Consider the following 288358-nt stretch of genomic DNA (forward strand, 5'->3'; position numbering starts at 1 on the left):
GTAAGCATCTCAGAAAACCCAGTCTCAATATTGAAAGCAAAAAGGATTGGGGATGTAGCTCAGTGATAGAGTGCTCCTGGGTTCAATTCCCAATACTCTCCAAAGAAGGAAAACAAGAAGTAGAAGAAAGCCTGGTAGTTAAGAATAAAGTGAATATTTTTACATATTGCTAATTGGATTAAAGAAAGAAGAATTGTAACTACTAGTACTCTATGAAACTTGCAAAATGAAATTATGATGTGTCTTTTGTTTTTCTTTCTCTCTCTCTATTGAATGTTAGTTGGTTCAATGCAATGATTTCAAGAGAGCAAGGGGGTCAATTTACCTGTATCATAAGGTTTGACTGGCTCTGTTTGCCCTTTTGTTTCATGTTGCTGAATATCCATACACTTGGGGTCTGGCTTTTCCTATTCTGAACCATCTTGATTCTTAACCTCTGAATCTTATTTTTATTTTATAATAAACATACATGTCACATGTGCCAATAAGTAGAGTGGAAAATGGTAAAAATTGCCAAGAAACTGTGTTTAATTCTGTTTTTTTTTTAAAATAAACCAGACACTAAAATGCAGGAAAAAAAATTAGAAATGTGTGAACTTTGAGAAATAATAATACAAATGCTATATCCTTTATTCTCTTAACATTTCTTCTGCATATGGTGTTTGGTTTGCACATGTGGTTATTTTAATAAGGTCAAAGGCAAGTAGAGGTGTTTATCATGACCTTTCAACTTTTTTTCATGTACTCAATTTTCTGACCTTTAATGATTCTCCGTAACCCATCTTTACAACATTTGGAAACAATTAACAGAATGACAAACAATAGCCATATTGGGGCTGGGGTTGTGGCTCAGCAGGAAAGCGCTCACCTAGCAAGTGTGAGGCCCTGGGTTTGATCCTCAGCACCACATATAAATAAACAAATAAAATAAAGGTAGTGTGTCCAACTACAACTAAAAAATAAATATTAAAAAATAGCCATATTAAAATATTAATCTATCTACAATCAGTCCAATTTTCAAAAGATCCTAGTGAAATTATTTCAAATTTGTGTGGAGTATTATTCAGCCATAAGGAAGAATGAGGGTTGAGGACACAGCTTATAGGTGGAGCACTTGCCTAGCATATTTAAGACCCTAGGTTTGATCCCCAGCACTTAAAAAAAAAAAATGAATGAAATCCTATCACTTGTAGGAAAAAGAATGGAAATACAAGGTATCATGTTAAGTGATATAAGCTGGACACAGAAAGACAAGTAAGAATTAACTTTTTGTTGCTGTGATCAAAATACTTGACCAGAATTTAGAAGAGGAAAAATTAATTTTGGCTCATAATTTCAAGAGGTTTAGTTCATAAATGGACAATTCCATGCCTCTGGACCCTACAGAAGGCAGAAAATCAAGGTAGTGGCAGAGGCTCACTACAGTTGAGAAGCAGGGGGAAAGAGGGAGGGTGCATAGGGAAGATGAACCCTTCCAGTACAAGGCCCCAATGACCCAGTTCCTACAGCCATACTTGCCACCCGTCTACAGTTACCACCCAGTCAGTCTGTTCATATTAGGATGGACTGATGAGGTTACTACTCTCAAAATCTAATTATTGCACCTCTGAATATTCATGTATTAACACAGAAGTTTTTTGTGTGTACAGCTCATATCCAAACCATATTAACATCATAGTAACAAAGTCATTCAACAGATTATTGAGCTAGAGAATAGAATGACCCCTCCACACACAATAAGTGCAATTGAGGCAGACTCTCTTGCTGCCTACCTAAGAGCTATTTGTCATCCTTCCTTGATAACAGATCTGACATTGTTTAGGACTCTGATCTCAGCTGATGAATCATGAAAGGGTCTGAGCCAACCATGTAATACAATTTCTCCCTTACTTGGGATTGTTGTGGAAGCTGATCTGCGATCGAGTTTGACCTTTGGGATATATGAGGAAATAGGGTGAGAACTTATGGGGAAGATCTTACTCCTGATAGAAGAAGGAAGGCTACACAGGAGTCTTCTTCACCTCTTTGTCCCTTCCTACTTTGGAAACTTTCAAATAAATATGGGCTATCTAGAGTCGCAGCTGCCTCTCATTGAAATCCAGCATTGTGGGGAAGGCAGAGTAAAAACCAAAACAAGGAGATGTAGTGGCCCATGCCTGTAATCCCAGTGATCTGTGAGCTGAAACAGAAGAATCACAAGTTTGAGTTTAGCCTCAGCTATTGCAAGCTATCTATGGGCTGTGTGTATGAGCTATCGCATTGTAGCTATATGAAGGGACAGGTTTGGCATTGAACGCTGATTGGGCTGTGCCATGCAAATGCCCCTCTCCTCTCGCTCTGCCTGTGATCCCACAGAGCACCTGAGATGGGTGTGACTTGCCAAGGTGTCAATCAATCTGCTGACCACAGACATCATGAAGCAAGATTCCACCTTCGAAACCTTATCCCCTGCCTTATTTGGTGAAGAACATCCCATCAAACCTCCTTTGTGTGTCCCCCCTATAAAAATAAAGAGATTCCCGGTGCACACTCTTTTCTCTTTCGCTTTCCAGTGTGGAAGCTGACCCTTAAGGTCGCAGACCCGTCCTACCCTTGACATGAAAACTACTTCTGTGTTGTGTGATATCTTGCTGTTTTCTTAGCTTAATCTTGCAGCCAGCTCTTTAAACCCAGCTCATCTCATTGGCACAGGACACTGGCGAGACTCAGTAACTCAGTGAGGCCCTAAGCACTTAGCAAGACCCTGTTTCAAAATTAAAATTAAAATTAAAAGGGCTGGGGATGTAACTCAGTGGTTGAGTGCCCCTGGGTTCAATCCCTGGAACCAAAAACAAACAAACCAACCAAACCAACCCTGGAACCAAGTTATCTTAAGACTTCTTGTCCAGTAAAAATCAAATGTCACAGTGTTATGTCACTAGATTAGTAAGGTTTTTGGTAGCTTTCAACCACACATACCCTCACTGGGATAATCTACTAGGATTAATTATGTACCACATGTAAGGGTTTGTCTCTATTTTCAATAATTCTCTCCTGTGATATTAGCTCCTTTCTGAGTAGTCTACCTTTTCATGCATTATAATTGCATTGCTTTCATTTCTACTATGACATTTTATATTGGTATTCCCACTGATTTAATACCCTATGGTTGCTTTGCTTGCATAATATAATCCAACATACTCTATTAGAAATATGAATAAAATATATTATTTATGCTAATGAGCTGGCACATCCCTCCTTTGGAAGGTCAATATATACCTTCCACAATGAAGGACAGATCATGATACTTTGCAGCCCAAAACATTAACTATGAGCATTGATGCTTTTGAGGTCTCTTTGAATTTTGGAGACTTCATTTTTATTTTAATTATTATTACTTTTTAGTTGTTGATGGACCTTATTTTATTTATTTATATGTGGTGCTGAGAATCAAACCCAGTGCCTCATACATGCTAGGCAAGCACTCTGCCACTGAGCCACAATCCCAACATGAGACTTCATTTTTTTTACCTAGTCTATTTACTTTATGACTTGTAATGCTGAAACCTGTTGAACTGGCCAAGATCAAGAGAATGATTTCCAAGTGGTGCAGATTACCATACCCTTTGGATTTTGGGGGCGGGGATTGGGTACTGGGGATTGAACTCAGGAACACTCAACCACTGAGCCACATCCCCAGCCCTGTTTTGTATTTTATTTAGAGACAGGGTCTCACTAAGTTGCTTAGTGCTTCACCATTGCTGAGGCTGGCTTTGAACTTGCAATCCTCCTGCCTCATTACAGGCCTGGGATTACAGGCATGCGCCCTGTGCCCAGCCCTTTGGTTCTTAGGCCTAGATACAATAGTGTTTCTGACAAACCACAGTTATAAATTTTAGGATTTGGAACATAGGGAATAGTAAATCTATGGTGGATCCTGTCCTACATTGTCTTCAAGGACCTACTTAATAACAAAGGAAAAAGTTACTCATTGGATTTACCTTTTTTCATCACTTTTCTTTTTTTTTTTTTTTTTTTTTTTTTTTTTTTTTAAGAGAGAGTGAGAGAGGAGAGAGAGAGAGAGAGAGAGAGAGAGAGAGAGAGAGAGAGAATTTTTTTTTTTAATATTTATTTTTTAGTTCTCGGCAGACACAACATCTTTGTTGGTATGTGGTGCTGAGGATCGAACCCGGGCCGCACGCATGCCAGGCGAGCGCGCTACCGCTGAGCCACATCTCCAGCCCCGTTTTCATCACTTTTCTATCAACTCAAAATAACAATTACTACAGAATGGTAAATATTACAATTAAGACTTTGTCATAGCTAGGCATGTTGGCACATGCCTGTAATTCCAGTGGCTGAGACAGGAGGACTGCAAGTTCAAGACGAGTCTCAGCAATTCAGTGAGACCCTTAGTAAGACTTTGTCTCAAATAAAAAATAAAAAGGGGAGGGGATGTAGCTCAGTTGGAAAGTGCCTTGATTTCAATGTCCAGTGCCCGCCCCCCCCCAAAAAAAAAAGAAAGAATTAATTACACACTAGCTGAAATACAATGGCTCACAAAGTTGGGCTGATGTTAGGGAATATGCTGTGTGTTCAGAACTAGAAACTAAATATGAGTTTATATGATGTATTCCATATAGAGCACACAAGAATCTTTGATCTTGGTATGAATGTCGGAGCTAAACCTTTCATTATCACATCAAATGATCCACTGCACATTTTTTTTCCTGCACTGAGATTCTAGACTTTTCTGAATAAAACCCAGAGAATATCCACAGCAATATTCCATTCCATGATCCATTCTTCATTAGAAGATGAGAAATTGCTACATGGCCTTTTGTGGTTACTCAGGCCAATAAACCATTCAACATTTAAAAGGCAGATATATCATTGTCTGGGGTAGTAAATCTTGACTCTGAAATTACTATTTCTGAGAAAAATGGAAAAAAATCAGGGGATCCCCTTGGAAGGCTCCTAATCCTGTCATGTCCTGTGGTTGGAGTTAATGAAGACTAATTTCCAAAACTTGAAAGCAACCAAGATTTCCTTCTATGGCTAAATGGGATAAACTGTGGGTATATTTATAAAATGGAATAGTATTCAATGATAAAACAGAAAAGCTATCAAGCCATAAAAAACACATGGAAGTTACTTAAATACACTTTGCTAAATGGAAGAAATCAGTCTGAAAAGGAAATAAATATTCTGTAAGATTTCAGCTGGGTGGAGTGTCACATGTCAGTGGCTTGGGAGGCTGGGGCAGAAGGATTGCAAGTTAAAGGCCAGTCTCAGCAATTTAGTGAGGTCTTAAGCAACTTAGCAAAATCCTGTCTCAAAATGAAATTTTTTTTTAAAAAAATGAACTTGGATGGGCTCCTGGGTTCAATCTCTGGTGCAAAAAAAAAAAAAAAAAAATTCCAACTACATGACATTCTGGAAAAGGCAAAACTATGAAAACAATCAAAATATGAGTGGTTACAGCGCTTGAGGTAGGTAGGGAAATGATAGGAGGAACACAAAGCATTTTTACAACAGTGAAGCTATTCTGTAATGACTGATACACATCATTATATGTCATACTGTAATGACTGATATTCATCATTATGCATTGGGCAAAACCTCTAGAACCGAACCACATGAAGAGTAAACCTTGCCAGATGCCATGGTGCATCCTGTAATCCCAGTGGCCCAGGAGGCTGAGACAGGAGGATCATGAGTTCAAAGCCAGCTTCAGCAACGACAAGGCACTAAGCAACTCAGTGAGCCCCTGTCTCTAAACAAAATACAAAATAGGGCTGGGGATGTGGCTCAGTGGTTGAGTGCCCCTGAATTCATCCCAGTACCCACCCCACCCCCCAAAAAAAAGAGTGAACCTTAATGTGAACTGAAGGTGAGGGGCTGGAGAAAAGACTGTGTGGTACTTTCTGTTACTTTGTACTCAATTTTCCTGTAAACCTAAAACTGCTCTAAAAAAAATATAGTACATTATTTCTTTCTGTACCATGACAATAGATTATCAAGCATATCCATCTATCTATAGTGAAGATTTGATTGTCTCACAAGGTAAAACTTGGACTGGTCAAGGTGTTAGCTGAGGTCACATGGTCATGGACTCTGCCACCAGGTGCATAAACAATGGGCTTGACATCCCCACATTTTCTTCTTGAATTGTCTTGCATGTTTTTATACATATTAATGACTTTCCTTCTTTGTCTCTCCATTTCTCCATTTTATATTCAGCATATGTGGAGTGGTTAACTTAATTTTTAAATGATACATGCCGGAATATCAAAATACTACAATGATGATTTAGAAGAGGAATAGATATCACCCAGAATTCTTTACTTTTTTAAATTTACATATTTTTATTGTTGTTGTACATGGACACAATGCTTTATTTTTATTTATTTATGTTTATGTGGTGCTGAGTATAGAACCTAGTACCTCACACATATAAGGCAAGCACTCTACCACTGAGCTGCAGCCCCAGCCCCCAGAATTCTTGAACTTCAAGTAGATGTTCAATTATTGAAGAAAGTTGCATTCTGTTAGGATGAAGCTGAGATCGAGTTTGTGTTTAGTTTTTGTCTTTGGGGTTCTTTGTTGTAGTTTTTTTTTTTTTTTGTGTGTGTGTGTGTGTATATATATATTTTTTTGTTTTTGTTTTGTTCTGTTGCTGTTTTGTTGTCCTGGAATAAAACCCAGGACCTTGTGCATGCTAGGCAAGTGCTCTATCACTGAGCTACAGTCCCAGTCCTTTGTAAAATTTTATCTGAGCCAGGGTCTCTCTAAATTTCTGAGGCTGGCCTTTAACTTGAGATCTTCCTGCCTCATCATCTAGAATAGCTGAAAACCATGCCCAGTTTGTGTTTAAACAGATAAGTCTATATTGGTTCTGGTAGCATCAGTCATGCTTGCAACAAATCAAAGCATGAATATCTATTCTTACTTGAGTTATTTTGCTTTCTGAGGAATTTCCCAGCCCATCAGGTTTGATGGGAGCAAGAAACCACCACCCGCTTTGGAAGTTAAAATGCCAAATGCTTGCTTTCTCAGCCTCCTTTGCAGCTAGGGTACGAGCATATGATTTAGTTTCCGTCAATCTGTTTGCCTGTGCTGAATTTTGACTTGGGAATTAATAAAAATGAAACCGATTCAATTATGCTTTCTCTGTTTCTAATGGAGGCAACATAGCAGCTGCTTTGGTATCTGCTGTCTAGTGAACAAGTGGGAGTGGTGATGGTGGTTTAGCAGTTGGCCTCGATTGAGCAACTGCTACGAGGCTGCTGTCTGCAAGCTGGGGCAGTAGTTAGTTCCCAGTAGTGCTTTCCTCCCTGCATGACATGGTTTGGGGCACATTTCCTAACTGCTTAGCTTTGAGTGTGGCTTTCTAGCGCTTTCAACAGACTCCCCAATATTTCTGTAATGAACTTATTTACTTTCAAAATCAGTGGTAATAGACTTCTGTGACTTCTACTTTTAAAAATCCAATGTATACAAATTGTAACAGATGCTCAGGGTACATCTTATTGTTTAGGTTAAAATGTATTCTGTGTCACATAGGGTAGAAAAGACAAAAACCCAACAAGTAATTAAACTAAAGAACAAAGCTATATTAAGCCTGGCTGATCTTAAAAATGTAACTGGATAGACCTTAGGTTTTTGACTTAAGCAGAAATTTTGATGAGCTGAAGGCATCTGCTCCTCCAGCACCAATTAGCACCACTGAGAATTGGGCAGAGATCATCCCACTCAAACATGGGAGAGGCTGACAAACTCACTGTTTAGTGAGGAGTGTGTGCGAGTGGGAAACATGGAAAGCCTGGGAGGCCACAAGGATGTTCACTGTGTTGCCATTTCAGCAAACATTCCACTGTGATGGTGCTGGAAGGAAGTCAGAGTAGAGCCTGGATCCAGGTCTGATGACCTGACAAAATGAGGTTGTTTCAATCAGACAATTTTAGATCTCACATATGTCCGTATCCCACTTCAAATTTAAGTTAAGCCATTTTTAGATCCATTTGTTGATCTATACATTTATGTATTAAATAAATACATAAGCATTTTTAGCAGGCACACATTCTTAAACCTCTACATGTTTTGGAGGTATTCACATGAAACTGTTTCCCCTAAAAAGTGAAAAGAAAAGATGAGTGCAGGACTTGAAAAGAAAAACTTTATTTACATTTGTAGTGTTTGCATCTAAACATTTCGCACTAAGATGTATTAATATTTTATAATTTTTTTATCTTGTAATTTTATTTTTTCTTTATATTTTTATAACTTTAAACACCACTTAGAAACAGAGAGATGTGGGACTAGGGATATAGCTCAGATGGCAGAGTGCTTACATGTACAAGGCCTTGGGTTCAATCCCCAGCACCACCTAAGAAAGAAAGAAAGAAAGAGATTTGCCAGGTGTGGTGGCACATACCTGTAATCCCAGCGACTTGGAAGCCTGAGGCAGGAGAACTGTAAGCTTGCACAACTAGTGAGGCCCTTAGTGAGACACTGTCTCAAAATAAAAAATTAAAAAGGGTTGGGGAATATAGGACAATGGTACAGCACCCCTGTGTTCAGTCCCTAGTACCCTCCCAAAAAATAAATAAATAAATAAATAAATAAATAAAAAACAAAGATATGATCACATGAATCAAATTTGGTTGTCAACTGAAAGATATCAAAGTATATCCTGAATGTAATTGACTTGTCCGGCTTCTACTAGAAATTGAAAAGACCCTTACATTTCAGAATGGGCCAGACCCGTAATTGCACGTCAATACTCAGGTCTACAATTGCCAGGTCTCACCCTTCTACTAGCTTCTTCATTTTCCTGTGTCTGGCGTGTTTCGTGTTACTGTCTTTAAAAGTTGCCTTAGCTACTGAGCTATTGTGCTTCTATCCCTTAGGGGTCTCATGTGAACCCGTAAATAATTAAAGATGCATTAGCTCCCTGGAGAGCCACCATGACTCCCTAAAGGATCTAAAATGCCTGAAGACCTAGTCATACAATTTTCCTAAGAAATAGCCTACCCTGGAGGAAGAAGTCACACCATTCACCAATGAGTATTATAATTACTCACAGCAGTTTGCCTGGTGCTGTATAACATCCAATTTACAGAATTAAAGGTAGTGTAATTCGAAAGAAAAAATGGCTGGCTTTAAGGAACCAGTGGCCACATCAACTGTCGGAAGTATCTCTGGGTTAGACTCTACCTTAGGATTTCACATTTATATTTTTAATTAATATCCTATTCTACTTGTTATAACTTCCTTGGTTCTTAAATTATTTTTTTATTTTTTTTTAAATTTATTTACTTTGATATAATGCTGAGAATCAAACCCAGTGCCTTACACATGCTAGGCAAGAGCTCTGCCACTGAGCTACAGGCCCAGCCTCTTGTTATAACTTTCATTGAGCTTTTCTAGGACAAAACAAATCACAGCTTGATCTTTGAATGTAATCCAAAAACCAACTGGGAGTGGTGGTGTACATCTATAATCCCAGTTACTCAGAAGGCCGGGACAGGAGAATCAAAAGTTTGAGGCCAGCCTTATCAACTTAGACAGACCCTGTCTCAAAATAAAAGGGGTTGGGGATGTAGCTCAGTGGTGAAGCATTCCTGGGTTCAATTCCCAGTATTAAAAAAAAAAAAAAAAAAAAAGATTATAAGACTTAAGATCTGAGAAAATTTTTGAAGAGAGCTATCTACCTAAGAAAAATAAAGACTAGCTAGACAAAAAAAAAATTGTGTCAAAGTCTCATGAAACACACCATGAAACAACTTAATTTGTTTTTTGTTTACTTGTTTGTGTTTGTGTTCCTGTTTTTCTTAAAGAGGAGGAGTTTAAGCTGGGGGTGGAGTGGCTCCATGGTAGAGCCCTTGCCAAGCATACCTGAGGAATGTATTTGAGTCTTAGTACTGCAAAAAAAACAAAACAAAAAGAAAAGAAAAAGGTGACTTGGGGCGCTGGGTTGTGGCTCAGTGGTAAAATGCTTGCCTAGCATGCACATGGTTCTGGATTCCGTGCCTAACACCACTAAATAAGTTAAGGGGAAGGTTTTCATCTACCAGAGAGAAAAGTTAGCAATCTGGAGGCCTAACACTGCTAATTTCATGCCTGGAGAAGAACCAAATAAGATACCAAAGAATTACTTAAACCGTAGAAATGAAACTTCAAGTGTTCTCATAAAAAATTGGGATGCCAGAATACATAGTATTGGAGCTCCATTATATTCATGTTTAATTTATATTAGTGCTTAAAAATTACATTTTATTGTTTAATTATTTTGTTATAAAATAAGAAATGCAGTAGCATTAGATTTAAAGAATTCATTGAGTTTAAAACGAGAAAAAGTGCCTCCATCACCACTACCTAGTCTTTATTACCCAGAGGTAGCTGTCGATAATTTCTTGTTTGTGCTTTTATGTGTTACATTCCTTATTTTAGAAAGAAGCATATTGCTGGGTGTGGTGACTCAGACCTGTAATTTCAGGGGCTCAGTAGGCTAAGACAGGAGAATCGCAAGTTTAAGTCCATCTTCAGCAATTTAGTGAGGCCCTAAAGACTTAGTGAGACCCTATCTCAAAATAAAACATTAAAAAAGGGGTGATAATGTGACTCAGTGGTTAAATTCCCAGTAACAGAAAAAAAATTACTATAAAAAGAATACGATTCTAGTATACATACCATTTACTTGTGAACCTTGCTTTTGTCATTTTGTAATATATTTGTGCTCTTTTTATGACAGCATATATTTCTGTCCCACACTGTGACTACAAATAGTGCACAGTACAAGCATACCATTATGTGCTCATTCAGTGTCTTAATGATGATTATGTAGATGTTTCCAATTTGCCCTTGCAGACAACACTGCAGTGATCATCCTTAAATGAACTGTTGCAAATGTATTACCATAGTTGTTCTGTCAAAGAGAATATATGATTTTGGTAGATACCACTAAATTGTACACTAAAAAATGTTTCATCAATGTATATAATCTCCAAGAGTGTTTGGGCATAGTCTTTGCTTCTCAGGCTGTCAACAACACTGGATTTTATCAAAATATAAGTTTTGCCAGTTATTTGTTATAAAATAGTGGCTCCATCTTATCTGGATTTGAACTACCAAGGTGTTGATCCTCTCTTCACATATTCATGAGCAACTTCTTGTTCTTCCTCAATTTTTCTCTTTTCTTGTGTATTTGTAATAATTGTCTATACAATCTACCATTTTGATATTGTGTTGTTTAATGTTTTCTTATTTGTGTGTGTGTGTGTGTGTGTATGTGCGCGCACATGCTAGAAATCTAAGGCAGGGACTCTTGCATGCTAGGCAAACATTCCACCATTGAGATAGATACCCAGTTCTCTTACTAATTTTTAAGTTTTAAAAAGTAATTGTTTCAGTTTAAAAAATATATACATTTTTTCTGGGCCTGGTATTATGTACCTGTCATCTCAGCTACACTTTGTGAGGCTAAAAAAGAAAGATAGCAAGTTTGAGGCCAACCTAGGTCTCAAAATAAAATATAAATGACTGTGAATGTAGTTCAAATGTAGAGTGCTTGCTAGCATGTGCAAGGACCTGGGTCCATCTCTAGTACTGCAAAAATAGATAGATAGATAGATAGATAGATAGATAGATAGATAGATAGATAGATAGATAGATAGATAGACAGATAGAGTAATATAAAATCCACAAACCTTAATGTTGCAGAGAACCCTTCTCCCCATCTCCTTGCCTTAACTCAAACTTGATTCTTTTTCTTGGAATCCAGCTCCTCAAGTGAAATGAATACTGTTTATTTCAACACTAGAAAGGGATTATTAAAAGTTTCAGCTTATGCTCTAAATTTTTCCTGTTAGCATATGCATTGTTCTAAAATTACCTGGGCTGGGTATGGTGATGCATACTTGTCATCCCAGCTACTTGGGAGTCTGAGGCAGGAGGACTGCAAGTTCAAGGCCAGCGAAGGCAATTTAAGGAGACCCTGTCTTAAAATAAAAAAGGCTGGGGATGTAGTTCAAGGGTAGATTGCATGTGTGAAGCCCTGGGTTCAATCCCCAGTACCACAAAATTAAGCAAACAAAACTACTGGGATTCCAGAAGTTTGACTCGATGTTCTTTCTTTATTTTGAAGTACTGGGCATTGAATCTGGAGGTCCTCTATCACTGAGCTACATTCCCAGCCATTGTTATTATTTATTTGGTACCGGGGATTGAACCCAGGGAGGCTTTACGAATAAAAAGGACTTTTTAGTTTTTTATTTTGAGACAGGGCTTTGCTAAATTGCTGAGGCTGGTTTGCTATCCCCCCGGCCTCAGCCACCTGAGTTTATAGACATGCACCTCCCTGCCTGGCACTTTAAATGACTTTTTTAATGGCTTTAGAAAATATGCTTTTAAAAAGACTGTCCTACACATCCCTGTTCTTGCCTCTTACTTATTTTCACTCCACTGTAACAATCTGGCTTTCTACTGGCATCTTTTTACTAAAACTCTTTAAGCAGAGGTAACTTGTTTAATAATAATAATAATAATAATAATAATAATAATAATAATAATACATGTTTTGTTTTAAAATTGTGATTTGATGGGCTATCCCAGCATTTAAACTATCAACAGCTTTCTTGAGCCTAACCCTAACCCTTTGTGTTATTGTCAAGTTGGGACTTACTCCCTACTTCTCATTATTTCTTTCATCATTCCACCTTTGCATTTCCTACTGATTCCTCTTACCTCGCCAAAATTTAAATGTATGCTTCCCCGTGTCCCATCCATGCCTCTTCCTCACTGAACATTATTTTTTTCTGGGATCTAACCACTACTCTTGGCTTTAACGATGCCCAGATGACTCTAATAATAAACACCCTAAATAGCAAACCCCTGGGAGATCTGCTCCCAGACATACACAAGCACTCCATCAACACTTAACTTATGACTTTCTCTGTAGTTCCCCTCCAGTTCCACGAACATTCCTCATTTTGGGTCTTCCTCTGCCTGAATGGCATCACCACTCCTCACCCACATCAAATGTGGAACTCACATCTCCTTCTCCTCATACTTCGTTAAAGAGTTATTAGATTCTTCATTACTAAGTTTTTTCCTATTCACCTTCTTCTATTTTTGAAGCAATAGCCACCTTCTGCATTGTTGGTGGGATTGCAATAAGCACAAACACTTTGGAAAGCAGTATAGAGACTCCTCAAATGATTTTGAATAGAGCTGGGTGCATGGCACATTCCGGTCATCTCAGCAACTTAGGAGACTGAGGCAGGAGGATTGCAGCTACAGCAACTTAGAGAGGCCTCTAACAACTTAGCAAGACTCTGGTAGAGCACCCTTGGGTTCAATACTCAATACTAAAAAAGAAAAAAAAAAGACTAGGAATAGAAGCACCACGTGATTCTGCTACCCCACTCCTTGGTATTTATCCAACAGATCTAAAATCAGCATATTATAGGGATACAGTCACTTCCAAGTTTATAGCAGCGTTTTTCAAAATAGCCAAGTTACAGAACCAAACCACCATCAACAGATGAATGGATAAAGAAATTATGGAATATATACACAATGGAGTTTAACTCAGTCATAAAAAAGGATGAAATGATGGCATTTGCTGGTAAACGGATTGAAGCAGAGAAAATCAAGCTAAGTGACTCAGAAAAGTCAAGGGTCAAATGTACTCTTTCCTATGTGTAAGTTAAAGAAACGGAATACAAAAGGGACTTTATAAAAATAGAAGGGAGAACAACAGAGGAAGGTGACCCAGAAGGAGGTAGGAGTAAGACAATAGGGAAGTACTGGGGAATGAAATCTTCCAAAGAATGCTATGTCCGTGTATTCCATGAATATATCACATGGAATCCACTTTTTTTTAAAAAATGTATTTTTAGTTATACATGATGATAAAATGTATTTTAGCAGAATATACATACATAAATTAAAACTTATTTTACTAGGTTTCCACTCATGTAGAGTTACCTTGGTCCTGTGTACAGATACAAGGCTAGGAAAGTTATGACCAATTAATTCTACTGTCCTTCCTATTACCCTCTCCCCTCACATCCCCTCTCCAGTTCTATTTCTATTATTTCCCTCCCCAACCTCCCCTGTTTGGGAATAGCATCTGTATATCAGAGAAAACATTCAGCCTTTGGTTTTGGGGGACTGGCTTATTTCACTTAGTATGATATTCTCCAATTCCATTTCCAGCAACTGATAATTTTATTCTTTATGGCTGAGTAATAATCCATTATATATAAATCACATTTTTCTTTATCCATTCATCCATTGAAGGACACCTGGGTTGTTTTCATAGCTTGGCTATTGTGAGTTGAGCTGCTATAAATACGGATGTGGCTGGAATACACTTTTATATAACTATAATGCACTAATTAAAATAATAATAAAATAAGGGAGACCAATAGAGTAGAGCAAGGGGATCTGGGGAAGGAATAAGGAAGGGAAAGAGAAGGTACTGGGAATAAGATTGATCAGATTATATTATGTGCATGGATGAATGTGGCATAATGAATCCCACTATTATGTATAATTAAAATGCACCAATTTAAAAAAAATGATGCAGTAGTCAGACACTTATACCCTATCTCCCAGGAGGGAAAGGACATCTTCTGTATCCCTGCTGTTACCAATTTTTTACCTCAAACTGGATCCTCTTACCCTCTAGGAATTGTGGAACCAAAAATAAGAGCCATCGTCTATAGATCAATGAAGGAAGTGAATTCCTGGTTAAAATTAGAAGTTGGGAGATAAACTCCTAGACCAACTTTCTAACCTGTTGTGAAGCTAAGAAAGGGGACTAATACTGATGTCTTTTCTGGAGATGGGCAGAGAGTTCCAGGAATTCAGGCCCCACCTCCTTTCACTGTTCTTACGGTTCTTGCCAGTTGTTGTCATGGCAATTGTCAACTGTCATGGCATGGATGAGGGGGTCAATGAGCATGAAGATGGGATCATAAGGCGTTCAGAGGTTGTCTGGGGTCAGTCTGGCATCCATCCTAGATCCAGCCAGTTCAGGGAAGCCCACCTGAAGAGGACTTCTGGACTACAGGCATCTTGTCCTCAAAGAGAAACAAGATAAGGGCAGGGTAGAAATTTAGCTAGGTCACATAGGCAGCACAAGACAGGGAAGGGTGGAGAGATGGAACTTTTGAAATAATTAAGTTTCTTCCATCCTCCTTTAAAGCTGACTTTGAATAAAACCGATTTTTTCTACCAATTTGACTGGAGCAAAGAGCATTATAGTCTGAACTCTTTCCTTCCCAGGCAGAATCTCCTGCCACCAGTAACAGTTTTGGCAAGTCATCCAGGAGGGAAAACCTGCCCTTGATCACAATAGCTCAGGCTGGCAGCAATCTCTGAGGAGGAGAGGGTTCTTGCAACTTGCTGAACCTGCCCTTGGAATGCCCTGAAAGGGGCTGCAGCTGCCCAGACATATTCAAATCCTGGGAGATGTATATCCCTTTCCATCCTACTGCAGTCTTGACCTCCAAAGATTACTGCCTTGATAAGGAAAATAAGATTGGAAATGACCAACAGGTTATGTTCATAGTCTGATCGGGGCACAATGAGGATTTTCTCTCTCCTCATTGAGGCTTTCAACCACAAGTAAATCATTTTGCAGTAGCCAGCTATCCACTCTCTGGACTTTGAGCTAAGGTGAACTGTGGAACTGAAGTGAAAGTTACGCTGCTTGGCGCTTGAGCTGTCCTAAGCCATTTGCTTTTGAGGTACCAATCAGTAAAAGAAAGGATATAGAAATTTTCCAGTAATTATATTGGTTTGGTGAGTGCTCTTTTGTTCAATTTGTTTTGGAAGATTATATCTGATTTAGTACAAATGTTTCAAGTTTGTTATCTTGACAAGTGGCTTCAAGAGGCCATGTTCTAATGGCCACAGCAACAGATTTATCTGCTAGCATAGAGAATTCCATCCGAAGAATGTATCTCATCTGTGTAGTGGAAAGAAGTTTGAGTAGCTCATCCTGAAGGTGCATAATAAGAGTGTGGTCAAGCTGTGTGTGGTGGCACACACCTGTAACCCCAGCCTGTACCTCCCCAGCAGTTTGAGAGGAGGAGGCAGGAGGATGTAGGTTCAAAGCCAGCCTCAGCAACTTGCAAGACCCTAAGCAACTTAGGGAGAACCTTGTCTCAAAGTAAAAAAGTCTAGGGATATGACTCAGTGATAAATTGCCTCTGGGTTATATCCCCAGTTACTCCCCCACAGTACCAAATACAAAATAAAATGCTTAATTTCCATGAGTAATCTAGACAGAGTTGTTAAATTGAATAAATTAAATAAATGCATAAGACAGCCATTTGGAATTCTTAAAAGTGTTGCTTTTTATTTAAATTGTTTAGATTTTGCAAGAAAACCTTAATCCAGAACTAAAAATCTTGGGTTTTTCACATCTCAGAAGTATTCCATTTCCTCTTAGTAAGTATGTACTACTTATCTCCCTATATGACATTCATGTTTTGTCTAAAATATTGATTTTTCACTTGATTTGGAAATTCACAAGTGAAACTTCTTTCCTTGTTCCAGGCCTGTGATAAGTCAAAGGAAATAACCAAAGGCTTAGAACGCTAACAACCTATGTATAGTTTCTAATTTTTTGAATGACATTATCAGGAGCTAAAATTGTGGAATTTTTGTTAATTGATTATAAATCCTAGCAGTACTTTCAGAAATTAAGCATCAGTCTGTCTGTACCTGAATGTCATAAAACTAGTTTTGTTATCATCTGAGTGTCCCGTTGGAGGTCCTTGATGTCTCACACAAAGAACTGAATAAGACACACAAGTAACAGGCAAAGTACAGATTTAATGAAGGTGAAGGTGGAATTAACACTTAATAAGTTGTTAAATTAGGGTCTTACATGCAGAGCTGTGAGGCTTTCTCTTCCCTGTGTAATCGGATTGAAGACCTTACCCTGCTTGATCCTCCCATTGGTTACTTTTTGATATCTCATTAGAATGTTGTCCAATTTTCCCTGTTGGTTACTTTAGAAAATCTAATTAGAATACTGTCCAATTTACCCCCATTGGTCATTTTAAAATCCCAAACTTTTGGTGGGAATTGTCATGGTAATAGGACTTATCATAAACAGGGACATGATTCCTCCTCCTGTCTTATGCCCTGCCTCCTTTGCCAACTTGGATCAAGGACCTTGGAATTAAACCAGAGACACTGAGTCTAGTAGGAAAAAACGTAGGCCCAAATCTCCAGCATGCCAGATTAGGCCCCAACTACCTTAATAAGACTCCTATAGTGCAAGAATTAATATTAAGTATCAATAAATGGGATGGATTCAAACTAAAAAGCTTCTTCTCAGGCAAAGAAGCAATCAATGAGGTAAATAGATAGCCTAAAATTGGGGAACAAATTTTTACCACACGCATGTCAGATACAGCACTAATCTCTAAGATATATAAAAAAAACTCAAAAATCTTGACACCAATAACAAATAACCCAATCAATAAATGGGCCACAGGGCTGGGATGTGGCTCAAGCGGTAGCGTGCTTGCCTGGCATGCATGCGGCCCGGGTTCGATCCTCAGCACCACATACAAAGATGTTGTGTCCGCCGATAACCAAAAAATAAATATTAAAATTCTTTCTCTCTCTCTCTCTCCCTCTCTCGCGCTCTTTAAAAAAAAATAAAATTAAAAAAATGGGCCACACTTCTCAGAAGAGGATATACAATCAATCAACAAATATATGAAAAAAATGTTCATCATCTCTAGCAATTAGAGAAATGCAAATCAAAACTACTCTAAGATACCATCTCACTTCAGTCAGAATGGCAGCTATTAAGAATATAAAAAACAATGAGTGTTATCGAGGATGTGGGGGGAAAGGTACACTCATACGCTGCTGGTGGGACTGCAAATTGGTGCAGCCAATATGGAAATCAGTATGGAGAGTCCTTGGAAAACTGGGAATGGAACCACCATTTGACCCAGATATCCCACTCCTGGATCTATACCCAAAGGACTTAAAAGCGGCATACTACAGGGACACAGCCAATTCACAATAGCTAAATTGTGGGTCCAATTTAGATGCTCTCCAGTAGATGAATGGATAAATAAGATGTGGTATATATACACAATGGAATATTATTTAGCATTAAAAGAGAATAAAATCATGGCATTTGCAGGTAAAAATGGATGGAGTTATAGAATATAATGCTAAGTGAAGTTAGCTAATCCCCCAAAACCAAATGCCAAATGTTTTCTCTGATTTAAGGATGCTGATTCATAATGCTGTGGTGGGGGAGGCATGTGAGGATTAGATAGGACAAAGGGGGAAAGGGGAGGGAGAGAAAGGAGGTGGTATGGGGGTAGGAAACACGGTGAAATGAGATGGACATCATTCCCCTAAGTACATGTATGAAGACATGAATGGTGTGACTCTACTTTGTGTAACACCAGAGATATAAAAAAATTGTGCTCTATATGTGTAATATGAATTGTAATGCATTCTACTGCCATATATAACAAGTTAAAATTTTTAAAAAAACAAACTTAAGTACTACAGGAATTAATATTTTTAAAAATCTTCATTTGCACTCCTACCACCCCACCCCCCTCCAGCCGGTTCGAAGCAACGCGGATCAGGGACACAATCCCGCCGGTCACTGCGGCGGCTGATCTGGGCCCTGCAGGGCTGAGTCTGTGAACGGCCTCTGGCGGTTCAGAGCTAGGACCCACACTCCTACCACCCCACCCCCCTCCAGCCGGTTCAGAGCAACGCAGAGCAGGGACACAATCCCGCCGGTCACGGCTGCAGCTGATCTGGGCCCTGCAGGGCTGAGTCTGTGATCGGCCTCTGGCGGTTCAGCGCTAGGATCCACACTCCTGCCACCCCACCCCCCTCCAGCCGGTCTGGAGCAACGCGGAGCAGGGACACAATCCCGCCAGCCACGGAGGCGGCTGGACTGGGCCCCGCAGGCCTGAGTCTGTGAACGGCCTCTAGCGGTTTGGCACTAGGACTTTGGCAGCGCTTAGGGCTGAGTTTCAGCTCTGAGACAGAGGAGAGAAGCGGTCCAGTTTGGTTCCAGACACTGGTCGGACCACAGAGGAGGACAGCAGCCGCCATTTCAAAGAGATGATGTAATCATCCCCATGTTCTACTGATCACAGCTCATTCAGTTACGGAAGAGGTGATTTCAGGCTAGTAAATTTCAAAAACACAACAGTTGCACCAAGCAGAAAGAAGCTCGTGCAGTATGAAAAGACAAGGAAAGAAAGGATCACAAGCAATGCAGGTCAACTCAACTTTAGAAGAGGTAATAGCTGCAACAGATGGAATATCAGATAAAGAGTTCAGGATATATATGCTTCAGATGATCTGGAGTCTCAAGGAAGACATGAGACAGCAAAATCAGACAATGAAAGATCACATTGACAAACAAATCCAGGAAGTAAAAGATCAATTTCACAGGGAGATAGAGGTAATAAAAAACAAACAAATAGAAATACTGGAAATGCAGGAAACAATAAACCAACTTAAAAACTCAATTGAGAATACTACCAGCAGAGTGGATCACTTAGAAGATAGAACATCAGACAATGAAGACAGAGTATTTCAACTTGAAAAGAACATAGATAGCTCAGCAAGTCTACTAAGAAACCATGAGCAGAACATTCAAGAGCTATGGGATAATATCAAAAGACCAAACTTAAGAGTCATTGGGATACAGGAAGGCACAGAGCTCCAAACCAAAGGATTAAGCAATCTATTCAGTGAAATAATACAAGAAAACTTCCCAGACATGAAGAATGTGACAGAATCCCAAATCCTAGAAGCCTACAGGACGCCGATGGTGCAAAATCATAAGAGATCCACACCTAGACACATTATAATGAAGATGTCCAACATACAGAATAAGGAGAGAATTTTAAAAGCTGCAAGAGAAAGAAAGCAGATTACATTTAGGGGTAAACCAATCAGGATAACAGCTGATCTCTCAACACAGACTCTGAAAGCTAGAAGATCCTGGAATAAGATATTTCAAACACTGAAAGAAAATGGGTTCCAACCAAGAATCGTGTATCCGGCGAAATTAAGCTTCAGGATAGAAGATGAATTTAAAACCTTCCATGATAAACAAAAGTTAAAAGAATTCGCAGCTAGAAAACCATCTCTTCAAAAAATCCTTGGCAAAACATTACAGGAAGAAGAAATGGAAAATAACATTGAAAACCAACAATGGGAGGTAGGACAGTAAAGGGGGGAAAGTAGTCAAAGAGGATAACAAATCAGGTTTAGTAACATCAATAAACAAATATGGCTGGAAGAACAAATCATATCTCAATAATAACCTTAAATGTTAATGGCTTAAACTCACCAATTAAGAGACACAGGCTAGTAGAATGGATCACAAAACAAGACCCAACAATATGCTGCCTACAGGAGACGCATCTGATAGGAAAAGATATTCATAGACTGAAGGTGAAAGGGTGGGAAAAATCATACCACTCATATGGACTGCGGAAACAAGCAAGAGTGTCCATACTCATATCTAATAAAATAGATTTCAAGCCAAAGTTAATCAAAAGGGATAAAGAAGGACACTTCATACTGCTCAAGGGAACCATACACCAACAAGACATAACAATCATAAATATATATGCCCCAAACAACGGTGCTGCTATGTTCATCAAGCAAACGCTTCTCAAGTTCAAGAGTCTAATAGACCACCATACAATAATCATGGGAGACTTTAATACACCTCTCTCACCACTGGACAGATCTTCCAAACAAAAGTTAAATAAGGAAACTATAGAACTCAATAACATAATTAATAACCTAGACTTAATTGACATGTATAGACTATACCACCCAACATCAAGTAATTACACTTTTTTCTCAGCAGCACATGGAACCTTCTCAAAAATAGACCATATATTATGTCACAGGGCAACTCTTAGACAATATAAAGGGGTAGAGATAATACCATGCATCTTATCTGATCATAATGGAATGAAACTGAAAATCAATGATAAAAGAAGGAAGGAAAAATCAAGCATCACCTGGAGAATGAACAATAGGTTGCTTAATGATCAATGGGTTCTAGAAGACATTAAGGAGGAAATTAAAAAATTCCTAGAGTCAAATGAAAACACAGACACAACATATCGGAATCTATGGGACACATTGAAAGCAGTTCTAAGAGGAAAATTCATTGCTTGGAGTTCATTCCTCAAAAAAAGAAAAAACCAACAAATAAATGATCTCATACTTCATCTCAAAATCCTAGAAAAAGAAGAGCAAAACAACAGCAAAAGAAGTAGAAGGCAAGAAATAATTAAAATCAGAGCTGAAATTAATGAAATTGAAACAAAAGAAACAATTGAAAAAATCGACAAAACTAAAAGTTGGTTTTTTGAAAAAATAAATAAAATTGACAGACCCTTAGCCATGCTAACGAAGAGAAGAAGAGAGAGAACCCAAATTACTAGCATACGGGATGAAAAAGGCAATATCACAACAGACACTTCAGAAATACAGATGATAATCAGAAATTATTTTGAATCCTTATACTCCAATAAAATAGAAGATAGTGAAGGTATAGATAAATTCCTTAAGTCTTATGATCTGCCCAGATTGAGTCAGGAGGACATAGACAACCTAAACAGACCAATAACAATAGAGGAAATAGAAGAAACCATCAAAAGACTACCAACTAAGAAAAGCCCAGGACCGGATGGGTATACAGCAGAGTTTTACAAAACCTTTAAAGAGGAACTAACACCAATACTTTTCAAGCTATTTCAGGAAATAGAAAAAGAGGGAGAACTTCCAAATTCGTTCTACGAGGCCAACATCACCCTGATTCCGAAACCAGACAAAGACACTTCAAAGAAAGAAAACTACAGACCAATATCTCTAATGAACCTTGATGCAAAAATCCTCAATAAAATTCTGGCGAATCGGATTCAAATACATATCAAAAAAATTATACACCATGATCAAGTAGGATTCATCCCTGGTATGCAAGGTTGGTTCAATATACGGAAATCAATAAATGTTATCCACCACATCAATAGACTTAAAAATAAGAACCATATGATCATCTCGATAGATGCAGAAAAAGCTTTCGACAAAGTACAGCATCCCTTTATGTTCAAAACTCTAGAAAAATTAGGGATAACTGGATCATACCTCAACATTGTAAAAGCAATCTATGATAAGCCACAGGCCAGCATCATTCTGAATGGAGAAAAATTGAAGGCATTCCCTCTAAGATCTGGTACAAGACAGGGATGCCCTCTCTCACCACTTCTGTTCAACATAGTCCTCGAAACACTTGCCAGAGCAATTAGGCAGACGAAAGAAATTAAAGGCATAAAAATAGGAAAAGAAGAACTTAAATTATCACTATTTGCAGATGATATGATTCTATACCTAGCAGACCCAAAAGGGTCTACAAAGAAGCTATTAGAGCTAATAAATGAATTCAGCAAAGTGGCAGGATATAAGATCAACACGCATAAATCAAAGGCATTCCTGTATATCAGCGACAAATCCTCTGAAACGGAAATGAGGACAACTACTCCATTCACAATATCCCCCCCAAAAATAAAATACTTGGGAATCAACCTAACAAAAGAGGTGAAAGATTTATACAATGAAAATTACAGAACCCTAAAGAAAGACATAGAAGAAGACCTTAGAAGATGGAAAAATATACCCTGCTCATGGATAGGCAGAACTAACATCATCAAAATGGCGATATTACCAAAAGTCCTATATAAGTTCAATGCAATGCCAATCAAAATCCCAACAGCATATCTTGTAGAAATCGATAAAAGAATCATGAAATTCATATGGAATAATAAAAGACCCAGAATAGCAAAAACAATACTAAGCAGGAAGTGTGAATCAGGCGGTATAGCGATACCAGACTTCAAACTATACTACAGAGCAATAGTTACAAAAACAGCATGGTACTGGTACCAAAACAGGCGGGTGGACCAATGGTACAGAATAGAGGACACAGTAACCAATCCACAAAACTACAACTATCTTATTTTTGATAAAGGGGCTAAAAGCATGCAATGGAGGAAGGATAGCATCTTCAACAAATGGTGCTGGGAAAACTGGAAATCCATTTGCACCAAAATGAATCTGAATCCCTATCTCTCGCCGTGCACAAAAGTTAACTCAAAATGGATCAAGGAGCTTGATATTAAATCAGAGACATGGCATCTGATAGAAGAAAAAGTTGGTTATGATCTACACGCTGTGGGATCGGGCTCCAAATTCCTCAATAGGACACCCATAGCGCTAGAGTTAACAAATAGAATCAACAAATGGGACTTACTCAAACTAAAAAGTTTTTTCTCAGCAAAAGAAACAATAAGAGAGATAAACAGGGAGCCTACATCCTGGGAACAAATCTTTACTCCACACACTTCAGATAGAGCCCTAATAACCAGAATATACAAAGAACTCAAAAAATTAGACAATAAGATAACAAATAACCCAATCAATAAATGGGCAAAGGACCTGAACAGACACTTCTCAGAGGAGGACATACAATCAATCAATAAGTACATGAAAAAATGCTCACCATCGCTAGCAGTCAGAGAAATGCAAATCAAAACTACCCTAAGATACCATCTCACTCCAGTAAGACTGGCAGCCATTAGGAAGTCAAACAACAATAAGTGCTGGAGAGGATGCGGGGAAAAGGGCACTCTTGTTCATTGCTGGGTGGGACTGCAAATTGGTGCAGCCAATTTGGAAAGCAGTATGGAGATTTCTTGGAAAGCTGGGAATGGAACCACCATTTGACCCAGCTATTCCCCTTCTCGGTCTATTCCCTAAAGACCTAACAAGAGCATGCTACAGGGACACTGCTACATCGATGTTCATAGCAGCTCAATTCACGATAGCAAGACTGTGGAACCAGCCTAGATGCCCTTCAATAGATGAATGGATAAAAAAAATGTGGCATTTATATACTATGGAGTATTACTCTGCATTAAAAAATGACAAAATCATAGAATTTGGAGGGAAATGGATGGCATTAGAGCAGATTATGCTAAGTGAAGCTAGTCAATCTTTAAAAAACAAATACCAAATGACTCCTTTGATATAAGGGGAGTAAACAAGGACAGGGTAGGGACGAAGAGCTTGAGAAGAAGATTTACATTAAATAGGGATGAGAGGTGGGAGGGAAAGGGAGTGAGAAGGGAAATTGCATGGAAATGGAAGGCGATCCTCAGGGTTATACAAAATGTCATATAAGAGGAAAGGAGGGGCAAGACAAGATAATACAAATGGAAGAAATGATTTACAGTAGAAGGGGTAGAGAGAGAAAAGGAGAGGGGAGGGGAGGGGAGGGGAGGGGGGATAGTAGAGAATAGGACAGACAGCAGAATACATCAGACACTAGAAAGGCAATATGTCAATCAATGGAAGGGAAACTGATGTGATACAGCAATTTGTATACGGGGTAAAAGCGGGAGTTCATAATCCACGTGAATCAACCGTGTTATATGATGTATTAAGAACTATGTAATGTTATGAACGACCAATAAAAAAAAAAAAAAAAACTTCATTTGTTCTAAAGTCCTATCTGGTTTGTGACTCTAAAGCTTTAAAAATCTGATGATTTGAATATAATGCTATAAATCATTATTGTTATCTTAACATATAAGAGATATATAGACATATATAAAGAGAGAAAATTAAATTCTCTTGTTAAATTGCTAAGTCCTCCAAGTAACAATGCCATCTTATGGTCCATTTTATTCTTTCAATGTAGCCAGTGCTGCTCTGCTGCCTTGAATTATGTTAAAAACAAACATGTAGGAGGCTGGAGATATAGCTCAGTTGGTAGAATCTCTGCCTTGAATGCCCAAGGCTCTGGGTTCAGTCCCCAGCACCAAAGGGCGGGGGGGGGGGGAGACATATACACACACACACACAAAAAAAAAAAAAAAGACATATTTATTTCTCTTCCTCTCTTCTTCCTCCTCTCCATTTCCAATCTGAGGGAAACAGGATTAGTTTTCTTCCCATCCTAGAGTCATACCCACAACAGGAACAAAGTAATTCAGACTTTGGCACCAGAAGATCTCATAAATAACTATCTCCTAAATTAACAAGTGACTCAAAACTCCAAAAGAGAACACGGGGAATGTAGCCTTTGAATCACCTCTTTAAAAGCCCCTTGTTCCTGCTGATGGGCAGAATTATAGCTTCTGGAACATCAGTACCTTGTGTTTCTTTTTGCTAGTAAGCAATAAAACTTCTTTTTCTCAAAACTGTGCCCTCATTATTGGATTGGCATTAGGGACAAGGACAGAACTTTTGGTAACATTTATATTGTGAACTATGTCCCTGTAATTAATAAGGGATGCCACTGCTTTGTTCATCTTCTATCTGAAGAAAAGTTTGAAGTTAAACATTTTAGTATAGAATATGTGTAAGACTGGCTATTTTAAAAAGGTGATTCTATCTCTTTCCTTCCTTTTTGGTACTGGGGATGAAGCACAAGGGTGCTTTACCATTGAGCTATATTCAAGCCTTTTTTATTTTGAGACAGGGTCTCACTAAATTGCTGAAGCTGGCCTCAAACTTGTGATCCTTCTGTCTCAGCCTCCTGAGTTGCTGGGATTATAGATATGTGCCACTATGCCTGGTTTAAGAAGGGATTTTTTTTTAAATTCAACTGTTTATATTATGTTGTGACTCAGTTTACAAACTACATTTTAATGTATACCTATATTTTTAATTAATGGAATGACATTCTTATAACCTGTGCTCAAAGAAAGTAAAGTGTACCTAAATTCTCAAGATGCTTTCTACCCACATAGTGATTAACTTGATTTGTAAAAGAATGACTCTAGCTAACAATCTTCTAGACAAGTTGCTTTTCTTTGTGTAAAGATAATAAAATTAGAGAAATTGAACTTATTTGTTCAAATCAATTTGGGTTGCTTTGCTCTAGTTAATTGTTCATATATTTCTGGCCTAAGAAAAACTTTCCAAAAACCTTCTGTTAGTTAAAATTAGCTAAATAGGAGGTCTTATGATACAGACTCAAACTGTCTTCTTACATCCCTTTAGAAGCAAATGATCAACAGAGTCTTCAGAGGAAATTGTCTAGAAACAAATAGGAAAGTCTCATGAAGTTGTGGTGTGAACTGATAAATACAATCAATAAGAGTGTAAGTTATAGGTTATAGATTAGTAAAAAATATGGATTATAGATGTAAGATTTTGATAAGTGAGATAAGACAATTATAAAGCAATAACTATTATAGACAGACCTAAGACTCCATTTTGCTGCATTCTATTAAACAAACAAACAACAACAACAACAAAAACTGTCACAAGAGCTGTTTCTGAGAAACTAAAATGAAAACTGTTTTCTTATATTGTTTTCTGTACTTTGTACCCCACAAAATGTACTCAATCCAGGATATGGTGGTTTTGGTGACCCAAGACTTTGAAGTAGATTCTCGCTCGCTCCTGCTAACCACCTGCTCGAACTCAGGATATGGTTGTCTAACACCTGCTTGAAACCAAGATGAGGTTAACTGAGTTGCAAGCCAACTGCTTTTTTAGCTTCTGTAACTTGCTTGCTTGCTAACTGGAAAATTTTAGCTTCTGTGATTGGCTTGCTTTCATGATGCTGAGAAAAGCCCCTGAGCTGTGGTTTTGGTCCTCAAGTTCCCAAGACACAGACCAGGAAATTGCCGATCTCCCACAGAGCTTCAGTCTCTGTGGGTGGGTCACAGTACCTGGCCAGGTAAATAAAGAGCTCTTTGATTTGAATTCGGACTTAAGAGTGTTCTCTGAAGCGGCTCCTCATAACAGAGTCACTTATCAAACCCACCAAACAAACAAACAAACAAACAAAAACTGCACAGCTGGGAGATTATGAAAAGAGAGCTCTTGGGCAAACTTACATTAAAGTCCTTCCCTTAGACCGAGCTATTTCAGAATTTGCCTCCTTTAGGAATAAGTATCTGACCTTTTTATATTTGAGTTGTATGCACTAATCCAAATGTGGACTGCCAACCAGATAACATAGAAGTCCCATTTCCCTCAAGGTTGAGGGTATGAACTACCTAGGGAGACTTTAGTGCCTTTCCATCTGAAATTGGGAATGGCTTCCTCATGTTGAGTGGAGGCTGGTGGGATTGCAATCCTCCTCACCCCTATTCCCCTACAGGTGCCAAAGAAGATAGGAGCGAGGTTGCCCTCTCAGGCCAATTAAATCTGCATATGTGTATTTCCCACCTTTTATTGCACTAACCAGTTCCCCTTTCCTTCTTTTCTCCCCTTGCATCCTCCCCTGTAAAATTTTTCTGATCTTCAGGGACTTGGGAGATGGGACTTCTAAGATAATTAAATTTTCCCCAATCCAAGCAGCATAGGAGGCTGAGGCAGAAGGATCACCAGTTTGGGGACTGTCTCACAATTTAGTGAGGTTCTAAGTGACTTAGCAAGACCCTAACTCAAAATAAAAGTATTAAAATAAAAAGGACTGGGAATGTGGCTCAGTGCTTAAATGCCTCTGGGTTCATCCCTGGTGCCAAAAAAAAAAAAAAAAAGAGAGAGAGAGAGAGAGAGAGATAACTATGCCATAAAATAGCACATTCTTCAGTCCTTACTTGTGTGAGACTTTGGAGATATTTAATCCCTGCATAATTGCTTTTAATTCTCAGAATAACATATAGCATAAGTGATTTTTATTATAACTGTGGTATAAAGACTTTATAATTTCCCTCCAATTATAAAAGAAATAATCAGGTGTGTTCACACACACACACCTGTAATCCCCAGCCTAAGGAGGCTAAGGCAAGGAAGATGACAAATTCAAGGCCAGCTCAGTGATAATGTGCCCCTGGACTCAATCTCCGGTACCTAAATAAATAAATAAATGAAAGAAATTATGTGACCAGAATTCCAAGCTGGGCACCTGAAGTTGAGCCTGAGTCACTTTGCCTCTGCCATAGCAATCTCCTGTTGAGAATTACATGGCAATATCTACCACATTTAATAACTGTTATTTTTACATGTCTATTTGGGAGAAATCTGCTGTGTGGTAAAAAATGTGTTAATTTTTCTCCGTATTCTCCAGTGCATAGCACAAGACCTATAAACCAACCAAAAGACTGCTGGTAGTTGTTATCACCGTTCAACTAATTGTGAGTATTTAACAATTACAGTAAGGATTAAAAGAAATGGACATTACAGACCCTTTCCCAGAGAATATTTAGGTTATTTGGAAAGATAAACTAAATATCCTTAGAAAGACTGAGGTAAGATAGAATTATCTGCTTACCTCCCCAGAGAGACTATATTAATATTGAAGCAAGGCCGGGCACCCACCTATAATCACAGAGGTTTTGGAGGCTGAGGCAGGAGAATCGAGAGTTCAAAGCCAGCCTCAACAATTTAGTGAGATGCTAAGCAACTCAGTGAGACCCTGTCTCTAAATAAAATACAAAATAAGCCTGAGGAAATGGCTCAGTGGCTGAGTGCCCCTGGGCTTAATCCCCAGTACCAAAAATAACAAAGCAAATCAAGTTTGTTCATGGAAGGCTGAGTGAAGAGTGCTTTGTCTTACAGGTAATTTTCTTCCTAATATTTTGACTGATGTTTTGTTATTTTTTGCAAAGTATCAGATTGAATTTTTAACAAGAAAATTCAGTAGGAGCCTCAGATTCAGAAATAAGGTGATATAGAGAGGAAAATTCAGGATTAAGGTCAGGTTCTGTGCAACCACACTGATACAGAAAAAGTAGATTTTCAGTTTAGTCTCCAGCTGAGTGTGAATTAAATGGTGGGGCAGTGAGAAGGTGAGTGGGAGTAATCGCCTCTGAAATGTTTATAATTCCATCTCAGTATGGGCACAACATTTATTTTGACATTTGGCCCTGGCAGGGTAGAAGGGAATGATGACATCACTCTGAAATCTGGACTTGGAGAACTTTTTCATATTATTCTCTGAATTGATTTCTCTCCACTTCATTCTTCTGTTAAGGGCGGACTCAGTTCTCTCTCTCTCTCTCTCTCTCTCTCTCTCTCTCTCTCTCTCTCTCTCTCTCTCTCTCTCTCCTCCCTCTCTCTCTCTCTCTCTCTCTCTCTCTCTCTCTCTCTCTCTCTCCTCCCTCTCTCTCTCTCTCTCTCTCTCTCTCTCTCTCTCTCTCTCTCACACACACACACACACACACACACACACACACCATATAGTAACCCAAAACTTTCCTTCAAGTATGTACAGCATACATATGGACTGAATATTATACCCTACAAATTCTTATTTGAAACTCTGACCCCTAACATATCAGAATGAATTTGGAGATAGAAACTTTAAATAGGTAATTAAGGTAAAATGAAATCACACAAATGGGCTCTAATCATAGGCCCTCATGATGGCATACACCTGTAATCTGAATTTGAGTTTACAGGAGATTGAGGCAGAGAAATCCCAAATTCAAGGTCAGCCTGAGCAATTTAGCAAGAGCTTATTTCAAAATAAATTAAAAATGCCTGGGATACTGGGAATATAGCTTCGTGGTAGTACACTTCCCTAGCATGTGCAAGGCCCTGGGTTCAATCCCCAGTACTGCCAAAAAAAAAAAAAAAGGTGGGGGGTTACAGATAAGGGGCTGTGGATGTAGCTCAGTGGTAGAACATCCTTGGGTTTAATCCTTAGCACTGGGGGGGGGGGGATGATCTTAATCCAATATGAATTTTATCCATGAATTGTGTCCTTATTAGAAGAGGACATTTGGAGATGAATGTGTGCATGTAGACAGAGAAAAAAACAAGAAGACAAAGTGGGAAATAGCCATCTACAAGCTAAGAATGGAGATCTCAGAATAAATCAACCCTGTTGAAGCCTGATTTCAGACTTCTAACCTCAGAAAATAAATTTCTGCTACTTTAATAAGTTACTTTTGTTACCTGGATTCAAGAGAGAGAGAGAGAGAGAGAGAGAGAGAGAGAGAGAGAGAGAGAGAGAGAAAATACATAGATTCTTAGTATATATAAAGCAAGAGAAAAAATTATCTCAAATCTCCCTTTCTCCCTTTTAGCTCTTTTTGGATGCAGACCCTTCTCTCGTAAACATAAAAGGTATAATATCGTTTCTAAAAAGATATAAGTAATAATGTTTTTTAAAAGAGCAGACAAACCCTTAGCCATGCTAACAAAGAGGAGAGAGAAAACTCAAATTACTAAAATTTGTGATAAAAAAGGAAATATAATTACAGATATTATTGAAATACAGAAGACAATTAGAAACTATTTTGAAAATTTATACTCCAATAAAATAGAAAATCTTAAAGACATCAACAAATTTCTAGAGTCATATAATCTACCCAAACACAATCAGGAGGATATGCACAATTTAAGCAGAACAATTTCAAGCAATGAAATAGAAGATGCCTTCAAAAGCCTACCAACCAAGAAAAGTTCAGGACCAGATGAATTCTCAACTGAGTTCTACAAGACCTTCAAAGAACTAATACCTGTAACCTTCAAATTATTCCATGAAACAGAAGAGGGAACCCTTCCAAACTCATTCTATGAGGCCAGTATCACCCTGATACCAAAATCAGACAAAGACATATCAAGGAAAGAAAATTTCAGACCAATATCTGAATGATGCAAAAATTATGATGCAAAAAAAATATCTGAATAGATGCCAAAATTCTGGCAAATCACATACAAAAACAAATTAAAAAGATAGTGCACCACAATCAAGTGTGGTTCATCCCAGGGATGCAAGGTTGGTTCAACATACAGAAATGAATTAATGTAATTCATCATATCAAGAGACTTACAGATTTTTTAAAAATCACATGATCATCTCAATAGGTGCAGAAAAAGCATTCAACAAAATATAGTATCCCTTCATGTTCAAAACACTAGAAAAACTAGGGATTACAGGAACATATCTCAACATTGTAAAAGCTATTTATGCTAAGCCCAAGGCCAACATCATTCTAAATGGAGAAAAATTGAAAGCATTCCCTCTAAAAACTGTAACAAGACAGAGATGCCTTCTTTCACCACTTCTATTCAACATAGTCCTGGAAACTCAAGCCAGAACAATTAGACAGATGAAAGAAATTAAAGGGATATGGATAGGAAAAGAAGAACTCAAACTATCACTATTTGCTGATGACGTGATTCTATGCTTAGAGGATCCCAAAAATTCCACCAGAAAACTTCTAGAACTAATAAATAAATTCAGCAAAGTAGCAGGATATAAAATCAACACTCATAAATCAAAGGCATTTCTGTACATCAGTGATGAATCTTCTGAAAGAGAAATTAGGAAAACTACCCCATTTACAATAGCCTCAAAAAAATAGAATACTTGGGAACCAACCTAACAAAAGAGGTGAAAACTATAGAACACTAAAGAAAGAAATTAAAGAAGACCTTAGAAGATGGAAAGCTTTCCTTTGTTCTTGGATAGACAGAATTAATATGGTCAAAATGACCACACTACCAAAGGCACTATATAGATAAAATGCAATTTCAAGCAAAATCCCAATGATATTCCTTATAGAAATAGGAAAAGCAATCGTGAAATTTATTTGGAAAAATAAGAGGTCCAGAATAGACAAAGCAATCCTTAGCAAGAAGAGTGAAGCAGGAGGCATCACAATACCAATCTTAAACTACACCAAATATACTACAGAGCTATAATAATAATAAAAAAACAGCATGCTATTGGCACCAAAACAATGGTACAGAACAGAGGACACAGAGACAAACCCACATAAATATAGTTATCTCTTACTAGACAAAGTTGCCAAAAACATACATTGGAGAAAAGATAACCTCTTCAACAAATGGTGCTGAGAAAACTAGACATCCATATGCAGCAAAATGAAATCAAAACTCTTTCATTCACCCTTCACAAAACTCAACTCAAAATAATACAAGGACCTGGGAATTAGACCAGAGACTCTGTGCCTAATAGAAGAAAAAGTAGGCCCAAATCTTCATCATGTCATATTAGTCCCCAACTTCCTTAACAAGAAATAAAATCAAGAATCAATAAATGAGAAGGACTCAAACTAAAAATCTTCTTCTCAGCAAAAGAAACTATCAATAAAGTGTATACAGAACAGCCTACAGAATGGGGGCACATTTTTACCATGCACACATCAGATAGCGCACAAGTCTCCAGGATATATAAAGAAATCAAAAAACTTAACATCAAAACAACAAATAACCCAATCAATAAATGGCCTAAGAAACTGAGCAGACACATCACAGAAGAAAATATGCAATCAATCCACAAATTTATGAAAAAATGTTCAAAATCTCTAGTAATTAGAGAAATGCACATCAAAACTACTCTCAGATTTCATTGTACTCCAGTCAGAATGACAATTATCAAAAATTCAAGCAACAATAAGTGCCGGAGAGGATGTGGGGGAAAAGTACACTGATTCATTGCTGGTAAATTGCAAAATGTTGCAACCACTTTGGAAAGCAGTATGGAGATTGCTTAGAAAACTTGGAATGGAAGCAGCATTTGATCCAGCTATCCCATCCTTCTGTCTATACCCAAAGGACTTAAAATCACCATGCTACAGTGAGGCAACCACGTCAATGTTTAGATAAGCTCAATTCACAATAGCTAAACTATGGAAACAGCCCTGATGCCCTTCAATAGATGAATGGATGAAGAAATACACACACACACACACACACACACACACACACAATGGAATATTACTCAGCCTTAAAAGAAGAATAAAATTATGGCATTTACAGGTAAGTGGATGGAGTTGGAGTATATCACACTAAGTGAAGTAAGCCAATCCTCTAAAACCAAAGGCTAAATATTTTCTCTGATAACTGGATGCTGATCCATAATGGAGGGGGGTGGGGCAGGGCAAGGAAATAATGGAAGAACTTTGAGCAGAACCATGTTGGGGAGGATGGTGGGATGAGTTGAACACTATTACTCCTATGTATAGTTATGACTGCACAAATGGTGTGATTCTACATCATGTACAACCAGAGAAATGAAAAGTTGGGCTCCATTTGTATAAAAAAAATTAATTAAATAAAAATAAATAAATTAATTAATTAAAAGAGTAGATCAGAAAATAATTCTGTTTTTGACTCCTTTGTAGCGCTTTCTAAAATTACCAAAATGTAGCTTTTTTTCTTATAGGGCACTTTATTTTATCTTTTTTTAATTATTTTTTTATTTATAGATGACAGTGGAATGCATTACAATTCTTATTATACATATAGAGCACAGTTTTTCATATCTCTGTATATAAAGTATATTCACTCAATTCATGTCTTCATACATGTACTTTGGATAATAATGTCCATCACTTTCCACCATCATTTCTAACCCCATGTCCCACTTCCCTTCCCCTCCCACCCCTCTTCCCTATCTAGAATTCATCTAATCCTCCCATGCTCTCCCTCCCTACCCCACTATGAGTCAGCCTCCTTATATCAGAGAAAACATTCAGCATTTGTTTTTTTGGGGGGATTGGCTAACTTCACTTAGCATTATCTTCTCTAACTCCATCCATTTACCTGAAAATGCCATGATTTTATTATCTTTTATTGCTGAGAAATATTCCATTGTGTATAATATGCCACATTTTTATATCCACAAAATGTAGCTTTTTATTTACATCGAAATATTGATATTTGAAATTTTGGGGGGAGGGGGGCTGGGTACCAGGGATTGAACTCAGGGGCACTTGACCACTAAGCCACATCCCAGCCCTATTTTGTATTTTATTTAGAGATAGGGTCTTACTGAGTTGCTTAGCACCTTGCTTTTGATGAAGCTGACTTTGAACTCGCAATCTTCCTACCTCCAACTCCCAATCCTCTGGGATTACAGGCGTGTGCCACTGCGAGCAGTGCTGGGTAAGGTAGATAAACAAGTGGACTGCCTACCCAGGTGTACTTGCTAGCCAGGTTACTATAGCATAAGTTTTGCCTTATCAACCCATTTGTGTGTGTGTGTGTGTATGTGTGTATGTGATACTGGGGATCGAACCCAGGGCCTCATGCATGCTAGGCAAGCACTCTACCACTGAGCCATATCCACAGCCTTTGCCCACCAACTTTTAAGCACATGTTTGATTTCTTGTGCACCTCGTTATTTCTAACAAGTCTAAGGACTGAAACAGAATATACATTAAGAGAGAGAGAAAAAATGACAACCCAGTTAGGTTTAATAAATATAGGCAAGTTGGGAACAATGGCACATGCCTATATCCAGTACTAGGGAGGCTGGAGCAGGAGGATCACAAGTTCAAAACCAGCCTCTCCAACTTAGAAAAATTCTGTTTGAAAATAAAAAAAACATGAAGGACTGGGGCTATAGTTGAGTGGAAAAGCATCCCTAGATTTAATCCCCAGTACAGTGGGAAGAGCAAGGAAAACGTAAAAAGCAAATTAAGGTAAAAGTGTGTTTGAATATTATTTGTGCTATGTTGATTTTTTCATTTTTTATTTTCAAGCTTATCTGTAAGTTGAAATTATTTTACAGTAATCTTTTTAAAATGCTTTGTGGTGACATTTTCATAATTGTGCCTTTTCAGATTTAGGAAGTACTCTAAGATCTGAACAAACTCAGTAAGAATAAATCCATACCTGGATATACCACACTGAAATAAATGTAAGACAGTAAAGACAAAGAGTCACCCAGAGAGGCAATGCAGATGATCTGCAAAGGAAGGACAACTAGTTGGTGGAGACTTCTTTTCATCCACAATAAGAACAGACAGACAGGTGTGGTGGCACACGCCAGTAATCCCAATGGTTTGGGAGGCTGAGGCAGGAAGATCACAAGTTCAAAGCCAGCGTCAGCAAAAGTGAGGGGCTAAGCAACTCAGTGAGACCCTATTCCTAAATAAAATAAAAAATAGACCTGGGGATGTGGCTCAGTGGTTTAGTGCCCCTGAGTTCAATCACCAGTACCTGCCACCACACACACACACACACAAATAAAATAAAATAAAAGAAAGAAAGAAAGAGAGAAAGAAAGAAAGAAAGAGAGAAAGAAAAGAATAGGCAATGGGGAAACATTATCTTCCAAGTTGTCAGGGAAATTACCTGTCAACTTAGAATTCTACAACTAACTAAAATTTCATTCAATAATCAGGGATTAAAGATACTACCAGAATACAACAAGAGGTTTAACTTAACGATCTCACTTAATGCGATGATTGAGGTGTAAAAAATGGATCTCTGATATGCCTTTTGGGATTAGTTAAAGCTCTTCTGGGTGTCCTCATTGAACATGTTAGTGCTTCCCACCTGGTTCCTCTCCAAAGCCTGGTCCTTCTCCAAAGAAGTCACCCAACTTCAGAAGCCACGTGGAGAACATCTTTCAGTTCTAGCAAAAGCAGGGCCTCTATCCTCTACTTTCGTGTATTCAGATAAGCATGATACAGTGCCTCTCCTTCAGTCATGACATTCCTGAGACTGTCTGTTTTAAAATCATCATATTCTCCCAGCCTAGATGTCTCTTAATGGATGAAGTGTGGATAAAATGTGGTATACCTACCTATACAGTGGAGTTTTAGTCGGCCCTAAAAATGAAATTTTGTCATTTTCAGGAAAATGGATGGAACTTGAGAACATTATATTAAGAACTCAGAAAGTCAAGAGTCGTGTGCTTTCTCTCCTATGTGTCACTAGAGAGGAAATCAAAAAAAGTGAGAGGGAAGGATCTCTGAAAAAAATCAAAAGAAGTACAGTAGAGGAAGGAGATCAGGCAGAGGGAAAAGGGAGAGACAGGGGATTAATATTGGCCAGATTATGTTGTTATATTGTGTGCATGTACGAATATGTAACAACTAATCTCACCATTATGTACAACTATAATGCATGAATAAAAACTTGGTACCGTGGATTGAACTCAGGAGCACTTGACCACTGAGCCATGACCCCCCTATTTTGCATTTTATTTAGAGACAGGGTCTCATTGAGTTGCTTAGCACCTCACTTTTGCTGAGCTGGCTTTGAACTCTTGATCCTCCTGCCCCAGCCTCCAGAGCCACTGGGATTACAGGTGTGCACCCTGGCTCCCGGCTGGAATTAAAAAAAAAAAAAAATCATTGTATTCTCACCAACCATATAGAGTTATGCTAAGTAAACTTACTTTAAGTGTATTGACTGCATGGCAGTTATTTGGCTGCTGCATTTATTTTCTTTTTTCAGTTAAGAGGATGTAATCTGGGATGCTCTCCCACTCCACTGAGCTACATCCCCTGCCCTTTATATTTTTAATGTTTTACTTTGAGACAGGGTCTCCCTGAATTGCTCAGTCTCCTGCCTCATCCTCTCTAGTGCCTGGGATTACAGAGTATGAGCTACCCTTGCCCAGCTGGCATATTTCTCTATAAAATATTTTATGCCTAAATGGAGAACTGTAGATAAATACTGCTAGGAGAATATTTTCCTTGGCTGTCTCTAGAAACCTAGAGACCTATTGTTAACTCCTCTTTCATCTAACAAACAAGGCAAAATAAAGGTATTCACAAACATAACTGTTTTGATCACACTTTCAGATGGTATGTGAGGTAGCACACAGAAAACAAATAATATGCAAGGGAGAGAAAAAGATCATTTTTTGAAATTGGTGCTGAGAAAGAGAAATGTGTGAAGTGTGAGCAATTGTGTGAGAAAAGCTGGAGCATAATCGCATCTTTTATTTCCGTAAAATACTCTTTTCTCAGAGGGTCTGACACCATTGCAATAACCTATTACAATGAAGTAGAATTTACATTATATGAAAAGAGAATATGACTCCAAGAGATTGGGCTTCCTAGATGAGAGTTAAACAATGTGGATCTGAAAAAGCAGCAGGGAGAGGAAAAGAATTGGAGCATGGAGTGAAGGGAAATTCTTGGTGCTGCAGAAAGCTATGTGAGGTCTTTCTGGAAAAACTTGATTTAGGTTAAGGTAAGGACAAAGCAGGAATTTTCAGTGGAGAATTATCCCATACAAGAAAAAAAGGCAGATGCCTTCATTCATCATTTGAGACACATTGAAGGTAGGGCTGTAAGGCTTGATGGGAATGGTGGCTGCCGGTTTTCCTAAACAGTTAATCCCAACAATCATCTGTTCTTTTCCTGCTGAACGAATGGCAGACTAATGATGGAAGGTTAGGATTTTCCAGAAGAGGAGAGCAAATGACTGCCTTTTTAGATCCAGTGCAGAAAAATAATCATTAAGCCATGCACAGTGGTGCACAACTGTCATCCAGTGACTTGGGAGGCTGAGGCAGGAGAATTCCAGGTTCAAAGTTAGCCTCAGCAATTTAGCCAGACTCTGTCTCAAAATAAAACTTAAAAAAGGCTGAGGATGTAGCTCATGGTAGATCTGTGTTCAATCACCAGTACCAATAATAATAATAATAATAATAGAAAAAATAGTGTCCTCCTTATTTATTAAACCTATGTCTACCTACCTCTATATTGTCACTAATTTGTTTAATTAATTTGTTTAATTACTTTTTTCCTCTCTCCTTCTACCCTAAACTTTTCAATCATTTACTAGACCACTTTGTGCTTGTTGCCTCTGGGGAAAGAATTGAAAAGATGAAGCCCAGAATAATGTTCTGGCTTTGGTTTCTGAAGTTCTAAGTCCTTGGGGGAAATAGAGAGATTTCAGACTTCAAGTATTTAGAAGCAGAACGTTTTGTTCTTGGCTTCTCATCCTAAACAAAAACATACATACAAAAACCAAAATCCAAAATCCTTTCAGTTTAAAAAAAAAAAAAAGGAAGAGTGGGAGTGGGGGTGGGGAGATAATGAAAGTACAAAGAGTCAGACTAAAAGAAAAAGAGAAATATCCGTAATGCCACCACTTGAGGCCAGGCACTATGACATAGAGCTTCAATCCTGGCTAACCAGGAGGCTAAGGTAGAATGGTCGGTCTCAAATTCAAGTCCAGCATGAACAATTTAGGGAGACCCTGTCTCAAAATACAACTGAAATGGGAGCTGGGGATGTAGCTCAGTAATAGAGCTGCCTAGTGGATATAAGGCCCTGGATTCAGTTCCTAGCACCACTAAAAAAAAAAAAAAAAAAAAAAAAAAAAAAAAAAAACAGAAAAAGAAAGCAAGCCACTGAGAAGAATGAGGAATGAAGCAGCAAAGACCCACAGTAAGAGGTATTGTTAGGGGCCGAAAAGAGCTAGCTGAGCCTCAGCCAGCACTTAGCCTTCCCTTGCACGCAGCCTAACCCCAGGAGTGAGGCACACTTAACTTCCCCTCCAGGACTCCTGTAGACTGCCTCTTAGCAACAGGAAGCATCCTGCCTGAGTAACAAAGGTAGCCCCTATCAGTGCCTATGGGATGATTAATGACACCCCTAAAATGGTACTGGACAAAAGGGTGTGTGGAGGTTTATATGAAAGAGCCATTCCCTTCTCTTGGACCCTGGTGAAACCTATTCCTATGTTTTTAGAGCCTTCTACTCACATCAAGAAAGCAGTATCTAAATGTTTACTTAGAGGATTCTGCAACAGTTCATTAAAAAAAAAATTTATAAGAGTTAAGAAAATAGAGAAAAAGTAAAATAAATACAATACTGATTGAAATGTAGTAATGTTGATTTTTCATCTTTTGTTCTTGTCATTCCTGATATTCCCAATTTGGTGACATAAGTAATCATTTTTAAAAGTATAATATGAAAATCAGAGTAAATTTGTTTCTTTTGTAGCAAATCAAAATGTTTCAAATTATGCCAATAATCTGTGTATTACTGGAAAATTATAAGAAAAACTAAATACAAATATGCATAATGCCACTACCCAGAAATAATAACTCTAAAAATTTTGGTATAATGTCCACGCATACTGTATCAAATAACTATTTATATTTCAAGAATTTTATTTTATAAATTTTTGAAATATAATGTCAATTTGGTTTCAGACTCTCTCTTTAAGTTAAAAGCCATGAGCTAGGACCGAGGTTGTAGCTCAGTGGTAGAGCACTTCCCCAGCACATATAAGGCAATGGGTTAGATCTTCAGCACCACATAAAAAAATTAGTAAACAAACAAAATAAAAGTACTGTGTTGGGCTGGGGATGTGGCTCAGCGGTAGCGAGCTCGCCTGGCATGCGTGCGGCCCGGGTTCGATCCTCAGCACCACATACCAACAAAGATGTTGTGTCCGCCAATAACTAAAAAATAAATATTAAAATTCTCTCTCTCTCTCCCTCTCTCTCTCCCTCTCTCTTTAAAAAAAAAAAAAAAAGTACTGTGTCCATCTACAACCGAAAAAAAAAAAAAGCCGCGGGCTGAGTGTGACACAATGAAAGTCAAAATGGATGGTTCAAAAGCATCATTTACGTAAAAAGTTGGTGATTTTTTTTTTTTTGATACCAGGGATTGAACCCAGGAGTGCTTAACCACTCAGCCACATCCCCATCCCTTTTAAAATTTTTTTTAGGGAAAAACACTTTTTAAAAAAATATATATATATGTTTTTAGTTGTAGATGGACACAATATCTTTTTTAAACTTTTTTTATTTATAAACAGATACAATATCTTTATTTTATTTATTTATTATGTGGTGCTGAGGATCGAACCCAGTGCCTCACACGTGTGAGGCAAGTGTTCTACCATTGAGCTACTACCCCAGCCCAGGGAAAAACACTTTTATTGGGATTTTCAGAAAGCACATTAGACTCAGGGCTTTTTATGCCCTAAGGCATTAAGGGCTGGGAAACCAGCTTAGGGGAGGCCACATCCACTGACTGGAGCAGAATGGAGTTCCTGAAGCTTGGGACCGTGACAAACTTGGAATGTGTCACTTTCCAAAAAAATAGGAGATTTACAGCAGATGTTATAGAAGATGCCCCATTTACCCAAGCCAGCAAAGAAGGGCCCTGTGCTAGCTCTGTGGGAAACCTGACATTCTAGAAAAAGATCTTTAAAGTAGTTTTTAAGATTTTTTTCTTTTGAACTACCTGTGAGTAGGGAGAATGGAAATGTGAATGAAGTGATGGAAGATGAGAACAAGTGATTAAGGTCTGTTGAGCCCGTGCATTGTCCCTCATCTGTAATACCAGTTTAGGAGGCTGAGGCAGAAGCATAGAAATTTCCAAGTCAGCTTCAGCAGTTTAGGGAGACTCAGTCTCCAAATAAAAGACTTCCAGGCTGAGTTTGTCACAAGGTAATTTTTTTTTTTTTTTTTTTTGTAAAAGCTCTCACTAGGTTGCTGAGACTAGCTTTGAACTTGAGATCCTCCTGCCTCAGCCTCCCCAGGGATTAAAGCCATACCCCAGTGCTTTTATTAGGTTTTCCTTTCTAGAAATTCGAAATTTTCTAGTTTATACAAGCAATGGTCTCATAGACATTTTGCATCATTTTTATTGATTTGTTTGGTGTTCATCATGTATATCAGTCAGCAATTAATAGTGCTGAGTAACAAAACCACTCCAAATTCAATGACTTAAAATAATTCTCACTCATGTCTCAGGCTGGGGTAGTCTAGACTTGGCTCTAAGTTACAAGTTGGATCCCGGTCTGCCTTCCATATCTCTCATTTTTCTAGGTACTAGCAGATTACTGAAGCTATGTTTTTCTCATGGCAATGTCAGGAGTGAGAGAGAGCAAGTCTACCCACACAATCATATTTCAAGCTTGTAGTTGGTGTGTATCTGCAAACAAACTCTTAGTTGACACAGCCAGTGCATAAGCCCGAAGTCAAGGGGCGGCAATGTGCCCTCCATTTGGCATGAGGCCAAGGAGTTCCATATCCTACAACAGTAAGAAGCATACTTTTTCCCATGCAGATTGACAGGCAAGAGGATTTTTGAGGTATAAAGTAATCTTTTCAATTCATTCTCAATACCAACATTAAGTATAGTTTGCTTTGTGGATTCTTGAAGAAATTATATACTGTTAATGTAATACAATTGTATTTTGATTGACAGAAATTTGCCCTCTGATAGTCAGGCATATCGGTGTATGTCTATAATCCCAGCAACTCAGGTGGCTGAGGAAGGAGGATTACAAGTTAGAGGCCAGCCTCAGCAACTTAGTGAGATTCTATCTCAAAATTAAAAAATAAAAAGGACTGGGAATAGAGCTCAGTGGTAAAGTGTCCTTGGGTTCAATCCTCAGTGCTACCCCCTTGAACAAAATTTTCCCTATGACATTTTTTTTTTTTATGGATGACTCAATTTCATTAGATGAAAAAAGAAAAATAAGGTTTTAATGGGTTTATCTTCAGTAACTGCTTTTCCATGTCAATAATTGATAACAATACAATTCTAATTCCTGGTTCTGTTACAGATTTTCTTTGTAAACTTTCAGAAGTTTGAACACACAGAGCAATACTTTTAAACACAAAACTTTCCCTGCAACAGGGCAGTAGAAAGGTCAAAGGCACCCAGAGAACAGGGAGTCAGATTCAGGGCAACTACAGCTCTGTAGGCTGTTTTTAGGGACCAGAAACTGGAGAAAGGGAAAGAAGGCACTTTGATGGCTCTGATGCCAAAGCAGAAGTTGGCAGGAGCCTCCCTATTAAGGCCCTCAGGCTTTTACATGCACAAAACCCTAAGTGAAAAACAAAAGTGACTTTGATAAGAGTGTTCCAATGTAATTTCTCAAGACAACCAATGTGCATGTGCTGCTGCTGCTTTCACCATTTTATAAGCTTCCACTTCAACAACTGTGGAAAGAACTCAGCTTACTTTTTAAATAGGTGCCATGCTTCCTGTTCAAAAGCATTTTAGTCTTGTCTTCCCTCTCTCCCTCTCTTGTTCTTGAATAATCTCCTCTCCTCTCATCTCCTCTCTCTCTCTCTCTCTCTCTCTCTCTCTCTCTATATATATATATATATATATATATATATATGTGTGTGTGTGTGTGTGTGTGTACACATATATATGCATATATACATACATATACGTACATATATATGTACACACATACACACACAGATCTGGAAGCAATGTGAAAACCCATTTAGTTTGTACCTCTGGCATTAGGCAGGACCACACCTAAAATAACCCAGACAGAAAAGAAAATATATGGTAAGGTTTGGCAACCTTTTTGTTGGAAGTTTGCTAATATCCACATTTGAGGAGGCTGGTGTGCCAAGGGGCATGAGGAAATAGACTTGAACCATCTGGGATATATGAACTGCTTGCGCTGATTTAAGTGGTGCTGCTGTCATGGCCACACCTGGTCCTGCTGGAATCACCCTGAGAATGGGTCTGGCATAACTCCAGGGTAAGCTGTAGGCTAAGATTGATTTGCTTGGACAGACAATAACTTCTCTAAAACTGCATGGATTTCATATAGAGTCATTATTTGTGCCACATTCTACCAATTTTGCCATGCAAAGCTACTGTTGAAGATGCTGGTCAGCAAAGGTTAAGCAAGTGGTATCATGTGCTTTCCCTTACACAATCTTTCTGTGGCTGAGAAATTTAGATGTCTGTGCTTACCACGTAAGTTCCTCCATGATTTAATTTTGGAGTAACTTAAGCCTCATCAATAGCAAAATTCCTCTCCCCTTTCTTCTTTCATGCCATAGCATGATAAATGTCCCTTAGTTCCCTGGTGAAAAAAACAAAAGCCTTACTTTGTGGTGATTCCAATTTGCTTTTTTTTTTTTTTTTTTTTTGATACCAGGGAATGAATCCAGGGTGTTTACCCATTGAGCCACATCCTTGGCCCTTTTTAATGTTTTATTTAGAGACAGGGTCTCTAAGTTGCTTAAGGCCTTGCAAAGTTGCTGAAATTGGCTTTGATCTCAGGATCCTCCTGCTTCAGCCTCCTGAGCCAGTGGGATTACAGGCGTGTGCTACCAGGCCCAGTGGTGATTCCAAGTTCTATGGTGTAAATACTCCCATTACGGCGGATTTCAAAATACCAACATGAATCACTGGATATAGAGCTGGGAAGAGAAGCACACAATTGTTCTTGGACATTTGTACAAGCCAACCCCAGCACATCACTGCTTCCAAGCCCTCCCACCACCTAGAATGTCCTTCTTCACTTCACTCCTACTCTTTCTTCCGTACTCAGGACTCCCCACACCTCCAACCTCCATCCCCAGCATTCTGAGTTATATGCTTCCACTCTGCGTTTCTATTTTGCACTGTGAAACAGTATGATGTGTCTTTCTTTTAACAAGTATTTATTGAGTTTCTGTTTTTCACACATTAGCTGAAGTATAGGAGAAACACTGCTGGACAAAGCAAATTACCCAGGCTTTGAGCACAGGGTTTAGCCTCTTAAGAAAGGAAGACATACAGGAAGGGAGGTAAGTGTTATCACTGGGCAACCACAGAGTAGAAGCAACAATAAGCAGCATAGCCTGTAAAATTATTATACTATGAGAATACAATAATCTTTTTCATGTTTTGACTCATTCCCAAAAGAGATAGATGAATGACTATCCTAGATGTAGTTTAAAGAAATGGAGTGAACTGAATATATCAGAAAAAAAATATGGCCTTCACCCTTTTCCCACTCTCTCCCTTAACACAGAGTAGGTTCTAAACACTGAACGCCGGCCTAACAAATCATTGTCCTTCATCCACTTGGCAATAGTGGATAGTCCCTCGATCCAAAGTGAGCAGCTCGTTCTATTATTTTAATCCGGTATTGGTACGTAGATCCGTGTGTGTGTGTGTGTGTGTGTGTGTGTGTGTGTATTCTTTCCCCAATGAATTTAATAAAACAAGATGGTGTAGGTTTGGGGTTAGCAGAGAACTGTTTTCCCATTACCCAAAAGAATGAGAATGCCAAGCACAAGTGGCAATGGGAAGGTAATGAGCTCTGATTGAGTTGAGCTCCCTCTTTAGTTCCCTGAGCCTCTGAGCCCGTTAGCTCTTCTTGGATGTGCTAGGCCACCCAAGCACGCTTCCCAGGTATATGAGCCAACAAACTGCATAAAGTCTCTGTAGGTGTGTGTTAGAGTTTTGTCCTGGAACCAAGTGTTCCTGACTAATACAGCGACCCTGCACATGATCTCAAGAAGGCAGAACTGGATCGTGACTGCTGGTAAGAAAACAACCTACAAGGAGGCAGCTTTTGCACAATTCCCTCAGCGTCTCAAATATGCTTGAATTCCCCATAGCTCCAAGCACACTAGACTTACTATTATTTTTTTTTTTTAAGAGAGAGAGAGAGAGAGAGAGAGAATTTTTTTTTTAATATTTATTTTTTAGTTTTCGGCAGACACAACATCTTTGTTTGTATATGGTGCTGAGGATCGAACTGGGACCCATGCATGCCAGGGGAGCGTGCTACCGCTTGAGCCACATTCCCAGCCCGACTTACTATTATTAATAAGAGGAATTTCCTTATTCAGGGAATTACAACTGTGACAAATTCAAACAGTACAAGTAGAAAACAACTGGATAAATTGGGGGGGGGGAAGGAGGAATTATTCAGTGGGATAGATATGTGAGAGAATAAAAGTAGCTCCTTGGGGCTGGGGATGTAGCTCAAGCGGTAGCGCGCTCGCCTGGCATGCGTGCGGCCCGGGTTCGATCCTCAGCACCACATACAAACAACGATGTTGTGTCCGCCGAGAACTAAAAAATAAATATTAAAAATTGTCTCTCTCTCTCTCTCTCTCTCTCTCTCTCTCTCTCTCCTCTCTCTCTCACTTAAAAAAAAAAAAAAAAAAAAAAAGTAGCTCCTTAATTACTTAATAATAATTCTTTTTTTCTTTTGCAGGGGGCAGAGTTGGGATTGAACCCAGGGGTGCTTTATTTTCAAGCCACAACCCCAGCCCTTTATTTATTTATTTTTATTTTTAGACAGGGTCTATTTAAGTTGCTTAGGGCACTCACTAAGTTGCTGCGGCTGGCTTTGAATTTGTGATCCTCCTGCCTCAGCCCCTCAAGATGCTGGGGATTATAGGCATGCCCCACTGGGTCCTACAATAATTATTTCTAATAAATAGCTTTTGTATTTTTGTCATGTTTATCTTATTTAACCCTCTCCTACAACTGCTAAGGGATGGAAGACTTTGTTCCTCCCATTTTTCAAATGAGAAAATTGAGATTTTATATAATTAGAAATTGTGTTGGGCTAGGAGTGTAGCTTAGTGGTGGAGTGCTTGCCTAGTACACACAATGCCCTAGGTTCAATGTCCCTGGCATGCAAAAATATAACAAATAAATAATGGATAAAAAGAGTGATGGCAACAACAACAACAACAAAATCATGCACCTCACCCTGATTCACATATTTGGAAAGCTGCAGAGTCAGAAGTTGAGACTGTTTTCCTCCAAAGTTCAGTCATCACAAGCTTTCCTTGAGATGAGTGTTAAAATTGTTTCACAGTGCTGGGTGCAAAAATTTCTATTGCATTATTTTGCTGAAGACAAATCAACTTTGCCAGGTGCTGTGTCACATGCCTATAATCCTAGACTCGGGAGGCTGAGGCAGGAGAATCACAAGTTCCAGGCTCAGCAATTTAGTAAGGCCCTAAGCAACTTAGTGAGACCTGTTTCAAAATAAAAATAAATAAATAAAAAGGGCTGGGGAATGTAGTTTAATGGCAAAGCATCCCGGGCTCAATTCCCAGTACAAAAAAAAAAAAAAAAAAAAAAAAAAAAATTTCATAGTTGATATCCTAGGGAAGAAAAACAACATACAATGGAAACTTTACCTGAATTTTAAAAACGTGTTATTAAAATTACATGAACATAACTACTGAGTAAACATTTTCAAAGAGGCGGGGGGGGGGGGAGCAGTGATAAACAAACTTAAATGTTCAATCATCTAAAACTTTTTAAAAATGCCACATTAGGTATAGATCAGGCCCAAACTTATTTAAAGAGCACTTTATTTAACTTTATTCAATCTACTTTTTCCCAAAATCTACCTTGGATCATCTTGATGGGAAATCTCATTATATAATATAAAAATAATGTCCCCTAAAGTACTCTTGGGGAAATATTTCTGTTGTAAAGAAAGCATGAATACTGAAAGTCGATACAAAAGAGAGTCAATCAGCCAATCAATGAGTACTGTACTTTGTATCTCCAATGTAGTTAGCATTGTCTCAAGGGCTGTTTAGGAATAAATAGCAAGTGGAATCTAAATCTATGGGAATTTAAACAACAACAATAAAGGACAATAAGTAAGACCTCACATTAACCCAATGCTTATCCATTGAACTACTGCGCATTCTTTTGCATTATTTTGCTGATTAAAATAGTCTCCATCATATAGCATTTGGTGATTATTAAGGTGAATAAGAACAACTCCTGCCATGAAGGAATTTACATTGTATAAAAGGAAAGTTCAGGAAGAAGGAAGATTACTGACTTGGAGAAATCAGGAAAGATTTTTTTTAAAGAAGGTAGTATTTACTTTAGAGTTGTAAAGTTTTTTGTAAATAAAAATTTATAACTTCTGTATGACTGAAGATTACAACAGAAAAGGGATTGCTACCCAGAATATATAAGACCTTTCATGAATACTGTAATACAAAGTCAGAAACCTCAATAGGAAAATACAGAAAAGATATAAGAGGTGATCATGCAAAGAAATTATACAGCTGATTATGATGGTCTGTGTCTGCAATCCCTGCCACTTGAGAGGCTGAGGCAGGAGGATCACAAATTGGAGAAAGTGTGAGCAACTTAGTGAGACACTGTCTCAAAATAAAATAAAAAGGGTTGGGGCTATAGTTCAGTGATAGCGTGCCCCTGGGCTCAATCCCCAGTATCAAAACAAACAAAGTATACAAATTGTCACTTAGCAGTTGGAATAATGCCCGATTTCACTTTAATAAACAGGGAAGTTCAAATAAAAATAAGATTAATATTTTTTATTCAGTTGTTTAGAAAAAAATTAAAGACAGACGGTGTCTACTGCTAGGAATATTGCAGAGAATTAGGTATTCTCAAATATAATTGATGGGGTATAAAATGATAAAGCAATTTTGAGATCAATTTGGTTGTACCTATCAAAATTGCCAGTTCCCTGTGATCCAGTCAATCTACTTCTAACAATTTATCCCAAAGAAACTTCTGAAACTGTGCATAAAGATGTGCGTTTATTGCAAATTGTTTTAATCACAAAACACTTTGGAAAGACCAGCATGACTGCAGAGGCCTGGTTAAAATATATTACCTGTGCATTCATTTGTTACAATTCTCTGCAGTGACTAAAAGGAATGAGGTAGATCTTTTTTGCATTGATGTAGAAAGTAATTATTACTAGACAAGTAGAAACATCATGTTGCATCTATTGTTTGATTCTATATAAATTAAAAGTTATATTATAAATCTATCAACATATTTATACTCATGTACAGCTATATGAATGCAAGAATGAGAAGATTCCCAAGTAATTATTAATAGTTGTTACTGATAAGAGTGAGGAATAGAACTAGGAGTTTGAATGAGTGGGAATTTTGACATTTAACTCCATGTACTAATGTACAAAGGTCTGTGTACAAATGTCTCAAATCATTTGAGACTTCATGTACAAATGTACTCCATGTACTGAGAATATGTTTATGCAGTATTTGTATACTTTTAAAAATAAAGAATACCAGGGGGATGGGCATACAACTCAGTTGGTAGAGTGCTTCCTCTCACGCACAGGGCCCTGAGTTCAATCCCCAGCACCACAAAAAAATAAAAATAAAAATAAAGAATACTAGATGTGCCCTGTAATTTCAACTACACAGGAGGCTGAGGAAGGAGCATTGCAAAAAAGTCAAAGCCAGCCTAGGCAAGACCAGATCCTGTTTCAAAATAAGATTATGAAAGGGCTGGGGTTGTAGCTCAGTGGTAGAGCTCTTGCCTAGTACAGGTGAGGCACTGGGTTTGATCGTAAGCACCACATAAAAAATAAATAAACAAGATAAAGATATTCTGTATATATATATATATATATATATATATATATATATATATATATATAGCTATGTTTATAGGGACTAGGGATATAGTTTAGTGGTAGAGCACTTGTCTAGCATGCATGAGACCCTGGGTTCAATCCCCAGTATCAGAAAGAAAAGGAGAAGTATGTATTCAAATCAAAGAACTAATATAAATGAGTATAAACTTAGAAGTTTGTTTATATGAGATGGTGAGAAGTCTATACTACCTGGGACTGAGGATGCTTCCAGAATACAGTATTTAGCTTTAACTGGGATGGAAGGTCCAATCATAGCCATTTTGAGCTTCCCAACCTGTATCCAATCATAACCATTTTAAGTGCATCCTTTCACTTTGCCCTCCCCAATTTTAAAATTAGCCAATTGCATAGATTGTAACCATGAGCCTCTCCTACCAGAGAAAATGGCAATGTTGTGTTAGGGATAAAAACACCCAAGTGTGCTTGTTTGCCACTTTGTTTGGTAACACAACCTGTAAAGTTTTGCTGAGCTGCCTTTTTTTTTTTTTTTTTTTTTTTTTTAAGATGGACACAATTTCTTTTACTTTATTTATTTTTGGTACTGGGGATTGAACTCAGGGGCACTCGACCACTGAGCCACATCCTCAGCCCTATTTTGTATTTTATTTAGAGACAGTGTTTCACTGAGTTGCCTAGTGCCTCGCCATTGCTGAGGCTGGCTTTGATCCTCCTGCCTCAGCCTCCTGAGCTGCTGGGATTACAGGCATGCACCACAGCGCCCGGCTATTTTATTTATTTTTATGTGGTGCTGAGGATCGAAACCAGTGCTTCACATGTGCGAGGCAAGGACTCTATCACTGAGTTATAATCCCAGCCCCTTGCTGAGCTACTTTTGAGCACGTATTTGATTTCTTGCTACACCCCGGTATTTGTAACATAGGGTAAGAATGGAAAAATAACACTTAATGTGAAAAAAAAAAGGGATCAAAAGTAAAGCAAAACTTGCAACTAGAAAGAGTTCAGGTTTCATGCTGTAGTTTTGGTATTAGTGGGGTTCAGTAAAGTGCTAGAAAAGGTCATATAAAACCGTCATTCTGTTGTTCCCTCTGACCTTATGTTAGGAGGTATGTTAAGAATGAAACTGTGACAAATTTCACATTAAACCACCTAAAATACTCTTCCATTTTTCAAATTTATTCAAAGCTGATTTTGATTTGGTCATACTTTGATGACTAGACTTATCCAATGAGGTAAACAAAATGAAACAAAGAAACCAGAATTAGTTTCTCCCAAAACAAGACACAAAACTACGAGTAGTATCCTAAAGTATGTTGCTCTATTTAGAGGAGGCTAGGGGCAGGGAATGCTCAGTTGTAGAGTGCCACTGGTTTCTATCCCCAATACCTTGAAAAAGAAAAAGAACTAGAAAAGGCCAATTGGACCCAGCAGGCATTTTGAATTTCATGAATGTCTTTCCACTAAAGAACGACTTCAAGGAGAAATTTCATAAATCCAGTAATTGAAAAGCACTTTTGAGATTTGGTGACTTAACATTTCTCAACTTGGTTTAAAGTCCCTATGTGATTGCTTCCAACCAGGATTCCTTGGACCCACCCTGTCTTTCCCTGATTCAGCTACAGAGCAAATTGGATGCTCTTTCTACCAGAGACCCTAGCTGCTGGGCATTCCTTGATCATGACATCATCATGTGTTTGACAGATGCTATAATCCTGCCTCCCTTGCTAATCCTATCTCTCTCTCTCTCTTTTCTCAATTCCCCTGGAATAGCAGAGGATAGGCTCTTTCCTTAAGACTTTACTAAGAGTTGGATCATTTGAGAAAGGAAGTTCAGTACAAGAAAGGGAAATAAAACTGCCACTAGCAGAGACTATTTTGAGAAGCCATAGGCCTCAGGACTCCTTTAGAATCTATTATATGGTGTCCTTGGTTTCACTTTTTAGCCTGTGGCCATTGGCTTTATTTATTCCCAAAGAGATTTCTCTTCTTTTTACTTTATTTTTTTTTGTGGTACAGGGGTGGGTTTGAATCCAGGAGTGATTTACCACTGAACTATATCCCCTACATTTTTTAGTTTTTATTTTGAAACAGTGTCTCACTAAATTGCTCATGCTGGCCTTGAACACTTGATCCTCCTGCCTCAGTCTCCCAAGTCACTGGGATTACAGGCATGTATTTCTGTACCTGGCTACATCCCAGTGAAAATACTGATCACTTATCTCTCTTAAGTTCTGTTCAAATGCTGAAAGTTTGGTAGAGAGGAAAACATTCATTGACGGCCCTATCCCACCTTTGAGGAGTTGATTAACCCTCTTGTGCCTCAGTTTCCTCCTTGGTAAAATACAAAGAATAATAACAGCTACTATATAGTGTTATTGTCAATGTTAAATGAATTAATATAGATACATCTTTTAGAGCAGTACCTGGTACTTAATAAATTCTGGACTTATTTTACATCACATAGCTTACACACTTACATGACATTGTTGAAGTTCATGCTATATGACCGTTACCTTATATTTCTCCAGTTGGGTCTTTCAGTATAGGCAAGGAATTTACATTTTGACATGAGATAATTTTCCTAAATGGATGAGTTTTTCAACTAGACTTTATGACCCAACATATAAATTATTATCTTTAATTTATTATGGGACACCACCAGAACTCTCCCTCATCCTGAATGTTGGTTTTAAGAAGACAATGAAGGTCTATCATATGCTATGTTCCTGGATGCAAGTGTGTTTGTGCATATGAGTGATAAAGGCAGGGATAGTACTGTCTTCTCTCAAAGGTCATTATAATTGTCAGTAAAGGAGCTTTTTGAGCACTAGGAAGCTAAATATTTATTTATTTATTTAGGTACTGGGGATGAACCCAGGTGCACTTTACCACTGAGTCAAATCCCTAAGCCCTTTTTATTTTGAGAAAGGGTCTCACTAAGTTGCTTATGGCCTCCCTAAGTTGCTGAGGCTGGCCTTGAACTTGTAGTCCTCCTGCGTCAGCCTCCTGAGTCACTGGGATTGCAGGCATGCACCACCACACCCAGTAGGAAGCTAAATACTTAAATAAGAGTCTGAGATGGAGTAAGGACCCGGGTTGTGGTCAGAGTTTGAATCATTCTATAAGGATCTAGCCTGGGGCACTCATGTTTTGTTTATAGGAGAAGCTGACCTTGAGAAATGGATACTAGATAGAAAAGTTTTTTTTTTTTTTTTTTTTTTATCTTACCCCTCAAGGTTTAAAAAAATATTTAAATATATCACACCTTTAGGGCATGAATAGGGTGAGGTTAGCTTTTTTAACAAAAGCAGGGCAGCCCATGAAACTTGAGGAAAATCAGATATAGGACAGCTCACAGGGAGGTCTATTTTATGGAGTAAGTAGTAAACTAAGAGATGATCCAGGCAAACAACATTTTGTAGCTTTAGAGCTATTTTAAATTTACTTGTGTTATACTTTGAAAATATAAGCCTTATGGCTAGACAACTATTAAAACAATTCTTGTGAGCTAATAAATTTTCAGGCTTGTAGAGAAAGTAGAGAAAATGATGGACAAAGAACACACTTGGGAAACTCAGTGATGATGTGGAGAAGAGGAAAGTGCTTTTGGCGGTTGAGGCCTACACAAAGCAGCATAGCCAAGAAGAACTTGAACCTGTCCCTCCCAAGTCAGGAAGCATTTCAGGAGAGGACTGAGCAGAAGTAAAGGCTGCAGTGGATCTAGAGAATGCAGAGGCACTTTATAACTCATAGTGAGTGTGGCTGTACAAGGAATCTTTGACTGATGTTTTCTTTCCTGCAAGATGAAAGAATTGGAACCTGTTTTCTCTTGCTTTTGATTTGCTAGAATTGTGAGCATATATCAGGGATGACATTCTTACTTTCCTAAACATCATGTTGCCAATGTCAGAATCAGAACTGAACTGAGTAAGGGTCTGAGCCAGTTCGTCAATTCTTGGAAACTTGTCCTGATGAGAAAAGCTGATTGAAACTAGGGTACCTATGAAGAAAGGCTGCAAGGAAACCGCATTCATCTATGCACGCATTCAGTCAGCATTTAGACCCCTCTACTGTATTCCAGGCACTGCACGAGGCACTTGGAATGCAAAACGAAATGAGACATTGTACACAGGGTGGGGGTGGGGAGCCTTCTCAGTAGAGAAAAGTCCACATACTCTCCTATTCAAATTACATGTGGCAATAAACGTAGGTCAACGACATCAGCTTAAGGTGTCCTTAGGCAGGACAAGAAGCAAGGATCTGAGCAGCATCTTATTTCTAAACAAGAGAACATGGTTGCGGGAGTTTTCCCTCAGCTAAATGGCAAAAGGGTGGCTTTTTAAAAGCCAAGCGGATATTCAAGTTGTAAGAAGGACCTGGCACATTCTATTCTAACTGCTTCTGTCATTTATTTATTTATTCATTAATTAATTAGCAAGAGGGAAGAATTGCGAGTCTTTGGAAGTGGAAGAAGTCCCTCAAAAAGGGCAGCTTTTCATAATGGGAGCCCAAAGTGTGCTGAAATACTTTGACATGGGAGAAAATAAGTCGGGAAATAAGTAAATAAATACATAAATAAATAAACTCGGACATGGAGTCGGAGGGTTTGTGTCTGGAGTAATTTCAAGGCTTTTTCCATCTCGCCTGCAGTGGCAACAAGGAACGATTTGTTCACTTTATTTATTTAATTTTTAATTTAAAAGATTTTTCTTTCCCCCTTTCTCCCTCCCAGCCACTCCGGTTTGGGTTTTCCATATGACTCATAATTCCTTTTGAAAGTGGAGTCGAATTCATAAAAGTGGCGGAGGGGGAGGGAACGCTGGGAGCCCCAGGGAATCTTCACTACCTACATTGTCACTCAGCTCCAGGCGCGAGTGGAGGTCGGGGGTGGGGAAATCCAGCCTGCGCCGGGGATGGCGGATACTATTAAAGCCCTGGCGGCGCGCGGCCGGGCTGGGTGACCCGGCGGCGGGCGCGGGAGGGTCTGCGGCGGGCGGGAGGCGCTGCAGCAGCCAGGGCACGGCCGTCGCCGCCCGCGGGCGCGAGTGTGCGCGGGTGTGGAAGGCCGGCGTGCGGGCCGCGAGGGGTGTGCGCGCGTGAGTCGGAGCGGGGCTCGCCCCTCGCCGGCGCCCGCCGCCCCGCCGGTGATCGCTCTCCGGCGGTCCCCGGCACCCTTGGCCCCCACGGCCGTTAGTCCGGGCGGGGGAGGGAGAAAGTGAGACTCGGTGTCATCACCATCCATTGTCAGAAGGGGAGGAAATTGGAATCCAGCAGCGGCAAGCAGCAGCTGGGCGGTCACATCTGGGAATGCAAAGCCGACCTCCCCCCCCTCCTCCTCCTCCACCACCACCTCCTCTCTCACCCGGGATCACTTCCGAAACCACTTCGTCTTCAGCCCCTGCCTCGGCCAGAGGTTTCATTTTTAACTGAATATTTACGAAAGCTGGAAGCGTGCGAGGGGGGTGGGGTGGGGTGGAAATAGCGGCTGCTTCTTTTCCAGGGATTTATTTAATGGGGATGTGTTCAAGGCAAGAGCGAATTCAGAAGGATATCGACGTCGTGATCCAGAAGTCCAGAGCCGAGAAAGACTGCCTGTTTGCAGGTGAGTTCTCGCCTTCCCAGAGCCTCGGACCCAGAGCCAGCTTCCTCTTGCCCGCCCGCCGCCCTCCTTCCCAGTTTTCTGACCGCGACTTGTGTGGCTGGGGGTGGGTGGGTTGCACGTCCCCATTCTGGGGTTCATTTGGCAACAGCTGCTGCCACGAGAGTGGGAGCCAAAAGGGGGAAGGGGCGCCAGTCTCTCCTCCCCCTCCCCCCAAGTCTAGAGCAGCCACCAGCGTTGCGGGCAGAACCCGGGTGGCCCGAGCAGAGGTCTAGGCGGAGGGGCTGGGCGTTGTATTCTAGCCCCTGGAGATGCCCGAAGCGTCCAAGTCAGCCTCCCGGGTTCCAGCAGCGGCGGCCGAGCGGGGCGGGTTGGACCCGCCGGGTTTGCGCAATGGGCTGAGCGGCGGTGGCCGGGAATGGAGCCCGTTGCGCTGCGCTCCTCTGCTGCGCCTGGCGCCGAGGCCCCTGGGGGCCAGCGCTGGCCGGATCCCCGGCCCCTTTGGCTCCCTGGGTTCTCCGACTGGCAAGGTAGTGCCCCGGAAAGTGAAGTGATTACAAGGGCTCCCGAGGCACACAGCTCTCCAGCCTGGGGGTCGCCTTTCGTCCATTTTGCTCCCCCGAAAGAGGGATCAGATTTTGCTTTCGCAGCCTGAAGCCCGGCGGGGGCCGCTTCCGGCTGCCCGACCGGGAAATTCCCGCCGTTGCCATGGCACCCGGCACTTGTTGCGGGGGGCGGCCTCCCGTTACACCCGGCTGGGGGGTGCGCAGCATCCCCTCCCGTGCGACGGGGAGCCGAGACCTCTCGGCTGTCCAGCCCTCTCCTCCTGCGGGTCCAGGCCTCCCCTAAGCTCCGGTACATAAGGGGTTCAAGTCAGGATTGGGGTTAAAAGAAATCCAGTCGAGGGATAGCTTTTAACCGGACTTTCCGTTTCAGATTTCAGGTACTCAGACTCCACCTTTACTTTCACCTACGTTGGCGGCCCCAAAAGGTATTTATGTGGATAGAGTTGCTTCATTTCCTGTTCACACGCTTATGTTTCCTTTGTTCTGAGCGTATTCGGTGTTCGGGGATGGTATTTTGTTTGCTTGTGTCTTTAATTCTTGCCGCTCTTCTTTAGCCAGGTCCCAAGTATGATGTCCCCACGTTTTACGTAGCAGAGAGAAAATAAATATGTTTGAAGTGTTTCTAAAACCACTCTATGGGCTGTGAGCCGAACTCTTCCGTTAAAACTGTTCTGCTACAGTAGTAGATTGCTCTTGAGGCATTCTGTGGTTGATACAGCGAGCCGGTGTAAAACTGGAATGTTGGGTATGAAGTGAAATGCATAAAAGACAAAATATCACAAAATAGTTTGATCACACTGGTGATTTTCCTGGTGAATTGTGGCTCTATGTTTCCATGTTTTCTGAAGCTTGACATAAACATGTAGCCTGCCAATTCTACACACAGCTCGCTCTCTTTCTTTCTTTTTTAAGGAGTGGTACTTTAATTTTTACATTTTGTTGTAGGAAAGAATTCGGAGAGTTATGTGTAACTGGACTGGATGACTTCTATCTTTGGGGGAAGAATGAGAGGCACACATTTTAGTAGTAAATTGTCAGCTTGAAACAAGCCCAAATCCAATTTTTTATTGAGGAGGTAGAGTTAAATTGAAAGGTAGCAATTCAGATATACCTTGGTGTCTTCATTTGTGAAGTTAGGATTTTCTCCTAATCCTTTTTAGGGACAATCATGGTTTAAAAAAGCAATGGCCATGTAGAAAAACTGTCAGATTTTAGCCTAAGGGGGACTCAGCTCAGCCCTGCTGTTAGGACTTGACATTCAATATCATTTGACCACATTCCAAAATATCTCTTAGCTAATGGAAACATTTATGGACATATAAATTGCAAAAAAAAAAAAAAAACAACTTTCTTCTGTAAATACTTTTTAATAGCTTGATATTAATTGAATCTTTAGAACAGTTATGATCTGTATTCTACAGCTTAGAAAACTTTAATGAAAAAGTTATCAGGTATCCCTTATAGATGCTACATCTAAGCCCCAGGTTGGGTATATTATTTACTAGTTGAAAATACAGCAGAGAATCATTGAATTTCAGCCACTTTTTTTTGAAAGAGTAAAATTACTTCATTAAATTTTGTAGTGTGCCATCATTTTTATAATGAATGTACAAAGTTAAATTAGAGCATATTTGATTAAATTAATACCACTTATACATTTAATATCCAAAGGAGATTAATAAATGACTGATGTCCTCTGTATTAATTTAACAGTTTAAATGTGCTCTGTGGCCCATTGAAAACATTCTCACACAGTCGAGTGGATATCCACTGGGTTCTCTGTTGTCAGAATTGTAGCTGTTCTAGTAGAATGTGTACACAGGAATGAGTGGGCTTTTCAACTAACCAGTTTTCTGATTGTAAGATACTTTAGTTCTTTTGGTGTTAGTTTACTTGTCTGTAGAGGGGGTAAAACACACACTTAATCTCTAAGATCTGTTAAATACTGCAGTTAAGATCTTTTATCAGCAAGTTATTGAACCAGCAGTTCACAAAGTTGGAGGTGGAGAAGGTATGGATGCCTCCAGGAGTAAGGCCTACATGTTGGGATGAATAATTAACTAATCAAGATAACATCAGTTTTCACTGTTGGAGCAAGTACCAAGGTTGTTCTTAAAGAAATGTTTCCTTTTCTATGTAATTTTCCTAAGGTTTAATGTTTTGCTTTTTTCCCTGGTTTAAATTCTTGGGACTTTGATATCTAATGTGGAACAGCTGGTGAATGAAGAAAGATAACTGGTCAAACTGCATAATTGTTTAGTCTTCTCAAACATCTTTTACAGTACAACATCAAAAGTTGTTTTAGTATACATAGTATGTTAGATAATCTTTTTATTGTTTGTACTTGAGGACAGCGAGGCACTTTTTTTTTCCCTAAAAATTAAAATATATTGTTTTTCATTACCTATATTAGAAACTGATATTTAGCTGGGTATGGTGGTGCACCTGTAATTGCTGGTAATCCCAGCAACTCAAGAGGCTGAGGCAGGAGGACCCTAAGGTCAATGACATCCTGGACAATTTAGGGAGAGCTTAAGTTTTTATTTTATTTTATTTTCAAAATAAAAGAAAAAAAAGGGCTGGGGATGTATGTGGCTCAGAGGTTAGCATGCCCATGGATTCAATCTCCAATACCACCAAAAACAAAGAAAACAAAACAATATTATCTATTTCCCATACTGAGTGAATACTACCATGCATTTAAAATTAAAATAATCCTGCTATATTTTGACTCTGTGTTCTGTGTGCTTGCCACCTTATAATATTGATTAATAGTGTCCTTTCGGGTAAATTAGACTTAGTTCAGCTTTGAATTAAGTGGGAGTTTTATGGAGAATAGTACATGATTATCTTGAATTGGACTAAACTGCCTTTTCATCTGAATCATCCAGAGCATATTTCAAAAATAATTTTTTTAAACATATTTTTTTAGTTTGTCAGTGGACTTTATTCATATGTGGTGCTGAGATTTGAATCCAGTGTCTCACACATGCTAGGCAAGCGCTGTACCACTGAGCCACAACCCCAGCCCCCAGAATAATTTTTAATTCAAGTTGTAGATAAAACTTAACATACCATTTCCTCTCTCACACTATGAATCACATTCTGTTATAAAATTTGATTTTTCATGTTACTACTAAAAAGAAATACTGAAAAGTTTTTGACCTATTAATTTTTTTAAAAAAATATATTTTAGTTGTTGATGGACCTTTATTTATTTTTGTGGTGCTGGGGATTGAACCCAGGGCCTTGTGCATGTGGGGCAAGCTTTCTACCAACTGAGCTATATCCCCAGCCCTGGACCTTATTTTTTAATTTACTTATATGTGGTGCTGAGGATCAAACCCAGTGCCTCATACTAGGCAAGTGATGTACCATTGAGCTACAACCCCAGCCCCTGTATTATTAATTTTTAAATGTTTAACATTTTGTATTTAATTTTTTGGTATTATTAATTTCTAAAAATGTTTAATGTTCACCATTTAAAATGTTTCTCTGGAGAACAGGAAATGGCAAATAGACTATTGTATTAGGGCTGACCAGTGGCCTAGTAAATTGGCCTTTTATTTGGTGGTCCTCTGAGGGGTAAGGTGCCTGTTAACATCTGCTGTTGTGTTTTGGACTTTAGGTGAGGAGTGAGGGGGAGAAATGGTCAGCTCAAAGACTGAGTTAATCTAATTTTTCCCAATAGGAAGGTTGATAGAATTACTGTTCTTAGATTTGGATGTGCAAACTGAGCCTCAGAGTTTAATATGCATGGTGGAATTCACTCAGTTAAACGACAGAGCCATGGTGTAAGATCTGCTGTATTGTACTCCTGGAACCTGTGGTTCTTGATGTACATTAGGGTTTTCAACCTTTTTGAGCATGCAGACACTTTAACATTAAAAAAATTAAGCAGATACTTAGTTGAGAGTTGTAATTTTGATATTTGTTGGTTGAGAAATACTTAGTGAAAATGGGGTTAAATATTATGAATTTATTAATAGTGTCGACCTAAGTTTGAAAACCTGTGGTGCATATTTAAGAATACTTAACTCTAGCAGTGGATCTAATAACATCCCTGATTGCCAAATTCCTTGGAATGATTCCACAACCATCAGAGGTACAGAGACAGCTGTGGTCTTTTTTTTTTTTTTTTTTTTAAGTGAGTCTGTTTCTTTTATTTATTTATTTACTTTTATGTGGTGCTAAGGATTGAACCCAGGGCCTTGCACGCGCTAGGTGATCGTTCTACCACTGAGCCATAACCCCAGCCCAACAGCTATGGTTTTTCTCTGGTCCTTCCTCCCAGGAGGTTTGCCAAGAACAGTCCTCTACTGTACACAATTTGAGTCCTCTACTGTACACAATTTGAAAGTTAATCAGAATTCATTTCTTCCTCATAATTTGTGATGCTTATGATCTCTCCTGTTTCTTTATCTCTTATTGATTATCAGGAAACTCCTTAAAATTCCAAAGGTTGGGGTTCTGGTTCTTCATCTTACTTGCAGTCAGACATAGAGTTAGTGGTAGAAGAAATAGGAGGGATTAAGATGGATGGTGACAGCTACAGAGGGGATAGGGAAAGTGAGTCCTAGGGTCCTGTGGTTATCAAAATCAAGGTAAGAGTGAGGGGAGCCCTGAGGTTCTGATGCTGACTTCTCTGGGAGCTGTCAGCCAAGAAAAGATTATGAGAATGGAACTTTGAAGTTTTGAAAAACGCAAATAAGAATTGTTGATTGGAAAAAAAAAAAAATCAAAGAATAAGATATACCAAAAAGAAAGATAAAGCTAGGGGCAGTGGTGCAGGCCTCTAATCCCAGAGTCACTGGAGGCTTAAGGCAGGAAGATCACAAGTTTGAGGCCAGACTCAACAATTTAGTGAGACCTTAAGCAAGTTAGTGAGACCCTGTCTTAGAATAAAAAGGTTTGAGGATGTATCTCAGTGGTAAAGTGCCCCAGAGTTTGATCCCAAGTACCAAAAGAAAAAGAAATTTTAAAAACCATGATTTCTCTGTATTAGAGTTTATGCTTTTAGAATTTTTGTAATTTTATGTGCACATAAAATACTTAAATCTAAAGACTGTGTTATCATCTCTAGACCCCTCACTTTTTTTATGCAAGAATATAATATTTATGTTTTTCTTTTAAAAAGGATATGAGCATAAATGTTTATTAAATGGATAATTTCCCAGTTAAGGGGTAAGAGTGCATTATAAGAATTCAGATAATTATGTTAAAAGTCGTTATAAAATTTGAAATGTAATATTTGGCAGAATATTTGGGGTTGTCTGCTCGTGTACACCTCTGTTGTACAAATAGACACTCTTCCATGTGATTGTGGATACACTGGCATCCTTTGAAGTGTGCCCTCTGATTGTACTTTGCAAAATTCCTCAAAACACTTGGTACCTCTTTCTCCTGGGCCTTTTCACATTTTGAAACAAATAATCATTTTTGAATGTTGAGATCTTTGCTAAGCCAAATTCTCTCGAAGTCCTTCTTGGCACCTCCCTACTCCCCCACCGCCCCATGTAATTTTGTTAGGTATTTCTATTTTTTTTTTTTTTTGGCAGGGAGTACTGGGAATTGAACTCGGGCACTTAACCACTGAGCCACATCCCCAGACTCTATTAGATATTTCTAAAACTATGTTGTCACAATGTACAGATGCTTCAGTGTGTGTTAAGTCCTGCAAAATCCACAGTAAGTTGAAAATATGGTACATTGAGAAAGCATAGAATATATCCAATCATAGCAACACAGTACACTGCAGAGCACTGATTCCCTTTGTGATTAAGTGGCTGATTTGGAACTGCCCAGCATTGTAAGAGTATCACACAGCATATCAGTAGCCTGGGAATAGATCAAAATTTAAAAATCAAAGTATGGATTTTTCTAAATTTGTATTGCTCTTGTATCATCAAACAGTAGAAAAATTTTAAGTGGAAATGTAATATATCAAGGACTGTCTGTATTGTAATTTTCTGTTTACATCTCTTTGATTTTGATTTTAGGGATGGGAACTTTATCCTATTCATTGTGGTTTCTCCATCCCCTAGCACACTGCCTAATATAATATTATTTCTCAATAAGTAGATGTTGAATGAATATTCAGTGAATGTTAAAGAATGTGGCAGGCAACAAGGAATTTGCTAAACTAAATGACCCAAAGAGCCCTCAAACTGGTGATCTATCTATCTATCTTTCTTTCTTTTTAATTTTTTTAGTTGTAGATGGACACAATACCTTTATTTTGTTTATTTAGTTTGTTTATGTGGTGCTGGGGATTGAACCCAGTGCCTCATGCATGCTAGGCAAGTGCTCTACCACTGAGCCACAACCCCAGCCCCATGGTGATGTTTCTTGCAGCAGAATTTCATGTGATCCATAGTGACAGAAATTGCCTAGCCAGATTATAAAATCTGTTCTCTGGGTGGATGTTCAAATGTTTTCAGGGACAGACAGATAATAATAGTTTAAAATAATAGGACCTTATGGAACCTTGGTGCACTGGTGAATTTGAACTATAAATATAATTCATTCAGCTGAAAATATTAAAATTTAATTTTTGAAAAAATTAAAAGTCAAGCAAACTTTCTGGAGGCTCTAGTCACCTGGGCCCCTAATGTGTTAATTCCACATGTCATGGAATGCAGCAGGGAGAGACAGGTAAGGCCATTTGTTTTCTTTGAACTTCCTTAGAAAAGAGAAGTATATGTGTGCTCAGGATAAGGAAATCATTGCTGTGCTCCTTGTCTACATTATCCCATCCCTGGGTTTGCAGCCAAGATAAATAGGACTGGGAAAACGAAAGAAGCAATTCCATCATCTTAAAAAGATCTATCAATTTCATTATGAAAGAAGTGTAGAAATGCTCATTCTCGAAGTCTTGGAATATGCATTATTTTGAAATCATCAAGCATTCTTCAAGGTGTCAGAATGAAAAGAGTGATCATTTTTTAAAATAAAAAGTCAACATGTTCTTCTTGGCACTTGGGACTTGCTGATCATAAATTCATGTTACATTAGTTATCCAAAATACTGACTTTAAAAAGTGTCTTCCTTGGAGTCCTGGAAAGCTACCTCATAAGTTGGGAAGAGAGTGTGAAGGAAGCTGAATGAGGTGGTGAGGATCTGGATTTTCATATCCATTTTTAAATTACAGCTTCTCTTTTCTGTTCTGTATAAAATTCTGTATAAATTTTTAAAGAGGGTTTCATTGTTAAATGAGGTTTAAAACCACTGATCTAAAGTAACCACCAATTTAACCCAGGTATAGCTTTATTGAAGCTTATATATTAACAAAATGTAAAGTTCATTTATTTCATGGATGAAAGTAATACCACTAATGGTATTTATTGAGCATAGTCTCTGCTGTGCTTCTTCTCTACATTACCTCATCCCTGGCTTCCAAGACAAAGAGGCATTTTGTAAGCTAATACACATTTTATAGCTAAAAAAACTGAGGCCAGAGTAATGAATGTAACTTTGAGTTAGCAACAGACAGAGTAGGAATAAATTGCAGTAAAAGTCAATGTTTATGTAAGGTTTAAGGGGCATTGGTTTAACTGGCATGACTAGAATAGTTGGAAATGTTTGGGGATGGGGAGGGATTGCCAGTGGATGTTTGCCAAGGGCAGTGCTGAAAATGCACTGTTTGGCAAGGAAAGTTCCTAAGACCAGTGCTATGCATAGCTGAAAAATTATGTACCCTGGCTGTGGAATCCTTATGCAAATATTTGGCTAATCCATTTAAATTCCCCATCATTACTCTCTCCAGCATTTACAAAAAAACATTTAAGCGAAATTTCATCAATTCTAAAAATGTTTTGTAATTCTCTGCCCAGATTTGTTTTTGTAGATTGTCTTTGTAGATAAATCTTGCATTACGATAACTGCCACTGATTTAGCCAAGTTATTGACTTGTAATCCCTTTCTTTCTCTAAAATTTCTGAAATCCCATTTTTGTATCTCCCACAGGAAAGACTAGTAAAAGGTTTTTTATTAATAAGACTCATGTTTTCCATTTTATTTTCATGACTTTGTTTTCTCTTCAAGTTATCTCATTACATGAGTAGACACGGACACTGGAATATTTGTCATCTTCCCCTCAACTTGGCATGTTCAAACACACCCTCATTTCCTCTGTAAAAGAAGCTTCTCTCCACAGCCTCTCTCTGCTCAGTCTCATTTGAACCAGGTGTGAGGATCACAGTCTCAAGTTTCACATGGCACCCTCCTCTCCCTCCCTTCCTCTAGTCACACTGACCTCACTGAAATCCTTGTTGGCAGCATTGCCAGTTGCCATCCCTTCCCACATCAACACTGAGTCCATGCACCACTGGCCTTGTCAAATATGTTTTACTCTGAGCCATGTCCCTTGGCCTCTTTATTTTTTATTTTGAGACAGTTTACTTAAGTAGTTCTTTTTACTTAGGGGTGAGGGGTGGTGCTGGGGATTGAACTCAGGACCTCATGCATGCTGGGCAGGAGTTCTATCACTTGAGTTATATCCCCAGCCCTCCCTAAGTAGTTTAGGGCCTCATTAAATTGCTGAGACTGGTCTTGAACTTGTAATCTTCCGGCTTCAGCCTCCTGAATTGCTGGGATTGCAGCTTCTGACCCATCCAGACCATTTATACCTGAAGTCTTCCCCCTACCACCCCCTTAGTAGTGGGGATTGAATCCAGGAGTTTTCTAACTTTAAGCCACATTCCCAGCCCTTTTTATTTTATTTTGAGACAGGGTCTTGTTATATTGCCCAGCCTGCCCTTGAACATGTGATCCTCTTGTCTTAGTCCCCCCAGCTACTTTTTTTTAAAATTTTTATTTAAGTTTTTTAAACTTTCTTTTGGTTGTTGATGGATCTTTATTTATATGTGGTGCTGAGAATTGAACCCAGTGCCTCACACATGCTAGGCAAGTGCTTTACCACAGAGCTATAACCCCACCTTCCAACCACTGTTTTAGATAGAATTTGATCATTTGCGTCTGTTCGGAAGCTTTCAAATGTGACCATAGTTTTCTCCACATTGTCCTTAAATTTCTGTTCTTGGCTTGTAAGAACCACTGTCCCTACTCATTCATATCTGTTTCTTAGGCTTCCAGTTATCAATATGCTTCTGTTTCCTTATTGACCTCCCTGTCTCCATTCAACAAGAGTTTAATTAATTTAGCATGCAGCTGTTCAAGGTTTGTTGATAACATCTGCATTTACAATATGGTTGTTTTGGATATGAAGATCTTGGTTTGTATTATCACAAAATCCACTTCATTTTATCTTTCCCTTGTTCACAAATGGTATTTCTTTTTTTTTTTTTTTTTTTTTTTAAAGAGAGAGTGAGAGAGGAGAGAGAGAGAATTTTTTAATATTTATTTTTAGTTCTTGGCAGACACAACATCTTTGTTGGTATGTGGTGCTGAGGATCGAACCCGGGCCGCACGCATGCCAGGCGGGCGCGCTACCGCTGAGCCACATCCCCAGCCCCCACAAATGGTATTTCTGTTTATTAGAATGTATAATGTGTTTATACATAAGAAGGATAGAATGAGAACATTAGTAGAATGAGGTGAGAATTAGAGAACAGTGAAGTCTGAGGATAGATGGGATAAGAGGTGAGCAGATTGTCCCATCCATTACAGATTAATGAAAACAAAAACAGCAGTACTAGTCTCTGGTGTGGTTTGTTTGCATATCTGTGATCTCCAGTTTGTGGCTGAGGCCCTCTTGGTATTAAATGGAGGATGACAAATAGTTCAACATTAAATATAAAAGGGAGACATCTATTGAAATCTGTGCACAGTCGGGTGAACTTTCCCTGTGCAAGAATTAGCAGAGAGCCAGTGCCAGTTGACTTCTCAAGGTTTATTTTTGAACATTTTGAAATGTAGATTGAAAAGATGGATTTGTCAGTCAGCTATGAACTTCTGTGGTTGTTATTTTCATTGTTTTATTAAAAAAAAAACAAGTACAGGTGATGATTCAAGCATCACTTATAAAATATTTACTGTATTTAATATACAGAACTGAGGAACAGAATAATACTGCTATATTTGTTAGCTTTTCATATCTATGAAGAAAAAAATACATTCAGAAATGGAAAGCAAACAAACAAACAAAAATTAAGTATATAGCCTCAATTGTTGGAAGTCAGATTTTAATAAGTCAGTATTTTGTTTAGAGACTAGACTCCTAGTTACTATCAGAATGCCTTGAACATAGTAAATATTTTATAATATTTATTAAATGGAGTAATATTTTCTATATTATGTAATAGCATTTCCCAAACTGTTTAATTAGGTGTTAGGGTTGTGGCCAAATATGTCAGGGAAATACTTAAACAATATTTAACGGTTTTAATGGGTTAGTTTTTTTAGAGTCTTTTATGTAACTGTGCATTATGCATATCCAAGAGGTGAATGAAGTATCAGGGTTTTTCAGACTTATTTGATTACAGATCTGGGACATCTCAAGAGAGTTGTTTTGTGGAAAACACTTTGGCAAACTCTGCTGAGTCTTATTCATTAAAAATAGTTTTTGGGTAAACAACAGTGTAATGGAAATTGAAATTACTGATTCTTATTGAGCACTGAAGAATTTATTTTCAGCAATATTTATAGAAGTTGCTGGATGACAGGGAAGGCTTCGGTTAAAATGCATTTGGCATTTCTTGCTGCTGACTTCTGCATGAGGATTTATTTCTTTGGGTTTCTCTCTCTCCTTAGTTATGCTATATCCATTTATGATAAGGGCTCTCAACTGTTCTTACTGATCAAAGCCCGATGTTAGCAGAGCCCTGTTTGCAGCATGATTAGAAGTCAGACTCATAAGGAAGTGTTAGATAGATAATGATTTTGTGTAGCAGCAGTACTCATTATGTCTTCTTAAATTCTGTCACTTTGACTGCAGTAGAGTTTCTTAGTGAGCAAACTGTGATGGAGTATACCTTGGAGAAGTTTATGGTGAGGGAAATCTGGAATTTGTCTAAATATTTCATTTCTTTGATAAATTACATTTTAAAAAATCAATAAGGGTATCTATTTGGTAAAATCATTTTCCCCAAGTGACCAAACAAGAAATTTTGTGAAGGATTCAAAAACATTTCTCAGACTTATTCCCTGTTAGTCAGGAAGCAGATTTCCTTTTCTTAGGCGGTTTTGGTCATAGAGCTTTTGGGGATACTCCTGTGGACCCAAGGTGAAGCAGATATTTTGAATGATTCCTTTTAAGGTAGCGGTATTTTTATTTATTTATTTTTTCCACAGTGAAGGGGGTATCAAACCCAGGGTCTTGTGTATGCTTGACAAGTATTGTATCACTGAGCTAAACCCCTAGCCCTGGTACAAGTGTTATATGGGAATGCTTTGTAGTTTTGTGATTCAGGAGGATAACAGGGGCGCCTCTAGTAAATTCTAGGGTTTTTTTTTTTTTTTTTTTTGGGTGGGGGAGAGGTACTTGTGGATTGAACCCAAGGGTGCTTCATCACTGAGCTATGCCCCTAGCCCTTTTTATTTTTTTATTTTGAGACAGGATCTTGTGAAGAAGCTGAGGCTGGTCTCAAATTGTGATCCTCCTGCTTCACTCAGTCTCCTAAGTCTTTGGAATTACAGGTGCATGCCACCTTGCCCAGCAGATTCTAGGCTTCTTAATTTGAAAGGCAGTGAGCAGAATCTTAGCTGAATGAATTCTTTGTTATAAAGCTCTATAATTTTCCAGTCCATATGTCTCAATGTCATTCATCTTTTTTTTTTTTTGAATCCAGAAGAGCTTTACTACTGAGCTTTGTCCCCAGCCCCTTTTTGATTTTTATTTTGTCTCACTAAGTTGCTTTGGGCCTCACTATGTTACTGAAGCTGTCCTTGAATTTACAATCCTGCCTCAGCCTCCCTAGGAGCTGGGATTATAGGAATGTGCCACAGTAACCAGTGCACGTCATTGATCTTCTTAAGAGCAGAGTCTTAGATTGACTGGGAGAACTAAGCTGAATGCTGAAATCTGCCTGATGGATAAAAGCTATGCAGTCATCATTTCTCATTAAAATGCATCACAGCTAGACATGCAGGAAAAAAAAAGTCTTCAGCTGAAAAGCAGTTATTACTTTATTATCACCACAGAATTTGAAATGATTTCTACAGTGAATGGTTGGATGTATTTTTACTCAGCTGAGAAAAAAGTTTGAAATAATTCACTGTAAGTCAAATTCTTTTTATTTCTATTTATTTTTATCTTTGTGTTTTTCTAGAGCAGTACGTCCTTATGGGGAAACCAGCCTAGCATAGTGATTTCAGTGAGTATTAATTAGGTGATATCAATAAGACTACTGTTTTTGGTTGAATTTTGCTCCATATTGATGAAACATGGGCCAAGAAAAACTTTAAATTTAATCTTTTGAAATCATTAGTTGGATTTACAATGATCTTTGTTGTTGACTTCCTATGCCATTAATTAAATATTTCTAGTGTCTTCAATTCTTTTTTTTTTTTTTAAATACACTCTACTGTCATGTATATCTACCTTTATTTTATTCATTTTTATGGTGCTGAGGATCGAATCCCCCACACATGCAAGGCAAGCACTCTACCACTGAGCCACAATCCCAGTCCTGTGTATTCAATTCTTGATATTTAATATGACCAGAATCCTTTCAGCTGTAGGTATCTGTCAGGGAAAAAAAATCTAGTTATGGCAGATAATCTTCACTAAAGCTTTTTTTTTTTTTTTTTCTTCTTTAAACAGAGAAATGATAGTTCTAGCCTCTGGAATGAATTTTGGAAAATGTTACATTTTAAATGTACTTTAAAAGTCTAAGGCCAAGACATTTTCAGCTTCTAGATAAGGATTCTTATCTGTAGAAAATTGCAGTTTTTTTTTTTAATTTTAAGCATATAAATTTGAATCAGATAAATGTAAAATTAGCTAATTCTTTTTATTAAGTAAAAGTGCCTTGGCACAAAACTAAAATGGATAACCAATATAGTTTTGGTATGTGTCTAATTGCATGGAAGCAAATTAATATTTTATATTAATGGAAATCTACCATCAGTTTTATTCAGATGTATATTTTAAAACTAAACCAAGTAATAGTCACTTAGTATTTCAAGAAATGTTAGTAATTACTACAAAAATTCTATGCCTACTAATTCTCCCTCCCCCTTTTGTGGTGCTAGGGAAGGAACCCAGGACTTTGTGCATGCCACCTACCACTGAGCCATCCTCAGCCCTATGCCTAATAGTTTTCTGGTAACCATAGAAATCATGCTGAATAATACTAGTCACTATTCACAAGAAGTCAATTAGGAATTGGTGGTGTAACGTTTCTGTTGTTGAATACTGAGCTTAAATGAGACCTGCTTTAAATGTTTCTGCCCCCTTTTACATGCACATACCTGTAAAATTTGTTGCAGTTGCAATGTGTTTTAGGATCTACCCCTGTCCCAAAAGTACAAAGATAACACTGTACACTACATTTTCAGACCTTAAGTATAATTAAGAATATAATAATATATACCTATATATCTGGATAGATATGTAGATGTGGATAGGTAGATATAGAATATGAAAGAGAAGATTAGAGATTCCAGAGGTGGGAAGCATTAATTAATTGAATTACTTTGGAGATCTTTTTTTTTTTTGGGTTGAGGGGGGAGAGAGGTATGTTTTCGGAAAGAAGTGTCAAAACTGCATTCTCAATTACCGCTTTTAGAACCACCATACACATATAGAGTTGGTTTTGTGTCTCTGGGTTTTGTGTGTGTGTATGTGTGTGTGTGTGTGTGTGTATAGGAGGTGGGTAATGGGAATTGAAACCCAGGAGGAGCTGGGTTTTGTGTGTGTGTGTGTGTGTGTGTGTGTGTGTGTGTGTGTGTGTATAGGAGGCGGGTAATGGGAATTGAAACCCAGGAGCTCTCTACCACTGAGCTGCATCCTCAGCTCTTTCTGGTTTTGATTCTGAAACAGGATCTCACTAAATTGCCCAGGCTCGCCTCCAGCTTGGGTCCTCCTGCCCCAGCTTCCTCAGCAGTTGGGATTAAAGGCATATACTACTGTGCCTTAGCTACATAAAATTCCTTATGAATATAAATTGGACTGAGTTTACTGGCTGAATTTACAGTCAAAACAGTAAAAACATTTTCAGGGCTTATGAAATTGCATGTTTTTCAAAAAAAAAGTTGCAAATATTGGGTGAGTTTTAAGATTATTTTAAAATTATTTATAATTCATGATAATAGAGTGATATAACACTCTATAGTGCTAATATCTAATCAGTGAATTAATATCATTATCTCTCCTAATTAATCAATGAAATTACTTATTCTCACTGAGTTATGACTTTATCATCTGAGAAATGGCAGGAATTTTTCAGGGCTTTCAGGATCTGAATAGTGCACTGGGTATGGAGGACCCCAGGATGACCCAGATGGCTCAGCTAGAAGGACTCACAAGACTCAGAAAAATCTGCTGTACTCATGGTTTATCACAGTAAAAGATTGAAATTAAAATCATCAAAGGACAGATGTTTTGGGGACAAAATCTGGGAGATACTGGGCACAGGCTTCCAGATGTCCCCTCATTGGAGTCACATATGTGCTTAATTCTCCCAGCAACAAAGTGTGATAGCATTTGCTGATGCAAGTGTTGTCAACCAGGGAACCTCAGGTTTCTTTTTGTGGGGTCAGCCAGGCATATGCAGTACCTTTGCGACTGACTTTAGCTATTCAGATGCCAGGCTTGCAGAGCAAAAACAAGTTTTCACTGCAAACCACCTTTGTTAGCACAAACTATCTGATCAGTGTTGTGTGGCCCAGAACCTGGGCAAACAAAACCACTCTTACCAGTAAAATATCCCGAGAGCTCACAGCTCATTTTTTAGGAGCTGGCAAAAAAGGCTAGTCCTAAAGACAATCCTTTCTTAGGAACTTGCAGGGTTTGAGTACCCAGGTCTGCTGAGTTAACCCTTTCCTGCACAGATGCTGACAAGTGTTCAGCACAGGGCCATGCTATTCTCAGCACCAGTTCAGTTCCAGTTCCTGGAGACTGTGAACAACATGAGCAAGAGAATAAGGGAAAAATAATTGCCATTTTGTGAGCATTCACCCTGATTTGAAAAGAGAAAATTTTCTTAATTTGAGGTGGTACTAAAATGTAAGATATACTATCTTGAATAATGATTTGTAATTAAAAACTACATTAAATATATACAAAAGTAAAAAAAAATCAACAGCATACATTGATTATTTTTGTTTTAATTTTTTTTTTGAGAGAGAGAGAGAGAGAGAGAGAGAGAGAGAGAGAGAATTTTATTTTTAATATTTATTTTTTAGTTCTCGGTGGACACAACATCTTTGTTGGTATGTGGTGCTGAGGATCGAACCTGGGCCGCACGCACGACAGGAGAGCGCGCTACCAGTTGAACCACATCCTCAGCCCCATTGATTATTTTTAATTGCATATATTCTTTATTTTCAGTGTTTCAAAGTCCAGGTTGAAACCTTTGTTATTTTCAGTCTGACGATTCTCTAGACTCACTTTTGGCCTTTATCAGATCCCTGCAGCATTCCTGCAATAATGCTTTTCCTTTCTCATGGTCTGTGTTCCTAATCTTCATCTTTACCTACAGCTTTAGAATATATAGTTGTTTTTTTTGTTTGAAAAATTCTAATTTTGGTCTACATTTCTTCCTTGGTTAATTTTGTATTTTTTTTCTTTCTTTAATTGAGGTATATATCATTGAAAATTAAATAGTGTCTCTGGAAAGTTGACTAAAACCCACTTCAAGGCCATGAGCCATTTTCTTGGATGTCTCTCATGGTGCACCAGGCTTCCCCATCCTTTGAGAGACTGGGTATGTTCTGATGGCATTTGCAGTTTCTGCTGGATTTTCTTGCATTGCTTGATGTGATAATCCTCTCCAAAGGAAAAGAGAATCTTTATTTCAGGCGTGCTTTGTAGCTTTACCCAATAGGGTAAATGGTGATTCCAGTGTTAGTGACCCAGGAATGACAGTCAGATGAAGTGAGATATTCTGTTGAGAGCTAAGTTCTCATTTTTGTTGACAACGATAGATAAATATCACAACTTCCTCCTAACAGTGGTTAGGAAGTTTCTTTTTTGTTGTTAATGACTGAACCCAGGGTGCTTAACCACTGAGCCACATCCCCACCCCTTTTTTATATTTTATTTTAAGACAGGGTCTCACTAAGTTACCTAGGCCCTTGATAAGTTGCTGAAGCTGGCTTTGAACTTGTGATAATCCTGCCTCAGCCTCCAGAGAAAGTTTATCTTGATACATACTTTAAACATATATAGGTAGAAAACATGAATCTTTTAATCAAGAAAATGTAAAAACTGAGTTAATGTTTATTTGAGGAAAAATATTAATGCTTACTTGAATAATTAATATGGAATACACAAAAGAGATACAAATATTTCCCAATTCCTGCTTCTAAATTACTCTGAAATTTTCCCCAGCAGATTTCTCATTTACTGTGAATATAGAATATCTGGAGAAGCTGTTAGAAGGAAAGGGTAGCTGGAGCAATCTTCATGCACCTTGATAGGCCCAGCCTGGGATGCCTCAACATTTACATTTTTAAGTAAAATATCTGCTTGATAATTTAAACTATTTTAAGCAGTCTGATAAAGGGAAAAATGTTCGGATTCTATGAGAAGAGGGTATTTTGGGACCCAAGGGTTCATTGTCAGGCTGCTTTCTTCATTATCCTAAATTACTGATTGGTGCCCTTTATTTTCCTATTTTATATATATATATATATAACAATTCCCTCTCTTGTGCTCATACTCTACACATCTCTACAAGCTTCCAGTTTTTCCCTTCAGTCACAGTGAATGGTGGTTGTGGAGGTGTTATATCAGGTGAGATGGGAAACAGGAAGGCAAATGAACTTGAGATTATTTGTAAATTTACCGTTTCGTGCTCCTTCATTCACTCTGCTTCTGTCTTTCTGTGATACACAGTATCACACAACATGAGCATGGAGGCCCACACTGTAATCCCTGCTCCTCAGAAGGTAGGATTGCAAGTTCACAGACAACCTCCGTGATTGAGGCCGTGTCTCAAAACAAATACAAACACACACACACATACACACACACACACACACACACACACACACAAAGTCTATACTTCTTTTTGCAGAGCTGTGTATTGAACCCAGAGCGTTGAGCATGCTAGGCAAGCAGTCTACCACTTACCTATGTCACCAGCCCTTTTTATTTTTATTTTTAGACATGATCTCCTTAATTTGCCCAGGCTGACTTTTCCCTCAGCCTCCTTTAAAGGAAATACTTGTTAGCAACGTGAGTTAATCTTCCCACCATGCCAGCATAAGTGTATTGATCCCATACACTCAGTAAAGAAAACATTACTGACATTAAGTATGTTTAATTTTTGTAAGTCTTCCATATAGCATTAATTTAGAAACTAACCATTAAAAAGAGGAAACCTGAGTGATATTAGGATCCAGGCGGTTAGAAATGGTAAAGGATTATAAAATTGGATTTCAACAAAAAAAGTAAAGCCTGATAGATTTGCACACATTTAGGTAGCTCTGTCTACTTCGTCAGGACCTGAAGGTATGCCTGATTTTCGTAATCAATGCATTGCCACCAAAACAAGCAGAAATTACTTTTGGTGCCTGATGGCTCATATATATATTAAGTGTTTTAGAAATTTTGCCAGTACTTTAAATTTTATAAATGCTCATAAATTCAAGAGAGAAACTTTAGTTTAAACTAATTTACATAGATAATTTCCCTAATGGCACATAAGTAGGTTTTAGTTCCAACTGAAAAGAATATGTATTAGTGTGGATATATCTTATCCCATTAGAAATTATTATTTTCTTTTATTATTATTATTATTATTATTTTATTTTTTATTTTTTGGACTAAGGATTGAACTCATGGGGCACTCAATCACTAAGCCACATCCCTAGCCCTGTTTTGTTTTTTATTTAGGAATAGAGTTTCCCTGAGTTGCTTAGTGCCTCACTGTTGCTGAGGCTGGCTTTTAATTTGTGATCCTCCCGTCTGAGCCTCTCCAGCCGCTGGGATTACAGGTGTGCACCACGGTGCCCAGCTTATTATTGTTTTTTGTGGTATTGGGGATCAACCATAGGGCCTCACACATGCTAGGTAAGCACTCTACCACTAAGATTCATCACTATTTTTTGAAATTTTTAATAAGATCTTAATTATTCAAGTATCTGTCATTTAAAAATTTGTTTTGGGACTGGAGTTGTGGCTCAGTGGTAAAACGCTTGCCTGGTATGTGTGAAGCCCTGGGTTTGATCCTTAGCACTGCATATAAGTAAATAAAAAAATGAAAATACATTAAAAACTAAAAAAAAATTTTTTTAATTGTTTCAATAAAATTCAGTTGAGCAATTCAAATTTGTTCTCTCATTATTTGTAGACTCCTCCTATTTGTAGACCCCCTCCCCTTTTTTTACCTTACAATGAGGTGAATTTGGCTTTGAATTCTTTTTTTTTTTTTTTTTTAATGTGGTGTTGGAGATTGAACCCAGGGCCCTGTGCATGTGAGGCAAGCACTCTACCAACTGAGCTATATCTCCAGCCCTCATTCACTTTTGAAGGTTTGTTGGATTACTGATCTCTGTGACAACTGTTTAATTATCCTTGATGTGGTTAGTGACTTTAAAACATTGCTTTTTAGATTCTGTGTGGTTAAAATGAAATGTTTAGCATTGATAAGCTGAAGAGGAGGAATGGTTCACAGTCCAATTTTATATCCACAGCACAAGTTTACATTTGATTTATTAATTTTGCAAGTTTTAAATTGTCTAAGAGCTTCATATAAAATATATTTTCAATTTCATCTAGTGTGAAGCATTTGATCCCAACTAAAATTAAATTCCTCTTTGAAGTTGTAGAGGAGATTGGAGTCAGAAGAGTTTCTTTTAACCTCTTTAAGCTTCTGTGAGTTGTAGGACTAAGTAAAAAAAGAAAAAGTTTATTTTTGCAGCATTTGGGGATTGAACCAAGGACCTGGAATGTGCTAAGTAAGCACTCTGCTACTGAGCTATATCTCCAGCCCCAAGCCACTCTGTATAATCATTAAAGAAAGACTATTCCTTGTGGGTACTGTAAGACGGTTAAGGGACATTTCAGCACTTAACCACCTCAATCCCGTCCTTCCTTTTCCCTGCACCTTGTTTTGTTTTTCCAGTTTATTGCTTGTATTATGATGTGGACAGAAAACAACGCTTGTTAGAATTTTGTTCAAAATGCTAGACATTCTTAAAAAACCTGAGAGAGAATATAAAGACATGATCTTGTGGTATTGATGGTTTGAGACCTTTTTGTGTTTTTTTTTTTTTAATCTTTTTAATTTATAGTTATTTCATGTCTGACTTAGAGGTTTGACTAAGTAAGTGTAAGTGTTGTACACAGTACCACTTGCTATATAGGCGTTAGTGCACAGAAAGTCTGCTCTTTGATCAAGGCTGTGCCATTGAAAGCTTGTTTTCCTGTGTGGCTATATTCTGGAAAAACAGATCTGAGCTGAGAGCATTACTGAATACAGACAGGGCATGAAGTATGTCAAATATTTGGTGCCACTTCTTTTGTTTTTAAATTGTTCATCTGAATATGAATGAAAAGGTCATCTACCAAGTAGTGAAACCTACATTTTGCTAAGCTAAATTTTAATGAAATCATTTGGACTTTTTTATAGTTAATTAACATTTTCAGTTCATGTGCTAATACTAATTCTGCTTGTTGGAGAGAAAGAAATGGTCTTCAGTATGACAACCAACAAGTTGGTTGTCATAAACTAGAATTTTGGCATTTTAGATATCACGTTTTTAAGTTAAAAAATATTGCCTGTGTCTTACAGCAAAGAGATTATATTTGTTGGCTGTGTTCCTTTAATCTTTGCTTTATCAAATTAAGCCTAGAGGCCTTACACTATTTAAAATTTTCAAATTAGGTCACTTAAGATGTTGTGTTGGACTTCCAGTTCATAAATAGTATCCTTATCCTTAGTGAAGATGAGATATAGCTATATCCTGTTATCTATGGACCAGAGGTTAACAAGTAATAAGGATATTTCAGTAAACTGGTTTACTGTGATCTCTTGGATAGGAGTGTGATGACCTTTTTTACCCCCTGAACTAATATTGGAACATGTGGTTTAATAGGTGTGTATGAGCACCTTTTGGGAGGGCAGAAGAGAAAGCTTCAATCAGGACTGACCTAGAAACCCTTGGTCCCAGTGTTTGTGGACTAGGAGGGACAAGGACTGAAAAAGGAGTTTTAAAACGCCGTGGAATGGTAGAATACAGATTAGCAGCAAAACCCTGGGATCCATCATGCAGAGATTGAGGAGAGTTCCTGTGGTAATGCAGCAGGGGTTCAAATAGAAAGTCACCCACATAGGAAATGATTCAAATACCCTGATCCTCCCTGGACTATGAATGTTTTATTTACTTTGAGGAAGTTGTTTAACCCTTCTCATAGATTTCATCAATTTCAGAGTAATGTAAATACATTTACCCTTTGGCTATTTTACAAGGATGTTGACGATTAATTATATTTAAAAGAAAGTAGTGCAGTGAACTCCCAGGAGATAGAACTGTTTATCATTTCTCTCATCATTCATTCTTTATTTGTTCATTTTACAAATATTTGTTGAATACTAATTATAATGAAGATATTATACCAGGTGCCCTGATTGGGAATATAAAGATGAATGATTAGGGTGACTTCTGCCCTCATTATGTTATGCATTCATATTTGTAACACTCCCATTTTAATGAGTAATTGTACTGGGATATAATATTGCTAGTCTCAGCAAGAGTTGATCTTTGATTAATATCTCTGTCACATATTTTCACTTAGTATATTTATTTTTTCTTTCTAAATTTAGAACTCTTTATTTTTCCTGTATTGTCATCAGTGCTCAATGATTTATATTTTTCTCACCAAAACAATGCATGTCTACTTTGTATGACAGATTCAGATTTTTTATGAAACTATCACTAAGTCAAACATTTTAAAAAAGAACACCTAACATTCTTATTTTAGAATTAAAGAATGTATTAGGCAATGTAGCAGTGTTCAGAGATGAAGATTATTAGAGCTGTAAACTTAACAGATTAATCTATTTGATAGTTTAATACTTTAATGAATTATTGGCATGTAGCTATAGCAGGTAGGCTGTGGCTAGAGAAGTGGGTTATTGGGGGCATGGCATTGACTATATATTGTCCCTATTCTTTTCTTTCTTTCTTTTTTTTTTTTTTTTTTTTTTTTGTTGGTGTGGTGGTGCTGGTATTGAACCCAGGACCTTGTGCATGCCAGGCAAGCACTTTACCAGCTGAACAATATCCCCAGCCCATGCTCCTAGTTCTTTTTGCTCCACTTTCTGGCTGCTGTGAACTGAGCAGCTTTCCCCCTGCCTTGCCCTTCTGTAATGATCTGCTGTTTCACCTCAGGCCCAGAGGTATGGAGTTGGCTGAGCATGGACTGAACCTCTGAAACTGAGAGCCCAAAATGGACTTTTCTAGGTAGATTTTGAACACAGCAATGAAAAACTGACTAATATAAGAAGCATATATACATTGATCCACACGATTGAATTAAAACATGTTAATTATCCAAGGACATTTAGGCATTTTCTATAAACATTTATAGTGCTATTCTAGATTAATACTAAACTATTTCCTAGAAGGTGGGTGAAGGTTTCTTAGCTTAGGTTGGTTTTGGAGTTTATTAAATAATGAGTATTAGGCAATTTTTGACTATTTATCTGAAAATGTTGATTTTTCAGTCTGGACAAGGTGAGAGTAGATATATTCATATTGTATATTTGAGTTTCTCCTCTGTTTGCAAAAACAAACAAACAAAACAAATAGAAAAGACAGTGCTCCTAAAGGTGGTGTATTTCACTCCTTGATTTATTTCTCAGTTTTGGTTTGTACCTGCCTGTCTCTTTGTTCCCACCCCCCCACTCCCTCTTTCCAGGATTGGGGATTGAACCTAGGTGTTCCCTACTGAAAGGAAAGGGAGGAATCTGGAGATGGGCCAGCGAGAGATGAAAGTCAGAGACCAGGCAGAGATACACAGGAGAGCTGACAAATACAGGCACATAACTCCATAGATGAGAGAGGCAAAACAGGCTTGGGGCTTGGGATTTTTATGGGGAAGGCTCTAGGATTAGAGACAGGTGGGTATGAGGGAGTGGTATGCCCTTGGGGGCGGGAAAGAATGTGGGCGCTGTTGGGTTGGATTGGTAAGTGAGAGTGGTGAGCCTTTCTCAGAAATGCCCTTGGGCAGGAAAATGAAATTTTCTTAAAGTGGAGCTTTCACTTAAGATGGCTGTCCAGATGCTAAGCAAGGACTTTACACCTAGCACAGAGCTTAATCCCCAGCATCTTTTTTTTTTTTTTTTTTTTTGAGACAGGATCTCTGAATTACAAAGGCTGGTTTCAAAGTTGTGATCTTTCTACCTTAGCCTCCTGACTGGGATGATAAACTTGAACCACTACATCCTGCTGGGGTTTTGCTTATAGAAAAGGAAAGCAATAGTCTGAAATTAGGAATATTTAGCCTTTGTCACTGCTGAATATTGCAGATTAGTTTTTTTTTTTTTTTTTTTGGCAGAGTGGGGGTAGTTGGTGTTACAAACAATAGTTAGGCATAATCTGTTAACATGTAAGAATTCTGGGGCTAGGGTTGTAGCTCAGTGACCTTGCATGCATCAGGGCTGAGGGGTTGGTTCCCAGCACCACAAAAAGATAAACAAATCAAAATAAAGATTGTGTCCATTTACAACTAAAAAAAAAATTAAATTCGTAAGTATTCTGAATTTATGTGAAAATTATTGGCTGAAAAGTGTCATATTGAGAATTATGGTGACAGCTAAGGATTTATATATTCACGTATTCAGTTTCTTTTCAATTTAAGTAATATCAAAATGATAAAATGCCAAAATGTAGTCTTGACAGCATCAGGAACCAACTTCTGCATAAATCACATAGGTTTATCAGAGCATTCAGGGCTATATTATAGGGTTAAACTAATGTTAGGGATCCAGTGTCTGAAATGATTTCTCCAAGCCTACTTTACTTGCATATTATAGCATGAACTTTTAAAAATGATTATCATCAAGATGGCTACTTTGAAAGCCACGAGCTTAGAAAGTGTCACAGATGGCATCTTGCCTCCAGTTCTTCCGCTGCAGGGGGTGTGGAATACGAGTGATTATGGTCTCTTTGTGGGTGGTGTGCTTGTCAGGCAGTTGGCACTTTGGTTCTGCTGTAGTTCTTCTTGTGAAGATGGTCAAATCATTTACTGTCTGTTGCTTCAGCTGTCCCATTTATAAAACAGTTGCTATAGACTACTTAACTATGAGCTTCTTTCTCAGAAGTACAAATTTTAGGAAATTTCTATTCATTCTCTTTGCATTTGGTCTAAACATGTTGTTTGTAGTTGATTGAAGAATGAAGCCAGTAAGCAGGGTTTCTGGAATTCCTGGTCACTGTCCCTGCACATGGACAGCCACAGAAGAGCTTTCATGTCTTGATTTTTGTGCACATAAGCATGCCTTCATTTGCTGATGACACAATATTCTACTCAGACTGGCTTAAATAAAAGGGGATTTTCTTGTTTACTTAATTCCCAGTTCAATGGTAAATTGTCTTTCTGGGTTGATTGATTTAAGGCTTAACACTCTTCAAGGGCTTGGTTTCTTTTTGGAAGTTGAGTGTTGCCTTCCATGTTAGCTAGTGTTGTTTCCCCCATGGGATTGCAGGACAGTTTCAGACAACTCTCGGGATTCTTCCTTTCCCACGTCAAGAGAGGCGAGTTACTTTTAGAAGTTGATTATTTTAGTCCTAAATTCCATGTCCCATCGCCAGAGTCAGGAGTCAGGGATAAAATGAGCTATTCCCATAGTAGCTGTCTTAAAGAAGATGATATCATAATAAGTAGCAGGAACACTTTTAAGAAAACATTTCTAAGAATCATATGTTGGTCTGGGTGTGGTGGTGCAGGCCTATAATCCCAACAGTTTGATAGGTTGAGGTAAGAGTTTTTTTTTTTTTTTTTTACTTAACCACTGAACCACATCCTCAACCCTTTTATTTTTATTTTTATTTTATTTATAGACAATCTCACTGAATTGCTTAGGGCCTCACTAATTGCTGAGGATGGCTTTGTCCTGCCTCAGCCTTTCAAGCTGCTGAGATTATAGGCAAGCGCCACTAAACCTGGCAGGGTAGTGGTTTTGAGTTCATGCCGGACAATTTAGTGAGATCTTGTCTCAAAAAGGGATGGGGATGAACTCAGTGGTAGAGCACCCCTGGGTTCAGTCCTTTAGAGCATTCACAAACAAAGGAAGGAATAGGTACTGATGTAGCATCCTCAAAGTCCGTCAGAGTGAGGATTTTTCCATTTGATTCTAAATTTATTTTTTTTACTTGGTCTCAAAATCTAGGGGAAAATAGGAACTTATCTTAAGCAAATAAATGTACTGTGCTGAGAATAGTTCAATGTAACAGAGCATATGACCTGTGTAACACATGCCAATATTTCTACCATGAACCTTAAGATTCCTGGTGAGTAAGCATTGCAAAAAAGGAAGCTTCAGCCAGGCTCAGTGGCGCTCATCTGTAATCCCAGCAGTTCAGGAGGCTGAAGGCAGGACGATCATGAATTCAAAGCCAGCCTCAGCAATAGCAAGGTACTAAGCAACTCAGTGAGACCCTGTCTCTAAATAAAATACAAAATAGGGCTGGGGATGTGGTCCAGTGGTTGGGTGCTCCTGAGTTCAATTCCTGGTACCAAAAAAAAAAAAAAAGAAGCTTCACACAAGGTAGAGATTCATCTGGAAGTATATCGGAATATGATATAATGAATCACCCCAGTTTTTGGACAATTTTAAAGTTCATTTAGAGTTCATAAGGTATTAATGTAGGTTTTGAATCCACATAGATGACATGAAATATGTAGGAATATTATTGGGATTAATGAATCAGGTAAGTTGTATCTGTAAAATGTAATTAAGTTCTCAAATTACTAATATATGCCTCGAGAGTAACTTTATCTTGACCTTTTCTTTCTTTTTTCTTTTTTTTGGTACTGAAGGTTGACCTATTCAGGGAGCTCTATCACTGAACTATATTAGCAGCCCCTTTTATTTTTTATTTTGAGATAGGGTTTCTAAATTTTCCAGGCTGGCTTCAAACTTATGACTGCCTTCATAATCTTGCAGTCTCCTGAGTCATTGAGATTACATCTGCTCACCACTGTACCCAGTCTCTAGTTTGACTTTTCATTGCTCTGAACAAAATACCTGATAAGAACAACTTAAGAGAGGAAGAGTTTATTTTGGGTTCCTGGTTTTTCAGAGATCTCAGTTCACAGTCGGAAATTTGATTTCTCTGGGTCTGAGGTGAGGCATCATGAGGTAAGGGTGTGACAGAAAAAAGCTGTTCAGCTCAAGGTATCCTGGAAGCAGAGTTGCACATGTGGAAGGAGCCAGGGGCAAGATGTAATTCCCAAAGGTGCACCACAGACATATTTCTCCAGCCATACCCTACCTGCCTACAGTAACAGGCAGATGGGTGGTAGTAGTAGTAACAAATAAACAGTAGTTTATTCAGATTATTATTTCATCAACTGTATTAGTCTATTGACAAGCTCTCAGCATTGCTCCTAAGTCCCAGTTCTGAACTTTTTTTCCTTGGGAATCGTAGTTTTAAAACATGAGCTTTTTGATGGACATTTCTAGATCCAATTCTTAAGAATGCTTTTGGGATCTTATTAAACAAGAAGACTATTGATGGAATATTCTTATTCCTCTGATTGATTGTTCTTATTTTTATGAGCTTGTAAAAATTAATAATACCCTTTCTCTCTTAATCCATAGGACCAAAATCTTACTGTCTTTTTAAATTCAGTTTAAGGAGTCCCACCTGGCCAATTTTCCTGTCTTAGAGACACTGACTTGACACCCTGTTGGGTGCTGTTTGTCATAGCACTTAAAACTTTGTTGGGGACCGCAAATCAAGTCAAGATGGCGCCTGGCAGTTTGCCAGGAGGAGTGGTTTGTGAGGCAACACCACCGAGCCATTAAGATGGTAGGGATTCCTTATTGGCTGATTGCTGTAACTTAATGATGCTAATTGAGTCAAGGTGTGTAACCAGTTAGGTATATATACCTCTGCTGTTTTGCAATAACGCGGCTTCTGCTGCCTTGGGTGCCTGCTACCTTGAGTTCCCGCTCAGCTCCCGCTGAGTTTCTCCCGCAATAAAGCAGTTCTCGCTTCAACCTTCAAGTTGCTTGTCACTTCCCCGTTATTTTGCCCAGCCGGTGTTCGGCAAAACTTCTTGTGTGTGTGTGAGTGATACTAGTGATTGAACCTGGGGCTTTAAGTATATACTAGGCAAGTGCTCTACTGAGCTACATTTCCAACCCTTTCTATTATGAACCAAAGTCTTGCTAAGTTGCTCAAGCTGGCCTCCTGCTTCAGCCTCCCCAGTTGCTAGGATTACCAATGTGAGCCACTACACCTGGCTAAAACAGTTATTTATAATTGGTTTTCCTGCTTGGATTCATCTCTTGACTTTAAATTCTTTGAAGCAGGACTATATATTGCTGTTGTGTTTCTAAATGAGTAGCCCCCTAAAAGAGGAATTGAATATCTCTATTGTTAGGGTATTGGGACCTCCCTTAGGAATTCTTACATAGTTAAACATTAGAGTTGGCAAAGTGATTATTATTATTATTATTATTTTTTTTGGTGATACTGGGGATTGAACCCAGGGCCCTGTGCATGCTAGGAAAGCATTCTACTAACTGAGCTATATCCCCAGCCATGTATAGGTGTTAAGCCAAGTCATCAGTTGACAATAAATGAAGTGGTATTTTATGAAAAAAATTGTTTTTCAGTGTGGTACTAGGGAGAAAGGAGTGTTTTAAATGCTGTGTGTGTGTGTGTGTATGGTTTCATTTATTTATTCCAAGTAACTACAGATTCTTCTGATTTTTTAAATCTGTTTTTTATTTGTTCTTTTTAGTTATACATGACAGAATGTATTTTAACTTTATATATACATGAAATATAACTTCCCGTTCTTGTGGTTTTACATGATGTGGAGTTTCTCTGGTCCTGTAATCCTATAAACATAGGAAAGTTTATGTCTAATTCATTCTACTATCTTTCCTATTCCTATTTTCCCTCCCTGTCCTTCATTCCCCTTTGTCCAATCCAATGAATTTCTGTTATCCATCCCCCACCCCTTAGTGTGTTTTAGCATTTGCATATCAGAGAGCACATTAGGCCTTTGGTTTTTTGGGATTGGCTTATTTCACTTAGCTTGATAGTCTCCAGTTGCACCCTCTTATTACTGATTTTTTAAAAATTTTGTTTAGTTGTAGAAGGACACAATATTTATTTTTATGTGGTGCTGAGAAGATTAAACCCAGTGCCTCACATGTGTGAGGCAGGTTCTCTACCACAGAGCCACAGCCTCAGTCCCTCTTCTACTGATTTTTAAATGGCATATCTCAAATAAAATTTGAATGAGTATGAGAAGGTGGTTATGGCCCAGCCTTTTCTCACCCTTTATTCATTTAGCACGGTGGTTCAAAGTATTCCCAAGCATAGGATGAATTATAGTTAGACGGTATTTTGAGTTTGAGCCTTGTTCTGAAGCCATTAGGAAATTAAATCTGCCCAGGTGTTAACTGATTATGCTGATGGACTTAGAAGGTCAGACTCTATCTCAGGATAGAGCATAGATACATTTTTAAGAACATGTTCAGAGTCTAGGGTAATATCACAGAGTAATTCTAAGCTTTTTTGGCTTATTATATTCATGTCTACATTTCCTAGGATTTTAGAGTTGTGCATATTTTTTTCTAAAATGTCTTGGCAATGTAGAAGGATATGAAAAAAGTAAAATTTTAGCAACCAAAGATAATGTGTTGACAGTTTGATATATATCCTTTCATTTTTTCCTTGTACACACACACACACACACACACACACACACACACCTTGTGATCTTGTGATCTCAGTCTCATACTTTTTTTGGGGGGGAAGGGGCGTGTACCAGGGTTTGAACTTAACCACCCAGCCACATCCCCAGCCCCATTTTGTGTTTTATTTGGAGGCAGGGTCTCACTAAGTTGCTTAGCATCTCGCTGTTGCTGAGGCTGGCTTTGAACTTGTGACCCTCCTGTCTCAGCCTCCCCAGCTGCTGGGATTACAGGTTTGTGCCAGTGAGCTCGACTGAGAACCTCAGTTTTAACTACAAACCTGACAGCATAGCTCGGGATATTCTAGGAATTGGAGTTGTGTACCTGCCTGTGTTGTGCATATGGAGTAATCAGCTTCCAAGTTTAGTCAGAAATGTTACATTGTGACAGGTGCCTTTACAACATTGAATCATCAGTGCTCAGGTAGGTCTGGACTGTATGTGTGTTCATGACTTGATGTGGCAGCTCCAACACTAGAAAATGGCAAAAGTAACAACCTTGTTCAGGTTTATGCTTAATCCTCCAGGCCTTCTAACAGAGTAAACTAAGTTGTAAATGTTTGTTGGAGTCTGACCAGATTAGCTAATTGAACACTTCATAAAAGCAAATGAGTAGGTTCTGGAATTTGTGGTGATAATGTGCACTGATAAATTAATTATTATTATTATTGTCAATAAAAGGCCAAAACACTTTCATAAGCTAATCTTTTATGACTCATTAAAAATTGATGTGGTCATTTATTTCCTTTGATTACTATTCAGTTTTTTTTTTTTTCAATTTTTGTGGCCATGATTTTTTGTGTAGTTCAGCAATGGATTATTTCCAAATTTCTTTTCCTTAATAAATTATTTTGATGTAAAAATAACTCAATAGATACAGAATATTTCCTTGCAGTATTACAATCTGATTTGTTTTTGAATATGCAAAATTTGAGCTTTAGTATATTTGAGCAATGTTTTTGTGATTTAGAGTTGCCATGGGAATTATGAATTTCACAAAGTTTCACTTGGGTGAATTCAAAAGCCTTCTCCATCATGGCATTATCTTGATATATTTCAGTTGAATTACTGTTTTATTTTTTAAAAAGATATGATTTAGATGAAAGAAATATATTCTCTTTATTGCTAGTTATTATGTAAATCTTATAAGTTAAATCTGTACACCAGCACTTAATAAGTCATATTTTAATGCTTCTAAAGGAGAGTATAAATTGAAAAAGACGAAAAGAGAAACAGTACACCTAATGTCAAATATATAATACAGGCAGGGATTAAGTAGAGACAAGACTGTAGCTCCTTCTGTGGGCTAACATATCTTTTATTTTGTAGTCGTTTTTTAGACTGGATGGCATTACAGAAATAGCAAGAAGAAAATAGATTAAATCATTCAAGTTTTATTGGGTAAAAATAAAAAACTTTATTCTAAGATTAATTGAAAACTTGGGTAATGGAAAAATTTTCCTCAATTTTAAATTAAACTTGATTATCCAGGGTACCATATTTTAACATAAATATCTTAAATGATTAGCCATAATCCTATATTGGAGAGGATGAAAACTATTAGGCAGCCATGCTTGTATTATCTAAAAACAAACAAATTGGGATCCTGGTATCCACCAGCAACTTTTCTTTCTTGTTCCCTCTTCTGAGTAATGTGCTCTTTATTTCCATTTACTCTGATATCTGCCGTCTGCCCAAACAGGGTTCTTTTTTTCCCCTTTGGGAGTTGTGGAACCAATAGCAAGACCCAGCACAGATTGAGCTGGGAAGGAAGGTTTGTTGTTGGCCAAGAACAGGAGGAGGAAGAAAGGCTCATTGATCTACCTCTCCACCTGCTGGTTACTGGAGGTTACAGATGCAGGTGAAAGAAATGAGGGTGAGGGATATGATAATGAAGGGGAGGAATATACATGTCTTTCCTGGGAATTTTGGTGCTACCTTTTGGTGCTCCTTTTTTGGTTCTTTCTGATGTCATTTCATGGCCATTGTCAGCTGTCATGGTTCTGGGGATTTCTGTCATTTAGCATGCAGGTGTAATTATAATGAATTTAGAGGTTGTATGATGGTCATTTGGGCAACCATCTTAGATCCAGTTGGTTTTGGCTAGCCCACCTGAAGAGGAACTTCTGGATCATAGGCACCCCTATGATCACCCCTATGATCACCCCTACCCTCAAAGACAAACAAAATCAAGGCAGTGTAAAAATTCAACTAGGTCACCTAGGCACTATAGGATTAGGTCTTTTTTTTTTTTTTTTTTTTTTTGTGGTGCTGGGGATTGAACCCAGGGCCTTGTGCATGTGAGGCAAGCATTCTACCAACTAAGTATATCCCCAGCCCCTGTTCCCTGTTTCTTAGTTGACTAGTTGTTGTAATTTCCCTCCCTCTCTCCTCGCCGATTTTTTTTTTTTTTTTTTTGTACTAGGGTTTGAACCCAGGGACTCTTCCATGACCAAGCTACAAACCCAAATCCTTTTTAGTTTTTATTTTGTTTCAGGGTCTTGCTGAGTTGTTGAGTCTGGCTTTAAACTTGTGATCCCACTGCCTCAGCCTCCCAAGTAGTTAGGCTGTAATTCCTTATTCTTTCACAAACTCAACCATCAGCCCCTGAGAATTTAATGTCCTTATCTCTGCCCTTGGAAGTGCTGCTCTTGCTTTGGTGTTTCTATTCTTTATAAGAGCAGAGACCCAGCCTTGCTACCACTGTCACTCAGTAGGATATTAAGAAGGAATCTTGAGTCTGAAAACATTCATATTTTTCTGAGTAAAAAAAAAAAAATTCTAGGAATTTTGTAAAATTATTGAATAGAATGACAGAATCTTCTCTTGAAATTTCTCTCTTTTATATTTCAAACCTTGGTTGACAATGTTTTAAAAGAAGAGAATCAATATTTAAATGAAGTTAATTCAAAAGGCTTGTTAATTTCAGAATAAAACCCACAATTATTTTTATCATTTTCTTGATAACTGTTGGTTATAGGGATATTCAAAATTTTATCTTTTGAGTGATATTCTCATTTGCCATGAGTAATGTATTTTAGTGTGTGGCATATAAACATGTTTATTGTTCACTATGATCAGTTTGACTAGCAATGAAAACAAGCACTGTGTTGTACCAGTGGCGCCTATATCCTCTGGCCCAAATGGGTAGGTTAAATCCCATACTGCAGTTTTTCTCCTGTCATTGCAACTGCACTTAACATTTAGATAAGTCTGTTGAAGCAGCCTTATCTAATTCACAGTCTTTCTTTTTTTTTTAAATATTTATTTTTTAGTTTTTGGCGGACACAACATCTTTGTATGTGGTGCTGAGGATCGAACCTGGACTGTACGCATGCCAGGCGAGCGCGCTAACCCTTGAGCCACATCCCCAGCCCCTCACAGTCTTTCTTGACTGTGAATTCTATGCAGACTTTGGGTGTCATGTATGTGGCTTATGGTACATGATTGGTGCTCAAGGAGTATTTTTTAGTTGAATGGATGAATAAATAAATGAATGAATTGTAGCTTCATGATTAAATTGGAGGTGTTGGTAAGGTAATTATAGAGGATAAAGTGGGTAAAATATCTACCACTCCAGCAGGGCTTTCTGAGACTCCTAGGACATCTATATATATTATAATTGAAATAACCTCAATGAATTCCCTCCCAAAAGTTTCTTCACATCTTTTCATTTGTTAGCATGTTAGCATCTCTTATTACTGTGATAAGTGACCTTTTTGCCTCATTTGAAACTCGAAATTACACCTGATAGTTTTATATGCAGCAGAATCTTTGTGGAAATTGGACGATGCAGTTTTTCTTCATACAGCCCAGTGGAGAGCAGGAAAAACATCAGGGACCTAACAAAGAATAATCATTTTTCATTCTAATGAGATATCTGACCACTTCTCTGAATGAAAGGAAAACCACTGGAGAAATTAAAGGAGAAACAAAAAGATCTCAAAGGAAGCCAGAGCAGAAAGGGTTCTCTAAAAGAGTTCAGGGAAAGAAAAGGATTAAAAATCATATATTTTGTAAAATATTCCAGCTGAGATGAGCCTTAGTTTCTAACTAGTAGGTTAAAAATGTATCAATAAATGCATTCCAGGATTGTTCCTCTTGCCTTAGGGAAGGATGAGAGTTGGTTTCACCTAGTTTCATAGAAAAACCAAACAAACCCCTCAAATCAAAGTTTTCGTTGAAAAAATTGCCAATCTTGCTTCCTGAACTATATTTAAAAGATATTTTCCCACATCCCTTTGTTCAGGAAGTGAGTACACAGTAGTGTCATTGCATGCTGGGGATCTTGTTGGAAGTGGGCGACACCTATTCTAGAGCTTTTTTCATGTCAGTTCCCATTCAAGTAGAGTTTTGTCTGTCTTGCTGTTCAAAACATGCATGGTACAGGTGGTGTTGAATACGTGTGTGTTAAATGACTACAGGAAAAACTGAGAAACACTTTGTGTTTCTCCTTTGCTAAGTCTATTACGAAAGAAGATGGATCTTAGTAGATGTGAATTTTCAGAAATATCGTAGCCGTAGGACTATTGAGCCTAAGGGCACTTAACCACTGAGCCACATCCCCAGCCCTTTTTTATATTCTATTAGATATTAGAGACAGGATCTCTCTGAGTTGATTAGGGCTTTGCTAAGTTGCTGAAGCTGACTTTGAACTTTCGATCCTTCTGCCTCAGCCTCCTAAGCCTCTGAGATTACAAGCGTGTGCCACCATGCCAAGCACTATTTTCATTGTTTATACGTAAATTTTATTTCACGGAAGCCTCAGTTTCCCAATCTGCTTGAAGAGAGCAGTGTAAAAAGGTAATGAGATCAGAAGGAAAGATATGTTTACTTAGCCATCTTTATTAAGGCATCGTTGCCTACTTAGGAGGCCTCCTAAATCCTACATCCAGTGCTAGAGACAGTTGTGAGACACCCAAATGATTGCAGTGCCACTTTTGTTAACAGTATGATGAAAACGTGTGTGCTATGCATTAAATCTCAGAATTGAAAGTCACACAAAATCATCTGGGCATCTATTGAATAGTAGATTCAGTTAGTAGGTATGGAGGGGCCACAATGGAAGGGGCTTATTTTTAGCAAGTTCCTATGTGGACTGTCAATCATAGTTTGGGGAGTATCAAATTAGTATAGAGTTGCTGAAGGGCTTAGGTCTTTGCAGCTGTCCACTCACTGGTCTTTCTCTGTCTGATTCTTAATAGGTTATCACTCTTGGGATAAGTAAAACTTTTATTAACATGACAAAGGCCAGACAACCTGACTTGCAGAGCCTACCTTTATTGGAAATTAGTGAAATAAACCAAGTTAAATATCTATTTCTGAAAGTCTAACTTAGGTATTTTGGTGGGAAAATTGAGGCTTTCAGACATGTTCCCTGGCTCAAGGTGAAGAAAATATTGTCCTCTTTGTACTGGACTAAAAGCTAGATGTGCTAGCATCAGCTTATGGAAAAAGGAATTGCTAGTATGTTGAAAAGGGAACTTGCTTTTATAATTTTCCTCTTTAACTTCGGTGAAGAGAGGATAAAGCTTCTCAGCAGAGAAAACAAAGTTCTATCTAATTATTGATTATTCTGTAGATAATTTCATTCACAGTTGGGAGACAGTAAGTTTGCACAAAAATCCTTTTTTCTTTGAGGAGCCTGTGGTTTCCAAATGTAAACTTTTGATTGGCTTTTCTGTAATGGGAGTGAAATTGGAGACTTCATTTGATCAATGACAAAGAAGTAAACTTGCTATGATCTAAATGTAGTTAATCATTTTTTTTTTTAGAGAGAGAGAATTTTTAAATATTTATTGTTTACTTTTCGGCGGATACATCTTTTTTTTAATTTTTTTTTTGTTGCACATGGACATAATGCCTTTATTTTGTTTATTTATTTTTATGTCGTGCTTAGATTTGAACCCAGTGCCTCACACATGCTAGGCAAGTGCTCTATCACTGAGCCATAACCCCAGCCCTACATAACATCTTTGTATGTGGTGCTGAGGATCGAACCCAGCGCCATGTGCATGCCAAGCGAGTGCGCTACTGCTTGAGCCATATACCCAGCCCTGTACTTAATCATGTTTTAAGGCAAATATTTAAATTAGGAAGTATATTTAAAGTAAGTAATATTTAAAATAGTAATGCTAATTCAGCTTCTATTTTGTAGATTTCTAGGTCTTTCTTTCCTTTTTTTTTTTTTTTTTAAATCTGGCAAAGGTCTCCCCTCAGTCTAATCATTACACTTAGTAATTCTCACTCTCACATTTGAAGTGGTTACCTGATAATCCTCCAAGCAGCACTCCAGATCCATCTGAATACTCATTAAAACACTTTGGAAACTATGAGAGATTCTGAATTCTTCTGTTTATGAGACAATGGAAATTCCTCAGGTAATGCCAAGGAGAATTTCTTATAGTAGAATTTATATTCAAGTCTTACATTGTTTGACTGTATTCTTCTGATTTTAAATATGATATCCATGCCTGCTGTGAATTTACATTTGAGATTTTTAATTTTGGTGTCCACACATTGAAGATTTGATAGCCTAAGTCATTGCTTCCTAAGTTTTTCTTAGAATAATAATAATACTGAGACTAGAGTTCTGTAGTTGGAGGTTGTTGTAGTAATGGTTATAAGGATGGGTGGCTAAATTAGGGCAGAATGAACAGCATTCAACGTTGATTGTGCAGGATGTGGATTATGGTTAAGTCCTTGATACAAAGCTCAAGGCATGATTGAATTTGGTTGCCTGCTTATGAAACCTTTAATTCCTCTTAAAAATATGCTTTTAATCTGAATACATTTACTATTAATTTGCTTTTGTTGGCATAGTTTTCATAAATATGTGCAATATGTGATATTCTAATTATGTAACTATATTTTAATTCAAATACCCATTTCAGAAGAGACTTTGGTTAATAAGATTGGTTCTTTTAAATCTAGAAAATTTATGAGATAAAGAGATAAAGTCAACTATCTAAAGAAAGAGTTGATTAATGACTTCAAAATAAACAGTTTACTTTCCTGCATAATTAGAACTACATACAGGAATGGGAAGATCTTGCTTTGCTAAAGGGTCTTCAGAAGTGGTGCATGCTGAGGAATTTTCTTTTGTTCAGAAACATGATCATACACAAACATTTAGAACTTCTTTAATTCTTTAGAATTTAGGAACTATTTCTGTTGTTGGGATTACAGGTGTTCCCCCACCATGCCCAGTGGAATAATCTTTTTAAAATGAGACTCATCTCAATGAAATTTCCTTTTAAGCCAGGTGTGGTGGCACCCTCCTATAATCCCAGCCACTCCAGAGACCTAGGCAGGAGGATAGAAAGTTTGAAGTCAGCCTCAGCAATTTAGTAAGACTAAACAATTTGCTGAGATACCATCTCAAAATAAAAAAAGTAAAATGGATTGGGGATATAACAGTGGTAAAGTGCCCCTCAGTTCAATCTCCATCTCTATCCCCCACCCCCACCCAAAGTTTTCTTTTGAAATTTTTGTGTCAGATATGGAAAGTCAGTAATTTTTTTTCTGTACTTGCCTTAAGACTCTTTTATTTTTTTTTAAATTTTATTTAGCTAAGACATTGAAATTTCAAACTACTGAAATCTAGGGGGTGAGGTTTATTTTATTGAGGTTATATTTTATGAAAAAATATTTGGCAGAGCTTTCTATAAAAAATAATGGACTGCATTTCTGATTTGTTGATTCAATAAGTTTTTATGTATTATTGCATCTACTGTATGGCAATACCCTTAGTTTCATTCTACAGTCTGGTAGAAAACAGTGACACATATTTAGTACTGGTGTAGAAAATGTGACATGGTTACTTTTAGTATCATCCCTGCCTTAGGAAAACTGTAGCTGGATGCTGTGGTGCATGCCTGTAATCCCAGTGGCTTAGGAACCTAAGGCAGGAGGATCACAAGATCAAAGCCAGCCTCAGCAATTTAGTGAGGCCCTAAGCAATTTTGTGAGATTCTGTCTCAAAACAAAAAATAAAAAGGGCTGAGGGTGTGGCTCAGTGTTTAAGTACCCTGGGTGCAAGCCCTATATCCACCCCCCCCCCCCAAGAAAAAAGACTCTAATGAGGGAGAGTTGATAAGACTAAGTTTAGTGAAGAGATTTAATTCAAGTAACCGGAGTGTTGAATGATATTGACTATATACATGTATTGCCATAGTTAAAAAAAAAAAAAAAAAAGGGAAATGTAGTCTTGAATGCTGAACTTGGATTTTTAAAGAGGAATATAAATTTGAAAAGCATCAAAGAAGACGTCAGTGACTATTTTTTAGCTTTTGGTACTGAGGATTGAACCCAGGGAGACTTTACCACTGAGCTACATGTACAGTTTTTTTTTTTCTTTTCTTTTTTTTTTTTTTTGAGACAGGGTTTCACCAAATTGCTGAGGCTGATTTTGAACTTGGGATCCTCCTGCTTCAGACTCCCAAGTGGATTACAGGTGTGCACCACCACACCTGGCCTAAATTATATTTTGTCTGCAGAAAAGATTGCTTTGAAAATTTCAGATAACAAAACAGTGTTGTCCTGAGGGCATGGGAGCACATTAGATTGTCTTAAATTACACAGATTCATTTCAAATCACATACATACAAATACACAAATGGATACATACAGGTGTATATATAGTTCCTATAATAATTTCAAATTCACATGTATGATACCACTGAGCCCAGGGAGCTACCTGGAACATGTCAGTAACATTTTAAAATTAATTCATATGCATTGTACACATAGGTTTCAGACATTTATGCATGCTCACATGTACACATATATTTTTAGGTAACATTTTCAGTTTTTGAACTTTTTTTTTTTTTTTTTTTTTTTTTTTTTTTTTTTGGTACTGGGATTGAACCCAGAGGCGCTTAGCCACTGAGCAACATCCCCATCCCTTTGTTTTATATTTTATTTTGAGACACGGTCCTGCTAAGTTGTTGAGGTTTGACTTTGAATTCACGGTCTTCCTGCCTCAGCCTCCCTAGCCACTGGGATTATAGGCGTGTCCCACTATGCCCAGGTACTTTTGAGCTTTAATGTCTTAAAAAAAATTGTTACTATTCAACTACTTAAACTTTGAAGGGAATATATTTTTTCATTAATACCAGGAATGTAATATGTGATGCATCCATGAATAATGCATGTTGGAGGAACTTATAATTAGTGTATAAAAGGAAATTCCAATATAATAACAATGATGAGAAAATAATTTTGAAAGAAGAAATCTTTATAAAGCTTTTGGCAGGAATTTTAATATACTGTTGGCTCTTCCTGTTAGATAATCCCTAAATTGGTGATTGTCAAAATGCTGCTTTGACTTCTCTGTTACTTTTTATTTATTTCTTTAGTGGTGTTGGAGATTTATCCCAGGGCTTCAGCATGCTGAGCCACACCCTAACCCTTTCTAAATTTTGTTTTGAGACAGGGTCTGGCTAAGTTGCCATCTCTCCACCTCAGTGTCCCAAGGAAGTGGGATTTTAGGTGTACACTACTGCACTTGGCTTTAACTTTTCATTTCTTTTTTTTTAAAATTTTTTTTGTAAGTTGTAGATGGACAGCATGCCTTTATTTTATTTGTTTATTTTTATGTGGTGCTGAGGATTGAACCCAGTGTCTCACGCATGCTAGGCAAGCACTTTGCCACTGAGCTACAGCCCCAGCCCTTAACTTTTCATTTTCTTGTTGAAAGTGTGGTGTGCTGTGGCAATCAGACTTTTTTTTTTTTTTTTTTTTTTGGTCTCTTTTGTTTACGTTTGTGTTCTGAGGAGGAGGCAAAAGAATCTTGATTCAACATTTGAGCTAGAGACATCTGCTGTGTGAGACAGGTGAGGAACCTGAGATTCAGACAGATGGACTTTACCCTGATAAAACAGCTTCCATGGTGACACAGGGCTCAAAGTGTGAAGCCACATTAGAATTTTTTTTCCCCTACATGCCTTTTTCCTGGGAGAGAACACATCTATGAAACAATTCCTTTTCTCCCAGTTCTTTTAAACGAAGGATACTGCTTATTGTAAAAAACTGTTTGAAATAAATGGACTTAAATTTCTTAAATTTTCATTTTGGAAACCATTAAATGGTGAGAGCAAGTTAAACTTGTGGTTTGGTTTCTTACATTGATAGAGTTAGTGAAGGGGAAACTATAGCTGTAGGAAGATTACATAGAGGGTTTAGACTTGTTTTATTTCCATTGGCAAAAGACAAGCTGAGAAGTGAAATAAGGAAAAGATTACTTAGTTTTGCATTTCATTTCAATAATTTTCTTTCCCATCTTTTCAGCTTTCCCAGATTTTATCTTGAAGTTCAAAGTCTACTAACTGTCCAAAGCTTGTATTTATAGCATGTCTTACAAAGCCATCTTTAGGGACAGAAAGTGGGATACTTTTCCTCCCCATCTGAAGGGTCATGGCCAACACTCCCATAAGAAAAGACACGTTAAGAGAAAAGCAGATATATTTAATCATAGTTTTATGTGACATAGGGGCCTTCAGAGATGATTCTCAGAAACTTAGGGAAGACAGTCTCTTTCTGTACACAGGGGTGAAGAATGGACAGCTGTGCAGAAGTGTGTTTGGATAAAAGGGTAGGCTCTAATGGCAGCAGACAGAGGTGGAAACCAGCAGGCCAGTCTCTTGAGATCCTTCTTAGTCTCTGGCATTCCTTCCTTGTGGAGCAAGACCTGTGGTACTAGAGCCTCGTGCTGGTTACAATACAAGATGGTCTGCATGGTAGGTGGGAGAGTTTCTTAATAGCCAGCTTTCACACAGAGAGGCGGGGACGATTAGAAAAATATTCCTGATTTTTATGAAACAACTTGGGAAAGACAGATTTTGGGTTCTATGAATTGCAGTGGGACAGAAAGAACAGTGGATAATAGTAGTGCAGAGAAGGTCCCAGAGAGACTTGGATCCCAAGACTGTTTCTGAGGCTTTCCAATCTCTTTCATTAATTTTTTTTTTTTTTTTTTTTTTTTGGCCTGGTGCTGTGATGCATGTCTGTAATCCCAGCAGCTCAGGAGGCTGAGACAGGAGAATCATGAGTTAAAAGCCAGCCTCAGCAACAGCAAGGCGCTAAGCAACTCAGTGAGACCCTGTTTCTAAATAAAATACAAAATAGGGCTGGGGATGTGGCTCAGTGGTCAAGTGCCCCTGAGTTTCATTCCTGGCGTGCACGCGCGCGTGCGTGTGCACACACACACACACACACACATACACACATACATACATACATACATATTCTGTGTATGTCATACTTTGTAGTAGATAATGGCTACCAGGGGGTGAGGAGGAACTGATAGTAAATGGGGACATGTAAGTTAAAAGGTGCAGATAGGTAGGAAGAATGGGTGTATGGATTGGATGTATAACATGGGGCCTGTGGTTGATAGCAGTGTTTCATTCTCCTTTAGTTCCAGCTACTCAGCATGCCAGAGTGCTGCACTCTGGGGTATTAGTTTCTAAGTCCCAACATTTTCCTTCTGGACCCCCCCCCCCGCCCCAATCCCCCGGAAGTTTCATAGTTTAGATTGGGCTGGTGGGGGTTGTCTCATAAACTACTGAACCAGTCTCTCAGTCCTAAGAATAAGTCAGTCCACTCCAGTGAAACAGGTAGTAGTTTCATTTCAGGAGATGGTGTTATAGGTGGGTTTCCATGAAAGATAGGCTTTGATGGCATAAGCAGTTCGATATTAAGAGGCATTTCTGAGGAAACTAAAGAAAAATAAGATAGGTATTAGAATAAACTACAGACTCATCTTTTTTTCTTTTTTGATACCAGGGAATCAACCCTGGAATGTTCAGCCCCTATTTTATTTTGAGATAGGGTCTGGTTAACTTGCTAAGTTGCTGAAGCTGGCCCTGAACTTTTGGTCCTCCTATCTCAGCCTCCCGAGTCTTTGGGATCTCAGGCTTGTGCCACTGCACCTGACTCTAACCCAGTTTTGACTTCAGACAGCAGCCAGTCAAGATTTCAAAATGTCAGGTTTAAAACTCAGATGAACGCAGTTTCAATCTCAAGGTTCTCTTGGATTACACTGCAGTTTGTGTTAGATGTCCCTGTGAACTTTATGCATGGAGCATATTCATAAAGTAAGATTTTGTGATTATTTCCTAGCCAGGTGTGGTGGTGCAAGCTTGTCATCCCAGCCATTCTGGAAGCTGAGGTGAGAGATCCCAAGTCCAAAGTCAGCCTCGCCAATTTAGTGAGGAGGCCCTAAGCAACTCCGTGAGATCCTGTCTCAAAATAAACCAATAAGGGTTGAGGATGTGGCTCAGTAGTTAAGTTCAATTTCCAGTAACAAAAGGAAAAAACAAAAGATTTTGTGGTTATTTCTTAAACCCTGAATCAAGCCATCCAAGTTCAGCTTGCAGGTCTTCAAGAAAAGGACCACTTTAATTTTAGAGATTTGAAGCCAAAGGGTGGGAGAAATAATTGAAAATTTTAATTTGGAAAGTAGGTAGTCAGATATTGGAGGAAAGTAGAATAATTAAGAATCCAGTCCAGATTTCAGATATATGACAAATCTTTGGGGGGGGAAATAAAGAAAAAGGGAAAGAAAAATGGTAAAATAACAGGTGCAGTATAGTGTTTTTTTTCCAGACAAAATTATTTGTCTTTGTATAGTATCTCCCGTTTCTGCCAGAGATAATCAAAGGAAAACTAATTTATTGTAAAACAACTTTAGTCCTTAATTAAACTTGGCCTAATTATTTATAGGAGTGCAGTGAGACATGTGAGTTTTTCCTTGCTAGGCCTTTGTTCCCCCTTAACAATGTGTTCTGTCCCTGAACTACATCCTCCCCTGCCTCCCTATTTTTTATTTTGGCACAAGGTTTTGCTAAGTTGCCCAGGTTAACCTTAAACTTGTGATCCTCCTGACTCAGCCTCCTGAGTATAAGGAATTTCAGATTAGGCTTTGGAAACAAACAGAAAGGCCTTGAAAGCCAAGCCAAGGGCCATCAAACTTTTCATCTGCGCTAAGGTTCCTGGGCATGCCAGGAAGTGGCATTCTTTATTCTTCTGTAAGGAGGCTGAGTGATCGTATATTCAAAGAACCAAGCCAGTTTTTCCAAGGGAGGCTTTATTGATTTCATAAAGTCAACCTTAATTTTTAAAAGCTCTATTATGATATCTGAAACAGTACATTCTAGTTAAAGCCTTGGTGATATAACCACTGTTTCTAGTTGTCTTTGGTTACATGGATAATAGATTTGTATTGAACTTATGCAGATAACTGTATTAGAATTCTTGAGGGATCAAGTAGGGAGAGAAAGTAAATGTTTCAATTATGATTGCAAAGCATACTTTACCAAATTGCTGCAAGCCATAGACAGTTTTAGGGGGGAAGTTTCTTTACACCTATAAAATAAAACAAAGCACTAGCAGTATTGCAAGTTAAAAGTCATAAAAAATCATTGTCATCGGTTTATTCAGTCTCACATAATAAACTCTTGTTCTGTTTGATCTTTAGATAGCTCTGGAGATTTTATTTGCCCAGTACAGTTGCATGATATTAAATTTGTCAGAGCTGAATTCCATGAATCTCATAGCAGATGCTTTTAGAGAAGAATGAGAAAAATAGTTATGGGTGACAAAGACCTGGAATGACCATGATTAAAATATCTGGTAACAGTTTATTATGATAATGATGCAACTCACAAGGAAATTCAGTTATTTTTGTGTCATACAATGTCTAATAACCAAAAATTATGATTGATATATTTGATTTCTGATAATCTTGTATGAGTTTTGGAACACTTATATCAATCACATACTTATATACTTTCCATATTACTTAGCATCAAATAAGTCCAATCAGAGAGGCACATCCTTTGGGCTTTCCCAGGCTCTACTGGAAAATTCCAGTTAATTCAGGGTCAAAAAAACCTTATTTTACAATTCGATTTTGGCAAGTTTGTAAAAAATATTTAAAGGTTTCAAACACTTAATGTAATATAGTCTTAGTTATCTGTTTACTCAAAGTAACAGTAAAGGATTTAAAAGATGAATATAATAAAAAACCTAATGACAAATTATAAGAAATTATCTGTTCTTTCTTGCTTCTTTATTCTCTCTCCTTCCTTCCTTCCTTCCTTCCTTCCTGCCTTCCTTCCCCAGAGGCCCTTGACCACTAACTTACATTCCCAGTTTCTTTCTTTCTTTCTTTCTTTTTTTTTTTTAATTTTGAGACAGGGTCTCTCTCATTAAGTTAGTTATTAAGGGTGGTCTGGAACTTGCATTCCTCCTGCCTGAGCCTGCAGAGTCACTGTTAAAAGTCAAAGTTAAAAGGTCCTTGTCCCTGATGCCAATCCATTAACGAGGACGTGGTTTTGAGAAAAATGAAAAAAGGTTTTTTGCTTTGCTAGCAAATGAGAAACACAGGGGACTCCTGTCCCAAAGGCTATGAGTTTGCCCATCAGTAGGAACAGGGGGCTTTTATAGAGGTGCTTCAAGATTAAATGAAATTAGGGAGGAGAGATCAGAAAGGAGAAATTTAGGGAAAAGAAGATCAGGGAGGAGAAGTTTAGGGAAAAGAAGATTGGGAAAAAGAAAAAAAAAACATGCAAGTTACAAAGCCACAAGGGATATAGTCAAAGCATCAAGTAAACCCCTGTTACAACTGGAGTTATAGGCATATGTTACTGCCCCTGGCTAAGAAATTGTTTTAATAAAACATTAAATATTTGTTTATTGAACCAAATACTTAAAAAGAAGTACCTTTACACTCTGAGAGTAATTCTCCAAGAAAATGCTGTCATTTTAACAATGATTGCCAAATTCTACTTTTGCATCAGTATTTGACCCAGATAGCTGAAGCTAATTTTCTTATTTTAAAATAAATCTGTCTAATCTCAGGGAGCTTTGACTGCACAAGATAAGACTTCCACAAAACTTTTTTTTTTTTTTTTAAAGGTATTAGGAATGTGTTACAGCGTGAGATCTTGTGGGAAGAAAGAGGCTAGAACTATTCACAGTCAAGTTAATAGGAAAGTAGTCTTTATTCAAAGCCAGTTTTGAAGGAAGATGAACTTAATTGTTTCAGATGTTCCATTGCTGAAATCCCTGAAAATCGGAGCTTGGAAAGGGGAGGAGTCAGAAGAGGAAAGGAGGTGGTTGGTGAGGCGAAGATGGGAATGCACATAGCAGATTTAGTTGGTTTGTGTTAGGCCTGAATGGACAACCTCTGCACCCATCTTCTTTGGCACCTTTCAACTTCCACTCTCAGTTTTAGAGGTGAGGGCCCCACTTTCATCCTGTTTCATATTCTACCACTAAGCTACATTTCCAGCCCTTTTTATTTTTGGAGACAAAGTTTGGCTAAGTTGGTTAGACTGTCCTGAAACTTGTGATCCTCCTGCCTCAGCATCCCTAAAAGCTGAAATTATGGGTATGCACCACTGCACCTGGTTTATAATATTTTAAAAACAAAAACGTCCTTCATAACTTTCTTTATCACATGTCATTTTCCTTGCATGCAGTTGTTTCCTTAGTAATTTCTAGCAGTTTACAGATATTAATCATAATTTTTACCTTTGTAGCTGGGATTTCTAGTAATGACCAGCGCAAGGCTTGTGAACTGTCTTATCAGCGTTCACCATTTCACAATTTCTAGATGCGTTTCCTCAGTTTCTCATTAAAATGAACAGATTCAAAAATTCTTAATTTCCCTCTATCATTTAAAACAAGATATTACAGTATGTTAACCTTATATAGGTTTGGTAATTAATGTATCCATATTTTAACTTTGAATGATTCAGACTGCTGGAAGTGGTGACACATGCCTGTCATCCCAGCAATTCCAGAGGCTGAGACAGGATAGTTAAAAGTTTGAGGCAGCCTGGGCAACTAAAGCACTCGTGGGTTCAATCCCAAGTTAAAAAAAAAAAAAAAAAAAGGATGGAAGGACAGATACTTTAGTGTATATCTCTTATATATCTCTTATTTAATTAACTTAAAATTTTACATTGCTCCTACCCAAAACATTTTTGAGCCTGGTTGGGTAGTTCACACCTGTAATCCCAGCAGCTCAAGAGGCTGAGGTAGGAGGATCACAAGTTCAAGGCCAGCCTCAGCAATTTAGCCAGACCCTGTCTCTAAATAAAATATAAAAAATGGCTGAGGATATGGCTCCGTGGGTAAGTACCCCTGGATTCAATTCCTGATACAAAAGAATAAAAGGAAAACAAAAACATTTTGAAACATTTAAGTAGATACATCATACACCATAATTATTATTGAAGAATTATCTAAGCTGGGCATGGTGGCTGCATGCCTGTAATCCCAGCAACTCAGAAGACTGAGGCAGAAGGATTGCAAGTTCAAAGCCAGCCTCAGCAACTTAGCAAGGCTCTAAGCAACTCAGTGAAACCCTGTCTCAAAATTAAATAAGCTGAGGATGTGGCTTAGTGATTAAGCACCCCTGCGTTTGATCCTTCCTACAAAAGAGGAAAAAAAAGTTATCTGTAAATTTTTATCCCTCTTACATCTCGTTTATTTCACTGTTAACAAATATGCTTGAAGTGTTTCTGAAAATTTTATGAGGTGCAAGTACCAGACAAATATGAAAAAATATCACAGAAGTGAAGAAGCTAAAAAGTTATTTTATTCCATGACTTGTATGCAGTCAAGCACTTAAGCAATTTAGTTTCATTTGATTCTTTTCTTTCAATTTTATGACCTTAAACCATCTAGTGTAACAGGGGTCATTTGAAGGCAGGAGTGTGAGCTCTGGAGGGTTCTTATCTGGCATACCCAAAGAACGAAGGACGCATGTGACAGAGGGTGAGAATTCAGTAGCAGATTTATTAGAAGCAAGCAAGGAAAGTTTCCAAAGCATGGGAGGGATCCCAAAGAGGCTACCACTGGGGGCTATCAGTCTAGGGGTTTTTATACTATTTGAGGAACTAACCTTTCATTGTAAGACCCCCTTGATTGTTTTCTTTTTCTGACTCAGTCGAAGGTGTGCAATTTTAATTTCTTATTCCAATAATGGAATAGTTTAATGCTTTTGTTAATTTGAGTTGTCTTGCATTTGTTCCTTAAAAAGAATTTCTTGGGTCCAAAACAATTTGAGGCTGGGTGTGGTGGCTATAATCTCAACAGCTGGGGAGGCTGAGATTGGAGGCTATTGAGTTCAAAGCCAGCCTCAGCAATGTGAGGCGCTAAGCAATTCTGTGAGACCCTGTCTCTGAATAAAATACAAAATAGGACTGGGGATGTGGCTCAGTGGTCGAGTGCCTCTGAGTTCAATCCCTAATATAAGTCCCCCCACCAAAAAAGAAATTTGAGGTTGACTAATATTAGAGTTGTCAAGGAAACACTCTTACCATTGTGACATTGCCTTCCTGGGGGCCAATAACAGATTGTATGGGTACCCAACCATTAGAGGAACCCTCCAGTCAGGCAACCAACAACAAAAAACAGGCTTTAGCCTAGAGTTCTAATCTGGAGTGATGGGGTTCCATTCTCTGGGGTCCCTATTTCTCTCTGCCTATAGGAAATCTTATTTCTGCTTCACTAGCAGAGAAAACGTAAACCTCCTTGACCAGCAGTGGATGGTGGATGGGGTGGGGTGAGAAGGAAGTTAGGAGAAATCTGTGTGAATATTTAAAGTCGACAGTACTCCCCCTTACTCCCCAATCAGGGATTAATCATTGAGCCACATCCCCAGCCTTTTTTATATTTTCTTTTGAGACAGGGTCTTGCTAAGTTGCCTAGGGTCTTGCTGAGGTTGGCTTTGAACTTCCAATCCTCTGGCCTCAAACTCCCTAGCCTCTGTGATTATAGGCATGCACCACTGTGCCTGGCTCCTCTAAAGACAGTTCTGAAGACATTCCTGTTTTTTTTTTTTTTCCTAGTAATTTTGAAACTAACTTTATTACCAATGATTGTTTCAGGTAACATGAACTAAATTGCATTTAAATAAGTTTTTATTTTTCTTTCTTATGAAATGTTTTATTTAAACACATTTTTTTCCTTTAATTAAATAGAGCTCTCATAAAGCAGGGTAGCCATTCTGTAGGAGAGTCCCAATTGGTTCTAGTGTGTCAGGTAGTTGAAATGAACATTCAGAAGCCTGTTCAAAATATAATTTTGGAGACAGTTTAGTTAGCCAGTTGACTTTTCTACTTGAATTCTGTTTCTTAACTGGATTACTGATTTGGGTAATAAGGCCAACAAAATATTTGATCCTGACCCCTAATATATCTTAGTCAAAGCCACTATTAAATTCTACATTTAAAAATAAATAAATAAATAAATAAATAAATAAATAAATAAATAAATAAATAAATAAATTAATTCTACATTTAGGGGATGGGGGGTATAGCTAAGTTGATAGAGTGCTTGCTTCTCAAGGCCTTGGATTCAATCCCCAGCATCACAAAACAAACAAACAAACAACAACAACAAACTTCTACACTTAGGGAGTGACTTTTTGGTGATATTGTCTTGACTCTGCCTGCGTACATGCACCCCAGTTTTTAAGTTAATTTAGTCATTTTATTGCAATTCCTATTTGCTCTCTTTTTATGCTATTCAGACATTTTTAAAATACTGAAATTTGAGAAAATTCCCAGAGTTCAAAACCATATTGAATTAGTTCAGCTTCTGAGCACAGTGAGAGTCCTGAAGGAGTGGAGGGAGGATATAATATCCATTGATATTTGCAAGCATACACTCTAGCAGTGGGTAAATTAACTCCTAGGGCTGTGCATTATTTGGGTGAATGTCATCAGGTGCATCATGATAGTTGTTATGGCAATATTTATCTGAAAGTTTTCATATTTAAAATATTTAGCCAAAATAAAAATAATGGCCCCTTACCATAATGGTAGGAGCGAAAGTTCACTGAGAAACTATTAACAATTGGGAATAACAGCAGTACATTTGTTGGTGTCAATGGGTAGGTGCCTCAGTATCTTACACTCTTGCTTTTCTTGCCCAGTACACAATATACCAATTGCTGAAATTAGTTTTTCAGAAGAGAAGGAGTTTATTCACAAGGCAGTGAAGTGTCCATATTGGAGAGTGGGTCTCAAATCCCCCTCCTGGGGCTGGGAATATAGCTCCGTGATAGAGCACTTGCATGTGAGAGGACCCTCCCCCCCAGGAAAAAGAAATCTAATCGTCTTCCTGGAGTAGTGTTTGGAGAATATGGGATGAAAGAAGCAGGATGAAGGGGCAGGGAAGAAGTCATTAGTGGTCTGCACATACATCATCTAGCTTTCTGGTTCTTTATAGTATGAGTGTTCAGAAAATGGAGTATTAGTGTGATCTGAGGATGGAGTTTTTTTACCCGCTGAAGTCAGAAACATCCATTGGACATCTACTCAGAAAAAAGTAATGAGTGTGGTGTCAACAAAAATGGCCTTCAAGTTCCTGAAATGCAATATAAGAAATTGTATATAACCCACGTGTCAGAAGTGTTGTCTGTACCAAAACTAGTGGAGGATTAATAATATTGCTCAGCTGCATGACTTATTAAAGTCAACTAAAAGCAAGTTAAAAAAAAAAAAGGCAAGAGAACCTGGAGAGCTAATTCAGGTTTTATTCTCACAGCAGTCTGAATATTCATTTTCCAGACATGAGTTTCCATAAGTAAATATGAATTGTAATAGAAAGTACCTACCATGTAAAGTTAAAGAGTTAAGGTTTAACTTCTTATGTATAGAAATTATTTGACTTTTGTTATTTTGCGCTGTATTTAATGTTTATTAATTTGCTTTCTTAGGTCACATTAAAATTTTCCTTACAGTTAGAAGTTGTGTAGCATGTGTACTGTGCAGAGAGGTAGTCAAATCCGCCTCAGGCTGGAGAGTCTGGTATGCTTTATTTAGCCTTTGAGACACAGGCACATCAAAGTCCTTATCATTCTGGTTGGGAGATCTTATACTTATTGATTTCTTGTGGCTGGCTCTTGAGTATAGATGTTCCACTAATTCCTCTTGGCATTTGGAGATCCTGATCACCAAAGGCCTTTGATGCTCAAAAAGGCCATTTAGTTGTCTTCTTTCAGGTCATAATCAAAATGTTGCTTAGTTTTTCTACTTTGAAAAATTACTTGGAAAATTTAATTACTTATGTTAACATATGGTCATTTACTTTATTTGAAGTTTTAGTCCCTATATACCCACCTGTAAGGATTTGGAGTATTAAATTTAATTTCTGAAAGTTATTGCTTTTATCTGCTGTCCCACGCATGGTAGACACTGGCCATTAGTAGTTATTGAGCACTTGAAAATGTGGTTAAATTGAAGTATGCTGTAAGTATAAAAATACATGCCAGATTTAAAGACTTAGGATAATCAAAGTAATACAAAATATATCATTAATATGTTGAATATATTTGGCTAAGTGAAATGATGAAATTTATTTGACTTTATTTCATTTTGCTTTCTTAATGTGAAAGTTTAAAATTACAAATGTGGCTTGCTATGTATTTCTCTTGGAGAGCACTGCTTTAAAATAGATATGTGTACAGGATATTCAACATGGCTTTAGAAGCCTGATTTGTTGATCCATTTGTGGATTTGCAAGATTACATTAGAGCAGTATAATGTGTAAATATAAAACTACCTCATGATCAATAATTGGCTTCTTTGTAAAGCTAGTGAAAATTTTAATAATTCGTATGTGAGGGATACAACATTTACAAATGAACAAACTTCAGACATGCCAAAGAGGTTTTATTATTATTATTATTTTTTATTGCCATCCTGATTATATGGAAAATATTTTGGTGGAAATTTGTCTCAATTTTTTTTAAAGTGATACTTTAAATTTTTGGTTTGACGTGAATGGGCTTATTTTGGGGTTTTCTTTGTTGTATCTTGTGCTTTGATGAGCTTCCAGACACCAAAGTAAATCAAGGGGTTTCTACTTGAGTTATTTTCCTCAACTTGATTAAAGGAGACCAACCACAGTAGCTAATTAGTTTGTTTTTTTTTTTTTCCCTTTAATTGCCATTTCTTTATGTGTCACACAAATGAGAAAAGAAAATTACTAATTTAATAATGGTGCCTGACAAAGGCTTCGATGACACATCTAAAAATTGGAAACATAATTGAGAGAAAATACATAAAATGGAGTTTTTCATTTTTGTTTTTTGATGGTTATAGGGATTAAACCCATGCCTTGCACATCCTAGCCAAGTGCTCTACCACTGAGCTACATCCTTCCCCAGCCTGAAAGTTTTCAAAGCAAGTGTTTTTATTGTTTTCTGGAACAGATTACTGATTAAGACAGTTGGTCTGTGTCAGGCTGCTTGCCTCCAGACTGTGATTTTAGAGGTAAGAGATGGAAAGGATGTGACAGTCCTTTTGGCCTAGTGAGTTATCTCCAGTGTCTGGCCTAGCTATGGAGGGTAAAGGTGACTCAGGTCACTGACCAAAACTGATGAAATGAGGACAGAGGCATATTGTTTTAAGGCACTGAGATGCAAACCAGTTTAAAAAAAAAAAAAAAAAAACTTTAAAAAGTAGTAAGGCATGTACACATACAGTGTAAACAGTAAAAATGATAAAATAAGAAACAGAAACAGAAAGAGTGTAGACAACCAGAGAAGAACTAAAATTGAATTTAAAAGGAACTGGTAGGACTGAAACAGGGCTTTGTTTTTTTCGTAAATTGCACACACCATTGCATTTGATTTATTGACTTTTATCTATGTTTAATTGACATTTTTTCACATTTGACTGGTACATTATAATTTGTACAAAATAATGAGATTTGTTGTTACATAATTCATACACACATCAGAATTATTGAAATGCATGCAAGATGTAATTCTAAGTTCCACCTCAGAACAGCTGAACAAAATTTTTCATATGCCTGGAAATCTGTATTTTAGCTTGCTTCCCAGTGGGATTTTGAGAATGTTAAAGTGACAACTCCTAAAAGGTGTGTCAGAGTACATTTGGTTTAAAAAAAAAAAAAAAAAAAAAAAAACTTTTGTTTTTTGGTCCTGGGGATTGAATCCAGGGGCACTCTACTACTGAGCCACATCCCCAGTCCTTTTGATTTTTTATTTTGACACAGGGTCTCACTGAGTTGCTTAGGAGCCCATTAATGCAATCTTTTTTTTGGGGGGGGGGAGGAGTTGAACTTAGGGGGCACTCACTGAGCCATATCCCCAGTCCTCTTTTGTATTTTATTTAGAGACAGGGTCTCACCGGGTTGCTTAGTGCCTCACTGTTGCCGAGGCTGGCTTTGAACTCGCCATCCTCCTGCCTCAGCCTCCCCAAAACACTGTGATTATAGGCGTGCGCCACCACACCGGGTGCTAATACAATCTTTTGACCCATATGTAATTACGTGTAAAATATTTCAGTGATCAGTAAAGTGTATGTGTGGTACACGTTCGTTGGTATTGGTATGATATACAGTTCCAGCTAGCCCTGCATAGTACTGGGGTTTACAAAGTATTTATGATAGTGCCAACTGGGAACCAACTATTTCTGTATTAATAGTAAAATGTCAAAAATCTACTTTCCAATCCTTGGTGCTAAGCACGTCTTTTCTTAATATCTGTGATGCCAACGTTGTGGGCAGCTCATGCCCCATTTTGTTTTTTCTTGGGGTGTTGGTGTCTTCTGTGACTCCATCGGGGATAGAATCCTTGTGTCAGGCAGTTATACATGTTACAGAGGAACGCCATACATAATGCTTCAGTTACAATCTTTTATAGAAAGTAACAGAAAACCTGGCCTTCATCTGGCTTAAATAGAAAGGATATTTATTGTCTCAAAGGCAACAGTGAATTACAATTGGAGTATAAATCAGGGATAAGTGTCATCCTCAAAGAACCTGGTTATGCAGGCTTTGTCCTAAGGCTGACCACTCCCCTCCCCCACTCCATCCCTGCTTTTCATGATACCTGCCATTAACAGTTGGCACTTGGTGTGCTCCTGGAGTTCAACAGAAAGTGAGGAGAAATCTCTTATCCAAACCAGAAGTTTAGCTCTTTATTCTTGTTTTCATTAGGCCAGTTTGGAGCTGGCATAGGGGTCATCTTACTTTTTAAGTTTTAAAAGGGGGAGAGGAATAGGCTTGAAAAAAAAATTACAATTTGTCATTTAGGAATGAAGAAAGCACATTATGAGCAAAGAGCATTGCCCACCATAAAGACCTTTGACTATATTTTACTAATATTTCTAGTAACTTATAGAATAAGTAGGGTAATTTTTTTGCATAGATAATACAGAAATGTGATAATGATTTGTAGTACTTGGTGAGTACTTACATATACTGGGTATCATTTTGATTTTTAATATTAAGTCATTTAATACAACAGTCTTAAATTAAGTACTATTATTATCTTTCCTTTTTGAATTAGGAAGCTGGAAAGTAGACTTAAGTGCTTGTTCTGGGCAGCATAGATGAGAAGTAGGAGATAGGGATTTGAGCTGTCAATCTGGCTTCCTTGTTTATGCTCCTTACAACTGTAGTATGACTGATACAATGGTGGCTGAATGAGGTTGTTCGGCTTAAGCAGGTATGATCTTCGAGAGATTAGAGTTATAGTCTTTATAAATCAAGGCATTAGAATTTTTCAGCTAGTTTATGTCAGAATGGCTTTCATAGATGCTATATTATATTAATTCCAAGTTGCAATGGAGTGATTACTCAAATTATAGAATATAGTTCATATTAATAGTAGTAGTATATAGGTAATAATAAAATTAACCTACAGTCTGTTATAAATCTGCTTGGATGAACTTCAGATTTATGGTTTCAATATTATTTTAAATTTTCTGAAGCCTTGCATTCATTTCCCTCACCTTTATGATTATTACATCTGTTGATCTATTCTTCTAGCGAAGTCTGTGTATTCACCGAGTGTATCTCCCAGAAAGACAAGTTCAAGGATGAATAAAAGCAATGCCTCTGGCTTTTAATAATTTCAAGGTCTGGGTAAAGAAGACATGTTAAACACATAATTGTGATAGGGAATGATAAGTGCTTAAAAAGAGGAGTGGAAAAGCTAGCTGGAAGAGGAGAGTCTGCTGATTGTTGGAAATGGGGAGAAGCCTGGGGAAGTTTTCAGAGGAAAAAGATTTTGAAAGATGAAGTGGGTAGGCCTTACCCAGAGGAGAGTAGATGAGACATTTCAGGAGGCCTGAAGAACAAGCACAAGGGTGGCTGAGAGCCACAGAGTTTGTATCATTTGGGAAAGAGGAGGGTGGTAGGAGTTCAAGTTAGGTTATTGTTATTAGGTTATTGTTATTAGATAGGAGTTCAAGTTAGGTTATTGTTATTAGGTTATTGTTATTAGGTTATTGTTAGGTTATTGTTATTAGGTTATTGTTAACATTTTAATATGTGCTGAATTCTGAATCTTTAAGAAATGCTTGTTTGGGTTTAGGCCTGAGACATGTTTATAACCTTTGATATCTTTTGATTTTTTTTTTTAAATTGAACCCAGGGCCTTGTGCATGCAAGGCAAGCATTCTCCCAACTCAGCTATATCCCCAGCCCCAATATCTTGATTTTTTACTTTAGATTTAGAACTCTTATTGATTCAAGGATCCTTGTATTTAATAAAACCAAAGTCAGAATCATTAGTTATATTGCACTGTCTTCTTGGCATGTACTTAAAACTGGGTGTGTTTCAAAGAACTCTAGCATGCTGTTTGGAAAAAAAAAAATTAATGAGTCATTTTATTTTCAAACTGAGGACCCATTTTAAACATTTTAATATAGCATAGAAGGAACACATACATATTTGCTTTTAAGTCATTGGAAAACCTTATATCAGTTTTGTGATAGGATAATTTTGTTCCTTTGGTTACTTGAAGTTAGGAACTTATTTGATTTTTTTTTGTTAGTAAATCTTTTCAATATATTTGATTTTGCTTTTATAATTTGTTAAAGAAAAATTCAAAGCATACAGAATAATAATGTATTGAAAAAAATTTTTCCCATTCGGAGAATAAGTAGATGTTAGTATTGCTTCTATGTTTGTTTTAGATGTGTTTTTTCTTTCTTAAAAAGTTTAATGTTGCAGATACAGCTAACCCTGCCATCCAAACACTTGAGCTTTTTTTTTTTTTTTTTTTTTGTCTCTCCAGAGGAAATTGCTGTCCTCAAATTGAAGGTCATTTCTAAGCAATCTTGTACTTTCATTATAAATGTATTTATAAATAAAACATTTTTATTGTTTTGAGTGTGTGGTTTAGTTTTTACGTCAATAATTTTGCCCTATATATACTTTTTTTGCAAAGACGTTTTTACTGTGCTTTTGAGATTTGTCTGAATGATCTAGCTCATTCAGTTTAGTTGTGTAGATAAACCAGTTTATGTGCCCATTCTGGTGATTATGCACAGTCCTTCAGTGAAGGTCTTTGCATGTGTCTTTGTTCATTGTGGTAGATTCTCTCTAGGGTAAACTTTAAAAATGGAATCCGTAATCCGTTGGCTTAAGAAACTGTCAATCAACAAATGCTTTCTTTCTAAATCAGTTCTATTAATTTCTGCTATAGATAGAAATGTACTGTTTCCTTCTTTCTTAAAATTCATTCTTACAATTAGTGATACTGCATTTTGAAATTTGTATCAGTACTATGGTGTTAAATTATCACATTTTAAAAATTTGTTTTTGAGTTTGAGTAGTTTAATATCTGTAAAGACACATTTTGTATATATTTTATGGGGATTTAAATCTTTTTCCTTTACATTTTTGGAATTATATTCTGGACAGTTAGTTGGCTTATGGGATTATAAAACTTCTCATGATCTCAATTTTCTTTTTTTTTGAAAATTATTTGATTTTTTTCCCCTGTCTCATTTGACTTTATCTGGAGCCTTGTGATTGTTAATGTCTTGTGATGGTTAATACTAGTAGACATGTATCTTGCTTATGAAATCAGTACTCAGGGGTTTAATAATTTACACAAAAATCCATACAGCTATTTTTTTATTGGTTCTTGTCTAAGTGTTAGATTTGCATATATTTATGTACTTCACTAAATCAATAAAGTCTTTGTAAACTGATAGAAAATATTCCTATATACATTTATAAGAGCATTTATTGATTTAATAAATCAGATGCTTGTCAGACTTGTATCCGTGTAAATTGTTGTTTATGTATAATGTAAGCATAGTTCTTTTGGACAGAGTACATAATTCACCATTCAATTAACATAAATATATAATCAATCAGTAGTTTATCTTCCAAGGCCCAATGCCTGCAGGAAAGAAACTTTCTTTTATACATAGAAATTATAGTTATTGCTTATTTGATAATTCTTCTAGAGTGCTCTGTTTTGCATTCTGTAGATGCTTTAAATTTAGACTTTTAAAAGCTCATTTCACAGTTAACTATTAAATAGACTTTACAGTTACTCAAAATGCATAATCTTTTTTCTCAACTATATGGTTAATTGTGAAGGTTTGATTTAACTTATTAAGTCATTAAGACCTACCTTTTAAAACCTGAATATTTGAATGATTTGAAAATTTACTCTTCAGAAGAAATTCAAAGCAATATTCTGGGTGGGGTTGGGGGGAACTAGAAATAGAGATGGAGAGATATCCAGGGAACACACTCTGCTTGTCAAGAGTATTTTTTGAGAGTTGACTATATTGACTGCTTTCTTTGGGACCTGAATGGAATGCAGACTGCTTCTATTTGTTTTGATCTCCTTGTTATCTATAGGGAGTTATTTATTCAAGTTAGCATATATATAGTTACAAAACCAAACAGTATTAAGAGGCTTATACTAACTATATTCAGCACATTTTAAAGTGATATGCTTACATTGCTCTTCATTGCTCATTATCAATTTTAGATGGTTTCTGTTAAAGCCTGTTCTGTCAGTGAGTCTTCCTTACCTAGGATCACTCACATGACCTATTTTTTTTTTTTTTTAACTGCACTGGGGATTGAATTCAAGGGTGCTATATCATTGAGCCAGTTGTTATTTTTGAGAGACAGAGTTGTGAATTGTTAGCACAAAAGGATCAGGCTGGATGCAAATTTCATGGATCAGCCAACGCCTTTATTTAAGAACAGAATCATACCTCTGAAGGAACCACTTTCCTGGTGGAAAATGAGCCATCCCCTAAAGGGGGAGCCTATGCTTACATAGGTTACACTGAGAGGTGACTTAATTAATGAACTTGTCAGTTTGGGACACTTAGGAATATGGGGTCTGTTTTATTGGGTGAGATGGGGGGAGTCTCACGAAGTAGGTTTGTGAGAATTTGATATTTGTTTTTAGTGGGCAGTATTTTTAGAGAAGAATAAGAGTGTCTGGGGTCAGCATTCAATGCTTATCTTTTTTCCTTCAGGGTGTTGGGAAAGGATTTATTTGGGGAAGGATCAATGCTTTTGCTTCCTTTCTAGGGATTGTTCTGTCACTGGAAAGAATGCACTGAGAAAGGATCAATGCCATCCGTGTGCGTCTTCCCTCTTCACTCCCTCTTCCCAGGCCCCACTATTTTGGGGTTTGTCACATTCCATATTCAACAACGGTCTTGCTAAGTTGCCCTCGCTGACCTTGATTTTTTGACCCTCCTGTGTCAGCCTCTTGATTGCAGGTGTGAACCCTCCACAGGTGCTTCTCTCATAACCTTTTACAATTTTGGTTGCATCAATACGCAATGCTACCATACAACTGTACTGTTATACTGCAAGTATACATATGTTTTCTGATAAGTCTTACTTTGCCTAGAGTTAAAAATTGCTTAGAATTTTTCATTAATTTTATTTTATACATATTAATTATTGTTTTTCCCACTAACTTTCACAACATTTGTCTTAGCTCTCAGTTTTTTTCTAAATGATTGAACACATCAAATTTATCTGCAGTTTTTTTTCCTGCTCCTCTTCCACCATTTTAGAATACTTCCCCGAACTCTCTTTTTTCTTGAATGGGGACCACATTCTCTTTTGGCATGATTTGTCTTTTCTTTTACCATAACTTTGGGGTTTTACCCTCTGTTTTCTGGATGCCAGGTGGTTCTTGTTTTGTCAAAACATACACTCTAGCCAACAAAGAAAAACTGCGTTGAAAGGCAATTTTTTTTTTTTGCACCTGCGTATGTCTAAAATTTTTTTAATGATTAAGAGGGTATGGAATTTTGTGTTGGAACTCATTGTCCTTCAAATAAAGTTACTGCCCAGTAATAATTTGTTATCCAGCACTGTTAAATAATTCAGTTACTTTCCTTCCTTCCTTCCTTCCTTCCTTCCTTCCTTCCTTCCTTCCTTCCTTCCTTCCTTCCTTCCTTCCTTCCGTTACCTTTCTGATTCTGATTTCTGTATGTATAACCTGTCTTTGCATGTTTTTATAAGTGTTTTCAGACATTCCTTTATCTCGTAAGTTCTGATATTTTATAATAATGTGGCTTGGTGTAGACTTTGAAAAAATCAGCTTTAGCATTTAGTGCGGACATGTCTGTCCTAAAAAACTTTCTTGTACTCTTTGATAATATTTCTTCATCTTTTTCATTTTTTTTGAGGGTCTACCATTGAACTCCCTCTAATGAACCTGTTACTTACTTTTACTTTTATATTTTCCATCTCCTTATCTCTTTATTCTACTTTCAATAAAACATTTGAAATTTCCAAGGGCTCTTTTTTTAGTTCTTAATTTTCCCCAAGTATCTTTTCCTTTTTGGGGGCGATGAGGGTACTGGATATTGAACCTGGAGGTGCTTTATCACTGAGCCACATCCCTAGCCCTTTTTATTGTATTTTTTTTTTAATTTTAAGAGTGTCTCAGTAAGTTGTTTTGGGCCTTACTACATTGCTGAGGCTAGCCTTGAACTTGCAATCCTGCCTCAGGCTCCCAAGCTGCTGGGATTACAGATGTGGGCCACCACACCTGGTTTATCTTTTCCTTTTGAAAATACTTTTTGAGAGACTGTTGTTTTTATTCACTCATTTTTTTTTCTGGCGATCTGTATCTATTTATACCAATTTAAATTTCTTCTTACTTAATTTTCCAGGTATTTTAAAAGTTTTTCTTTTTTGGTCTTCCACGTTTGTGTTGGAAGCTTTCCTCAAATGTATAGTGATCTTTCTTTGCCCATTCACTTTCAAGAGTAAGGCAGCAGGGAAAAATGTTTTAGTAATAGTATGAAGCCTTATAGTTTGAGGCTGAAATTAATTATTAATACTGAGTGCAATAGTCACAAGGTTCAGGGTGTCATCTTCTGAGCAGCACCACTGCCATCTCTGTGACTTCATCTACAAGTTACTCCTCTCACAAAAAACACCAGTGTCATTAGGTCAACGTAAACTGTAAAAAAGAAGAACTGAGTGAGGCAGAAGACCATGTCTCAAAATAATATGAAGGACTGGAGATGTGGAAAAAGAGAAAGAAATATAGACAGAGTTGGAGATAGATGAATTGGGTGTGTGTACAAGTGTTTGGGTATATGTAGGGGTGGTAAGAAAAATACAAAGTTAAAACGAGAATATATTTTTGTGAAATGTACTTAATGTCCTGTCAATTGAGAAAAAAATGTATTCTGAAATTGGCCAGAAAAAAAAATAGTGAAGAGAGAAAATTCATGTTAGTAATTTCTTGGGTCTAATTATTATGTTTACATTTTATCATATCATTGCCCTCCTGAAATACTCCCTTTTCAGTTATTTAATGGTGATAAAATGAGAACCTTCCATCCGCTCATTATTTATATGCATCTTTCTGCTGCTGCTGCCCGAGGGAGCTCCTTTTGCATGTCTGATTCAATCTGAAGTGAAAAGTAGAAACCTTTTGGTTTCCATCCAATAAAGACCTTTTTAAAATTTATTCTTCTTTAGAAGAATCAGGTTAGAATGGGTTTATAACCAATTGTACTTTGATTTCACCGGGTTCTGCTAATTCTCATTTCTGCTCTGGTTAGAAAAGAAAGATAAGTAGCATCTTGTTTTTGTGTGTATGCTTCATGGTGTGAGTTTTCTTGAATTTCATTTTCCTTTGTCAGAGTATCAATATTTAAATAGAACAGAGAGCAGTGTAACTTTGCTATTGACTTTTGAAAAATAATAGTTCTGTTTTCTTGTCTGCAACCTACATATTTGTTTAAAAATGATGGCTATCTATTGACTTATTACCTAGCCTCAGGATGTCTGTCTATACCTTTATATTCATGTACTTGTTTCTATCTGTATATACACAAATGTACTTATGTGTGTGTATATATTCAGGTTTGTATATTTTAATACTTTCCTAGCATTAATATATATGAGTGTGTTTAACTTTTGGAAACTGAGTTGGTTGTTTCTGCTCATCTGTAAATTGGTAAGCACAACTGTTTTGAAACTTTCTGCCTTCATGCTAACTTCTCAAAGCTTGATGATTTGGCAGATTAATATAGAGTTAACTCTTCTGACACAGTTTCTTTTTCAAATATTGTTATTGGTCATTCATGCCCACTTTTTGCCATGCACAGGGAATACCACTTTTGTTGAGGAAATCACCTTTTGGTACAGTGAACCTCTTTGACTTGTCTTTCCTGCCCCCACTTTTCTCTCAACATTGCCTGATCCACATCTGACTTCTGAGATATGAGGAGTTTACTGTGAGGCTTTTGGAATTGACTCCCACCCTCTTAAGAAGGAAACATACAGGAAGCTTTTTCTGCTTCAGACTCTTTCATATCTGGAAGTGATGCTGTATCCATCTTCCAAATAGGGAGGTCAAACATATTATTTTTTAAAAAATATTTATTTTTTTTTGTACTTGTAGTTGGACACAACACCTTTAATTTATTTATTTGTTTATTTTGTTTATTTTTATGTGGTGCTGAGGATCGAATCCAGGGCCTTGCACGTGTGAGGTGAACCATAACTCCAGCCCCTCAAGCATATATTTTAATATAAACTAATACTAAAGGATAGAAAGAAAAGATAGAAAGAACTATAGTGGGTTTTTTTTTTGTTTGTTTGTTTGTTTTTTTTGGGTGGTGGAGGGTGACCCAAGATTGAACCCAGAGGTGCTTAACCACTGCACCACATCCCCTGCCCTTTTTATTTTCTACTTTGAGACAGGATCATTGTAAGCTGGTTAGGGCCCTGCTATGCTATGTTGCTGAGACTGGCACAGAACTTTTGATCCTATTGCCTTAGCCTCCTGCGCTACTGGGATTACAGGTGTTCAGCATTGTGCCAGGTAAGAACTTGGGTTTTTGATGACACATTGAAGCTGCTGAATTAAACAGTTGTGGGAGCACTGTCAAAACTCCACTGCAATATACATTTCTGCACTTACATGAGAAAATCGGAATCTCCACCCCTACACACATGCTAGGCAAGTGCTCTAGCACTGAGCTACAGTCCCAGCTTTTCATTTTGAGACATGGTCTCAGTATTGCTTAGGACCTCATAAATTGCTGAGATGAGACTGGCCTTGATGTTGTGATCCTCCTGCCTCAGCATTCTTGCTTTACTTTGCTTGTTATTTAAGTTTTCTGTAGTGTTTATTAATCTGTTAACTCTCCTTTTGCTTTTAAGTGGGTGGAATAATTGTTCAGGTTATATGTCGAGCATTATTGTGGTAATAATGAAACTTCAGCAAATAAAAATCTGAAGGATTTTTCTGCAAAATTGATTTGTCTATATCCAAAAAGACCTCATCACCGCTTTCATCTCTGACAAATATTTATGGTACAATATTGTCTTCTTTTTTATCAATATAAAGAGGAATATGTTTTATTAATCTTCACTATTCAAAATGAGTTGTGATAGGAATGGCGGAACTAAATTATCTTTAAAGTAATAAAAACATTATGTTGATCTTTGTCCTTTGAATTTCCATTTTGTAGACTTTTCCTAGAGCTATGTATTTAAAAATAGAGAAAAAAAAAAACTTCAGGAGAGGGTCTTCTGTTTTTGTGAATCACCTGTGAAACAAAAACTGAACTGTTTTTTGTTTTTCATTTGATTACTATGTCATCCATTGCAGAAACAAAACAAACAGGAACATTTTGGAATCTGTTCAACTTTGTATTGATTTTGTTTATTGTAAGAAGTGTACAAAGTTGTAACAGTTGTAAAAGATTCTTGGCAAAACAACCTATCAGGGTTTTAAGTTCTTGTAGCTCCTTTTTTTCTTTATTCAGTCATTCTGTAAGCACTGATGATAAATAAGGCTTTGCAGGCCACCTGAGTCTAGAAAATTCCCTGTCCTGAAGGCACTCACAGAGCAGGAACGAGAATGAGGCAGTCAGCTTCTAGTATTGTCAGAAGGGCACATGGGAGCCATGTACAGATCTGGGAGCGGGGAAAAGATATTTTTGTGTAAGGAATATTATATATAAGAAAGTTGAGTTATTTCATTTTTTAGAAAAGTTTTGTTCCAAAATTGGGTTTGTCATCATGTTTTCAGTTTCTTTTAGTTGTTTATGTTAGTGGCACAAGATTAACATGATAAACTCAATGCAGAGATAGAATAAAATTTATTTGGTTTGTACCATCATGGTTAAGAGACCCAATGATTCCAGACTGTGTGACTTCTTATTTCCATCAAATATTTGCAGTGTAATTTGATCTTATGATATTAATTGGCTGTATTTTCTTTCATGTGTAAAATGGGGGAGAGTCCTATGTGTCTCATAAGTCTGTTGTGAGGTTTTGGAGGTCTATTCTTTAAAGGATTTAAAAGAGGGCTTGAACATGAGTGCCCAAGTAAGCTCATTTAATCTTTTCAGTAATCTGATAAAGTAGGGGGAAGACAGAACAAGATTCCAAGATGCACACATCTGAATCCTGTGACTATATTACTTAATGTGGCTCAAAGGAACCTAACATTAGGATTTGGGGATGGGAAGATTAATGGGATAATTGGGGTGTGTCCAGAGTAATGAAAAGAATCCTCTGAGATTCAGGAGAGTCATAGGAGATGTGATGAGGCAGAGAGAGGCACAGAGTTAGGTCTGAAGATGCTGTGCTGCTGCCTGTGAAGAACACCGAGGGTTCCCCCAGCTGGAAACATAGAATCGCATTTCACCCTGGAGACTCTGGGGGCATTTCACCCTGGAGACTCTGGGGGCATTTCACCCTGGAGACTCTGGGGGCATTTCACCCTGGAGACTCTGGGTCCACCGTGGCCTACCTGACACCTGGACTTTGTCCTATTCAGACTCATTTTGCAGTTCACACTTCCAGAACTGTAAGAAAATAAACACATGCCATTTTAAGCCACTGACTTTGTAGTGAGTTTTAATAGCAATAGGAAACAAAACCAGATAGGTATTATTTCCATTTTACACATAAGGAAATGAACTGTGGAGGTTAAGTTACTGCCAGTTACTGGAATGTGGGTAGGCATGTGGATTGGTAGATCTGATAATGGAAGTAACCACCCAGGGAGGGAACCGGGCCCTTTCAGCTCTTCAGCCTCTCCCTCAGCCCCTGGGGTAGCCTGCCTCCTGCAGCTTTCTGCAGTGTCTGTTAACTCCTGAGCCTCCGCAAGGCCTTATGGCAGCAAATGGTCTGTTTTCTTTTTGAGATTGTAGCCTTGTAGCTAGCCCACCATCGATTTTCCACTCTCATTAATCACTTAATACTTATTATAACTCCTTTTCTTTTCCCAGAAGTCTTAGAAATTTCTTTTCCTCTAATCATCTTCTTTCTTTCTTTGTGAACATATTCTTTCATATTTTTCTTCCTTTACTCTCATTTTATTTACCAGTGCTCAGCCCGCCACTCTCATCTAAGCGGTCTATTCATTTTCAACTCATGGGAGTGCCTCTTACGTTTGTTCCCTCAAAAGACTTCAAAGAGTCAAAGCCAGGCAAGATCTCCACAGTGGAGACATGTCTCAGAAGGTGTTCATGAAGGAACCTGTACTTCACGTTTTTGCAGTCTTTCCTCATGACCTTCGTGGTAAAGCAAGGAGGCCAATGCTTCTACATGACCTGCCAAAGTAGATGTGATGTAAGTTTTGTTATTTTGTGTAGCCTGTTTGGGTTGGTCCTTTGTCTTGTGAATTCGATATAAAAAAAAAAAAAATCTACAGACACAAGGGTGTTGAGAGCAAAGTAACAGATTTATTAGAGTAATAGAAAGAAAGCAGAGCTCCTTAAGAGTGAAGTGGTCCTATGAAAGGGTTGCCAACAGGTGTCTGTTGTTTAAGGGTTTATATGAATCTACAGGGTTAAGGAAGTTAGCCCCTGATCCAGTTCTGGGTAGGGCACTCTGTCTATGTGCTCTTCACATTTTTTTTGGAGCAGCTAGACAACAGATGTCTTAGTTGTTTATTGCTTACACAGGAATTACCATGACCTTGATGGGGCCTGGCTTCTGTCTGGTCTCTCAACCTGGTTACACAGAAGACATGATCTTGGAGGGGCCCAAGTTTCCTATCTGCCTATCCCAGATTTTTTTTTTTCTTGCCTCATTTTGGATAATTTTCTATGGATCGATGTATACTTTTTTTTTCTTTTTTGATACCTAGAATTGAACTCAGGAGCACTCAACCACTGAGTCACATCCCCAGCCCTTTTTGTATTTATTTAGAGACACAATCTCACTGAGTTGTTTAAATCCTTGTTAAGTTGCTGAGGCTGGCTTTGAACTCATGATCCTCCTGTCTTAGCCTCCGGAGCTGCTGGGATTACCGGCGTGCACCACCAAGCACAGCCTGGTTTCATGTATACTTTATGAACTTTCTGGAAATTTGCTCATGCATTCAAGAATTTCTTCTCCATATTCGAAGAGAGAAAGGAAATTGCAATGAATACTATTCTGGAAGTATGAGTATGTGCCATTCATTAGGACCTTTTATAAAAGCCTGGAAATACTGTAGATGAAGATTGCCAAAATTGATCATTTGATAAGGAGTTGATTAAATATGATTCATCAAGATTTTAAAGCTTGGGGTTTTAAAAAGTTGTTTTTCAGACCTTCATGCCACAAATATAATAAATGGAGCAAGTACATACTAAGGAAAAAAACACTCTTTTAACTCTTTTTTTTTTTTTAAAGAGAGAGTGAGAGAGGAGAGAAAGAGAGAGAGAATTTTTAATATTTATTTTTTAGTTCTCGGCGGACACAACATCTTTGTTGGTATGTGGTGCTGAGGATCGAACCCGGGCCGCACGAACGCCAGGCGAGCGCGCTACCGCTTGAGCCACATCCCCAGCCCTCTTTTAACTCTTATTTAATTTGCAATGCACAGCATGTTTACCAAATTCCCATGTTTGTATGTAACTTGTACCTATTAGGTCTTAACACAGAGATATTTCCAGAGCTTCTTTGTCCTCTTTCACTCTGCAAAGAATAATCCTATTTTTTTTTTTCTTTTCATCTTGTCTTGTATTCTACTTTATTCATCTGTTATGGGTTCATGGTGAACACTTTCTTGAATCCTTATTTCACATGGTCAATTCCTACTGGAACTGTTATTCCATTCCTCTTTGAATTCCATTTGCAAAAAGTACATCTGAATAAATGAAATGATCTTTGTCAGGCAGCTTTTTGTTGCTGTGACCAAAATACTCAACAAGAACAACTTAGAGGGGGAAAAGTTTATTTTGACTCAGGGTTTAGGAGGCTTAGTCCATGGCCAGCTGACTTCATTGTTCTGGGCCCTAGGCAGAAGGGTATGGCAGAGGAATGCTGCTCAGCTCCTGGCAGCTGGGAAATGGAGAGAGGGGGAAGGGACCACAAGGAACATGAACCCTTCCAGGGTGCACCCCCAGCGTCCTACCTCCTACAGCCTTCCCACCACCTGCCATTAGTTCCTTCAAACTGGGATGGGCTAGGATTAGGTTACAGCTGACACATACTAGTCATTTTGTCTCTTTAACATTCCTGCATTAACTCAGGAGCTTTTGGGAAACACCTCATGTACAAACCATGACATTCTTATAGCAAGAATCCTGAATTTATTACATCTGTATGTAATGAGTGTTTCTCGATCAGATTTGCTGTTTTACTGTGATCATATTAGACTCCTTTGTTTCCACATAAAGGCTGAGAATTGCCAACCTGGAACCTTGTGTGGAGTGAGGAGGAGACTGCTTCTTCCTTACTCTGGAATACAGAGGAAGTTAAATTACAGAGGGAGGTGACTTGGTGATGTGGCACAGAACTTTACAAGTGAGACATGATTATTAAGGTACTTCTGATTGCCAAAGAACAAGATTTCAACAGATTGAGTTTAATGATCTAATTGGCTTTTATTAGTCATTCATGAATTGGGCAGCTTCCCACCTATGAATAAGAAAGGCACTGCATTGAGCTATGCAGAGAGGGTCACCATTAAAGGCAGGAAAGGGCTGAATTGGGAACAAAAGGTGCTTTCAAAATTAACTTTCCTTATAAGGTTAAAGCAAGGGGACTTTTTTTTTTTTTTTAAATCATGCTACCTCAAATAGACTAGATATGTTTCTTTTGGTGTTAATCTCTTGTTTTTTTGGAAAAGTTAGTTTGAATACATGGCACCCCATGTAGACTCAGTTTTGACTTGGTGTTTTGGCCTAATGAAGGAGCTTAGTTCAAAACATGGACCCTGTGAATTTTATTAAGCAGAACTTCATACCTGTGTTAATACAGTGAGCATGTTTTTTTTTTTTTTAACCTGCTTGCTAAAGTGTTGGATGATTAACATGAGAATTCTCAGGTTTCAGGAATTAGTTCTAACATTTGGTTTCTTGGTAACAATAATGCAAACTGTTTAAATAAACATGCTGTAAATTTAAAGTTCTACATTTTTCCATTTATTAAATCATTGAATAAACACTGATCGCATAGCCATTGTGTTTTAGACACTGTTTTTAAGGCTGTATTATTAATAATGAAAAATGCAAGATAAAGTAGGTGGAAAACTGTGTGGGGCATATTAAATAATTTGAAGAAGGCCATAGAAAGGTTTTTTTTTTTTTTATCTTACAAGAATTCCGAGGTGCTTAGCCAAGGAGCCACATTCCCAGCCCCTTTTAAAGAATTTGATGTTTAATTAATAAATTTATATTGTACTGAATATCGAACTCAGGACCTCACCTGTGCTAGGCAACTGCTCTTACCACTGAGCTACAACCCCAGACCCCCTTTTTCTTTTTTATTTTGAGACAGGGTCTTGTTAAATTGCTTAGGGCCTAAGTTGATGAGGCTGGCTTTGAATTTGTCATTTTCCTGTTTCAGCCTCCCTAGCCACTGGGATTATAGCCCTGTGCCACTGTGCCCAGTTCATTGAAGGTTTTTAAGCAGGAAAGTTGCACAATCTGAATAAAATTTTCTGTTTTTCTTTCACATATGTATTATTTGGAGAGACAAAGAGGAGGTTAGAGGAATAGAGTCAAAGTCTTCCAGAGGAAATATGATAGTGGCTTCAGTTGAGGTTAAAAAGAAAAAAAAAAAAAAGAAAGAAAAGAAATGAAGAATATTTAGTGTCTAATATGGCTGCCATGAATTGAGACTATGTTTTTCAGCCTCATTTGCTTCAAGGAATTGTGATATAGTCAAATTCAGTTCACATGCATTAATACGAAGCCAATAATAATACTGGCTTCAGTGAAAAGTTTTTGCATGTGGAATTTCAGGGTTGGTCTGATCCCCCTGCTTGGGGACCAGGCCCTTCCATTTCAACTTTTTCTTAAGGTTAAGATGGTGTTCTTATTTCAGACAAGGAGGTAGATGGGGGAAGTCAAATGAAAATGGGCCAGCTGGATCTTGGAGAAGGATCTCAGGAGCTGTACTTGCATTTGTGCTGTTTTGATCAGAACTTGATTGTATCTAATTTCTGTGGAGCAGAGTGGGCTGGGAAATACATTTGGTTCATTGTGGCCATATTCCAAGCCAAACACCAGGTTTCCATGGGGTACTGTATGAATAATACATTGAGGTCAAGAGCTGTATCTGCCATACCACCCAGCCCCCATACCGTGAGGGCCTGCATTTCCTTGAAATACACTCTTGAGATGTCTTCCGTCTTTCTTTTTTACTCAGCATAGTTGTTTGATATGGAATCCTTGAGAAGGAAAAATGGCATCTCCTTCCTCAGGCCAAGCTGAACTGTGGTGCAAGTCTTTTTGAGCAGAGTGTAGGCTAAATAATGATCCCTTGGGAACCCTCAGCCTGGAGCCTTTGTGAAGTGCGCACCACACACAGCCACACATGGCAGTCCCGTTCCCTTGTTCTAATGTATTGTTTTCTCTAATATCCCTCTCTGTGAAACTTTCCAATACCATGGTCCTGGCTCTTATAAGTCTTTCTCCGTGTAGTTTTGTTAGGAGGTTGCAACAGTGGGTTTCTTTCACACATTTCATGCCATTTAAACACCAATGGGTGCAGGAGATTCTTAGTATTTATCCCCCAGAGGTAGAGTTACCATTTGTATTTCAGACATGCTTGATGCATGATTTATTGGAGCATAAAAACTGGCTGGGTATTTTAGAAGCATTAGACTAATTGTGGGTTCTGTCATAGTTGATGTATTTTGTAATTTATCACAGTCACACAGAGTTGACATAGTTGAGAGAAAGAATGTTCAACTCAGTGAAGCTTCTTTCCTTCCCTTTTTTTTAATTCCAAAAGTCAAGTGCCTATGACTTCTTAAGTAACCACAGTGCCTTCCTTTGTGGCTGATTAGCTTGGATGAGCAGAGTACAGCTGCAGTGGCCTGTACGAATATGGGAATGAGACTACTCCTGTTCTGAAGTTAAGTCTCTCCCCATCACCCCCTTTTCTTTCAACTCTAAGTTGCCTGACTTCCTTTCTTCCTTCCCTCCCTCCCTCCCTTCCCTTATCCCTCCCCTCCCTCCCTCCCTCCCTTCTTCCCTTCCTTCCTTCTTTTATTGAACCCAGGGGCACTTAACCAAGGAACCTATTCCCAGCCCTTTTATTTTGAGACAGGCTCTTGCTAAGTTCTTAGGGCCTCACTAAGGCTAGCTTGGAACTTGGTCCTCCTGTTTTAGCCTCCCTAGCCACTGGGATTACAGGCTTGCACCACTATATCTGGTATCTTTAGATATTTTTTTGTAAAAACAGTAATATCTTGCACATCAAGAAAGAATGCATGAATTCATAGAAAATCTTTCTTGTTAGTGAAAGAACAGGTTCTTATTGGTTGGTAAAAATCATGCCTTTGTATGTAAAATGTAATGACTTAAACTGCCAAAGATATATTCTAATTTCTTTTTTAAGACAGTTCTTGTAAGATAATCTGTTCAGCTTTATATATTTTACATTTTCTGTATATTTATATTGTGCTCTAAAAATTTGTTGCTTTGTAATAGTATTAAAAACATGATGAAGTGCAAATTTTATTTTCCATGCTTAAGCTGCTCCTGTTTTGTTTTTGTTCCTGGCCAACAGTTTTCTTAGTGAATATTTCAGTATAGTATTTGAAGAATGAGGGACAGCTGCACTGAACAGTTGTTCTTGAGAAAGTTCTTTTGATTATTGAAATCTACGTTAAGTTACCTATGTTTGTTTTTTTCTGCCATCAATTAGAAATTAGTGGCACTGCCTCTGAAAACTGAATTTCTATGGTTTAGGAAAGAGTTTTTAAGGAATTAAATTTTACAGTAAAACAAATGTATGATTAATGCTAAAGGATATGGTGCAGACTTCTGTGTATTCACCGAATTGTGCGGCCCCTGAACACACATCTAGACGACATTTCCCAGCCTTCCCTGTAAGTCTGATCATCCACCTGAGTTCCAGAAAGTAGGATAAGGGTGAAAATGATCATGAAAATGGTCATGACATTTCTTGTCCCATGGAGTGCTTCTCTGTCATCCATGTTCAGTTGTCTGCTCATGTGATTGCATGTAAACGAACCACGTGCTTTATCAGATGGATGGACAGGACACTTAGTAAATCTGGGTCCCCCAGTGACTGTAGAGCAGAGTCATCAACCTCACTTTTCAATATGCTGTGATGTGGATAAGCTGTCAACCTTGATTGTATAAGCTTCTAAAAATCTAGGACTATTATAATATTTACCTACTTTCATGTAAGAATTGATATTCAAAAATATATTCTTCCCAGGCCCCTTTAGACCACAGGAATCCAACCATGTGATCTGTAGGAAATGGAGATGGTACTTGGTAAATGCAGAATATTGGTTCTAACAGAGCTATTTTGTCAAAATTTTCAGGCATGAATCTTTTGTGTGCTTAAAATAAAGATTCTGTGTATCTGATACTAGCAAAGCTCTTTTCTAACCCTGCAGTGTGAGGCGAGTTGTATACTCTCCAGGAATGTTTTGGACACCCCAACCTCAAGAATCCATTTCAGTTCACTCTAAATCATGAATATTTCTGCAGCAGATAATTAACTTCAGTAATTGTATTGTTTTATGGCCAGCTTACTGGAATGATCTGAAATGCATTTTGGCAGCAGTGAACAGTTATCAGATGCCATTTGAAATAATTTACTGATTAAAGATAATAGTTATTAATTCTTGCCCATCCTTTTTACTTGATGATTGCTAAAGTGTATTCTTGCCTCTTAAACATGATAATAGTTTTTTCTATACCTGCAAGTATTTTTAGTTTAAAAGTAAGCTACAAAATTCTTTCCTAGATACCTTTAATGAATGATAAATTAAAATTTTAAAATTAGATTCTTTGGTTATCTGATACTTTAAAAAACTTAACTTTCTTTAGAGCTCTGATTTGAAGTCTGTTCTTTGTTGAGAAGCAGTGGATAGGTGTTCAACTTGTTCCAGGTATTGGGTGTATTCTCTACCAGAATACACTATTCTGTGTTTCAAGATCAAGCTGTTGCCTTCTCAAGACTTGAAGCGATGATGATGATGATTACAGTGTTAATATGATTGAGTGGGTATCAAAGTCCAGAAGAGGCCTTTTCTACAGGAAGTGGTTGTTTTTTTCTTGGCTGATTCATATGCAGTTTTGGTTCTGGATCTATTGGATTCTTGTGCTTTTTTTTTGACACTTGCTGTGTGATACCAGATAAACCTCTTAAGCTAATCTCTTTTTGCTTTCTTGTTCATTTGTATTTATAATGTGAAAAGTTAGGAGTCCTTTAAAGTTTTGACAAATGATAGTGTGATTTATTGAATTTATGATTTACTCTTGGTGGGTATCGTATTTGCTATTGGTGGTAATATAATCCACAATTAGAGGAAAGAATAAGATCTTGAATAATATATTGAGAAAGAAAACCAAAAGAGAGAACTAAGTGAGAAAAATAAAGGTATACTAGGAAAAATTATGTATCAATGAGGAATATTCCCAGATTTATTTCTATTTCTTAATATTTTTTTTTTAAATCACCTTTTAGGAAGAAAGAGGGGAATTTGTAAATTTTCTAGTTCATTGAAATATTTTCTAAATATATTCTAGACATTGAAATATTTTCTAAAATTTATTTAGGATAAATTCTACTTCCCTTTTACAGTTTAAGTAGAGAACTTGAAATCCTTTTGAAGAAATTATTCTTTTTGGGCTAACTCCATCTGTGCAATGACATGCCTATAAATATTCTTCAGAACCAACTGTAGAAATTCTTGAAAATATGATTGTCTATTCACATTACATGCCCTTCCTTTTTGGTTTTGGAATGAACAAATAAATATAGCTCAGTGAAATTATATTGTAGTGTGAAAATTGATTCTTTACTTTTACCTCCCTTATTAAGCATGCAAATTGCTAACTTTTCAGCAGATGCTTTTAAAATAAATTATGACTAATCAAATGTGTTGCCTTGTCTCCTTTTAAATGAAGGTGTCTGTCAGCATAGCAAGAGGAAAAAAAAATTGAATTTAGTTATCCTTTACTGAAAACAAAGTGATTGGTTTAGGAGAGAATTTGCAGTTACTACCACTTGATGTGTAGATGACTAAGAATCATAATTAGTCACAAATTCTGTTAGATAATTCTTTTCTCTTTTATCCATCTGTCTATAATTTATTCATTTTAATGGAAAATATTGCAGTTATTTTTAATTTTTAAAAATGGAATACATATTACATTTTACATTATTATGATACTCTTAATGTAACATAATTTAATTTAATGTTTTCTTTTTTATAAGTATCTCTGAACTATTTGTAAAGTAGCTTATTAGCTTCTCAATAAATATAATTAATTTTCATAAGCTGTCTTACATAATGTTTGTGTATGTATTAGCTTGAGTTAAATGCTGACTGTCTAAAGTAAAAAAAAGAAAGAATCATTGGATTTTTCATCTCTACATATATATACAACAAAACACTTAAGTTCAAAAAAATCTTTTTTGTTTGGCTCCTTATTGTTAATCTGGAAGAGTATTGGCCAGATATCTCTCGCTGACATGTATGCCTGTACAACCAGGGCATATTTATGAAATTTAAACATGATTTTGTGTTTAGTGCTAATATGACTATAATTAAAGCAAAATGAGTGAGCTAAATAATGTAACTTAAAAGGTACTTTATTAATTTACTAATTGTTTGATGTGTCACGAGTTTCCCGTGGCTGACACAGTACCACCATATTGCCAAGACAAGTCTCTTCAGTTTAGTTAAATTGCAAAAGCAGTAGATCTGCCAGATCTTAAGTCAGTCTTTGGAAAATGTAGTCAGTGTGCTCTTGTCTGTTGGTTTTGTATTTTAAAACGGCACTGCTAATGTTGGCATTATCAGTTTGTAAGCAGTAAGGTTTAAATAGTACACAAAGCTAGTTCTTCTAATTCTATGCACATATATTCAAGATTCCCTTTAAATCAAGACTAGAGAAGCATTTCTGTTTGTGCTGTGCCACCTACTCCGATGGTATTTTGATGTCTCATTTTCAAAAACTGACAATTTGATTGCCTTACATGTGGTTATTCCACAGCTATGCCATGTTGTTCCAAGTTGTCCTCCTCTCAGCTTTTCTTGGGGAAGAAAAAAAAAAGAAAATCTTAGCTGTGAGTTAGATAGACTTGCATTTGAAGCTTCTCTTTAATTCCTTTGTAGCATGGTGAGTGACTGGGAGTTTTTCTAAACTTCTTCCTCGTTTCTTATAGTAATAGTGAACTTGTGTTGTTTTAGTAAGTGACATAATTGTTTTCTTCATTAATAGTGTTAAATAAAATCTACTAAATGGATAGACATACATGTGATCTGTTTACCGACTACTTTCTAAGTTTTAGCTTTTTTTCCCATTTAATAAAATACCTTTTTACTGATATTACCACTTCAGTTTTTATATCAGACCCTGAGAGGAGAAGCTGATTTTTCTTATTTAACCACCTTGATTAGCATCGCTAAGCACTGTAAAGTATATTGTCAATGATGTCTCAATGAACAAAGCTGTATTTAATGAAGTTGGCATGGGCACAACGATGACTGCGAGTTTCCCCACCACCCTGCAAGAAAACCCACTTAAGAACTGTTTTCCACATTGGCTTCATGTAGACTTGTTGGCTCTTTACTTTTGTCTGAGAAGGGCAGAAATGTGTAGCCAAGTGACATGCAAGTGCCCAGAGGGGCTTGTGGAGATCCACAAAGATCTCTTTGCTGTAGTTCCTTCTCAAGGGGCAGAAACTAGTTGTCTCTGTTTGCCCAAAAGGTAAGATTCCTTTTTTGGAGGGGAGGGTGATGGATGGAAGTTGCATTTTGGTATAATACATTCTTCTGTTTCCTGTAGTATTTCTTTTTGTGGAAATAACAAAATACGTCATTGGAAACTACTGTCTCATTTGAGGATTTGTTAATCCTGTGCTATATAGTGAAAATGGCATTTGCAGTCGTGAAACAAAACCATCTGAGATTTCTCAGAGCTTCTGAGGCTTGTGATTTTGAAAAACTGCAATTCCTTTGTAGTAGTGTTTTGTGAGTGACAATGTGTAGCTCAGATAGCAGCTTTTGGTAATCATTTTACCTTTGGCTTGCACCTATCAGTAGAGCTATAGTATTTTTGTGACTCTTCCTACCCCTTTTTCTAGATGAACATTTGAGACACCTCCTTGTACAAAGAGCTTCAGGCACATTTCAGATGGTCATGAGTCAGACCTGGCGCTTGGTGCCAGATGCTCCTTTCAGCTGTTGGAGTGTGCCACAGTCGCACACACTGCCTTCCCACCCATCCCCAGCATCTTTCGGCCTTTGGAAAAGACAGATGTCAACCCAGTCAAGCTTGGTCTCCTTTTTCATTGTTGTTCCTTGTTTAGGTCCTGTGTCAAATCCTTTGGCCTGACTTTTGGTCAGGGAAGATGTAGACTGCTTCTCAAAACTAAAATAGTTCAGGTAACACTTTATTTGTAGGCTTGTTTTTAGTTCATTTCAACTACATGTATTAAGGCCAACTGTGGTGTGTTCATCCCAGTTTTCAGGGGCTACAGATGCACAGAGGAATAAAATACAATCTGTGCCCACACAGAGGTTTGAATTCTACATTTAATTTGGAATTTAGGCAAAAAAAAAAAAATGAAAAATATGAAGAACAGTGGTTTTAAAATCAGATTCTTGAATTTTTTCTTTTCCTCTCCTATACATCTTTGCCTGATGATCACTTTTTCTAGGAAAGGAACCTTTGGTAAGTCTTATGTTCTTATTTTATGCTCTGATTTGTGGTATAGTTTTCCTTGAGGGCATTTATAACAATATTTTTTTAAACTGGCTGGTAGTTTGTGTTTTCCTTCCCTACTAGAAACTGTCCAAGGGCCTCTCTGGCTCTTTTATTCACCAGTTGTGTGGGCACAGAGTAATCATTTTCTTTGTAATTTATTTATTTTATTTATTTTTTTTAAAGAGAGAGTGAGAGAGGGAGAGAGAGAATTTTAATATTTATTTTTTAGTTATCGGTGGACACAACATCTTTGTTTGTGGTGCTGAGGATGGAACCCGGGCCACACGCATGCCAGGCGGGCACCCTACCGCTTGAGCCACATCCCCAGCCCTCTTTGTAATTTATTGAGTGCATAGATGAGTCCTGCTCATTAGTGGCTGGTGATAACTCTGAGTTGAGGTTCTTACTTTGATCCACATGTGTCATTTTTCTCAAGGGCTTCGTATTTGTCATATTTATAAACCTTCTCAAGTGTGCTTGTGGAAGATCACCTTTGTTGAGAGGTAGTTTATTTGTGATGGGATAACCATTTTGAAGACTTCCCCAGAATTCCTGCGTGACTGCTGGGAAATGGCTGGGAGGGGTATATTTGAGGAGGGGGTCTGGGCTGCATCCTGGCAGACATTGCAACATCTGTCAGTTTCGTGTCATTTTTCCAGGTGAAAGTAAATTAGGCCGTGTTTTTCTTTTAGTTCTAATGAATATTCTAAGCCATTATCCTGTTTTCTCATGTTAAATGACAACATTAAGAAGCTTTATTTTAGAATTATTAGATATCAGAGCCAGTATAGAATGACTTCAAAGAATTTTTATTTTTTTTGTGTGTGAATCCACTCACAGGAATCATATTTTCGAAATTGAGTTCCTGTAGTTTTCTCACTTTCTGAAAATTACAGACTTTATTGGCACCCAAATGAGACTTTCAGTTACTCTCAGGAAGTTTCCTTTCCTTTCTTGAGACTCCTGAACAGAAATACTCCTCAAAGAAAAAGCAAAACTAATATTGAAATATCGTATTATGGAAGGCAAATATTTTTGTGTTGATAGCTTCTCTATCTTAACTTATAAAGTATGAGTTGGGCATTACTGAATGAAATTTTGTGCGTTTTTCATTTTATTTTTATATCGGAGATATGCACATATTAACTTAAAAATATTTAATAATAATATTTTTCTTTAAATTTACCTAGAGTTAAACATTTTAAAATAAATTTATATAGATATGATTTTATTATCCAGTCTTGTGTTATACATATTCATATTGCATTTGTTGAAAATAGCTCCTCTTCTAAAGTCTCATTCAATTAACAAAATAATTTTTGTGCGGACAGGTAGTGGGATTGAACCCAGGGGTGCTTCACCACTGAATCACATCCCCACCCCTTTTTATTTTGAGATAAGGTCTTACTAAGTTGCTATGGACTTGCTGAATTGCTGGAGGCTGGCCTCAAACTGTGATCCTCCTGTCTCAGCCTCTCCAGTCGCTGGGCTTACATGTGTGCATCACCACAGTTGGCAAAAAAATAAAGTAATACTGGTCGTTATTTTCATAGGAATCATATTTTCAAAATTAAGTTCTTATAGTTTTCTCACTTTCAGAAAATTACAGACATTTTTGGCACCCAGTTGAGACTTCATTTACTCCCAGAAAGTTGCCTTTCCTTTCCTGAGACACATGAACAAAAATACCTCTCAAAATATACTGCTTTAACAACTGTGGACAAGTAAAAATGGCTTTCAGCAAGGTCATCTTTTGTTATTGAAACTCTGCTTCAATAACCAATCACTTTGCAAAATTAAAGCCAAATAAAATTAGTGTTTGCTTTTACAAAAGTTACTTTGGTAAGAAAACAATATACAGGGAAATACTTTTTCTTCACATTTGACTGTTAAATGAATTTTCAGGACTGGTTTAAACTATGATTTAAGCATGAGCTGTTATTCTAGATCTGCAAATACTTTTTAATCAAACAAAGAAATCAAAATTCCACAGCAAGTGCTGTGTAACTTAGGGTAAATTGATAGACCATTCTGGACCTTAGTTTTCTTGCCTGCAAAATAAGAAGAATAAATAACGTAGTGCATTTTATGAGTTGTACAAGAGTAAATTTTATTTCTTCTTGCAGTCCAAAAAGCTTACTCTTGCTGAATTATTTTTCTTCAGTTGGGTCTGAATATCTCCTGCAGGCGTCTTTCATCCATCTCCTGCAGATTAGCTGTCTCAAATGTTTTTCCTTTACTTTCTTACCAATAAATTTGGTCTCCTTCTTGACTCTGATGACAACTTTAGTATTCTTCTTGTCACTTTGCAGACTGTAAACATAAAAGTACTCATTGGTTTTTAAAGAAAAAAAGTATATATTACAGCCATGGAGCTAGGCCTTGAAACATTTCTTATTTTTTATTAAATGTTTGTTGCCTGAACAGAATTTGTTTTAGAATGCAGAACGGGAAAAGAAAGAAGCTCTGTGCATTTGAGAATAAAGTCACATCAACTAAATTTTAAATGCTTAAAAGTGAGCATATGCAGAAATATATTTGACTAATGTAGTAAAGGTGTTTTTGCTTTTATATTAGTAAACTCGGACAAGCAGTTGGTGTTTTTCCTTTTCTGAAATTTGAATAGATGAAAAATAAAAACTCAGTTTAGATTATAGAAAAAACCTTAATTTAGATTATAGAAGTTCATTAACTGGGTTTTGTTTTTCTTTTAGTCTGCGTAATTTTATAAACAATTTTTGTTTGTTGTAAAAAACTGGTGTGACCAAACTGAGTTTATATGCTGATTATTAACTGGTACTTTCTTTGAGATATTTATTCAGTGCCAAGAATCACAGATATTTCTGTTATATTTTAAGATTTCCTTTAAAACGTTTCATAGTACGAGGTTTTATTTTGTTTTGTTTTTTGAACAATGATGATTAAAGGTGAAGCATAACAAATGAAAATAATTGCTGCCTAAACTTAGGCAGAATCTTTAGAAGACTATAGGGAGTAAACTGTGAGGGAGGGCTACTGATTACCCAGTTGGGCTCGACTCACCTGTGGCAGTGTTTTTCTCTGTAGACTGTATTCAGAAATATTTTGAATAAGAAAGTTAAGGTCTTGTCCCTAAGCAATTAGAGGTTCCTTCCACAGTAAAGCTCAGTGTGAAAAATGACCAGAGGCCAAGCGCAGTGAGGAAATGTCAGGAATCTTGGCTTTGCAGTGGTTCCACAGGGAGCTGAATGAGTCTCTTTGAATTTATGCCCCCCCCCCTTCTCTCTCTCTCTCTCTCTCTCTTTTTGTGTGTGTGTGTGTGTGTGTGTGTGTGTGTGTGTACCAGCAATTGAACCCAGGGGCTCTTAACTTCTGTGCCACATCTCCAGCCCTTTTTATGTTTTGTTTTGAGACAGGGTCTTGTCAAGTTGCTTAGGTCCTGGCTACATTGCTGAGGCTGGTCTTGAACTTTCCATCCTCCTGCTTCCACTTCCTGAGCTTCTGGGAGTACAGGCCTGCACACTGTGCCTTGCAAATTTATGTTTCTCCATCATATGTGTTCCACCTTAACCACTGTGAAATTAAGATCATAAAATATATCTTTTTTAAAAAAATATTTTGCCATTTTCAAAACATTTTTATGCTTTGGTTGGCTTTTAGAGAGTAAAATCAAAACAAAACTTATTCCATTTGAATTTCTTTTTTCAATTGGTTTCATTTTTGCTTTTCATTCCAAAAGAATGAGGATGTTGGTCTATTGAACTTGAGTCAGTTGAAAATGCAAAATAGGAAATTCATAGGAGTGTTTACTTACTGGTACAGACCTGGCTCCTGTGAATCTAGAAAGTCTGGTAGAGTTTTTACATTTATTTATATGCTAAAGAAGATGTGTTTCTGGTAGCCTGAATAAAGGATTAGGAGACAACATTTTGTTATTTCCATTGTAAAGATGCACATTCCTGGTCCCTTCAGATCTGTTTCAATTTTGCGAGTGCAGTAATTCGGAAAGCATAAGGTATAGGACTCAACACTTAGGTTTGTAGTTATTGGTTGTCTACTATAATGAGTTGTGCATTTGCTCCATTACAGAACTTGGCCTTGTGAATCATCTTTTATATATTACATTTTGAAATATTATAGTTTGGATATAATTAGTTATACAGAATTTCTGAATCCCAGATTTCTGAAAATTGAAACAGTTACTTTGTAAATTTGACCCAAACATATTTAGTGACAAAAAGATCTGACGTGAGATCATTCATTTTTTGCTCTAATCCATGTAGTGGGAACATTTAAACATGTCTTTACAGATATAGTGATTATTTTTAATGACAAGGATTCTCTCTGGGGGTTTTTGTGTAAAGTAGGTAGTGTGTTATCTTTCTAAAATATGAAAAAACTTTCAATTTTGAGACATGTGGCCACATGGTTTCAGATCAAAGTTTTATAATAGGCATTAGAGATCTACAAAATAATTTTGTCATCATTAATTTTATCATAAGAACATTGGTTTCTTATTTGTTATTGTTGCAGTGGAAATACAATATTATACAATAAAAAATGCTCATAAGAAAGGTTAAAATTAGAATCTGGAGCAATAAACTACCTCCATATGAGGGGAGACCTTAATAATACAAAATTTATGATAGTGCTTATCCACAGAACTTGGTGCATATTACTTGTAATTTTTAAAACCAATTTTCTGTTTAACTTATACATGCAAACACTTCTGAAATGATTTACCAAAAAAAAAAAGTTAAAAGAAATTCTGAATAGAACTAGTAGATATGCAGGCTGATTTTCATAAAAAAAACTAATTAAAGTACTGCTTTGGAAACATTCTGTATTTTACTGAGTTATTTGGCTTTGAAAACAAAATAGTAAAAGTATTTTAATGATATAATAGCCTTGACTCAGCAGATTGTATTTTTTAAAAAACTATAGGAAATGAAACTGAATAGTTTTCACAATACAATGATTACTTATTCTGATCTGTGGTCATAGATGACTGATTTAAAATAGTGAAATACTTGTTTCTGACATTATAGGTGCTGCTTGTCTGACTTTGTGACAAACAAGGATGCTTAAAAAAAAGAGAGAGCGATATAGAGTGACTCTAATACTTTTTTTAAAAAAACTTTGTTTTGCTTAAATTTTGTTTTTCACATTTTAAAATTCTGGATGAAATAGTGTTTTTTTTTTTGGGGGGGGAGGGTATTGGTAATTGAACCCAGGGGTGCTTAACTGCTGAGCTACATCCCTAACTCTTTAAATTTTTTTTTTTTTTTTTTAATTTAGAGACATGGTCTTTCTAAGTAGCCTAGGGCCTGGTTAAGTTGCTGAGGCTGGCTTGCCTCAGCCTCCCATGCCTCTCTGGGTTTATAGACATGTACATCCATGCCCAGCTATTAAGTATTTTTTTTTTTTAAAAGAACTCATAGAATGATTCCTTGATTGACTTTAACTTACTATTCTCATTTTATAGTAAGTTAGTTTTTAAAAGATGTTAAGCTATACATAGCAGTATTTCATCTAGATCTCTAAAATTATACACAAGGACAAATAGTGATTGTTGAATGATTTAGAAAATGGCTCGTTGATTATAGATTCACATCCTCAAAATTAATTTATTGTATCTAATGAAAAATTGTGTTCTTTATGAATTGTGATGCATTCAGCTGTCATGTATTTTAAAAATTAAAGCAGTTAAATTTATTGTATCTAAAAGGGCACTTTGTTAATATCTGTGGTAGAACCTAATGTCTTATCATTGAAATCTATCTCCTTATTATGTGAGCGAGCCTTCATTTTAACGTTCAGCGTGATTACTTATTTTCTTAACAAGTCATATTCCTTAGAGTTGCCTGTAGAACTGCTTCTTAGATTTTTCATCTTGTCTTTAAATCTGTCTAGTTAACTGAGTTCTGGAGTGTTCTCAAATACAGTACACCTTTCCTTCAAAATAACAAAAAGACTCATTGCTTACTAAGTTTTGGCCATGTAGTAGAATTTCATTATTTTTCCTACTCTCTACATAGTAACTTGACAACCTTTACTAAAGGGGAAGGTAAATTTTCGTGACAGTAGATAGTTATAAATAATACATTCATGACTCAGTTAAGAGTGCCTTTGCACTGGGGCTGGAGGAAGGGGCACTGGAAGTAGTTAAAAAAAAAAATCTTATAGCCCTTTGATTTAATCATGTTAAATATAAATATGTTGAAAAGAGGGGTAAAGGCTTTTAACACTGAACTTCATCTTCGTTTTTGATGGAGGTTTTATTTCAGATCCCAATTGGATCCTTATCTGCTTGTCTATTGGTACATGGGAACTCCAAAACATTTCATCAGGGGTCTGGGGCTGGACAGTTGCAGGAGGGAAATCTCTAGTCTTCACCTCCCTTTGTGGCTCACTGGCTCTTTAAGGAAAGGAGAAGAGAAGGAAAGACTTTTGTAATGAATGGTATAGATGTTGATTGTCAGTTCTTCATTCTGGGCAGTCACTGGAGGATTAAATCATGACAATCACACATAACCCTTTGTGATAACAGAGAGCATTAAGTATGTGGGCCAATGGTTTGCTGAAAATCTTTGAATATTTCAAACAGAGGAATCTGTCCAATCTGTTGTTATGTAAAATTGAGTCTCTTTTCCTATTTCATGTCCTTAGAACTTTGCAATTTTCATCCAAGTTGCCAGTGTCCCCAGGATGGCTGGTGTATGTTTTTCTGTCTCAGATTGACTGAACAAATAACTGAGCCATCCTGGGGAGAGTGGAGGGATGCTCTCTTTCTTGCCCTTTGCTTTTCTTTTCATTCTGTGCGCTAAGAAATTTCTTTATTGAATTAATTATCTGGAGATAGAGGTATGCTTTATTTAGAAATAGAGAAGTGACTTTCGTTGGGTGTTGGAGTTTTCCCATTTTCTTCAGTGAATTCTTAATGCTTAAAACCAACGATACCAACACATAGGTTTATGACTTAACCTTGCATTTCCTAGAAAAGGAAGCTGAGGCAGCGATACTTTTGCCCACCCTAAAATTCATACCTAGCAAACAAGGTAAAATATGCAGAATCAAGTACTAGATAAACCTGTATTCTAGAGTCTCAATATTTTCAGTATCAGTATAGCATATTGCTGTAATAGAAATCCATCCTGGACAAAAGGAGAGATATGTGGTAACTGGAAAAACATTTTTTTTTTTTTTAAATGAGCTGGATTGATGGATGCTTTTCATGTGTGGAAATACTATAAGATGATTCCGGTGTACATTTGGCTCTTAATGTAGCTACCTGAATAGAATATGTTATGCAATTTGTTTTAAGCCTATTTGCATGGACTACAAATATTGTCTTTTCAAGACTTTGAAGTGCCCTTTGATGTTTGTTTGGATTTTATATCAGTGTTGCAAATATCAGGTGTAGTATTTTTATGATTTTTAGGGAATGTTGATTATAGATTCGTTGATTTCTTTATATATAATGCATAAATAAACACTGTGACTCCTTTGTTCTCGTTTTATATTATATAGTACAATAAAATTCTATTATGATGATTTATTTCATGCACAAACAGTAAAGGCCAAATTATGTCCTTTCACATGTTACATATGTTTAAAATTCATTCCTGTGTAAGACAAGTATATCATCTCTTTCAAAATTTGAATAAACTGACTTAATTAGATTTAGACTTTAATTGGATTTATCATGCATAAGATATAAAATAATTTTCACTCTACCATTATTTAATAGTCATTCATTATACATGGCAAGGTGTGTGTGTGTGTGTGTGTGTGTGTGTGTGTGTGTGTGTATTTATAAATAGCTCCTGAATATATCGTGTATTTTGAACACCTTATATTTAAGATACAATCTGTATATTGAGTATCTGGTCTACAGCAGTGAATAAGAAATACAGATGTTAGATTTAGTGAGGAAAACAACAGTAATCTTACAGTCTTGTAAGTTACAGCTGTGAAAAAAGTTTCAAAAAGGTTTGTAATAGGGCTTTTTTAAGTATTTAGTAATGGGATTTACCTTTCTCTGGGTAAAGTTAGGCAGTTTGGGGTAGAAGCTGAGAGGGAGGGCGTAAGACAGTGATAGTGTAAATTAATATCTGAAGAATGGGTAGGAACAAGCCAGGAGACAGGAAAGTGTTCCACATTTTGTTAGTGAATGCACTGTCATTTGAATTATAGAGTAAAGTGTTTAAATAGTTCTTCTCTATGAGTAATATTTGATCACCATTAGTAAAATTTATTCTAGAAAAATCAGAAAGAAAAGGAAAATGAATACCTTCAGCAATAACATAACAATGAACCAAGAACCTTCTCCCTGAAAGCCTATCCGCCCCCACCTCTCCCAAGCTCTAGACCAGTATAAGTCTATACAAAGAGTGGCCTGTGATATGGTGATAGATATCCTGGAAACCCTTTTCTGTGCATATGTTTACAGTTGTATATGTATTGATTTGAATAGAAATGGTACTGTGACCTCATGAGAATAGTTTTATGACTTTTTTATTGGCCTTAGCTTCCTAGTAATCTTTTGCTATTTGACCAATACTGATTTGTGAACATTTTACTTATATAAAACTTCAAAATCCAGAAATATTTGTCTCTATTGTATTTATAAAGTTGACTTGTGGCTGGGGTTGTGGCTCAGTGCTAGAGCACTGGCTTGACATGTGTAAGGCACTGGGTTTGATCCTTAGCCCTACATAAAAATAAAATGAAGGTATTTTGTCCACTTACAACTTAAAAAAAAAAAGGTTGATTTGTTTAGGGCCTATATTAGTCTGAAATGAGACATTTATTTATGAATTCTCGAGCTTTGCTTGTGTTTGCATACAAATAATGGTTCAAAGGGGAGCTGGAGGTAAACATTTAATTACTTAGATATATATTCTTTAGCAGACATATTCATTTGTAATGACATGAATAGGAATCATTTGTAGTATAACCAGTTTTTTTCCAGCTTATGCCCAGCAATAGAAAAATACCCAAAAATTTTCTTTTTTTCAGATTCTTTTATCTTTTCCCTTGAGTCTCTATTCTGTGATTATAAACAATTTTTGAAAAGTATTTTTTCCTTCTCTTTCCACATTTGTGTTGGTGCATTATCAAAAGCAATTTTTCATTAAACAAACCAACTGCAGTGAGAGTCAAAAGGAGGGCCCTGCAGGCCTCCCGGAGTTGGAAAATTTACAACTATGAGCTATTGAGTAGCTACTGAGAAAGGCCATAGGAGTAACTTCTCTCCCTGAATTTTCTTAGGAAATCTTTGATTGGATTTTTAAAAAGCTTTTGTTATTTGTTTCTCTGCTGCTAGAAAACAAAACTAGGAATCACTCTCCACCTGTTTTCACCTTTGGAAGTTCCATACAATTGGGTCCTTGTTTGTCTTACTGAGGCTCCTCCAAATTTGTAAGTTGCTTCTCTCGCCACATTTCCACCATTGGTATAGTCTGGGAGTATGCCTAATTATTAGGTTAGCCTTTCTGGGAGGAGTTTAATTTCACACCTAAAGTCATTCCTGTCTCTTCATTAATTGCTCACAATTCCTGATTAATGGAAAATTGTCTTCAAATGTGATATTTTAGAGATACAGCCTTGAATAAATCAGTTTATCCTATAATGTTCTTGTAAAAAGAAAGACACAATCTTATTGAACATATGAAAATAGCAAAATTGCAATGAAACCATCATTAGGAGTTTTGAATTCTGTTGATTAGTGAGAATCAGGTGGTTTTTGATGTTTTAGTTTATAAAAGCTGTGTCCAAAAAATTCATAAATATAGCTTAAAAATAAAATAGATAAAGGGCTCCCTTGTATATACATTAAAAAATAGAATATTAAGAAAACCTCAATAATTTCTAAGCAAATATCCACAATTGGGTGTTCCTCGAAAGTTAATCCAATCCTGTATAATTCTTGTTTCGTCGGATCTTGGCTCAGTGGTTCACTTTGTGCTTCCCTGTGAAAAATCTGCACATTGTGTTCAGTTTTGACATATATTCAAAACTGGTGTTAGAATTGTAACTGTTTTGAACTTTTCCATAGGTAAAACCCAATGGGTGGCTATCTTGAATGTTTATAACAAGCATTTAGTTGGGGATTCCCTGACATAAGATTGAATTGAATTTGCTAAATAAATATTAATCACTTAGCTTTGTGCTCAAAATATGTCAGATTTAAGCACAGTACCCATGTTTTCAAATAATTATGCTTTCATATTAATCTTGAGAGAATAAAACATGTTTCAAAAGCTTATTGAGGCTGGGCACAATTACGAATGCCTGTAATCCCAGGAGGCTGAGGCAGGAGGATCACGAGTTCAAAGCTAGCCTCAGCAGAAAGCAAGGTGCTGAGCAACTCAGCAAGACCCTGTCTCTAAATAAAATTCAAAATAGGGCTGGGGATGTGGCTCAGTGGTCAAGTGCCTCTGAGTTCAATCCCCAGAACCTCTCCCACCTCCTCCCCCACACAAAGTAGTCAAGTAGTGAAAGGCTAATTGATTTTAGTCAATTCTGAGAAGTACTGTTGTGGAGTTTGACACTAGTACCACCCCACTGCTAAGTAGCCCTCCTCCCCAGAGGCTGGAGTCCAAAGAGCAACAGACAACAAGAGAAGCAGAGGATGGAGTTATATGTTTGAAATCCACTCTTATACGCATATAATTTCTAAGCAAAATAATAAATTGGAGCCTGTAAAAGACTAAAATAAACAGCATGTAACCACTAGGAAAAAGTACTAAACGGTAAAGAAACTGACCATATCTTTGGCAAACTAAGAAATAATAAAAGTTGGGCGCTTGGGTTTTTTTGGGTGCAACCTTTATACTTGAATTTTTTTCTTTAAAAGATGTTAAATTTCTAAATACTACTTGAAACTTTACATGAATCACAAGTGCATTCTCTTAATTAGGCAAAAATCATAAAACTAAATCAAAGCTATACGTTTACAATTTTTAATTTAAATTTTGCAGATATTTAATATGTTCATAAAACAAGATGATGTGAGTTATATGAAGCAAATATATTTCATGCTGACTTAAGAAAAGTAAAAGGAAAGTTATTTGTTGCTGTAATAAATTTATAATGAGATTTAGGTATAGTTTGATCAGGGCCCTGTCTCAGATTTTATAAGTTCCACCTTTTTTTTTGTCCCAGGCACCTCCTCACACAGTCTTTCTCAGGGTTGTTAGGAGGCCACAAGTGGAAACTAGCTCCTAGGGCTTCCTTGTTCTGTTGGCGGTGTCGAAGGAGGAGGAGGAGGGTTAAGAAGAGGAGGAGAAGGAGGACTTCAGCAGCAGCAGCAGCAGCAGCTAGTGACCATTACTAAAAGTCCCAGCTTTCCTCTGAGTGGACCATTGAAGTTGAATTGTGGATCATAGTCTGGGTAACACTTCCACCACAGGAAGGGTATCCGGTATTCTGACTGGCTTACAGTCACCTCTCATGTGAGAGAGTGCATTCTCTGCAAATCTAAAAGCTTCTCTATATGAAGCAGGTAGGGGAAGAGAATAAATTTTGAGAAGACCTTGTGAATGAGAGGTGCTGATTCATTTGGCTTCTGTTTTTTTCAGTAGTTTTGGGGGAGGGAGCAGTTGAGAAATTATTTTCCTTCCTTCCTTCCTTCCTTCCTTCCTTCCTTCCTTCCTTCCTTCCTTCCTTCCTTCCTTCGATGGACAGAATGCCTTTGTTTTATTTGTTTATTTTTATGTAGTGCTGAGGATTGAACCCACTGCCTCACACATGCCAGTCAAGCGATCTGCCACTGAGCTACAGCCCCAGCCCAAGAAATTATTTTCATTGATCACCTTTTCTCACTACACAAGCTTCTTGCTTCTATGTACCATGTTCCATGCGATCCTCTTGACAATACTAGGATGTAGATATTAACTCATTTAGCAAATTAGCAGCAGGGCCATTAACAAATTTGTTTTTCTCTGCTTCACATAGCTAGCAAAAATGCAGAACTCAATCCAAACTTGCCCTGTTTAGAGTCCTTGCTTTTTCTCTTATGTTCTTCAGGTTTTAAACTAGTTCATTTTTCTAAAATAATTTTGGGAGGAAGTTGCTAGAATTATCCTGGGAAGAAAACAGGTGGCTTCTACTCTCATAGATTAGAGGGAAAGCAAACGTGAATGAGTTATGCAAATGGGTATATAATTCAAACCACATAACTGCTCTGTAGTACGCTCTGACCAAGTTTAGGACTGTGCATGAGCAAGCTTTTTTAGGAGGTGACACTTGAGTGGGAACCTGAAGGGTGAAGGTAGTTTCAGTAGGCAAAACAACACAGAGAAGGAATTGTAGGCAGAATGAGCAGGGTATGCTCAAGACTGAATGGAGTCTTTTTTTGTTGGACCAGAGAGTGAATGCAGGGCAGTGATGTTAGACAATGATGTTAGATAGGCATGGTCCTGAAGGTCTTCACCTGGAGTGGAGAATTGATATTCCACAAGACCTCATTCTCTATGCTGTAAATGTTTTGAGAAAATTATTGAGGTGGCATTGTACTATCTATTGCAGTTATTGCTCTAAATATTTATAGTGTTTTCTTAGCACATGTTTTCTTGCCTCAACAAAGCCTTACTTCAGATATAGAATCACTCAGTCTTGAATAGGACATTTTTTAGTCTTCATTTGCCATGTGATTCACTTGTAGCAGAATTAAACTTTTTATAGAACCATTTGTAACTGGAACTCAGATATAAAACAGAGAAGCTAACTGTCTATAAATGTTAGTGAATATTCATCAAACGTTATAGCTGCAAAGTATGCAGAGAAAAGTCCAGACAATTATTTTTTTTTGGGGGGGAAGAACTATGGAAACAATGTTTATATAATTAATTCTTTGAAGGCATTAGTGTTTGACAATTTGACGTGTTCTGTCTACCATTTGTATCTTAATGAAATTGTGTCTTTAAGTTTTCATTGTGATTAAAGAACAAGAGAAATAGAATTTTATGCTGTTGACTCTTGCATGAGAATAAGGCAGAATAAAAGAAAAATTTTGCTCACTTAAAAAATAATACAAAGCATGCATCAGTCTTACCAATAAAATCAGACTTAGTTCTCTCACATTCAACCTTGTTGAGAAGATGGCTTACTTATAAGTCCAAGCATTTGAATTATAATATTTAAGCACAGAATTTGCTGACTTGGCCTCTTTTCTAAAATAAAACAAACAGGAAAAATTACTTTTGATAACTTTAAAATATTTAAAAATAACTTTTAAAGTTATAAGTTTTGGAAATAGGAACATATTATTAAGAAACTAGATATTTGTTGGGCAAGCATCTTTACTCATTTACTTTTGTAAAGGGTAACAGGTTGTTTGATCGATGAGAAATAGAAGTTTGCTTTTCTGGAATGAGAACTTGTTTCACTTGCCTTTGTGTTGAATGGCTCTGAAGGAGGGCAGGGCAGATATCTGTGTACAGTTTCATTCAGGGTTTGAACTAATGCTTATTCCTTGCTTGGATACGTGATGTTGCAATAAATTCCTAATGAAATGCTTTACACACCACTTCACCTTTTCGTTGAGAACCGATGTTCCTTTCCCTATATTTTCAAGTGTAAATAAATACTTTCAACTGTAGGGCACTCTTCACAAGTAAATTATTAGTCACCCTGAAATGCTAATGTTTCTACTCTTTCATGTAGAAGGAGATTGGTGTTTCCATTTTCTTTGGAACCTTGCAGAGAACTTCCATTCTATGGTATCAGTGCAGTGAATTTTAGCTCATATATTGGGATGGTAACAGTGCATCCATCACCTTCTTTATGTAGTGAAATTGAAAAAATCAGAGAACACATATAATTTGGGCATCATTCAAAAAAGGCTTGTGAAGCAATGTTCTTAAAGACTGTCCCAGAAGGAAGTATCCTATCAAGGATTGTCATTGTAGTGCTCTCAAGTTTTGCTAATTTTTTTCAAAATTCCATATTGAGTGATAGGTTACTGTTTCTAGATAGTGGCATTCTGAGGTTGAAAACATCTGGTGTGTCTCTTCAGCTTCAGAGCAATAAATAAAGTGGGAAAGGAACTCTCTTGGCTGCCTTGGTAGTTGAAGTTTCAGAGAAATTTCTTCCTGAGAGTGAGTTTGGAAGGGAGAGGGAGTATGTTACTGGGAGGTAACTCTGCATAGGACTAATAATAATAATAATATTTTAATAATAGTAATATTTAGTAAAGCAACTATTATTTATTGACTATTTTGTCAGTTTTATTCCTAACTATATTTTGTGTATTCCTCATGATAACTGTGAGAGATAGGAACCCCAGAAGAGAATTGAGGCAGAGGGGAGTTAATTTTTTGGCACAAGGTCACATAGTAATGTTAGTAGGTCTGAATTCAAATTCAGACAGTCTGGCTTCTTTCTTTTGTGTGTGTGTGTGTGGGGGGGGGAGAAGACATGTCCCAAGCTTGATGAAACTTTGAGTGGCTGGCAGTTAAGGTCTTGGTATTCCTGGGATTTGGGAGATAGTTATGGATTAGATCTTCAATAGCTTTAGCAGACATGTCAAGGATTTAGAAATGTACTCTGTAGAATTCATCTGTGTTTCTTGGAAATGATGTTCAGAGTTCGTCTTTGTCAGAGTCACCTGGAATACTTTTTAGCTATCCCCCTTTTCAGGTTTGTGATCTTCTAAATCAGATTCTCCCTGCCTCAGATTGGGTTCTGATAAAGACCTACAATGCCTGGCAGCAAGTACTACATTGTTTGTCTTTTGGCATTTAATTTTCTCAGTAAAAAATATCAGCCATAAAATATATCAAAAACCTGTATTTTCATATATTTCAAATTGTGAAATTGTTAGGTTAAATTCAGAGAGCACAATCCCAAATCGAGTGTGGGTTTATGTTATCTGTACAGCTAGTAGATGGATTAAATTTAAATATAAGGAAAGGAATTTCCTTTTTCCTGAAGGAAAAAGAAAGTACTCCAAGAAGTCTGTGTGTGGACATTGGTAGCAGAAAGAATAGAAGGAATGCCTTGAGGGAGTAACCATAAGGTGATTTCTTTTATCTTAATGTGGAAATAAAACATTTTTTAATGATTTTAAAAAATGACAGTGGAATGCATTCCAGTTCTTATTATACATATACAGCACAATTTTTCATATCTGGTTGTACATAAAGTATGTTGACACCAATTCGTGTCTTCAAACATGTACTTTGGATGATGATGTCTATCACATTCCACCAATAAAACATTTAATGACAGTGAAAGGGCAGGTTATTATTAGGTTGTGGAAAGTTGTGAAGATTTGAAAAAAACTGGGAAGAAGAAGAAGACTCATAGATAAGTCTATGAGGGATGGGTTCTGAGGCTACTGGGCAAAATTGCTAGTAGCCAGTATTGAGCACCATGTGTCCACATGTCACCAGACCCTTTCCAGCATCATTCAGAGCCCAGGTCTAGGAGTACAGAATGCCAAGCATGACTTGTCTATCCTTTGGAGCTAGTAGGGTTGTGCAGGTGGTCTGCCAGGTAGGGGCTGCACAGAGGAGTGAACCTGTAGTGGAGAGAGCTGTTAGGTATTTGTAGTCACATAAAGAAGGAACTGAAGCCCTGAGGGACCAGTAAAGACACAAAGAGTGAATGATCTGAGATTGTTAGACAGTAGGGATAAGGGAGTGAGTGCTGTTCTCCAGTGATAAGCACTAGTTAGAAAGTGGGATGCAGTCCATTGAGCTTTTCGACAGGGAGCAGTTCTGCCCTAAGTCAAGATCCAAGGTGTAGCCATGAATTTGGCGAGATAAAGGTAAGGGAAAAAAGTGCCGTGGAACTATGTGCAGTTTAAATAGCTTGTCCATAGGATGTAGTGATATAAAAAGCAACAATCTGCCCTTGAAATCCTTAATTTTAGCTAAGTGACACAAAGATTGTAGCTAATAGTGGTGACAAATGAGGGTGCTGTAGTTGGTTGATCTGAATAATTAGAAAATGTTTTTTGAAAATGAATAGGTTCATGAACATGAAGGTGAATGTTTTGGTCATTGAATGGCATTAAAATAGCAAACTGAGCTTCTAGGTTTCCTCAGTTTTGAGATTACTAGGGGAGAGGCTAGCTGGCAGGGCTAGGAGGACAGTTTCTCTTTTACCCTCTTGCACTGAAGAGCAGGGCAGATAGATTTCTAAGTGCTGGCATGGATGTTCTTCTAGTAAGCTCCAGGGTGTCTGGGGGTACGGTGTGGGGTTCATCTGGTGTCAGGTTTCAGCTGTAGAATTGAGGTGAACAGAGAACATTGAGATCTGTGCTCATAAGCATCTTAGCTAGAGTGGAGGATTGATGCCATTGACTGTCATTTTTTTTTTTGTTGTTGTTGTTAGCTTCTGCTATTTGCTTTTTTTCTCATGTAAATTTTAAAACAAATGGGAGAGAAAGAGATGTGGAGATGTAGTTTATTGGAAAGTTTTAGATTTTAGAGAGTAAGGTCAAAGGTATTTTCACAACAGAATGTTAGTTTTGCTTCTTCCTTCAAAACCTTTGGATGTAGTTGAAAAAGCAAGAGCTCAGAATCCAGGAGGTTTTTTTTGTTAAGAATGGCAGAAAGTCACTGTGGATCCCACTAGTAAAATTCAGGCACTGGTTTAGCCCTCTGGAAAGGTCTTCATCTTCAAATCCAAGTTCACATCTCTTTTATGTTAAAACTGCCATCTTCCACCAACTCCCGATTGTTGAGGAATTAGATACGAGAACTTGAGTATGGAAGTATGACTAAACTATAAGCACTTTGTAGCATTTTATAAGGAGAAGGATGGTGAAGGAGCAACTGGTGAGTTAAAATACAGGGATGACCTTATGAATGAATTCAATTACAGGAGTAAACACACTACTATTTAAACAAAATGCAAGGTCAGGTAAATATTGAACACCTGAAGACTCCTCCAAGCCTGCCTCTGGGTCTACTCATTCTCTGGAGATCTTAGATGCTTTCAGAGGAGGAAGAGGTGAAATAACCATTTTGTTTGAAAATTATTGAGGTGTTAGAAATAATTGGTAGATTCTAGTTTTAAACTTATGATTTTGAGGACCTCTCACTGTGCTGTGCAGGTAAATATATAAGAAACACCTATCGACTGACCGACTTTCTCTGACAGAGCCCCTTAATATAATTATAATATAGCACATTCCAGAATTCTGAAAGGTCCTCCTTCCCAGGAATAGGAGTGCAGAGCTTGCTTCAAGGTTTTCTTTCTTCTCAGGCTCAGCTTCTTTGGCATCCACTTGACAATTTCTTTTGCCTGCTTTGTAGTATTAAGTGCAGCATAACACTAACGTTGAAAACCACTTAAGCTTTGCACTTTGTACTTTTTTGGCCCTGCCTATTGGATCCTCTGGCATCATCATGCATGTCTGCTTCTACTGGATTGCTTCCTTTCGAACCCTGTAAGCTACAAAGTGAAACTGATTAGGATTTTCCAGTTGTGGTAATTTTCCTTCTGGTATTCTACCAAGAAAATGCTGTAGCACAAGGAGCTGATGAATCATTTTGCAGTGCTTTTTTTTTTTTTTTTTCTCCTTGTATTTGAAAAAGTAGGTATGGTTATGAACATGGACATTGTCTCTCAATATCATGAGTACAATACTACCATACAATAAAGTCATCAGTGTTACCTTTGGTCTCTGATAAATGTAATATATTTAATTTTTTTAAAGCAAATTGAGTTCCCCAGAGACATTTCATTCATGTAAAATTTCACTAATGTAAATTTTAATTTGCTTGTGCTGGGACTAAAATTCCCGAGCACCTGCTGCTCTGTGTCTGGCATTGTCCTAGGGGCCTTACACCTGTTAAACCATTAAATCATCACAGCAGGCGCAGAAGTCACTGGTATGGATTCTCCCATTTCACTGAAAAGCATTTGAAGCTGAGTATTTTGAAGTAACTTTTCCTATAGCACTCGGCTATGAAGTCTCAAAGTTAGAATCTGACTCCTTTTTGTGTGACTCAGGCTAAAGCAGGCTGCATAATGGGAGGTAGATAAAGGAACAAATTCAGGCTTCATTTTGTTTTTAGGCATGATTTGAAAAACAAAGCCAACTGCTGTTGGTTGAGATGGAAGGCTGTTGGGAATTAATTCAGCTTACTACTGAGTATAATCTTTGGCAAGGTTCCGGGCTTCTGCCACATAGTACTGCCAGATCAGAAGGGGTGCTCTGATCAGTAATTTCATTTCTATATAATTGTTTACTGTGTAAACAAGTGAACCATGGGAAAAAATTCATATGGGGCCAGAGTGTATATTTCCCTAACTTGTTGGAGGCACTGCTGGCATGGACATTCTATCTGCTTGTTATTGGCATTTAACTCAGAGCCATGATTCCCAAAGCTAGGATCTTGGCTGGGTTCCAGCATCTGCCATTTGTTCCTGACTTCTCAGTCCCATTACATATTTCCCCAGTAATATTTGCTTATATTTTATACTATTGTGATACCTTCTTAATCTGATGTCTCTTCTCTCTATCCTAAGTACTATCTACTAGAGTAATTTTTTTTTCAAAATACAATTCTGCCTTACAATCCTGTGTTTCATATTCTGGTTCTTTTGTATAATATTCTTGAAATGACAAATTTATAGAGATGGAAAGCTGATTAGTGGTTGCCTGGTGTTAGGGATGTTGGGATGAAAGGGAGTTCAAAGTTCCTCTCAAAGGGTAGCCAGCATGATGCAAATCTTTGAATAGTTCTATATCTAGATTTGTGGTGTTGGTTATATGAAGCATGTGTGATAAAATGACAAAACTACGCACAAACTTATCAGTTTCCTGGCTTCAGTGTTCTACTGTAGGTACGTAATGTGTATGTAATAGGGAAAAGTGGATGAAAGATAGAGGAGATCTCAAATTAAACAAATTAAAAATTTAAAAAAAAACTTGTTTAAACTGTCAAGTTGGTCTGGGGTTGTAGCTCAGTGGTAGAGAGCTTACCCAGGATATATGAGTCACTGGGTTCAATTCTTAGAACCACATATAAATAAATAAAATAAAGATCATCGACAACTAAAAGAATGTACATTTAAAAAAAAACTGTCAAATTTCTTTGTCTCTCATATCCACTATTTCATATTCTCTGTTTCTCTTGAATTAATTGTCCAAAGTTGTCTTCTATAAATCTTTTTACTTCAGTATTACTTCATGTTAACATAGTATTTGACTTATTTCAGGTTACCAAAAATTGCTCCTTGAATTGATCATTGAACAATTAAATATGCTTTGATCTCATTACTAATCATCCGTCTTTCCTACTAATTTTTTGCTCCTTCTTGTCTCTGTCTAAAGTTTTTCAAGAACTAAGCAGCATGACAGGAATTCGATGGTGGAATCTTGGGGACTTGGGCTTGCGGACTTGCCTGGGATGTTGCCCTACTCATGATCGTTGTCTCAAAACACTAAATCCAGTCGCCTATTCTAAAAGTCAGGGACTTTTTGAGAACTTCAGACTCAGTGCCATGAAATCAAGATGAGTCAGGAAACCCAGAATAGGAACTGTGCTTCTACTCATTCAAATTTATTGAGAATTTTAGCTCAGTATATGATTTTTCTTTGTATTCTGCAGTTATAATGTTCTGTAAAAATATTTCAGACCTTCGGTGTCTTTTAGTTTCTTTGTATTTTGATAGGGTTCTATCAATTATTCAAACTGTGATTGTGGAAGTTGTCTACTGCTCCCTGTAATTCTGTTAAGTTTTGCTTCATATAATCTGCAGCTCTGTTATTATTAGGTACATAAATATTTACAATTGTTATGCCTTCTTCCTGATAAATTGACCTTTTCTAAAAATGTTGGGGATTGAGCCTAGGGCCTATAAAGTAAGTCATCATTCTGAATGATCCCTTTATGTCTTTGTCTTCAGCATCTCATGCTTACTGTTTGTACCGTCTATTATCTTTTTTATTCTTTACTTTCTTTCTGTGACTTTATATTTCACATGGATCCCTTAGAGACAGTTACTATTATTACTTTTTGAAATCAGTCTGGCCATCTTGTCCTTTTACACAGTGTGTCTAGTTCCTTAACATTTCATGTCTTTGTTGGTATGGCTAGATTCAGGCTTCATTTACTATTTGCTTTTAATTTGTCCCTTTTGTTTTGTTTTCCCTGTGTTTTTCTTCTTTTATTGCCTTCATTTGGGTTGTATGTTCCAAAACGAGTTTTAAAATTCCAGTTTAATTTATTAATTGTCTTTTCTTTTGTTAAGTAGCTATATATCCTCAACTTCTCTTTTGAGTTGTTTAGGATTTTTATTATGTCAATTCATTTAACATGCGAGGACCCTGCTCCTGTGTATGACATTTGTCTCCTCTGAAACATAGCCATCATGCTATAATTGTTATATGTCTAACATTCACCTATGCTTTAAATCCTGCAATGAAGTATTATAAAACTTTATGATAAAGGGAGAACTTTGATTAGGATATGGCAAGTTCTGCTGTGGACAGATTTTCTCTTATCTGAAAGTTTATTTTGCCTTCATTGATGGGTATGTGGTCTTTTTTCTTTGATCCTGGACTCCAGGATGACAGCTGTTCACCTCTGCTGAAGTCTTCACTGATGCTTATCATTGTTTCTTTGCATGTAATGTATAATTTCTTTCATAATTTTCCCCCTTATATTTAGTTTTCAGGAATTTGACTGTGCGCCTGGGTATCATTTTCTTTACATTCCTGTTTGGTGCATAGGTTTTGAGTCTCTTCAAACCATACACCTGTCTTTCACCCAACCTGGGAAATTTTCAGTTCCTCTTTCCTACATTATTCTCTCTTCTCAAGTTCTCTACTAGGCCTTCTGAAACAAATTACATAAATGTTTACTCTTTTGCTTGTGCCCCACATTGATGGTCGTGTTCATGTTTGTTTTTATCCTTTTCTGATTGGATTTTCCTTTACATACTTAAAGTTTGTGTAACTATTTTAATGTCATTGTGGGCTAATTCCAATACTTGGATTGGAATATTTGCTTCATTTGACTACAGATTACATTTTTCTGTTTGTGCACAGATTGCTTTGACTTTCAGTTGTATTGGGTTCACTTTAAATGACATTTTTTAATAAAATCTGTATCAGAAGAATTCAGTTTTTTCCCCTTAACAGGCAGATGTTTTTGCTGAACTCAAACAGAATTTTGGCTTTTTTTGTGGCTGGTGACTGCTCTATTGATTCACTCAAATAACTAGTATTGAATATGTGCTTTGTGTCATGCACTAAAATAGGTGACTATGCTACAAGTATAAATAGACAGGCCATAACCTCAAGAGATATGCTGTTACTGAGAAAAGCAGTTCTGAAATTGCTAAAATGCAACTTAAAAATTATTTTTGAAACAGTTTAATCCTTGTGAGAATAAAAGGTAGTTTATTTGTTGTATAGAGTGGTGATGAAAGATTGACTGATGAAGAATACCTCTTAAAAGTTTTAATTCTTGAATTAAATAGAAGAAATACATGCCTCTCTTTCCTACCGGGGCATCTAACCCTGGGGGGCTTTAGCTCTGAGCCACATACCCAGTCCTTGTGCACTTTTGAGATAAGTTCTTGCTGAATTGCACAGGCTGGCCTCAAACTCATGATCCTTCTGCCTCAGCTTCCCAGGTAGCTGGGATTACAGCTGTGCACCATTATACCTGTCAGTGAAATGCATTTTGATATGAAAAGAGGATATAAGAAAATCTAAGCATACCAAACAAATGTTTATAAGTAACATTTTAGAGATTATGGAAATAAAAAAAAGACATATATATGCTAGAAAAAGTATGACTTGGAAGAAAGAAATTTCAAAACCGCTAACAGAAAGATCCATTTAAAACTCTGCAAGTATGTATTAACAATCTGTAAGCTTCCTATGTCACTGACAAATGAGGTTTTCAGGATCTTGTCTGGTCATAATTTTATTTTAATCAGTGTAAATGAATGTATAACATTGGGTTTGTTATGCTTTTGTAAGAGCATGTCTGCTTTCACAATAACTTAAAACTTTCTTTTCCTATTTTAACAGTGTATCCTACTCAGTACATGTGTCTGAAGATTACCCAGGTATGCTTTCCTTTTTTTTTTTTTGTTACACATATTCATGTTCTAACTCCTTGGAATGTTTTTTTTCCCCCTTCTGGAGATATAAATATAAATATAGTGAGTGGTGAAGTGTTGACAGAGGAAGTCTTAAAAGATATAGAAATCTGTTGATTACTTGTGAAATACATGTGTTAATCTGAGACATAGTTCAGAGTCAAAACAATTTACCATTAAAAAGCACTTATATAGAGTTCATGTGATATCTTCAGCCTGTATCAATACATCATTACAATTAAAGATTATCTGAACTGGTGTAGTCATTAGTTTTTGAGATTATTTGGCTTTTCATAATATACAAATACAGGTAATACTTATTTGTTCTTTCTCTTTCCCTCCCTCTCTCCCAACTACTTAAAATTATTTTTCTATGCTCTCCATATGTTTTAAACATAATATTATAAAAAACTATTTTACAATAATACAATGGGGATTGTTCATTATTAAGGGCATGCCTATTTTTAGAGAGTAATATAGAAAGCATACTTGGCATGTTTTACTGGATAAGCAAAATCAAATATTGTAAATAAAAATATTGTTGGTAGATGGACATGAAGTCATTGTACTTATTATGATATTATATGTTTTGGATCCTGAATTCTTGTAAGTTATTCTTGGAAAATAAAAGACCTACACTTCTTACTGTAAAAACTGTATTTATTGTGCTTCTCATCTGGGCTTCTTGGAGAGATGTTAACAATGAGAGGGGCAAAGGTTTAAATCAAGGTGCTAGAAGTAATTCCACAAATCAAAGCCTAATTTGAAGATGTTAAGTGAATTATTCTGTCGTATTAGATATAAAGATGCATTTAGTGTACTAGGTGTACCAAATGCTTAGCGCCCTCTTGTGGCCAAGAGGTATTAATTGGGTTTTCCTTGCACTTCACAGAAGCATTTGGAAATATTAATATGTAAAAATTGAAATTTTAAAACAAAGTTTTTGTTATTATTTGTGCCGTTTTTTTCCACTAAATTTTACTTCCTGGAACAAGTTTGTAGTGAATTTCAAGTATGATTTCCCCAAAGAGGAGGAGTATACATAAATAAACACTGTATTTGATCTACTTGATCAAAAAGGAGGGATGAAGGAGATTAGAGCATTGGGTTCTAAGTACTGGGGCAGAATAGTGAATTGGTTGTTGTGTCTAGTATACCAAAACACACTGTACACAGCCCAGTTTACCAAAATATTTCCACATAATTTCAGGGGATTCTAAATGCCTTCCTGTGTTAAAGGCCAAACAGGGGCAGTCATAATCTTCAAACTTGAAGAAATGTGCTGAGAGATTAAATAATATTTCCCAAGGAAATAAAATTTGATGGCTAAAAAAACTCTACAATTCAGTTTTGATTCCTGTTGCTTCTTAGGAAGAAGCAGTATTAGCATTTTTATGGTGATTTCTTCAAAGTGAAAGTTAATATGATAACATTTCCATCATTACTCAATTTTAATCCATGTGTATATTTACAAAGAGTTGTTAAGTCATGCTTAACTTTTCAAAAGACAGCATTATATAAAATTATGTTTGCTCTTTGTTTCCAACATTCATACCTATATGTTTATTTATTTATTTTTCTTCTTCCTTTCTGGCATTGGTTAGAAGTTCCGGAATAACTTTTAATAATGAATGGGGTGCCTGGGATGAGTATAGGAACTTTAGATTGGGAAAAGGGAAGAGAGAAGAAGGGAAGGGAGTAGGAAAGATGGTGGAATGAGAAGGACATCATTACATGTTTGTACATGTATGATTGCACGAATGGTGTGGCCCTACTTTATGTACAACCAGAGAAGTGAAAAATTGTGCTCCATTTGTGTACAATGATTCAAAGAGCATTCTACTGTCATGTACAACTGATTAGAACAAATAAATAAGTAAAAATAATTTTAATAATAGGTATGAACATTGGCAGCTTTGTACCTTTTCTCAAAATTAACATGTTTCCAATTGCTTTCACAAAATCAAATATCATTCCTTTTCTCATTTGTCACTTTTTGTTTAAAAACTTAGGGAATAGTAAATATTCATTAACTTCTTAGTAGGAAACTATTGGAGTATTGTGTATTTTCTCCTTTAAAAATAAGGTGACATGTTACTTTCCAGGTGTCTAAATGGTGATCTATAAAAATTATGTGTGTTGTTGTCATATACTTTGGCATGATAGACTTTTGGTTCCTGATGGAAGTAAACTGTTACACTTGGAGCAAGCAAGCCTGTCCAAGACGTGTATCATTATAGTGATAGTTCCAGGGCAATTCTCTACCACGACTGTTCTGTTTTTCTCTTTCTTAGACATCTTTTAACTTGTGTTCTTCCTTAAAGTCACTATGTTGCTTAAATGGCCAGTTTTTTAAAAAAGTAAATAGTATTTGATTTGGAGTTGTTAAAAAACAAAACATCTTGTGTGTCTGTGTGGTTATTTCTCCTTTCTTACTTTTTTTTTGGGGGGGGAGGGATGACGGATTGAAACAGGGTCATTTGGCCACTGAGCCACATCCCCAGTGTCCCCCCCCCCTTAAATATTTATATTTTAGTTGTAGTTTTGACATAATACCTTTATTCCATTCATTCATTTTTATGTGGTGCTGAGGATTGAACCCAGGGCCTTGCATGTGGGAGTAGAGCGCTCTTGTTGTGTTTTATTTAGAGACAAGGTCCCACTCATTGAGTTGCTTCACGCCTCGCCATTGCTGAGGCTGGCTTTGAACTTCTGTCTTGGGATTAGAGGCATGCGCCACCACGCCCAACTCCTTTCCTATTTCTGTTGTTTTTATTTGTTCTTGTCCTCCTCCACCACTGGTTTGTCTTCCAAAACATTTGTCTGTTTAAATTTCTTTTTAAATAATTAGCTCTTTTTATAGTTGGTTTTTAAGCACTAGTGTGGTAATCTCAACATTACTTTTATTAATACCTTCAGATAATGCTCCTTAGGATTTTTGTTCCTCTACTTTTTTGTGATTATATATTTTAGTGATGATATTATCATCTAAGCTTGGTATTATGAGCTTTTCTTTGCTCTATGTAAATGTATCAGCATTATTCTTTTTTTAAAAAAAATATTTATTTAGTTGTAGATGAGCTCACAGTATATTTATTTTTATTTTTATGTGGTGCTGGGGATTGAACCCAGTACCTCACACATGCAAGTTAAGCACTTTACCATTGAGCCCCAGCATTATTCTTTAGAATGAGAATTAAGTCACCTTAGCTTATGTCCCTAGGGGTGGATTTATCATTTTACAATTATGCTCTGCTAGTTAGCCTTTGCCATCTATTGACACTTATTTCATAGTTTGTGAAAATTACAATTCCATTTTATTGAGTCAGGCACACACAATGGCATGAATATAAATGAGAAACCAAATGATATGTTGACTCTTCAAAATAAAGTGAATAAATAGAGCAGCTTTCTGTCTTGTATTTTTTTTTTTTTGTGGATTTTATAGAGGAGATCTTTTGGGGGGGGTAGTGGAATAAAGAGCAGATGTACGTTATGTAAGTCACAGGTTGGCTCTGCTATAGTAAAAGAGCGGAAGTCTTACTACTCATCTGTTCCCACCTTTAATTAGGAGGCTTACCTACTGATGAGAGTCAATTCTCTCACCTCTTCTATATTCCTCACTAGGATCTAGAGGAGTGAGGAGACAGTTTCTGGGTTCTCTGGTTCTTGTAAATCCCAAAGTCTTGGCTTAGGTCACCTATTTGAACATTGAAATAGCTCTGTGTATAAATCATTTAAAAATTAGAATCCTATACAGTCTCTTATCAAGTTAGAAACTCTAAAGTATAATTGTTTAAATACTTAAGAAGCATTTATATTTTGTAAGACCATTGTTATTTCAAAACACATAATGACAAGTTTTGTGTTTGAATTCAGAAATATTTGAGCTTCATCACTTTCTACTGGTATAATTAATTAATTACTTAAGTAATTTGAACAGATGACTTAATATCTCTGTCTCGATATACTAATCTAAAGTAGAAATAATAATTGACTTGCTTAGGAGATGACTTGAAATTACATAGAAAATTCAAGGAAAATATATAGGATCATACCAAATCTATGTAATTATTGCTTGTCATTTCTTTTAAATTACATAGTAATGAAGAATGGAATGACTTAAATTATGCTGCATTTGAAGTAGAATGAAAACAGTAGTTTAAAAGGGGCTTTTCTGTAGCTCTCTACTTATCTTTCCCAGTTGTCTATGAAAGTTCTGGTAATATGTGAATGCTTTGGTAGGAAAGTGAAGAGAAAAATATTCATATTGTTGCCAGCTTTAACAAAGATCTGTTGGTCTACAAAATGTACACATTAAACAACCTGTTTCCAGAGGTCTCAAAGCAAGACAAAACAAAATTGACAGTTCTGGGGTCAAGTAGAATTCCATTGAGGAAATTTATTTTGAAAACATCCTGTTTCTGTTACCTTGAATGTATTCCTAACCCTAATTATGTCCTACTTTGTCATTTCTAAATGATGATAATATTACAGGTGGCAAAATAATTCAAGGAAAGATTTATATATAACTTTATAAAAAATGTGTATTGTTTAGTTGTTCATGGATCTTAATTTTATTTATTTATTTTTATGTGGTGCTGAGAATCCAACCTAGTGCCTCACACATGCTATGCAACCGCTTTACCACTGAGCTACGACTCCAGCCCCAGGAAAATTTATAAGTAATTGCTTATTTATTTTTGGTATTGGGAATTGAACCAGGTGTGCTCTACCACTAAGCTGTATCCCTAGTCCTTTTTATTATTTTGATATAGGATCTCTCTAAATTGCTGAGGATGGCTTCAAACTTGGCAGTGCTCCTGCTTCAGCCTGTCAAGTACTGGGATTACAGGCATGTACCAGCAGGCCCTGCTGATGTTATTAACAACAACAACAACAACAAAAAGAAAAACAGAATGGATTGGTACTGTTGTTGCAACCTCAGAGATCATCAACACGCCCTCCTTGTTTTATAGCTAAGATTCAAACCTCCTCAGTAACATATCTAACATCACCCATGCTGTGTATTAGGACCTTGGAACTTTTTCATTTTATAAGTGAATGTTTTAGAAACACCTGGTTTCCCTTTGACCAACATCTTTATATTTCTCCCCAATCTGCAGGCCTTGGCAACCACTGTTCTACTCTTAGTCTTTTCCAGTTCAGTTTTTTTTTTTAAAGGGTCCATGTATATGAGATGAAATATTTGTTTCTGGCTTATTTCACTTAGTATGATGTCCTTTAGGTTCACCCTGTCTCAAAATAAAAAGGGTTGGGGATGTGGCTCATGTGGTTAAGCACCCCTGCGTTCAATTCCTGGAATCAAAAAAAGAAAGAAAAAAAATAAAAGGATATGTCTTTGTGAACTGATGAGGCCCATTATATCATGGTAGTGATTTAATTGTTAATGACATGAAATCTGAGAACATCTTGATTTTTGGCTATCTTAAATCAAATATATATTCACATATTATATTATATTGCATCAAATCACTGTCCTATGGTTTACTTGTACTTTTTTTGTGGAGTTTATATTGTAAGAGTTGTTCTCCCCCACCCCCCCAGTAATGAATAGAGAATAGTTGTATACATTACTTTACATGAGCCATTTTGATAGAAAATCCTTAAGTTATTCACTGTTTATTTCCTTTTAAAATTTTTGACTTAGAATTTTATAATCATACATAGTATTTGGGATTACCCTGATAAGTGCATACTAGAAATGAAATTTTAGTTCATGAATGTTCAATCTGCCTGTTTTTTTTTTTTTTTTTTTGGTTTGGTTTGAGGGGGCATGGTACTGGGGATTAACACATTGTAGGCAAATACTTGACCTCTGAGCTATACCCAGGATCTTAACACATGTTAGGCAAACACTTGACCACTCAGCTTCATGATATCTGAAGAATATCTTAATTTGCCTGTCTCTAGAAGGCTTCAGTAAAATCTCCGTCATCCCACAATGCCAGGAATTGCATGATACCGCCCACTTTATGGATCATTCAAGATCATCACTTCTAGCTGGTGGTCAGCTGCTACTTTTTGTTTTTCTAAAGCTCCCTTTTAATACTTATTTTCTCCCTACTTTACTCCAGTGAATCCATTCTGCATAAGTAAAACAGATAATTATGTTGATTTAGTAGTAAATAACTTTGAATTACTAACAGGGAAAGACTTAAAAAAAAATCTGGCTCTAATGGAAAGGTTTTATGCTTACCTGAAAGTACAAGGTTATGGCCAGAAGTGATTCCTGATAAATGGTCAACTAGCAGGCTAAAACATTAACTAAAATAAATTATAGTAAATGTGTTTCTTAATCTGTGGTCCCACTTGATAGGCATGAAAATTTCATAACCTCCTTGATGGTATTTGAACATTAAATAAAGCACTATTTGTGATTAACAGTAGTCAAAGCCATGAGGCAGAGTTGTTTTGTTTCAGGGATAATCAACTCCCACTCCTCTCTCCTTCCTGAATAACTGTTAAAGACTTAATGTCTGTTGAGAGTCTTTTGCAGTTAAGCTGTAGGTGCATATTTCTATCATTGACTTATTCTCAAAGTCTAAAAACAGTACAGATGTTTTTTCAGAAATAAAGTAATGACTTAGATAACTATCAATTAAGAATCATGTTCTCACTGTACTGACACAATATTATGAAAAGCTGGCTCAGAAAGATCTTGTAACATGTATTCCTTCAGTCATCTCAACACTATTTTCCCTTCGCAGAAATTGATCCATTTTTCTATTATTCACCGGTAATATTTTATTTATACAATTTAGTAGGTCCTTGATGAGTGCATTATAGAATCATCATTAATGAATTAGTTCATTAAATAGCTGTCTTACAGATTATCTGCAGTCAGCAATGAGAAAAGGACAGCAAATACCTGTCTATTATATTTCCATATACTTGTAGATATGTGTCTATCAGAACAAAGTGTTGAACTTATGTATTATTTTTCCAGAAGAAACAAACAATAAATAAGAAATGCAAGGACTCATGGAATATTCTAATGCTCTGCATACTCAACTTGAATAATGAATATATATATATAAAATTGATTTAGGGAAGAAAGATAATTATGAGACTTGATTTATATCAATTAAAAAAATATACAGTAGAGGGCTGGGGATATAGCTCAGTTGGTAGAATGCTTGCCTTGCTTTCATAAGGCCCTAGGTTCAATCTCCAGCAGCAGCACCACCATCACCACCACCACCACCACCAACAACAACAACAACGACAACAACAACAAAAACCAATGATAGAACATTATGATTTCAGGGCTGGGGATGTGGCTCAGCGGTGGCGCGCTCGCCTGACATGCGTGCGGCCCGTGTTCGATCCTCAGCGCCACATACCAACAAAGATGTTGTGTCCGCCGAGAACTAAAAAATAAATATTAAAAATTCTCTCTCTCCTCTCTCACTCTCTCTTTAAAAAAAAAAAAGAACATTATGATTTCAACAGAATCTTCAGTTCAAATTCTTAACATGATTTGACTGTGAATTTCTTTTACTGTATCATGTGCTCTTGAGATTTTTCCCTCCACACTTTCACCCTGCTCCTTATGGTCCATATTGATAGAGAGCAGGACCCAGTTGAGGAAAACCAGTTACATCTGAATGATTTATTGCCTCATGGGATATTAGAAATGTATTTGGATAGGGTCTATCTAAAGTCTGTATTTTCAAGGGAGACTATAAAAATCTTTCATCAGGCCATTTATGCATAAATCTGAAATTTGCTTCATTTTTTAAGAGTTTAATTAGAGTAGCAGTGTGTTCTTTATAAGAATTGGAACTATAACGTGATCTGAAATTTCTTATTTTACAATTTTATTTTACACTGTGCCTTTATCAATATATTTTTTTTGTGTGTGCAGACAATACATATGTGTCAAGTTCAGAAAATGATGAAGATGTACTAGTTACTACAGAGCCAATTCCAGTAATTTTTCATAGAATTGCAACAGGTACTAGTAATACTATTTTTTTTATCCTAGGTTGATTTTTCTTAACTGATGTAGCTTTGTATCTTTGTGTCTTTTATCTGAGTTAACTAATATTCACCTTTAGCATCTATTAATCTGGTTCTCTGTGTATACTTTCTGTTTAAAAACTATTAGTTTGTTATAAAATAAACTTTAAAACATGTGAGTTAATTGTTTAAAAACCTCATTTAAGAGTATTATGTTGACAATGGCTGGTATAGGTCATTTCCTTATATATTATTTTTCTACTTAATGGCAATGAAAAATACTGTAAATATATTCTGAGAGCTGAGGAAATTTGTATACTGGTGCTTTAGTTTGATAACATCTTTACATACACTGAAAAAAAATCAGAATAACTTGCATTCTTTGCAAAGTAGAGGGAAGGGGTAGTTTTAGATGGAAACTCATGAACACTTGGTGAATGGTGTCCTCAAAACTAATTTTTAAAATTATAACTTTATTTCAGAACTAAGAAAAACAAATGACATTAACTGTTGTTTATCCATAAAATCCAAACTCCAAAAGGAAAATGGGGAGGTATGTAAGTTCTATTTCTTGTTTTTTGTAAACAGCATGAATATGTTTTAAATTTACCATGTATTGGGAATTAATATCTCATTGTTACTTAGATTAAAATTGAATGTTGTGAATGAAAATCAAGCTTGTGAGTTAGGTACTTTTTGTGTGGTAAAAGAACATTTGGTTGAAAAATGGTTGAAATGCATGCCAAACATAATTTTTTCTTTTGATTACATAGAACTCCACATAGCTATACATAATTTTGATGGGACCCTTAGGATCAGTATAGTCATATTATTTATTGTTCAGTATTTTTTTTTAAATTATGTCTTCTCCCCACTTTTTAAAAATTCACTTGAGCCTATGAATAAATAACATGACATTTAGAAAAATATGTGCAGTGGGACAGTAGTTCTTTCCTTAAAAGCTATGCACTTGATACAGCTCCCTTCCTGTTAAGGGTCGTGCCATGGATCCTTCCTTTGTTTATCCACAGTGAGAATTGCTGCTTGCTCCACACTGTTATTGACTTAATGCTATTCCGAAAGTCCCCTTTTATGGTTGTTTTATTTTCCTTAAGAACTTGAAATTTAGGAATAAATATTTCATATAAAATATTGGATGAATGGATTCTTGCGCCCAAAAGAAGTTATCTATTGTTTCTGACATTGTTAATATTAAGGCTATAATAGAAATACCAATAAGAATTTTCATTTTTTTTGTACTCAGTCCTCATAGCAGCTTTGCATTTAATTAAAAACTGAAACTTCAAGTTTAAGCATTTGAATACCTGTTTGAATTCTGAATTCTAAAATAAGTTCTATATACTGAAAGGTTTTTTTCACAATGTGATTTATATTTATGTTTATAATTTGATTTTTATATTATCGCATTCATTCTTTTTTATTTTGATGTTGGCAATAGAAGGGAGGTCAGTCTTGGATAAACAATGCAAAGAGACTTGTTAATAAAAATTATACTAGTATGAACTCTCCATAAGGTTTGTCAAAGGAAAGCTGAACATATAATTGATTATACAAAGGTTTTTAATACATATAAGCTTTTAATGCATATCAGATAATAAATTACAAATTTTAAGATCAGAGAAAGAAAGAAAGAAGGGAGGGAGGGAGGGAGGGAGGGAGGGAGGGAGGGAGGGAGGGAGGAAGGAAGGTTGGTTTCCAGGAAGTTATATTTTATGAAGAGGTCAATGCATCTGCAAAACTTCCTCTTACTACTGTTTTATTTGTTATACTACTGCACCAAGAAATCTATATATGAAATTGTTGTACTATGCATAAAAGCTTTCTATTATGGCAAATTCATTTTCAAATGGAGGCAAAGTAGTTTGACCATTAAAATTGTCTTATTACTCTCATTGTTTTAAGGAGTCAAGACAAAATAGTACAGTGGAAGAGGATTCTGAAGGTGATAATGATTCTGAAGAATTTTATTATGGAGGACAGGTAAGAAAACCTGTCTTCCAAATATCCAGTCTCAAAGTTCTTATATCCATGTTTATCTTAGTAGAAATCAGTACCTGAAAGTTAAGAGACCTAGGAGTTCATCATGACTCTGTGACTAACTAAAAAAATCTGTATAATTGATGTGTTTCTCATTTTTTCTACATATCCTCAGAAACAAGATTATCTTTTTTTTTAAACTGTAATCATTTATTTACTTTGAAGTTGTCTTAATTCATTCCAGAAATTTTTCAGATTACATTTTCTTATGCTTTTAGCTTTTACTTTGGTTAAGTACATAGCACTTAGTGTTTTGAAATAGGACACAATAAAAACATTGATTGTTAAGCTTTATAAAATTCCATGGGTCCTGATTATTGAGCCTATTCCTTATTCATTTATATTTGTATTCACTGTGGTCAGAAATTGGTATGAAGTAATGTTGTAATTTAAATATATGAAAATAGCCTAGCTATATATATTTATAAAATAACTCATCACATTTTTCCAGGATAATATTGAAATTTAAAACCGAATATTTGATTTTTTAGGATATGGGTTATATGTTCTGTTTCTTTGTCACCCTTGATCAAATGTGCTTTGTACCTTGGGCAGTATAATAATAAGAGGGTGGTTATAATGTAAAAGAATTCAAGCAATTCTATTCAGTCAGAATCAAAAATTTGTAGTTTGTTAGTTAAGCATAAGCAAGGTACTAGAAATATGGACTCAATAAAACCAGGTTTCTTCTCTCCAAGGAATAATTTTCTAGTAATTGGATAGTTTTCCTAATGAAAAGATTCTTTAATCAATATAATACTTGAACACGATGCAAAATAATGTTTGATTTTTGTTTCATTATTGATTGTTACAAAGGGGAAGTAAATGCTTAGTAAAATGTTTATCTAAAAGTTTTTGAGATTATCTGGCAGGCATTTATTTCACTCCTTTTTAACATTTCCATTTTCTTTATGTCAAAATAGTGTAATTTTAACATAATGAATTATTTTAGCCATATGTGAACCTAGGAACACCAGTGAATTGTCTTTCTTTTTTTTTTAATGAAGTTGAAAATGTCCATGGCAGAACACATAGAGTGGCCTGTCCAAAAGATAGTGTTTTAGTTCTTGTGATTCTTATTATCCTTCAGTCACTTCTTCTTTTATTTTTTTATTGATTTTTTTAAAAAGTAAATGACAGTGGAATGCATTACAATTCTTATTACACATATACAGCACAATTTTTCATATCTGGTTGTATATAAAGTATGTTGACACCCAATTTGTGTCTTCATACATGTACTTTGGATGATGATGTCTATCACATTCCACCATCTTTGCTAATCCTCTGCCCCCTTCCTTTCCCTCCCACCCCTCTATCCTATCTAGAATTCATCTATTCCTCCCATACTCCGCCTCCCTACCCCACTATAAGTCAGCCTTCTTGTAGCGGAGAAAACATTCTCCATTTGTTTTTTTGACGGGATTGGCTAACTTCACTTAGCATTATCTTCTCTAACTCCATCCATTTACCTGCAAATGCCATGATTTTTCTCTTTTATTGATGAGTAAAATTCCATTGTGTATATATGCCACTTTTTTATTATCCATTCATCTATTGAAGGGCATCCAGGTTGGTTTCACAGTTTATCTATTGTGAACTGTGCTGCTATAAACATTGATGTGGCTATGTCCCTGTAGTATGCTGATTTTAAGTCTTTTGGGTATAAACCGAGGAGAGGGATAGCTGGGTCAAGTGGTGGTTCCATTCTCAGATTTCCAAGGAATCTCCATACTGCTTTCCATATTGGCTATCCCTCAGTCACTTCTGAATCATCCCTTTCATCAGGTGAACTATGATGGGGAACTGCACAAGCACCCACAGTTGGAAGCTGACTTATCGGCAGTGAGAGAGATATATGGGCCACATGCAGTTTCTCTCAGGTAAATGAGTGCCTTCAGTGAATAAAAATTAAAATTATTTGGTTATGCATTTGGATTCTCTGTTGGAGTAGCTTACATTTAAGGACTTTTTTGAGGGATATTATATTTGAATGTTTTTGAGAGATTGTGTGTGTGTGTGTGTGTGTGTGTGTGTTTTAATTCTGTTTCTATTTATAGAAAATGGCAGATTTATGTATATTTTTGTATGTGTGGTTTAAGATTTCAGTGATTACATTAAAGAAACTAGTTATTTTGGAGATTTAGTTTGAAGAAATAGTAGTCTTACGAAGTGTCAATTAATCACTGAAGTAGGTTTGGTCAGCTGGGTTCATCCTGTTTTATCATAAATCAAGGCCATATTCTTGTGAGCAATAAAAGTAAATAATGCAAAGCCACTGGTAATCAAATCACATTGTAATCTGATCCCTAAAAAAGAAGACATAAATTTGCACAGTTCTTGTTTGAATGGTAATGTATTTTATTCTTCACTTACCTAATAATTGGTGATAAATTTTCAGACCACTTTTTATATAGTCATTCAGAAGATCTCATTGTCCTTACTTACCTTCTTTTTCCTCCTTGTAATATAAAAAAAAGACTTCTCTGGCTTTAAAGTAGCTTCCAGCTGGTATTCTGGTTTCTTGTTCTTTGCCTGTAGTTCAGCCTTTTAAGTCTCCATGGAATTCTATACTCTCCTGGCAATCTGACCTCAGTTCCCTCTTTATCCACCCAAATCACCCAGAGGCCCTTTACTTCCCCACAACTTCAGGCATTTGCAGATCAGTTCTCTCCTCAAGGAATACTTTCCTTCAAACCCTGTTACTGCCTCTGTTTAAACCCCCATCTGCAGGTCCATTCTCTGAGCCACCTTTAAATGTTTAATGCAGATTAGTTATTTTGCCCTCTGGATTCCCCATATATTTATTTGGCATTTATCTTATTTATTCTGCTTCTCATGTGTTTTTATGATTAGTTTTCTTCTTTCTCCCTAGATTGAATTCTGTGAATGTTGAAGCAGTACTATTTTCTTGTTTCATTTTGTTTTGCTTTGTTTTTTTAAATCATTTTTCTAATATCATGCATACCATAGCATGGGTCATACATGAAATACACAATTTATGGTGGATTCTTGACTGTTGTCAGTGGTACCATCTCTGAAAAAGGACAGTTACATTATCTGGTTATAACTCCTTCTGTGGACATATTCATATTTTGAGAGAGCAAACAAATATTTTTAATGGGGACTTAGGACACAGCTATAATTTATAATTGCCAAGTTTATCTTAACTACAGAAAAAGCCCATCACCCCCTGCAGCCTCAGCAACCTGGGACTGTGCTCAGTCACTCTCTCACTTGTGGATGCACTGCAGTTGAGTGATTATAAAGGCATTATATTTAGAAAAGCAAATCTTTGTAGACTTACAATATTAGCAAAATTTTTTGTTGAGAGAGAGAATTTTTTAATATTTATTTTTTGGTTTTTGGCGGACACAACATCTCTTATTTGTATGTGGTGTCCAGCGCCGCACACATGCCAGGCAAGCGCGCTACCGCTTGAGCCCCATCCCCAGCCCCAATATTAGCAAATTATTTCACAGTTGTTTTCTGTTCTGGTTCCAAATTAGTTAATATGGATATTTAGTCAATGTTATAAAATAAATGTATTTGTTAATATGGATATTAGTTTATGGATAGTCAGTCAATGTTATGATATAAAGGTATGAAGAAGGCAATAAGGACTATTTATAAATAGTCCAAAACAATAGATATTTTTTATGGCAATCAAATTTTGCTTTAAAGTTTAAAACTTTAATTTTAAACACAATAATGTATCCACTGAAGCAAAAGGCTATGAAATATATTTAAGAGACAAAATACAACAACATAAAATAGGATAACCTTGGTACTTATTGACTGCTTTTTATAGTTAAAGGCTTTTCTAAAACACATTTCAGTACTTTATAGGCTTCAGTTAAATTGTTATGTACATAAGAAGTTATTTCTTCACGAAATATTTATTAAGTACTTATGATGAACTGTGTTTGTATTTTTATTGTTAACTCTTGAAATTTCAGTCAAATGAAGTACCCAAAGTCATAAATGGTTTTGTTCTTTTCCCTTGCCTATTTTGCTTATAATATTCTTTGATCCAATTTAAATCTTAAAGAATACAAAACATACTCTAGCCTGCTCTAGATTTTCTCTAGCTTCAGAGGATGACTCCAGAATAAATGCTTTCCCAAAGGTCTTGTGGTATAAAGGTGAATTGTAGCAAGACTTGTTTTTATTTATTTAAAATAAATAAACATCCTGTACCTTCAAATGCTGAGACTTGGACTCATGGGGAAAATGGCAGTTAAGCATAAGGTCTTAGAATCATCTTCCTTGCAAAGTTCTTAAGTCTGTTGAAACAGACCGTTCTAATTAACTGTTCTTTCACTTAATTGAGGCTTATAAGAACTTAATGGAGTCTGAAGAACAGAAGTACCTCAATATGCACAATAGGCTGTTTGGTGTCATTTTTTTATGTGACATTTAATGAGAAAGGCAACTAACCACATCTGAGTTCTTTGTGAGAAATGGAAATACAGATTGTCAAGATGGAGGAAAAACTCTCTTAAAAACTGGGTAAAAGAAGGTACAGAAATGTGACCCATAATAGATTTTATAGAATCACCCCACAACCCTCATCCCAATGTAGTAGGAGATGCAAATTTTTTTTGTGTTATGCCTCTGAGATTTTTGAAGATGTTTGTTACCACAGCATAACTTAGTCTACATTGAAGGATGTCATTTATCAAAACAAGATCTTGGATCAGATGTTAGTAATACTTTTTCTAGCATATTGCTTCTCCACCTTCTGCCTCTGAGTGTGGTGGAGAAAAAAAAAATAAGTCTGTCACCAAAAATTGGGAAAGTGATGATAGGAGGAGCACAGAGAAAAGAAACCAGTGGAAGAGTATTTTCCAAAGACATGAGAGCATAATCAAGATGGAGCTTCAGATGCCCAGATCCTGGACACTCATCTCACCAAGGATGTTTAAGCTGACTGCAGAGTTGTAGCAGTTATTTATTCAGTACATTTTAGACACTATTGTTTTATTTTATGAAGATCTGTTTCCCTTCTTGTTTGCATTTAATTTCTAAGTTCTCCTTAGCTCTGTTGTCTTTTAGAGTAATTTATAGCTACCTTGGATGTAGTCTTGCAAATATTCTAATCTTGCCAAGATCTCTTCCTGACTACTGAGTTTGCATATTTCTTGGCCCATTCACAAACATCTTTCCCACACTGGGCAAAAACACACATTGAGTAGGCATGCAGAGATAGACATGCAAGCTGTTGAGTTTCAGATATCATGGGAAGCTGTACGTTTCTTCACAAAATATCTTCTCAAAATATCACTGCCCAATTGCTGAAAGTAGAAATAACTAAATAGAAAGAAGCTTATTTCTTAAGAGTCTATGGGGGTGGGACTTTAGCTCAGTTTTAGAGTGCTTACCTAGCACATGTGAGGCCCTGGGTTCGATCCTCAGCACCACACAAAGATAAATAAAATAAAGATATTGTGTCCATCTACAATTACAAAATTTTTTTTTAAATGTCTATGGTAGAATTTCGTGTGTGTGTTTGCGTGTACATATAATTTTCTTGAAAGTTCATAACGAAAAATAGAATAGCAGCATAACCTCAGCTGATTTTGATCAAGTACTGTTATAAAATGCCACGGTAGTATAATGAAAAATCTGAAGTATTATAGAAAAAGGCCAAAGGAAGACCAGATGGTTTAATATTTAATATGAGTGCATATGTGAATCTCATTAATGAGGATATTTCTTGTTTAGTTCCATTAAAAATTAGAGATTGAAATGCTAAGAATTCTGTCTTCAAAAGTACATTTTTATTAATAAAATTACTTGATGCAGTTTTTTTCCTTTCTATATTCATTTTTTGTCTTTCTACATTTTTTTTATTGGTGCATTATAGGATCTGCTGTTACGTATTTGCACATGCTCATAATATAACAATATAATTTGAACAATTATCACTCCCAACACTTTCCTACTCGCTTCCACCTCCCATCTCCTGGTGCCTTCCTCTACTTGATCTCCCTGTGATTTTCATGAGATCCCTGTCTCTCCACCTTTCTTTTCCTCTCTAGCTTCCATATATGAGAGAAGATATATGGACCCTGACCTTCTCTGAATTTGACTTATTTTGCTTAACATAATGGTCTCTAGTTCCATCCATTTTCCTTATGTACATGTTCTTAAATAATCTAGATCATGTAAATATCCTGAATCAAATGTCTAGATTTCAAGATGTGTAGACTTTAGAATTAGCTCACCCTGAATTGAAAGTCTTGCTAAGTATCAGTAGAGGTCATTTATGTAATAGTTTTTTTCCAGATCCTCTGTTTCAAAGTGAAATAATTGCCTCAGATCATTTCTGTGTTGCTTTCCTCATTTTAAGGGAAAAAAGTCATTTAATTTGACATGATCTTTTCATGGTGTATACAGGCAGTGCATGAAATTATTTTGAGCTATTATAATCCTGAAAGTGCATTCAGAACATAGCCCAAATTCAAGTTGGATTAATATATCAAGCTTCTACCTTCATTCTCTGCATTTGCTATTCATGAGATCCTGGGGTACTGAAAGGTATTCAGTTATAGAAGTGATCCTGATCACTGGGTCCCTGAGTCTGGACAAACCATAATCACACTTCATAATCTCACAGTGGGAAACATGAAATTACTTGCATTATATAGAAAAGGCATCACAACTGAAATGGGTTTGCAGTTATGTAGCATCTTTTGTGAATTCTTTGAAGCATGGCATAAAATTTAAGAAATGCCTATTTACAGGTCTATATCTGCAGGGTCCAGCTAATTGCAAACCTTCAGGGCTTCTACCTTAAATCCCGTATTCACATTCTGCTGTGGTGAAGAACACTTTTGACTTATATCCATTGTACCCCTTCCCTGTGTGTGTGTATATTTATGATATTGGGGATTGTGCCCAGGATTGTTTTATCACAGAACCTGTTCATTCCCAGTCCTTTTCATTTTTTATTTTGAGACAGGGTCTCGATAAATTGTAGAGGCTGGCCCTAGAACTTCAAAACATTAGATACTTTCAGATATTGGGAAAAAAAACTTTAAACCAAAACCAAAAAAAAAAAAAATTAAGAAACCATACACAAAATACTTTAAAATACAGTTAAAAGTTTTAAAATAAGGTCAGTCAGATTCTGGCCATACCTTTATGGTGAATTCTGTTAACATGATCTGGAAAAGTGTAAGGAGAATTCATTGTGGATAAAATTCTTCCTGTTTTTTGTTATCTCTGATTCCTTCCTTTGTGTCTCTAAACATAACCAAAGTCTTGCCAATGTAAATAAATTCATATAAAAGTTATTTACCCAATGAAACTGGCAAAGATGAGAGAAAGGAAACCTGATCATGAGGATGTCAGAAATGGTCACTGTGAAAACCTGGCTAGTGTAATGCACAGTGGCATCCACAGTGGCATCACTTTTTAGAAATGATCCTGCAACATAGATCAAGAAGGGCAAATACATTGGAGGTGATAATTTTTGTATCAACTTCCTTAGCAATGGATATTTTTAAGCTAAATGTTAACTATTATTCTTGAATATTCAGTTGAATTGTTTCCAATTTCTGCTGCTGCAGAGGTTGATGCACTTGTTTACTGCTGTTTTCTTAGGATTAATTCCTGTAGTTGTAGTCCTGTAGTTGTATCCCTGTGAAACTTCTCTTGAACATTGCTATTTCTCCTTATCATTGCTCTTTTTACATGATTAACAATGGATATTGATCTGTTATATTTACAGTCTGTTTGCTTTTATTCAGGGTTATTATATTAACACCTCGGGACTGTGAGGCGTGTTTTAATCTATGAATGGGTTTTGCTTTTTTTAATGGTATTGGGGCACTTGACCACTGAGCCACATCCCCAGCCTTATTTTGGATTTTATTTAGAGACAGGGTCTCACTGAGTTGCTTAGAGCCTTGCTTTTGCTCAGGCTGTTTTGGAACTCGCAATACTCCTCCTCAGCCTCCTGAGCCGGTGGGATTACAGGCTTGCGCCACCACTCCAGGTAGGTTTTGTGTTTTTAAAGTGCTACAGAAAGAGAGAGGAAGAGAAACAAAAGTGAAGAGGACTATGCCATGGAGACTATAAATATATCCTGAAAGCCTAAAATATTTACCCTTTCTGTGGTTCATTTACTTGGTCCTGCTCTTATACTTCTGTATAATTGTAACAAAATTAAATTTGCAATTACCTTATCCTTTATGTAAAGCACAGACGTTTTGTTGCTGTGGTGTATGTTTGTTTTTTTTTTAAATTAAACACCTATGTAAACAATTTTACTTTTTTTCTTCATGTAATGTTTTAATATAATTTTGAAGTCTAAAATGCAGAAAGCCAGTTTCAAGTTGTTACATTCTCCTATACTGCCCCCTTTTTTTGTCACAGATAACTGAAAATGAAATGATGTCCCTGATTCCTTTATTTATCATACTATATTAAACTGTTAAAATCATTAAAATTTCCTACTCCTAACCATACAAAAATAACAGTATGTATTGTTCTTGTATTACTTGCTTATATAATACACAACATTTTTTTAGTATTCCATGTGCCAGATACTTTTCTGTACATAGTTTTTTTTCCCCTAATTTTTAAAAAATTTTAGTTGTTGATGGATCTTTATCTTATTTAATTACTAGCCCTTTACACAGTTTTGAAGTTGGATATGGATGGATTTGACTTCCCCAGTGACTCATGTTACATTTGACAACTTTTTTTCCCTTACTTCCCTGGCCTCAATTTTCTTTTCATGCAAAATGAGTGTATTATCCATTTCACAAGGCTATAATGAGGACCTTATATGAAATTATCTGTCAATGATTAACCTGTTTTCTAATCAAAGGGTTAGTTTCTCAGATATTGATTCAGTTTACTGGTTGCATAAATGCCTAGAATACACGTGTTCAAGTCCCTGCTCTACTACCAAGCAGTGGTGAATAAGTTAGTTTATGCACATATAAACTGGAGGTAACAATGGCACCAGTAATCTTTTAAAATATATTTTTAGTTGTAGATGGACACAATGCCTTTATTTTATTTATTTTTATGTGGTGCTGAAGAAAGAGCCTAGGGCCTCACACATTCCAGGCAAGTGCTCTACCACTGAGCCACAACCCCAGCTCACCAGTAATGTTTTGTGAATGTTAAATAATCACATATATATTAAATCCTTAGAAATATTTCTGATAAATAAATATTGGCCATTAACTCTGTAGTCTTAACTCTTGCTATCTATACTATTTGTAATTGTAGAATTTTATGAGTAACGAAAACATTGTGTTGTGTGTGTGTGTGTGTGTGTGTGTGTGTGTGTAGAATCTTAAAAATGTTATTTTTCTTTCATTAACTTACAAAAATATGCTGTTTTGCGGCACCACCTGAGCAGTATAAAGTTGGTCTTCATAATACCTTCATGTGGAATATACTATTCTTACTTGTTCCAATTCTGATGTGTCAGACTCTTAGAGCTGCCTATCCAAACATAGTGACATTTAAACAGCAGAAGAATCTGGATTTGTTTTTGAACCACCACTGTCCCGCACATGTCTCCCTCTTGTTTCTTCCTTGTGTTAGAAACTCCTTTCTTGCCTTTAGAAGCAACTATTAATTTTCAGTGTGTAATAAAAGCAAAGCAGTAACCTGGGAAGATTGACAAATTTGGGAATAGGGAATGTTTGAAAGTATGAAGCAAGCCACCCTTGAATTTATGTATGCGTATGCATGTACACAAAAATGGAAAGATGTCTCTGTGGAATAAGTAGGTCACAGAACATAACAGCTCAACTAGATGGAGTTAGTTAATTCATGTCCATGGCCAGTTATGAGTTATCAGTGGAAATCAGGGATCACAATTAGTGTTTGGATTTTTAATTAAAATAACTTAGCACACAGTCTTTTAAGGAATTAAAAAAAATTAATGTTAATATTTGCTTTCAGGGAATATGGAGCCATTGATGATGTAGATATTGATCTGCATATTGATGTTAGCTTTCTCGATGTAAGTATCAATTTTTACAGTATGTCTGGTACATTTATTTTTACTCTAGGGGAGAATTTTAATTTTTGTCTATAATACAATTAATTACATAATGACTTTGCTACAGTGATTTGTGAAGGAGTGCTATGACTGATTAAAGAAGCAGATTTTATAAGTTTTTTTCTTTGGCAATGATTCTTTTAATATATTCTGAATCTCATGGTTATTATTAAAATATTTCATGATAAGTTTTCACTTTTACTTTTCATGTTTTACTTTTTCATGTTTTACTTTACTTTGACCTTCTTTTCCCATGAATGGGTCTTGAGATAATTTGTAAACATTCATGATTTAGGCAATTTTAAAATACAAGTTTTTAAAGCTTTTACTTTTTTCCCCATTTTGAACTCTTAATAGATGACTGATTCATCCTTTGAGTATATTTTTGCAGGAGGAGATTGCTGTGGCTTGGGAAGTCATTCGAACAGAGCCTATAATTGTCCGTCTACACTGTTCACTTACACAGTATTTAAATGGCCCAGGTTAGTTTCATTTCTCTATTACTTTGAATGTCACATTGTTTTAAGTGAAGTGAGTATTCATTTGGTGATTCATTTGGTTAAATACCTTGGTAATGTTATTTAAATTAGTAGCCTAAGATTGCTCATTGCCAATATGACTTGTGAAAACAGAAATATGTAACATTTAATTGTGCAGATTTTTTAGTAATTGACATTGCTGTGCAACAAACACAATAAAATCTAAGAGAGTATGTTAAATGTAGTAGAAACTGAGTAGTTATATTCTAGGTTAATCTTAGATTTAATTCTCTTCCTGATTTGGGGTTTAATTTTAATCTTTATTCCACCTTTGATTACCAGTGAATATACCCTTTCTAATAAGGTATTCCTTTTTGAAGAGGGAATTATAATAGTTCTTTTGTTTTTGGAATCCTCAGTGGATGATGTTAGTATATTTTAACAGATAGCTGTTTACAACAAGGTACCCTAGCACACTGGGAAACATGTCTTCTAGTCTACTAATGTGTGTGTGTACATGTGCACACAACACGTAATTGTATCCACCGACATTAGTCCATTTATCTACTGCTGCAAAACAGACCACTCCAAAACTTGGCTTCAGTATATAATGTCTCTGGCTGTTCCATGGGCCCACCTGGGCAGGTCTTGTCTGGAGGCTTCGGTGACTTTGTAGTAGGGTGGTGGGTGGGGCTGGGGCTGGTGGCAATTAAGGGCCTTCTTGCTGGGAGGCAGAAGATGCTGGATGTCAAAATGACTAGTGGTTGGTCCAAAAGTGTCATCCTGGCTCTGAGCTGGTATTATTGACTAGAGTGCTTGTCATATATGTGATTGCTTCATGTGGTGTGGCCTTGTGCTACCACAGTGACTGAAATCCAAAAGCAAGTTTTTCAACATAGGAGATGTGGAAGCTCCTGGGGAAAGGCACAGCGAATCTCCCATTGTATTTTGTTCATCAAAGCAGTCCAAAGAGGCCACCAAAAATCAAGGGAAGTGTACATAGCACCTCTTGAAGTTGTAGCTGTCTTTAACCTGCCATACATATGCTAATATGGTACCTGCAGCTTTTTTTTTTTTTTTTTAAGGCACATCAAGGAACATATATCTACTTTTTGTGATGTTCCCCACCTCCTTCTTCTTTCTTCTTTGTCTGATTAGAACTGGGGACCTTTCCCAGGAGCACTCTACCACTGAGCTACATCTTCCTGCACTTTATAGTTTTTATTTTGAGATAGGGTGTAGATTAGTTGTTCAGGGCCTTGCTAGTTTGCTACATCTGGCCTGAAACTTGAATTCCTCCTGCCTCAGTCTCCCAGTCTCAGGGATTGCAGGCACACACAACCATGTTTGCCCCACTCTTCGTTTTTTACAAAAGAAAAGTACTTATTCTTTTTAAATTTATGAAAGACAGGAAAACCTTTTGTTTTGAAAGTTGGTATCTGTTCTGTTTCTGTATGATGCATTCTATCTAAATGACTCAATATAAATTGACATATAGTAACTGATGTGGTTTAATGCTAGATGTGAAAAAATAAATGCTAGTATTTTATTCTTTGTTCAAATATATTAAAATGCAGTAATGAAAAAAACATTTCTCAAAATTCCTCCATACTAAGAAAAATATAAATAATTGGTGTTTTTTCCCCTCTGTGCATGTATTGCTTATTCTTGTTAACAGGCATGCACCTTAATGTTATGTCATGTTCCCAAGTCATTTAATATTCTATAAACACCTGAGTTGTAGTGTCCACACAATATTTCAGCCTGAATATGCATAAGGTTGTTTTCTTTTCCTTTTTTTTTTTTTTTTTTCTGTACTGGGGATTGATCCCATGGGTGCTTAACCATTGAACCACATTCTCAAGCCCTTTTTTATTTTATTTAGAAACAGGGTCTTTCTGAGTTGCATAAGGCCTTGCTAAGTTGCTGAGGCTGACTTTAAACTCACAGTCTTCCTGCCTCGGCCTCCTGAGTTGCTGGGATTGCAGGCATATGCCACTCTGCCTGGATGGTATTTGGATTTTGGATGTTTCTACATATTTTCTGCCATGTGGCACTTTAGTGATTTACGATGTGCTCATTTTATTTTCATGGTGGTTAAAATCTTTCATGTTGGGGTCTAGTGCTGTAGTTCAGCGGCAGAGCAATTGTCTAGCATGTGTGAAACACTGGGTTCAATCCTTAGCACTGCATAAAAATAAATAAATAAAATAATTTAAAAAAGAATTGCTATTAAAAAAAAGTTGTCTTGTCTCAACTTTTTATCTTCCATTTAGAATTATAAATGAAATCCAGTCAATCTCTACTCATGCAAACCCCATCTGTGTACGATGAAAATGTCACTTTTATGTAACCTTACCATTTATTTAATTTACATAATCTTGAATTTTAGAAGTTCTACTTCACCATATCACTTCCATACTTTTACAAGCATTTTAGCAATCACTTGAATTCATATTTAATTGTTTTGATTGTTTAACACTACTTTTTTAGTATCATAAAATATCCATCCTTTTTTTAATCTCCTGATTTACTTATATATTGAGCAATTTGTAAATTAAGGAAACCTGAGAGTTTGTTTTTTCATGCCTGACATTTTTGTTCTGTGAGATGAACTTTACCAAGTATAATTTGTGGTTCCTCCCCAAAAGGGGAAAAATGCTGTAGAAACATCTCTGGTTTGTTCATGTTTTCATGTGTATTTGGACTATTTTCTTTTCTTCTTGCTTTTATCTCATACATATTTATGGCATGCATATGTCTTAATTCATTTCAAAAAACTTTTTTTGTAATTATTTATTGTTCCTTCTTTACTTGCTAGTCCTAAAATATGTATGTTTCGAGTAGTGCTATTAATAATTACTCAGAAGTGGATTGTCTTTAAATGCAAACTTATATTTGATCACACAATCATCAAATATAAACAATTAATGCAAAAAGTGTTGGATGTGTGGGAGCACCCCAACCAGCATTCAATGCACACTAATTAACACTATAAACAGATAAACAATTCTAGGGCAAACACGAGCCCCCCAAAACCTCTGATGCCGCGTGACTTTTCTTAGCCAAAGAACAGACATTGTCCTTCTCTGGTGTTTCTCTCCAGCCAATGGCTGGAAGTCAGGGAATAGTGGAGTCAGTCTAGGAACAGATATCAAGGCAGCTAGTCTCACTGATGTCCTTGGAGAAAACTCTTCAATGTGGCAGGACAAGCAATTTAAATGCAATTCCAAGTTCGTGTTATATGGTGGTGACTGGTTACACCTAGTGAAAGTCAGTGTCCATTGATAATGTCCAGTGAGGTGATTTTCTTTGTTCATGTCCATGGAGCTGTGCTCCCTACTGATTGTAACCAGTCATTGCTAAGCATGTCTATGGCTAGTGCCCCTTACACCTCTTTATCAATTGCAAGCAGTTCAATGGCTGCTGTTTCTTATGGCCACCAACTTACTGAGTCCCAGCATGTCCCAGTATGTCCATGGCAGATACTCCTTACAATGTAGATTGGTTCTAATATCTTGGACTTCCATGTTGTTTATCATTTCTTTCATTTCATCATCCTTTTTGTCAGAGTACTTCATAAGTTTTCTTGCAGTCTATTTTTTACTTCACCAAGTAATTTTTTACATGATTCAGTATTTTTTTAATGTTTTTATTTTCTTCTTTTAAACTATTTTTTTAAATTGTAGATGAACACTTATTTGATGTATTTATATGCGAGGCTGAGGATGGAACCCAGGGCCTCATACATGCTAGGCAAGCGTTCCACCACTGAGCCATGACCCCAGCCACATGATTCAGTCTTGAATTTAATGTTCACATTGTTTTTAATTTGGTCAGTTTCTGCTCATTCCACATTATGCCCTTTTTATCATTAATTGCTTTCATTTTATTTATTTAATCATTTTGAATCTTTTGAATATTAATCAATAATTGTCTAAGATTTATCATATTATTCATATAGAATGGTAATTTGTTTTCCAGTTCAAGTACACTTTTTTCAGGAATTAATGTGTTTTGTGTATGGCATTTTTTCTGTTGACAAGAAGAAATTGAACTTTCCTGTGTTCATATATGAATACACAACCAGTGAAACGCCCCTTCATGTACAATCACAAGAATGGGATCCTAATTAGAATAAGTTATACTCCATGTATATATAATAGTCAAAATGTTCTCTACTGTCATGTATATAGAAATACAGTAAAAAATTTTAAAAAAGGAGGAAATTGAAAGAATTCTACTCTTAGTCTACATTAGATTCAGTAGTTCTGAGATCTGACAGCTAGTGGGGGTGGACAGGGAACACCTGTGCCCTGGCTCCCTAAGACACCTTTTTATAGCCCTGTGCACCTATCCTCCAGCCCTGTATATCTTGCTGCTAACAGCTCATTTTTTTCCGTAAAATGTCTGTAATCACTCATCCTTGGAAGAAGAGATATGGGCTTGGGAGTTCTCTTTCTTCTCCCCACTTTTTTGGTGTGAACCCCAGTGGGAGTACAGTGGCCTATCTACTTGGCCTGGAAGCTAGACAAACTTTGATGTGTAATTTGTGCTTCATTGTTATGCACAGGATAGTTGAAGCTGGGACTTTACCTTAGTTTGTACTCTTGCTGAACTTTCCCTCTTTGTTCTCCTTGAGTTCCTCACATCCCTTTATTGGTTTCTTCTGAGAGCAGTTTTAAAACATTGGATCAGTTGACAGGACAGGGGTCAATATCTGTTGAAGGAAGCCCTGTCAGGCCCGCTCTTTGCTCCCTAGACAGCCATCCCCCAAGGAAACTCCCTGGAGCATGTTCTGTGTCGTGGTTCATTTGCCCTCTTAATTTTGAGATATGTTGGTGGTCGTTTGCCATTAACTTCCTCTTCTATGGAGTAGGGAGTTTAGGACCAGCCATTTAATGTCCTTGAAGATTGGTTCCATCTGCTCTCTTTGTAGTGAAATTTGTTGGCAGTTTCATGCATGGAATGGAATTATTCCAAATTTGCGGTCTTTTTTGGTGGTTTTCTCCACTTTTTTTTTTTTATGCACTAGTTAAATTGGAGCTTGTTCGAAGTATTTACTTACATCCATCTCGCTAGTAAATACCTTAAAAGGTTATTTTTTTTTACTTGTTGATAATTTGAGGGAAAAGGCATGATTAAAAATGGTCAGTAATGCGTAATATAGGAGTACATTTACAGATAATGTTACTGAAAAGGAACATATAATTTATTACTCCAGAAGAAATAGTTAGGTTTTATCATAGTTTATAATTTTGATTATTGTAAGCAAATAAAAAGGACTGTTTTGCAATGTGCCTTTGAAGGTATTAGCATTTATAGTAAAGTAAACTTGTAAAACACGTGTGACTAATCCAAGATCCAGATTGACCTTAACAGTTGTTTTTGAAAATCACTTATTCTTGCATTTTGGAAATCTGTGTATGAATAGCATTGATTTGAACTATAGTACATGGTTAGGGCTAATAAGACAATATATGTGAAAGACGAAGAAAGAGAATTGGAGAAATGCATGTCTTTTTCCACTTTGAAATAAATGACTTTTTATTATATATAGGGAAATATACTTTAAGCAAAGATATGATTTATTATGATTTTTATGATACAATATATATCTATAAATGTATATGTGTATATTTCAGAATTGCTGATATGTAAGTCCAGTTTCAGGTCTAAAGGATAAGCCTGCTTTAACTTTAACTGTATGTTTAACTGTCCTGTATGTTTAGGAAGGGACTGCTTAGGTCATTCATTTTCAGTTTGTTCCCTAGTACTTGTTTTCCTCCAGACTTTTTTAGTCCAGTGTATTTCCCAGTTATCATTACTGGTTTTTAGGTAACTCTTAATTTTAAAAAAAGATTGTTAAAATTATCTTTTTAAGTATACACAAAGATAGTGTCCATTTTTCTTTTTCATTCTGTGTCTTTCTCTGATGTAGTTAATTATAGTTAATTGCATTAATTTTACTAGCAATATGCGTTTTATCACTTGAGCTTCAAATTTTGGGGGGGAAGGGTACTAGGGATTGAACTCAGGCAGTCAATCACTGAGCCATATCCCCAGCCCTATTTTGTATTTTATTTAGAGTCAAGGTCTCTCTGAGGTGCTTAGTGCCTCGCTTTTGCTGAGGTTGGCTTTGAACCCTCATCCTCCTGCCTCGGCCTCCCGAGCTGCTGGGATTATAGGCATGCGCCACCACACCTGGCATAATATTTTATTCTTACTGAGTAATGTATGTCCCAGAAAATTTTATCATTTTGACCAAATAGTGATACTTATTTTCTAGTCTTTCATGCATATTATGATAAAATTTTATTGTCTATTTACTAATTTGTTGGAATAATTAATGTATTCTGGATAAAATACTTGTGTCTGTTATTATCCCTTTTCTATCTCAAACAATTTTCTCCAGTGACAGTTTGAGTGCTTCTAGCATGTTTTGGAGTTTCCTACCTTTTTCAAGTTAGTTTCCCTTCCTTCTTTTCTCAATCACTTCTTCTTTTGTGAAAAGATTGTGTCTTCTTAAAATTTATAGGGAAAGAACAATGTGGTCATATTTTGTGAATTTTCAATTGGATTAGAGTTTTGAATTTCAATAACCCTGCATTTGGAGCAGTGGTTTGGAATGATGTCTACTTTGTTCACCACTCCTTGTATAAGATTTAGACTATTAGGAAAGAAACTGATTGCTTAGTAATACTGAGACAACATTTTCTCTGATTAATGCTGTGTTTGCATCGCAGAGTACTGGCCAACACAGGGAGCGAGGCATTTTGCAGATGTCATTTTGATTTTGGTGTGATTTTTTTTTTTTTTTTTATCCCTGTCCCAACCCTTACAGTGATTGGCACTGTTGGAGCTTCCATTTCATGTCATCCTTTTGTTTGTGTACTGGCTTCCACCCCCTTGTACCTACCCAAGGCACCATTCCAGCAATTCTCATTTTGTTTCCTGTGCTACTCATATCTTTTTTCACCTAGAAGATTCCTACTGTCAAATAAATTTCTTTCATCTTAAAACAGAACCCACTTGCACTGAAATCCTTCTTCAGTTGGTACCCTACTGCTGTTTCTCTTGGCTGTTATAGTTTCATCATAGTTGTCTCTGTTAGGTGACTTCATTTCCATGTCTTTTTTCTTCCCTCAACTCCAATCAGATGACATTTTTTGTTACCACCATTTTACAAATTCTGCTCGTGTCATTGTATCCAGGGACTTCAGTATTGCTAAATGGCCCCATCACCAGTTGTAAGTCTTTGTTGTAATTGAGTAGCATTTGTTAATGGTTGCTCACCCGGTCCTTGACAGGCTTTTGTGAATTTGTGTTCAGAGCAGCAGCACTCTGGAGTTTTCTATTCTAATGTCCCTTCCTCTGCAGCTTTTTTTTTTTTTTTTTTTTTTGCTGGGCCTCTGCATGCTCCTGGATGCAGAGGTTGCTCCTCAGACTTATCTCCATCTAAATTCAATGAGTAGCTTCTCCTCTAGCATCATGTCTTTAAATACCTTTATACTGTGGCTATTTTGAGTTTGTTTTTTTTTTTTTTTTTAGTATATTTCATTCACCGGAGTGCCTAAATGCTGGCCTTTACTGTCCAGTTGCCTTTGTTTCCACTTGAGTGTAAAAAGCTTTAAGATCAAATAACCAAATTTATCACCTCTTGAAATTTGTTCCACCTGCAGTTTTTCATATACCAGGAATTTGTAAATTTCATCCTGCTCAGAATCTTAGCTTTTGCCATTGACTCCTCTGTTTCCCACATCTAAAATCTAACCCAGTGAAATCTGTCCTAGAAAGTATGAATCCAAAGTGTTCATCCTCTCCACTGATCCAAGCCACCATAGCTCTTGTCTCTGCAGGAAGTTCTTGAGCCGTTTTTCTACTTCTTTTGCCCTTTGATTAAGAGATCCCAAAGATCTCTAACCATAGTCCTCTGCCTCCATCTCCTAAAATGCTACTTGTCCATTCCTGTCTCTATGCAGATCTCCAATTGTGTCTGTTTTCTTATGCATTTTTTGTCTGTCTCCTCCCACTACTGCATTGCAGGCTTTCCCAGGGCAGGATACATGAACAGTCTTTTATTCTTTCATCTATTGTTACTGATAAATACTCAGAACCAGTGAATAATAATCATTGAGAAAACTTTTTTTGAGTGGAGTTGCTAATTTCAAGAAATAGCTATTTATAAAGAAATATGGTAAAAATATGAATCATATGAGACGCTATAAAATAAAAAATAAGTCTCATACTTTGGCCTTCTTTCATTTTTTTTCTAAAAGAACATTGTATGTCTATGCAAACGATGAATTATGAATTTGTACACTAACTGTTCTATGTTTCTACTTAAGCTATTATTTTAGAGATTATTTTCCATAGTTGCACATGATATACATCCATGTACGTTTATATTAATAATGGTCCAAAATGATCTCATATGCATATATACACATACATATATATGCACACATATACATAATGTAAATAGCAATATATAGAACTGCATGCATACTATTTTTACTTTCATGTATATGCATGCATATCCTGGCTGATGATTGAGTTTTAATTCAGAACTTGACTGTCATTTTTTTTTTTTCTTTCTAGTGCCCACTGTTGATGTCTTTCAGATTTCCACAAAAGAGCGATTTGGATTGGGACATCAGCTAAAAAAGTAAGTCTGCAAAAGAATAATAATAAAAAGGAATTTCTATTCAAGAGAATTCTCATGTTGTTCATTTTCAGCATTTTACTCAGTAATATCTATTTGAAATGAGTACCTTAGGAGAGGAAATCATCCTGATGCTAAGTGTTGCTTCCATAGTTTTGTTAGCACAGCTCTCTGTCAGTCAGTCCAGGCCTATCTGTTTGCCAGCCCAGATCCACTATGTTCCTTCCAGTATCTTGCAGTTTATAACCAGGAAGGCTGGCCCATGTAGACACAGAGTCTGGTGTCTTTAACCGCACCAACAAAGGGAGCAAGGAGCCTAAGGTGGGAATGTTTACTGCCCTGGTTTCTTCCCCAGGCAGGCTCCAGGATGCAGCATTTGCATGACTGTCCCTTACCAGGTCTGTTGGTTGTTTTCACTGCCATCTTCTTGGGACTTGGAGGAGTAATAGAAAAGCAGTCTCTGGCCCTGGATACTGTACTAATCCTTTCCTAATCTTCTCCCTTACCTTCAGCTGTGAAACATTCCTTTTGAAACTAAGCTCTTTATTTCCCAGTTGAATCTTGACTAGTACAGTGACAGTTTATATTTTATAAATTAATTTGGTTATTCAATAGTATAAAATGCATGTAGTCAATTTGCATAGACATTCTTGAAAATGTTCTTATTAGTACACATACCCTTCCATCTATATAGTCAATAGGATTTTGACACAGATCTGAAATAGAAATAAATGGGAGTAGGATTTGAGCACCAGGAAAAGATGAATGAAGCTCTTGGGTTTGACCTCATAAAATCTCATTGAGGCTTAATGATAATTTTTTCATCGTTTAACACTAATTTGGTTTTTTTTTCTGATTTTTATGTCTAATTTTAAAATTAAAACTCTTAAAAAAACAACAAATAAAACCCCAACTCTGATACAGCCCAAAGCAAGAACAGAAAGAGTTATGTCTTTGATCAGAACCATAGTGGTAAATTAACAGACACAAGAACTGGTTTTCAGTTCTTCCTAAAGTGGAGTGACTATTGGTATGAGCTGAGGCAGAGGCCTGGGGGCCTGTCAGTTTATGCTTTTGCTTGCTATGGTTTCCCCTGAAGGTAATAATGATGCTGTCCTTGTGCTCCCCTTTGTTGAACTTCCACAGGGGAAAATGTGGCTTCTTCCTCAGACAGTCTTGATGAGCCAGCCTTTCTTAAGAGGATGTGAAATACCCGTGTTGAACTGAGGGCAATTTTATTGTGTTTATTAATTTTCAATTTTTAAAAAGTTGACAGGTAACACTATTTATTTACAACATGAAGTAAATGTACACATTATGATGGTTAAATCTAAATACTTCACAATGCATTTGCATTTTTCTAGAATGATTTTTAATTACCTTTATTAACATTTGTAAACATGAAAATTATACATATTAATAGAGTATGTGATGTTTTGATATATGTACATATGATATAATATGAAACAGTTATGTCTTAATGGCAAAACATTCAAAATTTTTTCATGGAGTTTTTTTTTAATATATATTTCTAGTTGTCAATGGACTTATTTATTTATATGCAGTGCTGAGGACTGGTCCTAGGGCTTCACACATGCTAGGCAAGCATTATACCACTGAGCCATAACTCCAGCCCCTCTTGTAGACTTTTTGAAATATATAGTACACAAATGTTGTTTGTAGTTACCCTGTTTCACAGTTGCACATTAGAACTTCTTATTCTTACTTAATTCTAACTTAGAGCTGTTGACCAACCTTACCTATCCCCACTTTCCAACTCTCCTAGCCTCTGCTAACCACCATCTGCTCTCAAAATTTCTGAGATCAACAGTTTTAGTCTACTTGTTCATGACATCACATAGTACTTGTCTTTCTATGCCTGCCTTATTTCACTTCATATAATGATCTCCAGTTTTATGCATGATGTTGCAATTGACATGATGTTATTATATTTTTTAAAAGACAGAATAGTTTTCCTTTGTCTGTATAGACCACATTTAAAAGGGGCTGGGGGGGGGCTGGGGATGTGGCTCAAGCGGTAGCGCGCTCGCCTGGCATGCGTGCGGCCTGGGTTCGATCCTCAGCACCACATACCAACAAAGATGTTGTGTCCGCCGAGAACTAAGAAATAAATATTAAAAATTCTCTCTCTCTCTCTCTCTCTCTCTCTCTCTCTGTCTCTCTCTCTCTCCTCTCTCACTCTCTCTTTAAAAAATAAAAATAAAAAAATAAAAGGGGCTGGGGGAAACTCTTGTAAATCCCCATTGCTGAGTTTAAATATGTACAAGTATAGAATTAGATAGCAAATCCTTAATGTTTAGAAGTCTGCATCTCTGAAACTAAAGTCAATTTACAATGTATGTTCAGCACATTATATTATGCAGTATTCTCTTATAAGGACTCACAGGAGACATTCTCAGTTTTCTATTCTAGGATTAGGTATGATTTTCCAGTCCCATTGGTTTTGTTGGATCAGTTGGATTTTGTTTTCTGCTATTGAGTCCATGTTCCACATGTCTTGGAGAGTTCATGGAACCTGCCCCACCTGGGGAGGTGCCACACACTTTGGCACAGTTTTTTTTTTTCTCTTTCAGTGATTTTTCTCCTCATCAAATTCCCTCCCTTGTTTTTATGCTCTTCTATTTTACGTGCTTTTCTCTAATGTGCTTTTCTAATACAAAAGAATTTTACTTTTTGTTAAAAGTAAAATGGAGGTGACCAAAAATAAGAATTATAAAAGCCCAAAGGTCCAGGAACAAATGACTTTCTCCCCTTCATGACTTCTGAGTACATCAGATGGGCTCAGAAAAAGAAGTTGTGGATATAATACAACTTTTTTTTTTTTTAAAGAGAGAGAGAAGAGAGAGAGAATTTTTTAATATTTATTTTTCAGTGAACACAACATCTTTATTTTATTTTTATGTGGTGCTGAGGAGCGAACCCAGCGCCCCATGCATCCCAGGCAAGCGCATTATCGCTTGAGCCACATCCCCAGCCCCCATAATACTACTTTTAACAACCAGGTAGAATAGGTACTAGGTTTTATTAATGTTCCCATTCTTATAATTATTTGATAAATTTGCTTTATTTTTTAAAGATTGATTTTAGGTTGAAATTTGATATTATAAATCATGTTTAGTCTGACCCAAGTTTAAGTTTTCTTAACTGGGTTTTCAACTTAAATGCCAATCAAAGCCACACACTCAACATTTAAATTCATGCTGTTAATTCAATATGATGGATATTGCTTTGTTGAAATTCATCTCTCATGAGGATAGTACTGACTGCTCTTAAACACAGGATTTTTGACTTCAGCATGATGTTGCCCAAGTGTACTTACTTTTTTCCTGGGACCTATGTTCCCAAAGCTGGTCATAATGTTACTGCTGTTTACCGGTGACGAGTCCTGCTTCCTCACATGTTGAAGTCTGAACATTGGAGAAGCACGTTGAGGCAAGCATATGAATCAGGGTTTATTTAAAAAGGGGTAACACAGACTTCTCCCATGAGGGAGAAGGGGGCACAGCTGGTAACATGGTATCCCCAGAAGCGAGGTGTTCTGCCCTTTTTATATGTCCTAGGCTTCCTTTGTTCTCCTGCTTTCCCCCCTTATCTTTCTTCTTCCTGTGTATGTGACTAGGACCAGGAACTGCATGGTGGGATGGTCAAAAGGTGGGAAACAGGTGGGCTGAAGGGGGAAGGGCAGGATGGAGTAGACAAGGACACATTAACAACCTTATGGTTCCCTGTAGGGAAGGGAAGTTCTTGGGACAGGTTACCTTGTCAACAGGTTGGAGCAGGGGCAGGTTCTTGATAAAATCTCTCAGGGGACAGTCTCCAACTTCCCAGACTCACTCAAAATTGTCCTCCTAGATCCGTCCTGACTCAATTTACGTATCTACACTGACTGCCTGTCTAATTCTGGCTTCAATAACATTGCTTGTCACCTGATTCAAATGTATGCTTTACCTTGAAATGGTTTTTCTCTTTTATCATCAGCACGTGGCGACTGTAGAAATTCTTGTGCCAGCACATTAGTAAACCCAGACTCAGTTGTGGATACTTAGATCTTTTAGTGGTTCTCTATGTGAGAAGGTGGTCATTATGCCAAACGGGTTTGTAGATATACTTCTTGTTACCACTGTCGTTAAGTGACTTCTAACAAACAGTTCATTTCTGTTGCATCCCAGAAAAACTAGGAATTTGAATTCCCGACGTGCATCAAATTAAAAAAAAAAAGAATTCTGATTTTAGGTCTTAGAGTCGCCCATCATCATGCTAAAGTAACATGAAAATAAGAAAATTTTAGCCATTTTATCCTGTTTAGTTTTGTTAGGAAGCACTTCCTGGCATTCTTACAGAATGGTGCATAAGGACAGGGATTATTTTATAGGAGGAAAAGAATCTACATCTGCTTGGTACAAAGGCTATTGTCGTTGGAGAGTTTTTGTTCTTTACAGGGAGAAATGATCCTAATGATGCTATTACACTTAAGTCCTGCTGAAATTTTGGGTGGAAAAAACTTGAAGTCTAGAATGAGATTTCCCCTTTTTCTTGAACTCTAAAGGCAAATTTTCTGCGAATTTGTCCTTAAGTTATCATTCCTTGCAGTTTCACTCTTTTTCTCACCACTTATACTACTTGAGAACCCAGAATAATTCCATGTGTGTTTTCATTTCCTTGAAGAAAATTAAAGAAGGAAATTAAGTAAAAGAAATTGGCTTTACTTAATCAGATTTTTTTTTCCACTTAAGCTAAAGTTGTTGATCCTGAAGACTGTTCCCATTTTTTTTAATTCTCCATCAGCCAATCAGTCATTTGGATTGTTAAATCATAGCAATAATATAATTTAATTGTTTTAATAATGAGTAATTATTGTCAATTATTATGGTATAGTCACAGTATCATCCTGGTAATTTGCTATATAATTCTTTTTTTTTTTTTTTTTAAAGAGAGAGTGAGAGAGGAGAGAGAGAGAGAGAGAGAGAATTTTCAATATTTATTTCTTTTTTAGTTCTCGTTGGACACAACATCTTTGTTGGTATGTGGTGCTGAGGATCGAACCCGGGCCGCACGCATGCCAGGCGAGCGTGCTACCGCTTGTGCCACATCCCCAGCCCTATATAATTCTTTCATATATATGAGAAGTCTTATATGATTCTAATTAGCACCTGTTGATTACTGAATGCTTTTCCTTTGATCATCATCTTCTCAATAACTATAGAATATGAATTTAAAGTATCTCAGAATTGTGATAACAGAATTATCTTTTAATTGACAGAATCATGCAGACATTTGTTACACAGCAGTGGAAACAGAGCAAAGAAAAGTCCAATTGCCTACACAATAAAAAGCTATCAGAGAAGAAAGTGAAGTCTCCTCTGCATTTATTTTCTACCTTGCGCAGGTTGGTAATAGGCATCTTTGTTGTTGCCTTGTTAGATAATGAGCTTGTGATAGTCAGTTGTTATTCAGTTTAAAACATTCTTTTTATGATCTTAGCATCTGTTTATTTTCTTTATGAGTTCAAAGAAATGTCTACGTTACACCTGATTCATAGAATGCTTAGATATTCACATATGTGTTTAGAGTTTTATTTCATGTTGATTATTTCATGTTAATTTTTTGTTTCCTAATCACATAACTCCTTATCCAAATCTTCCCTATTGGACTTTGGAGTAGGTAGGAAGGAGAAAAATTGTAGGGTCTTCTTTAGCTTTTCAAGAAAAATGTTATTTATTTCCTGTGATCACCCACAGGTATCTTTATGTGATTTTTAAATGGGTAGGCTATACTTAAATGAGGTCGTAACTATGCACAACAGTGGGGTGCAGTTTGAGCATGGCAAGATTTTTCTCTCCATGGTCCCTTGAACCCATGAGTTTCCCTGTATTAATTGTTGTTTCATTTCAAAGGTCGCCAAGTTATCCTCCCCCTGGTTGTGGCAAAAGCAAATCCAAACTGAAATCTGAGCAAGATGGAATCTCCAAAACACACAAGCTACTGCGGAGGACTTGTTCCAGCACAGTCAAGGCTGAGGACGTGTGTGCTGCAAAGTCCCACAGGACCTTTGGTCGCTCCCTGTCCAGCGACCCCAGGGCTGAGCAGGCAATGACAACGATTAAATCGCACAAACTCTTGAACCATGCCTGCACTGCAGCTGTGAAGCAAGAGGACTGCCTCACTCTAAAGTCCCATAAATTATTGACTCGTTCTTGTTCTGGAGACCCACGATGTGAGCACAACACCAACTTGAAGCCCCACAAACTGTTAAGTAGGTCTTACTCCAGCAATCTCCGAATGGAAGAGCTATATGGACTGAAAAACCACAAATTGCTCAGCAAGTCTTACTCCGGTGTCCCCAAGTCATCCAAAACTGAGCTTTTCAAGGAACCTAATGCAGAGGGCAGGAGGCTCTCTCTTACCTCAGGGCTTATTGGTATCTTAACACCATCTTCATCTTCATCTTCCCAGCCTGCTGTGCGTAAATATTTTCATCTTTAGTTCTTAACTGTTATGTAAGGGGCAGTGGAATTTTTCCTTCATAACATCTGGTGGAGGGAAGAACTGAGAATGGTGGATTTTATTTTAAAAATTTGTTATTTTCTTTTCTATTTGGATGTTGTTCTTGCACCAGACATTTACAGCTGGTACCTGAAAAGTTAGTTTTAATTCTGAAAAAGAAAGTGTAGTTATTGATTGGAGGTCCATTTCAAATTCATGCCATACTAATGAATGCTACTGAAAGTGGAAGGAAGTCAGTTGAATTTCTGAAACCTTTCCTTTTAAGAAAGCCTATAATTTGAGTGTTTTATTAAGTATGTTGTTTGATCTCTGCCTTTTTCCACGTGGAACACCATATTTGTCTTATAACTAGATTAAGAATAATCTTCTTTCAGTTAAGATGGGAACTTTTGCACATGAAGGATGCCACTGATAGTGAGAAGCAACATGGACAAGTATATATCCCAGAGCCTCTCTTGAAGATGATCTTAATGTTCACATTATACTAAAACTCTTCTGGTGGTCCTGGAGCCAGGAGATGACTACAGTAATAACTTAATTTCTTTAGGTGGTGCTTTAAACAAAATTTACCTCATAAATTATGACCATTAAAGCCCATTTCAGATAAAAAATTAGACTATATTATTTACATTCTCAAAACAGTCGGTTAAAAACTTTTGTTTGCTTTTTCTAGATAATGTTCACACATATGTTGGGAGATGCATGTTTAGCTATGACCAATAATATGAATACATCTAGCCATAAAGGAAGTTGATAAAAATAAGATACTATTTTCAGAAAGTTACTCTTCTGTAGACTTAGTTCTAAAATCAAACTATAAATTATGCTGTAAAGTTATAAATTTGTGTATGTTGATAATTTTCTGTGAACATCCTAAAAGCCCATTTATATTCAAAGATAAGTGTTGACAACCTGGAGAAAGTGATGTTGAATAATTACATAGCTAAATATTTCCCATGGCAGTTTTTGCAAGAAAGATAATTTCAGATATTCTGTGAAAGAAATGTATAAATGTTCTTCTATATGGCTGTGTATATAGTTTAGTGATGTGCCACCATTCAATAGCTGTTTAATATTTCCTTAGAGGAATAATTGTATCTGATTATAAAATAAGATTGAAATGTCCTAATTAGGAGCTATGAGCTTTTGCTGAAAAGTAATAGAGACAGTTTTTTTTTGGTGTGTGTGTGTGGTGCTGGGGATTAAACCCATGGCCTTGTACATGCAAGGCAAGCACTCTACCAACTGAGGTATATCCCCAGCCCCTGAGGCAATGTTTTTTTTTTTTTAATATTTTTTTTTTAGTTGTAGATGGCCCTAATACCTTTATTTTGTTTGTTTGTTTGTTTTAATGTGGTGCCAAGGATCAAACCAGTGCCTCACGTATGCTAGGCAAGTGCTCTACCACTGAGCCACAATCCTGGCTCAGCAATGGATTTTTGATCATGCAAACATCCCAGTCATTTTTAGTAGAAGATCAAAATTAATGCTACTATTTAGTTTAGGTAAAGATTGCAGTAGTAATGGCAGAAAGGATATTATAATAGAACAAAGAATTTATAAAATCTTGATTGCATAATCAATGACAGTATTTCATGTGATCTTCTAAAGATCACTTCTGTATTAAAAGAAAGCTAAAAGGTAAAAGGCTATAATTCATGCATTTTCCCAATTAAAAAATTACTTGGTTCTTTTACTTTGTTTTTTATAGCCAAATGGTGCAAAATGCATTCCAATACGAGACCGTGGCTTCCTAGTGCAGGTATGAGTCAAGACTCTATCTGTTGTGGAAATATTTTAGTCCTTACTGAGCTTTCAAAACATTTATGAACACCGCTGAATTATTTCTTTCTGTTGTTTTATTCAGACAATTGAGTTTGCTGAACAACGGATCCCCGTATTGAATGAGTACTGTGTGGTTTGTGATGAGCCACATGTGTTTCAAAATGGCCCCATGCTTAGGGTAAGTTCTTGCTGGTAGAGTATCAGTATTGGCTTAGAATATAAATGAAAAATGTTGAAATGTAAAAATAAATTAGTAATGTACCTTATGTTAAATATTCTCTTGAGCAAATTAGTTAACATACTGAATGGTATAATTTACAAAAATGATTAGTATTATTTCTGAAGGGAGTCTGTGAAAGAGCAAGTAGTCTGGTATTGGGAAAATGTTTCTTATGTGTCTTTTATCTGTCTATCCATTTGTACTTATATCTATCTTGATGTTAAGTGTTAGATATTGTAAACTTAATAAATACTGTTTATAAGGTCAAATAACAAGGATACTTAGACAGTAATTATTAAAAATTCTACAATTTAAGATGCTTACTTTAAGGAGAAGACTGTATGCCCTATGTTGGTTCGCAGAGGTACACAGTAGCAGTAGGAGAATCAAAAGAAAGATTTCCAAAAATTGCCAACTTGACACATTTGGGACATTTGATGGGAACACGGTAGTAATGATTACTGTACATATGTGCATTTTGGGGGAGAATTGTTCAGTTTAAAAATTTTTCTAACAGTTTTTTCTGATAAACTTTATATGACATTTAAATTACTGAAGTATACAATTAAGTGGTTTTAAATGTATTCATGATGTTGTGCAACAATCAATACCAATTCCTGGACATTTCTTTACCATAACTATTAGCTGTCATTCTCTCCCCTCATTCAATGGCAACTACTAATCTACTTTTTGTTACTTCTCGATATTTGGTGTAAATGTAGTCATACAATATGTGACCTTTCATCTTGGGCTTCTTTCACTTAGTATCAGGATTTCACTTTTCATTCTTGTAGCATGCCTCAGTACACTTCACTCCTTTTTATGGCAGAATATTCCATTATGGATATACCATATTTGATTATTCATTCATCAGTTGATGGAATTGCTGAGACATGTTAAATTGTAATTAATGTGTGTGTGTGGTGGGGTACTTTAGCTCAAACTTAGGTTTGCACATGGTAGGCAAGCACTCTAGCGGTAGGCTGTATCCCCAGCCATTTTTATTTTGAGACAGGGTCTTCCTAACTTGCCCAGGCTGGTCTTGATCCTGTGATCCTCCTTCCTCAGTGCGCCTAGTAGCTGGAATTACAGATATGCACTACCACCCTGGGCTTGTTTAACTTTTTGTGGAATGGATAAGCTGTATCATTTTATAGTCCCACTAGCAATGTACGACATTTCAGTTTCTCCACTTCTGGTTATTCTCTTTTTAAAAAATCATAGTCATCTTAGTGGTGTAAAGCAGTAGTTCATTGTAGTTTTGACAAGCACTTCTCTAAGAACTAATGATTTTTTCTTGTGCTTAGTGACCATTTGTATGACTTTATAGAGAAATGTGTATTCAAATTATTTTTCCCATTTTTAAATTGGATTATTTTTATTTTTATTGGTGAGTGCTATGTTCTTTATATATTCTGAATTCTAAATTTTTGTTGTTAGATCTTTATCATGTATATGATTTAAAAATATTTTCTCATGCTCCATGGGCTATCCTTTCATTTTCGTGGTAGTGTCTTTTGACACAGATTTTTATATTTTGAGAGTGTCTAATGTATCACAGTTTTTCTTTAGTTATATGGGTTTCTAATAGTATGTCTAAGGAACCATTGCACAGCTCAAAGTCACAGGATTTACAGTTAATATTTTATTCTAAGGTTTTTATGTATAAGTCACTGATCCTTTTTGAGTTAATTTTCAGTATGTGGAGTGAGGCTGGGGTTCAGATTCATTCTTGCAGATAGATAACCAAAAGTTCCTTTTCCTATTTGTTGAAGAGACTGCTTCTGTACTGAATGATCTTGGCACCCTTGTTGAAAATGTTTGAACTTAGATGTACTGGTTTACTTCTGGACTCTCGATTATGTTTTCACTGGTTTTTATATCTAAGACTGTACTACTCTATCTTGATTAATGTAGCTTTGTAGTAATATTGAAATCCAGAAGTATGAATTCTTTTTGATCTCCTCTAATAGGATTGTTTTGACTCTTTGGGGTCCTTTGTAGTTACATTATTTACTTTTTTTGGTAATATTTTTGTCTCTTTTATGGTTGAGATATGTCAGATGTGTATTAATTCTTTTAAATATATGGTAGCATATTTATATGAGTAGAGTTGTTTTTAGTATTTGTCTGTTTTTTACATATAGCAATACTAATGTCTATTTTATTCTGCTGCCCTTCCTATTCCCCTTCCCCTAGTATTTGTCTTCTTCTTTAAAAAAAAATATTTTTAGTTGTAGGTGGACACAATACCTTTAATTAATTTATTATTATTATTTTTTTATGTGGTACTGAGGATTGAACCCAGTGCTTCACACATGTTAGGCAAGCCTCTACCATTGAGCTACAACCCCAGCCCTCTTATTATCTTCTTGATATCAGTGGAGTGTTTGTGGTATTCTTTGCTTGATTCTTGATGATGAAGATTTGTCATTTCTGTGTTAGTTAGCTTTCTATCCATCACTATAAGAAAATATCTGAAATAATCAAACTATAAAAAGAACAGGATTATTTTGGCTGAGCTTTGGATGTCTCAGCTGGCCCCAAGGATTTGGCCCTAGGTTGGGGCAACCCATCATGCCAATAGCATGTGGTGGAGCAAAACTAGTCACCTCGTTGCCAGGGGGGGAGAGAGAGAGAGAGAGAGAGAGAGAGAGAGAGAGAGAGAGAGAGAGAGAGAGAGAGAGAGAGAGAGAAAATAAGAAAATACATAAAGAACTCCGTTTGTTTCCCGTGGGAAGTCTCTTCCAATGATGCACTCTCCATTTTGATCTGAGGATATTTTAATTTCTCCTTAATTGTTTGAATGATAATTGTGCTGGACATTAGATTCTTGGTTGCTAGGTCCTCTGCACTGTGAGCAGATTTGAAGTGCTCTTCTCTATAGCACTTTGAATTTGTCATCCTACTGCCATCTGGTGATCACCATCTCTAGTGAGAAATGATTTTGTTAAATTGAGGATCCCTTATGTGTATTGAGTTACTTCTCTCATTGCTTTTAGGATCTGTTGTTTGTCTTTGGTGTTTAGCATATTTCACCATATTTTGAGTTCCTTGGATTTCTTGGCATTTTTCATTAATTTGAGGGGTTTTTTTTGTTTTGTTTTAAATAACACCATGTATCTTCAGATATTTTTTCTGCATCTTTTCTCTCCTCTTGCCTTCTGGGACTCCCAAATCTGTAATTTTGTATGTGGTAGTGTCCATTAGGGTTTATTTACTTTTCTTAATGATTTTTTATTGCTGTTAGTTTCTAATACCTGACCTACCTTCAAGTACATGATCCTTCTTTCTGCCTACTTAGGTTGGCTTTTAAGTCTTTCCTTAATTTTTTTTTCTTTCTTTTCATTTTATTTACTGTGCTCTCTGGCTCAAGAATTTCTTTGTGGTTGTGTTTTGGTGAATTCTGTGTGTTGCTACACTGCGGGGATATTGTCTTTCCTTTTTTTTTTCTAAATTAATTAATAAATTCTTTTTTTGTTTGTTTGTTTCCTTTAGCTCTTTGATCCTTTCATAAATAGCTAATATAAAGTGTTAGCATAGTAAGCTAAATATCTATGCTTTCTCTGTTACCCTTTTTTTCTTCTTTTAAATATTTATTTTAGTTGTCAGTGGACCTTTACTTATTTATATGTATTGGTGAGAATCAAATCTAGTGCATCACACATGCGAAGCAAGCACTCTACCACTGAGGTGTGACCCCAGCCCTACCCTTTCTCTTGATTACCTTTTTCCTATATGTTACTTTCTTATTTCTTTGCATTTGTCATTATTTTTTTTATCAAAAACACGACATTTTGAATATGATAATAGAGCTACTTTCCAATCAGATCTCTGCTGTCCTAAGGATTTATTTTGTTGTAATTTCTTGTGTAATTTTTTTTTCCAAATTATTTATGGTCTTGTTTGGCCCTTCAAGTTTTGTTCATTTAGTGGTCAGCTAATTGTTGAAGCACACCAAAAACCTCTTTCAGTTATTGTCAAGGGGCTCTGTGGGTAATGTCAGGGTATGCATGAGATTCTAGTCCAGTGATTCTCAATATGTTTGAGTGTGTCTGTCACTTACTTGAGGAATGGAAATCCTGCTGAAACAAAGTCACTTGAGAAACCTGACAGTCTATATTTTTGTGTATCTTCCTTGCTGTGGCTTTTAGACTGCTCTTAATAACTAAGGCTTTTATTTTCTAAATGAAGTTAATAACACTCAGTGATCATTTGGTCACAGTTTGAGGCATGCCCATGAAAACCTGTGAGAAACTGAGCAGGGGATAAACCAGAGTATTCCCATTTTATCTTCTAAGTATGAAGTAGGTAGATCTTCTTGTATTTAGGTCTCACTTTTGAACGGTGAATGAAAAAGTGCATCCTCCTAACACCTTCTCTCCCCTCCAATTTATGGAACTTATAATTTCAGATTCTGAAACAGAAGCTCAATAATCATACCCATAAACTTTTAGTTCAAAAACATGATTTTTAAACATACCTAACTGAATTTTGAGTAGACATTGATTTTAATGCTCAAACAATATCTTTTTTGTATGAAACAAATAGGGACTCTGTTAGGCCTCTTTGCCTTCCTGAGGATCTGCCTTGGTCCCTGTGGTGTTTCTCTCTCTCTCTCAGGGGACAGTAAACCTTTCCCCACATTGAATGTGTTTCTTGACTTTAAAAAAAAAAAAAAAATTCCAAGTGTTGACTAGTGTACTAAAAATACAGAGAGTTCAAGGCTTATGGGTTTGTGGTTCTTAAACTTTTATATAAACACCAGTTTTAAATCAGGAATTTATATTTAAATTGATTTTTTTGTAAGAAAGATTGTAGCAGTAAATTGAGTTTTGAAAAACTGGATACAAAAATAAAAATGCTGCAAAATGTAATTCAAAGAATTACAAAATGTAATTCTTTTATGAAATGCTTATCTTTGTGTACACATTGAGTTAAAGCTGCTGCAGAGATGGCTTGTCTAGTTTCTTATATTAACACTTAAACAGCTCTTTATGCCTCAAGGAGATTTTATACATACCTTATCTCACTTGGTCCTCTTATCAACTCAGGCAGCTAGATGTTATTTTTCTTCTCACTTTACAGTTAGAAAAACAGATAAACACATGTGCTTCAAGTGGACAAGGTTCCACTTCTATGTGTTTTATATATTGAACTTACACAAAATACTGTTTGAACAAAAAGACGATAGCAGAAATGTTTGAAAACCATTCCTGATACTATATTTATCTCTATTCATAAATACATTGCTAAATTCTCTAGAGTTGCATCATTTCTCTTCAGTAAAGGATAATTTAAATTCTTTGACAATACAACTTTTCTAAAAGTACAGTTAGATTCTAAAATATTCATTAAGGGTCAAGAAACTTTTTGAAACGTTTTTTTATTGCATTTAAATTGCTCTGATTCAAATGAAAAAGTGCATCCTACTAACACCCTCTCTCCCCTCCAATTTGTGGAACTTATAATTTCAGATTCTGAAACAGAAGCTAAATAATCATGCCCAGAAACTTGTAGTTCAAAAACATGATTTTTAAACATGGCTAACTGAAACCTGTTAAAATAAATTATATTTTAGGGACATATATAAAATTACCTGTGCTTCTAAATGGTACATAATGAATATTGTGTAGTAAATATATTATGTTTATGTTGACAGTGGAGGGATTTGCCATGGTTTTGTTGTCTAAATTATATGGATTAATTGTTTCAAGACAATAGAATAATACATTAATAGCAAATTATACTTTACAAATTCAAACTAGTAGATATATGGTAAACTAAAAAATGAATTAGTAAATAATAACACACACTTGGTTACATGTAGGCATAAATAAATTTGTATGAAAGTATTGTAATAAAACTCATCATTACACTTACCTGGTAATAGTTATTTAGTGATGGTGCTGTTTTGAATTAAGACTAGTGCTTTCTGTGTAAATAATTTCAGTGGAGGTATAAGGTTGGTGTGGTGGTCAGACGGTAATCGTTTCAAGGCAGAGAAGGCCTGTCCACAGTGTAAGTTCCACTAAGGAAAAATGATTCAGTTTTTCATCCTCGAACAGGATTTTCTGGGAGCAGACATCTAATCTTGATACCTAGTGTTGTTTGAGAATTTTCTTTTCGTGTGCCATCTTGTGTTGACATTTTGAACTCTCAAATGTGAATAAACAAGAAAGTATTGCTACTATAAAAAAGTAAATAAATATGGGAATATTCCTTTGAAAAATAAAGTAATTTCTTGAACTTGAATATTTCTTGAACTTTCTAATCCAAGTAAGTAAAACATATAGAACTGCTAATTAAAATTTCAAGACATGTTTACTTATCGTGGTGTTAGTGTGTTAATAAATTAATGACAACTTTATTATCTCTGTAGTTGGCTATATTAAAAAGATGGAAAGAAATTTATTTTCATAAGAATGTGATGTATACTTCTACCTTCAGCAGGTTTTCTAGTATGCCTAATTTTTGCCTGATCACCTCTTTCCAATTTATAGTAACAGGATATTACAAAAAACGAGCTTTACACATTTGGGTCTGGGAAGGAGTGCTACTTTCAAACAAAGACATACAAAAAAGAATAGGAATGTCCATAATGTGATAATGTCATCATTTTATTATAAGATTGCAGCTTCATTACTTCAAATAATGGACCGATTGGCAAGTTTATGTGATTTGGAGCTATAGAGGTTAGAACATAAACAGGTCTCTGAGGGGATTAAATAGATGAAAGCATTATAGGAAGCCCTGAAAAGTAAAGAATAGGGATGTCTTAGTGAAATTGCTAAAAATCATAAGAGACCAAGTCTGAATACTTTTGAATACCCAGGATTGGCAATAATGTGTTATGACAGAGATATGTAAAATCAACTGTGTCTATTAAAATTTCCCCATGTCCTTGAAATTTTTTTGTATTAACTTTATTTTTTTAAGAGTAACTGTCACAGCCTTCTTTTTTAATTTTTTTTTTTTTTGTAGTTGTAGATGGACAGAATGCCTTTGTTTATTTTTATGTGGTGCTAAGGATCAAACCCACTGCCTTACACATGCTAGGCAAGTGCTATGCCTCTGAGCTACAGCCTCCGCCCTTGTGTTAACTTTTTAAAAATTAACTATAAATCTACTGTAGTGATGTATTATATATCAGTAAAAGAAATAATTTGGTACTGAAGTTTCTATTGTTATATTCCCTGGAATGTATGTGTGTACATATTTATATACACATGTATTGTCATACACACATATATATTTAGACATATATTTTGATGATCACAAAGTATAGTTGATTGTCCAATGTTCAAAAGAAACTAATCATTATTTATGTCACTAAATAAGCATTACCTTGATATTCATTTTGAGGACTGAAGAATTTTAGTCATAAAAACAGAGATGGATTTTTTGACAGAAGTGTTATTCAAAATGAAGAACCTTTCTTGTCACCATTTCCCCCTCAGTGAATTTTGGGTAGTTGGTACATGAATAAATTTCTGGAGCTCTTTATGATATTCAAGGTTCTTATTTCCCTGGAACTTTTGCTTGTATATATTTTTGTTATATTCAGACATCAATATACATTTGAGGTAAAGTAAATAATCAGGAATGATCAGTGCTGTTACTTTCGATCAGATTATGTGCTTTGCCTCATGAAGTGAACAAAAGAAATAGCCTAATGTCCTTGGGAGAAATTGAGGTTGTAATATACGCACATAGCTGTACATACACTGGCAAAATAGGAGATTAAGTTACACATTGAAGTTGAGCAGAAAGAAGTGGAATGGAAAAGCCTGCTGTATGTATATCCATATATATGTATATGGCAATGTGTAGAGCTTGTGTCTGGAGACCTTTTTCAAATTAATTTCCTCCCACAGTCCCGATATTTCTGAAATGGAACCAGACTGCACTTTTAAGGCTGACAAGGGAAATATATCAATTCCATTTTCCTCTGACATTCTCTTTAGGGGAGAGTCAACCAGAAATGTTTGTGATTGTTCAGCCCTTCTATCCGTAAAGCCACAAATACAGGCTCATTCTCAACAGAGATGTTCAGAGTGGCACCATACTTGCCCACTAGCTAAGCAAAAGACTAAGCCGTCCTCTAAAAGCAGTGAGCACAGGAACAGTGGCACTAACAAATGTCTTTTGTCTGCTGTGGAGAGGCACCATGGATTGCATCCCGTTAGGCTTCATCAGCTACCTAATGCAGTGTAACCAGGGAGATAAGATAAATCAAAGAGATGACACTATATTAGATTTGAAAGATGAGCACTTTTCCAAAGTAATTGCAGAATGCATATTTCAGTGCTGTTGACTTCAGGAGGTTATTGAAGTCCAGAGTCTTTGCAACAAAACCAATCTTTCAAGAGCTGGGTAACAAGTAAGCAGAGTCATGCTTATTTCTTGCAAACAAATTTCTTAGGAAAAAGAGGAGTTCTCCATTGTATATCTGTCTTATAGAGCTTTTGTGTATAATCTTGTTTTTATTTTATCATCTTAACCTTAGTATTTTTTTTTTTTAAATGAATTTCATGGGGCTGTGGCTGTGGCTCAGTGGTAGTGCACTTGACTGGCAAGTGTGAGGCACTGGGTTTGAGTCTCAGACCTATCAACAACATACACACACACATGCATTCATGAGTCAAATATGAATTTTGTAAGAGATACAGACTTTGCTTTTTAATATATTTTCATTTATTGCTGAATTGTTCGAAGTGAAAGTGACTACAACTAATTGAAATTGATCATTTCTTATCATCTTTACAATTCTTTATTAGTAAAAGATTCTACTAATTATTACCTAAATTTAAGAATGTATTTTTTTAAAAAAACAAAACATTATGGATTTTTTTTAACATTCCACTTATTATGTAGACAGTCATTAATCTAATTTTAAAATTGAGAAATGGAAAGTACTGTAATCAATTCCCATTTCTTTTTTAGCCTACTGTATGTGAACGAGAACTGTGTGTATTTGCTTTTCAAACCCTGGGAGTAATGAATGAAGCTGCTGATGAAATAGCAACTGGAGCTCAGGTACTAACTGATACTAATCGTTCCTTCTTTTGATTCAAAAATTTTGTTGTAGTCCAATAGTTATCTTCATTCTGCTTACTTTTTGTGGGAAATTTTCAAGAGCTTCTTGTTGAAGGCAAACTGGCACTTGATATTTTTTAGATGAAGACTAAATTTTCTCTTTTCATCTTGTGTTTTTGACATTTTGCAGTTGCCAAGGGGAGAAATCAATTTAAAGTATTTTTGTAATTTACTCTAATTACCAAATTTCTTTAAAGTATTATTGTAATTCTTGCAGGGTGAAATTGAGTTACTGAAATGTTTGCACATGTTTTGTAGAGTTTTTAAACGCATTTGTAGAGTTATACTGCCATAAATTGGAAATCTGTTTATTTTTAAAACTGAACTTAAAAGATAATGGGAAGAATACAAAATAAAAGGAGAGCATTTGTTTTCAAGAAGGATATAAGAGATAGGAAGAAAAATATAAAAACAATTAAAGGAACAACTTGGAAGTAAAGAAGCAAGCTGTTTCTAGAAAGGAAAAGAATAAGTCATAAGGATGCCAAAATGTATTATTACTTCATGCAACTTTGAAAATTTCAGTTGTCTTTTTTTTTCATGTAGATTGTAACTAAATTACCAATTCATGTATGAGAAGAAATTGAAAACATTAAGAATTAATAAATGTTAATTAAGAGAGGTTAGGCCAATTCTTAAATCTTATTATGAAGTGCTGTAAAATTTAAATAAAATACAGTATTATTGGCAAAGAAAAGAATGTTAGATTATCCCCAAATCCAGTCATTATAAGTACATTTAATATATGTTAAAAGAGGGATCACATTTTCTTTTTATGAAGAATTATGTAGTAAGTGAAGTAAACACACTGGACCAACACTATGGGAGAAAATCTGTTTGACTCTTTCTTATTCTATTTATGAAATCATATTCCAAATAACTTAGGATGTTTGGAAAAATGATATGCATACTAGAGGAATGTAGCATGCCTGCCTGAGTCGGTGTATTAGGCTTGTGCATTTATGCTGTTTTTGGAAATCCTAAAGGAAATACCATACTTTTTCATGTTATGTGCTTCACTGGAAGAAATTATGAACATTAAGAAAGAAGTATCCAGAGCTGGGTGTGGTAGCACATGCCTGTAATTCCAGCGGCTCAGGAGGCTGAGGCAGGAGGATCACGAGTTCAAAGCCAGTCTCAGCAAGAGCAAGGTTCTATCATGCTGTCAATTACACCCTGTCTCTAATTAAAATACAAAATAGGGATGGGAATGTGGCTTAGTGGTTGAGTACCCCTGAGTTCAATCTCCGGTTCCTACCCCACCCTCCAAATAATGCCCATAATCTCAGCTGCTCGGGAGAGAATGAGACAGGAAGATCCTGAGTTCAAAGTCAGCCTCAGCAACTTAAGTCCTAACAACTCAACAAGACCCCGTCTCTAAGTAAAAAAAAAAAAAAAAAAAAAGCTGGGGATGTGGCTCAGTGGTTAAGCACCCCTGGGTTCAATCTACAATTACCCCCCCACCCTCAAAAAAAGTATGAAAAAGCTCTTTCCTTACACAAACATGATTATATAAAAGCTGAAATTTTTTTGAGAAGAAAAACACAGGGCCATAAGAGTTGAATAGAAAATGAACATGAATTCACAAAAGGGATGTATAGTTAGTAATGAAACATGAGAAAAAATTCAGCTTCATTAAAAATCGACAGGAAGCTGTTGTAAAGGGAATTACCAATCTTTCATTTATGAACTTCACAGGGATGGGTGGGAAGAATATTATTGCAGCATATACTCGCTTAAGTATGGGATGTTTCCTGCACAGGTGACCCTGTACTAGGTGATTCAGAGTAGATAATTAACATTGATAGCGTAAGCACCTAGCCCTTTCACAGCTTAGCCAAACTATGATGCTGTACTTAATGAAACACTAAGGATTATATTTTTTTAATATAATCAAACATAAATGAAAAATACTACCACAGTAGAACAATGATCTTATACATTATGAAAAAAATGATTTCATAATTAAAATAAATATTATAAATACAGCTTGATATTTCCCCTATAGCTCCCATATACTGTTTTACATATAAAAGACTCCAAGAATCCTTAAAAGATATTTTAATTTTAATACTGACAAACCCTTAACTAGTGGGGTGTATGAAAAAATATTTATATCATGGATTTATACGTGTTTATGCGCATAGTTACTAAAAATATTTGGTAGCTCATGACTGTAATCCTAGTGACTTAGGAGGCTGAGCCAGAGGATCTCAAGTTCAAAACTAATCTAGACAACTTAGCAAGACCCTGTCTCAAAATAAAAATAAAAAAATCTCAGTGGTAAAACACCTCTGGGTTCAATCCTTAGTAGGAAACAAAACAACAACAACAACAAAAAAAAAACCCTGAAGACCTCAAATAATCACTAAAACTTGTATATTTTGCAAGATGTAACAGTTCCCTCAAATAAAACAATTAAAAACTAGAAATAGTAAGTTATTAATTAAAGGGAAATTAAATCATGCTAAAATTAGGGTAGTTAAACAAAACAATAGGTGACACTTTCCTCATCATTATATTTCTAAAAATAATGGTTTTTAAATAGAAGTGGATTTTAAAATATCTAGTGGTAGTTAGAAAACTTAAGTGTTTGATCAAATCAATTGATTGATTTTCTCTACATATTAATATTCAAGATAAATTAGTTATTCTATTAAAAGAGAGCATTCTTTTTACTACTATAGTTTAAAAAGAAAAAAAAATCACACACAAAAAAACTGTCTCATTCTCATTGCATCTGTTGACTCCTGCAGTTGATGGTGCTCTCTCTTAGGAGTTCTAGGAGACACGGAGATGCTCCTCACCACTGCAGGAGCCTGGGCAGTTTCCATGCAACTACCATCCCAGGCCTCCAAATCCTACTCTACTTCAACAGTTTTCTGTTCTTTGTTTGGAATAGTGTGTCAGAAACATTAGATGTTACATATCTGTTTTTTGAATGAGTTTTGTGGGTGTATATGTCTGTGTACTTGTGCAGGGTTGCTAACTAGTTTAGGTCACTGGAAATTCTGAATGTTGTGATGAATGGGTATATTCTGTGAGTACATGAGACAACAACAGTGAACACAACTGATATTAGGTCACAACATCCCTCCTAGAAACATGAGAATTAGAAATTGTCCATATCCTATTATGCATTTTCAAAACACCTGTTTAAAACTCTAGAAATGGCTTTCCTTTCTTATGTCTGTGTTTAGGTGTGTCTGTTCAGGTCAATGTTCTTCATTTATCTAGTATCAGTTTTCTATATCCAGTTACTGGAAATATAGTATATTGTTTGGGGAACTATGGAGGTGAGCCAGCTTAGCTACTGTGTAGTACTGCCTCTTAGTAAATTATGCAAATGGATCATGGATAATATAGGAATAAAGCAAATCAAAAGTCATTAGTAGACATTGACAGAGTAGGAAGAACCTTGATGATGTCAGGCATTTTGCTGTTCTTGGAGCATGCCAGACTTCTGTTTTGTGTGGCTTCCTTTAGCTGGAACAGTTTCTCTCCAGATAGTGGCATTTTTTTTCCGTCCTGACCTCGAAAGACAGCACTCCCTTCTGCATTGTTCTTAAATACCTATTTTATTTTTATTGTTTTTAAAAGTACCAGAAATTCTATTGAAGCATATATTCTTTTAACTGAGTTTTTAATATGCATCTTCTCCTTTAGACTGTACACACCACCTGCTTATGGACTAGTCTTTTTTTTTTCTCATTGTCTTTACCTTGAACAAGGCTAGCAGATAATATGTACTCCTAATCATAACAAAGGCTTATTAAAATATGAGTAATTAGAAATGGCACATTTTTTATTTTAAATTGAGAGTTACAGTTTGGCAAAATTTGGTTAAAGTCGGGAGTTGCAGGTGTGAGAGATAGGTAGTAGTCCTGGGCTTTGTGATGAACTCATGCTACCAGTGAGAGGGAGAAGCAGTGGCAGAACACTTGCAGAAACCTCAAGGAAAGTAACTGTCTCGTGGGTGTGTTTTAAGGTGGTAGATCTGCTGGTGTCCATGTGTAGATCTGCATTGGAATCTCCTAGAAAAGTTGTCATTTTCGAGCCATATCCTTCTGTGGTAGATCCTAATGATCCTCAGATGCTGGCCTTCAACCCCAGGGTAAGTAGGCATCGTAACACATCAAGAGCTCTGGTAACAGTAAAAGAGATGTTCTCTTTCTCTCTGAATGTCCTATGTCATCAAGCAGATCCACAATTTCTTGAAGATCATTGAAGTGTTTTGGGGGAGGATTCTGATTTTATGTAACCTAGGCCTTAAAATTTTATTTATTTATTTATTTATTTATTTATTTATTTATTTAACTTTAATTTCTTTATTCCCTTTCTCCTCTCCCTTTTCAGTTATCTGATGGTTATTGGAAGCTATATAATGCCAGTTCATACTGATATTGTTGACATTTCTTAAGAAAAACATTTTAAAAATATTTTGGAAAATAGGCAGAATCCTTCTGAAATAAAATTTTCAAATTGCATGAGGACTAAAATTACTAATTAATATTATTATTCATTTTATAGAAACAGCTACATAATATTTCCCTGGAAGAACTTGCTTTTGTTTTGAAGTGGCAGCAGTGCCCATATTTACCTTATGCTTACAAATGAATTATCAGAGGAATCACATGCGCCCTGTCCTGTACTCTTTTTGGTAACAATATTCCAATCAAATGAAAATAAAAATAAGAAGCCAGGCATGGTGGTGCACACCTATAATCCCAGGAGCTCTGGAGGCTGAGGCAGCCTCAGCAACTCAGTGAGACCCTGTCTCTATAATACAAAATAGGACTGGAGATGTGGTTCAGTGGTTAAGTGCCCCTGAGTTCAATCCCCAGTTTGAAAAGAAAAGAAAAGAAAACAGAAAATAAGTTGAGATTTGAAGTGGATTTTTATGTTTTAGAAGGATTCTGTGCTTACTTTATTGCCTATTGTTTTAGTGGTGAAAGCATGATTCGAGAATTCCATGTCTGCTTTTGTATTTTGAAAACATAACCCATAAGCTAAATATGATTTTCTATCCTTGTATACAGAATTGCATTGTTTTCTTTTTTCTTCCCTCTAATTATAAATCCTATATCCTTGAGCCATCTTATTACAGTCTTCCCTTTTATGTATATAAAACAATTATTGGTTTTACACTGATTCGGATGGAAACTTCATGTATACAAATAATGTATTTCCCTAGTGATATGTAGCTTCTCAAAAGATTTTACTTGAATTCTGTTTTTTTTTCCTCATTATGCAGAAGAAGAATTATGATCGAGTAATGAAAGCGCTGGATAGCATAACTTCTATCAGAGAAATGACACAAGTAAGTATACTGTCTTGTGGTCTTACACAGTTTATTATGTGTGGGTAGGATTATATTTTAAAATGTCTGAGTACTGACCTCGTAGTGAAATGTAGATTTCCCTATTATATGAGGAATAATTAAAATCATAAAAGAATTGTTTTGTATTTAGAATGTTTTAGTTAAATTATATCACTGTATTGGTATGCTGAGATTTTTGAAGGGTAAGTACACAATTATAACCCTAATGCTTTATAACCCTTTAGGCTTTCACATAAAGATAAGGGCATTGAGCATATGAGGGTACATGGGATACGTAAAGAAGAGGTGAAATCTATTACCATCTTCCTGTAATGTCAATTTCAATTGATGGTTGTAATTTCAAAACATTTTTATGTTAAAGTGACAACAAATATCCTTTAAGATGCAAATTTTGCATGCATATTTTCAATATAACACAGAACCTAAAACTTCTTTGGAATGCCAGACTCCCTTGAGCGGGTGAGTTCATAGGTGTTGTCATTAGCAGTGCTCAGGTGGAAAAGTTTCCTGAGTGTGAATCAGGATTGGTTATGGAGATCTGATACATCCCTAGGATGTATGTCTTACCTTTTATGTATATAAAACAATTATTGGTTGAAATAGTTATAGGTCCAGCACTTGCCATGGAATTTCAGCACCTTTCCCCAACACAGATTTGGTGAGAGGGTTAAAACTTATCATTGTAAGTAGAAAATTATAATCCAAAAATTAACAACACACACTGTGTATACAGTTTGTATATAGAGCTTCAAGGTGTGTTAGTATCCTTTTTTGTTACTTGGACTAAAATACCTGCCATAAACAATTTAGAAGAAGAAAAGTGTATTTTGGCTCATGGTTTCAGTGGTACAGTCCATGGTCCAACCAGTCCATTGTACCTGGCCTGATGTGAGGTCGAACATCATGGCAGAAGGGCAGAGTGAAGGAAAGCTGCTCAGCTGTGGCAGCTGGAAAATAGAGAGAACGAGAAGATATATTTCCCATGAGCACTCCCCCAGTGACTTCCTCCTCCAGCCCCATTCCACCTGTCTACATTTAAAACCAGTAGTCTCTTCCAGTTTTTAATCCTTCAGATGAATCAGTCCCCTGAAGAGGTTGTAGCTCTCCTATAATCATTTTACCTCCGAACATTCTGCATTGTCTATTACATCAGTTTATTGGGGGGCACCTCATATTCAAACCATTAGACAAGGTTTGCACTTCATGAGGGATTGACCCTTGTGGGCCTATGATGAGACTTACTTGGGCCATTAATTTTCTCTGGGGAAGAAATAACTCCTGCCCCAGGCTTCACTGAGCTTCTGCATTACTCTCTCCTTCACCTAGCATCATCTCTACTCCTCTATTTGAAGGCAGTCCTCAAAAATTTTGTCTTTGCATTTCCAACTGTGAGTCTTGGTTCTTTTGATCATTATTTATTCATATAGTCAAATATTCACTCTTCATTCAGCAGGTATGTGTCAGACCATGGTAAATAAGAGATCCTTTAATTTCCAAGTGTTATTTACTTAAAAACTCCCATGTATTTTTCTATTTCCATACCTTTCTATATTATTTGAATTCTTCAAACAAGAATTTTTATTTGTATAAGCAAAGAAAACAATAAAATGTATTTCCACAAGGTGGGCCAAGAACTTTAATTCTGTGTCTCTACACAAAGTTAAACATTTTTAATCATGAAAAAAGACTTTGGTATAGGGTATTTATACTATACCCTAGACCCAGATCATTCTTGGATTTAAAAATAGCTCAAACTCTGACTCTGAAATCAGCTCTCTGCCAAAAATTGCTTCTTGTATTCTGGGTCATGTGTAAGCTATTTTAATAGGAGGCAATGTAGACGATGGAGTCAGCCCTGGGAAGTCAGAGGCTGTATAACTGGCTCTACAACAATGTGGCCTGTGACCTTGGGCAAGCTGCTTAATTGTTTGGTGCCTCAGTGTCTTTGCTGCCTAGGTAGAAAAAGTAATGCTGCACCCTCTTTCAGAGTGTACTTCATAGAGGTGCTGTCAGATATTATTGCATCAGATTCTTTAAATCTTTCAAATATATAAATATAACATTATACTGTCCTATTTTCTAAAATATACTGCCCTATAGATAGCTCTGAATTGTTATAGACAGAACTCTGTTTGTTCTATAAAATAGTTGTTTGGGTAAATTAATTTTAGAGAAGGATTGTTCTTTTGTAAATGGCTTTCTTATAGAAAGATCCATACCTCAGTCTATATCCCTAGGTATGAGCATGAAGAGTAGCTGTCACACGTTCTGCTTTAATGTTAGTTAAAATTAAATGGTCATTGTTAAAAACAAGTATTAAAGATGGCAGGACAGACTGTCAGCAGAGTACGGCAGCAAGGGAGAGACTGCATCATAAATTGAGCTCATCTCCAGTTAAGACAAAGGAGCCTGAAGTTTTTAAAGGTAGAAGAAAAGAACCAAGAGGGGCTATGAGGATGTGAAAAAGTGGGAACCAAAAGAGTGGAGTAGGGGCATTATGTGGAAATGGAAAGGTACAGAAAGGGCCAAATGAAAATTACTGAAAATGGTTTGGCAGGGTGGGTGGGTCCGGTGTACACTTTGTGATTTGCAGCATTGCAGTTTCTTGAGCAGGACTTAACAAGGGGAGTAACCATCTTTAGGGATACAGTCTAGTGCAAGTGTGGCAGGTGAGTCCTTTGTGCCTCATGGAAGTTCAAAGTTAACATCATCTTGGGGAACATGACTAGGGTGATTGCTGACATTCCACGTTAAGGCAACAGATTTTTCAGATTGTAGGTATGTCGTTCAGTCTGATTTTCCTGTTATAGAAAAGGAAGAAAGAATTTTAAAGACTAATCAAGGAGGAAAATGGCTTTTTTTTTTTTTAATTTCCAGGCTCCATATCTAGAAATCAAGAAGCAAATGGATAAACAGGACCCTCTCGCTCATCCCCTACTGCAATGGTATAAAATTTTAGTTTTTCTTTTAATGAAAATAGCATCTTTTTCTACTGTTTGTTTGATGATGGGGACAGGTAGCCTATTTTATAAGCCTTGCAATGCTACAGATCCACAAGCCTATGAGATCTGGTGATTTTACAATCCAGGAGTCTTAATGACTCTCACTTTAATTAAAATGTATATATCACAAGGGGAAGAAAATGCTGCCATATGCACTATCAGGGGTGTACAATGTATTTGACAGCAGTTTGTCTATAGTCTCAGAAGACGTGATTAACTTGATTATGTGTTCAAGGCATTTTGGTTCACTTAATTTTCTAGTTCAATGAGGACTTTAATTTTTTTTTTTGTTCAAAATGATGTCAATATCTTTTGCATATTTTGCTTCCTTAACAAGGTCAGTGTAGATTTGATTAACCCCTCAGCTTGATCACTACAGAAGATACACTGTTTGTGTGAGCTTGATGGGGGATAAAGAAATAGTCCAGCCTGAATTCTGGAAGGGAACCAGACTATAGAGAGGAGAGGGGGCTATGAACTCAACTTGCTGGGATATCCACTTCAAATAATTTGCCTTTTTATTTCTCCTTTGCAAAATAAAGACAGTGGGGTTTATAAGGATTTTATGTACATGCCTCTTTGAAACCTCAAAGATACATAGGATTTCCCACTATTGCCATACAAATGTAGAATTATAAGAGATTTGTCAAGATGAACTCTTATTCCATGTTATAACCAGGAAGATTTAACAGAAATATATGTTGGCAAAGGAAAAAGAACATGGCTTCCTTAAGATTCTTATTTAATTGCCACTTAGTTGAACTTTTATAATGCATACTTAGAATATAACAAGACCTTAACAAATGTTAGGTGAGATTCTTATTTTTATTTGTTATGATCTATTATTAAAATTCTGATAAATTAAGTCTCCTCCTTTGCAGTTTAAATTTTCTCATTATCATATTCAAAATAAAGGTGAAAATCTCAAATACATAGTTTTGGTTTTTTTAACCTCCTGAAGTTAGCCTGTTAACTTGTGATCAGTTGCTCCAGCTTCTCGGTTGCTCTTCTCTCAGGGAGAAGAAAACTTTATCAAAATGTCTTGCTTAGAGTGTCACCCCCTTACTATTTTATATACTGAAAAGCATAAAACAATCAATTTTTTCCAGATACATAATTATTTTCAGCTTTAATGTTTAAATATGTTGACTCATGTGAATGATGACACATATCAGCTCACAAGTATCCTCAAATAGTTAAACAAAATAACTCTCCATAAGAACCTTTTTTTAAAAAATATTTTTAATTGTAAATGGACACAACACATTTATTTATTTATATATTTATATATCTATTATTTATTTATTTGTTTGTTTTTATGTATTGCCAAGGATCAAACCCAGTGCCTCATACATGCGAGACAAACACTCTGCCACTGAGCCACAATGCAAGCCCAAGAACTCATTTCTTAATTTAGGCAATGTAGAGAGAAGCAGAAGAATGAGATGCATGTGTCAGCCTCTAATGTTTGTAGGAATTATCATTACCTGAAGTACTGTATATCTAGAAACACTGATTCTGCTGATGTTTAAGTTTTTGCTTTTAAAAAATTCTATCTTTGTTAATTTTAAGTTCCTTCTCCTTGGTGTATATTTTCTTAGATTAAAATACCTTTTTTTGTTACATGAGTTCTCTAAATGATTTCAGGAAATAAGCCAAATGTAACTAAATGAAAATATTATGGAATTTATTGTATGACACAGCAAAAATAAGTTTTAATCACCTGCTAACCCAGAAGAAAAACTTTAAATATATTTGGCATATATTATAACTGACTGATTTTTAATTTCAGGGTTATTTCAAGTAATAGGTCACATATTGTGAAACTGCCAGTTAACAGGGTAAGTAAGTAATTTCTTTACATATGCACACCAATATGGGAGGAGAACTTAATAATTGGGAAAATGAGGCCTGTGATTTTTAGGCAACCTCTCCAAGAACAGAGGTAGACAGACTCAGGTGAAGTCTTAATTCATCAGTTTGAAATTACCATTTGAAATCACTCTGAAACCTCAGCAAATTAAGATATCAAAATGCACATTCAGGTTGATGCTTAACTTTTAAACAAATAAAAATATCCAATATAATTTAGTCATTCCACAGTGATAGAAAAGCATTTTCTGGAGTTTCATCAGAGGAACACGAATGTGCTTTTTAATTATTGTTAGTTTTATATTGGCACATTGTACCTTCCCGTGTCTAAGAAGATGTTGTTTCCAGTTTCTTATTCATTTGGCTAATAAGATTAGAAAACAATATTAATAAACATCTAATGGACTCTAACTTCATTTCTGATTCTCACCTGAAAGTAGTACTAACAGTCTGTTTCTTGTGTACAAATCTGTGTTTAAGTCTGTGTAAAAATCTGTGTAACTATGTTCCTAGGAGAAAGGGATTTCACCTAGGAACAGTTAGAATATTTTATCAAGCAATTAATCCAAAAGATTTTGCTTTCTTTTCATGATCAAAGGGCAAAACTATATTTGAATGTAGGTAATTTTCACTCTTAAGAATACATACAAATAAAGCATAGTGGTAATTTTTGTGCTTTTAAAATAATGAATTTTTTTTTTTAAGTTTCTGCTTCCCAACTACAGAATATTCTCTCAGATGAATAGATAGTGTTCATTTAGGGTATTCAATTAAAAAAGTCTTGGAAAGAAATTTAATTTAGAAAGCAGATCTTTTTGAGTATGATTCCATTATATATTCCAAATATAAGTGACTTTGGATTATCTGTCTGTTCTTTTCCGTTGATGTACAGAATTATCAGTCATATAAGTAATTCCATGTGATTCATCATTTACATGTGGTTTTTAAATATATTTTAGGATTAGTTTTTTAATAAGATAGTGTAAAATCACTATATATTGAAACTGGATAACTCCTAAACCAGTAAAATTTGAAATTGTCATCTGCCTGATTATGTGTTAAATTTGACATGTTTTCGTTTATCATTATTTTAAATGGCAGCAATTGAAGTTTATGCACACTCCACATCAATTCCTGCTTCTCAGCAGTCCACCAGCCAAAGAATCCAATTTTAGAGCTGCTAAAAAACTCTTTGGAAGCACCTTTGCATTTCAGTGAGTATGGCTTAATGTTGATGGAGGTGTGTTCCACCTAGTTTTCAGAAATATGTGGGAATCAATAGTTGATTATGAATTTTGAATAGTCACCTACACACTGACTTGGAAATCAGGACTTTGAGAGGCATCATGACTTATACTATAACTACTTTTTAAAAAAATCATTGATTTTTTTCTGGTTTTGCTCTTTCCTTCCTATACTTTGTTTTTTTTAGTGGCTCACACATTGAAAACTGGCACTCCATCCTGAGGAATGGCCTGGTTGTTGCCTCTAATACACGTCTGCAGGTATAATTTCTGAATACTTTAATAAGATGATTCTTCAGTATTGAGATTCAGTAAGCAATCCTGGTGGTGTGTTTTTACTTGTAAAAGGGGAGGCATGTAAGTTTTCAAATATTGTATGGAATTTCTAATACATACTAGTTCATTTTGACAAAATACCTGACACAAAGTTGATCTATATTTAATGAATAGATAAAGAAAAGTGAGTTTCCTATGAGAAAACAGTTTAAGTCACACTTTGAAATTAAGTAGAAAAATTATTATGACAAAATAAAATAATATATATGTTATATCTGTTATTCCAAAATTTTTTTTTGAATACTCAGCCTCAGTGTGAATTCTTTTGGAGGAGAAAGTGAAGGAGCTGGCACGGTTGTGCAGGCCTATAATCCCTGTAGCTAAGGAGGATGAGGCAGGAGGATTGCCAGTTCAATGCCATCTATAGCAACTTGGCAAGGCCCTATGTGACTATCTCAAAATAAAAACATTAAAAAAGGTCTGAGTATGTGACTCAGTGGTTAACTGCTCCTGGGTTAAATTCACAGTACCAAAGGATAAAAAAAGTAAAAAAAAAATAGGCAAAGTGGATATCGGCTGTCAAGGAGCCATCTGATACCTGCTTTTCAGAATCCAACACAGTACTCAACATTACCAGGATCATAATGTGACTGTAGTCCTCATCTTCATGCACACTACACTTCACTCTCTCTGATAGAGCTGAATTTTTCATTATCACCACAATATAATGATATTTGAAGTGATGCAAGTAAATATAAATGTCCATCAGTACACATTTATTGAATTAGTATTCAGTTCATACAAACAGAGTATAAGGGCCCTAGAGCAGATGTTAAGAAAGACTTTCATTATTCTAATTATTCCTTAGACCAATTGAAGATTTTCAATTAATGAAACTCCTTTTAACTTGAAAAATTTAGAAGATAATATGAGTGGGATGGAATTGTTATATAATGAAAATCTGAGGAGGCACTTTGTTTATATACTAGCATGTGAGTGCTAATCAGAATGTGTTCCCATGTATTTCAGCTAGTTTTGATTTGGAATTTTAGATTCATTAACATAAAAATCCACTTGAGTATTTTATAATGTAAGTGACTGTCACTAGTGGGGTGGAACACATTCATCAAGTCTCCTTTTCCTCTGGCTGTCATTTTTCAGTTATCAACTCTGCATTTTAAGAGTACAAGGATGTTAGTACTATTTTCAAATTAGACCTTGGAAGAGGAGCACTATCATTTTTCTAAGACTTAATGTTCCAACATGAAACTGATTGCCTTCTTTTGTTGAATATTATCATCTAAAACATTGACTGACCTCCCTTTATCCCATGTCTTCTCATTTTAGCTTCACGGTGCAATGTATGGAAGTGGAATCTATCTAAGTCCAATGTCAAGCATATCATTTGGTTACTCAGGTAATGCTGTATTTTATTTCTGTCTTCCAATTAATTAAGTTCTTATTTACTTATTGTTATAGGCTCTAGGAACAGTTTAGTATCAATTGAAATTTATTGGTATATTTAGATTAAATTCATTTGATAAATGAAAGAAGCAGAACAAAGCTCAAAGGATGACTTGCTAATATCTTGATGAAATCTTGGAGAAAATATATTTGAGGATAGATTAAGAGCATGTGCTGAGGGGGAACCTGTAAGTTCAAAATATGGAAAGTGTGGTTACCAAATTGTTAGCACTGACTCTTCTTGTGTGGTAGAATTTGTGATGATTGCTTCATTGTATTGTTTTCAAAATTTAAGCATAAAGCACTTATGCTCATTATTAAGAGATTAAAATCCCATAGAATTTTTAAAGTAACAGAAGAAAATTTCCCTACAACCTCAGTATTGGGAATATTTTCCTTTACTATTCTAAGTACTGTCACACTCATACTACTGCCGCCCATGCATTTTCAGGAGATGTTTTTCACATGTTTCCTAAAATTTTAAGTCTTGGTATCCCTGTGATATAGGAGAAGATACTTCTGTGAACAACAACAACAAAAAAAAGTTTATGCTCTTGCAACCATAGCAAGTTGTTTCTTACTGATGGCGGAATAAAACTAGAACACTTGAAACTAGATTTATATTAGAAGTATTACAACAACAGCAATGATAAAAATGTAAGAATATGCAGATGGAAAGAAAATTTTAAAAAATTCCAGGGCTGGGGATGTGGCTCAAGCAGTAGTGCACTCACCTGGCATGCGTGCGGCCCGGGTTCGATCCTCAGCACCACATACCAACAAAGATGTTGTGTCTGCCGAAAAACTGAAAAATAAATATTAAAAAATTCTCTCTCTCTCTAAAAAAAAAAAATCCAGATTTGCAAGATAATAGAAAAAGGAAAACTAGATAAGAAATGTCATGAAAAAATATTCAAGTAACTGCTGCTATGTATGTAGCGAACCACCCTAAATCTGGGGTTAAACAACTTTCTTATGTTCATAGATTACTTTCTTTGTCATAGACGCTACTCAGGTGGTTCTTTTACTGCTAAGTGTCCACTGTGTGGTGCCCAGCTAATGGGTTGTGCTCATTCACAGTCCAAGAATGGGTTAGAATAAACGCCCCAAGATCCTAGAGATGGCCTGTCCAATGTGGTGAGTCCAGGGCAGTTGGATTTGTTACTTTGTTACTTGTTACTTGGACTTTCCAGAGTGCCCTAAGAGCAACAGATGCGTTTCAAACAGCATTTCTAATCTATTTTCAAAAGTCACATAGTCAGAGCAGTTACAAACCATTCTGTATTAAAGAGTTGGGAAACTGGATACCAGCAAGTGGCCTTACAGTATGGGCTGAGAACTACTGTTGTGCTGATCTTTGAAATATATTAGACCAAAGAAACACCAAGAAAATAAATACCAGGAAATAAAAGACTGTATAGAGATGGGAAATAAAACACCAAAGTTTAAAGAAGAAAACAGTTTAATCAGACTCTAAATTTTATTTAAATATGAAAAACTAAAACATAATTAAATAAATAAAAACCCTCAACATAGATAATAAAAAGCACAACAAATCATCAAATACTGTTACTTTCTGCTTCTTATACTGATCTATAGACTCTTTAAATAGTGAAGACTGAAGAGAGGTACTGTGGGGATGCATGTCAGATTTTGTCTGTATGCATTTATCTGGAGAGAGAGAGACAGAGAGAAAGAGAAAGAGGCTGGCAATATAGTTGAATAGAGTGCTTGCTTGGCCCAGGATTTGATCCTAAGTTGTTGTGCCCCACCAACTACACAGTAAGAATCACTACGGCAAGATGTAGTTGGTTAGAGGATGGAACATGTCCTGCATTGGATACCAGTTGCCTTTCCCTCAGACCTAGCTCCCTGAAATTCTAGGCCTATTTGCACCCACCTCTGCATCTTTTTGCTGTTATGTTAGCTAGAATTCTAGGTGGTACATGATACAAAAAATAAGGGCAAGAGTTAAATACATTTTACAGATTTGCTCTTCTCCTTAAGGCATTTATTGAAACAAACAGAAATCATTAGGTGTCTCAATTTCTGGTTTAGAAAATTGAACAGTTTCTAATAAGTCTAGATTTAAATATTCAAAACAGATAAATATTTTGGTTTTGCTTTTCTAAACTTTCATGGTAAGAAATCATTCATTAACTAAGTAAGTTAAGACTTTTGACTATCACAGACAAAAATCTTTGATAAGTTTTTATTGTTGTAGTATTTGGTACTGGAGATTGAACCCAGGGGCACTTAACCACTCACTGAGCTACATCCCCAGCCCCTTTTAATATTTTATTTAGAGACAAGGTCTCACTGAGTTGTTAAGTGTCTTACTAAATTGCTGAGGCTGGCTTTGAACTCGTGATCCTCCTACCTCAGCCTCCCAAGCCGCTGGGATTACAGGTGTGTGCTACCACACCTGACAAAAAATTTTTTTAAAACTATATTTTAATATTATTCTAATTTTATGCAAAAGAATTTTCTGTCCCTGCTTTCTATACAAAGCAAAACAAACTGAGATTCCTACGTCCTAACTCACCCAGGACTTCCCAGACCTCTGGCCATCCACTCCAGGTTCCAGGGCACAGCAGCTATTCCTTTGTGATCCCATTGTGACCATGTCTGGCCTGATGTGACCAGACCTTTGCCTAGAGTAGAATTTTACAACGTAGATGATTTATACTTTGAGCTTCCTCATATAGCTTTGTCCTTAAATTATCATTTTGCTGATGTTTTCAGGGATGAACAAGAAGCAGAAGGTGTCAGCCAAGGACGAGCCAGCTTCGAGCAGTAAAAGCAGCAGTGCATCACAGGTGTTGTAGTGACTCAAGTGACTGCACACAATTAGTGAACCGTGGCCTCGTTAGCCAGCAAGACCTCCATAAATACTCAGGCTTATTAAGTCTTACAAAAATTATTTTAAGTAATCATTATTCAAAAAGAATAAAACTCACCCAAAAATGTAATAAGTGAATTGCCTCTATAAAACAATTATTCGACAGATATTTATTGATCTCTCACTCTAATTCCAGAGACTTTCCTAGGCATTAGGGAACAGCAGTGATCCAAAACAGACAAATACTTTTGTCCTCTTGGATCTTGCATTCTACTGAGGGGACAATAACAAATTAAAAATATATTTATATAAATAGGATGATAGATAGTATAGAAAAATAAATCAGGGAAAACAAGACATTTAATGTTGTGCTATAGAAGTGTGCATTTTATATGGGAGGATCAGGAAAGATTCTCTGAGAAAGTGATATTTGAGTTCAGTCTTGTAGATGTTGAATGTAGGACTGTGAGTCTTTCTGGGAAAAGAACATTCCAGTCAGAGAAAAGGGTAAGCACAAATCCCATGTTATTTCAGAGAAAGCAGTATATGCTACAAAAATTGTTAAATATCTTGAAGAATAATGTGATTTTAAATTAAAAGGAGTATAGCTAATCTAGTATTGGAAAGCAAAAGAGAAAACCCCAGATTTTCTATATAAGATGTTTTTGAAGCCTCTGTGGCTTAGTAAATGATGCTATAAAAATGAGTTGATTTTTAGATAGTTAGATGATCTGGAATGATTGATTGTATTGTTTGAAAAGATTGTGCAAATCTAATTTCGTTTACCTGGAAATAAAGATGCAAGACTTTAAAGTTTGAGTTCCAATTGTATGTTGTGAGTCTACTGAACCCTGATTTTAGAACTGTTTTGGTTCAGTCATCTTGTGAGTAATAGTGATTATGTAGAGAAGAGAAATTGATAAAACAAAAATAGCTGGGTATTAAGAGTGTAAGGATATTGGTGCTAGTCTAGATAGGCCTTCTCCCCTGGACCCATCTTATGACTATTATTTTTTTTTTCCAATGATAAACAGTTTTTTCATTACGGTGACTGCCCCATTTTTACTCTAATTTTTAAATTGTTTTGGAATTTAGTCACAGAAAAAAGGACAACAATCCCAATTCCTGCAAAGCCGTAACTTAAAATGCATAGCCTTATGTGAAGGTAAGTGCCATAAGTTATTTCTTTATCTTATCTGAATTTAAGAATGCAAGTACATTTACTAAGTTCACATGATGGAACAGAGAAAGCATTATTTCCTGTGACCATCTCAGAGAGCCCAGATGGAAAATGTGTACCATACAGATTTTAAAGGTTAAAACCAAATTGCAACACTGGCAAGAATTCAGGCAGTGCTGTATTTTATTCCTGGCAGATATTTCAAAATGTTACTTGATCGGAAAGATAAAATTAATGCTCATCTCCTTTGTTAATGTTTTACCTTCCTGTGTAAGTAGATGTTTTGATGGTGTGATGAAAATCTTGATAAATGAGCCAAACATTGAGAACCCAGTAGGTCTTTCTGTTCCAACACTGAAATTATTCTTTTAATTTGGGACTTACGACAGAAAAATTTACAAGTAATTTACAAGATCATGTAGTTTTCTTTGTTCTGCTCTAAAATTCGACTTTGGCTAAAAATTTGTTTTCTTCTTCTTATGTGAAAACCTGTTTGTTTTCAGTGATACCCAAATGAATGATTTTCTTCCTGTTACACCAGTTCTCATTCAGATCATAAAGTTGTTACATGGCCTTTCATTGTTTTCACCACATTTCTTAAAAGCTAATTAGGTTTAACCTTTTTTTATATGCCGACTTGTATGTGATTTTTATTTATTTATTTAAATTATTAATTAATTATTTTAACAGGGTATATATGACAGCAGAGTGCATTTTGATTCATTGTATACAATTTTAGCACAACTTTTCATTTCTCTGATTGTACATGATGTGCATCACACCATATGTGCCGTCATACATGTACCTACGGTAATGATGTCTATCTCATTTCACCATATAGTAATGTGGAATGGACTAGCATTCCTTTAGAGTAAAATAATTCTTTAATTTTATCTTTCATTCACAGTGATCACCTCACCTGACCTGCACAAACATGGGGAAATATGGGTTGTCCCAAATACGGATCATGTCTGCACACGGTTCTTTTTTGTGTAAGTGAAAATGCTCAAATTTGTGTTACTGTCTTTTCACAAATGAGGTGATAGGTAATTGAACTTATCACCAACTTAATGCTTTTGTTTTATTTCATTGAGCATAATGAAAAAATGATTGTTGAAAACTTGTGGTTAGGGTTGGGGTTGTAGCTCAGCGGTAGAGAGCCTTGCACCTGTGAGACCCTGGGTTCAGTCCTCAGTACCACATAAAAATATATGAATAAAATAAAGGTATTGTGTCCAACTGCAACTAAAAAATAAATATTAAAAAAAAAGAAAACCTGTGGTTAAATACTTTAGAAAAACTGAAGATGGCTATTAGCATGGCCCTGGAGTAAAGCACTGTCTCTTTAACCATCTCTGTGAACTTCATTAATAGATTAAAATAGTTTTGAACTGTGAATGAAGAAGACAATGATGAAAATTTTCTAAGATTCATATTCCTTATCATACCAGCTGTCAATGCAGTGAATTGTTATTTTTGGGTACAGTTGTTTCAAAAAAATTGCGTGAAAATACAAAACCATTACTTTTCATTCCTCCATAATAGATACAATTAGATTAGTCTAATTTTCACCCCACCCCTTGATGCCCAACCCTTTTTCCCTCTCTATTCCCACCTTATCTGTGAGCCTGGCACAGAAAGGATTTCAGGGAAGGGTTGAATATATTGCTTTTATACATTATGTTAGTTACTAAAAACAAACTGAAAAGATGATCTGGTTTATTTTGTAAGCCATCTCACAGTGATAGCACCGAGATTGATTATTAATATACTGTATGTCCATGATACCCTGTGCATACAGCATTTGATCCATTAACTTGCTGACAGATTATTTACAATGAAACTTTTGTGAGTGACCTGCTTTTCTTTTGGATGCTATGAAAACCATAGATTTTCTTATTTACTGGCTATGATTTTTATCTTAAGGGCGAAGTAGCAGTGAGCATAGTGGAAAGAGCCCTCCCATTGATCTACAGTTTTAATGAGAGCTTGACACAAATTAGTAAGATGGATTTTCTCAACTGCATAACCTCTAAAATGAGAATAATATACCCACCTGTATCAGTCAGAAGCCCAATAGCAAACAGATGGCCCATGGAAAAACCCATAATTTTTATCATCCTCTATTAGATTATTTGCAATGGTATGATTTTAAGGGAACATCAGGTCTAGTGTAGTAACTTGGGTCTAATTGCACCAGAATCCTTAGTCATCTTAGATCCAAAGGACAAAGAAAGAAAGCAGACTTTCTGGGAATCCCCATCGTGCCATAGCTGAAGGACAATGATATGGATGCAGTCCATGCAGATCAGCCTCCTGGGGCAGAAGGAACATAAAGCAGGATTCCAGAGGAGCCGAGCGCTACTGGGCAGATTGTCTGTACACACTGAAGATTAATTTAGACCAGCACAGGTCTCTGTTGAAAAACTCGTTAAATATTTTTTTCCCCTCTTCTCTCTTGGCTATCTTGGTTATAACCCATTGTTCAGAAAAGTGCCCTTCTAAAAGAAAACTCTAATTGTAAAATTATTTCACTAAGTCATTTTGAGGATTTTGTTAGAAAAGTAATCCTCAGAGTCCTTTTCATTAATCTGCTCCCTTTGCTTCTTAAAACAGTTCAGATTTACTGAGCAAAACAAACAATCTTATATATGGAAGTAGGCAGACCATTTCCAATACTTTTTTGAAATTTTTTTGTTCATAAAATACAACTATAGGGGCTGGGGTTGTGGCTCAGTGGCAGAACACTTGCCTCACACATGTGAGGCATTGGGTTTGATCCTCAGTACCACATAAAAATAAATAAACAAAACAAAGATGTTGTGTCCATGTGTAACTAAAAACAAAATGATAAAAACACAATAAAATAAAAATAAAAACACAACTATAGGGATATGTGGCGCGAGGGGGGGGCATTTATTGGAGAGAATTTCTGCACCAGTGAGGGGTAGCGAGAGAAAACATTTTGGCTACACTCACTTTCCAAATACTGCAAAGGAAAGAAAATATTTTAAGATAATTTTCATTGCTTTATGAACACAAATGATATTTCATTCTTTTTCTTTGCTCCCTCAGAGAAAAGAGACTCCTTAAGGAAAACTGAACATTCAAAACACATCAAAATTCAGAACACATCAAAGGGAGAATCCTTTTTAATTACAACTCTGTTTCTTTCTTTGTAAGAAATATTATCACAGAGTTCTATTGGTGTTCCTCATGAGTGGCAATGTCTGTGAAAAAATAAATTGATGAATGATCTGAATTATCAGGGAAACTCAATTTGAAAATTTTTATATTTTTATTTAATATTTTATATTATGCCATCTCTGATGTTTGAAACTTTGTCTAATAGCTAGGATATAAGTTAATGTGTTTCTGTTTAACTTATCGTAGGTGAAAATATTAAGTCAAAATAACTTCAATGCTAATCTGATTTCCCAAAGACAAGGAGGTAATAAAATAGTCATTTAGTATCATAATCACATTGTTTCAAATGACTAAACAACACAGAATAAAGAAAAAATCTTGGAAAACTTTTGGGGAGTAGACTGGTGATTCAGAAAAAATGAAACCTCTCAGGGGGAAAAAATAGGATAATGAGAAGTTTGAAAACATTTCACTGGTCAGTTCTGAAATGAACAAACTTAATTAAATATAAATGCTCCAGGCAAAATGAAATACTTCAGATGTTACAAACAGATCCCAGCCAAGTGTTAGCATCTAGAAATTGTCAGCAAAGCTTGATTGTGTTAATAATCTTGAGAAGCTTACCCAAGAGGATGTGAAAAATGAAGTGTGTATATTGTGCTCTGCTCACTTATAACAAAAGTGAATGAGGAATGCTAGAGAACAGATGAGAACTTTATATTGAATTTGAGTAAAATAGAAAACCTGAGAAATTGATGATTTGGCCTAGCTTTCCACAACTGCCACGTGAACATGTCCTTTAGAGATGGAGATACTCTGTCCCTAAGCTGTCTGCAGATCAAGCAAAGTTTCAGAACCACTAGGTTTCCTGCTTTTTTTTTTTTAAATATGACAACCTATGTGTATAATACTTAACTCTTTGATTTAGAGCAGGTAGATCTTCTAATGAATTGTTTTCACATTTCAATTCTTAAACACATTTAGGGTATGTATCCTCTTCCCGTTTCTCAGAACATTTTAGGAAGTTCAGAAATTTAAGAATAGGAAGGACCACATAAAATAGTCTGAGAAAAATGGTACTGAGCATTTTTTATTCCTTGAGTCAAGCAGATTTTAGTGCTATATAAATTTCAGGAATGTCTATGCAAAGTCTATTTTATCTTTAGAGATGTAGTTCAAATACCTCCTCTTTCACAAAACTCCTAGGCAAAAGTAGCCTGACTTACTGATATTTCTGTGACACATGGAAGCACTGCCATTTAAATTCCATTTATTTTTCAAAGAGTCCTTCCTCTGTCTTCTGCATTTCTTGCAGCACATGACACAGTACTTCAGGCATAGTTTCTGGTCAGTAAAATTTTAATGAATGAACAAAAATAATGGCAGAAAGGAAAGAAAATATTTTTAATTATGTATAGTTTTTATTTGGGGTCAAAACAAAGTTTGAAATTTATCTAAAGATGCAGATGAAATGTATAATGACCTTTAAGCGAAATAAAAGTGATCTTTGTTTATGAATTTACAAAAGGTAGACAGCCTTCAGCTGCATATACCATGGAGAGATGACTTGTTCATAATGTTAGAAGGCAAACCATTTAGTGGTTGCACAACAGGGCTGGGATGTGGCTCAGTGGTTAAGTGTCCTCCTCTCTCCTAGAAATACACCCATGTCTGCTCCTTTTTTTTTTTTTTTGACAGTCTTTCATTTTCCATAATCTAAATCCTAGAGAGAGCTAGTCTGATTGTCTTGGTAAGACACTTTTATCAACCTACCATTGAGTCTTCAAGCCAGTCTGCCTCTTCTATCTCAGCTCAGAATATGAATAGCTTAGCTCTTGCCTTTGGTCCAGTAAATCTAAGCAACATACTTTACTGAATCAATAAAATATACAGTCTATCACAATGATTCTATTTGAGCAACTCTAAATCATTTCATTAACATCTTTGGTTCTTAACAGAACATTTACTGTTGGATATCCTCAGAAAATATTTATAGTTGGGCTGTGTTCCAGATATTCATTCTGTGTATTACAGTAATGTTTCACTGTGGGGTGATATGATACATGTATGCGCAAAAGTCTTTACACACACACATCTATAGAGAAAGTGCTGAGTATATCTAAAATAGCAAACTTGTCCAAAAATCTTGGAGTTTAGACTTGGTGCAAGTGGAATTATCACTTAAACTTGGTAACTGAGCAGTGGATTATGTAAAGAACTAAGTTCTCATTGTTGGATGTCATTTATTTCATTTTTCTATGTTGTACTATCTCAGGAGAATTTAAGTATAGTACAGAAAAGACAGTGGAATGCATTAATCTTTGAGAAGCTGCCTGTGCCTGTTTGGAAGTAATTACTGCTTATCTAAACCTTCTGTCTTGAAACCATTTTTATACAGTAAAATTAATTGATTACCTATTTCACTCTCTATCACCATGAAAGTTTGAAAATTCACTCTTTAGAAATTCTTATTCCCCAAGTAAGTTTATTTGAGGAAAGATATTATCTAAAATGTAACCTTTTTTTCCAAAGAATTTAGTGATTTCCGTCCTTTAACATCCTATCTTCACTTTTATTACTAAGCTATACTTAGCAGGCTTGCATTCTTATGTAAAATGCCAGCATAAATAATGTGTGGCAGTCAGACTAAACAGAGCAAGTAATGAATGATAAGTAAAAAGCACAAATTGATTATAGCTGAATAATAATTAGACAGGTGGGCATGGCAGAGAACAGCGGTAGAAAGTGAAGTGCATGTTGTTAATCAGAAAAGAAGGAAATCATTGTAGTAAGAGTGGATTAAGAAATCTAGGATCTTAAGAAGTCCAGGATCTAAGGAACACCTTAGAATGGTATATTCTTTGCAGTTGGTTTCTTAACAACTCCTCTGGGAAATGCTTGTAATTCTGAAGTCACAGGGGTTCCTCTTGCAGCTCAGATAGTACTTTTATGTGTGGATGAACACATTAAAATTAAAATGGAAGGAAAGGATGACATGGAATAACAGGTTGTTGTATGTTTAGTCATGAGATAATAAATACAACAGGAAAATAACTGGTTCTTTTTTTTTATTCCCTTTTTTAATTCCTTTTTTTAAAATTCCTGTATCAGATAGCAATTTTTTTATTAGTTGCTCATGAAACCATTTTAAATGCTGCCATCTTTTAATATATTTGTATGTTTTTGTGTTTTCTGTTTTAGTTATGAAGATGGCCAAGTGGGAGATGCAAATATTAACACACAGGAAGGGGGCATTCACAAAGAGATCCTCCGAGTAATTGGTAATCAAACTGCTACTGGTTAAAGGACCACCATTTAATTAACATGATTTGAAAGCCTTCCTCGTGTTCAAAGCTGGATTTTGAACTGAAGAAGATGATAAAATAATTTGTTATTATTATAAACAAAATTAACCCTTTGAATACTGATTTTTTTTTCTTAGTATTTCTAAGTATCTTATTAAATACCTAAAATGGTATAAATTTATCAACTGTAGGGGTATGGAATCTAGTAATAAAATTACAACAGCACGGAAACTGAAGTTTGGGTTGCATACACAATAAACAGATTGAAAAAACAGTTTTGTGCTGATATTTTTATATTAAATTCTTTAATTGGACATTTGGTATTATATACCGACATTTTAGGGTACCAAACTAGAATTGAGAACATTTTATAATGGCATCTAAATTATCAGATACTTTGTAATAAGTATAATGTTTGCACATTCTGATGTGCTATATAATTAGTTGATGAACATTTGAATATTTCAGGAGGGATATTGTCTATTATCCTATTTTTTATTATTAAAAAACCAGTTAGATCCTAGGAGCAGTATTTTGCCAAAAATATGTAACATACATATGTAGATTCACACATCAAGATGTGTGATTGTGCGTATGTGTGTGCATATTCACATATATGCATTATGACAATAGAGATGACGTATGTAGCTTCACCTTTCTATCCTCATTTGATGAAGAGAATATTCAGTAAGCAGTAATTCTGAATAAGCACCAAGATATGAGCCAAATTTACCACTATTCATTTATACATAGTATTTGCTGACAGTTTTCCTATTGGTTTAAAGAAATGTAACTTTGGTCAAGTTTTAAGTCATTTAAAATATTACCTGAAAGTATTTGGGCAACATCAGTGCCCCATCAGACTAAGTCTATATTCAAATGATCACATGAAAGAACTCAGAATGGAAAGAAACGGTGTATACTTTTTATTTCCTATAATGGAACATTTTTTAAAATTTTATTTATACCACACCAGCATTTTTGTATTTGTTCATCTAATACCTCTGCTTATTTTTTTCATATTGAGAAAGATGACAAACTTTGAAGCTTCTTTTATATTAAAAGAATACAAATAAGTTTATAGAGAACAATAACACCAGTTCTCAGCATTTCCTTTTCCAGAGTCATGTGCTCATCCAAATCCTTTCTTTTGAGTCCTATTATTTTAAGTTTCAACTGACAGTGTTTATTTCCCTACATGATGTATTTGGGATCAGGCCATTCATGAAAGCAGTTTAATTAGTGAGTCTGCCTCCATTCAAACTCTGAATCAAGGCTCATATCTGATTTTAATTTATGTGGAAATAAAAAACACCAATGTACAGTCATTTGCAAGTATAATGTGATAACTTCTGTGTTTATTCCCTTTGTCTGGCATAAAAGGTGAGAAAAAGGTCATACACCTTGAGAAGGGCTGCAGTTAAGGAAGTATTTACTAATCTTTGTTTTTCTTATACTATAAGTAGTTGATAAGCCACTTATTTCTGCAAAAAAAATAGTCTTATAGAGGTTGGGATATTGATCATTTTGATAGTATTTACTTAAGATATTGTTTTGACTGGTGCCTCTGAACTCAGGAACAGACTGAGGGATAATGTTAACATGGTAAGGCCAAGTTAGTGTTCTGTGATTTGAAGTCTTTGGGGACAAGAGGACCACTTGCTTCTTTCTGCCAAGACTCCCCAAGTCTCCTGTATCATTCTAACTATATTTTAGAAACACTTTTAGGCAACAAAATTAGTTTTTTGTATTAATTTTGTTGGACATTCTATTCATGACATATATATGAAGATGTACTACCAGGATTTGGGAGTTGTGGTCTTAGAACCCCACCTGTTAGGCTCCTAGGATCAGTGAAGCACCTCCAAATCTGCAGAGGACCTCCCACCTTCATATAAAAGCCATTCACCAAATCAATTATGGCTTTACTTAACAGTTGAATGATCTGTAAGGAATACAGTGTCAGAATCAGACTGGAAGGTAACTTGGAGTAGTCAAGGGAGACATCCAGAGGAGGGAAAATGACATAATGAAAACCTCTACTGCCAGTTTAATAATAAAATAGATTCACATACCCAAGAGAGAAAAATAACTCTTAGTTCAGTGTCCACTAAATACAACACAACAATAGGCATCATTTATGGAAATAAAATATAATGATCATTAATTGAGTTATATTTCAACACAGAAAGATTTTCTTTTCAAAATTGTGACAGAACAAATACTTTAAGAGAGCTGATCTTTTAATTGACTTTGAAATTAGGAATACTATGATACACTGATGGAGATACTATCTTTATTTCTAAAGAATTTATTTTTTTAATACCATTAGTAAATGAATGGGTCCTTAAAATTCAAGATTTAAACACTTACTATCATGCCAGTCACCTTCTTAAGATATTATCTGTTGACTTATTTGATGATTTTAAACATTCAATATTATATTTTAATCCTCGTTGGAAATCTGTGCACCGATGTTTTATAGTATTAGCTTACTTGTGGAACAGTTGCTACTATAGATATTAACCAACCAAGCAAAGGGTATCATTCTCATTCTTAAAAGTAGAAGACCTTAATTTATTAGTTCTACTTTTTTCCTGCATTGCTGATTCTGTAAACATTTCACTATGAATAATTTGTCTTACTTCACTATATAAATAGGGGAGGAAAATTATTCAATATTTGAAAAAGGAGAAAATAATATTCAAATAATCTAGTGGTATGGAATGCATTATGTTGGAATAATTTTTATTTTTCAGTAAATCTCAGTCAAATGTTAGGTTTTAATGTTGTTTTTCAATTTAAAATTTAATTTTAATGCCACATCCTTCAAATTACTGCCAAATACTGTGTAGAGAAACCATTCCAAACATCTGAAAATGCTATGAATGTTTCTCATTGAAAACTAAAGCAATTAGAGAAGAAATTCCTCAATTGTTCTCACCTTTGCCAAAAGAAAACTTTCAATGCACGTCTGTGAATCTTCAAATAAATGTTACTGGAAGAATTTACCAGTACTTTATATAATAAAAATATTTTTTAAAACCATAACTTGTCTAGAGCATGGGGTTTCAGAAAGTTTTGAAGAAAGACTCATTTCCTTGTGAAGGAGTCAGAATAGCTGTCATCAGGGGGTAATGTAATATGCCATGATAGACCACACAACCTCAGACCACCTACCATCTAAAATATAGGAATTATATGGTGGAATTAGAAGCACATTTAAAAACACCGTAGTCTTGCTGAATTCTTCGTTACAGCACTACCTCAAGACAAATGATAGATCACTTAATAAGGTAAATTGGGTTTTCAGTGTAAGGATCAAATAAAACTTTACAAATAGTAGTCATCAAATAATTCAACAGGTAAGACTATGCTGGCCATAGATGTTGTCAGTTATTCCTTAGCTATGCTATACCAAGTATGTCAGTCACTAATGATAACATAGTTAATGCTCTGAGTTGGTCAAAAGGGTTTTAAGTTGCAAAATTTGGAATTAATTAATTCCCTTTAAGATTGGTTGCCTACCTGGGACAACTTTATGTCCATTCACCTAAAGCCACAAACAGTTGCCCACTCTAGAGTTCAAGGATTAAAAAACAAACAAACAAACAAACAAAAACTAACTGCTATGCCAGAATGGCAGACTGAATATTCTAGTATTTTGGCATTTAATGCCTGCTAAATTTTTGTCCAATTATATATAGATTTGATGTATATTATTACCCATCAAATTTTTCTTGGGGGTTTTGTATACACTATAAAATATAGAATAAGTTTTTGTAGGTCAAAAGTCTTTCAAGTAGTTTTTAGACAAAACATACCCATGAGTGTTGAAAAAGCTGTGTTGAAGAATAGATTACATTACACATTTGCCAGCAAGTCAGTAAAAAATAGTGCTTATTTACATAGTCTATATAATTTAATGTTCTAAAAATATTTTCTTCAATCTGCCCAATATTTAATGTATCATTTGAGGTTTGAAAAAAATGCAGCCACTCCTTTATGTAAACATTAAGATATGCCTATGTTTCTTTAACTACATAACCTTCTTTAAAATAAATTTCTTGATTTTTGTGCACAAAATAGTATTGCAACCGCTATTTAGCCTTTGGTGCCTTAGAGTTATTATAAATATTTAATGGTATGTATATAATGTAAATACTGCCAAGAAATCACTAAGGCCAAATATTTTCTCTATTCACTTTTTATTGCACTTGCTTTCTATTGCTACTTAACCCTCTTTTATCCAGCTTTGTAATAGTTCTAACATTGTAGCCAATGTAAATGTTTACTTTCAATAAATCTGAATTTGTTCAACAAATATGGTATATGTGGGCAGTATTTTGAAGCCTCGGGTAGGCCTTAGATACTACTTTGATGAATCTTGCTTCTGGGGACTACATATCAGAAGGTCTCAACAGACTCTAAAAAATGATGTCACCCTTTTCACTTAAAAAAGGAAAATTTCCAATATTCCCCATAGAGAGTTGCAATAGATTTAATTAGTCATGAGAGTGCCATTTTAATTTCAAAATCTGTCAGGAAGTGTAGGATTGAAACAAAGGATTTTGTATATTTTGTATGTTTCTATTTATAACATCTCTGGGCATAATATCAAAAGGAGCATTTCAAGTGAACAGAAATGAATTTTGCAAGCTTTTCTGACCTGATTAGTAATTGGAAAATGATTTTCAAAGCACCACTTTTTTACAAATTGTATATCATTAACAGAATAAGACATCAGTCCATAAATAAATACAGTTCTCTAACGACATTAATGGCAAATATTTGTTAGGAACTAACTTTATATTCCCATAAGAAATAAAATAATTTTTACTCAGGATGTATTTACAGCAGAAGTACTTTCAACAAGAAACTTCTATTTATTGGGCTGCTTTCAGTTACTTGTTGAGAATTTTGTATGCATTTTCACTCTTTGTAAGGACTTATTGTTAGATTTTGTGCTGCCTGTAAGCCTTCAGTCTGCTTGTGAAAATTAAGTAGATATGTTTGAAAATAATTTGAGGATCACGCAAAGTCAGAGAAGCTGAGAGGAAAAGATAAATGCTAGCCTAGCTGGGCCTGGGGCAGGGACGGGTCATCTTCATCATGGTGTACCACCATACAGGGCCAATGACGTTGCTGGACCTTCAAACACAAGGGACTCCCTACTCTTAGGACTAGAACAACGAAAGAAAGGAAGAGTGTGAGGTGTCAAAGAACAGGCTTAAAGATGCAGTGATCTTGCGTGAACCAATAAAACCTCTTAGATATTTGCATTTGTTAAAATGAAAACTGCACTGTCAATAAAGTCTTGAGTTTTTAAGTAATGAGTAGTGTGTTAGTAATTTTCATTTACTTCATGTTTTTTACAATTCAAACACATATACTCTGTAGTCAATACGTTGACTATGTAGATGCATACTAGATTTTACTTGTTAATGTATTTCTAAAATAATTAAAATCAAGATGCTTTTGTTGTTGATAATTCATGTTAGAACTATTAAACATTTGATGTAAAATTATTTTATAACCAAGTCAGGAACATATGTGCTACAATTTTCAAAGCGAGATGCATATGAAACTCTTGGATTTTAAGTTAACCAACTTCATTTTTTTCCTACTATAACAAAACTTTTTAAGTGAAACCTTTTCCACTTCTACCCTACCAGAATGATTTGGAGGATGTAATAGGGCATGGTTACCCTTGAATGTTATAAACGACAACTTAATGAATAACAGATTCACCACTTTCTTTCTGTCATTTTTATTTTGTTGATTCTTGGCATTTTGTGTGTCTTTTTGATATCATGACTCAATCTTGCTACTGCAGGATCATATTCTCTGACACTTGCCTACTTTTTTCTCACAGAAGCTGAGTGTATAATTCTGAGCTCTTAATTAATTTACTTTCCCCACTTTTACTCCAACTCTTTAGTGACAACTGGCTAGACTGATTAAAAGCACCCATGTTTCTAAAATGTTAGACTGCTTTATTGTAAGGTCATTGTTAACAGTCACTGAGAATTTGTCAATTTGGCCTGTACTGTTTTCAAGTTCTAGGTTACTCTTAAATTATTTCAGATACCAATGACTTGTAGTCTTGAGTTTTATATAAGAAAATTTTGATTATCAGTTTTTTGGTTTTTGTGTTGGTTTTTTTTTTTTTTTTTTTTGCACCAGAGATTAGGACTTTCAATTTGCCTTAAAGTCATTAAAGCAAAAATTATGACAAAATATTCTGATTTTCGTTACAGTCTCTCAACACGTACATAAAACTATTTGTAGAGGATGAAACTATAAATTCTTGCAGAGGATGAAACTATACATTAAAAACTTACAGATAAAGGTTGGCTCTATCATTCTTTGAAATGTTTTTGTGAACATCCAATCCAAACCAACAGGGTATCGTCTTTGAAATATTATCTATGCAAATTTCCAAATAGATCACAAACTATACTCTCTTGGAATGTCCTCAGAAGACTCTAATCAGGATTTATTTTACATAACACTTGCAAAAATACTTTTACTTGGATTGTCTATTTCCCCTTCAAAACAACAGAAATATGTTAGTATCTGTGCCAAAAACAACCTAGTGTCAAGAGTTTCTGAGTCTCATTTCTGAGCTCCTTTATTGGTTTGTTAAAACCAAATGTATTATTGCTGAGATTCTAGGTTGGCAAAACAAAGCAAAGGTAGGAATTAAAATAGACTAGTGGGAAGTTGATGAGAAGAGATGGGGTTCTCTTGGAAAAGCTGTATCAGGGAAATGTGAAACACTGTTGCATGGGCTGGGATTGATTTTACTCTGGAGTGCTTGAAAGAAAGGAGTCGGTAGCACCCAGTATAACTTGCAGTGGAAATAGTGTCAATCTTTGGGATGAATGACATAAAAGGGGTTTTGAAAACATGCTGCCAGCTGTATTCAGAAAGGATTTAAAAGAGGCAGAAGCAAGAAGAAAGTTGGACATTTGTAGTAAATAACGTGGAACGATGGCCAAGACGAGGAACTGAAAAAAAGAAGAGGTGTATAAGAAAGGACTGAGAAAAAGGCAATCAACTAGAAATAAATTCAATTTATATATTAAGGGATAACTAAATTGAGAATATGTCCCCCTTAGTTTTCTACTAGGGCTTAATTAGAATTTTCGTCTATCTTTGAGTATTCAAAGAAGTTAAAGAAAAGCTAAAGACAAGAAGCCTGGTAAGACTACACCAAGAGGTCTAGAAGTACATACTCAGGTACTTGGGGAAGTGCAGAGGAAGGATATTCTGAGCCATTTTAGAAGGAACCTCTCCTCCACCTGTAAAACTGGGCTTGCTACATATTGGGCTCTGTATAAGAATGATTGCAATAGTCAAGTCTCGTGTCTTAATATGATTTTGTCATTTCCTATATCAGATTGTCAAATTGGTTGTGTGTGTGTGTGTGTGTGTGTGTGTGTGCGCGTGCATGCACATGTATGTGTGTGGTGTGTGTTCTGTACTCTGGAGATCACTTAAGGCTCATTACCTGGAATCGTGGCATCTTACTTTTAATACTCCTCTGGGAAGACGGTATGAATGGCTCCAGATCCCATCTGTAGCCTAATGAACCCTAAATATGCAGTTCTTGTTCCTCTCCCCTGAGCTTCAAAAGTCATGATCAAATGCCACCAAGCAAACATCTCTTTCTGAGTGTTCCACAGATATTTCAGGTAAACCAACCAATGTCCCGCTCTGCACCATTCTCCTCTTTTATGCCTATCAATGAACTCATGAATGGCCACACTATCCACCTGGTTTGAGCCAGGAGACAAGTCACACCCCATTGTCCCTTTTATTCGATTCCGCTGCCAAGTCCTGTTATTTTCTCTTGTTATGCATCTTAACTGTGATTCTTTGTTAGGTTTTAAGGGAATTATATTAAAAAAAAAATTTCTCCCTTTTTCTGAGTCCGGTGCCTTCTACCAGGAAGAGATTCAGGTTGAACATGTAAGTACAGGCGTAGGATTGGTAAAATCCTGGATGCCTCAGTGTGACCCACAATTGTACTGAACACCACTGCAAACACCTCGTTCCATATTAATCAGATGTAGCAGCTAAAGGGTCAACTGAGTACCCATTGGAACTTTCTCTAGTGCTGTGGACTCTGGGAAATAGGCAATGAGATATTTGAATGTGTGGATGGCTCTATCCCCTTCTTGAGCCTCCACCCTTCTATAACATTCAAACGAAAGTGACCTAAAATGTAGATTTGATTTTATAACTAACCTAAAAGCCTTCAGTGTCTCCCAATTTCTCAGCTCAATGAAAACGCCTCACCAAACTTCCCACACTTGACTCTCCACTGCCTGGCCCTTGTGTCCTCCTTCCTCTCTGTTCTCATTTCACCAGCTTCGCACTTGGCTTTGGAATGAGAAGGACCCATTGTTTCTCTCATCCGCTTACCAGATTTTCCTCCTGCCCCACTCTCCATCTTCAGTTTCTTCTCTTGACTCTCACTCTGCTTTCACTTCTTCCAAAATCTTCCTTCACATTCCCAGTCCACACTAGATGGCCCTCATAAATCTTTTCAGAGCATCTGACCATGGTTCATAAACCTCACTCAGTGCGCGATATTGGAAAAGGTTCATGCTTTGCCTGTTTCTTTCCCCCTGACCATCATTTCTCCATACCACCAAGCACAGATTACCATTGCCAGTAAATGTTTGGCACCTGGTGGGCGCGCGTGCGCATGCACACACACACACACACACACACACACACACACATTATAAATGTCTACCTGATGAAGGTGGACTTTAAGGGGATTTTTTTTTTTTTTTTGTACCAGGAATTTAACCCAAGGGCGCTTAATCACTGAGCCATATCCCCAGCCTATTTCTTATTCTTTATTTTGAGATGGGGTCTTGCTAAGTTGCTGAGGCTGGCTTTAAATTCGCAATCTTCCTGCCTCAGCCTCCTGACAAGTCCAGTGGCTTTAAAGCTGGATATATTTAGGATATATCTTCCAATTGGCACAATATATTCATAGATCTAAATACATACCCATCAGGGGAAAAATGGTGCAGGCCAAAGTTATTTTCTTCATCTTCATCATCATCATCATCACCCTGAAGTCAGCTCCAGCTCTATCATTGCTCAAAAATATAAGAATCCCTAGACTTCGGGAACATCTGCTCTCTGCATCACCCTTGAAGTATGTATTTTTGTCTTTAGATGAAGTGGTACCAGAGTGGAAGGTCATCTTGAGGTCCCAGAATGAAACATAAAACCAGATACTTACAGATTTATAAATTTAATGTCAGTAATTTGCATAACTGAAGGATTGTTGCTTTGCTAAATAATTACATTAAATAATGAGCTTCTGTAGCATATTTCAGAGTTCATTTACAGGTCATTAACTACTTGACACAAGAAAGTGAATTACTTTAAACTATAGTACTAATATAACCAATAAAAATAAATAAATGATGGAGTTAAATAGATCTATAGTTATAAGTGGATGGGCAAATAAGTCTCCTTCCAAAGGAATTGCATTCTTCTATCATGATGTAAATCATAACAAACCTGAATTTTATTACACATAGTGTTCTGTGCCTTCTTAATTTTTGCAGCTGTATCATTGAGAATATTTCTATTCTTTATGTGTTTCCTGGTTCACTTCTGGGATACATATTTCTTAATAGTTGGAAGTTTACAGTAAAGTCAATTTTCTAGTTCTATATGGCAGCCCTGGAGTAGTTTAGCTTTCTGCAGTTTATTATTTGGAATCTTTTTTTCCTTGAGTTGATGCTTGTTGAAAATCTACCCATAATTCAAGGTCAAGCTCAGGTACCCTCACATACATTAATACTTCTTTTATCATCCAGCATAAAAGATGTCTCCCTGCTCCAGATTTTAGCAACAATTTGTGTAATTCTCTTGAAGCCTTCATGTATAGTTATCACTATTTCTAGGGCTTTTGTGGGTTTTTTTAATGCATTCCTCAGCACTATACCATCAATTATCTCTTTATTAATGTTGTGTTTAATTATATAACTAATTTTCTAAAAGCTCTTTGTGGGTGTATGGTACTGGGGATTGAACTCAGGGGCACTCAACCACTGAGCCACATCGCCAGCCCTATTTTGCATTTTATTTAGAGGCAGGGTCTCACTGAGTTACTTAGCACCTTGCTTTTGCTGAGGCTGGCTTTCTGCCTCAGCCTCATGAGCCTCAGGGATTACAGGCATGTGCCACCGCAGCTGGCTTGCTAAATGCTTTTTAACTTTATTTATTTATGGAATGGGGATTGAACCCAGGAGGGCTTTACCACCTAGCTAAATCCCCAGCTCCTTTTGTTTTTCCTTTTCTTTTGAGACAGGGTCTATTGTAAGTTGTTGAGGCTGGCCTTGAACTTGTGATCCTCTCGCCTCAGCCTCCCAAGTGATTGGGATTTCTACCATGCCTAGCTGTGTAACTTTTTTAAATCTTGCAATTTAATAGTTTTTACATTCCTATTAGCATTTTTGTACAAATAGCAAAAGAGTGAGTTCAGCCTCTTTGGACTGAAGGTGACCATTCTCTTTATCTCCTTGAAACCTGTTCCACTTTTACTCCACCAGAATGATTTGGAGGAAGTCATAAGGCAGAGTTACCTTTGAATGTCATAAAACGACAATTTAATGAATAACAGATCCACCACTTTCTTTCCATCATTTTTATGAGAGTTTCCTTAATTCAGATGTGAGGAAAGATACTAAACTGCATATTGGTATTCAGAAAGCATCTGCCAACTGCAAAGCTCATCTTTTAATGCAAAAGTTTAAAAAATATGTGTAAGCAAACATTATATTTCATGAGCCTGTTGATTTTGTTCTGTAACAATTGCCTGATGTCATCTCTTTACAGGGGTCAAATACACTATTTCAACTTGCATAATTCTGACCATGAGGGTTTAGAAGAGTGCCAGACATTTTCCCCTCAAAAAGCATGCTGATGTCTTATTACCTTATTTTTGTTCACAACACCTCCATTCCTAAAGTTATCAGGCTGAAAAGCACTCCTCTTGCCTACCACATGCACTAAGTCTCCAAGAACTGCAAATATCCATCGAGAATCTCTCTGACCCCCTTGAGTGGCTACCATAATAGCCAGGTCTAATATTTATTATCTATTAATATGAAGTGTACCAGCTCTTACAGATCTTCTCTGGAAGCTGGTCCTTCACCTTCAAGACATGTGCCTTGCCTTAAAAGAATCTGCAGTCTGTAAGAGTCATGTTAGAGGCAGTTATAATCTAGAATGATGCATGGTACCACCAGTTAGATACAAGGGAGACTTGTATCTAACTTGTCAAGATAATCTATCCTGCTGAGACCTTGTGGGTTCCATTACTGTTTGGACACACCTTGTAGTATAGTACTTAAATGTCTATGAAGAAATCGAGCAGTTCTCCATTTTTATTTAGGTGTGACGAAATCTGTTACTTTTTGCTTTCACCTGAGCCAGGGCCCCCATTAGTTCAGGAATCCACAAAATCCTGTGTTCTCTTGATTCTATGTCTTTCCTCACCCTGTGGCCTTCAACTTGAATCCCATTCCTTCCATCAGTTCAATGGTTTGAATTCTTTCTTTAAAATCAGAGGAAAGCTTACCTTTCTCTAAAGTCTGTTTTTATGGGTGATCTCTTTTTTATTGTACAATCACAGGGTTATTAACTCAAAGACTCCTTAGGGAGACATCAAATTTTCTCTAGCAACAGCACCTGTCTTGTTTTATTTCTTTGGCTAGACTGGAAGTTCCTCTGGGTTAGAAACCGTACATGTTTTTATTTCTTGGTATCCTCCACAGTGCAAGTTAGCAGCAAATATTTTTAGTGAGAAATTTAATTTGAGGGGCAGGGGATATGGCTCAAGTGGTAGCGTGCTTGCCTGGCATGCGTGAGGCACTGGGTTTGATCCTCAGCACCACATAAAAATAAAATAAAATATTATGTCTACCTAAAACTAAAATAAATTAATAAATAAATAAAAAGAAATTTGAAAACTTTGCAGGTAAAGCAGTACTATTCTATGTGACATTTTCTTAAATGATTTCTGCCCTTCCACTCAATGGTACCAAATTGTAAATTGAGGGTAAACAATATGTCTATACGTTGGTTTGCAAATTCTGTGTAGAAAAATGTCTGGCTTTTGTGTGGATAGTAACTGGAAGTCTCTCTCTCTCTCTCTCTCTCTCTCTCTCTCTCTCTCTCTCTCTCTCTCAATACACACACACACACACACACACAGAGAGAGAGAGAGAGAGAGAGAGAGAGAGAGAATAATTGAACCCAACCTAATCTGGTTCTCTGTGTTTCCTACTTTGCCTTGAAAGAAAGAAAGAACAGTCATCTAATATCTTCCTCACCACCCGTCACATCAGAGCCTGGCCAGGGCTGGTCAGGATTAGCATGCAAAGGGAAACCCTTAAAACTCTGCTTTCCTTTAGCGCTGTGTGGCTTCTGCTCTCTGCTGTTTCCTCCCTCATTCTCATTATGTGGAAATGTCCTGTTCAGTATCAGCTATGAAATTCTCGAGATTCTCTAAAAAATTCATTTGACATATTAGAGGAAGCTACCTCTTTCCTTCAAGTATCCACGAGGCTAATTTTTTTTTGGGGGGGGGAGTAGGTGAAAAAAGAGGATTAAGAAAGGGTTCCTACTAGGTTGAAGTCTGAAATAATTGGGAAAATCCTCAGAAAACAAGAGTAGCAACTTGTTTTCTTTAGGGTGAGGATGAGGGCCAAACTTCATGCAGTACACAGCCAATAGAGGAAAGGGCAAGAGGGAGAACAGGGAGGCCTCTGAAGCTAGCAGGTATATAGAGAAAAGTTGACTTTTCAGCCCTTCTCTCTTGGTCCTGACTGACCCACACTTATTTCTCAAGCTACTTTTTATAAACAACAGTGAGCTTTTGTTTAAACATTCAGTACTTTTCTTGGTTTTCTCCATATTTCTGGTGCTATTTCTTTCAAATCATTTTGTTATTTGTGTCAAAAATTCATGTTCATTTGTCTGCCATTTTTCAATTTATTTATAACCTATATAAATAAGTGTTTTCCTCAGTCTGACTATAGCCACGCTTTAGCCCTCACCCTCACCTCCACAACCACACTCCAAGCATATGTGTTGACATATTGTCAAAAATGTCAGTCTAGACGGTGGCAAGGTGAAAGGTTGGCCCACATTGGGTTGTGAGACTGTTGACAAGTTTTTATCGTCTTAGGAGTTCCAAACAAAAGGTGAACAATGTGAACACAATTTAGGAATCCAGGTAACCAGCACAGTTTTCCATGTGACCAACAGACCTCACAACAGCAGAGGTCAAAGCGAAATGCTCAAAGTCAGTGACAGTGACTGACATTTAATAAAGGTAGCAAAGACAAAAAGTCCAGCCTACGCAATATCAATTTCTCTTCATAATATAACTTTCTAGTGTGTTCAGTTCGTCAAAGAAAATCTCTCCTATTAATCCAACCTTATATCCCTTCTCTCCTTTCCATCACCCCCCAAAATTCTGCCATTTTTCTTTTTATTTCATGTCCCATCAACACACTGTGAGCACTTTATTTATTTGTGTGCGTGTGTGTGGTGCTAGGGATTGAACCCCGGGCCTTGTGCATGCAAGGCAAGTACTCTACTGACTGAGCTATCTTCCCAGAACCCATGAGCACTTTTCCTCTCATGAGGTTCCCAAGTTATCATTCTTGTTCAGAGGAACCTCCTCCCTCTCTCTTCCATGTACTAATCTCCTATCTCTACCTGCAGGCCTAAACTGGGCTCCACACTCTCCATGAACTCTTGCCAAACTATTAGCTGGACTGTTTAGAGGTGCACTGTGAAGTTTTATTTTTTTTTTCTGCCCAATATTTTGTGAAGTCTAGAGTAGGGGAAAAAACATTGTTTATTTTAGATGGCAAAGTTCAGCATGTAATAAGCATTCAATAAGTAATTACCAAATGGGCATACTGAATTGACCAGTTCATTGAGTTTTAAGAAAATGAAAAAGTTGGGAGTTTGTAGAAGACTAGATAAGTAGTCAAAAAATACATATCTTAAACTATATCATTTCATTACATCTACTACTTCACTCACACAGAACATGGATATACTTTTATTTAAAGTTATCTCACTAATATAATGATTTATTTACAATGATGCCTCTTGGTGTTTTGTCAGGCCTGGAGATATTCATCTGTCTTGCGTGCCTTAGGCCAGTGCCTGCTGCAGAATAAGCATTCAATACACCCTAATAAATCGGCAGGTCATGCAATGCAGAAATTAATAAATGCAAACAAGAAGATCAAATTTATCAAGCCTGTTTGGGAATCATGTCCTATGTGAAAATATTCCTGCAAGTCCCATAGAAGGACATCCTTGGGTGCTTGAAGGAAGGAGAGGAGGGACTTCTAAGCAATGCAAACTACATGAGTGGAGATGTCTACAGTGTGCAGGCATTAGCCGGAAAGAACACAGCATTCTGTGAAGTTTATGCTTTTGGTGCCTGGAATTGTGTCTTACTTTGCCTGTCTCTCACCATTTACTTTGAATTTGCCCTTCTCATTTGTTGGTTTTCCACATCATCTTCACTCTCCTGTGAAATTACAGTTACCCTAAAATGCAAACTGAAGTGGACAGAGGGTGAGAGAGCTAGGAGAAAAGCTAGAGGCTAAGATGCTGCTTGCAGTACTTCTTACCCATGATGGAAATTAGGGCATTTTCTAATAGCAACTTGAGGCATTTCGTTACATCTCAATAACAACAACAAAAAACATCATTTGCTAGACACTGAGTGGACACAAAGGTGACAGTGCCTCTGCCCTCATACTTTGGAATGATACCAGATTTATGGAGTCTAAAGCAAAATATCACAGAAAATCTAGTATGAATCTAGAACTCAAGTACCTATGAGTGAAAGGGAAGCTGTGCTGTGTTTACTTGATATCCAGCTCTCAACCTGTGTCCCAATATTTTTTATCTAGTCTGATTTGTCTCGTACATCAATTAAGACAATCAAGATGAATATTTGCCTGTTACATGTAATCACAATTAAGGAGTTAGGAATACAGAGATCAAACAATGAAATGCTTGTATGATTCATGAGGACAGAAATTTCTTTGGATTTGTTCATCACTGTGCCAGTCTGGTCACTTTTGCCTTTAGATGCCTTCTGTATCTTAAGGGGAGCTGAACTATAGGGCGTATTTCTCATGCTCCTTTATTGGCTGGCTTCCTAATGGACTTGAACAACGGGAGGTACTCTGGGCAGACTGAAGAACAGGAGTAGAGAGAAGTCAGGTGTTTCTCCCTTCATTTGTTCCTCTGGTGGAGCCTGCAGCAGGAGCTTTTTCTTCTTCCAGGCTCCAATTGCCTCCTTCAAGCAAGTGGATACGGTCCAATTTCCCTAAGGATGAGCCCGACCCTTGGGCTCTTTTAACACTGAAACTTTCAGACTCTTTCTTCTTGGGATGCTAGTGATTCCCTGAAATTCTTGATCTCTGGTCTGCTTCTCCTGTTCTGTTGGGATTCTTTACCCAAAGCACCCTAGATTGAACCTCTTCTTTTGTAAATATTAAAAATGTTTTTTACTTTAGACCCTGATTCATATAACTGCTGTATTCCTTGGGCCTAGAACAGTCTTCCACATATTTATTTGTAAGCCTATCACATGGCTAAATGAATAAATCAGAGAAGATGAGTCGACAGATTATTATATGCATTAGAAGTGATAAAATGAATATGCACTACTGGAAGGTAGAAGAAAAAGAGTTTCTTGGTATGTTTTGAGAGTTTAGGATCTGGAAAAAGAAATTATCAGGAGAATAGTAATAAAATGCTTTCCAAGTGTGAGAAACCACATGAATAAGGACAAGGAGACAAAAGAGAGAATGGGAACATGCTCAGGGACCATCCATACTCCCTCACAGCTCTTGTATAGCATTATAGTCTGGTGATTGTAGAAATTAAGTTAAAAGATGATCAGGTCTGTATTATAAAGGATCTCATGTTCACACTGAGGAGTTTGGATTTATTTTGCAGAATTATTTTAAAAAATGGAAGCCAGAAAATTACATAAATCTTATGCATTTTATGATCACTTTAATGTACACACTGCATTTGCTTATTTTTGTACCCAAAAGCAATTCACTGTAATATTTCTCCTAGTTGATATTCACTGACAGTGAATGCTTCAGTTTGAAAATGCCTTTATGAATACTAATTAGATAATACCCTCAGGTTTTATGCTACTCCATTACAGTAAACCGCAACCATTTTTTGTTTTGGTACTATTGCTGCATCACCTTACAGTGTCAGAGGTGTGCTTCTTCCCTGACTGCCAGATGGTTGCAATGTGACAGTGGCCTAAAGCTCTACAAGAAATGTCATCTACAGACTAGAATTATGTAGAAACTGGGAAAGGAGACTGCAGAGTTATCAGGTAGCTGTTTTTTGTTTGTTTGTTTGTTTGTTGTTGTTTTACAAATGTGTAATCTAGAACCTTTGCTAAGTATACATTACACTTCCAATTGCTGGAAGGAAAACCTGTGCCATTGCCTACGCTTATGGAAGAGTAAGAGGACATAATAGTGATTTGAATCTGCGAAGCACAGAGATTCTCTGGGACCATATGTTTCAAAAGGGTTTTTTAAAGTATTTTATTGCCTCCTTATGCCCTTGAACTTTAGAGATGATTGATGGAAATGCCTAGGCCTGTGCCTTAGGAAAATGCAAAAACTGACTCAAGGTTTCTGTAGATCAGTCAAGGAAAGAGGTCACCTTCAGCCCCTGGTTCCCGACTTGTGCTTTTTCTTGCCATACATGGTTGTGTGCAAACACAGAACTCAGCCATCCCACTTTATACACACACAATAGGATGTAGCCTAGCAGCACAAAAACCTTGTATTTCAACATTTGCAAGCTGTAAGTCCTTTCAGCCTCTTGTCACTGGGGTTTCCTTGTTGGCTCTGCACTGATAGTCATTCCAGGAAGTTTCAACTTCCTTACTACGATACTTTAGGAATTTAAGTGATAATATATCCAGCCTCCTCAGTGAATACCTCTTTATTCTAGCTTAGATAAAATGCACATTATTTCAAATGAGAAAGAAACTTGTCAAGAATCCCAGCAGAGGGTATCAACATCAAGTAATCTCATCACTGAGGACACTGCTATCTTCTAAACATCTTAAGGTTCTTTTGCCAAATTTAAAAAAGTTTGAGAATCTTTTGCTAAATGTATGTCTTTTGCCAAATTTGAGAGATTTGCAATCATGATTTTTTGGGGGGATAGACTTCCAGCCCTGCCTTCTTCCTTCCTTCTTCAGAGACCCTGATGATGTGAATGTGGGCTCTTTGTGACAGCCCCAAGGTTCCCTGAGGCACTGTTCATTCGTTCCTTCTCTTTCTCCTGTGTGTTTTGATGGGGTCTTTTCTGCTCTTCTGTCTTTCAGGTCGCTGATTATTTCCTCTGTCCCTTTCACTCTGCCATACAGAATCTATGTCAGTTGTTGTATTTTTCAGGTCTAACATCTCAATTTTGTTCTTCTTTGTATCTTCTATTTCTTTGCTGAGACTTTATTTCTTTGTAAGAATGTTGTCTTTCACTTGTTTCTAGCATGTTCACGGAAGCATTTTTATGATTGATACTTTAAAATCTTTGTTAGAGAGGTCTCACATCTCTGACCTGTAGATTTTGACATCTACTCTCTGTTTTGCCTTTAGTTTGAGATACTCCTGGTTCTTGTATTCAAAGTGACTTTTTGATTGAAATGTGGGCATTTGAGGTGGTTTTTTTTAACATTTAATATAAAAGTAGAACACAATATAAAAGTAGAAGTAGAACACAATACCTTTATTTTATTTATTTTTATGTGGTGCTGAGGAACGAATCCAGGGCCTCGCACATGCTAGAGGAGCGCTCTACGGCTGAGCCACAACCCCAGCCCCCATTTTAGGTGTTGAGTTAAAAAATTCTGGATTTATTTAAATCTTCTGTTTTTCCTTCCTTCCTTCTTTATGTCCCTCCTTCTCTTTGTTCCTCCCTTCCCCCCACCCTGCTTTCTTTCTCCTTCCCTTCCTCTTTCCTTTTGCTTTCTTTCCTCTCTTTTCTCTGATTGGGAAGGGGTAGCTACTACACCATTTCTGCCAGGTCAGGGTCAATATCTAGATCTCCATTTCTCCTCCATGGCCCCTAAGCAGGTGGACTCCTAGCTACTGTTGGGTGTGGTTCTGGCTCCCACTAGGCCTCTATTGGTGCCTCCCTGATTGGGAGGGTAGGAGTGCCACATTGATGCTTGCTACATGGCTTCCACTGAAACGACAGAAAGGGTTGGTTCTCATCACCATCAGGGAATGAAGGAAACCCTTATCTTTTAGTCTAATAGGGATCCTCTGGCACACCCCCAACAGTCAGTGGATGGCAAACTTCATTACAGCCAGTGAGAATTGAAGTCTAGGTTCTTCATGAGGGCCTTGTGGTGTGCTGCTTGACGAGAATTGAGTGTCTTTATGTCAAACTTCTCTCTCTTGATACGTTGTCCCTCTCCTGGACCTTGGACTAGAAATAGCAGGGATTTGTATGGGTTTTTTCTTGTCTATGTCAGTTGATGTTTTCAGACTCCTGACCTCTTCAGCTGCAAGTCTAGAATATATGATGCAAAAAGAAAATCTGGACAACTAACAACTCATTTGTCTCTTGGGGTCCCAGGTTTCTAGTCTTCCTCTTTCTCTTTCATAGACTTCTTATGCTTGCTTTATGAAAACATCCAGGACTTTTAGTTGTACTTGATGGAGAAATTGGGACAACCTGCCTGTTACATCTTCTGGGAAGTGAAAGTCCACTTCCTTTCCATTTGTGTGAAAATTTTGTTTCCATTCTTTCAAGAATGCTCTGTTTACGATCTTCACATATGTAACTATCAGATTATCCATGCTGTTCTTACCTCATTACCTACTTATAGTTTAAGATTATTAATAATTCATATTGGTTGCAAATATTTCATTAGCTTTTTAATGGACTTCAATTTTGTTCATAGCATTGATATGTAGAAGTGTTAGTATTTTTGTAGTCAAATCCTATCCCTCCCTATCCATTTGTCCAGATTTTTTTTTAGTCTTAAAAATGACTTATTTTCTTTTACATATCACTCCTTTATCCATCTAAAATTAATTTTGCTCTATGATCTTAGGGGAGAGACTTTTTTGAACTATGATTTTTTTAGGGAAGGAATTCTTGACTATATTAAAAACTTGAAAATGGCCAAATAACCTCAATCTAGTTCAAAATTTTGCTGCAGTAACTAAGGATTTTTTTTCTTTTACTTACTAAATGAATCAACAACACCAGTCCTTCCCAACAATGTATCTGCACTTAGCTCAATGGGGAGAGAACCACACGCAAGCTGGTGGTTTTGTGCTTCAGAACTCCAGATACATGGCCAGCAGAAAAGCCTCGGTGGATGGTGAAGGATGTCTTGACCTGGAATATGATAATATATAGGTTGAGGCATCTTGCCAAGTCTCCTGTCACTCAACATTGACTTCTAAGCTAGGAAACAGAAAATAGTTCACTGAAATATTAATGAAGTGATGTACTTCAAGCATCTTGATTCAAATTTAGGCAAGATCTGAAAGACACATAAGGACGAATTATGACTCCTTTGATTTCCCTTGCAAATGGTAGCTTTTACTAGGTACTCTAGGGCTGGGCCAAAGTTATTCTTGCTGCTTATTTGGAAGCCAGGGGATTCTGTGACCATCTCCCAGATACAATGTACCAGTGTGGTATTGTCATTTTGAGATACCTAGAAGGAATCATATGGTAGCAGATATACTACTAAAAAGTCCTTCAATGCTCTCTCTCATTGCTTTTCCTCCCATGCTTTTAAATCTTCATCAAAGCCAAAGGGTGAATAAAGCAGAGAATTCTTCTCTGCTTAATTCATGGTAAAGAAGAGAGAATTCATAGTTCAACTCAGAAATGGAACCATAAAAGGGAATCTCATTGCTGAAGTAAGACAATTATAAAGCCTTCATGGAAGGCTGTAAGATGTTTCTAGGATCCACCAAGTTAACCAAATCAAAATAGTATGGTCACCATATTAAGAAATAAACACAAATCATGAGAGTTGTAACTTTCAAGCGTTTTGTCTCTTTTTTGTTCTAAACTCGATCTAATGTTGTAAATTAAGAAAATATCTGGAAATTACATTTTTATGTTTTTATTAATTAAAGAAGGGGATTACATAAGAGAGGATATTACTTTAATGTCCTTTGTTGTTGGTTCCCACTGATTTTAGAGTAGGGCTCATGTGACCTAGTTCTGCAGCACTAAAATATTGCTTTGTTGAAAGTTGCCTCATCATTGCCTGCATTTTTATTGCTACACAACTCAACGGTGCATTAAAAATAAGTCAAATGTTATAGTGCTTTATAAATTTTAGCATTCGTTTATAAGCAATGTCCAGACAGAGGAGAGTACAAGATAAAAAGAGCTTCTGCTATTTCCCTGAGGAGACCATTGCTGCTTTCTAAGCTGTGGCAGGGATATTTAAACCCAATAAAATCACAAAGCTCCAGCAGAATAGGTTTGCTTCCTTGGGGTGTCTTTTTCATAGAGGCACTTTGCCAGGACACCCAGGCGACAGAATCTCTTTGTGGACAGCTAGAGACTTCAGTCACACCAAGAATTTGCTGGAAAGAAAACCCCAGCAGCACTCCATTCTCCGAGGGCAGGCGTCGGTGCAGATGGAAGGCGTATCTACTGCCTGTGTGTAACTCCAGGGCAAGTGAGTTTCACACTGCACAACAGAAACAGCAAGGCCCAAGTGCTAGTCAAAAGCTTGCAATAAATTGCTGCACAACATCAGAGAGATACTTCATAGGTAATACGTTAAAGGTGAACACTGGGGTTGGACACACACACACACACACACACACACACACAGAGCTCAAGCTGGATATGGCTGCAGGTGAAAAGGATATTTGGCAAATAGAAGTGAATAGCACCCTGGAGCCAGAAGAGAATCTAAAAATATATAAAAGGAGATCAGAAGGGGGCAAGGAACAGGGCAAAAATGTTACTAGGTCCTAGACATGCTCTCATCACTCTGGGTACAGGACATTGATCGATTCTCTTTGAAAAACAAATAGACTCAGACATTTCTAGTACCTTGTGAAAAGTCCTTGAATGTACACAGTGGAAAGAATCTTACCTATGAAGGTTATATATTTATTTTATATTCACTGAGAAAATACCCTATTTGTTACAAGTCTTAGTTAAAGATTCTAACAAAGTTTTTTTTTTTTTATTTTTTAAACTTGTGAATATTGTTATATAAACTATCACGTCCTTGAACTGATGCCCAGGGAATACTGGATGATCCTTCTAGAAGGGAAGACAGAAGATTGGCACCAAAAAAGAAAGACTCACATTCCTAGACTGTCTTAGCTAGGAATTAGCCCACATTTTCTACTTCCCTGAGCTCAACTCAGGTTTAACATATTTATACTCACATTTTCTCAGCTGCTGAAATACCACTTAGAAAGCCCAGTCTGGTGCCATTGCTGCAGTCTCCAGCCCAGAGGGGGACGATCTTCTGGTACTGATCAATGCGCACCAATGACAGAACACAGCAAATTCTCACCTCTGTGTTGTGTCAGCTTCCACTGAGGTCATTTTCACTCTGTACCTGTTTTCTTGTTTTGTTCCCTGATGGGCAATTTATATGGCAAACTAATTCCTCCTATTAAAAATATGCACACAAAAATTTCCAGTCAAACTACACGATGTATTTTTAGTTTAGAAAAATGAAAAGGGTAATGAAATTTTCCAGGCCAGTATTTCTCTAGGAAACATTTGCCTACCTATTTTTTTTTCCTGCCTGCCTCACTATTTTTCCATATTACAGTAATCCCTAAATGCCAGAAGTATTCTGGTATGTGTCACTGTTCACCTGGCACTTTTCTTCTTGTTATGACATTCTATTTGCATGCAATTGTATTATTCTTCTGTTGGTGTCTCTATTGAATTCTTCAAATATTAATGTTGTCTCTGTCACAGGAACATTCAACGAATAAAAATGATACTGGAGTCTTGAAGCTTTAAAAATAATCAAAGAGATCCTTCTCTTATAACCCTCTTTCAACTTCAAAGTCCTCATATTTCTATTGGCTTGAAGTGGTTTTTACAAAGAGAAGCAAGAGAAAATTGAATTTCAGGAAGTTTTTGCCTATGTAGTTTCCTGACTACTTTTCTTGCTTTCTTTTTATTTCTGTTAGCAATTTTCATCTGAAATAGGTATCTAGCACTATACAAGTTGAATTTCTAATATAACATCATTCTTTTGATCATTTTCTTGGCCATTTGTTCAGAAAACGAGGCTACATCTTTATCCTCCGATTTTAAAATGTATGACGGTTGTTCTCTGGCACAGAGTGGGACTGCGGAACACAAACTTTCCACAAAACCCAAAACTGCTCAGATCAAGTCTGTCACCATTTGAGGACAACTCCAGTGTTCTCAGGCTGAGTCCTGTAAGGCCTCTGCCCCAGCACGGACCTCCTAGGTTGTCTTGTTGGCATATGGCTTTGTATTGCTTGGAGAATTTAGATGTGGGGAACACACAAAAGACAATACATTAAGAAAATAGTGGCATGTGGATTAGCTCAGCATGCAACCCATTTTTGGAAAGAAAGAGAAGTAGGATGTTTATTGTTCAGTCTAGAGTGTCCCCACTGAAAGACATGTAAGTCACTCTAAAAATGATTCAAATTCTATCTGCATTTCTAGGAGCATACAAATTCTACCTGCATTCCTAGGAGCATATAAGAAGCTCTTCACATTATGACAAACTATAAAGACCTTTAAAGAGTCTGTTTTTTCCCTGAGTAAAATGGTTTCTTTTAACATTTCGTACAGCAACTCCATGTTGGCCTCGAAGAACCTCTGCCCATCTTTGCACTGCTGGCTCTCCCTTCACATGATGTTACTCTTCTCAAGTCCTGTGCAGGTAGAGTGAGGACAATAAAACTCTTTTACCTAGTTTGTGCTTATTTAATTGAAATTTTATTTCTATTTGCTCTTTACCCTCTCCACGCACTCTAATAGTAAATAGGCCCAATATACATATGTTTTCCCTTCCCAGAGTGAGTCCACTGAACCACCTTGAGTTTTGAACATGATTTTAGTTTTGGTTGTTGGAGACTTTGACTCGTACTAATCTGATTCCAAGAAGAGACCTGTGAAAGATGGACTCAGAAGTGCTATCTTTTCCATACTTCTTATCTAACTTGACATGGCGCCCATGATGCTGTATCTGTTCTCTCTAACTCTCCTCGAATTATGGTTGGAGGACATCTCTGGATCCCAAAGACCCTTTCAGGAAGCCATGATAGCAAAATTATTTATATTTTACTACTAGAATGTCATTTGCCTTTGGGCTTATGGTTTTGGGATCCTATGGTGGGTGTTCTTAAGGGCTGCACAAAATGTGAAGGAATAATGGCTCAAATGCAGAAGCAGATTCCATGATCCAGTTCTCTTCTCTTTAGCCAGCCATTAAAAAAAAATTGCAAATAAGCAAAATAAAGCTAATATTCTCACTCTTGTATTTAGAAAACATGGTTATTTTCTTAAAATGTATTATTTATTTTAGTAGAAATAGCAATGACTTATTGACATGATATTAAAATGAATGAATTAGTACACGTTTTCAATTTTTCAGTTTTATTTATTCTTAGGGTAGATATCAAAAGATGAATCATTAATAATTTTGACCATGTCAAAGTGAAGGCAAAAATTTGTGAACTGCTGCTCTGAGTTTCCTTGACTCTCATTTAATCTCTTCTTTCTATGATATGCTTTACCTTTGGGTAGTTGAACCTTATTTACAAGGTATACATTAAATCGATCTCTTTTATTTTGTCTGTAAACTCCACTTCTTCCTTTGTCCCAAGTTCCTTCCTGGTGTATGGCCACAGAGGCTTCACTGATTCATTTGTGCTCAAGGGAAATAAGAAACCAGAAGAAATGAAGAAGGGCCATTGTAATAGAATGAGTATCAGATGCAGCCTCTAGATGTGGATTCTGGTTCCACCACCAGAAAAGTGAATTCATGCCCCTTGTGGGTAAAATGAGAAAGGAGATGAGTGACTTTCAAACTGCATTCCACATTGTTTCATGGTTCTGAAGATCCCAAGGGATAAATGAGGGGGGTTGGGTGAGTGGACTTTCTCTTTGCCTATGTCAATCAAGCCGAGCCACCTGCAGATCAGCTTACAGATCAGAGTTCAGGGTAAGACTTCATCTGATCCAAGAGAGTTTATGCCAAAAACATTTTGGAAGCACTGAATTGGATGATTGCTGAGGTCCCTTCCGGCTATAACTTGACAAAACAGGTGTGGTTCTCCATAAAAAAATTGTGTCTACCTCTACTAAGACAATGTAATTTTTATTTCTGATTCATACTTTGTGAGTTAAGGAGAGATCTCAAATGAATTCAAGGTGGAGGCTGGGTGCAGATTCTAAATGAAGATGGGGAGAATTTTCTATGCGCTATGCGTGATCTATGCATGTTTAACATTAACATAACCCTCTAACTGGAATCTCACTCCAACCGTAGGCTTCTTTCTCTTTAATGGGCACACAAACTTGTGGAATCAATTTTTTCTTGGTGTGATGGAATATGATTGAATAGTAAATTCAGGAATCTGTTAAAGGAGGTTTCTTTTCACCATTGGAGTTTATGGAACATTTGCTAAGCTGTTGCAAAGAGAAAGGAAAATGAACTCCATCATCTGAAAAACTATTGAAGTGGAAGACGTTTTTATAGATGAATCAGAATAAAAAATTTCGCAATCAAGTAACATTTTTTCCTACTCCTTAAACGGTGTCTCAGATATCTTTTTCTCAACAAAATATTTAGACAAGATTCTCTACTTGACAACTTAAAAAGTTGAGGAATGGAGATGTGGATGATGGGCCTGAATTCACTAACAATAAAAGAGAGAGCTACAAGGCATGGATTTGGACTCACCACCCAGGAAGTTTGCTTTACAATCAAGGTATTGAGTTTCTTTCCAATACTAAGTAGCCTAAGACGTATTTTCACAACACAAATTATGTCCTGAAGAAACACTTCTCTTGTGTTTTCATCTCTAGTCCACGTTCTGTCCCCTCCACCCTCACCAAGAATCTTGAAAACCCTCCCTTTTCATGTCAATAAACATATTTTCTAAGTGAACTAAGTTTCAGGTAAGTTATAACTACCACTTTCATGGAAGGAAGGCTATGGTCTTTCATTTCTTGATTTTAATTATACTTTGAAAAACTCTAACATGTTCTGCTTATAGTTTTAAAACATAAAAATAAAGGCATGAGCCTACTGTCATAGATTCCTCATGGAAGGAGGAAAAACAAGGGACATTATATGCTGATTTCCATTCCAGATAAAATAATGTTCAAATTTGATTTCTCTGGAATTTGGAAAAATTGTTATTTAAATTCCCATCCTCTGAGACCCTTTCAAAAACAGTAGTACTTTTGTTGAGATCAAAATCGTAAGGTTTAAAATATCTAATGAAAAATTGTTTACAATGATTTTTAAGAGCTTTTTCCCATCAATCACAGCTGTGCCACTTTCAAGATGTGCTTTCTAATACAGCTCTCTGTGAATTTATGACACACTCTGCAGCTTGACTTTCACAAAATGAGTGCTCAATTTTTCACTTGGATCATGAAAAAAAAAAGAAAAGAAAATATGAGAGATAAACTGCATTATGCAATTCAGATTCCACACCATTGACTGTTCCACCAAAACTATGAATGGGTTAGTCATTTCCTGCAATTATTAATGACCTTAGTGTGATCTCTTGATGAAAGTCATGCTATGTCCCAGTCAATTATTTTTCAGGTCTTTTGGGAATTTTTACTTTTTGGTTTCTTGGACCAGTTCTATATTGAACTAAATTAGTTAATTTATGTTTGCTATTTCAGCTCTAAGTTACATATAACCCATTTTTGTGTGCTTATCTGGAAACAATCCATTATTGACTTCGTTTGGAGTAGACATCATGCACTAATGTTAGTCATCAGAAATATGCCCTATTTAGAGAAATTTTCCATTCACTTTGTTTTTTAACTGCACTGACTACTTTGAAAAGCCCTTATCTACAAAGAACACAGAATAGTTTCATCCTCTAAGAATTCATCATGAGCCACTGGAGAATTTGATATATCCTCCTGCATCTAACGTTACTGCCTGAAGTAAATTTCAGCTTAAACCCTTAAATGATTAAATTAAATTCACCCAACCATTTACTTGCAGAGTTTGAAGATCTATAGCAAAACTGATGGTTCCATTTTGTAAGAAAAAATATGACCTCACTTGCTGATCACACACACACACACACACACACACACACACACACAATTTCAAGTTTCACCAATATTTTTAGATGCCTAATTTTTTAATGGATATTAATTATTGTGTCCTTGTTACAACTTTATCTTTCTCATTTTCACTCTTCAACCTCTTTATCGTTCCTAGGGCCAATCTACTGCTGTATACCAAGTACATTTCTTAGGGCAACTGCAAAACTTTTTGGAATGGGAATTTCTTTTCATGTTGTTCTTCCTTTTTGTTCCAAGGAAATGTAAGTTGAAGAATGAGGAAATAAGATGCATCTGACTGAATATTCCATCATCAGAAAAGATGATCAAGACTTTACTGGAAGTTCATTTTAACTCTTGTGGGGAGAAAAAGCCAGAAAAGTTTTTATTGCTCTAGAAAAGTAGAGTTTTATTTATTTTATTTTTTAATTCTTTGTGGCATTGGGAATCAAACTTGTGCATGTTAGGCAAGTTCTCTACCACTGAGCTACACCCCAAGTTTTAAATAGGATTTTCAGTTTCCTGCATTTTACATAGAATCCTGATCAGGTAGCCACAATGAATCGATTCCCACAAAGTGTGGTTACCTCCCCATCTAAACACTGAAATGTAATCTGGAATAAAACAGAAGTGGCATCACACGAAATCAGAAAGGATTTTCCCTTTGTCCTAGAATGGACTATTACCTAATGTATCCTAGAGAGTACATGGGTTCTGCGTTTTTACTTTAATTTATTTTAAGTAATAATAATAGTGTTTTGGAATAAAGTCAACCCATGGATGGGGATTGCTAAAGTTCAGGTATTGAAGACCTGTTAGTCTTCTAGGTATTTACAACACACCAGAAAAGATATCTTGAAAAGAAATCTTCATACTTAACCAGAGAAAAAAGCCAGAATGGAAGGAGCTAACAGCTAGGTTTGGTACTTATTTCAAACAAATAGTTCTCCAGAGACTCAGAATCAATAAAGTTGTGGTGTGTGTGTGAATGTGTGTGTGTGTGTGTGTGTGTGTGTGTGTAAATGATATGCAGTTTTGAGTCCAGAGGGGATCTGAGGAAAAATTTCTTCACTCCTCAGAGGACCCCAGTCTTTTAAGACCTTCAGCTGATTAGAAGATAATCTGTTTTACTCAAAGTCTACTGATTAAAGTGTTAATCACATTTAAATCATGCCATCATGGCAACATCTTCAGTGTTGTTTGACCAAACAACTTGGGTACCAAGCCCAGACAAGCTAACACGTCACTGTAGCCATCATGGTGGATTTTGCAACATCCCTGTGGCAACCCGGGATACTGTGTACAAAGACACAACTCATGTTTGTGCTGTAAGCCAACCACAGTTAGGCATGTGATGCAGGTGGTGCCTATAGCCGCTATCATATAGCCACATTCACATGGAAATGAACAGCCCCAGAGTGATCTTGACCATGTGTACCAACATGCAAGAAAGCTACACGAGGAATAGATAGGCTCTGTGAAGGAATGCTCTCCTCCTGAGGTACAGAGCCACATGATGGGGCTCTGCATTTGCTTGGCTTTTTAAATGTACATCCACGATGGAAGGCATGGCTCATGACCCATCATCATTTGAAAGCAGTGGCTTCACATTCTGGAGGTGGAGGGCTTCTGACCCTTTTCTTCAGATGAAACGATTAGACATGGGTAATGAAATAGAGCACCAAGAGTGCCCTGTACAAGCGGTTTCTGTTTGGGGGCCCTTACTCCCACTACTGCAACACTCCACTCTATAAATACAAGGAAAGGCATGGCTTTTCCGTAGTCTATAGACGAGTAATATCATATCTTCAGAACAAAACCATGAATAAATTACATTTTCTCTGATAATTTTAAATAGCTACTGCAAAGCACCTGCTTTATGAGCCATGCTTCATTGTTTCAGCCACTGTGTGAGGACTTATTGGTCCTAATTTATTATTCTATCCTTCACCAAGCCCAATTATGTGCCTTCTCAGGCCATAAGGTATTGTGGTGGTAAACCAGCCTTTTGCTTGAAAAGTGAGGCTATAAACTAAATAGCCTCTTAGGTCTCCTTCCTCTGACTTTCGGGAAGAGATAGTTCCAGGGAAACATGGTGGGGAGAGAAATGGCAGAGGACAATAGTGGGGAGGTCACAAGGTGGAATCACTGCTTAGTGATAGATGAATGTGTTGCTGATAATGAGTCAAAACCAACTTAATTTGTATCCAACAGAGTCTTAAAAAGGTCATAGAAGCATTTTAGAAGGTTTTCCAAGCAGATTGGTTTACATTTTCAGCATATGGTATAGGTAACAGTTTGGGAAAACTTAATTTACATACAACTCAGAATGTTGAAAATGTGAGTCCCTGCGTTCATTCACTTACATGGTGGTTTTACAGTTGTTTATGAAAGTGGTTTCTTTTCACAGTCAAGCCTAAGGTCAGAATTTGGTGCTTGCCTTTGAGGGGGCACCTTCACTGTATTTGCAAAAAGCAAGCACATGCAAAAGGGGTCATCTTAACTGAAATAAAGAGAACAACAACAATAATCAGTGTGGCTAACAGTGACTGACTGCTTTCTTCCTGCCAGGCACTGATCTGAGCATTGTATAGGAAGACATTACTTAATCCCCCCAACATCCCTCTGGGGTAGGTGACATTCTCCCTGTTTTACTGTTAAGGAAACAGAAGCATAGGATGTCAGGTAGTTTAAGACTGTACTGAGAATATGCTCAGTTTATTTGCTCAATCCACAATAACTGGGACAAGATGTCTAGGGCAGGAATTCGGGGTCCATGGAGAGTTGGAGAGGGAACTGGAGGAAAATGGAAGGGACATTTAATTGATGGAGGAGACAAGTCATTCCAAGTTGGGCCCTTAAATGCAACAAGACCAGTGGAACCCACTGGAGGTTCTTTTTTTAAATTATTATTATTTTATTTTTATTGTTGGTAGTTTAAAACATTACACAGTTCTTTCTTGAGTGTGGGAAGTTTCACATGGAAATGACTTTGGAAAAATAAGTGGTCTTGGTCACCTGGTGCCACAGAGTGAGGAGAAAGAGATTAGAGGTTAGAAATAAATTATGGCCCATTCTTCCTCTGAGAATATGGATTAAGAACAGCATAAAATTCCTTGCAACCCATTAAAGCAGCATTTCCCACATGAAGTGCCAAGGGGCCCTAGGGATCCTCAAGGAACTCTGAGTGGCACACTAGAATATTTCAAAATTTCAAGGAAAATAAGGCAACACTTAATAACTGTCTGCCACAGCATATTATGAACATTTTCAACACCACATTGTACTACATTCCTCTTTTTTTGTTGTTGGCCCTAGGAAGAGGGTGGCTTTTATTTCTTTTCTTAGGGAAGTGGAGAGGAGCTTTCTCAGGCACCCCAACCTAAGGGAAGGGTGGGTGTGTCCTAGACGATGGGGCTGGAAGCCCCAGATGATCTTTCATAAGGGCTCTTGTGTGACCCCTTTCTGGCACTTGGGTGGGTAAGAGAGTCATTCCCTTTAGGGTAGCAGCTCCTGTATCAATGGAGGCACGAGGAGGTATGTGCTGGTGTTCACAAGGTGGAAAGGGGAGCAGGTGCCCTGAGTGAGGGAACAGGGTGGCAGACCCCAAACCCGACGACTTCCCAGTATAATAACTTTCTTAAGTCCTGGCTGGTGTGATTCTTCTCCCGAGAAGGGCCTTAGGGGCCCAGAAGCATTGCTTCATCTCATGGCTGGTTCCTTAAATGTCCATCTCAAATTGTGACTCTTCATCGCCTGCCCGCTTATCTTCTGGACTGTGCACAGGTGGCTCTGGCTGGCTTCCATGCAGGGCTCATCACTGGCAGGGCTGGTGACTCCATGAATGGTGGGCAGGTCCCTTGGGGGTGTTTTGGCCACAGGTGAGTTTCTATATTCCATCAAGAATTTCCGGTCATAGATGATCCTGGTACCTCCCATGGTGGTGCTGAGGAGTGTGCCGCTGTGGGTGGTGCTGTAGTCCCCGGGTGGTAGCTGTACGCCATCATCACCAAAGACCACCCTGCGAGTGGCAGGGATGGCCCGGCTTGGAGTCTGGCTGCAGCTGCTGCCCCCTGACATGGTCTCCATTTTGCTGCACAACAAACCTCTACATTCCTCTTAATGACACCATGTCTTTAAAAAGTTGAGTTTTCTGAGATTTCTGTAATAAAAAGAAATTCCAAGGGCTGGGTATATGGCTCAGTGGTAGAGCATTCGCTTGGCACGCCTGAGTCCCTGCGTTCAATCTCTAGCCTGATTCCGTATGAAAGAGGAAATAAGGTGGTAGTGCCTGTTTTCCAAGGCTTGAAATGCTGTGCAGTAGTGAAAGGCACACAGGTACAGTCCATTAGCGAATAATTTTGTTGTTTCAAGGATGAATAAAAGATACTTTTTCTAGTATTCATGTGTATGACTATGTGTCTAACTACATCTATGAAGAAGTTACTGGGGTACAAATTCTACTGCCTCAGTCTGTTTGGCTGCTGTAGCAAAATGTAGTATACTAAGTGGTTTATTGATTGATTGATTTTTCTCATAGTCTTGAAGTCTGGGAATTAAAAAATCCAGGTACTAGCCAACTCCATGTTGGGGAGGCTCCACTTTCTCCTTCATCGAGTGCTTTTTGCTGTGGCCTCAAATGGTGGAAGGGGCAACAAGCCCCCTAGGAGCTGTATTTTTTTAAGCTTTTGAAGCATGTTTTTTTTTTCTTTTTTATTTGTTCTAATTAGTTATACATGACACATCCTACATAAATGGCATATAACTTCTCATTCTTCTGCTTGTACATGATGTAGAATCACACTGGTCATGTAATCATATATGTTCACAGGGTAATAATGTCTGATCCATTATACTTTCCTTCCTAACCCATGCCCCCTCCATCCCTTCACTGCTCTCTGTATAATCCAAAGTACCTCTATTCTTCCCTAGCTGCCCCCGGCAACAATTGGACATGGGCAATGGCTGTGAATTAGCATCCACATATCAGAGAAAACACTGGGCCTTTGATTTGGGGGGATTGACTTATTTTACTTAGCAAGGTACTCTTCAGTTCCATCCATTTACCTAAAAATGCCATAATTTCATTCTTCTTTATGTCTGAGTAATAGCCCATTGTGTATATATACCACATTTTCTTGATCCATTCATCCGTTGAAGGATACTCAGGCTGGTTCCATATGTTGGCTATTGTGAATAGCCACTGTAAACATTGTTGTGGCCACGTCAGTGTAGTATGCGGATTTTAAGTCCTTTGGATATAAACCATGGAGTGGTATATCTGGGTCAAATCATGGTTCCAATCCAAGTTTTCTGAGGAATCTTCACAATGCTTTCTATAATGGTTGCACCAGTTTGCAGTCCCTCCAACAATATATGAGTGTACCTTTTCCCCTACATCCTCACCAACATTTATTGTTACTTGTATTCCTCATAATTGCCTCGGGCCTGTTTTGTTGAGGCACTCGTGTTCATGATGTCTCCTTATCACCTCCTACCTCCTAATACAATCATATGGAGGGTTAGGCTTTCAGTTTGTTTGGGGACATAAACTTTCAGACCATACTAGTAAGTCATCATGAATGGGAAAAATACATCTCAAGCCTATCCATTTATTTCTGGCTCCTCAGCTCCTTCCTTCCCTGCATCTTTGTGACTGTGACAGCCTCCAACAAATCTTCCTTTCTTTCTGTTCCTAGCAAAACAGCTTCACAATCTTCTAAAAATATAAACTGATTCAAATTATTTCCTTATTTTGAATTTTCACTAGTTTTTCAATTTATGTTAAAAAAAAGAATCTAAACAACTTGCCAAGATTTAAATAAATCCTATAGTTTGTTCTTCCCCACTTCTCTGAACTCACCTCCGCATTACACCTTTAAAGTCCAGGCTCCAGCACTCTGGCTTGTTTCCCATTCTCAAAGACTTTGAGCTTAATAACCTTCATACCTTTTCCCAGGAACACTGCTCCAACCATCACTGTGTGTTTGACTACTAATTCTACAAGTAACAACTTCACTGTGCTTTCTTAACACTGACCACACTGTCTTTAGTACAGATTTCCCCAAGGCCTGAACTAGTCAGTTTTTGTTTAATTTTGGTTTGGGCTGTGCTAGGGATCAAACCGTGGATTTCATGCAAGCTGGGTAATTGCTCTGCCACTAAGCTCCACCCCTAGTCTCAAGATTTTTATTTATAGTTGCCCATTTGCGTCTTTATTTCCCGACTACCTACTAAATAGGAAAGTGCTATTAGGGTTGATAGAGAATCTTTTTACTCATCATTGTATGCCCAGTATCTAGCAGTTTCTCAGGCATTCAGTAGCTGCTCAATAATAGTCATGGAATAAATGAATGAAAGGATGAGTGAATGGAGGATGCACTTCATGCCCTTCATCTCTCAGGCGTGTGATTTGGGATGTGGAAGTGATCCACAGGCTCCCTAATACTGTGCTGGCCAATCCAGCTAGCCTGGTCTCTGTGTCCTTGACCTCAGCATCACCTGCAGAATAGAATTTTAAAGGAACTAAAGTAGTCTTAAAATGAGCAACTATGGGGCTGGGGATGTGGCTCAAGCGGTAGCGCGCTGGCCTGGCATGCGTGCGGCCCGGGTTCGATCCTCAGCACCACATACCAACAAAGATGTTGTGTCCGCCGAGAACTAAAAAATAAATATTAAAAATTCTCTCTCTCTCTCTCACTCTCTCTTTAAAAAAAATGAGCAACTATTACTTTTGTGTTAACATTCTATTTGGCTTTTCTATTTATAAAAATTGCAGCAATGAAGTTTATATGAATGACAAAGGACCAAGAATTCTTGGGATATCTGCTTACATACAACATGGAGGATGCTTCAAAGTAGTATTTCAGTTTTCTGAAAATGAATTTTCTAGTCTACTAAAAATATCATCATCCAAAATCTTAAAAAGGAACTTTATTTGGAGCTTGAAAATAATGAGAAATTTGTGCAAAGTTGCAGTGTAACAGTTAGAAAGGGATTTCAAAAGAACGGGCCTTTGTATTGTGTGGGTTGTGTTTTCTGGGTGTTTTATTTATATGAATTTTTCTTAACCTTAGGAAAATGTATATGTGTGTGTTCATTAATTTAATGTTTTTTTAAAAAAGAATCTAAGCAACTTTCCTTGATTTAAGTAAATCCTACAGTTTGTCCTTCCTCACTTCTCTGAACTCATCTCCACATTGCATATGGAAACCACATGCAAACGTTTATTTCTTAAATACTAAAGATAACACTATAGAAATACCAACAGAAAATAAAACCACCCAAGATCTGCTCCTCTCCCTCTAGGAATTTATGATCTAATTGAAGAGATTAGATATATGTGACAATGTTATGATGTCATTTGGAATAAGACTTAAAATTACAGAACCCATAATTAGCTATAAAAGTGCAGTATGGAAAGGAGAGCTTTTTTATTCTTTTAACTAGTAAAAATGCCATTGGAAATATGAGGTGCTTGAAGAATAGATTTCTTTAGAAGCAGATTTTTAAAAAGTATTCTATAAAGAAGTACTGGACCCAAAGCAGTATTGCCACCTGATTGAAGAGAAGCAGCAGAGTTTAGAGATCTTTATTGATGGCCTACCTTGAAGGATAATATCTGTAACTGACATCCCCCTCAAACATCAAAGGGACATTTGTATAAATGAAGCCCTGTAGCCGGACCCTCTCATCTTTCCTATCACTGGTCAGAAGAACCCTGGGTCCTTCCCTGGTACTCTGTCTTCCACTCAAAGAAAAATGGATGATGTGAGCAGAGAGATGCATCATTGACAGCTTCTTCAATATAAGAGATTCAGCAGGAAGACGCTGTCTCTTCCCTCTGACTCTTGCTTCTAGACAGCTGTCCTGGTCCATGTTCAATTCCGATGACTAAATCCCCAAGAAGAGAATGTCCCTGAGTGGCTAAGTTGAGTTTCAGTAACATCATTTCTATCAAGTGTTTACCTTACTAGCATTTACCTAGAAGAAGCTTGGATCAGTATCTCTCAGCAGGTGCTTCCACTTACCCTCTTAGAAGATCGTTCCAATTAGGGAACATTGTTTCAGGAGAAGGGATTAATTCAGGTGGAGCTGGTAACAGAACCTAAGACTGCTGACTATAACTTTTGCTTTAGTCATGATGTAATTTTTTATCTTCTATTTTATTTCAAATATCTTTGATAGAGCAGGAAGCTGGAGGTTTAGTATTTTATAAAGATCATTCTAAATCCAAAATAAACTCTCACAAAATAAAGAATGGTAAATAGCTTTGTGTTTATGCCCTAAAGAATTTAATTGGAGGATCCAATTTGATCTTAAAAATGCAATTAAAATGTAAGTGCTTTGTACCCAGTTTAAGTCAATAGGCAGTTGATGTTGCAATGCATAAGGTAAGATAAAAATAGCTGTGGAGGATTTGAAGTTTAGTGTATGGTCTCTGCTGTCCCAGGGAAGAGGAGATATAATCACAGGAAATACAAAATATATAAGGCAATATGTTAAGGGATTCAGCAATTCAAATATAAAGATTGAAAGCCTCATTTTAATTGCAAATTATGCAATTGCATTTCATGTTTTACAATAAACGAGATGAGTCTTTTTTTGCAAATTGTTCTTCTTTGGAGAGGCTACTTGGACTGAGTCAGTTCACACTGCAAGCCAGAGCCCAGCCCCTCTGGTGAGGGCACTGTTGTTTGCAGCTACACAGCCCCATATGTACTTTCTGGGTTGAGTGGACTGAAAAAAAAGTCTGTCTCAAATTTAAAAAGCCAGAATACACAGTTATTATGAATGATTAAATTTTGAGATGAAGGAAATATGTTCTTTTTCAGTCTATGAACACAAGTTATGTTTCCCCAGTAAATAAATGAGAGACTTAATTTGTAAATAATTACACACTAGTGTTTAAAATTAACACTTGAGTATTTTAAGTATTTTTGGGAGGAGGTGTGGAATTTTACAGTAGATGTAAAGTGGAGAAGAGGTGTGACTAAAGAAGAACTTTTATTATCTAACATACAATCACTATTGACTTTAGGTATTTTCTTGAGAGTTAAACCATGCAGATAAGGTCTATGCTCAGATTATTATAATGGATGAGATTTTTTTTCCTGGGTGAACTATGCAGCTATTGTTTTAAATATGGGGGGAGATAATTTATACAATAAAGGATAAGCTTCAGGCTAAGTTTGGCTCAATACTGGGATTCAGAAATGTTCAGGAATGTCTTTTATTCATTCACATGTTTTTTGGTTCTCATAGGGGAAAGTATTTGTGTAGAAAAAAAGATTTGGTGAAATCAGACATCATGATGTCTGACTTAGGCAGTGGACCTGTTCAGATCTCTGCCTACCCCATGAACCATTTCCTTTTCTTTGGAATTTTGTCCTCTTCCCCAGAGGCTGTTGTCTTACAGAAACATTTGTGTTAACAATCTCTTTGAACCTGAAATAGGCATTCTAGTCAAGATGTGTCCTTCTGATTTTCATGAGAACCAGGAATTGAAGGAATTCCAGGATAATAGGGAAGTTTCTCCATGGGATTGAATTATACAAATTGTTGAGTTATGGTCACAGCAATGTAATCTGCCACGCAAACAAACAAACAACAAACAACAACAACAACAACAAAAAAACAGGAAGAGCAATTAACCAAGGGAAAAAGAAGAGTGTAATAGACACACTGAAAACCCCAGGTCACAGTTTATGTACCTATGGTTGCTGGTAACAAAGGGCAACCTAGAGAGGAGAAAGGCAGTTTAGCTCTTAATGTGGAACCACCCTTGGCGTAGACAGTAGTACTGTAACCCTTGGTGTAGACAGACAGTGGTACTGTAATGCAGAGCACAGCAAGTAGTTGACAGAGTTCAAGAACACTTGCAAATGACTTGGAGGATCGGGTCAGTGGATGCCAAAAGGAAAATGGTGTCCACAGTCTGACTTACAAGTGTTACCTGGAGACTTCAAGACATAATGGTGTAAGATTTGCCTCCATGAGTTGAGGAGAGTATTTTGAATATTTAGTTTCTGATATTGTACCCTTTGGTACCCATGATTGGTTAGGCTTAAGATCCTTGCCAACACCTAAGAATAAGGGGGCTACATTTCCAGGGCAATTGTTTTGTAAATGGTAACCAAGGATAAAGTACAGTGATTGTTTCTCATTCAGATGTACTTGTGTTTTGGAATAAATGTCATTCAACCGCCAAGGAGATTTGGCAGCTTTGGTGAAATCAGTAACCTTCTCAAGATCTCATTTGTTCATTTGTAAAATGAGGCATCTGGACAAGATGATTCATGTGGTGTTTCTGGGTCTGAAATCTTTATTTCTGTGAAGTTATGAATGTCTTACATTTGTTCTTCAAAAAACATTCATGAAAGTATTTCTTGGTAGCTATTTTCATTTATTTTGTGTTTTCTCCATGCTTGGGATTTATTTTCTTTTATGTATTTTATTATAAATCAACATGCGTTACAACCTTTCTTATAAACTGAAGTGCAAAGGAACAATTTTCCTAAGACAGAGGATTTTTTTTTTTTTTTTTTTTTTACGCTATGGATGTTTAAAAGAAAGAAAGAAAGAAAGAAAAAAAGAGTGTGCTGAAATGAATCTTTCCTCTATGAGGTATGGGTCCTGAAAGCTATTATAAACATTCCTTTGGTACATGTCAGTGGCTCAACATTGGAAAGAAGTAATTTAGCTGTTGTTGAAAATCTGATTTGTGTTTGCTGAAGTACTCCAGGAGCCCCTCACATGGAAACCTTCCCGCCGTGGAAGTGCTTCACTAGAGGCCTGAAAAATGAAAGGCTGGTGAGAGCAGGGAAGGAAAGAGGGTAATAAATTCTCCTAAATCTTTGAGAGCCTTTGGAACATTATGCCCTTCATAAATCCTGGCTTGCCCAAGGAGTCAAAAGAAAACAAAAGTGGAGACATGAGGGTGTAGAAAGAAAAAAAAAAAGAAAAGAAAGAAAGAGATTTCTACTGGAGAAACAGAATGAATCAGAAGTAATGTAAAAGGCTATCCTACATGGAATCAGTAGGGCAGTCTAGGACTGGTCTTGTGAAAGCCTTGGAGGAGGGAGGCAAAATGTGCTTGGGTCTACCTCTGATGTGCTCAACTTACTATAGAACTTCTTTCCCAAGACATAATTTTTTTTGTGTGTGTGTGTGCGTGCGTGTTTTAAAGTGCCATCCTAGAAGCATGGACATGGTTTGAAAATAATTTGCAAAATCACAACCCCTGCTGTAGGATAAGAGTTCTTCAGTATTTGTAATTACTCTCCTTGATGGCGCCACAATGCTCATATAATCTATAGAAATTCGTAGGTGTAGTTCAGTTTAGGAGCTAGATAGATGCATTAGGTTAGTGGGTGAAAAAAAGGAAAGAGACAGAGAAAGGAAAGAGAAGGAGAATGAAGGAAAATTTAGAATTCCAAAAAGGTATCAGGAACTCTGCTGGAAACCTTTATAAATGTGACTTTATTTTATTTCAGCATTATAGAGATGACATTGAATTCTGAGAATCTTGTGGAATAAATGCCCATCCTTTTGGAGAAAAGTGGAGGTTTAAAACAATGCACTGGGTGTCGGGGGAGACAATATTACATATTGGTTAAGGACATGGATGTAGGAGTAAACAAAGTGTGGGTTTGAATCAGAGATACCATATTTGCTACGCATTAGTTTCCTTTTTTCCAAAGTGATTCCATGTCAAAGAGTTGCAGTGACAACGAGCAGTAATAAGTTTTCAGAATCCACATATGATCTCAGCATTTATCTTTCTGTGTCTGGTTTGTTTCACTTAGCAGAATGTTACCCAGATTCATCCATGCAATAGAGAATGACAGAATTTCACTGTTTAATGACTGAATAGCACCCCATTGTGTATATGTACCACATTTTCTTTGCCCACTCATCATTTGATGGACATTTAAGTTGCTTCCATTTCTTAGCTACTGTGAATAGTGCTACCATGTATATGAGAGTGCAGATGTCTCTTTGACATACTGACTTCTATACCTAGAAAGAAGATTTTTGCATCATATGGTATTTCTATTTTTAATTTTTGAGGAACCTCCATACTGTTTTCCTTAATGGCTGTACTCATTTACATTGCCACCAACAGTGTGTAAGCATTCCTATTTCTTTACATCTTTATCAGCACTTGTTATCTTTAGCCTTTTTGATACTAGCCTTTTTTTTTTCTTTTGGTAGTACTGGGTATTGAACCCAGGCCTCATTCATGCTCAGCAAGTACTGAGCTACATATCTAGACCAATAAGAGCCATTCTTACAAGGATCAGGTAATATCTCGTTGTGATTTTGATTTGCTTTTCCTGATTATTAGTGATCATGTTAGTCATCTTTCTGTAGCTGAGATAAAGTACCTGCGATTAAAAAAAAAAAAAAAGCTTATAAGGAGGAAAATTTTATTTACCATGGTTTTGGAGTTCAGTTCATGCTCATTTGACCCTGTTGCTTTGGGCCTGTGGTGAGGAAGTATCATGGTGGCAGCATGTGGCAAGAAATTCTGTTCACTTCATAGTAGCTAGGAAGCAAATAAAAGAGAGAGGAAAGAGCATGGGTCCTCAAATCCCCTTCAAGAGCATGTCCCAAATTACCTAACTTCCTTCCACTAGGCCTTGCAATAGCACTAGAGGCTGGCAACCAAGCTCTTAGCATATAGTGCTTTGGGGACATTTAAATTCAAAAACATACAATGATGTTGAGCATTTTTTAAATACACTTGTTGGCCATTTGCATGTTTTCATTTGAGAAATGTCTATTTAAGTCTATTGCCCAGTATTTAATCAGGTTGCTTATGTTTGCTCTTGAGTTTTTGGAGTTCCTTATATATTCTACTTAGCAGCTCCTTGTCAAATGCATAGGTTGCAAATATTGTCTTCCATTCTATCGGTTTGGGAGAAACTTCACTCTATTAATTGGTTCCCTCACTAGGCAGAGGATTTTTAGTTTGATATAACCTCATTTGCTTATTTTTGCTTTTTGTTTTCTGGGCTTTGGGGGTCTTCTCCAAAAAGATCTTTGTCCATGCCAATGTTCTGAATCATCTCCCATGTTTTCTTGTAGTAGTTTCATAGTTTTAGGTCTTACATTTAAATCTTTGATCCATGTTGAGTGGATTCTGTAGCTGGTGAGAGATAGGAGTCTAGTTTCATCTGTCTAAAGGATATTCAAATTTCCTAGCATCATTTGTTAAAAGGACTGCTCTTTCCTAAAGTGTGTTCTTAGCACTTTAGTCCAACATCAGTCTGTTCTAGATGCGTAGGTTACTTCTAGGCTCTCTGTTCTGATTCACTGGTCATATACTGCTGGTCCCAGAGCCAGCGTTCTTAACCCATTAACTCATTTAATCATTAAAACAAAACTCCAAGGCAGATATTGTTAAGCCCGTTTTACATATGATGAACCTGTCGGGCAGAAAGGTTAAGTCCTTTGTCAAAAGGTATGGCTGGCCAGACAATAAACCCAAGTTTTAAGACTTTGAGTGTAGGGCACCTTAACACACTTGGAATTTTGACCAGAGAAATTAGTCCAAGAGCAGGAAGAATGAAGGTGACATGCCACTGCCATCCATCTCCTTTCTCCTTTCTTCACCATCCCTTCTGAGGCCAACAGTCTCAAGGGACTGAAAAGCCATATCAGGAGGTCCCTCTTCCTAGTGTCTCTTGAGTAAGTCCTTTCTCCAGTTTCATTAAAATTGATCTGAGTTAGTCTCTGAGTGAATTCTAAAATGAAAAAACTCGAGAGGAGACTTCATGTGATAAGTCTGTGATGGTGATGTAGAGGTGCCCCTCATCCAGCTCATCTCAGGCTGTTGCAATGATTCCAGATAAATTCCAAACTTCTTGAAGACTGCCATCTTTGCATCCTCATAACATGTCCTCATCCTCATTCTCCACACACGGTTCACAAAACCACCCAGTCACCCTGAGGGATGGTGAACTCATGCCACATCTGATGTTCCTATTGTCAGCTTGTAGACCAGAACATGGGAAAGCAGGTCTTTGAACCAAGATGGCCACCTGTCCACAACTCTGTTTTCCAGGGTTGGATATTTCAGGGTGGCTTTTTGCTTCTTAGTCATCAGTCAGTGTTTATCAAGTATCTCCAGTAAGCTCAGCATTAAGGTAACAGGAAAGTACAAAAAGCCATGGTCTTGATCTCCTGGACTTCACAGAACTCCCAAAAGAAGGTCAAGGAGGGCCAGTTTGTTTGTAATCATCTAGGGTGGCTTTATGTGCTCTTTCAACTTAATTTATATGACTGTTTCAAGCAAATCAGTCAAGAAATGGTAACTTTTGTGATTGTGTTGACTATTACAGAATCAGAGAATGGAATCAAACCAGGGGAAAGCTAAGGGATCAGTATGAATTATTCTGAATTGCTTTTCTGGCCTTCCAAACCTCCCAAAACACAGACTAAGCAAAATTTTAAAAGGCCCATCATTGATACTATAACTTAAAACAGAAGACATTGATTTTAATCTTCAGTCCACCAGTAAGAAGTTGTGAACTCTTAAATAATTCACTTAACCTCCTGGATCTTTTATTTTTCACTTTTTTAACTAGTTCTTTTTAAGATATACAAGAAAGTAGAGTATAAACTTTTTCTAATTAGGATCCCTTTCTTGTGGTTGTATGTGATGTGGAGTTTTATTGGTCGTGTGTTCATATATGTACATACAAAAGTTATGTCTGATTCATTCTACTATCTTTCCTATCCCCATCTCCTCTCCCTTCCCTTCAATCCCCTTTGTCTAATCTACTGAACTTCTATTCTTCCCTGCACCCCCACCCCACCATTGTATGTTATCTGCTTATCAGCAAGAACATTTGGACTGGTTTGCTGAGATTGGCTAATTTCACTTAGCATGATAGTCTCCAGTTCCATCTGCCTACTGGCAAATGCCATCATTTCATCCTTCTTTATGTCTGAGTAATATTTCATTGTGTGTATATATATCACATTTTCTTTATCCATTCATCTGTTGAAGGGCACTTAGGTTGGTTCCATAGCTTGGCTATTGTGAATTGAGCTGCTATAAACATGATGTGGCTGCATCACTGTAGTATGCTGATTTTTAAGTTCTTTGGATATATACTGAGGAATGAGATAACTGGGTTAAATTCCAAGTTTTCTGAGGAATCTCCATACAGCTTTTCAGAGTGGTTGCACCAATTTGCAGTCCCATCAACAATATATAGACTGTATCTTTCCCACCACATCCTTGCCAACATTTATTGTTACTTTTTTCCCCCCTTGAGTGTTATAGATTGAACTCAGGGGCACTCGATCACTGAGCAACATCCTCAACCTTATTTTGTATTTTATTTAGAGACAGGGTCTCACTAAGATGCTTTGCACCTCACCATCGCTGAGGCTGGCTTGGAACTTGTAATCCTCCTGTCTCAGCCTCCCGAGCTACTGGGGTTACAAGTGTGCACCACTGTGCCTGAATTTATTATTACTTTTATTCTTGATAATTGCCATAAAGACTGGGGTAAGATGAAACCTCAATGTAGATTAACTTGCATTTCTCTATCTTTGGATTTTAGTTTTTTTTTTTTTTTTTTTTGCATAAAATGAAGGGACTACAATGCGTGAGGGATTTTTATGCCTGTTATGTGTCTTTCAACTATACCTGAAAGCTTCTGGGATCACTATTCTAGAAATGTTTTTAATTTTAATTATCTTTGTGGCAGTTATGTGAACTATTGGTGCATCCTCTGGTCTTAAGTGATGTTTCAGGTCTTTGCAAGAGGACAGAGCAACTTTGGGCTCTGCAGCAGGAAAGAATTGGAGGTGAGCCCCTCTAACCAAGTCTCCCCAAGTGGCCTGTGTGACACTCCCAAAGCTGATGGGCACCAAACTACACAAGAGTTCAGGCATATCTAAGAACAGTCATAGCTTAACAAAAAGAGAACTGGAGAGTTGTACTCTCTGCCCTGATGCTAATGTGCAGTAGTACTTCTTATGCTGCCAATATTACATTTCCCTCCTTGGCCAAAAGGAATGACTCATACTGATTCTAACCATTTAATAAGATTTTTTTGTGAGTTTCCAGATCCCTTGCACTATTTCCAGATATAAAATACCTTAAACATATGTATGATTTGTGATGTAAGATCTCATTTACTCAGAATTGATACGTCACTCCCTATTCACATGATTTTTTTTTTCAACTGGGGATTGAACCCAGGGGCACTTTACCTCTGAGCTCCATCCCCAGCTTTTTTTTTAAAAAAAATATTTTCTTTTTTAATATTTTATCTTTATCTCAGCAAGTTGCTAAGGGCCTAAGAAGGTGAGGCTGGTCTTGAACTTTCAATTCTCCTGCCTTAGCCTCCTGAGTTGCTAGGATTAGAGGTGTGTGCCACTACTCCTGGCCCACGTGGTTAATCTTGAAGGAAAACTTTTAGCTTGCTATGTCCCTACTCACACACTTTCTATAGCTCCCACTGCTTGGTGGAGGTAATCTGAAAGCCCTGAGGCCTTCCAAGCCTGGTTACTAACAAATCATAGAGATGATTTAGACTCTACCTCAGCTAGCTGATTGCCCTCTTGCTATGAAAAGTTTAATCAAAGCCTCAGCTGCTCCAAGAAGCCTTTCTTTCCTAGCTCATTGAGACCCAGGAGCCTGGTGCTGTCTCAACAGTCATATTTTATTCTTTGCACGCTTCCCCTGACACAGATGCTGCCATGGCTAATTTTAAAGGCACATCTTCAGTCTTGCTACAGACTTTGTAAAACCTGCCATTGAGATGAGTTTTTTATTTTTCTGAAAGTCCAAATGAAAAATTGTTATTATTTGGGGGGCAAAAGTCTTGGGGAGAGCAAAAGTACAGCATAATTTTGTCCTGGCTGTTAATTTTATTGTTTGTAATTTCATTACTAAAGGTGATGAAGTGTTGGACTACACACCATCAGGACCTATTTTTGTATTGTAGACAATCCTTTTTACTAACTACTTCAAAAGATTCTTGAAAATCCCAAAGAAAGTGGAAAATAGGACAAAAGCAACATCCGCAGTGAGTGATGGTCAAGCCCCTGGTTCTCTTTTGATTGCCAAGGAGACCAGCACAGATATTGGATTACTCAGCTGCCTCTTTCCAGAGACAAGCCCAGGGATGTATGAGATTACTTGACACATCTGTCGCCTTTAATCTTGACAACTTTGACCAATAGAATATATCAGAAATAACACTGGGCCACTTTCTAGGCCAGTGCTTTTAGAGTATCCACTTTCAGTCTTCTGCACCTTTCACCTGGAACTGGGTCATCTTACTGTGAAGAAGCCCAGGGAGTCCCATGGAAATGCCCACCGAGGGCTCTGGCTCAAAGGGCCAGCAGAATACCAAGCTGACAAGCAGCACAAACCTGCTGCCTGTGGATGAGCCCTGGGAAGTGGATACTCCATGGCTGGGGAAACCGCTCTGGCTGCTGCTGTGGGGAGCAGAGGTGAGTAGTCCACATGGAACCTTGCCCAAATTACATATTTTTTTTCCCTAGCAAAACAAATATTCATTGTTCTAAGCCACCAAATACTAGAGAGTTTGTTCGTCATAGAACATAGCTGGAATTTGCTCCTGCCTTTCTGGTTGAAATCAGAATATGTTGAATTGATTTGACAAACTTCATGGGTCTTTTTCTTTTTCCTTTTTTTTAAAAAAAATTTTATTTTGGTACCTGGGGATTGAACCCAGTGGTGCTTAACCACTGAGCTCCATCCCCAGTCCTTTTTATTTTTTAATTTGAGACAGGATCTCACTAATTTACTTAGGGCCTTGATAAGTTGCTGAGGCTGGCTTTGATTTTGCGATCCTCCTGCCTCAGCCTCCCAAGCCACTGGGATTATAGGCGTGTGCCACTGCAGTCAGAATCTTCACAGTTTTTATGTTGCACAAACAAACAAATACAACTTATCAAATGTGTGGATGTTCTTACATCCAAAGTGTTTGCCCAAAGAATATGATAACATAGAAAGCAACAGCTTAATTTCTCAGTGAATTGATTACAAACTATCACAGATTTAATTTCTCATATATATTTTCTATATGCTGGAAGGGCAGTGTGAATTTCATTAAATGACTTCTAGTTTAGACTTTCCCCTCTGCCATCATAACAGCATATTAAAGTAGCTATTCAAAATGGGGTTTGGTTTTTCATATCTCTGTTTGTATATAAAGTATGTTGACACCCAATTCAAGTCTTCATACAAGTACTTTGTATAATGATGTCCATCACATTCCACCACCCTTGCTAATCCCCTGCCCCATCCCTTATCCTCCCATAAATTGGCATGAACATACTTTATATACAGAGATACGAAAAATTGTGCTTTATATGGGTAATAAGAATTGTAATGCATCCCACTGATGTTGTGTATTTAAAAAAATAATAAAATCAATTAAAAAAACCCAACATTTACAAAAAAAAAAAAAAGTGGGGTTTTGGGAGTTTAGTTCTTTGGTTGGAGAGTTGGATACTAACAATATTCCTAATGCTTCAGGTCCTGGTAAGGAAATGTGAGGATTTGGTAGGATCTTACCTTCCTCAAATGCTTAGGGAGGATTCTTATGTATCAGCTGCCATGCTGAGCTTTGAGGGTCAGTGGTGACAGAGAAGACAGAGAAGACACTGTCCCGTGTCAGGCAGTTTACACTTCAGTAGGAGAGGGACAGAATAAACAAAAACCAAACAAAAATTAAAAAAAAAAAAGATAAAATAAATACCCAAAAAACAAACTACCTACTAAAAACTATTTCACAACATATTTACTAAGGGCCTGAAGGAAACCTAGAGTGCCTCAGAGGTCACATTAGCAGAAGTGAATCTGAACTTGGCAGAAAAAGACAACCTTCTTGGGAAGTGGCATGACTGAGGTTCCAGGGGTCAGAAGAGTCAGGCAGGCGGAAATGGGACAGAGCTGTTTACCACTGAGGGAGCAGTCCCTGTGAGGTATCAGGGTGGGAAGAAGCCTGGGGGGCTGGTGTAACCCAGAGAAGCCATCCAGCTGGAGCAGGGTGACAGCTGTAGGGAAGGGTTGGAGAGGAGGCTGCACTGGCCACCAGTGGCTGCATCACGTGGGTATTTTAGGCCATGAGAACAATTTTGAATGTTAATCCTAAAAGTGAGGTTACATCTGTGGCCAGTTAGTAAAATGGTCATATTGATATTTTTAAAAGATAAATCTCAAGAAAAAAAGGTTTGAGGGTAATGAAAAAGTGAACTAGAGACATCATTCAACAAAGGAGGGTTCAATAGAAGTTAGGGGTGATAGTGCTACCTGACTTCATCGAAGCTTCCTTCCGGGGTCCTTCTTAGTAGTGGAGTTCCACAGAAATCTCTGTCCAAGGCAATTAAGAATAAAGACACCCCTACCCCGACTCCTCCTCACTCCCCGGGCAGCAGACTGCTGCAGCTTACCTGGGATTTCTGTCTGGTGATTGTGGTGAGGAGAAGAGGGACAACGGGCAGGTGGAAAGAGCAGACAGTGACGTGGCCTTCTCCTCCACATGAAGTCAGACAAGGAACAGATACTCATACCTTCTTGCCCACCAATAAAGAAATAGAACTGATTATTCTGTAGATGGCATTTCCTTTTTCAGTACCAAACTAATCAACATCCTGCTGTGGTGGCAAGAGATGCTAAATTGCTGAACCTGCTGCTGCCTTTCAGGTGAGATAAAACTGAGCACCTGCACTTTGGTCCATAAATAACCAAGGGTTATTTTCCCTGGGGACTGAGCTGTTGGTCCTAATGTTCCCACCAAATGCTAACTGAGTGATTACACCATGTCTGACTAAATTACCATTGTAATCTCAGGAGCAAAGCTTTGGTGTGTCTGGCGCAAAAGTGTATTTTAAGAATGCATAAGTTTATACCTGAACTAGAACTCTTGACTGAACACCTCCAAATGCACAAAATTCATGAAAAAACAATCTTCCTATAATTGTTCACCTTTTTTTTTATATTTAAATATGCCTAACTTCCAATCTGTTTTGATGCTGAACAAACCAGTACAGGTCCATAATTGTTAATTTAACCTTATTCATATTCAATTAAGCATTACTGGCTAATAACCATATATTGAAAACTATCGTAATAATCAATCCACTTACAACTGATAGCTTTTTGAGAATAAACCTTGTTGGTCTCATATCTACCTTTTAAAAAAAATTTATTCTAATTAGTTATACATGACAGTAGGATGCATTTTGACACATCATACATAAATGGAGTATAACTTCTCATTCTTCTGGTTATATATGATGTAGAATCACACTGGTCATGTAATCACACATTCACATAGGGTAATAATGTCTGATTCATTCAACTATCTTTCCTACCCATACTTTCTCCCCTCCCTTCACTGCCTACTCCAAAGTACCTCTATTTTCCCTTAGGCACCCCCCCCACACACACACCCAGTGAATTAGCATCCACTTATCAGAGGAAAACATTCAGCCTTTGTTTTTTTGGGATTGGCTTATTTCACTTAACATGATCCATCCATTTACCCGCAAAAGTCATAATTTCATTCTTTAAGGCTGAGTAATATTCCATTCTGTATATATACCACATTTTCTTTATCCATTCATCTGTTGAAGGGCATCTAGGTTGGTTCCACAGCTTGATTATTTATTATGAATTGAACTACTGTAAACATTGATGTGGTCTTCTCACTGTAGTATGCTGATTTTTAAGTCCTTTGAATATAAACCAAGAAGTGGGAAAGCTGGGTCAAATGGTGGTTCCATTCCAAGTTTTCTGAGAAATCTTCATACTACTTTCCTTAATGGTTGTACCAATTTGCAGGCTCACCAGCAATGTATGAGTGTACCTTTTCCCCTACATCCTTGCCAACATTTATTGTTACTTGTGTTCTTGACAATTGGCATTTTGACTACAGTGAGATAAAATTTTAAAGTAGTTTGATTTGCATTTCTCTAGTTACTAGAGATGTTATCATCTTTTCATATCTTTGTTGATCGATTGTATTTCTTCTTCTATGAAGTGTCTGTTCAGTTCCTTTTCCCCATTTATTGATTGGGCTATGTTTTTTTTTTTTTTTTTTTTTGGTGTTGAGTTCTTTATATATTCTGGAGATTAATTCTCTATCTGAGGTGAATGTGATAAAGATTTTCTCCCATTCTGTAGGCTCTCTTTTCATGGTATTGATTGTTTCCTTTGCTGAGAAAAAGCTTTTTAGTTTGAATCCATCCCATTTGTTGAATCTTGATTTTACTATTTGAGCTTTAGAAGTCTTGTTAAGGAAGTCACATCCTAAGCCAACATTCATGCCTACCTTTTTTATTTTTGTCTTTAAATTTTTTTTATTATTTTTGTCTTTTAATTTTTTTGTCTTTAATTTTTTTTATTAATACAATGATCTTGACATATCATACATTTGATTCAAATAGGGTATGAATTCTCATTTTTCCTCGTGTAATACAATCATTTCATCTTCACTTCTATGCCTGGTACCTGAGCATATTGGGTCAGTCTTTTGTATGTGGAAGTATTTTCTTTTCTGGCAGCCTTGAGGTAAGTTTATATAAATCTGTACCTGTTTCAAATTTTGCCGCTCAGTCTTGAAATCTCCCAATTGGAGGTTCCTGTTGAACCATCTTCTATAGTTTCTCAAAGTAACTCTTATTTTTTGTCAGTCATATTTTCCCATTGCCTTTGCACCACACGCAACTCCTGGTGTGTATGTAACTCTCATCCAGTTGCTTGAATTGATTAATGGTATGTCCTCCCACACAATGCTCTTTTCCCCTCCACTGCATTATTTCAAATCTTGAGCTTAAGTTCATGTCTTGCTAAAGGCCCACATTCTATATGAAAACTTCTCAGGTGTGCTCAACCTACATAGGCATTAAAGAAAACCATTTAAAAGGCACTGCTTGTTGAGTGGATAACAACAACAACAACAAAAGTCAGTTCATTAATTTGATGGTGCACAGGGTTGAGGCAGAGGGCTGGAATAAGAGACATCCTTTGGAAGTTTCCCAACAGCTTGATGATGTCCTAAGCTGTTTGTCCAGGTAATTTATTTTTCGCCTGAGGAGGATACTGGGGATCCTGTAGAAAAATTACCCCCAAGTGTCTATACCAGGGAGCACCTGACCAAGGAGAGGTACCATCCTGAAAATAGAATTAAATTCTCTGAAGAGAAACAAAACTTTTCAGTCACTCTGTATTTCTCATTTTCAAGAATATTGTGAATTAATCACATATTCCAGAGAGAAAACTGGCAGATTCTTTTTTGGAGAAACAAAACAATTCTCGATGAAGGCAAAAACAAAAAACAAAAACAAAAACAAAAACAAAACAAAACAAAACATCAATTGCTACTGATAATTCGTAGAATCCTTGATGAAATGGCCAGACTTTTGCTGAATTTCCTTATGGTGAAATCTACCAGTTGAAAAGTCCTGCCCAAGCAAACAGGGTTTTCAGTCAGCATTTTGCTAATTTTGGAAAAGTCCCTCCTTGAAAGAGAGAAATAAAAACTGGAGAAAATAAAGGGAATTTGAAGGACAAAGAAATAATGTTTGGAATGTAAAGAAACATCAGAGCAATGAACAGTTGCCTCAGAGACAAAAGAAGGTATTACATCTATTAAATAATAAAATGCCATTTTAAAAAGAAATAAGCAAATTATAAGAAAAAATTGAGAAAACCCAAGACATAACACCTAATATAAAAAAAATTAAATATAGTTTTGGAATATAATATTGAAGATGATATATGTCAAAAAATAAAACCCAAGTTAAAAATAGAAGAATACAAATATTCAAATAATAGGATTTCCAGAAAAATAAATAGAGGAAAATTTAATGATGAGAATTATAATAATAAATATTCCTGATTTAAAAGGCATGAGTTTTCAGCTTGAGTGAACCCTCTGAGACCCTAACATCAGAAATGTGAAAAACACACAGCAACTCATGTTGTGATGACATTTTAGACAGTAGGAATACAAATAAGATCTCAAAAGTTTCCAGTGAGAATAAAAATATGCCCATTGAAAGGATCAACAATCAAATTGACACCAGACTTCTCAACAGTAATAATAGAAACTAGAACATAATAAAACCAGGTCTTCAGAATTTTGAAAGAAAATCAATCCAACCTAGCATCCTATAACCAGCCAAGTTACTAGTCAGGTACAAAGTTAAAGAAATAAATTTCAAGATACAAATGGTCTTATAAGATGAATGAGTTCTAGATGTTTGCTGTACAGCATGGTGCCTATAGTTTACATAAGGTGGTGTGTACTTAAAAATGGTTAAGAAAACAGGACTTACGTTAAGTGTTCTTACCACACACACAGAGCAAAGGGATGCAGGAAGCATTTGGAAGTGATGAGCTGTCCATTAATTTAATTGTCATGGTGGTTTCACCAGTATATGCATATGTTCAAGTTCTTCAAATTGTACATATTAAATATATGCAGTTTTTGCATATGGATTACACCTAAATAAAACTGTAAAAAAACAAAAATTACACAGCCCATAAGTGGCCTAAAAAAATGAAAAACTTCACATATCCCCCTTCTCATTGGTAACTACTAGAGGATTTTCTTTTTAAAAATGAGTTATTAAGGTTTGTTTTGTTGTTCTGTTTTATTTTGTTTTTATTATTGAGTTATAGGAGTTCCTTCCATATTTTGGAAATTAGCCCCTTATCAAATGTACAGTTTGCAAATATTTCCCCACATTCCATAGGTTGCCTTTCACTCTCTTATTGGTGTGCAGAAGCTTCCTAGCTTCATATAGTTACACTTTTTTAAAATATCCTCTGTGCTTTGGATATCATATTGATGAAGTCACTGCCATGACCAGTGAAGTCTTCCCCCTGTGTTCTTCTGGGAGTTTTACTGTTTCAAACTTTGTGTTTAATTTTTTTTCTTCAATTTGAGTTGATTTTTGGAGATGGTGTAAGCTAAGGGTCTAATTTCATCTTTTGTATTTGCATTCTTCACCATTTGTTGGAGACCGCCCTTTCCCATTGTGTATCCTTGGCACCTTTGTCAAAGATCTGTTGGCCAAATATGTGTGAATTTATTCCTGGGCTCTCTATTCAGTTCTGTTGGTCTAATGACTGACTTTATGCCAGTACCATGATTTTTTAAAAAATTTTTAGTTGTAGATGGACCACAATACCTTTATTTTACTGATTTATTTTTATGTGGTGCTGAGAATCGAACTCAGTGCTTCACACATGCTAGGCAAGTGCTCTTCCACTGAGCTACAACCCCAGCCCCACCATTCTGTTTTGATTACTGTCACTTGGTAATGTATTTTGAAGTTAGGAATTTTGATTCCTCTCATAAGCCAAGGACAAACATTTATCAAAAAAAAAAAGCATATAAAAATCCAAAAGGTATTTGAAAATTACTCTGTTACTAATCATCAGGAAAAAGCAAATCAAAGCCACAATGAGATATTACCTGATATCTGTCAGGAGGGCTGTTATCCAAAAAACAAAAGATAGCAAATGTTGGTGATGGTGTGGAGAAATTGGAACATTTGAATATATGATTGGTGGGAATGCAAAATGGTGCAGCTGCTATGGAAAACAGTATGACAGTTCCTTGAAAAGTTAAAAATAGAGCTACTATGGAGAGTCAGCTTCCATTTCTCTTACTCTCCATTATGGTTTGGGTATAAGGTGTTCCCCCAAATTACCAGTGTTAATGCAGGAGGTGAAATTGGAACTTAATTTCAGCACTGACACCTGTCTTCTTAAAAATCTTCTTTCACAGTAAGAACTATCCTGTTGGCACCAAAACAAGTACAAATGTTCCTATCCAACCAAAATTTCAAATTAAATCATACTAATCTTGATTTATTTTAAAAAGCAAAGAAACCCCTAAACTAACAGTATAGCAAAATGGAATTATGTTGACATTGGAGTCATTAGCTAAGTTCAACAGATTGATCAATTTGATAATCTTTTTACAAAAAAAAAATAATAAAGAAAAAGACAAGGATTAAAAAAAACACACAAAGGTGAGTTTTAAGGTAATAAGATCTGTCCACATTAACTCTGAGAGGTGTCAGTGCTGAAATTAAGTTCCAAAAGCCAACCTCAGGGGAATCTTATTCCTTAGTAGAAAAGTAAGAAGTTTTTGGAAGTTTAATGTTATGTAGTTCAATATAATGCATGTTAGTATCATTTTGAAGACTTCTTGCTCTTTAATGACTTTGGGGCCTTTATTAGTTATAAACTAAATATGTGACATTCAGGAAATCACTTAACCTTTCTGAATGTCAGTTTTCTTATTAGTAAAATGAAAGGGCTAGATACAATTATCTTTAAAACCAATTTCTAGAAATATATCATTTAAAAATTATTAAAATTATTAAAATTGGTTAATTTATAGATTTTTCATTTTAAAAGTATTATGCTTATGATAAGAAGTTATCAATAAAACAGGGAAATATGGGTTAGGAAGTCTTACTTGAAAAGTATGAGTGACTATCCACAAATTGATAATCTAGGTAAAAATGCTTCATGTGTTGCTTGAGGAAATTATTATAAGTAAAAATGAAATGTGACTAGTGGGTATATCTTTTTTTTTTCACATAGAGCTTTTATTAATCAAAGAATTCTTTCCCAGTGAGGAGAAATGTAAGCCAAGGGGTTGACTGCTGACTGTTCTGTGTGTCTATCACTGCAAAACTGGTTTTATTCAGGGCCAATGAAGAATTCACAACTATTGGCTGGTCACCTGCTCTGCTTCTTCAGTAAAAGAATCTTGATGCTTCTCTTTCTGATCTTTAAGCTTTCTTAAAAATTCTTAAGCATGGCCAAGTGTTTGCTTTGATTAGAGAGTGTGTCCCAGTTTAGTTCTCTTTTTTGGGGGCAGAAACATAATCTGTATCTTTATCTATGATATGTAAGTGGGGTTATCATTTACTTATGGTTTCAAAAGCATTTCAAGTTATTACTCGTAGAATAATAAAAAGAATATTTTTGTTTTTGTTTTAGCTAAAAATTAGCTGATGTAACAATTATAATTTTTTGATATGTTTAAATTACACAGCCTGTGCTAGCTTCAGCAGCACATATACTAAAATTGGAACTATACAGAGAAGATTAGCATGACCCCGGCGCAGGATGACACGCAAATTCTTGAAGCATTCTATATTTTTTCACTCTAGTCAGAATGGCAACTATTATAAAGAGAAACACCAATAAGTGTTGGCGAGGATGTGGGGAAAAAGGTACACTCATATACTGCTGGTAGGACTGCAAATTGGTGCAACCAATATAGAAAGCAGTATGGAGATTTCTTGGAAATTGGGAATGGAACCACCATTTGACCCAGCTATCCCTCTCCTCAGTCTATACCCAAAGGACTTAAAAACAGCATACTAAAGGGACACAGCCACATCAATGTTTATAGCAGCACAATTCACAATAGCTAAACTGTGGGACCAACCTAGATGCCCTTCAGTAGATGAATGGATAAAAAAAATGTGGCATATATACACAATGAAATATTACTCAGCATTAGAAAGGAATAAAATCATGGCATTTGCAGGTAAATGGATAGGGTTAGAGAAGAAGATGCTAAGTGAAGTTAGCCAATCCCAAAAAACCAAATGCTGAATGTTATCTCTGATATAAGGAGGCTGATTCATAGGGGAATAGGGAGAGGGAGCATGGGAGGAATAGATGAACTCTAGATAGGGCAGAGGGGTTGGAGGGGAAGGGAGTGGGTATGGGGTTAGAAGTGATCGTATAATGTGATGGACATTATTATCCAAAGTACATGTTTTTCAGAGATATGTTTATCAGAGATATGAAAAATTGTGCTGTATATGTGTAATAAGAATTGTAATGCATTCTGTCACATATAAACTAAAAAATTAATTAAAAAATCAATTGCAATAAAAAAAAAGAAGTAGAGAGAAGCTCCACTTTCCAGATACAAAATATATACCCCAAAGCCCACGCCCTAATTCTCACCTCCTCCAGCCACACCCTACCACATCAGTTACCACTCAGTTAATCCCTATCAGGGATTAACTCACTGATTGAGTTAATACTTTCAAAATCCAATCATTTCTTCTCTGAACCTTCTTGCATTGTCTCACATGTGAGCTTTTGGGGGATACCACATATCCAAACAATAAAATTTTAAAAAGAGATAGTACTTACTTCACTGCATAGTCTTTGTCTAAAATCAATTGGCTATAAGTACATTGGTTAATTTATAGATTTTTCTATCCTGTTCTATTGGTGTATGTTCCTGTTTTTACATCAAATCATGATTTTTTGATCCGTATACCATCGTAGTATGTTCTGAAATCAGGTATTTTGATGTGTTCAGCTTTGTTTTGCTCAAGATTGCTTTGATTATTCTTAGCCTTTTGTAATTCGTGGATTTTTTTATATTTCTGTAAAGAATGTCATGGACATTTTGATAAGGATCACATTGAGTATACTGATCACTTTGAATAGTAAGGAAATTTAAAAATATATTTCTCCAATCCATGAACACTGAATATCTTTCCATTTTTTGGTGTATGTGTTCTTCGTATTTCCATCAATGATTATAATTTCCAATGCTGGAGATAGTTCATCTTGCTCAAACTTATTACTGATCATTTTATTTTGTATATTATAGTGTTTGGCATAAAAGAGCATGCATACTTTTGTTAAAGATTACTTACATTAAATTCAAGAAGGCAAAAAAAATAAAAATGAATCACACAGCCACACTGGGCTTACATAATTGGTATTATTTTTGTTTGTTAAGCATGGGAGTAAATTTAGTTAAAAATAAAAAATCAGCTGGGTGCAGTGGTACATGCCTGTAATTTCAGTGGCTCAGGAGGCTGAGGCAGGAGGAATCTGAGTTCAAATCCAACCTCAGTAACTTAGCGAGGCCCTAAGCAACTCAGTGAGATCCTGTCTTTAAATAAAATATAAAAAAAAGATGGAGATGTGGCTCAGTGGTTAAGCACCTCTAGGTTCAATCACTGATATAACACACACAAAAAAAGAAAGAAAGAAAGAAAGAAAGAAAGAAAGAAAGAAAGAAAGAAAGAAAGAAAGAAAGAAAAAGGAAAATCTACAAATCATCTTGACAGGATATGAATAAATTTTGTCAATCTTGCCTATTATCCCTTTTGTTGGGATAACTTAATAATCTAAATAATGTTCCAAATCAGTTTTTAAAAAGTGAGATGAATCTAGTTCTAAATTGTTTTCTTTTTGAGTATCCTTTGATTCTCAAGTTTTAAATTTTAAAGTTCAAAACTTTATTAATATGATATCGGAATCAAATTTACTCATTCATTTATTTTGGCTTCATTTAAAAGCTCTATTTCTTCTTCACTAGTACATATTAGTTATACAGAATATTGGGTTTCACTGTAACATTTTTGTATCCAATTACCCTTGCTTGCCCTCCCCTTCTTGATACTCTTCCTCTTCTCTAAAGTCACCTTTCTACTTTTATGTAATTTTTTTCCAGATGTCACATATGAAAAAAAATTGATATTTGTCCTTGTTACTCTGGCTTATTTTGCTTCAAACATGATGATGTCTACTTCCAACCATTTTCCTGCATGTGGCATGACTTCATTCTCCTTTATTACTGAATAATATTTCATTGTATATGTATACCACCTTTTCTTTATCTATTCATCCATGGACAGGCTCCTAGGTTAGTTCCAAAACTTGGCTATTGTGAATTGTGCTGTGATAAACATGGATCAGCAGGAATCTTCATAGCATACTGACTTCAATTTCTTTGGGTATATACCAGGAGTTGTGTTGCTGAAATATATAGTAGTTCTATTTTTAGTTTTTTTGAGGAAACTTCCCATATTTCCATAGTGGTTGTACTAATTTATATTCCCATGAACAGTGTACATGTGTTCTTTTTCCCCTTGTCTCCTCATCAGCATTTATTATTATTTATACTTTTGACCTTTGTATTCATGGATTCTGATGGAAGCAAGATGGAATCTTAATGTAGTTTTCATTTGCATTTCCCTGATGGCTAAGGATGTTGGACATTTTTCATATAATTATTAGCCATCTTTACATATTTCTTTGAAAAGTGTGTTTTCAGTTCATTTGCTTATTTATTGATTTTTTAAAAATTTTAAGTGTTTTTAGTTCTTTATATATTCTGGATATTAATTTCCTGTAGGAAGAGTTATTGGCACAGATTTTCTTCCATTTTGTGGGCAGTCTCTCCACGTAGTTGATTGTTTGCTTTGCTGTACCAGAATCTGTTCCATTTGTAGATTCTTGCTGTTATTTCTTAAGCTATTGGAGTCTGACTCAGGAAGTCATTGCCTGTGTCTCTATCTTGAAGCATTTCCCCTATGTTTTCTGCTAGCAGTTTCAAGGTTTCATAAATTACATTTAGATCTTTGGTTCATTCTGAGTTGATTTTTGTACAGAGTGAGTACAAGGTTCTAGTTTCAATTTTCTATGTGTGGATATCTTGTTTTTTTCCAGCACATTTGTAAAAGAGGCTGTCTTTTCTCCAATGTATGTTTTTGGTTCCTTTTCAAGGTTTGAGTAAGTGTGTTACCACTTTTTCAATTTTCTAGTTGCTCTGTTAGGGACTGAATATTTCTGCTGCCAAATTCATACAAGGAAACCTTCCCACTCCTGTTGTGATGACACTAGGAGGTGGACCTTTGGGAGGTGACCATGCTTAGATGAGGCTAGGAAGGCAGAGAGCTCATGAATGGGATTGGTGCTCTTGTAGGAGTTCCCAAGAGATTGCTTCTTTCTGTTGTCTGTCCCCTGAGGATATGATAAGAAGTCGGGGAATCTGCAACCTGGAAGGGAGCCCTCATCAAAACTGGACCGAACTGGCCCCTGATATTAGACTTCCAGCCTCCAAAATGGTGAAAAATAAATGTCTGTTGTTTATATGCCACTCAGTCTAACTAAGATAATCTTTGAATTGTTGGAATATCCCTCTTTATCCTTCTGAGCAAGCTTCTCCCTGTTAGAATCTTTCCTGATGTGAGAAAATTAAATGGGATCATTAGTGTGGGCCCTAATCCAATATGACAGGAATTCTTATAAAAGGAGGAATTAGGACAAAGAAACAGATACACAGATGATACAGAGAAACAGGGAGAAAACGGCAGTCTACAAACCAAAAGGTGAGAGCTGGACAGATCCTTTCCCTATAGCCAACACAGGAACTGACACCTTTCTAGACTTCTAGACTCTATGAAACAACACATTTCTGTTGTTAATGTCACCCAATTGATGGCATTTTCTTATATAGCCCTGGCAAATCAATATATCATATTTTTTAGGTTATATCATCAGTCAGTGTATGGAGAATTTGAAGAGACATGTTTATGTTTTTCTGGTTCTCTCTCTCTCTCTCTCTCTCTCTCTCTCTCTCTCTCTCTCTCTCAGCAAAATCAGGTTCCTCAATTTACCAACAAATAGCTATAAGTTCTATGTACTTTGATGATTTTTACTTCTTTCTCCTTCTATTCTGCAGTCCACCTGACATGCACTCTTTCAAAATGTCTGTTTTGTGAATCCTACTCTTGACTTTTTTCATTGCATTAGTTGAGAATTTAAGAAGGAGAGAACAGAACAAGCCACTAAGGGTAAGAGAATGTTGAGTACCTGGGCATGGTCAGCACAGTTCATAAGGAAAATGCAGTGGGATTGGTTCCCAAGAACATCTTATTTTCAGGACATGTTTCTCTTAGTGGTTTTAGAGAGAGTGGGTGGCTGATTTTGTAATTAGAGCCCTTAATCTTATCCACACTAGTTATAAATATCATGTTTTGAAATTAATAATTAAACAGTATCATACATTTCAAAAATCCTAGTTAAAGTGGATAACAACATAAAACATCTTACATCTAATATATATCAATTGCCTTATATGTAGATATGCATAATTAAGTCTCTTGGAAGACTAAGTTACTTGCCTATATATTTAGTCAGCAAATACTTATTGAGGGGGGCTCAGCAGTAGAGTTTGATCCTCAGCACCACATTAAAATAAGTAAATAAAATAAAGATATTGTGTCCATCTACAATTTGAAAATAAATATTAAAAAAATACTTATTGAGGGCATCATGCATTTAAATCATTTGTTAAAAAGTCATGATCAGCCAGGCATTGTTGTGCATGCCTGTAATCCCAGTGGCTTAGGAGGCTGAGGTAGGAGGATTACAAGTTCAAAGCAGACTCAGCAGACGTGGGGAAAAATGTACACCCATACATTTCTGGTGGAATTGCAAATTGGTGCAACCACTCTGGAAAGCAGTATGGAGATTCCTCAGAAAACATGGAAAGGAACCGCCATTTGACCAGTTATCCCACTCCTCAGTTTATATCCAAAGGACTTAAAATCAGCATACTACAGTGGCGTACTAGCATGTCCACATCAGTGTTTATAGCAGCTCAACTTACAATAGCTAAGCTATGCAACCAACCTAAGTACCCTTCAACAGATGAATGGATAAAGAAAATGTGGTATATATATACACAATGCAATATTACCCAACCATAAAGAAAAATAAAATTATCACATTTGCTAGTAAATGAATGGATCTGGAGACTCTCATGCTAAATGAAAAAGCCAATCCCAAAAACCAAAGTCCACATGTTCTCTCTGATATGTGGATGCTAACATACAATAAGGTGTAGGGGGAGGGAAGAATAAAAGTACTTTAGATTAGATAAAGGGGAATGAAGAGAAGGAAAGAGGGATGGGAATAGGAAAGACAATAGAATGAATTGGACTTTGCTTCCTATGTTCATACACCATCAGTGTAACTCCACATCATGTACAGCCGTGAGAATGGGAGGTTTTATTCCATGTGTGTAAAATACATCAAAACATACTCCACTATCATGTATAATTAAAAAGAACAAATTAAAAAATTAGGAAAAAACACCAGCCTCAGCAACTGAGGGCATAAGCAACTTAGTGAAATGCTGTCTCTAGAAAAAAAAAATATATATAAAAGGGGCTGGGGATGTGGCTCAGTGGTTAATTGTCCCAGGGTATCACCAAAAAAAAAAAAAAAAAAAAAAGTCATGATTGTAAAGGTTTTCTCACAGGTGATTTTGATGAGCAAAGCTTCTCATCTTCTGAGCTTTTTTTTTTTTTCCATTTGTATGGAAAGGCAATTGTATTAGATTATCTGTAAAAGAGTTTACAGTTCTAAACTCCTATGACTTTTATCATTCAGTTCATTTCATGTTTGAAGAATTTGCTGTTTCCAAGGTCTGATATCTTTAACTTGTGCAGAATCCATTATACTGATTAAAAGTCCAAATGTGTAGCTGATTCTTTGATCTACCATAAGGCTGCTCCCAGGCATTGAGCTGTTCAAGTTTTCTAGGTCACCAACTAAATTTGGAAAATGGCAAGATTTTAAGTAGCCACTGCTTTAAGATTTAGTGCCACACTTTCTATTATCCCCAAATAGTCCTTCTTAACATTTACCTTCTTCTGAATGTTATAAACAGTCCACTTACCTTTTCAAAATTAACAGCTATCGTGAGTACATTAAAAGGGCACCATTGTGAAGTTTGTTTTATGTTTCTTTCCATTAAAATGTATTATTTTCAACATCTTGCTGTTTTACTTCTTTTCCCTGGTGTTGAACACAATTGCCACAATATTCTTATGACTCTGCTTTAAAGCTCTGCTCCTAGCTGAAAGCCACACTATATTGTTAACTCCACGAGGTCCAATAACATTTTCCCAAACATGTTGTGACTGTCACCACTGGAGAGCAATGCTTTTAGGGGAAAATGTGGAGTTGGTTTGCAGAACATTCCTTTCTCCCTTTTCTACTTTCCTAATTTCAGATAATTATTGAGTTGAAGTTTATTAGCTAATTGTATACATGCTGTGGTATTCAAGTACTTTCATTTATGTGGTTGACAGTAACTAGAGTTTTCTTCGATACAGGTATTTTTCTTCAGATTTGGGAGGTGAAACTGTACTCTAATTGTGGTACTTGGAAGCCCAGTATGGCTATAACTAGACTTTAATCAGCTGTACTTATTAAGGAATTATTCCACGTGCCTTGGGGAATTACATTAATTTTTTCCACCAAGATACCACCCAATGGGAACTACACTGCCATGTCTACAAAGCATGAGCATTATTTTACCTGTAACATGGAACTGAGTCAAGGCAAAGACCTAACCCACCTGAATCAAATAAACGTGGGCTCTGGCTTAGTGTTGTAGTGAACATTTCTAGTTCTGCTCCTCTCAGTGGTTTCAGAAAGCATATGACTTTGACTTCAATTAAATTTGATTTGTTGGGCACACACTTGGAATACCTTTAGCTTAGTTTGAATTGGTTTATTAGTGACTATAAAACAAATTATAGAGATTGAATTTAATTTCTTTGCTACCTTCAGCAAAGCTTCATAATATACTCTGTTTCTGGTTCAAGGTGCCATTTGGTTTGAAAGTCTATGTAGAAAGACTCTTTGGTAGAGGTGAAAGCTTACCAGATATTCATCAGTTCTGCAAACTGTCCTGGGCTTCAGGCTTTCCAGTTCTCTAATTGGAATTTCATATAAAGGCTGGTCATCAGGCAAAGTGTACCCCCAAGACAATGTCCTGGGATCTGAGAAAAGCTAGATACTCAAAAGCAGTTCAGGCGGTCCTGACTAAGGTCAGGGAAAATTGAGCGGTGATTTAAAGCATACAAAACACCCCATGATCCTTCTACTTTTTTTATAGCTTTTTATGTGTAATTATATGTAATAAACTGCACATATTTAATGCTTACAATTTAAACATGAGTCCATCCATTACTCCCTAAAGATTCCTCATGCTTATATGTAACTCTCCCTCTCACTTCTTCAGCTGTCTCACTTGAAGTCACTATCAATCTACTTACTGACATGATAGACTGAATTCTCTAGCAGTTTATACTGATAGAGTTCAGAAGATACTACCCCCCAAGTGACATTTTGTCATTTGAGAATACAGCAGAAGCAAGAAGGTCACCCTCACCTTCCTCTACCCCTCTTTCCCTGATGCAGGCTTAGCTGACCTTCTAAAGTAGGTCACAAGGCTTCTCAGAGATATTCTGTTTTTATCCTACATCTAGAAGAAAGGAATGTCCATATCCTTGAAGATACAGATGCGTAGGAGTAGCTGCCCAAACAGCTTTGGCTAAGTTTCCCCCAGTTTATTCCTATTAGTATTTATTCTTTTTGTTCAATCTTCTGCACAACACTCTACTCTTCATCAAACCTAAGCATAAACGTATGTGGACTTCCTCATTTCCTTCGGTCTTTGTTACTGAAGGCTCCCATATCACATAAAACTTACATAAATGTGTATGCTCTTCTCTTTGACCCTGTCTTTTGTTATAGGAGTCTCATTCATGGGCCTCTCCAAGGTTGAAGAAAAGTTATCACTCCTCGACACACATACACAATATAAATGGAATAGTATTATATGCATTCATTTTTGTCTATTTTCACTAAGAATAATTAGTTTGAGTTTCCCTCGTGTCATTGTGAGCATTAGTAGTTCACTGTTTTTATTGCTGAGTCATATTCAACTCTATATTATGATTTGTTTAATCCATTCTCTTATTGAAATTGAAGACAGAAAGAAAATGAGAACCTCAGTCCTATAACCACAGGGAATGAATCAAGTCAATGACCCAAATGAGCACAGAAAAGCATCTTGAGCCTTGGATGATGTTGACAAGTACAAGATGGTAAGATTCTGAGCAGAAGACTCAGTTAATCTATATCAAAACCCCTGATTTGTCAGAACTGTGAGATAATACACGTGTGTTATATTAAGCCTCTATTTTTAAAAAAATTGGTACTGGGGATTGAACTCAGGGGCTCTTGACCTCTGAACTACATCTCCAGTTCCTTTTTATTGTATTTTTTTTTTTTCAGAAATAGTCTCACAAAATTGCTGAGGGCCTCACCAAGTTGCTGAGGCTGGCTTTGAACTTTTTTTTTTTTTTAAAGAGAGAGTGAGAAAGGGGAGAGAGAGAGAGAGAGAGAGAGAGAGAGAGAGAGAGAGAGAGAGAGAGAGAATTTTTAATATTTATTTTTTAGTTCTCGGCGGACACAACATCTTTGTTGGTATGTGGTGCTGAGGATTGAACCTGGGCCGCACGCATGCCAGGTGAGCGCTACCGCTTGAGCCACATCCCCAGCCCCTGGCTTTGAACTTTTGATCCTCCTTCCCCAGCCTCCCAAGTTGCTGGGATTACAGGTATGTGCCACTGCACTCAGTAAAGCCTCTGTTTGCAGTAATCAGTTACCCAGCAGAATCAAAAAATGCTCTGGAACTGACACATGAAGGCGAAGAGTTCTCCAAGATGATAGTGGGGCTGCCCAAATGCCTGTGGGAGAAGGATGAAGTATTCAGGGAGCTGAAAGAATGTCATTGGTTGAAGTACAGCAACTCAGAAGGAAAATCAGCTGAGGCGAGGCTGAACAGGAAGTCAGAGCATCACTGAGACGTCATGAAAGGTTTTTAACAAGAGAAAGCACGGTTGAGAAAGATGTGAAGTGACATAATCAGATTGTCCCATTATAAAGATTTTGTCACTGTAATTTGGAGGATTGTTCAAAGAGGGCAAAAATAATTGTGAAAACAAGTTAGAAATGCAATGTTGAAGTCACAGAGAAAGAAGTGGGCAGTATAGATTTGAATAGTACTAGTGAAATCTATAAATGAACAAACCTGAGAAATATTTAGGAGGAGCCTTACAGATAATTAACCACATGGAGATATCAGGTAGAGTTGTATGAACTGATTCAAAGCTAAGATAAATCTATGCTGGACAAAGACGTATTGATCTGAGCCCTGTATGAAATAATAAAAGATACTGGATACTTCAATTCTTAATCTTTGCTAGATAATCTTACAAAAAAAAAGACTAATATTGCAAAGGAGGTAAGAAAACGTGTCAAAGAAGCTTAGAGAAGAATGTTTTAAAAGAGAATTTCAAAAAGGAGGGCATTGTTAAAAGGCAGGAGCCTGCAGCATGGAGCTGAGGCCACAACAGAGGTCCCCTTTCCATCTGTTCTTGTGACCAGAGCAGAAAGATGTCAGGCATGTTGCTCAGAGTATCAGGCATGAGTTTAGTAGAGGGGTTGGTGAATGGGTCCTGTCGGAGAGGAGAAGGATGGTATTCCTCTCCTACCCTCCAGTTTTACTAGGGTGGGGCGTGTCCCAGGGTCATTTCTGTAGAGACCTACCCAGGTCCACCTCTCTTGACATCAGGCTTTCAAGTCCCCATTGGGCATGACAACTCTAGGTCATTAAGGTCCCTGCTGACCAGTTCTAATTGTATCCTGTTCTTACATATTTTATGGTTAGAAGGAATTATTCTTATCTCCCTTCGTTCTCTGAGTTCTGGATTTGGTTTGTGTAAGGATACAAAAGTCTCCCCCTCAGGGTAATTGATGTTCTTATTGGCATTTTGGGCTTGCATTTCTCCTGCAGATAACAGGATGTTTGCTGAGGAATGTAACATGTCCAGTTGACTTAAGCCAGGCAGGGCTGCAGGTAAATTGCTTTTGAAAAAAAAGAGAATGTATGTAGGGGTCAGCACAGTGAGCCCGGCTTATAGAATTATTTCCTCAACCTCATGTCCGTATGTTCCCTATCAAGAATGGGACAGAGTAAGCATAAGTGGCTTGGAAAGCTAAATAATATGGAGCATGAAGATTCCACTTTTATACCCAAACTTCAAGAAGGAACTGTTTTCGTGAGATAGGGAGAATAGGAAATGGAAATGTACGTAGATGGTGTTTTGGAAAGTTTGTGGGAAAGGATGGAGAGACTATCTTGAGGAGAAATGAGGTCAATGAGATTTTTATTTGTTTGTTTAAAAACAGGAAAGATTTAAATAGCAAGGAAAAGATCCGGTTAGGGAGTGAAACATTATGTAATTCGTTACTGCTGTGCTTTTATTACTTAGTGTGACTTTTTGTTCTATGGAAAATGAGATAGTTTTTAATTTTTTTGTTATTAAACAGCATAGTCTTCTGAAACATAGAACTATCCTTTTTTCTTTTACTTTCTTTTTTCTTTTTTTTTTGGGGGGGGTTCTAGCTTAAATGTATATTAAAAATAGCTCCAAAGAAAGTGGTTTTTTTTGCCATAAATAAGCAAATATAGAAAAAAATTGTTGAGTGTGTGTTGTTATAGGTGTTCTATGGCATGGGTTAATTAGCTAAAATGGCAGTAATCCTTAATAGCAGCCCCTTTCTTCTGAATACTGTCTAGGCATTAGGGATAATTATTCCGACTCTAAAAGACAGAATTGCGGCTCCCCAGGAACTCAAAAACCTAATGGTTGAACAGATGAATAAAACTACTTGGTTTATTTGCATCCTAATGGGAAGAAAGACTAGAAGAGAATTTCTGTTTACTGTAGTACCATTACATCTCACTTTTAAAATTAAGTTATTATCTTAAGAAGTCTATACAATGTATCTTTTCTTCCCTCATATAAATAAGAGCTAGAGCCCCAAACCCCCATCATAACCACCCTTAAAGTCAGGCTATATCCATGACAGTAAACAGATTTTCAAGAAACCATGACAGAAATTTATTAGTTGATTAGTAAACTTTATGAAGTCAGTCTTAATAATCAAATATTTTGTTCCAACAGGATAACTGCAGTTTTCATCCCCACCAGCCTCTATTTTCCTCTTGAAATTCCTATCAGTCAGAAGTTTTCAGTAGACCTCAGCCTCAGGGTATGGCTGATATTGTAAAACTGCTGAGTCATTCATTGCTCACTTTGAGTTTCAAAACAAACTTGTGACAAGTGCAGCGGAACCCATTGCTTTTAAATTAATGAACCTGGATATTTTGAGTACCAAATATCCAAAGTTTACATCATAGGGAAAAGAAGAGATAGAGAGACATAAAGGTCCATGATCAGCTCTAGGAGAACTGTCTGACTGCTATCATATCAAGTACCATTCTTGCCAATCCTAGATCTGTGGACTAGGTCATCCAGCAACTATTCAGGAACGCATGCACTGGGTCTTGCTGGGGAAACCTCCTTGTGACTGCTCTAAAACGTCTCCCCTTCAGCATCTGGCACACAATCTATTAATCATCCAGCAAAGTTGACATCAAAGCATAAAACTCAGTGGTTTTTAGTAGTTTAGCAGAGTTGTGCAACCATTACCATAATCTCATTTTAGAACATTTCATCATCTCCAGAAAAAGAATCTCATATTCGTAAATCCACTCATAGTTACTTGCCCCAGCTGTAGGCAACCACGGTCTACTTTGTGTTTCTGTGGACTCTTCAACTCTAGGCATGTCATAAAAATCATACATGGTATTTTGTAACAGAGTTTTTCCCCCCTACAAAATTCACCCAGGCTTTAGCATATATCAGCACTTCATTTCCTTTTATGGCTGAACAATATTTTATTGTACTGAAAACCATTCCATCAGCCCTTGGATGGTTTCTTTTTGGCTATTGTGAATATTGCTGCTCTGAATATTGTGTATATGGTGGTGTGAAGACAGGTTTTTATTTCTTTTGGTGGATTCCTGTACACGTGACAATTTTTATCAGCTAGCACTGAAGGCTTTAGACCTCTATAGATCTGGAAGTTTGGGAAAGTTTTGTTCTCCAATTCCCTGCCTCCATATAGAATCTGTACGTGGTATATTAGCCAGGGTTCTCCAAAGAAACAGGATCAATAGGATATTCATATAGAAAGAGATTTTTTAAAAATTATCTGTTCTTTTTAATTATACATGACAGTAGAGTATATTTTGATATATTTATACAAGTATGGAGTATATTTTATTCTAATTAGGATCCCAGTCTTGTGGAAGTACACCATGTTGAAGTTCCTGTATGTACATAGGAAAGTTTTTGTACCTAATAACATTATGTGGCTATTTCACTTGATAAAGGAAAAACGTAGGTGTTTTTGATTCATGACATCTCCAGGCTGTGAGGGCCATAGGAGTCTGTGATATGCTCTACAGGCACATGGCCAAGTCACACTCTGTGCTTGATAAAGCATAGGGCATTTCGAATGGACTTTTTAAAAAAATTGGTTCTTCCAGTTATACAACAGTAGAATCTATTTTGATATAAGTACATGAGTATGGACTATATCTTATGCTAATTAGGATCCCATTCTTGTGGATCCCATTCTAGCACAATGGTGGGATTCACTATAGTGTATTCATATATGTACATAGGAAGATTATGACAGATTCATTCCACTGTCTTTCCTTTTACTATCCTCTCCCTTCTCCTCATTCCTCTTTGTCTAATCTACTGAATATCTATTCTTTCCCTCTCCCCACATATCAGTCAAAATATTTGATCTTTGAATTTTGGGGTACTGGCTTATTTCTCTTAGCATGTAGTCTCCTCATCCATCCATTTATTGACAAATGTTGTAAAAAAGATTCTTTTTAATGACCAAATAATTTTCCATTGTGTGTGTGTGTGTGTGTGTGTGTGTGTGTGTGTGTGTATCACATTTCTTTATCCACTGGAATGAATTCTCGAGGCAATCTTTTGTTCCATGCAATTCTTTACCATGAAGATTTTGATGAATTTTTTTTATGTTGAAAACTATGTTATTTTTGACAATTGGATTCTATCAGGTAATATTGTTCATGTTTCACTGCTGCCTTCTTTCAGAAAGTGATATATGGGTAAGTTGCTTAACTATTTTGCTGACTTGTTTTTTGAAGTCTGCCTCTTTCTTTCTTATTTTTGGCTTTAAAAACATTTGGGAATTGCTTTTGTGTAAAATAGTGTGAAATTGTTTACTAAGACATATATAATGTATATACATAGAGAAAGTTCTTGAATAGTATAAAATAAACTGTTCATGATAGCTCTAGATATGAAAATGAGGATAGGTACAGAACTTGAGAAGAGGGAATTTTAATTATTTCTATACATAATTTTATATAGCTCTTTTTGGTTTTTAAACAATGACCTCATGTTAACTTTGTAATTGAAAAAAAAATGTATGCGCCTTGAGAAAATGGTTTGGCTCCTTTTGCACATTCTTGACTTTGCATTTTAGAATGCATTTCCCTGTTTCTAGGTCATCACTGTTCCTAGCTCTACATATAAAACACCTCCTGAAAAAGAGATACCTCTCTGACTAGATAGAATGCTTTTATTATATTGCGTCTTTTCCTACAGAAAAGGTTTGTAAAGTGAAAATACCAGACTACTGGGATTTAGTAAAAATCGGTAATAGGACTAAATCCTGAAAATAGAAACTCAGTGGTGACAATTAATCACAATTCCGTGAATCTTATCTATATTCCATCTCCAAATAAACTTACTTTGGTAGATTTGGTATATTTGTTTTAGTGAATGTTTAGAGTAACGTGTTTCTAGAATAGACATTTCAGCAATGGGATGAATTGTGCATTTTTATATAGGAAATGGCAAATCTGACCAATACTTACTTTACTTTTTATGATTCCCATAACAAGAAACAAAATAAAATAGAAAATGAATGTCCTGAGGCACTCACTGTTTAAATAAATAGGATTTTTAGTTAAAGAAGAAAATACTACTTATTTTACTAATTTAATCTTAGGTTTTGTTCCTGTATGCCTTTAAATCAGAGCTACTGTAAAAATGTTTAAAATACCATTGTTCCTAGTAAAAATCTTGAAATGGTGAAGTACATGTTGTCAAATAATGAGATATTAGGGATTTTCTTTGGATAGAAATCTCATTTATATGATGATCCTGAAACCACTGATTATTTATTTATTTATTGACTTTTATTTGTTCTTTTTAGTTACACATAACAGCAGACTGTATGTTGACATATCACACACATATGAGAGTACAGCTTCCCATTTCTTGTGGCTGTGCATGATGTGGCGTTACACTGGTCGTGTACTCATATAGGAACTTAGGAAAGTTATATCCAGTTCATTCTATTGTCTCAGCACTGATTTTTATTTTTTAATATTTTTTAGGTGTCAATGGGTCTTTTATTTTATTTATTTATAAGTGGTGCTAAGCATGGAACCCCGGTGCTCACATACGCCAGGCAAGCACTGTACCACTGAGCCACAACTCCAGCCCCAACACTGATTTTTTTTTTAAACTAAAATCACATCGCTTTTTTCTTCTTAGCTTTTCATTGCTGTGATCAAAATGCCTGACACAAACAACTTAAAGGAAGAAAGATTTATTTTGGCTCATGACTTCAGAAGCCTGCTCCATAGCTTTGGGGTAGAGGTGAGGTAGAACATCTTGGAAGGCAAATATGTCAGAGGAAAGCAGCTGAACTCCTAATTGCCAGGAATACAGGGGTGAGGGGACAGGGAGAAGTCCTGAAAGCCACATCTTCAGTGCTCCAATTATGCCCCACCTACCTACAGTCAGTCTCCACCACTGCCCAGTATTCCATTCAATATCAATAGATTAATCCACTGACCAGTCAGAACCCTCATAATCCAATGGCTTCCCCCAAAGCTCCATTTTTGGACAGTGGGGAACAAAGTTTCAACACACAGACTTCTTGGGAGAAATTCCAAATCCAAAATATAATAGTCACATAGTATCACTGCTATACCTAAGTGATTTTAATACAAAATTTTAGCTTTTATAATAATTGTCATGTTAGTTAAATTATAAATATATTAATTTATTAGGAAATATAAATACTCTATTTTTCATACAAAATAATAGGGAGGAAAGCTATCTAAGATCATTTAAAAATGTATTCAAACTCAATTTTAGTAAATAATCATTATTATTTAACTAAATAATTAAAGCTTTAAAAAAACCTTTTCTTAAATCTTTAAAAAATTTTAAGATGTTCACGCAATAATTCCAGCCAACAGTTATCAAGTGATTATTAAATACAAGACAAGGCAATAGGTATTTCAGAGTATTCATTCATTCAAAAAATATACTAGGCATCTACTATGTGTTCAGTTCTATTCCAAATTCTGGGAATACAATGTTGAATATAGTGGGCCATTCAAAAAAAATTGACTACCATTATGTTGCAGGCATTACTTTAGGCAATGGAGAACAGAATGGACTAAGAAGAAAAGATTCTCTGTCTTCATGGAGCTTATTTTTTAGTTGACAAAGAGAGAAATTTCAACTAACTAAAATGTATATTCTGTTAGTGATAAGTGTTAAGAGGAAACATAAAGCAAAGTGGGGTGTGTGTGTATGTGTGTGTGTGTGTATGTGTGTGTGTGTAAAATTTTAGATAGGGTGCCAGTGTAAAACCAAGATTTGTTTTTAATCAGCATCTGAAAGAAGTGGGCATATCTGATATCTAAAGCAGGGGACATCTGTTGTCTAAGTAAAGGGAATCCCTAGGCAAAGTCAGTAAGAAAACACTAAGGTCCTAATGTAGGATTGTGTTTGGAGAGTTCTCAGAACAACAAGATGGTCAATATGGTTGCTGTGAGAATGAGACGGAGCAGATAGGAGATGAAGTTAGGGTTTAAGGGGGCATCAATTGCCTTTGTAATTGTAGATGGCCTTATAGCTCCCTATTTTAGTCAGCTTTTTCACTGCTGAAAGTAGAAGTCCTAACAAGAATAATTTTAGTGGAGAAAAAGTTTAATTGGGGCTCCTGCTTTCAGAGGTCTCAGACTACAGGCAGTTGGCTCCATTCTTAGGGGCTTGAGGTGAAGTAGAGCATCATGGTGGAAGAGTGAGACAGAGGGAGCAGCTCACTTGATGATCAGAAAGCAAAGGGAGAGAGAGACTTCACTCACCAGATACAAAATACAGACCCACAAGCACACCCCCAAATGCCCACCTCTCC

At 36.5% G+C, this 288358-nt stretch overlaps 1 protein-coding gene, 3 non-coding genes and 1 pseudogene across 5 annotated transcripts; 2 read left to right on the forward strand and 3 right to left on the reverse strand.

The window, feature by feature from the left end:
* Positions 1-34027: 34027 nt before the first annotated feature.
* Positions 34028-34100, reverse strand: Trnaa-agc (transfer RNA alanine (anticodon AGC)). The gene has a single exon. It is a non-coding gene; the product is annotated as a tRNA-Ala (tRNA).
* Positions 34101-52952: 18852 nt separating this feature from the next.
* Parp8 (poly(ADP-ribose) polymerase family member 8) lies at positions 52953-219627 on the forward strand. Of its 2 annotated transcripts, XM_026385927.2 has the most exons (27): positions 52953-53293; positions 53381-53482; positions 54416-54470; positions 148518-148555; positions 156480-156569; positions 157057-157127; positions 158498-158575; positions 160421-160515; positions 168569-168629; positions 169060-169150; positions 177749-177815; positions 183094-183219; positions 183728-184292; positions 186049-186099; positions 186205-186300; positions 195289-195381; positions 199430-199555; positions 200696-200761; positions 203660-203727; positions 205577-205625; positions 206758-206870; positions 207089-207161; positions 208524-208593; positions 211386-211459; positions 212578-212647; positions 213570-213654; positions 219011-219627. In XM_026385927.2, the coding sequence occupies exons 1-27, from the start codon at positions 53188-53190 to the stop codon at positions 219111-219113; spliced, it is 2682 nt and encodes an 893-aa protein (XP_026241712.2). In that variant the 5' UTR covers positions 52953-53187; the 3' UTR covers positions 219114-219627. The 2 variants fall into 2 exon arrangements, with proteins under 2 accessions (XP_026241712.2, XP_077651785.1); XM_077795659.1 differs by lacking the exons at positions 52953-53293; positions 53381-53482 and adding an exon at positions 53719-54009.
* Positions 60303-60375, reverse strand: Trnaa-agc (transfer RNA alanine (anticodon AGC)). The gene has a single exon. It is a non-coding gene; the product is annotated as a tRNA-Ala (tRNA).
* Positions 219628-249232: 29605 nt separating the features above from the next.
* Positions 249233-249591, reverse strand: LOC113180826 (eukaryotic translation initiation factor 4E-binding protein 1 pseudogene; annotated as a pseudogene).
* A 22010-nt stretch (positions 249592-271601) lies between these two features.
* LOC113180827 (U6 spliceosomal RNA) lies at positions 271602-271707 on the forward strand. The gene has a single exon (XR_003300512.1). It is a non-coding gene; the product is annotated as a U6 spliceosomal RNA (small nuclear RNA).
* The last annotated feature ends 16651 nt before the right edge of the window (positions 271708-288358 follow it).

Source organism: Urocitellus parryii, chromosome 1, assembly GCF_045843805.1.
Source record: "Urocitellus parryii isolate mUroPar1 chromosome 1, mUroPar1.hap1, whole genome shotgun sequence".
In the NCBI taxonomy this organism is placed as follows: domain Eukaryota; kingdom Metazoa; phylum Chordata; class Mammalia; order Rodentia; family Sciuridae; genus Urocitellus; species Urocitellus parryii.

Excerpts from the sequence above, each read along its gene's own strand:
- Parp8 (XM_026385927.2), top strand. The coding sequence starts at position 53,188 with ATGCAAAGCCGACCTCCCCCCCCTCCTCCTCCTCCACCACCACCTCCT. Across the intron at positions 158,576-160,420 it reads AATTTTATTATGGAGGACAG|GTGAACTATGATGGGGAACT; the intron begins GTAAGAAAACCT and ends CCCTTTCATCAG. Across the intron at positions 206,871-207,088 it reads GGAAGCACCTTTGCATTTCA|TGGCTCACACATTGAAAACT; the intron begins GTGAGTATGGCT and ends TGTTTTTTTTAG.